This window comes from Erythrolamprus reginae, chromosome 2 (genome assembly GCF_031021105.1).
Source record: "Erythrolamprus reginae isolate rEryReg1 chromosome 2, rEryReg1.hap1, whole genome shotgun sequence".
In the NCBI taxonomy this organism is placed as follows: Eukaryota; Metazoa; Chordata; class Lepidosauria; order Squamata; family Dipsadidae; genus Erythrolamprus; species Erythrolamprus reginae.
The window spans coordinates 319,632,568-319,903,769 of NC_091951.1; the positions used below are offsets into that span (position 1 = coordinate 319,632,568).

The 271,202-nt window shown below is 39.6% G+C and overlaps 4 protein-coding genes across 5 annotated transcripts; 2 read left to right on the forward strand and 2 right to left on the reverse strand.

Annotated features, from left to right (window-relative positions):
• Positions 1-11,150: 11,150 nt before the first annotated feature.
• Positions 11,151-143,668, reverse strand: CWC27 (CWC27 spliceosome associated cyclophilin). Of its 2 annotated transcripts, none has more exons than XM_070743289.1 (14): positions 142,932-143,668; positions 140,509-140,605; positions 139,102-139,214; positions 138,078-138,221; positions 135,421-135,519; positions 131,853-131,956; positions 130,289-130,358; positions 129,154-129,233; positions 128,600-128,633; positions 124,058-124,212; positions 61,084-61,187; positions 50,830-50,936; positions 48,410-48,513; positions 11,151-13,219 (listed from the first exon to the last, which is right to left on the reverse strand). In XM_070743289.1, the coding sequence occupies exons 1-14, from the start codon at positions 142,971-142,973 to the stop codon at positions 13,057-13,059; spliced, it is 1,416 nt and encodes a 471-aa protein (XP_070599390.1). In that variant the 5' UTR covers positions 142,974-143,668; the 3' UTR covers positions 11,151-13,056. The 2 variants fall into 2 exon arrangements, with proteins under 2 accessions (XP_070599390.1, XP_070599389.1); XM_070743288.1 differs by having other exon boundaries at positions 50,830-50,939.
• A 1,860-nt stretch (positions 143,669-145,528) lies between these two features.
• Positions 145,529-152,486, forward strand: SREK1IP1 (SREK1 interacting protein 1). Its single transcript, XM_070743290.1, has 5 exons — positions 145,529-145,901; positions 148,289-148,336; positions 149,174-149,314; positions 149,936-150,014; positions 151,224-152,486. Exons 1-5 carry the CDS (start codon positions 145,889-145,891, stop codon positions 151,417-151,419), a joined length of 477 nt encoding a protein of 158 aa, XP_070599391.1. The 5' UTR covers positions 145,529-145,888; the 3' UTR covers positions 151,420-152,486.
• A 2,398-nt stretch (positions 152,487-154,884) lies between these two features.
• On the forward strand, positions 154,885-156,789 carry LOC139159013 (tigger transposable element-derived protein 1-like). Its single transcript, XM_070736361.1, has 2 exons — positions 154,885-155,182; positions 155,294-156,789. Exons 1-2 carry the CDS (start codon positions 155,005-155,007, stop codon positions 156,544-156,546), a joined length of 1,431 nt encoding a protein of 476 aa, XP_070592462.1. The 5' UTR covers positions 154,885-155,004; the 3' UTR covers positions 156,547-156,789.
• An 11,647-nt stretch (positions 156,790-168,436) lies between these two features.
• Positions 168,437-241,472, reverse strand: RGS7BP (regulator of G protein signaling 7 binding protein). Its single transcript, XM_070736362.1, has 6 exons — positions 240,609-241,472; positions 237,124-237,290; positions 184,269-184,399; positions 171,355-171,502; positions 170,649-170,719; positions 168,437-169,576 (listed from the first exon to the last, which is right to left on the reverse strand). Exons 1-6 carry the CDS (start codon positions 240,771-240,773, stop codon positions 169,485-169,487), a joined length of 774 nt encoding a protein of 257 aa, XP_070592463.1. The 5' UTR covers positions 240,774-241,472; the 3' UTR covers positions 168,437-169,484.
• Positions 241,473-271,202: the final 29,730 nt, after the last annotated feature.

Genomic DNA, 271,202 nt, shown 5'->3' on the forward strand with positions numbered 1-271,202 from the left:
AAAAAAAGATTTTTGAAGATAAAATAAACTTCATATAAATAACAGCAATTTTGAACTTATCTTTGCATTTATAGTTAGTCTCTTCTAAAATTTCTTCTTGGCTAGTATCTGGATATAATATATTCCCACAGAACTTCCATCTCTGGCAAGCTAATTTTTGTTTCCTACTCCAAGTCTGTCAATTAAAGTCTTAAATATTCCCATTCTGTCTGCTGCATTTATGAGGACTACTTCCAAATCAGACTCTACAATTTTTGAAACATGTGGAAGCTTTGTAATATAATGATTTCCTACATGACGGAAGTCAGAGTATAGTAGTTGAGAGAAATGGCAATATGCCCTGAAATGAAATATATTTTTTAAAACCAGCAATCTCTTTTACACCAGCTAGGGTAGCTGTCTAGAAATATATTACTGAGAACTCTATCTGAATTACCGTAAGTTGGTTTAGCAGAACTTGAGAAGTAGCAGATTAGTAATACAATGGGTTTAGTAGAATACGAAACACCAACATAGAAAATTGATCATTTAGAACTGTTAGATTGAGGCTGGAAGTTTCCAGAGGACCTTGAACACATAATTAGATGAATATAATTCTGACAACCAATATGACTGGGCAATGCATTTATCCATTGCTATAATTTCAGAATGATTCAAATCCGAGCAACAATTGGCTGGTTTAATTTCAATGTGCAGGTTTTCCTGTTGTGCCCTATAATGAACTTTCCATCTGTGATGCTGTGTTCTCCGCAGTAGCTTCTGGGAACGAAATCTATTCCGAAAATATGCACATATCAGCTATAGACCAGGGGTCCCTAACCTGTGGGTCATAGCTAGGGGTGGGCAGCAGACAGGATGGGATGGAATGCAGTTCCACCAGTAGAAATGTATTTATTTATTGGATTTTTATGCCGCCCCCCCTCCGAGGAGTCGGGGCGGCTCACAACATAAGTGAAGCTGTGTGTCCAGGCCATGGGGGACGGCATTTTTATCCTCTTCCAGCTCTAGGGAAGCCTTTGGAGCCTAGGGAGGGTCAAACACGAACGTACTGGGCCCACCAGAAGTTGGGAAACAGCCCCCCTCCAGGGAGTGGGGGAAGGTGTTTTTGCCATCCCCAGGCATTGAATTATGGGTGTGGGCACTCGCGCATGCACGATAGCATACGTGCATGCTCTTGAGGCATTTGAGGGGAAAAAGATTCACCATCACTGGTCTATATGAAAATTAATTGCCTTCTTTTGTTTCATTGCAAAATAATAATTTGATGAACTTGTCTTAGGTGTGTGTGCAAGATTATTTTACACAAGCTTTGGCTACCAAGTACTGTATCTGAGAAATCTATGTGAGGGCCTTTCAATGGACAAGTGTCTCTATATCTCTGCAGTCTTCTAGTTCTCCATGATTCATTTTATACCAAGAAAAGACTTTGCATGGGCCCTCGTCCTAGGAGTTGTTCAGATCAGGCAAGCAGGAGCTAGTAGGAGCGCCTCTGGGCAATTGGATATACATAACAGAAATGAATAGCACTTTCCATTTAATAAGAAAGTTAGCTCAGAAATCATCCATAAAGAAAATGTGAAGAAATTCTAGAAGATCCCAGAGTGGGGTAAAATAAATAGAAGTTTCCTTTATGAGAGAAGAACTTTTGAAAAAGTGAGCGACAGGGCTTGGGCATAATATTATTTCAAACTTTAGATACAGCACGTCTGTCAACTTTAATATTGTAAGCTGCTCAGAGGCACTTGCAGTGAGATGGCTGGCAAACAAATTTATTAAATAAAAATAATAAATTTATTGCAACAAGCAACCTAAACAGCTATGCAGTGGTACCTCTACTTACGAACTTAATTTGTTCCGTGACCAGGTTGTTAAGCAGAAAAGTTTGTAAGAAAAAGCAAATTTTCCCATAGGAATCAATGTAAAAGCAAATAATGCAAGCGATTTGAGAAAGGACAGGGAGGGTGGAGGGCCCTGTTTCCTCCCAGCAAATTCCAAGAGAGGCCCCATGGAGGCTTCTACCCACCTTTTCGGCCCTGTTTTCTCCCAGGAGATTCCTAGAGAGGCCACCGGTGGCTTCTCCCTGCCTTTTCTGGTTACAGTTTCGGAGGCTCGGGTTTGTAAGTGGGAAATGGTTCTTGAGAAGTGACAAAAAAATCTTGAACACCCGGTTCTTATCTAGAAAAGTTCGTAAGTAGAGGTGTTTGTAGGTAGAGGTACCACTGTAATTGCATCGTACGTCAAAAGAAAATAGTAATTGAACACTTACACATTTTATTTAAGAGAGCATTTCAGCACTGTGATGTCATTACAGGCATGTTGTACCTGTCATCCATGAGAATACGTGACACTTAAATAAAACTGCAAGAGTATGTGCATGCAGAAAGTTTGACATAAGGGGAGAAACACATCAATTTCACTGTCACAATTTTAACCAGTTTCCAATTTTGATACTTTCTGTACATTTCTAAAGGAGGAAGAAGGAGGAAATCAAAGAGCTACCACCAAATTCATAGGAATTCCATACTTCAAGGTACTTTCCATTCTTCTTATTTAGTGGTTAGTGGCAGATACGGCCTTTTCTGCAAAATATCATTCCCATGTCATGTCTTGTTTCAGAAAAAAAATATTTAGTCAGTGGCACCTCATTTAAGATACACACATGCCAATTACAAAGACCAAGCTGTCAGTGGTGTCTTGTACATTTATAATGAAGCCCTCTGCAGATGTTCCTGGTTAGTTTAACTTATTACCTAATGATAAAGAAGTCAAAGAAAGCATTAAGAAACCAAAAGATGAAGTGTATGGTCTGAGCAGATTCCCCCACCCACCCAAAGCTGTTGCTGCTTTTAGAATAGAATAGAATTATTTATTGGCCAAGAACATCACTACGTTAGAGCCTTTCTAATATAGATTTTATTTTTGTTGGAAAAAATGAAACTATCATTTTGGGATTAACGAATAGAATAGAATAGAATAATTTTTTAATTGGACAAGTGTGAAGTGTGAAGGAATTTTTCTTGGTGCATATGCTCTCAGTGTACATAAAAGAAAAGATAGTGGGAAGAGATGGGTGATTGTTGTGGTTAGCTCTGCCCCTGCTCCTGCCCCAAGGACTGTGGATGTGAGGGAGACATCCACATGCTGCAGGCCTGTTTTGCCCCCAGTGGAATCTGATGATGAAGGCTCCTCTGACCAAGAAGACATGAGTGACAGGGAGGAGGAGAGTGTGGCAGACAGCTCAGAAGGAGATCAATTATCTAGCTCCTCCTTGGATTCAGAACAAGAGTTAATGATACAGCCACGCATGAGGAGAGCGATGCATAGGCAACAACAACTGAGAGATTATTATCAAAGAAAATGAGGCCACCTATGATTGGGTGGGGCTGTGGTAATTAGTGAGGTTGCTATAAATAGCAGCCTGTGGGTTTGGCCATTGTGGAGGATTATCTGATCGTTGTGTTTCGTGACTGCTTTACTGACTTTGACTTGTTGTGTGCTGATTTTTCCTTGCTTTGAAACTAAACCAGAGCAAAGTGTGTTTCACTTTGTGAAAGAAGAAGGACTGTGAAATGCCTCACAGCTGCAAGCTAAGTATCACAGAACTGATAAGGGACTTGTGCAAATTACCAGTTTGTTTGGAGACGAGTCCTCTTTGCTATACCAAAAGAGGGCTTGGTTTAAGTGAATTTTCATTATAAAGAACATTGTTTTGAATTTTCAAATGTGTGTGTGTCTGAAATTTGTACCTGTGAATTTTTGGGAGGATTCTACCAGAGAGCCCAACAGAACAGGTGATAGAAACAATGAGAAGATTATTAGTAGTGCAGAATTAATAAATAGTTTGACAGTGGTGAGGAAATTATTTGTTTAGCAGTGATGGCATTTGGGAAATAACTGTTCTTGTGTCTAGTTATCTTGGTGTGTGGTGCTCTATAGCGTTGTTTTGTAGGTAGAAGTTGAAACAGTTTATGTCCAGAATGGGAGGGGTCTGTAAATATTTTTATAGTCCTCTTTTTGACTTGTGCAGTATATAGGTCTTTAATGAAAGGCAGGTCTCTACAGTTGATACTGTGTTGTATGAGGTGGTAGCATGGGAGTTTCTCCTAAAGTCTGCCACCATTTCTATGGTTTTGAGTATGTTCAGTTCCAGGTTGTTCTGGTTGCACCACAAAGCTAATTACTCAACCTCCCATCTGCATGTGGTTTCATCGTTGTCTCGAATGAGATGAATCACTGTTGTATCATCTGCAAACTTCAGTAATTTAACAGATGGATCGTTTGAGATGTAGCGTTTATATAGAGAGAAATGGAGAGAGCACACAGCTTTGGTGTGTGTGTGCTCTGTGCTAATTGTACAGGTATCTGATGTGATTCTGCTTAGTTTCTCCTCTGCTTTTAGCAGAAATGTGAGATGTGGCCACTGGATAAATTGCTATCATGAAAAATAATCTGTTTTCAAGGCAAATTGGATGCATTGAAATGAGGAATGTCTGAATGTCACAAGCCATGGCATGAGCAACGGCTCAAGCCCCAAATGCCCCATCAATTTTAACACCAAACGTGCCCGAATTATGTTTGTTGGTATGGATGTTTGTTAGATTGTTTTTGGGGAGGGCTTATACTTTGGGTTTGTTACGGTTCTGGGGTTTTAATTATTGTTGTTGTTCAAATTCTTTTTTATCATTGTATCATTGGGTTTTTTTTAAATTGTAAGCCACCCTGAGTCCTAGAGGACTGGGCGGCATAGAAGTCGAATAAATTAAATTAAATTCCCTGACTCAGACAATATCCTAACTCGGGGTTCTACAGTCCCTGGTGGCTTCCCAGCCTCCAATTCCCCTTCACTCTCACTCCCAGACTCAGATGGCAAGAACACTGATCTGCGATGCCAGTATTTGCTCCGTCTCCTGGTCCTCAAAATCCATGACCAGCTGAGTCAGATGTGGACCACTCACGAGACTCAAACCAGGATATAAAGCACTGTGAAGCAATATATAAGTGTAAGTGCTATTGCTACTGTTAGATGAACCCAAGTAGATAAATCAAACCAGGCAATTATAGTAAGCTATGATGCATATGTTTGAGTTGTTTACTTGGGCATTGCGTGTTATATGAGCATTGCGATTCCATTTTAATGGAATTCAATTTCACTCAATTCCATGGTTTTTGAGTGATTAAAACAATATGATTATGCTATGCTAAGTCATAAAATGGTTTGATTTTAGCTCACGTTTTTCTCTCAACATTTTCTTTCTTTCTTTTTCTTTCTTCCTTCCTTTCTGTCTCTTTCTTTGTATCTATCTATGTATCTATGTGTGTGTCTATGTATATATATATCTATATATGTATGTATGTTTGTGTGTGTGTGTGTGTGTGTGTGTCTGTCTGTCTACCTACCTACCTACCTACCATCTATCTCATATATTTATCTATCACCCTACTAAACAAATAATTCCCTCAACACTGTCAGACTTTTTACTAAATCTGCACTTCTATTCTATTAGTTCTTCTCCTCATTCCTATCATCCTTTCCCTCCCACTTAGGGCTGTATGACTGTAACTTGTTGTTTGTATCCTAAGATTTTTATTAATATTGATTGTTTCTTCATTGCTTATTTGACCCCTATGACAATCATTAAGTGTTGTACCACATGATTCTTGACAAATGTATCTTCTTCTTTTATGCACGCTGAGAGCATATGCACCAAGACAAATTCCTTGTGTGTACAATCACACTTGGCCAATAAAATTCTCTTCTCTTCTCTCATCTATCTCTACCTACCTACTTATCAATTAACAGATCTATCTATAGAACATTCTGTAATCAATTTAATTTACATAGTTACTAGGAGTTGAAAATGAATCACTCAGTGACAGCACATCAATGAATCACTCAATGACTACCCAAGTGAACAGGATTAATTCTATAAACTATGATTAATCATCACACTGCATTGTGCAATGTGTAAATCAGTTCTTTGTTTATTTATTTATTTATTATTTGGATTTGTATGCCGCCCCTCTCCGAAGACTCGGGGCGGCTCACAACAAGTGAAACAAATCATAATAATACAATTAATTAAAATATTTAAAGATTTAAAAAACCCCATATACTAACAGACACACACACAAGCATACCATGTATAAATTAAATGTGCCCAGGGGGAGATGTTTAATTTCCCCATGCCTGACGGCAAAGGTGGGTTTTAAGGAGTTTACGGAAGGCAGGAAGAGTAGGGGCAGTTCTAATCTAAATTATTAGCAATCTGAGAAAGCATAGCTATACATAATTCAGCCTGGGCTGTAAGAGGAGTGGACAGAAGTAGGGTAACAGTTAAAGGAATGTATATGTGCATCTTGGCTACACATCTGTAAATAATATTGAATGTACATCTAGATAAGAATAATTGAATAATTCAGATACACAGAATACTCCAATGTGACAGTAAGGATAGAACTACTGAGTAATTGCTAACATATTGACCTCTGAAGAAATGATCTGCAAAGTTACAGCAGAATAGAAAACAATTCTAAATATTTTTGTTAATGGTTTGTTCCTCAAATTGCTTATCATAAAGGTCTCTAGTAAAGTAAAGCAGGGCTTTTGCATTATTCTTTATTCTTATGGTGCCAAATTGTCTGGAGCGTATACTTTTTATTTCCTTCTCCCACCCCAACAAGAGACAAGAACTTTACTACGGGATTTTTAGACTAGTTTCAAAGTTCAAATAGTTTCAAATATTTCAGCCTATTGCCAAAAATTCAGGGGCACCGAATAAATAAAAAATAACGGGCAATCATTTTTATCACTTAGTCTTTGAGCATGTGACTCCTTTGGCAAACTGGAACATATTTTATATTTGTCTATTTCAGATAGTAAGAAATGGTACTAAGATACCTTATGGACATTTGAAAAAAACAAACAAACCAACAACACAACTCACATTCACACATCACTTCTTCCGGTCCATTCCATAACAGCTCAGAATTGCCAAGCTGACTGGAAAAAACTTCTTTCTCTAACAAAGTCAAGAATTCAGCCTACAAACTGTTCTATATTTTTTTCTTCATCTCAGATCCAACTAATCTGGCTGTAATTACAGACCACATTTTAGGCTTCTAGTGTGGTGCTAAAAGCGATGCAGTAAATGTTCGTTACACCCTGAGTCCCAATAAACCTTATTTGTCAGCCGCAAGAGAAGAACCTCTTGAAATGCACTTCTGTTAGACTGCTTTTCTGCAAGAGCTCATTCCACACTTAGTAGGAAATTGGTCAGGCTGCCAGATTTTGGAGTTATGCTTCCCCCAAAAAGATGGGGTTTGGGGGATGTTACTGTCTTCAGTCTCGTAAGCACACAGGGGTCGCCTCAGCAAGGGTACATCTTGTGGAACATTTAAAAAAAACACCCAGTCCTTGTTATGACTGCCATCAGAAAAAAATACTGAGTCAGGACAACAGAAATGAAACAAAAGCTTCTGTTCATTGCAAGGAGACTGGTAGCAGCCTTTCAGGCTTAAAAAAAAAAGACATAAGTTTTTGTGAATCAGGAAAGCTTATGACTTTTCCTAAAATGGGATAGTATGAAAAGGAGTTATCAGGCTTCTCCAGATTTTTAGATACTGCAAACTAACATGACACTTCCTTCAGCACAAAATTTCATATTCCCCAGAAGGTGTCCTTGGGGAAGATGTTGGAAGAACCAAGGCAATTAAAAGGGATGATAGAATAGAATAGAGCTGGAAGGACCTTGGAGGTCTTCTAGTCCAACCCCCTGCTCAAGCAGGAGTACACAGTGAAGGGCTGCAATTTTTTTTACTACCACACTGTGGGTGTGGCTTATTGTGTGGGTGTGGCTTGATTGTCATGTAACTGGGTAGGAGTGGCTTGTTGGCCATGTGATCAGGTCAAAATATACATTTGTCAGGAATGCTGTGAGCTGCCCCGAGTTTATGGAGAGGGGCGGCATACAAATCTAATAAATAAAATAAATAAAATCATGAAGTACAACATGTGGAGGTGATTTTCATAGGGGTCAAATAAGCAATGAAGAAACAATCAATATTAATAAAAATCTTAAGGATACAAGCAACAAGTTACAGTCATACAGTCATAAGTGGGAGGAAATGGGTGATAGGAATGAGGAAAAAAAAACAAGCAACAAAATCCAGACTTGATCCAGCAAATAATGCATCAGAATTGTTCGTTCTCAAGCAACAATGACATCAGTTACAGTAGTTATTAAATCTTGTGGATAAATCTTCTCCATAGGCTCTTGTTTTTTTCAACCACTAGTAATATCCAGAAAGAGATAGATCTGTGTGGCTATGACCTTTAAATTTACACCGAAATATTTGTTTATACAAATTATGTCACTCATCTCACTTTCAAGTGAGCTTAAAAATGACATCGTCTACCTAATTGCTAGCCAAGGAAATCATGGTAGCCTTATCTTCCACCTATAATTTAGAAGAGTATCAATGAAGTTAATCTGTAGGTAAATACATTTGGAACCAGGATATTAAGAAGCATCCCTCTTGTAGAACAGAACGATCTGATATTGGAGTTTTATATAAACAGTGGTGCTCTATTTTTATTTACAAGAATTGATCAATACATCAATCTTCTATTAATGTGGCGTGGTAGATAGAAAGCTGTTTTTAAGAAAGTCTGTTGTAACAGCAGCTTAATAGCAAATTAGAAGCATGAGAAGTTGTCTTATTGTGAATGACAATTTAAGAACATATTGCCTGTTAACTGCTTTGTACCCTCACGTATAAGCTGGGGACAATGACAACCTCTTACAAGGACTCTCTTCACACCTCCATTCTTTTGGTGTGTTATCTTAGCTGAGATTATATAGCATATTTTAACAATATTCAGCACTAAACTAACCCATGCCACTTGGGCCATATTAACATGATGAGACAGTTTTATGTTTGTGACACGTCAGACCCTATCGAGAAACTTAGTTATCATAGCCTGATAAAGTTACTATACCTTATTGAACTCATTCTAAAAACAACATCAGCAGTGTTTGCAATTGGGCTTTTAAAACGACCTTGGTTGCCTCCTCCATTAAAGGTATCCCCTTTACTCCCGGACTTCACTTGTTTTAAGTTATATTGAGAACAACAAACAGGAAGTCTCCATTTAAAATGGTCAGAAACAACTCAAGAACACCCATATTTTTCACTGAAAGTGTTCTGATGTGCTTAGAATCTTAATAATTCAACAAATAATTTTGGAATCCAGTATTATAATTATTAGGCAAGCTGAATCTCTTAGCATCTTTAAAACTGAATTTAATAAAAGACTCTTTATTAAATCTGTATGGAAATCAGAGCCAAGGTGGCACATTGGATACAGTGCAGCTCTGCAGGCTACTGCAGCTAACTGCTAGCTGTAGTTCAGCAGTTCAAACCTCACCACTGGTTCAAGGTTGACTCAGCCTTCCATCCTTCTGAGGTGGGTAAAATGAGGACCCAGATTGTTGGGGGCAATATGTTGATTCTGTAAACAGTTTAGAGGTGGCTGTAAAAGCACTGTAAAGTGGTATATAAGTCTAAATGCTAATGCTAACCTTTAGGTCTATAACATCCTGTTAATCCATAAAAGGTGAAATAATTCTGGTTCAAAGGTATCCGAAGGGTACCTTATTCTGAGTGTTGGAGATACAGAGGTTAAAAGACCTAGGGCAGTACCTCCCATCTGACATCCTATAATTACCAGTGCAATTAAGTAGCAAGCTAGAAACCCAGTTTTTCAATAGTAATTTAAGTGCCATGATAGTGTTAGAAATGCAATGGAAACTGCAGTTTAATGTTTCCAAATGTAAAATAATGCACTTGGGGAAAAGGAATCCTCAATCTGAGTATTGTATTGGCAGTTCTGTGTTAGCAAAAACTTCAGAAGAGAAGGATTTAGGAGTAGTGATTTCTGACAGTCTCAAAATGGGTGAAGAGTGCAGTCAGGTGGTAGGGAAAGCAAGTAGGGTGCTTGGCTGCATAGCTAGAGGTATAACAAGCAGGAAGAGGGAGATTGTGATCCTGCTATATAGAGTGCTGGTGAGACCACAATTGGAATACAGTACTGTGTTCAGTTCTGGAGATCTCACCTACAAAAAGATATTGACAAAATTGAACGGGTCCAAAGATGGGCTACAAGAATGGTGGAAGGTCTTAAGCATAAAATGTATCAGGAAAGACTTAATGAACTCAATCTGTATAGTCTGGAGGACAAAAGGAAAATGGGGGACATGATTGAAACATTTAAATATGTTAAAGGGTTAAATAAGGTCCAGGAGGGAAGTGTTTTTAATAGGAAAGTGAACACAAGAACACGGGAACACAATCTGAAGTTAGTTGGAGGAAAGATCAAAAGCAACATGAGAAAATATTATTTTACTGAAAGAGTAGTAGATCCTTGGAACAAACTTCCAGCAGACGTGGTTGGTAAATCCACAGTAACTGAATTTAAACATGCCTGGGATAAACATATATCCACCCTAAGATAAAATACAGAAAATAGTATAAGGGCAGACTAGATGGATCATGAGGCCTTTTTCTGCCATCAGTCTTCTATGTTTCTATGAAAGACAAGCTAAAAGATGGAAAACCTTTCATTCTGTGAATGCTTGAGGTGTGTTTGATCTGCATTTTAGGCCTATATAGGATCACAGACACTTGAACATGATTGTTTAGATGTAGGGCCACTCTTATAAATTGGGTAATTGTTTTCAGATCAGATATGTCAAAGTATGCATAAAACATTTAAATGTATTGAAAACATACATTTTATTTCACTAAAGAGATACATTTTGTACAGCTTAATAAATAAATGCAAGACTTATATGAAAAGATAATACATTGATTATTTTAATTATGGCAATGTTCACCAAATGTAGGGAATATATATGAAGCAGCAATACAGAATACTGCTGAGTCTTTGTATGACTCTGTTCTTGGTCCTTTGCTTCCAGATTATTAAATTTGTTACACTTTAATTTTGTTCTAATGCAAAGTGTGTTCATTTCAAGGCATACAAATAGTTCCGCAGTTAGAGTGGAATTGCTAACAATATCACAGATTGCAATTTAAATAATGAAGACATGAGGGGATTCTTTTCAAGAATACTTCTGCACACCTGCATATTAGAATATATTTCTTTTTTTTTATTGAGGAGGGAGCTTGCTTCCAAAGTGATTAAGATCAAATGGTAAACCACTGATTCTAAATATATGAGACCACAGATATAAATCAAGATTGTGATCCTTTTCACACATTGAACTACAGATTATGTTTGGCATCAGAAATAAGAGTGGTAAATGGAATTGCAATTAAAGAATGAGTTGCAAGAGCCTTGCAAGTTATGTCATTAGAACTAGTCATTCTGTAGGATCCTTGGTGTTCTTAGAGTTTGATTATTTTTTGGCAGATCTTTATTATCTAACTAGGTAACATCACCAGTGCATAATGAACATCCTGATAAATCTGTAAAACCAAGAGAGCAGCATCCTGGGTTGTTGTTATTTTTTAACTTTTGTTTTGTCTTTTCCCCCAAGTTTATTTATGTTTTCAAATATAATTTTAAAATAGAAATAACTCATTGTACATTGCAGATCATAGCCCATATATTACGATTCAATTTCTGTTTAGTTACATTGTTAAAAGAAGGGAAATGAGAAGAAAAGAGTAGAAATAATGTCCCTTTATCTTATTGAACATTATGGTTTATATCTTATGTCTGAAGTCGTCTGAATAGCTTTGTGTCTTTTGCCCTCTCCTAGTATCATTTTATTCTGGATCTAGCGATGCCATTTATCCCATGATTTATCTTCTTCATCTGTTTGTATACCTTTGATGTCTCTTGACATCTCATCCACCTCCGCGCAGCTAAAAAAAAATTCTATTATTTGTTTTTCTGATGGAGTGTCTTGTCTTTTCCAACTTTGAGCATATTTTATTCTCGCGGCAGTAATTACATGTGAAGGATTTGCTTGGAGTACTTCTCCCAAATTCCTAATAAAAAGTCTTTCGGGGTAAATTCTATTTCTACATGGGTAATTTCTAATAGCCACTTATGTATAGTGCTCCAATATGTTTTTGCTTTTTGGCAGGTCCACCACATGTGGTAAAATGTGCCTATTTCTTTATTGCATTTCCAGCAATTTGTGTTTGCATCAGAGTATATTTTCGCTATCCTGGAGAGTGAAAGATACCACCTATAGAATATTTTATAGTAATTTACTTTGTACGTTGTGGATAGAGTGATTTTAGTGGTTGTCAACCATGTTCTTTCCCACTACGCAAGGTGTATATTTTGTCCTATATTTTTTGCCCAAGCCAACATTGGACCCTGAACAATTTCCTTGGGGTTCTGATTTTCTAACATATAGTTATATAATTTTGTAATGTTTTTCTCATCTGGCCCTGTGAGGATTTTGTCTAAAGGGTTTGGTGTTAGTTCAATGCCCGTTTCTTTCATATCTGTTCTGTATCTGGTACTAATCTGTATATACGTCCACCATTCCATCTTGGAGTTTGGAAGATTTAGGGCTTCTCTTGGTTTTAGGAGACGGTCTTTTGTTTTGTCATCTATTACTTCCTGAAGGTTTTAGATTTTGTTATTATTTTCCAATCTTGGGGTTTTCCTGAGCATGCTGCTCCTCTCCACTGCTCCTCTCCAATTCTACAAGCATTAACATTATTTTTCAGCAATGCCAAATCTGGAAAAAGTTTTCAGTGTTCCGAGAAGATTGTAAATATAAAATTTTCTATTTAACAATTAAAATACATAAAAAAAGGAACAGAGCATGGAAAAATGAACTATTTATTAACAATAATGACTAAAAATAGATTCTAAGGACTTTACTGAGAAGACTTGCTTATTTTACATCAGAATTCACAAAACAGAAGCGATAGCACGACTTCCAAATTAGACCCCAGATTCCTTTTCACACCTTGTAAGTGATATATTTTGGGACATCAACTTCTGCAGAGACAGAAAGTGCACGATGTACTTTTCCAAGCTGGATCTGTTGAGTTTTACCATTCATTTCATCTCCTTGCCTTTTTTTCTCTCAGAATTTTTTTGCTTTCCTCCCGACGCCTCTTATTAACAGGGTTCCGAGGATCATAAATTTCAAATGTGTCTTCATCTTGCACGCTTGCATCTTTTACTTTTCTGGTTTTGTCCTCAAAGTGGAGCACATGTGACATCCTATAAGGTTTTGGGGGGGGGGGGGGGGAGAAAGAAGACATAATAGATGGGCAAACTTTAGATACTGTAAACAAATAAAACCTGAACAAAACATTTACTTCCACACAGAACATCATAAAACAGTCTTACCCCCCAAAAAAATGCTAACAATGAAAGTAAAAATTAGGAACATAGTTGCCTTATTAGACATTTGAATTCTTGTGTCTCCTGGAACGATTTCTACCAAAAACAACTCAGGAATTTAATTCCTTCTTCCTTTGGAAAGGCCCCTTCCACTGTTGCCGCTTACTATTCTGTCGGGCTCTCTGGTAGAATCCTCCCAAAAATTCACAGGTACAAATTTCAGACACACACACGTTTGAAAATTCAAAACAATGTTCTTGATAATGAAAATTCACTTAAACCAAGCCCTTTTTTGGTATAGCAAAGAGCACTCGTCTCCAAACAAACTGGTAATTTGTACAAGTCCCTTATCAGTTCTGTGATACTTAGCTTGCAGCTGTGAGGCAATTCACAGTCCTTCTTCTTTCACAAAGTGAAACACACTTTGCTCTGGTTTAGTTTCAAAGCGGGGGGAAATCAGCACACAAAAAGTCAAAGTCAGTAAAGCAGTCACGAAACACAACGATCAGATAATCCTCCACAATGGCCAAACCCACAGGCTGCTATTTATAGCAGCCTCACTAATTACCACAGCCCCACCCAACCACAGGTGGCCTCATTTTCTTTGATAATAATCTCTCAGCTGTTGTTGCCTATGCATCGCTCTCCGCATGCGTGGCTGTATCATTAACTCTTGTTCTGAATCCAAGGAGGCGCTAGATAATTGATCTCCTTCTGAGCTGTCTGCCACACTCTCCTCTTCCCTGTCACTCATGTCTTCTTGGTCAGAGGAGCCTTCATCATCAGATTCCACCGGGGGCAAAACAGGCCTGCAGCATGTGGATGTCTCCCCCACATCCACAGTCCTTGGGGCAGGAGCTGGGCCAGAGCTAACCACAACACTTACTCCTTCTCTTTGTGTCAATAAATAGAATAAAACATCAACAAAGAATAAACTCAATGAATGTAGCACCTGTCCAAAATCTCCTGAAATTGCATATCAGCTACGAAAGGTAGCCGGAGGATTGTACTAAGGAAAAGGCTCAACCTGCTAAGGTGCTGCAGACAAGAAGTTGCCCATGTGACGCTGGAGGTTACAAAATGCTTTCTTGAGGTGGCATTGAAGCATTGCAAGGTCTACTATACATACACATGTAAGGTAGCCAAATATATTAAAGTCCAGATCAAATGAATGGAGATTCTATTTTAAAACCTCCAAGCAATTAACTGGAATTGCTATGAAAACCCATCATATCCATTTCTGTTGGCTACAGAATATCCATCAAGTATTTCATTTTGCTTTGACATCTAGCCCTATTTGTGACTGCATACTCAATGGCCGAATCCCCTCTCATTACTTTCTCTCCCTAATCTCAACCAAGTTCCTCCACAGACCGCTGTGTTTTTATTCTTAGGGCAAAGTCTGCCTTAGCAAAGGCATAGGAGAAAAGAGTCACAATCAATTCTCAAGTGTATATAATCTGTACCACTTATGGGCAGTTAGATTGTGGCCATAACATTTTTATGGCTTTTGATAATTATGCTTGTCCCCCACATCAAGTTTATATTTTGGTGGTCCTTCAGGCTTTAAATCTCAATTACCAGAGAGGTTTGTATAATTTTGGTAACAGAAAAAATTTGCATAGAATTATGCCTTGTCTCTGCCATCCCATTTAAGAATTTTTCTTTTAAAGTGTTGGCTCCTCACAGTAGATCTTTAGCCTAAACAAAATAATGGAAGCTATAAGTTCTAGCTGCCTATATTAGGCAGAATTTGATATGACGATTTCACAGAGGTTATAGGGCTGCATAAATCATTCCACAGAGGTTACTTGCAAAGTAGTGTGACTGAAGTGTTTCCTTTTGAAGTATTCCTGTAGCTGCGTATGTGCCAGTTTGGTCTAGTGGTTAAAGCAGGGGTGTCAAACTCAATTTCATTGAGGGATGCATCAAGGTTGTGTTGGAGCTTGGGGACAGGGTGGGCGTGGCCCACTTGATGTCACTCATGTCAGGGTCGCCTGTTCTGCCAGCAAAAACAGAACTCGGGAGATTGCGACAGCCTCCTGCAGTGAAAATGGAGGTCAGTTTTCACTGGCAGAGGGTTGCTGGAAGCCATTGCAGCCTCCCAAACGCCATTTTCGCTGGCAGAGGAACTGCGGGCTGGTCTTTTGCTGTTTCGAGGGTAGCCCTGCGGGCCAGATCCACACATTTCCTGGCTGGATTTGGCTGGTGGGCTTTGAGTTTGACAGCCCTGGGTTCAGGCATCAAGATAGAAACCGGGAGACCATGAATTCTAATCGTCTCTTAGGCATGAAATCCAGCTGGGTGACTTTGATTTGATTTGATTTGGGCCAATCACTCTCTTAATCCATCCCACCTCATAGAGTTGTTGTTTGTATGGAAAACAGGACAAGGAAGGAACAGTAAGTATGTTATTTATATAACATATCTATTGTTCTTGAGTTATTTATATAAAACAAATTAATGAAGGCAAGATAATCACTTATTATCTAAAAAGCTGGGGTGGCACAGCAGGTATAGTGGTGTACTGCAGGCCACTGAAGCTGACTGTAGATCTGTAGGTCAGCGGTTCAAATCTCATCACCGTCTGAAGGTTGACTCAGCCTTCCATTCTTCCGAGGTGGGTAAAATGAGGACCCGGATTGTGGGGACAATATGCTGGCTCTGTTAAAAAGTGCTATTGCTAACTTATTGTAAACTGTCCTGAGTCTAAGGAGAAGGGCGGCATAAAAATTGAATAAATAAATAAATAAATAAATAAATATATTTGTTTATTATTTAAACCAAAAAAGGTTTGCCATTACTGTTCTAGCGCACACACCTTACAATCAATTTGAGTGTATAAATCCAGATTGAGCAGTCTAGAAATACAAAATTAAATATAGTGGTACCTCTACTTAAGAACTTAAATCATTCCGTGACCAGTTTCTTAAGTAGAATAGCTTATAAGAAGCAATTTTTCCCATAGGAATCAATGTAAAAGCAAATAATGCATGCAAACCCATTAGGAAAGAAATAAAAGTTCAGAATTTGGGTGGGAGAAGGAGGAAGAAGAAGAGGAGGAGGACAGCCGCTGCCCAGAGCAAAGGGAGGTTTATTCCCTCTCCAAGTGCCCAGAGAAAGGTAAATGCTTTGTTTGCTCTGGACTGCCAAAGCCTCCTTAAGTGCCACTGAAAGGCTCCTCTGGCAGCCCAGAAAAGCCCGATTAAAGGGAGAATGGCAGGAAACAGGCTGGACCTTCGTGCCCCTCTCAAATTTCCCAGGAAATTTTTCCAGGCTCGGGTTCTTAAGTAGAAAATGGTTCTAAAGAAGAGGCAAAAAAATATTGAACACCCAGTTCTTATCTAGAAAAGTTCTTAAGTAGAGGCGTTCTTAAGTAGAGGTACCACTGTATAACGTTGCTTCTTCATACAAGTACAGTGGTACCTCTATTTAAGAACTTAATTCGTTCCGTGACCAAGTTCTTAAGTAGAAAAGTATGTAAGTAGAAGCAATTTTTCCCATAGGAATCAATGTAAAAGCAAATAATGCGTGCTCGGAAAGCTCGGAATTTGGGTGGGGGGAGGAAGAGGAAGAAGAGGAGGAGGACAGTTGCTGCCGAAGGAAGAAGGTGAGACGAGGAGAATCAAAAAAGTCCAAAACTTTAAGGCTTAAAAAACAACAACAGAGGGACTCTATGGTGATGAGAAGGAGCACGTGCCTCCCATACACTGTGCCAGAAAGAGAAATCCAGGGGGAATAGCAGGAAACTGGCTGGGTCTTCGTGCTGCTCTCAAATTTCCTGGGAAATTTTTCCGGGCTCGGGTTCTTAAGTAGAAAATTCTTAAGAAGAGGGGGGAAAAAAATCTTGAACATCCGGTTCTTATCTAGAAAAGTTCTTAAATAGAGGCATTCTTAGGTAGAGGTACCACTGTATTTCTGTAACCATCTTTACCATTTTTGCATTAATTCTACTTCATGAATTTTCAAAGATATAAAGGTAAAAGCTTGCGGGGAGTATTCCCTATCTTGTTTGGCTCCAAGATGCATTAAAACCTGGAATAGATTAACATATAAACTCTGGTTTTATTAGTAGGTGAAACATATGCACACATAAAAATCTTTCCACTAGAGATGGGCTCAGGCAAACAAGGTTTTTAAACTGAAGTGATATAAGACCAAGATAAGCAAAACTGCACGCTCAAAGAAAAAAATTGCCAGCTGAGCAAGGATTCAGTCACCTCCATCATCTTGGTTGCAATCTGAGAGAAAAATCAGAAAGATGGAATTGCTCTCTACATCTGTTTTTAATTACCTTCTAAAATAGTCTCTCAAAACTCTAGGTAGCTACCACAGGCTTTTGAGTTCTTCTCTTGTTCCTTAGCCAACATGACCATTAAGGGAATTTGAGTACAGCGTATCTACAAGCCACATGGTTGGAGAAGGACAACCTAAGACAGGGTATTCAACCAGAGAAAGAAGACTCGGCAGGTAACATCGCATGCCAAAGGAAGTTTTATCTCCTAACAAACAGCTGTTTAAAGCAGAAGATCATTACTTTTTCAACAGAAGTACGAAGCCTATAGGGTCAAGCTTTCCTAAGGAACATCTTGGAGACCTCACCTACAAAAAGATATTGACAAAATTGAACGGGTCCAAAGACGGGCTACAAGAATGGTGGAAGGTCTTAAGGATAAAACGTATCAGGAAAGACTTCATGAACTCAATCTGTATAGTCTGGAGGACAGAAGGAAAAGGGGGGACATGATCGAAACATTTAAATATGTTAAAGGGTTAAATAAGATTCAGGAGGGAAGTGTTTTTAATAGGAAAGTGAACACAAGAACAAGGGGACACAATCTGAAGTTAGTTGGGGGGAAAATCAAAAGCAACGTGAGAAAATATTATTTCACTGAAAGAGTAGTAGATCCTTGGAACAAACTTCCAGCAGACGTGGTTGGTAAATCCACATTAACTGAATTTAAACATGCCTGGGATAAACATATATCTATAAGGGCAGACTAGATGGACCATGAGGTCTTTTTCTGCCGTCAGTCTTCTATGTTTCTATGTTTAGTTATTAAGCAGTAACCATTCTAGCAACATTCCTCTAAGCAAGTCCTGAGAAGACTCAGCTCAATATCTTAAAAAAAATAATAATCCAGATTTTCTATAGATGTTCAGAGTATTTAAGGCATTTTTACAGTATTTATCTGGTGTCAGTATGCTGACATTTCATATATTTATCTTTTGAACTTGTACAACTTCAAGAAATATTACTATGTAGCTGGGGATTATCTCTAGAAGTTTACATCAGATCGTGTTTCAATTTTGCAACACATAAAACTGAAAGTTAGAAAGTAAGTTAGTCGTTTTATTTTGCTAGAAGTTTAAAAAAAATCCATTTTTAAAAATCTTTTCAAGAGTACAGTAGTCCCTCGCTATACCGCGCTTCACCTACTGCGGCTTCACTTCATCGCGGGTTTCTGAGGAAGTTGATCTGCAGATTTAAACAGCCCGTCGAACTCCATCGGCAGGTTTTTCAAAAAAAAAAAAATATCTAAAATTGCAAATACTGTATTTAAATACTGTATATAAAATAAATACTGTGTGGGAAGGGTTTATAAACACTTAAAACAATGAAAACTTACCAAACAATTACAATATAAATACTTAAATAAGTACTATCAGTCGATAAATTCCCCATCGCGGATTTCACCTATCGCGGCCGGGTCTGGAACGTAACACCAGCGATAGGTGAGGGACTACTGTACAACGTATGACAATTTACAAAGAAAGTTACCTGCAGTATTTCCCCCCCAAATATGCCTTGCTAAATCACATAGAATAAGCATAGCTTTTTCACTTTTAACAGCAATAATTATAGTAACTCAGAGCTCCTCCTCCATATGTTACATAAATAGGAAATATAAAATTGGTAATTAGAAAAAAAACATATACAGGTTACAAATTATTTAAGACAAGGGTTGGTGATTCTAGGCTAACCAATTAAACAGCTCCTTAAATGAGTGAAAACCTGAACAGGTAGTTTACCTGATGGAACAATTAAACAGAGCCAGAATAATAATGCAGAGGCATAGAGAAGAAAGAAAAGAGGAAGAAACAATCCCAAAATACATTACACAGATACAAAAGGGCAGAGACCTTCAAACTTAGCAACTTTAAGACTTGTGGACTTCAACTCTCAGAATTCTCCAGCCAGCATAGCTAACTGGAGAATCCTGGGAGTTAAGTCCACAAGTTTTAAAGTTGCTAAGTTTGGGGACCCCTGTGATAGAGCCAACCAAATATGCCCAAGTCTTTTATACACTCATCACTGGCAAGATGAGTTAACATCTCTAAAAAAGCTACCATGTTTTTTCATTATTATACTCCTTAAAATTCAAGAAATATCACATCCTATTTGCCTCTGCTGAAAGTAAGGTTTCAAGATAGCATAAGGGAAAAATACTAAAACCAAATACAGTGGTACCTCTACTTAAGAACGCCTCTACTTAAGAACTTTTCTAGATATGAACCGGGTGTTCAAGATTTTTTTGCCTCTTCTTAAGATCCATTTTCTACTTAAGAACCCGAGCCTGCAAAAACTTTCCAGGAAATTTGTGAGCGGCATGAAGTCCCGGCCAGTTTCCTGCCATTTCCCCTTTAATCCCAGCCATCTCAGGCTTTTCTGGGCTGCCAGAGAAGCCTTTCGGTGGCGCTTAAGGAGGCTATGGCAGTCCAGAGTGAACAAAGCATTTTGTTGCCTCCCGGAGCATCTGGGCGTGGAAAGGCAAAAGGAGGCACTTCACCCCGGCCGAATCAACTCGGCTTCAGCCAAACCAAGGAGTCACCACAGTGAAGGAAAGGCGCCAGCTACAAAGCAAGCAAGTGAGAGAAGAGGGGAGCCCTTCAGCATGGGAAGGAAGAGGAAGCAAGTAGCAGCATCACAGCTGCTGCCTTTCGGCCAAAGGAGTGGGAAGTTCCCCCCTCTCGCCCACCTCTCTTTCTGTCTCTGGCACAGTGTATGGGAGGCAGTCTCACGCCAAGTATATGGGAGGCGCGTGTTCCTCCTCGCCGTTTTTTTTTAAAAAAACGTAATGTTTTGGATTTTTTTGATTCACCTCATCTCACCTTTCTTTGGCAGCGACTGTTCTCCTCCGCTTCTTCCTCCTCCTCCTCCCACCCAAATTCCGAGCTTTTATTTTTTTCCTAATGGGTTTGCACGCATTATTTGCTTTTTCATTGATTCCTATTGGAAAAATTGCTTCTACTTACAAACTTTTCTACTTAAGAACCTGGTCACGGAATGAATTAAGTTCTTAAGTAGAGGTACCACTCTACTATACTGTATTATTTTAAACATAACAATAGAGATAGGCAACTTAATTGACAACTGTTATAACTGCTGGAAGGTGTTGATCTGAGGACCCCACACTCCCAAAATCTCACTGCCTCAACTTGCTCCCTTATCACCAAAGCTCTTCTGAGGATCTTTGCATGAATTTTAAAAACAGGTAAGCGACAACATCAAAATTGTGTTATTGTGTATTTCAGGCAGAAGTGGGTTCCTACCAGTTCTAACCGGTTTTATAGAGCTACAGTAATATCTCGTCTTACAAACTTAATTGGTTCCGGAAGTAGGTTTGTAAGGCGAAAAGTTTGTAAGACGAAACATTGTTTCCCATAGGAAACAATGTAAAAGCGATTAATGCGTGCAAAGGGGGGGAAATCGCAAAATGGCGCTCCGCTGGGCACCCCCACTCGTCTGTCACCTTTTAAAACAGCCGGGGGACTTCTCGGCGTTCTCCCGAACCCGAACCCAAACTTTTCGGGTTCGGGAGGCCACCAAGAAGTGCCGCCGCCTGGCTGTCACCTTCTGAAACAGCCGGGGGGCTTCTCGTCTTCGTGATGTCAAAGCTCTGCCCATGGAATTCCCTATTCCAGCCTCCAGATTGGCCGAAAACGCCGCCGCCGATTGCAAAAACGGCGCTCAGCTGGGCGCCGCCATCCGGCTGTAACCTTCTGAAACCTCTGGGTTCGGCATTCGGGAGAACACCGAAGCCCCCCGGCTGTTTCAGAAGGTGACAGCTGGGCGGTGGTGCTTCTCGGCGGCCTCCTGAACCCAAACCCGAAAAGTTCGGGTTCGGGTTCACGCTGAGAAGCCCCCCCCGGCTGTTTTAAAAGGTGACAGCTGGGCGGCGGCACCCAGTGGAGCGCCATTTTGCAATCTGCGGTGGGTTCATAAGCCGAAAAAAGTTCGTAAGAAGAGGCAAAAAATTTCCGAACCCTGGGTTCGTATCACGAGGGGTCCGTATCATGAGGTACCACTGCATTAGTAAACTGGTGGTGGCATCATGGAGCCGGTTCTGTCAGTGCCGGTCTGTGGATGCTGCCATCTTTATTTTGGTTGTTCTGGCTTTTTGCTTCTGCGAATGCACAGAAGCCAGGTTTTTGGCATTGCACACGCGCACATGCTTGCACAACATGGCCACGCGGCACCCAATGTGCACCCTGCCATGCGGCCAGAAGGAAGCAAACCAGCGGTGAGGCAAGTTAGAACTCTCCCCTGATTTCAGGGCTAGTCTGCCTTTCTCAAAGAGAGTTGGTGAATACCCTTATTTGGCCAAATATTGAGATATTTAAGGAGGGGAGGTAGAAGGGAAGAACTTCATTTGTCACATAGCCTGGAAGCATATATAAGGCAACCACCCTCCCCACATTGTCTGCCTCTGGATGATATCATAATTGTACTGCCAGGAGGATGCATAACTTTAGTCAACAGGCTGCTCTACAGAAACTACAAAGACCGTACAATAAACAACAAAGGTTTTGTGCTGTTTTATTCTGTATGCCCGCAAAGTATATTAAAGTTGGAGACACAACCATAAGCATTGCCTAAACAAACACACGCACACATAAAACAAAGGCTGGTAGAACTGTGCCCCTTGTACAATGCCAGGATAAACAACACAAAGAAACAGATAACGGAGAAAACCTACAAATCACTTCCATATTTAAAATCAAATTAGTTCAGCAAGATTAATTATATTGAAAAGTACACCAAAGATGACTATTGTAAATAATCAGCTCTATATTTCATGAAGTATGTTAGGTTCACCCTCATGAAAAAACAGCTGGCTTTTAGAACTTTATGTCAGCCCTTGTCAGGGCTTCAAATATATAAATATTAAGAGGATCTCGTAAAGTTTAAAAAATGTTTAAAGTTTTGACTTTAAAGCTATATTTCTTACATGGAATCTAGGTCCTAAGAATGTTGTGGTGATGGGGGAGCAGACTTCTGCTGATTTCCCTGCAATATTCTTTTCCTAAAATATGGCATATAACAAGGGTGTCAAACTCAAGGCCTGTGGGCCAAATCTGGATTGCAGGGGTGCTTAGATCTAGTCTGCAGGGCCACCCTGGAAACAGCGAAGGACCAGCCCGCGATACCTCTTCCAGCGAAAATAGAACTCGGGAGGCTGCGACGGCCTCCTGCAATCCTGTTTTCACTGTTGTAATAGACCGTTGCAGCCTCCTGAGCTCCGTTTTCACTGGCAGAGTTCTCAGCACACCACAAACGCCCACAACATGAGTGATATCAAGCTGACCATACCCACTCTGGCCACACCCACCTATGCCCCAAGGTCAAACCCAACCTTGATGCAGCCCTCAATGAAATAGAGTTTGGCATCCTGGCATATAAGTGTGTGGATTTAAAGTCCCAAACATAACCTGATATATGTTGATCTCCCTACACCAGTGATGGCGAACCTTTTTTTCCTTGAGTGCTGAAAGAGTGTGTGGGTGTGCTACTGCACATGCAGGAGTGCCAACACCCACAATTCAATGCCTGGGAAGGGTGAAAACAGCTTTCCCTGCCCCCTGAAGACTGGAAACGGCTGTTTCCCAACTTCTGGTGGGCCCAGTAGGCTCATATTTTGAACTCTCCAGGCTCCAAAACGCTTCCCTGGAGCTGGGGGAGGGTAAAAATATTTATTTATTTATTTATTGGATTTGTATGCCGCCCCTCTCCGTAGACTCAAGGCGGCTAACAACAGTAATAAAAAACATCATGTAAATCCAATACTAAAAACAACTAAAAAAAACCTTATTATAAAACTAAACATCCATACAAACAAACAAACAAACAAACAAACAAACAAACATACTATGCATAAATTGTAAAGGCCTAGGGGGAAAGAATGTCTCAATTCCCCCATGCCTGACGGCACAGGTAGGTTTACGAAAGGCAAGGAGGGTGGGGGCAATTCTAATCTATGGGGGGAGTTGATTCCAGAGGGCCGGGGCCGCCACAGAGAAGGCTTTTCCCCTGGGCCCCGCCAAGCGACATTGTTTTGTTGACGGGACCCGGAGAAGGCCCACTCTGTGGGACCTAACCGGTCGCTGGGATTCATGCGGCAGAAGGCGGTCTTGTAGATACCCTGGTCCGGTGCCATGAAGGGCTTTATAGGTGATGACCAACACTTTGAATTGTGACCAGAAACTGATCGGCAACCAATGCAGACTGCCGAGTGTTGGTGTTACATGGGCATTTTTGGGAAAGCCCATGATAGCTCTCGCAGCTGCATTCTGCACGATCTGAAGTCTCCGAACACTTTTCAAAATACCCTCCCCCATCAACCTGGAAGCTATCTGGAAGCCAAAAATGCCCTCCCAGAGCCTCTGTGAGAGCCCAAAATCAGCTGGCCGGCACACACATGCATTATTTATTATTACTATTATTTATTGGATTTGTATACCGCCCCTCTCCGCAGACTTGGGGCGGCATGTTGGAGCTGAGCTAGGGCAACGGATATGGTTCAGCAGATATGGTTCTGTGTGCCACCTGTGGCATTCGTGCCATAGGTTTGCCATCACTGCTCTACACCAATGAAATGACAAGTCAGAGGGGAGAGATTCAGGAAGCTTTCAATGGGATAAGAAAATTGTTTTCTTTTATCCACGCCCACCCACCCACTCCATGGGTGCCAACACTGAGAATATTTGCATGACTGCCCCTTTCTGCATCACTGGAAGGAGTGACTGGCTGCATATCATTTGCCTGCTCACTAGCCTTCGGTTCTTGTTAGCTGTTGTGGTTAGCTCTGGCCCAGCTCCTGCCCCAAGGACTGTGGATGTGGGGGAGACATCCACATGCTGCAGGCCTGTTTTGCCCCCGGTGGAATCTGACGATGAAGGCTCCTCTGACCAAGAAGACATGAGTGACAGGGAGGAGGAGAGTGTGGCAGACAGCTCAGAAGGAGATCAATTATCTAGCTCCTCCTTGGATTCAGAACAAGAGTTAATGATACAGCCACGCATGCGGAGAGCAATGCATAGGCAACAACAACTGAGAGATTATTATCAACGAAAATGAGGCCACCTGTGGTTGGGTGGGACTGTGGTAATTAGTGCTGCTGCTATAAATAGCAGCCTGTGGGTTTGTCCATTGTGGAGGATTATCTGATCGTTGTGTTTCGTGACTGCTTTACTGACTTTGACTTTTTGTGTGCTGATTTTTCCCTGCTTTGAAACTAAACCAGAGCAAAGTGTGTTTCACTTTGTGAAAGAAGGACTTTGAATTGCCTCACAGCTGCAAGCTAAGTATCACAGGACTGATAAGGGACTTGTATAAATTACCAGTTTGTTTGGAGACGAGTGCTCTTTGCTATAAATAAAGAGGGCTTAGTTTAAGTGAATTTTCATTATAAAGAACATTGTTTTGAATTTTCAAACGTGTGTGTGTCTGAAATTTGTACCTGTGAATTTTTGGGAGGAGTGTACCAGAGAGCCCAACAGAACAGTTAGCACTTTTGTTGAGCCCAGACAGTCAATGTGTGTCCAATTGTGGCATGTGTGTGTCTATAAAGAAAGCAACAGAAACGAGGTTTTGGCTTTGCCATGGCTTCTTAAGCATACTAGTCAGTAGGAAGGTATGCTTTTAAATCTTGGTCATTTCCAAGAAATAGCACAAACAATATTATTTGTAACATAAGAACTGCAAATGACAAGAAGAAAAGATTGCAACACTTCTTTTTCTATTTACGCTAAAAGTTGCAGCATGCAAAAACAGGCAGGCAGACAAAACAGCTAAATGATTCCACAGATCAAAACTAAAATTTTCTTACTTAAAAAAGACGTGTTAGTTGTTCTGGAAGAATGAACTCCCTGGCATTCTTTTCATTACGAGCAATGCAGTGGGTGGGATAAGAAAAGGAAGGACAAACGAAAAACAGAAGGAACCCAGGAAAAATAAATAAATCAAGGAAGACATTTAAAGAATGGAAGAGGACGGAACAAGCAGGGACTGAGAAGGCAAGAGTGACAGAGAGACTACTGACAAAACGTTGACGAGCAAACTGCAAAGAAAAGATGAAGAAAAAGAAAATAATGAAACATTCCCTCCCCCAATAAATATTGACACAAAATTATCTAAAGTTTCCCATAGTTTCCTATGCAAAATTATGTGTTTCTAATTCCATTTGAATCAAGACATTTAAATATGTCTAAGTGTGTACCGGTTTGGACAAAAGTCTGCAGAAATTAAACCGAAGAACGTCACTATTAAATTGGTACCTCCTGCAGGATATTTTGATTAAGGCCTTGGTCCAGCTCTTTTTATGCAACTTATTTTATTAGGGCTAAAAGGCATTAGGACAGTGATGGCAAACCTCTGGCACGGGTGCCAGAGGTGGCACACGGAGCCGTATCTGTTGGCAAGCGAGCCGTTGCCCTAGCTCAGCTCCAACATGAATGTGTGTGCCGGCCATCTGAAAGTGCCTGGCTTGCACAGAGGCTCAGGGAGGATGCTTTTGGCTTTCAGAGAGCCTCCGGGATGATGGGGGAAGGCCTTTGGAGCCTGGGGAGGGCGAAACATGAGCCTACTCGGCCCACCAGAACTTGGGAAACTGGCCGTTTCTGGCCTCTAGAGGGCCTCCGGGGGGTGGGGAAAGCTGTTTTTCACCCTCCCCAGGCATTGAATTATGGGTGTGAGCACTCATGCATGCATAATAGCATGCACCCACACTCTTTCAGCACCCGAGGTGTTCTGCCGGGCTCTCTGATAGGAGCCTCCCGAAAATTCAATAAGGGAGGCCACCTGCGTTTGGGTGGGGCTCCAGTAATTAGGGCTGCTGCTATAAATAGCAGCATGTGGGTTTGGCCGTTGTGGAAGAATATCTGGTCAGAGCAATGTGTGTGTGTGTGTGTGTGTGTCTCACTTTGTTGGAAGAAGAAGGGGTGTGAAGTTTCTTCACAGCTGCTAGCTAAGTACTTAATGGCTGCTTAAGGGAAATTGAACAGACTACCCGGTTGTTTTGGGAAGAGTGCTCTTTGCAATACAAAAAGAGTGCTTTGTTTATTTTGAATTTTGTGATAAAGAACATTGTTTTGAATTTTCAAATTTCAGACACACACACGTTTGAAAATTCAAAACAATGTTATTTATCACAACATTCAAAATAAACAAAGCACTCTTTTTGTATTGCAAAGAGCACTCTTCCCAAAACAACCGGGTAGTCTGTACAATTTCCCTTAAGCAGCCATTAAGTACTTAGCTAGCAGCTGTGAAGAAACTTCACACCCCTTCTTCTTCCAACAAAGTGAGACACACACACACACATTGCTCTGACCAGATATTCTTCCACAACGGCCAAACCCACATGCTGCTATTTATAGCAGCAGCCCTAATTACTGGAGCCCCACCCAAACGCAGGTGGCCTCCCTTATTTCCTGTAATATGTTCTTATTTGGTCTCTTCTACGCATAATTCTGCGCTTGCGTGGGTCCAAAATGTCATCATCTGAATCAATGGAAGATAAGGGAGACTGATTGCCTGGGCTGTGTGCCAAGCCCCCCTCTGCCGAGTCACTCCCACCTTCTTCTTCGTCCAAGGAAACTAAACTCTGAACTGATTCTGTCAGCAATAACACAGGCCTGTGACATGTTGAATTTCCCCCTGCATCCACCTCTCCATTCCCTGGGGCAGGAGCTGGGCCAGAGCCAACCACAACACGAGGAAAAAAAGGTTCACCCTCACTGTATTAGGATATGAGTAGGGCCTGAGTAATACAGCACTTCTGCTATGAGTGCACTTTCTCCCTTTTCCCCCCTTCCACCTATGCTTTGCAGAGAGCAGCCTCTGTTTAAAATAAATCTCATTGAAATAAATGAAGATTCTGCACAGGCAGTACTTGGTGGATTGGAAACATAATCTTCAGAGACAGGACCTGCAAATCTTAAAATGTACTTTAAAGTGTAGTGGGAGTACTTAATCAATCACATGAGAGAGAGAGAGAGAGAGAGAGAGAAAGAGAGAAAGACTTTGGTCGAAAACCAAAACTGTGATAAAAAGGCTAATTAGCAGGAGCAATGGGAGAAAGATGGATGTACTGCCTCCAAACTCAAAACAGCAAAATTAATTACTAAAGAGAACTTGCACACAAATCTCTTGAGGTCTAAATGAGGTCTCTAGAAGGTTACATATTTCTTTAATTCTGAAGAAATGAATGTGGATAAATAAATTCCAGGCTTCCAAGAGTATCAGAACGATACTTCTCAACGGGTGGTGCACAGAGGCAGTCAAGTGGCATGCAACCACTCTTGCCAACTGCAACAAAATGAGACCCAGCAGGAAGAAATGGCGAAAGGGGAGCTATCAGGAAGCAATGGCAACATTTGGGAAACTGCTTCTTAAAATGTGTCCCCTTGTAAGAAAAAGGAGGCAAACGCACATACAAGAGCAGAAAAGTAAACGTGAGTGCATAAACATACACATGACAATTAGAACATAACTAATTCTCAGCTATAGAAATCAACATAACTAACTCAGCCGTAGAAATCAAACCTGCAATACCACAACAGCTGCAAGAATTACATATACTCAATGCTGGAAAGAGGAACTCACACCAACGATATATAACATGATAGCTAAGATATACCAGGTAGTGGAAATGACTAAATTGACCTACGAACTACAGGATAAGGATATGGAGGACTTTCACAAAAGCTGGGACAGATGGTATATCTGGGTTGCCAAAAATAAATTAAAATAAAATAAAATAAAATGAAAAGAAATTAGGAACCCCAAATCCAAATTTAGAGACAATAAATTTAATTAATATCAATAAATATTAATAAATTATAGCATCATTATACCATTGAAGAAAAAAAGCATATATGATTGATATTATAATTATAATAAGGAAATTATAAGATTGTATTTATGTATTAAATATATAACTATTGTTAAAAGGAAGATATTCCTTTGCAAATTAGACGTAAGCTGCACATAAATTACACTACTCTTTGAGTAGTGCACATTGTAAATAATGATACCAAATATGTTATGTATAAAGCAGGATGCTTTATTTCTTTTCTTTTTCTTTCTCTCTCATCTCCCTTTCCCTTCCCTTTTTTCCCATACTTGTTTTATGTGTACATATTGTCAATATGTTGCCCCTTGTTGTGTATTTTTAATGTAGATACTTAATAAAACTTTTTTCAAAAAGAAAAAAGAAAAAAAAAGAAATCAAACCTGCAAGAGAGATCTGGGAAGTCCTACTTTTGGACAGCAGTGGCCAACAGGGGCAAGCGTGCTATTCTGTATTAATCTGTTTGCTAAACGCCTACCAGTGGATTTGCCTGCCTTTCCCCAACCTATTGTCAGGTGAACAATTAAGACGTCTGAGAAAATAAATGAACTTCCACGTCTTATTTCTTTAGCGTAGAGACATATTTATTAACAGAGCCAAATTAGATTCAACATGCTTCATTCCAACTTAAGGTCCCTTACATCCAGGTCAAAAGCTCATCTCCCATCCCCACACCCACAAGGGCAAATCATGTGGACAAATCCAATGCAGGGATTTCTAATTCCTTCCCCCGTTGGGTCTATACTGGGAAAAATTAATAGGAATTAGAGGGAGAAGACTAGGCTCATGGGAGCAAGAAAGTGTTCTCCTGGTACAATGTGTGTGGAGGGATGCTCTCTTGCAGGCTAGTTATATTTGCTTTTTGTTTTGATGTGATCTTTGGAGTTGTCAATATTACCATTTTTTAAAATCATTTGCTGTGACCTGCATCATTTGACTTTCAGTAGTATCAAAAGCAACCATGGAGACCAGTGCTTCTCAACCTAGGGGTCAGGACCCCTTTGGGGTTGAACGACCATTTCACACGGGTCGCCTAAGACCCTGGGGAAAGACAAATTTCCTATGGTGTTAGGAACTAAAGCTTCTATTCTGGTGCCTTGGAACATTTTTTTTACAATCCGACTAATCAGGCGTTTACATTGGGGGTGTCCCTCTGACCTTCCTGCCAATCAGTTCAAAGCTCTGTTGGGAGAATTGGCGCTAGACTTATGGTTGGGGGTCACCACAACAAGATAAACTGTATTAAGGGGTCGCAGCATTAGAAAGGTTAAGAACCACTGATGTAGACCATGAGAACAACACATTAATGTTTATCACAACAATTGTGATTAAAGGGACTGAAATTTGCATTATGGTATATTATAATCTAAAATGATGTACTGTTGTTATATAACTCCAGAAAAAAATAGCCAATTATATGAGGGCACTTCAAATTTATGTTGGTGGGATAAAATGAAGGGTCATTTTATCATGTCTGGTGGACTTGTAAACAAGCCAGAAATTTTTCAGTTCAAATACATACAATGATCCAAAGAATTTTAAAGACTAAGAGACAACTGAAGCCAGAACATATCTTGTTGAATTAATGGACAGACAATAGAAAAGAACCACAGAAGACTATTTTTATATATGATCTGCTGCCAGACTATTATATGTACAAAAATGGAAAATCTCTGATATACCCACAATTGGAGTGGTCAGTGAAGATAATAGACTAACAGAGATGGCAAAATTAATTGAAAAAAGATCAACTATTATTATTATTATTATTATTATTATTATTATTATTATTATTAATTAGATTTGTATGCCCTTATGGATTTCTTACTTAAAAAGGAAAAAACCCCATGAACTTGTGATTTATGGGTTTGATGATTAGAAAGGGTGATTTATGGAAGAAGGAAATTAAGATGCTACTTTAGAGAAAGTAAAATATAAATGTATTTTTAACTGTCAAAAGAGGCAAAAGTTATGCCTTCTCTTTTATATTTATTTCTTTTTCTATTTTCTTACCTATTCAATTTTCTTCATTGTCTTTTTTCTTTTCTATGCTTGTATTGCTTTTATTTTGTTAAAAAACTCAATGAAATCATATTATAAAATAAAAAAAAACAATGATTATTATGAAGCAATGAGCTAGCGGATATGTAATTTCTTGAATCTCTCCTGAATGTATGTAAGGTGTATGTGTGCATAATGCATACTGCTTATATAATAAATATATTTATTTTTGCCATACATGGTGTATTCATAACCAAGTCCTTATTTCTAATCTTGACAAATTAGTAGACATGAGGAGGATTTTTATAAACTTCATCCTGAATGATAATTATAATCTAATGCCAATAAACATAAATGACCTTCTGAGGAAAAAAAAATAACATTTTTTGTTTCTATCAAATTCTTTTGATAGGATTGCTTAAAAACCTCTGTCTGTATTAAAACATTTCATCAAAGTTTTCAGATAGTGTAATAACATTTTTATGTAACAGTGCACTTCAAAATTCATCCCGGCTTAGATTCACTTTGAACCAAGACCTTCCAGTCAACGAAGCAGTGGAAGTGATGTGCCGGTGCCTGGAGGCTGTTGGGGCCTGGATGGGTGTCAACAAACTCAAACTCAACCCAGACAAGACGGAGTGGCTGTGGGTTTTGCCTCCCAAGGACAATTCTATCTGTTCGTCCATTACCCTGGGGGGGGGGAATTATTGACCCCCTCAGAGAGGGTCCGCAACTTGGGCATCCTCCTCGATCCACAGCTCACATTAGAGAAACACCTTTCAGCTGTGGCGAGGGGGGCGTTTGCCCAGGTTCGCCTGGTGCGCCAGTTGCGGCCCTATTTGGACCGGAAGTCATTGCTCACAGTCACTCATGCCCTCATCACCTCGAGGCTCGACTACTGTAATGCTCTCTACATGGGGCTACCTTTGAAAAGTGTTCGGAAACTTCAGATCGTGCAGAATGCAGCTGCGAGAGCAATTATTGGCTTCTCTAAGTATGCCCATATTACTCCAGCACTCTGCAGTCTGCATTGGTTGCCGATCAGTTTCCGGTCACAATTCAAAGTGTTGGTTATGACCTATAAAGCCCTTCATGGCACCGGACCAGAATATCTTCGGGACTGCCTTCTGCCGCACGAATCCCAGCGACCAGTTAGGTCCCACAGAGTTGGCCTTCTCCGGGTCCCGTCGACGAAACAATGTCGTCTGGCAGGACCCAGGGGAAGAGCCTTCTCTGTGGCAGCCCCGAACCTCTGGAACCAGCTCCCCCCCTGAGATTAGGATTGCCCCCACCCTCCTTGCCTTTCGTAAACTCCTTAAAACCCACCTCTGCTGTAAGGCATGGGGGAACTGAAACATCTTCCCCTTGCCCATGTTGTTTTGTTGTTTGATTGATTGTGTGCTTGTTTTTTATATATATTGGGATTGTTTTATGAATTTCTTAACTTAAAATTGTAATTGGATTGGTGGGCATTAGATTTGTGACTATATACTGTTGTTGTTGGTTTTTTTTGCTATTGTTGTGAGCCGCCCCGAGTCTGCGGAGAGGGGCGGCATATAAATCCAATAAATCTAATCTAATCTTCAGTATACACAATACAAGACTTCTACTGTATTTGCAGTTCAGTGTTTTAATAAAAAAATGGAATGTAATTACAATGGAGGCATGGATAATTCAAATTTCAAATTTTATTTGGGATGCTTTTATACCTGAAGCAAAATAAAAAACTAGATCAAAGGTAGAATATGTGCTCTCACTATAATCCATCTTTCCTTCCTCTGCCTATAAGTAAGAAGGGCTATTGCTTTATTTAATAGCAATAGCAATAGGACTTAGACTTGTATAACAGTCCATAGTGCTTTATAGCCTCCTCTAAGCGGTTTACAGAGTCAGCATATTGCCCCCAACAATTTGGATCCTCAGAAATAGAAATTGAGAGTAAGCTTCAGAATGCCATGTGCAGCAGTGTTAATTCAATTTGCATGTGCTTTTTATGTGCACAGATGCGCATTTACTGTGCTACAACCCCAGTGACGAATGGGAATAAACAATTGGCAACCCCATTCCTCGAGCATTCTGAAGGCAAAATGTTCATTCTTTGCAGAAATCTAGTTGCTAATATACATTGTACTTTGTAAAACTGCTGTCACAGGTTGATCTCCACCTCCCCCCCTCCAACTCCATTTTAAGGGCCCCAGTTTGATCATTTTGCTCTTAAAACATTCTGAACAATCTGTCTGGTGGGTTATTAATGTGTCTACAAAAAAGCAGGCTATCAGAACTCACAACCCTGCTCCATAAAAAAAGCCACTGGGTTTTGCAACAGCATCAGGACACAGACATATAAAACCATTATGATTTATGCTTCCAGTATTTCTACTGGGGAAGCAGAGACATGATGCCTTTGTTCTATCATTTACAGGAACAGTTCACACATACACTATATTTAAAACATTTCCCAAAACTGCTACAGAAACATACTTCAAATGTTTTGATAAAGAAGATTAATCAAGTGCTCTCAAAAGTACATACCAGTAGTGCAAATGGATATGAGACATGATAATGGGAAGGCCAGATGTCATCCCAGACATCAGAATGATGTACACAGAGTTAGAAAGCACGTCTTATAAGATACAGGGATGTTAGACTGGAGTAGGTCAATAATTCAATTAGTCTAATACCCTAGCTATGCTGTTTCACTGGCCCAAGAACTCTGAACAGTCTGAACAAGGGGGGGGGGGCTGCCTTATGGGTGTGGACACACATTTTATTTATTTATTTAATTGGACTTGTATGCCGCCCCTCTCCGTGGACTTGGGGAGGCTCATAGCATATACCAAAAACATAACAATACAGTTTATCCAATTAATATACTAAAAAGATTCTTAAAAATTCTAACTTAAAGCATTCATTTGCATTCATTCAATAATCACACTAACGACATTCGTTGGTCAGGGGGAAGGTCTAATGTCCCCGGGCCTGGCGGCAAAGATGTGTTTTTCGGAAGGCATGTGCTATCACATATGCACGTGCCATTTGTTTGTTTTTGAACTTCTGGTAGGCCCATTGGGTCTGTTTCTCACCATGCATAGGATTGGGAGGCTTTCCTGAAGCCTGGAGAGGTAAAAACAGCCTCTCCCCCACTCCAGAATGCCAAATATCAGCTGGCCATATCAGCTGACATAGGGCAACTGCCCTTAGATATGGCTCTGGCCTGCCACCTGTGGCATACGTGCCATAGGTTTGCCATCATTGGGTTCCGTCAACTAAGCAATGTCGTCTGGCGGGACCCAGGGGAAGAGCCTTCTCTGTGGCGGCCCCAACCCTCTGGAACCAACTCCCCATGGAGATCAAAACGACCCCCACCCTCCTTGCTTTTCATAAGTTGTTGAAAACTCACCTTTGCTGCCAGGAATGGGGAAATTGACACCTCCCCTAACTACTGCTTTATGTATGGTTTGATTGAGTTGTGTGATTATTTTATTAATAAGGATTTTTAAATTGTGTTTTTAGATATTGGATTTGTACTTTGTTATTATTGTTGTGAGCCACCCCGAGTTCTCGGAGAGGGGCAGCATACAAATCTAATATATTATTATTATTATTATTATTATTAATGTTGTTGTTATTATTATCATCATCACTATCCCAATTATAGATGATGTCTGTAATGTTTCACCTTTGCCACCTAATAAACAACTATAATATAAAAAAGATAGATTTCTTTAAAAATCTATTTTAAAATCCATTTAAAAAAAACAAACACAGATTGAGCAAAATGCAAGAAAAACAACTCTTTTTTCTGACTGATGAAATGTATTGTAACACTAAAAATTACAGCTCTGGCAGAAGAGCTCCATGTTATGCAACATTCTATGTCTGTTTCTCTCTCTGGGAGAACAATTTGCCTCTTAGAGCAGACATCGTTGTACTGGAATTGTGGTACTGAAAGCTACTTATTGCACATGTTAATATTCCAGCCAATAATATTAAAGGCATAATGCACAAGAGACGAGTGAAATTGCTCCTCTGGAAGATTGGCCTAAAGCAGGGGTCTCCAACTTTGGCAGCTTGAAGCCAGGAGGATTTCGACAAAGCTGGTTGGAGAATTCTGGGAGTTAAAATCCACCAGGCTTCAAGTTGCCAAGGTTGGAGACCTCTGGCCTAGAGTAGGGATGGTAAAGTGGAGCTATCTAGGCTGCTCTACACTTTCATTATTCCTGAGCAATAACTGTCCGTGATGAATTGATGAGATTTAATCACATTAAAAAATTATAAGCAGGTGATAGTAGTACCGGTAATTAACTTTTGCTATAATAATTATTTTAAAAACTCCAACAACAAGAAGCCCTCATTGTGATAGAATGCAATCATAAGATATTTTATTGATCTGCGAATTTTAAGTGGTTTTAATAGTTTAACTAAAGGAGCTTGGGGCTTTTCATACAAAATTATATTTGCTTTTTATAGTATACCATTTTGAAACCAGATATACTGAAAAACAGTATAATAATGTTTTAAGTAAATATTTTAAAAGAGAAAGCCTGACCAGATAGAGCAATATAAAATGTATGATTAAAACCGTTACTCTGTTCCAACCTATTAATAACTACACATACTTGAGGATTTTGAATATGTAAAGGAAAATTTATAAAATGTAGAAGATTGAACTGAGTGGACACAAGATTTAGAATCCTAGACTTATAAGGCAAAGATAAAAGATCTGGCTATGTTTAGTCTATAGGAAAGGGGGGAAAATAAACTTAATTATAGAAATAGTCAGATTTGTTCCTATGATTAAATTCAAATAAAGTGAATTAGTGAGTTTAATAAACTATTGTGTTCATGTAGAAATGTAGCTGATTAATTAACTTTGTATATTATTACAAGAGCAATATAACTTTAGTCTAAGTTTGGCTTCCATTTTAAGAAATCACAAGTGAATAATAAGGATTTTTCCATTGCAATTGATCTAAAATACAGGAAACACTAACAGGTTAAATCTACAGACAAGTGCGTTGCAAAAACTATATTCCTATGATCTTTGAGCTTCATTCTATTTTTTATGCATTTTTCAACAGTAACAAGACAAGTACAAGGAAAGCTTATAAACATATATATTGTATATTAAAACATGCACAATGTTACAATTTGGCATTTTGGAAAAGAATAACATAAGGATGTATTTGTCACCCCAATCATCAAAAACTGATTACAAAATATCTCTATAGGAGCTCTTAAGTATCACATTACTTCATATTAAAACTACAGTACTATCCTCAGACTTGGGCACATTATCAGCATATTTCTACAAAGTTGCATAAGGTCTGAGCTTTTGTTTCAGAACACAAATTATACACTTTCCCACTGTTTGGCCAGTCAGGCACGGTATTATCCAGGCTCAGCCAACAAGGCCCAAAAGTATTTTAAAAAACCCGAAATAAAATTCAGAGTCAGAGAGTTTATGATGAGTTGTTTTTGTTTTGTCGGTTATTTACAAGAGGAAAAGGCCATAAGAGTTTTAAAGAAGCTGGAAAACTCATTTTATGTTCTGCTTCAAGAAAAAAAAATATTGGTAATATCCCAAATCATGGTGTTAATGGTATGGTGAGTAGTGAGTAGCACGTTTTGAATTCCATTTTATGATTTTATTCCTATAGTAGATGTTTAATGTATATACTTAATTACTATAAACTGCAGAGTCTCATGATTGCAACATATATAAATTTGATACAGATGTGCTGTTATAATTATTTTGGAGCTATAGTTTTAATTATGGCTCATAGTATTCTACTTTTTTTAAAGCACTTGTCTCAGCCAAACTTTATCTCTGCTGGAGTGATATGAAAGCAAGCAATACAAATACAGGTAGTCTTCAACTTACAACCACAATTTAGCCCAAAAATTATATTTATTTATTTATTTATTCATTCATTCATTCAATTTTTATGCCGCCCGTCTCCTTAGACTCAGGGCGGCTTACAACATGTTAGCAATAGCACTTTTTAAACAGAGCTAGGCTATTGCCCCCACAATCCGGGTCCTCATTTTACCCACCTCGAAAGGATGGATGGCTGAGTTAACCCTGAGCCGGTGATGAGATTTGAACCGCTGACCTACAGATCTACAAGTCAGCTTCAGTGGCCTGCAGTACAGCACTCTACCTGCTGTGCCACCCCGGCTCATTACTAAATGATAAAGTTCTGCTCCATTTTATGACCTTTCTTGCCACAACTGTTAAGTGAATCACTGCAGTTGTTACGTTAGTAACATGGTTGTCAAGTCAATCTGACTTCCCCATTGTCTTTGCTTGTCAGAAGGTTGCAAAAGCTGACCACATGACTCCGTGACCATCATAAATATGAATGAGTTGTCAAGTGACTGAATTTCGATCATGGGGATGCTGCAACAGTCATAAGTGTGAAAATGGTCGTCAGTCATTTTTTTCAGGGCCGTGAAAACTTTGATCCCTAAATGAACCATTTATATCTGTGGTGTCAAACTCAAGGCCTGGGGCCCGAATCCAGTCCACAGAACACTTAGATCTGGCCTGCGGGCTGCCCTGGAAACAGCGACGGACTGGAATGTGGTGTTCTGCCAGCGAAATTGGGCTCCTGAACTCCATTTTCGGCAGCCATGGTCTCCTGCAACCCTCTGCCGGCAAAAATGGAGTGTTGCAGGAGGCTGTGTCAGCCGAAAACGGAGCACGGGAGTCTGTTTTCTCTGGCAAAGTACCTGGGTCACCACAGATGCCCACAACCTGAGTCACATTGATTTGGCCACATCCACCCCTGCCCCTGGAGGTCAAACTCAACCCTAATGTGGCCCTCAATGAAATTGAGTTTGACACCCCTGACTTATATAATATGAAGTTGCACTAATGTCCAGGTAGGTTAGGTAAGTCCGACTTGTACAGGTAGCAAGCTGACTTAACAACCTCTAGAAGTCAGACATACAAAATTCACATAGACATTAGTGCAATTAATGCATTGTATAAGTGAGGCCTGAGAACCAGCCAGAGAATCTGAAAAGAATAAACCATGGTGTCAAGAGTGTGCACAGTGTGATTATGTGAGACAACCCAGGAGTCATAATATCAAACAGAGCTTTGTGATTATTGTAAGCCACCCAGAGTCCTGCCGGAGTGGGGCGGCATATAAATATCACAAAATAAAATAAAATAATAATAAATAGCGGTTTATCTCTATAAAAGAATATACATACACATACTAGGCAAAGGTCAATCAATCAATCAGCATCTACAGCAGGGAAGAACAGAGACAGAGATATGCCCCCAAAGGGCCTTTCTTATAATACAGATTATTAAAGTGATAACAGTCAAATAACCCTGCCGAACCCTGTAATTTGCACCACTGCATCATCATTACAGCATTATAGTATTACAGAAGCTGGTCATCATTACCCTGACACATGGTATAATCCCCCGAGCCCATTAAAAATGCATTTCTTTGACAACAGTGGTGGCTAATCCGGCTTTTTCTACCCTTTAGGCCTGAAGGAGTCCTTTTGAAACAATGTTAGATGTTATAATTTGAAGTGACACGTTATTCAGCTTTTTATTGGACACACCATTGCATTTGATTTCTAAAGCTAAGAAATTCTTTCATTTTGAATAATTGACTTGTGATATATTGTTTAATTGCTATACTTACAATGGTATGCCACATAAGAAAGGACCTTTCCTACAGATCCTGGGTGACTGCTTGGGGTTGGCAAACATTTAAGAAATTAAGATCTTAGATCAGTGATGGCGAACCTTTTTTTCCTTGGGTGCCGAAACAGCATGTACCCACACCCATAGTTCAATGCCTGGGGAGGGCGAAAACAGCTCCCCCCTCGGAGGCCAGAAACAGCCTGTTTTCCAACTTCTGGTGGGCCCAGTAGGCTCACGTTTCACCCTCCCCAGCAGTGTTCCCTCTAATTTTTTTGGGGGGTGGGCGGAAAAGTATAGTGTCTGAGCGGCAGTCCCTTCGGGACTGGGCGGCACAGAAATAATAAATAAATAAACAAACAAACAAACAAACAAAAAACCCACCCTGTTTTGCCTCAGAGAATTTCAAAATAAAATACTGTACTGTGTGTCTATAACAGTGAGCTCATAATAGGGCAACTCTATCAATATCAAAATGCCACTTAAATAGTTGAGCTAGTTTCAAACTAGATTTTGATTTTCTTTCTCTCTTCCTTACTCCCATTCTTTTTCTTTCTCTTTTCCTTCCTCTCTTTTTTCTATCTGTTTCTCTCTCTTCCTCTCTCTCTCCTTCCCTCTCACTCTTTCCCTCTCGGCTTCTGGGCAGGTTTGGAAAACTCTGAGTTGATGATGATTGTTAAGTGAGCGATTGCTCACTGCTCAGCTTAGAGGGAACTATGCTCCCCAGGCTCCAAAGGCTTCCCTGGAGCTGGGGGAGGGTAAAAACGACCTCCCCCATTTCGTCGGAGGCTCTCTGGAAGCAAAAAATTCCCTCCCAGAGCCTCTGTGTGAGCCAAAAAACAGGTGGCTGGCATACACATGTACACTGGAGCTGAGCTAAGGCAATGGCTCGTATCCCAACAGATATGGCTCCATGTGCCACCTGTGGCACCCGTGCCATAAGTTGGCCATCACTGGCTTAGATGATGCACTGATGGATTAATTATGTATTGCATGTTTATTTGTGCATAAAAATAAAAAACCCCTTTTTATAAAATAATAAAAGAAATTAAAACCTTATTTTGTGAGTGCTGTATGCTAGGGAGATCAAAATAAAAAATGTCAATGTACTAATTGCTTGAGTAATGGAGCCACTTGTTTTATTGCAAGTCATGCCTTATGTTTTGAAGTTTCAAGTGAGAAACAATACTCTCCATTTGACACTCTCCGACAAAGTTACTATCAAAGTTGACAATACAATATGAAGGCAAGCTTTTAAAAATTTACTTCGTAATTATAAGAGCATTTGTGAACTCTTGGAAAATTGTATTCTAATCAGCAGCAGGTTGTTTAGCATGTAAATGATTTAGGATATGTTCAACAATCAAGCACATCTAAATTTGGAATGCAGATATTTGAACAACTTGATACTATGCACTATGAGAAAAGCCAGAAAATGCTTTTAAACATCAAGTTGTGCATGGTTTTATAACTCCTGGCTTAATCACTTCCAGAGTGGAATATGTTTATATAACAGTCTCTCAAACTAACTTAATCTTGATCCAAACAGAAATTTAAATCCTCATAATCAAAAATGTTCAATCATCTAGCAGACAAGAACTAAATCAATTGCGTGAAGCTGCCAAATTGAGGTGAAAATATGCTGGTTAAAAGGTGGGTTCTCGCCCTACAATGCAGAAAGAAGAAAAAACCAATATTCATTTCTTGTTGCATGATGTTCTTGTTTCATTTATTGTGAAAAATTTCCCAACATTCTTCATCTTATGAGCCTCAAACTAGCAAATGAGGATATTTTGGATTAACAAATATACCTTCGCTTGCAACTTAAAACAAATATATATACGGTGTTCCCTCGATTTTTGCGGGTTTGAACTTCGCGAATAGCCTATACCACGGTTTTTAAAAAAAATTAATTAAAAAATACTTTGCGTTTTTTTTCTATACCATGGTTTTTCCCGCCCTATGACATCATACGTCATCACCAAACTAATAATTTTTGCAAATAAATAACAAAAAAATTATTATTGTTAATAAATAATTATGTTTATAAATATCAGGATCACTAAGTGTCTTATTCAATGGTGAGTACCAGTAATAACGGTGAGTAAATGGTTGTTAAGGGAATGGGAAATGGTAATTTAGGGGTTTAAAGTGTTACGGGAAGGCTTGTGATACTGTTCATAGCCAAAAGTGGTGTATTTACTTCCGCATCTCTACTTCGCGGAAATTCAACTTTTGTGGGCGGTCTCGGAACGCATCCCCCATAAAAATCGAGGGAACACTGTACATTCTCATTCCATATACCAGACAATTGCCAATCTTATTTTGCCAATCTGGAGTATGTTAAATATGGACCTTTCTGCTGTGTAAAATTTCTAAATTCTTTATAGTTATATAGTTCTGCTAAATATAGACAAAAGCAGAAACAGGAATCTGAAGCTACCAAGGCATGTCTTTTTGCCCCAGCTCATATCCCAGAAGAAGTCTGATTTGATGTGAAAACTGACATGCAAACAGGGTCCCACATATCTTTCCCCTACCCCCTCTTTATCTCAGATACACATATACACAGTGACTGGGTTCATCCATTGAACTAAGCCAAATGCTGCTTCTTTTGAGCATATTGTGATGTATGACCTTGTCTATGCTGCCTTGGCCTTGCATACCAATCAGGTCTTCATGGTTTCTTTAACAAACGTGGCTCAAAGTCCTGACTTAGCATTGTGAATATGTGCAAAACCTATTTGATAATAGTGAGAGGCAGGGATGTACATGTATGTGGGTTCTATTTTCCTTCTGAGGTCACTGTTGATACAAGATGAATCCACAGGATTTTGGAAAAATAATGCAACAATTTGCAAAGCAAGATTTAAGCTTGAAAGGAGGAGAGTACACTAAAGTCATTCCATTTTAACTCCCTGGTATAAGAGAGAGGGAAGGAAAACCATGTCAGGCTTTCGTGATTCTGTTACTGTAGCCTGTATCCACAGGGTCCTGGTATTTTTTTATACACCCCATTTCCTGTTTTGACCTACCCTGAAGGGCAGACACTGAAATATACTATTGGCATGGTTAGTCAGCAGTGATATTATAAATGCTTATGGAGACTATTGGAGGCTAATTTTTCCCCACTTCTGTTTCTAGTAACACCAATATCTGGACTGGAAATCTTATCACCTCTTAATGGTATTCCTGGATTGTGATTTGATTCCACAGAATGTATTAAGGAAGTCTGATCAGAGGCAGAGCTTAGCTGTACAAATTCAGGTCTCTTGTGTTGGACATAATCAAGGGATAAGCCTTGCAACATGCGTAACAATTCAGAATTGCAATAGTTTTTTTCCTAAAAAGGAAAGACATGGCTCTCAGTCTTTCCACAATTAAGATAAAACAAATATGAAGCAGGAAGCCGTTTAGTCTTGTGCACTTTCTCCTGCATCTTGTATCACTGGCATCATACAACCAATCAGAATAGAGCCAGAAGGAGATTTTCTAGTTCAAACCCATGCTCAAGCAGGAGACTCTATACCAGTGATGGTGAACCTATGGCATGGGTACCACAGGTGGCACGCAGAGCTACATCTGCTGGCATGCGAGCTGTTGCCTAGCTCAGCTTCCGCATGCATTTGTGTGTGCCAGCCAGCTGATTTTTGGCTCACAAAGAGGCTCTGGGAGGGCGTATTTGGCTTTTAGGTGATTTGGGGAGGGTGTTTTTACCCTCCCCTGGTTCCAGAGAAGTCGTTGGAGCCTGGTGAAGGCGAAACACGAGCCTACTGGGCTCACTGGAAGTTGGGGAACAGGCCGTTTCCAGCCTCCAGAGTGCCTTTGGGAGGGTAAGGGAAGCTGTTTTTGCCCTCCCTAAGCACTGAACTATGGGTATGGGCACTCGCCCATGCGCGATAGTGCATGCCCACACTCTTTCAGCACCCAAGGAAATAAAGGTTCGCCATCACTGCTCTATACCCATGATGGCAAATGTATGGCACGCATGCCAGCAGTGGCACGCAAAGCCCTCTCTGTGGGCACATGCACTATTACCAGCTGCTGTTCTGGTTTCTGCCAAACCCATGTGTGGCAGTAAGCTGGTGTTTGGGTTTCTGGCACTTCTGCGCGCACATGCACACATGTGTTCCAGTTTGGGCACTCAGTGCCAAAAAGGTTCATCATCACTGCTTTATATCACTTCAGATAGGTAGCTGTCCAGTGTTTTCTTAAAAACTTCCAGCACCCAAAATGTCTGAAGGAAGCTGCTCCAGTTCTCCTCTGTTAGGAGGTTTCTCATTAATCCCAAGTTTATTTTATTTTGTTTATTTATTTGTCAAAACGTGTAGTTCTCTCCTTGATGAGTAGCTTCTTTCCTTGATCAGTTTCTATCCACTGTTTCTTGTCTTGCCTTCTGGTGCTTTGGAAAATAAATTGACCCCTTCTTTGTGGTTGTTGTGGTTAGTTCTGGCCCAGCTCCTGCCCCAAGGAATGTGCAGGTGGATGTGGGGGAGACATCCACATGCTGCAGGTCTGTTTTGCTCCCAGTGGAATCTGCCGACGAAGTCTCCTCTGACCAAGGAGGCCTGAGTGATAGGGAGGAGGAGAGTTTGGCAGACAGCCCAGGAGGAGATCAATCATCTGTATCATCTCTGGATTCTGAACAAGAATTAATGACACATCCACGCATGCATAGAGTGATGCATAGGAAGCAACAACTAAAGGATTATTACAAGAGAAAATGAGGCCACCTGTGGTTGGGTGGGGCTGCTGTAATTAGTGCTGCTGCTATAAATAGCAGCGTGTGAGTTTGGCCGTTGTGGAGAATTATCTGATTGTTGTGTTTCATGAATGTCTTGCTGACTCCGGCCTTTGTTTGTTGACTTTCCACCACTTTGAAACCAAAGCAGAGCAAAGTGTGTTTCACTTCGTGGAAGAAGAAGGGCTGTGACTTTCTTCACAGCTGCAAGCTAAGTACTTACGAACTGATAAGGGACTTGTACAAACTACCAGGTTGTTTTGGGATGAATGCTCTTTGCAATACAAAAAGAGTGCTTAGTTTATTTTGAATTTTGTGATAAAGAACATTGTTTTGAATTTTCAAATGTGTGTGTGTCTGAAATTTGTACCTTTGAATTTTTGGGAGGCTCCTACCAGACAGTCTGGCAGAACAGTGGTCAAATACTGGAATACTGCTACCATGTCATCCCTAGTCCTTCTTTTCTCTAGACTAGCCATATCCAATTCCTGCAACTGCTCTTTGTACGTTTTTGTCTCCGGGTCTTTAATCATCTTCTTTGCACTTTCCCTTCCAAAATCTCTACATCTTGTTTGTAATGTGGTGACCAAAACTGGAGTATACCAGGTGTTGTCTTACTAAGGATTTATAAAGTGGTGATAGTACTTCATATGATTTTGATTCTATGCCTCTGTTTACACAGCCACAGATCACATTATCTTTTTTGGATGTTGCTGCACATTGCTGGCTCATGTTTAAGTGATCATCCACTAGGATTCCAAGGTCCCGTATCTACATGTAATGCTCTTAAATCAATACCCCTTCAGGAAATGTGCTCAGCAGCAGTGAATGAGCAAATGCCTTCATTAAAAATTCTTTGAGAAATTAAGCAACTCTCTACCTTAAAGGAGGATAACTGAAGCTATACACATAAAAAAAAAAAACCAAAGAAACCCAAAGATGTCAGAAGCACCTTGTTAGTAATGGTCATGAAACTAGCTGCTGTTTATCAGCATTAGACACTTGAGTGTCAGCCAGTGCCAAGAAATGCTGAATAAGTGGTGCAAATGCCATTGCTGTGCCAAATCCAGATGTGTCATGTAGCCAAATCCAGATGTGTCATATAGGTTTTCATAGGGCTCCATCAACAATCCTGCAAATGTCACATTGGCATTTATAACCTGTGTTTTATATGCGTTTTACATTGTATAGCTGTTATAAGGAGACAAGGGCACCATGAAGCAGACAGAAGCAACTGTTGAGCTTTATGTCCCAATAAGTGATTTTAAGCTTTAGAATGAAACTCTACCCTATCAAAGTTGCTTTAGATCTTTTAACAATGCTTCCTCAAATGCCTTGTAAAATAGTCATGTCTGGTAGTAATTATCAAACACCATACACACTGTTTACAGTAGAGTTGTAATATTTTTAAAAAATGTTTTTGCACAGAGAAGTCAAATACGTCTGAAAAGTACCCAAATGTCTGCTGTATTCTATGCCAACAGGACAAATTCAGCCAAAAAATGCAGAAAGAGATTGCCAAATAAAAGAAAATATAACAAATTGGTAATGGCTTCTATCTTGACAGAGAATGAAAATTATACCTCAATGTGTGGCCACTCGTGTGGACACAAAAGAATGTCTTACAGCCAATCATTTTATTTCAGATAACATACCCTGACAGTTGTGCAAAGACTGCTGGCTTGATTTCACTTTCCATAAAAGCAGCAACCATACCCTACAAAATGGTTTACAATCATATAATTTATGCCTGCTTCCCCCTTCTCTCTCTCTCTCCCTCTCTCTCTCTCTCACACACATACTCTTTCAGTAAATCATCTCAAAGCACACTGCTGTAGTTTTTGAGGAGTGGGTTGGAAGTCTAAACTAAAAATTCCTTCGAAGTTGCCACAATTGGATCCAGCTACTCAACCTAGTGAAGGGCACTGAAGAGGGGGAAAAAACAATTTGAATCCAAAAATATTTTTTTTTCTTCCCAAACCAATCTCGCAACCAAAAAATTCTTCATGCTTGTTAGAGTTTTTAGGTTAGTGAAATTCCAAAAGACACAATCCTGAAGCGACTTAATCTAAACTATGCAAAACAAACTTTTATTTGTGTGTGTGTTCTCAACAGTAGGCTAACTCTGATTATTTATTTCGAAACATAGAATAATAGAAGTCTGACGGCAGAAAAAAACCTCATGGTCCATCTAGTCTGCCCTTATACTATTTTCTGTATTTTATCTTACAATGGATCTATGTTTATCCCAGGCATGTTTAAATTCAGTTACTGTGGATTTACCAACCACGTCTGCTGGAAGTTTGTTCCAAGGATCTACTACTCTTTCAGCAAAATAATATTTTCTCATGTTGCTTTTGATCTTTCCCCCAACTAACTTCGGATTGTGTCCCCTTGTTCTTGTGTTCACTTTCCTATTAAAAACACTTCCCTCCTGGACCTTATTTAACCCTTTAACATATTTAAATGTTTCAATCATGTCCCCCCCCCTTTTCCTTCTGTCCTCCAGACTATACAGATTGAGTTCATTAAGTCTTTCCTGATACGTTTTATGCTTAAGACCTTCCGCCTTCCTTCCTTCCTTCCTTCCTTCCTTCCTTCCTTCCTTCCTTATTTATTTATTTATTAAATTTGTATGCCGCCCCTCTCCGTAGACTCGGGGCGGCTCACAACAGTAATAGAAAAAACAATGTAGAATACAAATCTAATAGTTAAAACTAAAACCCCATAATTTTAAAAAACATGCACACAACATACCATACATAAACAATATAGGCTTGGGGAAGTTATATCAGTTCCCCCATGCCTGACGACAGAGGTGGGTTTTAAGGAGTTTACGAAAGGCAAGGAGGGTGGGGGCAGTTCTAATCTCCAGGGGGGAGCTGGTTCCAGAGAGTCGGGGCCGCCACAGAGAAGGCTCTTCCCCTGGGACCCACCAAACTACATTGTTTAGTCGACGGGATCCGGAGAAGGCCAACTCTGTGGGACCTAATCGGTCGCTGGGATTCGTGCGGCAGAAGGCGGTCCCGGAGATATTCTGGTCCGATGCCATGAAGGGCTTTATAGATTAAGCCTTAGGATCAATATGTTGCTAAATGAATGGACCCATGGTAAGAATCCTTGCTTTGTCTTTTTTCTTCTTCCTCTTGTGCACTGGCTCAGAAATCAGCAAAAAAAAAAAGCCGGAAAGAGAACTGACTAAAGGGGCATTGGTGCTACCTGACACGCCATTTCTCATCAGGTGAAGCCTGTGTTCAGGATGGGTTGTCCTTGTCCACTCAGAATAAGAACAGAGTTTGTTACTTTTTGCCAGATCCATCCTCCTAGGACCGAAGAAGCAGACATGATGTGTCTACTGACTGGAAACAGTCAACAATAGGTGGGCTCCTCTTTCTAAATCCAGTCAACAAAGTGAAGACCGCCATGTAAAAAGTCAGTCCAAGGAGAAAATCAACCACAGTAACAACACCAGTCCAACAAATGAGGAGTATGCAGGAACTGACCTCCAAGACTTTATTGAGGTCCTGTTGCACCAATGTGTTGGAAGCCGGAATCTGTTCCTGGATGAGTCGCAGCCAAACCAATGAAGAGCAAGCGAAGAAAGAAGTGGACGTAGATGCTTTCACCACCCAGGCAGCCGCCTGGTGAGCTTTAATAAGCGCCTGTTCAGTTCTTTTGTCTTCAGGCTGCAACAACTCTTCTGATTCGCCTAGCATGGTGGGTCAGTATATGCAGGGCCACCACCGGAGTGTCGACTGTGAGAAGGGAGGCCAACTCAGAGCCCATATTAAAATGCTTACGGTCAAGTGAAGATGGCTTAGGCCCAGAAGCCAGGGCCGACCATTGATGCTTGATGTTTTCCAGGAATAACTGTGGGGCTGGAAGGACGTCCACATCTGGCATGACCTCTGTGAATAACGGGTACAATTGTTAAGAACCCGAGGCTGTGGGAGAAGGTGCAGGATCTAGACCCGCTGCAGAGCAAGCCTTGTAAAGTAAGGACTTGAAGAGCTCTGGGGGAAAAAGAGCATTCAAAACCTGTCATGGGGCATCTCTTTGTCCTTTGACAGCTCGTAATCGCCTTGGTCCAAGTCCACCAAGGGCTCACCAGTGTCCTCCTCCAAGACATCTGAGTAATAGTCAGGACTTTGCTGCTTGGCACTAAGCCCAGGTCTGTGGTGAGCCTGCTCTGAGTCCACCAGTAACAGCCCATCTAAAGACTGCAGGCATGTTGATAGGCCCTGTTGCATGGTAAAACAGTCAACATGCCTTGTTGCCCTATGGCACTCAGCTGGGAGCCTCCTACGCCATCCAACCCCCGAAAGTCCTTACAGCCATCCAGTAGCTCTCGGAGCATGCAGCTTCAATGGCAAACCAGGGCAAGCCCTTGATGGTCAATGCCAAAACAGGAAGCATGAACGTGCGCCTTACAAAAGCCGAGGCTCTACTGCCGAGTGCTCAGATGGAAAGGCGCTTACACTGACAGTCTTTCAAATCCGAGATAAACCTATGGGGAAAAAATCACAAGTCCAATGACCAATCAGTCAGCTATGGCTTGAAAAGCCAGTATTCAGGAAGGGAGAAAAGACAGTCACGTCCCTCTAGTCTGAGGACCGAATCGAAGCTGAGTCCTAGGAGGGCAGATCTGGCAAAAAGTAACAGACTCGGTCCTTATTCTGAGTGGACGAGGACAATCCATACTGAATGCTGGCTCCTCCCACGATGGAGAATGGCTGGTTTGTGAAGGGAGATTTGTTTTTTAAAAAAGAAACTAACAGTATAAAAAGCAATGATCTCACCCACTGATAGGAAGCACTCCCGACTCCCATAGAATTTCCTATAATTCAAACAGAAAAATATTCCCTGTCTTCTTTTAGGCTTACTATATTCTTGAAAATAAACCATGGTCTGATACACACAATTATACCTGGAGGGGAGGGAGGTGCTATTGTTACTGTAGTGGGTTTTTTATGTGTGTGTGTGTATGTGTGCTACCTTTAACTCCTGTTTTCTTGGGAGCATTTTCAGAATTGGCTTGCCACTACCTTCTAGGCTGAAAATAAATGACCAGCAGAAGTCATCCAGATGGCTTTGTGCCTAAGCAAGGACTACAATTCAGTCTCCTGATTTCTGCTGGAGTCCACTGGGAGAGGATAGATTTTAAACCTATCATTCAACTTGTGTAATTAAATTTATAACATTTAGGGTGGGTAAAGGGTAAACCAGCTTATAAGCTTCACTAGTTCTGATGTAGGAAAGTTAGTTTTTTCTACGCTATTAAGTAATTGTAGAAAGGAAATGGCAATCTTATTTAGGTTTATTGAAAGTGGAGGTAGAGATGAAATAAACCCCTTACCTCTTTGTTAAGGAAAAAAAACATCCTTGCATAAAACAAATTTGTTTATAATTAGATTAGGGTTATTGAGAAGAGAAAATTAAAATCCTGAAGATAGAAATTAAAAATATTTTCTATTCTGTATTTTGTACTTGAAGTTGTTTTGAATTCATAAGTTTCTCACCATCCTTCATCGTCCTCCACTTCAGGCTCAGGTTCTTCATCATCAGCTGTTTCAGATATTGCTTGGTTCAGCTTTGATTTGAATTGATTCAGTAATGCCAGTGTCTGGAATTAAAAAATGATGCTTAACACATGCCCAATGCTCTGACTTACACAAAGGTGCTTTTACAAAAGGCAGATGGATTTTCTTAGTTCTTTCTTGAAAATATTTTTTCTCATCCAAGAAGCATCCTTAGTTCTGACTGAATAGTGGAGAATGGAAGAATGGTCATATAAATTATATAATTATATATATAATGTTGGCTTGTCTCGGTTAGCTAGGCTATGAAACCTTCGACAATACCGAGCAGAGAATTTTAACAGAGCGTGGATGTGTGATAAAGCCAAGACACAGACTTAGTTAAATAAGTATTATTTACATATAAACAAAATATAAACAATCCAGAATAAGCACGAAGCAAATACAGAATAATACACACTGAACAATTACAAGATTAGCACAAAGCAAAATACAATATAGATAATAAGCACGAAGCTAAAATACAATATAGATAAAAGCACAAAGCTTATACAAGCACGAAGCTTAAACACAACTCCCCCACCTCTCAGGCGAAAGTAAAAAGAAATGACTGAACAGAATAATGAGCTTTTATAGCTTCAATGAGGAAGTGATGAAACAGCCTTGAATATTAACTCTTCAAGTACAAGTTAACTCTTTAAGTGACAGTACAGTTTTACAGTATGCATTTTACAATGGCAATCTCTAACAACCATGTACCCTATACTAATATATAATTTATATGACCAGGTTTGAGAGAGGAATCAAAGAGGTCTTCTACATTAAGACTGCCCCCTCTCAACAGAGGGAGACGAATACAACACCACAAACTTCCTGTTTACAAGACAGTCCTTTCACCAGTTCAAGAATGTTCAATACCCATTTGCACTATTCAAGTGATCCTGAGGGTACATATAAACCTCCAAATGGCATCAGCGTACTAACAACCAGATGACTATGAGGAATATAAATGCTTCCATTCTCCACCATTCAGTCAGAGACTGTGTCTATGATCCTATTATGGAGGTTGGACATACAACAGAGAGTTCATCAATGACCTATTAGTCTGATGAAATATTCTCCTCTATAAATAGCAGCATGTGCTGAATCAGGTACAAGTAAAGTTGCAAAGTATAACTAACTAAGAAAAGACATTTTCATATACAGTGGTACCTCATCTTACGAACGCCTCTTCTAACGAACTTTTCAAGATACGAACCCAGTGTTTAAGATTTTTTTGCCTCTTCTTCCGAACTATTTTCACCTTACGAACCCAAGCAGCTGCTGCTAGGATGAAGAGGTTTCTTTTTTTCCCCTTTTTTGAAGAAAGAAAAGGGAGGGGCTGCTTGGATTAGGAAAGGTTTTGCAGAGAACAACATGCTTGCAAAGGCACTGAAAGGGTGTCTTTTTAAGAAAGAAAAGGGAGGGGCTGCTTGGATTAGGAAAGGTTTTGCAGAGAACAACATGCTTGCAAAGGCACTGAAAAGGTGTCTTTTCAAGAAAGAAAAGGGAGGGGCAGCTTGGAGGAGTAAAGATTTTGCATGCTTGCAAAGGCACTGAAACGGTGTCTTTTGAAGAAAAGGGAGGGGCGCCCCCCTTGCCTTTCTTCCTTCCCACTCACCCTTTAGCCTAGCCTTGCTTCTTCCACCCGCCCCCTTTAGCTGCTCCTCCCTGCCCTCTGTTCGCCTCCCTTCTAAAGTTTGGGATTTTCCTGAAGGATTTGCACGCATTATTTACTTTTACATGGATTCCTATGGGAAACATTGTTTCATCTTACGAACTTTTCACCTTACGAACCTCCTCCTGGAACCAATTAAGTTCGTATGATGAGGTACCACTGTATTTGTCTACTTACCGCTGCAGATGACAGTGACTCTGTCTGTCACTGAAAGATAATTTATCACTCGAAACAAAGCACAACCAAAAAGAAGGATCTGAACATGTGTTTATGAACCAGCAATCATTAGTGTGTGCTTTGAAAGAGGTAGACTTTCACTAGCTCTAAAATAAGTATTGAATATCGCTCCGTGAAGATGCAGTATACTGTTTAAAAAGGTATAACAAAAAATTCCAGCCTTCTGCTTTCACTATTTTGATATGGTGTCAAGACCCTAGATGTGTTAATTTACTTTAAAATGTATTGTAAGCATTCGGCACTCAATATAATTGTAAAGAAAAAGATGAAATAAAACTAAACCCCTCTCTCCCCCCTCCTTTAGAATGTAAAAGAACAGAGTTGCCTTAGATATTTGTGAAATGTAGATACAGAGTTAGATTATTTGGTTCCTTCTAATCTTGTTTTGTGAATGAAAGATGATCGTAAATCAAAGTCTTTTTTCTTTTTGGGTAAATACAACACTTACCTGTTCTTCACGAGAGCTTCCTTTCTTTGGCTGCTGCTTCCTCAATGCTTCATATTTCTTCTTTTCTTCAAGATATTCTGCAACAATGCTGTTTGGAGGAGCTTCCTCTTCTCCATTTAGAAACCAAAGAAAACACACGTTTTAGTCAAAGATAATTGTGATATGTAAGTTTACTTTATTTATTCATTTATTCATTCATTCATTTATTTATTTATTTGATTTGATTTGATTTGTGTGCCATCCCTCTTCGCAGACTCGGGGCAGCTAACAACAATGATAAAAAACAACATGTAACAATCCAATTTAATAAAACAACTAAAAACCCTTATTATAAAAACCAAACATACGCACAAACAAATGATACATAACTTGTAATGGCCTAGGGGAAGGAATATTCTAACTCCCCCATGCCTGGCGACAAAGGTGGGTCTTGAGTAATTTGCGAAAGACAAGGAGGGTGGGGGCGTTCTAATCTCTGGGGGGAGTTGATTCCAGAGGGCCGGGGCCGCCACAGAGAAGGCTCTTCTCCTGGGACCCGCCAAACGACATTGTTTGGTCGACGGGACCCGAAGAAGGCCAACTCTGTGGGACCTTATCGGCCGCTGGGATTTGTGCGGTAGTCATTTTACATATACATCTTAGTCCCAAAAATGCTTTTTTGGACTTTTTCCTTCAAAATGTTTAGCTTCTTATTCAAGAAGCTTCTTCAGGTCTGACCAAATGGTGGAGGATGGTAGTATTTATATTCCTTGTAATCGTCTGCTCATTTACATTCTTTCTGAAAGTCATTGAGGCAATTTGAAGGTTTATCTGTGCCTTTAGAGCCATCTGAATAATGCAAATGGGTGTCAAATCTTCTTGGAACTGCTGAAAGGATTCTATGGCAAGTAGGAGATAGGTGGTCACTCTCGCCTTCTGTTCAGAGAAAGTTGGTTGTTCAATCTTAATGTAGATGGCCTCTTTCAAAACCGCAGTTCTTCCTGTCCAGAATATGGTACTTGCTGCCTTCAAAAGAGTGACCTTTCTCTTTCAAATGCAAATAGACTGCTGAATCTTGTCCTGATCTCCTATATTGTGCCATGCGCTTATGAAGGTTGTTTTGTTTCTCCAATGCACATATCTGTACATATCTCATTGCAATGAATTGCATATATCACATTGCTCAGTTCGTTTCTGGGTATTTTATCCTTGGGGTGGATAAGCTTCTGCCTTAGTGTATTTTGGGGTTTGAAATGTGTCTGTATATTGTGTTGGTTGAAAATCCTCCTGAGTTTATTCATTCCATATGTTGCAGGAATATTGGAAAAGCTCAGGAGGATTTTTAAAAAAAATTCATTATTGCATTTTTCTCTTTTTACATGTCATGGTAATTTCTTAGGCAGATCTAAAACCTTTTACGTACATTACATTCATATTAATACATTTTGTGTATTGTCTTGCAATATTGTCTAGTTCTACATCTTTTTTATATACTTTCTTTTCATCCTTCTGTTAATTTTTTTTCTATTTATTTAATTTATAGGCCGCCCAACTCCTTCTGAACTCTGGGCAGCATACAACATCTAAAAACATTATAAAAACAATTTTAAAAAATCAATCTAATCATACCACTTTTCCTATATTACATAATAATCCGAATCTTTTTCCCCCTTTAAATTCTATTGTTAACTTATCCATCTCCGTGCATTCAAATATTGTTTTGATTATCAAACTCTCGGTTGGTGGGTTTGCACAAAGGGGATCCTGGCTGCGGTCATAATATGTAAAATCAGTTATTTAGAATTTTTATCGTATTTTCCTTTAAATATTCATAGAAGGAAAATTTCTGGGATATATTCTATTTGTGACCCTATTAATTCTTGTAGACAAATTGGAGCTGTGAGTTCCGCCACCTGTCTACTGGATCCGTGTCCCTCCTGGTTGGTCTCGGCCAGCAGCGAGGTGACACGGAGCTGGGCCCAGGAGATTACCAACACTTCCTTGGGGAGGGGAGTTTTTCCATCACTCTATAAAGAAGCGCTTGTGCGCCCCCTCCTCAAGAAGCCCTCCCTGGACCCAGCCGTACTTAACAACTATCGTCCAGTCTCCAACCTTCCCTTTATGGGGAAGGTTGTCGAGAAGGTGGTGGCGCTCCAGCTCCAGCGGTCCTTGGAAGAAGCTGATTATCTAGGTCCCCAGCAGTCGGGTTTCAGGCCCGGTTACAGCACGGAAACCGCTTTGGTCGCGTTGATGGATGATCTCTGGCGGGCCCGGGACAGGGGTTTATCCTCTGTCCTGGTGCTCCTCGATCTCTCAGCGGCTTTCGATACCATCGACCATGGTATCCTTCTGCACCGGTTGGAGAGGCTGGGGGTGGGAGGCACTGTTCTTCAGTGGTTCTCCTCCTACCTCTCTGGCCGGTCGCAGTCGGTGTTAGTGGGGGGTCAGAGGTCGGCTCCGAGGTCTCTCCCTTGTGGGGTGCTTCAGGGGTCGGTCCTCTCCCCCTTGCTATTTAACATCTACATGAAACCGCTGGGTGAGATCATCCAAGGACATGGGGTGAGGTATCATCAATATGCCGATGATACCCAGCTTTACATCTCCACCCCATGCCCAGTCAACGAAGCGGTGGAAGTGATGTGCCGGTGCCTGGAGGCTGTTGGGACCTGGATGGGTGTCAACAGACTCAAGCTCAACCCGGATAAGACGGAGTGGCTGTGGGTTTTGCCTCCCAAGGACAATTCCATCTGTCCGTCCATTACCCTGGGGGGGGAATTATTGACCCCCTCAGAGAGGGTCCGCAACTTGGGCGTCCTCCTCGATCCACAGCTCACATTAGAAAACCATCTCTCAGCTGTGGCGAGGGGGGCGTTTGCCCAGGTTCGCCTGGTGCACCAGTTGCGGCCCTATCTGGACCGGGATTCATTGCTCACAGTCACTCACGCCCTCATCACCTCGAGATTCGACTACTGTAACGCTCTCTACATGGGGCTACCTTTGAAAAGTGTTCGGAAACTTCAGATCGTGCAGAATGCAGCTGCGAGAGCAGTCATGGGCTTACCTAGGTATGGCCATGTTTCACCATCACTCCGCAGTCTGCATTGGCTGCCGATCAATTTCCGGTCACAATTCAAAGTGTTGGTTATGACCTTTAAAGCCCTTCATGGCATCGGACCAGAATATCTCCGAGACCGCCTTCTGCCGCACGAATCCCAGCGACCGATTAGGTCCCACAGAGTGGGCCTTCTCCGGGTCCCGTCAACTAAACAATGTCGGTTGGTGGGCCCCAGGGGAAGAGCCTTCTCTGTGGCGGCCCCGGCCCTCTGGAACCAACTCCCCCCGGAGATTAGAACTGCCCCTACTCTCCCTGCCTTCTGTAAAGCTCTTAAAACCCACCTTTGTCGTCAGGCATGGGGGAACTGAAACACCTCCCCCGGCCACGTACAATTTATGTATGGTATGTTTGTGTGTGTGCTTGTTAATATAGTGGGGTTCTTTTTAAAACTATTTTAAATACTTAAATTTATTGAATTTATTTGGATTTGTACGATTGTTTATATTTTTTGTTGTGAGCCGCCCCGAGTTCGCGGAGAGGGGCGGCATACAAATCTAAATAATAAATAATAAATAAATAAATATAGTGTAGTTTTTTCCAATATTTCTTCGCTTCTGGGCACAACCACCATGTGTGAAAGAAGGTACCATGCCCTTTTTTATATTTCCAGCAAAGTGGGTTTAATTTTGAATATATACTGCTCAAAAAAATAAAGGGAACAGGGTCACACATACTTTCAACACCCGAGAAAAAAAGATTCACCATCACCAGTGTTTCCTCTAATTTTTTGGGGGGGTGGGCGGAAAAGTATAGTGTCTGAGCGGCAGTCCCTTCGGGACTGGGCGGCACAGAAATAATAAATAAACAAACAAACAAATAAACAAACAAACAAATAAAAAACCCACCCTGTTTTGCCTCAGAGAATTTCAAAATAAAATACTGTACTGTGTGTCTATAACAGTGAGCTCATAATAGGGCAACTCTATCAATATCAAAATGCCACTTAAATAGTTGAGCTAGTTTCAAACTAGATTTTGATTTTCTTTCTCTCTTCCTTACTCCCATTCTTTTTCTTTCTCTTTTCCTTCCTCTCTTTTTTCTATCTGTTTCTCTCTCTTCCTCTCTCTCTCCTTCCCTCTCACTCTTTCCCTCTCGGCTTCTGGGCAGGTTTGGAAAACTCTGAGTTGGTGATGATTTTTAAGTGAGCGATTGCTCACTGCTCAGCTTAGAGGGAACTATGCCCATCACTGCTATAGGTCATTGTTCAGTAATACACATACAGGAACTAAATTTTAAAAAGTAAGAAAAATACAAATGTAATATAATGCAATTCATTTAAAAAGGGTGACAGGAAATCACATGGTTACATTAAAACCAGCACTAGATCATATAGATAAGAAACAAATGCTTCCTCTTTCCTTTATCTGCAAGATGAGATTTCCTGCTTTCAGTAATACTTAATCTAAATTACTCTTTCATTTAGTGCCAATTATTAGCCCTATGGATTGCTGAATGGTGCTGCCTTCAGAACTTACCTTTTTAGCGACAGACTATTGCAATCTTAATTGAGAGATTTCCTGTTTAAATTCTATTATTTTACCTGAGAAAACCACAAATGAACACAAAACGAGAAGTACTTTTCCTTCCTCCTAACACAAAATTAGTTGCCAAAAATATTTAAAAACTGTTTGCACTTGTGCTTCTGCTGCTCTGATCTCTAACTTAACTGCTATGGAAATTTGGAAATTAAAGTTGCTTTAAAAATATTTGCATCTCCTAAGCTATTTAAAATTGTTTTTTAAACAATATTGCTTCCTGATTTTATGGGTAAGAATGCAATAATGTTTTATATAACGTAGATATATTTCACAGGAAGGGCATTATTGATGGGCCAAAATATGGTAACCAAGGAGTAGTAGCAACATGCATTATATGCTTGCATCTAATAGGCAGATTGTGATCTGCCCCCAGGCACTTATTTTCCTCACCTATACATCTTATATGTAATAATCTAATGGGACAGTGTTGACAAGTACTGAAGCAAGGGCCAACTATTTTCTTCAAAGAAAATGCAAAATTATTTCTGGCCGAAGAATATGTTCTTTAAAAAAAGAACCCAAGGAAATAATACACGATTGTTATGAAAAAGACCATTATATTTAGTTTTAAAGTGTATCACAGCAGCTTTGAGGTCAAGGGACTCATAAAACTCAAAATTAATAGCAGAATGGCAGAAACTTAGACAATGTATCAGGATGTGCAGTAATAAAACTATATACACTGGTACCTCTACTTAAGAACTTAATTCATTCCGTGACCAGGTTCTTAAGTAGAAAAGCTCGTAAGTAGAAGCAATTTTTCCCATAGGAATCAATGTAAAAGCAAATAATGTGTTCAAACCAATTAGAAAAGAAATAAAAGCTCGGAATTTGGGTGGGAGGAGGAGGAAGAAGAGGAGGAGGAGAACAGTCGCTGTCGAAGGAAGAAGGTGAAGTGAGGTGAATCAAATAAATCCAAAACTTTAAGGGTTAAAAAAAGAAGAGGGACTCTGAGGCGACGAGGAGGAGCACGTCCTCCTATACACCCGGCGCGAGGCTGCCTCCCATACACTGTGCCAGAGAGAGAAACCCAGGTAGGCGAGAGGGGGGAACCTCCCGCTACTTTGAGTGAAAGCCGGCTGCTGCTGCTGCTACTACTACCTGCTTCCTCTTCCTTCCCACGCTGAAGTGACAGCATGGGAAGGAAGAGAAATGGGGGAGGGGGGGAGAAGTGTAATGCCCTCAGATGGAATCTCCGTCCCGCCCATCATGGATCTAGGAGATTATAAAAAGATTAAACTACTTGGCACTTACTTCATTTGTCTGAATTAATTTTTACATTGGAAAACTTTTTAGAGGGCTGTTAAGCATTTCAACAGGAAGACAACTGGAGGGCAGGACGGAGATTCCATCTGAGGGCATTACGCTTCTCCTCCCCCCCCCCCATTTCTCTTCCTCAGAATTGAGGGGTGGAGAGCAAGCGTGCCTAGCCTTCATGGGGCTGTTCAATCTGAAGTGGGAGAACGAAGCTTGGACACGCCGGGGAAAAGATACAACCCCGCCCCGCCCAAAAAACCCCCCCTTCCCACCGGGTTAAAGTACAGCTTTCCCGAGCTTCATTCTTTTTTTGTCGCGTCAACCTGGTATATTGAATATGGCCCCTAGTGGGACCGAGGGATAAAAAAGGAAGCTGTGATGCTCCTTTAATATACGAGGGTGACTCGACAAAAAAATTGAACATAACCCTTCCCTGGTAGAAGCTGATACAGAAGATGAGCCTGTAGCCTAGAGGCTAAGGCCACTGCCTTACAAGGCAGAGCCTCAGGTTCAAATCCTAGTAAGGGTATGGCCACCTGATGAAGGCAAATAAGCCCAAAATAGATGTATAGTACTCTCCCTTCCTTTTCAATATCAGCAAAAATATGTTACATACATATATTCCAAACTTGTAAAGAACTGATAAAGAAATAAAGGGAGACTTTATTTATATATATGTTTTTCTGTCGAGTCACCCAGCTATGCCGGGTGACAAGATAGAAAGACATATACATACACACACACACTTACATATATATGTAGGTCTTGGCATATTCAGATCTTTTCCCATGTAAGATTGATAGAATCTTGGTGACCTTTTGACGAGGTCCTACTCGTCATCTGCAGACTGGTACCTTTGGCTTCATGCTCGAGCAAACAAAGCTACATACATACCTATACCCATGAAAATCTATGAAAACATATGTATGTATGTATGCATGCATGTATGTATACATGTATGTATACGCAACAAACGTTCAACAAATGTTGAATTTTACTCTTTGTCTTTATTCCCAAAACTCAAATTGCTTTTACCCTACATTTTTGCACTTCACATCAGTTGTTTTGATAATGCACCAAAAAAGGGAATTGACTAAGGAATAGAACATTTGTTTAAATCTTTATTTGTATAGGATTCAGCTTTATTGGATGCTAATTTGAATCAAACACTTATATTCAAAGCCACAAGAGAATGGTTTAGAAATATAATTTAGAGGGCTTTCTAAGCAAACAAATAAATCTACCATATTTTGGATCAACCAGGTCAACAAAGTAATTCAGACTAATTTATGGCAAGCCATTACAAGAAGAAATAAACCCCCCAGAATAAAACAAGTATATCCTCACTACTGTACATAAATGGGAAAAGGCTGTGCTATTGAATTTGTGCCCAGTGTTAACAGATATTCCAGCTGAATTGCCAAAATAACTGAAGAAGAATCCCTCATGAACCCTGGAACCACCAGTACTTACTAAACCTTCTGTATTTCTCTTGCTTATAATCCAATACTGTGATTTGGGGCATTCTCTTCTACTGGTTGGCACAAATTTCCCTTTTTAGCTTATGAATCTAAATGATAGAATAGTTTCAATCTTTTTCATGTATCTATTTCCATTAGATTTGATAGACACTATAGTGATGGCGAACCTATGCCACGTGTGCCACAGGTGGCACACAGAGACATATTTCCTGGCACGTGAACCATTGCCCTAGCTCAGCTCCAGTGCACATGTGCAGGCTGGCCAGCTGATTTTTGGCCTGCACGGAGGCTCTGGGAGGGTATTTTCGGCCTCCAGAGGGCCTCTGGGGTGATGGGGGAAGGCATTTCTTTCCTCTTCAGGCTCCAGGGAAGCCTCTGGAGACTGGGGAGGGTGACAAAACGGGCCTAGTGGCACCACCAGAAGTTGGGAAACAGGCCATTTCTGCACTCCAGAGGACCTCTGGCGTGGCAGGGGAGGCCATTTTCACCCTCCCCAGGCACTGAATTATGAGTGTGGGAACTCGTGTATGCGCAATAGTGAGCATTCAGATCATGCAGAATGCAGCTGCGAGAGCAATCATGGGCTTTCCCAAATATGCCCATGTTACACCAACACTCCGCAGTCTGCATTGGTTGCCGATCAGTTTCCGGTCACAATTCAAAGTGTTGGTTATGACCTATAAAGCCCTTCATGGCATCGGACCAGAATATCTCCGGGACCGCCTTCTGCCACACGAATCCCAGCGACCGATTAGGTCCCACAGAGTTGGCCTTCTCCGGATCCCGTCGTTTGGCGAGTCCCAGGGGAAGAGCCTTCTTTGTGGCGGCCCCGACTCTCTGGAACCAGCTCCCCCCTGGAGATTAGAACTGTCCCGACGCTCCTTGCCTTTTGTAAACTCCTTAAAACCCATCTCTGCCATCAGGCATGGGGGAATTGAGACATCTCCCCTGGGCCTATACAGTTTATGTATGGTATGTTTGTGTGTATGTCTGCTTTAATAATGGGGTTTTAATGTTTTTAAATTATTAGATTTGTCATGAATTGTTTTATTGTTGTTGTGAGCCGCCCTGAGTCTACGGAGAGGGGTGGCATACAAATCTAATAAATAATAACAAAATAATAATAATTCACACACTTTCGGCACCCGAGGGGAAAAAAAGATTCGCCATCCCTGCTATAGTCTATCTGCATCTTTTGGAATACCTCTTCTTTTTTGCCTCCTATAGCACAAGATCGGCAGTCTTCATTGTTTACTTGTATAATTATGTATAGTTATGTTAGATATATAATAGCAACATTAATGGCTTCTTTAAGTTTATGCGTATTCTCATTTTTTTCTCTTTACTCAAATGAAAACAGGAAGTGATACATTATAATAATTATTACTATAATATCCAGGATCTGTTAATCTTGATGAAATAGATTAAATTTTGTAAATCTGTAAAAACTAATATAAAACTGCCTTGCTGTTTATACTTTCTGCATGAAGGAATAAGCAAAGTGGGAACAATTGGGCTTATATGTACCAGCATGCTACATAGAATAGAATAGAATAGAATAGGATAGAATAGAATAACAGAGTTGGGAAGGACTTTGAAGGTCTTTTAGTCCAACTCCCTGCTTACGTAGGAAACCCTACACTACTTCAGACAAATAGTTATTCAACATCTTCTTAAAAACTTCCAGTGTTGGAGCATTCACAACTGCTGGAGGCAAGCTGTTGCACAGATTAATTGTTCTGACTGTCAGGAAATTTCTCCTTAGTTCCAAGTTGCTTCTCTCCTTCATTAAGTTTCCCCCCATTGCTGATAAAAAAAAGAAGTCTGAACTAGAAATGTCTGCTTTCCCCACCTTAGGTTATGGTTATTGCTGATTTGACCTTCAAAAATGTATCATGAATATGTCTGTTAAGTTTCAATGTACCACAATATTCATAATTTCCAAGAAATGGTACAAATACCATCAACAACCCCACCATTTAAATTAGATTCATGAGGTTTTTAATGACATGCCTTCCTTTAAAAAAAAATCAGATGGTTTAGCTGCAGTATTATAAAACAACAAAAACAGAAAAGAGTAACAAACATAATATTTGATGTTTCCTGGTCTTGCAGTAGCAAAAAATATTCAAAGCAATTGAAATTGTCAAAGAAGATAACAGGAAAGGAATGAGCCAAACATTACATGAGAATGTTATGTTCTCCTAAGACTGATGGCGAACCTTTCTTCCGTCGGATGCCGAAAGAGCGTGCATGCACGCTATCACGCATGCGCAAGTGCCCACACCCATAATTCAATGCCTGGGGAAGGCAAAAACAGCTTCCCCCGCCCCCTGGAGACTATCTGGAGGCTGGAAACGGACTATTTCCCAACTTCTGGTTGGCCCAATAGGCTTGTGTTTCACCCTCCCCAGGTTCCAAAGGCTTCCCTGGAGCTGGAGGAGGGTCTTTCCTGGAGGCTCTCTCTGGAAGCCAAAAATGCTCTCCCAGAACCTCTTTGCGGGCCAAAAATCAGCTGGCTTGCACATACATGCATGTTGGAGCTGAGCTACGGCAACGGCTTGTGTGCCAGCAGATATAGCTCCGCGTGCCATCTGTTCTAAGGAGTTTGAAAGCATAGTGATAGCTATCATTACTTAATTAAATAACAATTTCTTCCCCCCCCCCTTTCCCTGCTAATACAAGTTTGCTGAAACCTACGATTCTAGGGAGGCAAAACTCAGTTTACCTAACTCATACCGAATAAATTGTTGGGAAAACCAGCATCAAAATTAGCTTTTCTTAGATGAAGCCGAACTTAACATCGTGCTTTATTTTAAAAATGTATTTTATTTGTTAGAATACGATTGCAAGAATCATATTCTTGCTTTGCTTCATATTTTACCTTCAAGCTGATCCTCTTTCACTTTGGAGGGATTTTCTTCTTTCTTTTGTTTTGCCTTTATTAGTTCACGCTTCAATTGGCGAACTTCCTTCCGTAGTTCCTCACTGCAGAGAACAATGTTTAGATAAATTCAATTTTCTTAAAAAAGAAAATCAGGGGGAAATAGACACAAAATTAATAGTTGACAAATCTGTATTCAGACATGATAATCATAAATTGATTCTGTCAGGTTTGACTGAAGTCAACTGTCTTCAGCCTGCACAATTTCAAAATTTGTATAGGCAGAAACTCTGCTAATATAACAGGAAATTGAACTATTAAAGAAAACATCTTAACTGGACATTATAAAGGGATCTTAATTTTACTAAGTTCCAACCAGTAAAATTTTTCAGGTGCTTTTTAAAACTGAAGCAACCAAACAACTGTTCTGGTAGATTACAATCACCATTATAATACCTCTTTCATTTTGATCCCTATGAAATGATTACACACACATTACTTAAATATAGGATTATTATAAAACATACTAATTGTTCTGCCGGGCTCTCTGGTAGGAGCCTTCCGAAAATTCAAGGGTACAAATTTCAGACACACAAACGTGTGAAAATTCAAAACAATGTTCTTTATCCCAAAATTCAAAATAAACTAAGCACTCTTTTTGTATTGCAAAGAGCACTCGTCCCAAAACAATCGGGTAGTCTGTACAATTAACCTTAAGCAGTCATTAAGTACTTAGCTAGCAGCTGTGAAGAAACTTCACACCCCTTCTTCCAACTAAGTGAGACACACACACACGTTGCTCTGCTTTGTTTTCAAAGGTGTGAAAAATCAACAAGCAAAGTCCAGAAACCAGCAACCCAGGATTCCTGATGAACTGCGATTGGATACTCTTCCACAACGGCCAAACCCACATGCTGCTATTTATAGCAGCAGCCCTAATTACTGGAGCCCCACGCAAACACAGGTGGGCGCTCTTATCTCCTATATTATGTCCTTACTTGGTCTCTTCTACACATAATTCTGTGCTTGCGTATATCCAAAACGTCTTCATCCGAATCAATGGAAGATAAGGGAGACTGACTGCCTGGGCTGTGTGCCAAGCCCCCCTCTGCCGAGTCACTCCCACCTTCTTCTTCGTCCGAGGAAACTAAACTCTAAACTGACTCTGTCAGCAATAACACAGGCCTGTGGCATGTTGAAGTTTCTCCTGCACCCACCTCCACATTCCCTGGGGCAGGAGCTGGGCCAGAGCCCACCACAACACTAATAACTATTTCCCAGTGGATACTTTGAAGTAGAATATGTGAACGCCTCTTACATCTGCTCCTAGAAAGATAACCTTGGCTTATAGCAGGGGTCCCCAAACTTGGCAACTTTAAGACTTGTGGACTTCAGCTCCCAGAATTCTCCAGCCAGCTATGCCAAGTTTGAAGGCCTCTGGATTATAGGCTGCAATAGCTTCAAAGATTTTTACAGAATGGTCTGGCACTCCAGTTCCAAAATTCATTTACAAAAATAAGCAAAGTAAAATTTCCTAGTAATTACCAAGAAAACCAAAGGAAAATGGCATGTCAGCCTGTTATACACAAATAAAGATGAGCCTTTAGCACCAAATTTTTTAAAAAAGCAACAGCAAGCTCAGGTGGCCTATAAATTTGATAAATTATCTTTATCTTCATCATCATCAAATGACCTAAGTGCTAAAGCCCACTGCAACAATATCGTCAAAAAAGCTTCTAGAGTTGTTAACCTGATCCTACGCAGCTTCTGCTCAGGCAATCTCACACTACTCACAAGAGCCTACAAAACTTTTGCCAGACCCATCCTAGACTACTGCTCATCTGTCTGGAATCCATACCACATCTCAGACATCAACACCCTTGAAAATGTCCAAAGATATTTCACCAGAAGAGCCCTTTACTCCTCCACTCGAAACAGAATATCCTACGAAAATAGACTAACAATCCTGGGCCTAGAAAGCCTAGAACTACGGCGCCTAAAACACGATTTGAGTACAGTAGAACCTCGACATACGAGCTGCTCTATATACGAGCATTTTCGAGATGCGAGCTAGGAGGGGAGAGATATTTCTGTTCTACTTACGAGCCCACATTCGGGATACGAGCGCTCACCGCCTGTCCCTGTCAGCGTCCCAGCCCCAGCCACCTTCACCCGCCCTGAGGGGGCCAGTGCGGCGGCGCCTTCGCCTCCTCCCGCGCCCCGCCCCCGCTCGGCAATCGGCTCGGCGGCATTGCTGGCGTTCCAGGCGGGCCGCCCGGCATGAGCACCAGTTTTGTGCCTCTCAGGCCGGGCAGATAAGAGGTGTGCCGCTCTGCCCGGGATGGGGCTCCTCTGGAGCCCCCGTGCGTCCCTCCTCTCAGGCCGGGCAGATAAGAGGTGCGGCGCTCCCATGGGGAAAGGAGAAGGCGGTGGCTCAAGCCCTTCCCCGTGCGCCCCTCCGGAGGAGCCCCTCTGGCGGTTGTCCGGGCGGGTGAAGGTGGCTGGGGCTGGGACGCTGACAGGGACAGGCGGTGAGCGCCGCGGTGCTTGGCGAACGGAGAGGCAGTCGCCTTGCCTGCCGCCCCGCTTCCCTCCCTCCCTCCGCAGCCTTTGTGTTTTTGGCTGGCGGGGGGAGCAGGATGACCTTCCTGACTGCATGGCATCCTGCATGCAGGATGACATGCATGGCAAAGGGGCGGGGAGGATCGGGAGGATCGGGAGGCTCAAGCCTCCTTCGGTGGTGGTGGACGGTTTCTTATTTTTGGGCTTGCACGCATTAATTGCTTTTCCATTGATTCCTATGGGAAATAATGTTTCATCATACGAGCTTTTTGACTTACGAGCCTCCTTCCCGCACCAATTAAATTCGTAAGTCGAGGTACTACTGTATTGCCCACAAGATTATATGCTGCAATGTCCTACCGGTCAATGACTACTTCAGCTTCAACCGCAACAACACAAGAGCACGCAACAGATTCAAACTTAATACGAACCGCTCCAAACTTGACTGTAAAAAAATATGATTTCAACAATCGAGTTATTAAAGCGTGGAACTCATAGCCGGACTCAATTGTGTCAACCCCTAACCCCCAACATTTCTCCCTTAGACTCTCCACGATTGACCTCTCCAGGTTCCTAAGAGGCCAGTAAGGGGCGTACATTAGTGCACTGGTGTGCCTTTCGTCCCCTGTCCAATTGTCTTTCCTTTCTCTCACTTATCATGTATATTTTCTTTCTTTCATATATCCTCTCCTCTAAGTTCACTTTACCCTTATATATATTACTACATGTCTATTTTTATTCCTATGTATTTGTGTATTGGACAAATGAATAAATAAATAAATAAAATAAATCATCTGCCATGTTTTTAGTTTCAATTTTATGTATGTTTAATCTATGCGATCCTTTTGTTCCCTCTTTCACTTTCCAATATTAAGAGTTGTTTTCTAGAGCAAAGCTCTTTAGGTGTTTACATTTTGAAATCTGCAAACTAGTCTATGAAATCTCACAAAAGCAGAATTTAAAGTCAATTTTAAAAAAATCAACAGAAGCTATAAAGTGAAGGGATACAGGTATGATGGAGAAGCTATCCTGTTAACCCCAGGGTATTTAGTTAAATACAATAGAGAGGCTTCTGTATTGTTATCTATTCTATGCTGGGATCTTCTATGGGTAAACTAATGACTTCACATCCAGGGATTATCAGTCTGGATAATTCATTCAGAATTTACCACTATAGAGTTAAAGAGCATTACTCAAGAGCAGGCAGCCAAATCTGAAATAATAGATGCATTAAAGGGCATTGTCAGTGCTGTGGGGTTAAGCTAACACAGCACATTCCAGGATTAGCTCTGACTGTAGCTATTTGCTCTCAGTTTTCATAATGATAATTCAACTTCATTTTAATAAATAAAAGCAACAATGACAAAATGAGACTTAAACAAAAGATTTGCCTTTCTTTTCTTATTTGAAACTGAAATACTTATAAGAAGTTACGTTATCCTTAGATGACATCAGTGGCATATTTTATTAATTACCAAAGAGCCAAAATAATAACTTGCAGGAATAAAAATAGAAGTCACTAAGCTGTCTAGGCAAAAAGAAAAAAGAAAGAAAGAAAAGAAAAGAAAATGCTGGGTGGAAATCTAATGCTGCAGGGCTATGTGTATTTACTAGGGGAATAAGCCAAACTGAACTCAAATAGGATTTTCTTCTGAGTAAGCATGCATATGACTGCATATACACGATAACATTGCTTTTTCTTTGTGGGTGTGAAACAGCACTGTGGATTTATTGACACAGACTTTAAACCACTCACTCCCCAGCCACAGGAAATCACTGAAATTGCATTTCTCTGAGGAGGTCCCAATATCTCAACAAAATGTCAGCACTCCCAACATTCTTTCTTAGAATGCTGACTGCAACATTTGCATATCTGTAGTGTACATTTACCCTTATTAAGTATTTACAGTACAACTCAAATAGAATATGGTGATTTTTTAAATGCATTCAGCTTGCACCAACCTCAATTAAGTCCTTGACTCCTGACTATGATACAGTCCAAATTTTCCATTGCTGAGTGAGACATTTGTTAAAGGAGTTTTGCCCTGTTTTATGACCTTTCTTGTCTCAGTTGTTACGTGAATCACTGTTAAATTAGTAATCCGGTTTTTAAGTCAATCTGGCTTTCCCATTGATTTTCCTTTGTAAGAAGGTCTCAAAAATGATCCCATGGCCTTGGGACACAACAATAGTTTATTTATGTGTCAGTGCTAAATATCTGAATTTTGATCACGTGATCATAGAGATGGTCATAAGTCATTTTTTCAGGGCCATTATAACTTTGAATTGTCATTAAATAAACTGTTGTAAGTCGAAGACTACCTGTATGTTAACGTGCCATTGATTTGGTTTGTAATGCTTACTTATCTGTTCAAATACTTCCTGAAAATTATCCACAATTGAAATTGTAGCTATTGACAAGGCAGGGGGAGAGGTTTGGAGCGGGAGACTTTCTTCATGATTTGTCATACAATTAATATTTTGTGCAGAACAATTAAATGCTACCTGATTTAATCTATGGGTTTAGTACACTCTTTTGAAGCTTGATGTTTTTGAGAAACAATAAGAAGATTGTGTCATTGCTACTTCAAGTATACCTTCAATAGGACACATAGTTTGACTAGGAAAGAAAGATCATATTGATTATCAGCTCTGCAAACATTTTCTTCTTTTAATTTAATTAAGTAAATATAGATCCTGGGAACATCAATCGGTTGTTAACTGCATAAACAAATAAGTCAAGTGAGTTCTTGATTTGGGGTGTTGTGAGAGAGATCACTTAACTATTAACTTATTTCCCCTATCAAAATCATACTTTGTGTATGGGAGACTGATTATTAACTCTACAAACATTTTCTTTTAAATTTTATTTAATTAAATGTAGATGTTGGGAAGATAAATAGATTGTTAACTGTACAAAACCCCCACTCAAGCATGTCCCTGGGCTGAGATGTTGGAAGCAAATAATTTCTTAACTATTACCCCTTTTCCATTTTCAAGAACTTACTTGATTTGTATATTTCTGCTCCAGTAGCAGAGATGATAGTCAGGGACTGTTGGTTATAAAAATTAACCTCTGTATTGAGAATGTATAAGTATATAAAGTACATAAAAATTTAACATATCACTGCCCTGAATCGCTTTGAGAAGAACAAACAAATAAATAACACTCTCAAACATAATGCAGAAAACCAATATATTGAATATATCATTCCAGTTCAACTATACTTCAATGAAATACACAAACATTTGAAAAACGTCAGGAACCTTCAGAGCATTATACATTTGATTACACTTTCCTTGGAATTGTTTCGTTATTGGAAATAATAAAGCAAGTTGAATCATGATTAAGAAGTAGGAATTTTTAGGATAAATGTCATGGAAGAAAAGTTTGCACTTTTTTCTTCATAGAATGCACATGCAAAAATTAAAAGCTCTGTGATGTAGGTTGGGCTAAAAGAGTCCAATTGGCTCAAAGTTAAACAATAAACATGACTGATGGCAAACTTAAAGCTGGGTCCCAACAGTACTGTCCAACATCTTAATTACCATACCACATTGACTATTTTAATATCTTATTTCTTATTTTAATAAAAACTAATCCATTGATAGAGCATTTTGCTTTTACCTGAGGGGAAAGTGTAAAAAAGCAGATTATACTGCCAGGTATTTGAGAATGTTTTGTTTAAGGGTAAAAAAAATATTTGAGCTGTATATGTTGATATACTGCTCAAAAAAAATAAAAGGGAACACCCAAATAGCACATCCTAGATCTGAATGAATGAAATATTCTCATTGAATACTTTGTTCTGTACAAAGTTGAATGTGTACAACAGCATGTGGAATTGATTGTCAATCAGTGTTGCTTCCTAACAGCTTGATTTCAAAGAAGTTAGATTTACTTGGAGTTATATTGTGTTGTTTAAGTGTTCTCTTTATTTTTTTGAGCAGTGTATATTTGTACCTTGATAGCTATTTGTTCACTACATTCTGGATTATTATAATGAATTAAAGATTAAATCCTTACCATTATCTACAAGAATAAAAGTTACTAAGTACTTTCCTAGTATGTATCTTCCTCTGAAGTTTCTAAGAACAAGTGTCATAGCAAATTTTTATTATTGTGTATTATTGCTTTTATTATTTTCACAAAACACACCTTATTATTTTCTTGCAGAATAACTGTTTTGGATTATTCGAAAAGGGCTATTATTGCATATTAATATAAAAGTGCTATTATTGCAACAAACGTAACAAAACAAGAACTCTCCAAGTTTTCCTGAGTTTCAAATAACCATACTAACCAAATGGATTGTAGAACAAAGTCTATGCCACTCCAAAAACCAAACTTGTCTCAAAAACAAAATCCCACACATAAATTCTACACTAAAATGAGCAAAAATATAAACCCAGAAACTGATTGCTAAGATTTCACATCAAAATCCCTCAAATGTTGCTGAACAGTTTACATTACCTGCCTATCAGAAACTTGCCACCAAGGTTGTGCATTTAGCTGACTTCAGCAGATTGGCGCATGAAACCTCTCCCTAACCCAATCCTCCTGACATTCATAGCTTCAGACATTCATAGCTTTATTATCTGTACTAGCTGCCCGCTGGCAGAATGTCTTACTCAACAGGCCTCATCTTTGACTAGTTCAGATTAATTGGCAGACTAAGAAGACTTACTCTAGAACTTGAAGAATGTCTTTGTCTTTGCTATTTGGTAAATAAATATTACTTCTTTTTTCATCATTGTTTTACAAATATTAACAAAAGTACAGAATGATCCTTGGAGGCAAATCTTCATTCTATTGAAATTAGGAAGCCAATGTAAAAACAAAGTACTATAAATTACTTTTGCAGGTGTTATCTACTAATGAAATCTGTAATCTGATTGCTAGTTTAAATGTAGCATTATCTTGTAATGGTATAGAATATACTGCTTTTCCAAAATTCATCTATATGTCTTTAAGACAAAAGCTTTTGGTTCCATAAGTGAAATTATTTAACAACTGTGACTGGGAAGGGAACAAAATTCCTATTTAAAAAAATGAAATAAAACTCTGAAACCAGTCTGTGTGAGAATTATAAATCAGTAAAAAGAATCCAACTGAATGATTGAGAAAATTGACATATTTTCTTTTCAAGCAACCTTTCATGTAACATTCTCCTTAAAATATAAGAATCAATAAACCATGCAAAATGGAGATTGAAAAATTGCCAAGTATTCTCTCCATCCAAAGTTGCTGCAGAAAGTCTGTTCCCATTTCTGCTCCCTGAGTCTCCCCATTTCACTATTAAACAAAGTTCCTGTTTGGATTATGTTAATATTAGATTCTCAGGATGTAAAAACACTCTTAATATTAATCGAGTAGGGTGGATTAGTCACCAGACATTAAAGTTTACATGCTGTACTTTGCAGACTGAAGTCACTTCCACTAAGGATAAAAACTTTCTTGTTAGGATCCAGAGCAGACAAGAACTTAATGATTCAAAAAAAGGAACAACGTGTTAATATGCCATGAGATGCTGGATGTGCATTTAGGGGAGACTGAATCAAATTAATGAAGTCTAAGTTTCGAAGCAAAACTGATATAACTTGCTTGAGACTTTCAGATAGCCTAACTGCTAACACTGTGGTTTTCACCACTCATAGGTTGTGGATATGCAATTCAAAAGATGTGCTAAATAAATAGCCACTGTCATTGTCTTTTCTTTTTTTCTTTTCTGTACACAAAAAACATTATATAACATACAAACATACAATGGTAGGAATCCCATTTTGGTTATAGCTCAAGATCATTTCACAACATTTTGTATGCCTATAATATAAATATTTTCAGATATATTTGTACTTTATATTTTAGACTTGTTTCTTCAATGCATATCTACTTTCTGGTCAATTTTTGTGAATGTCATATACAGTGGTACTTCTGCTTAAGAACTTAATTCGTTCCGTGACCAGGTTCTTAAGTAGAAACGTTCTTAAGTAGAAGCAATTTTTCCCATAGGAATCAATGTAAAAGCAAATAATGCATGCAAACCTGTTAGGAAAGAAATAAAAGCTTGGAATTTGGGTGGGAAAAGGAGGAAGAAGAGGAGGAGAGTCGCTGCCGAAGGAAGGTGAGGCGAGGGGAATCAAAAAAATCCAAAACTTTAAGGCTTTTTTTAAAAAAAGAGGGACTCTAAGACGGCAAGGAGGAGCATGCGCCTCCAATACACCCGGCGCGAGGCTGCCTCCCATACACTGCCTCCCATACACTGCCTGTTGCTGCTGCTACATGCTGCCTCTTCCTTCCCATGCTGAAGAGCTCCACTTTCCTCTCACTCACTGGCTTTGTAGCTTGTGCCTTTCCTTCACTATGGTGACTCCTCGGCTGCCCGGAGCGAAGGGAGTGTTTCTTTTCTCTGGGTGCTGGCAGAGATTTATTCTCTGTCCAAGCGCCCAGAGAAAGAAAAATGCTTCGTTCGCTCTGGACTGCCAAAGCCTCCCTAAGTGCCAGCAAAAGGCTCCTCTGGAAACCCAGATGGCCAGGATTAAAGAGGGAATGGCAGGAAACTGTCCAGGCTTTCGTGCCGCTCTCAAATTTCCTGGGAAATTTTTCCAGGCTCGGGTTCTTAAGTAGAAAATGGTTCTTAAGTAGAGGCAAAAAAATATTGAACACTCGGGTCTTATCTAGAAAAGTTCTTAAGTAGAGGTACCACTGTATCTCTTTTATGGATTTGTTTAATACACATTGCCTTTTCCATTTCTGTATCCATTCATTTACTTATATCTTTTCCATTTTGTATAGGTATATATCAGTGGTGGGTTCCTACCGGTGCGGTAGTGACTCTGCACCAGTAGTGGCCGCCAGATTGCGCAATTTGCATGCAACTGCTCTGGTCCATCAGGGGGCGCCATCTTTTTTCTTGATTTCGGGGAAAAATTTTTTTTTGCTTTTTGTGCATGCGCAGAAGCAAAATCTTGTTAGGGGATGCTCGTGCGTGCGTGATTTCAGCAATTTTTTACTTCTGTGAGCGTCCCCTCGCAAGATTTCAGCGCGATTTTGCTTTCTGCCCGCATGCACAAAAGCAAAATCACACACAGAACATGCATGCGACCGAATGAAGAGGATGCATGTGTAGCGCACCAGTTTCTAGATAAGTGCAACACGCCACTGGTATATATGTACACCTAACATTAATATTTACACATTTTGTAAATTATATTCTAATACAAGTTCAGAAAACAGTTTGGATGATATGTTTTCTTAGGTTTTTAAATGCCCAATCATTTTTTTAAGCATTGTGATTATTTACTCCAGCAATGATGGCTTTAAATAATAATTGTTGCCTAGTTTTCTGAAGTAATATTGCAACTATTTCTAGCACTCCAATCCTTCTGATTTTTTTCCTGTCTTTTCAGGCTGCAGGAGGGAAGAGAAGTCTTATACCTCCAGCACAATACTGCAGACTACTTTTTGAAACTGTTCAAATTTCAAAAAATGCCTTGCTGGGAGCTATTTCATGGATTGGAAGCTATTTGGCAAGACAATTCCTTAAACCTTGCAATATGTGAAATTAGTTGCGCAGTTTGTTCCATGGAGTAGATTGTCTTTTTATCCTTAAAAGATTATCCAAACATTTTAAAATAAATATATAATAAATTAGCAAGCATTCTTGAGAAAAAAAATTAAAATATCAACTTAATTTCCAGCAGTATATGAATCTATACAATAAAGAGCTTCTCCTTGGTACATGGTTAGAACACTTGCTATTAGCTTTTGCCTGCTGTTTCCCAACATCTGACAAGAATTTACAACAGATGGAAATGATTCTATGTTGAACAGCACACCCTTCATGTTCTCCAGTCTGCAGACTTAATAACAAACATACCAAATCTGCTTAAACAATAGCCTTGGAAAGGGTAGATGGGTATAGGCTCAACCTTTTTGTGGGCCTGCAATAATGGAAAAGACACTAGATCTTCACTGCTGCCATGAACATCATGGTTTTATGTCAACCCACATTAGAATCTAATTCCACATATTCTGCACTATGAGGCACACAAAAGGGGTTTAGGGACCCATCTTTTCCTCTACTTTACCCAATTTGAAAGCTTTTTTTCATAGCATGTTAGAAATAATAGCAGAGAGATAGTGGTAATCTGACATAGAAGACAAAACAAATGTTAATCAAAAGGTAGTTTCATGCATCAACACAGGAAATTATTCTATAGAACAGGTATCAAATTTGCCAAATCACGTTGTCGTCACATGACGTATTGCGATATTTCTCCCTCTGCGGAGCTGGGGTAGGCATGGATATATGTGATGCATCCAGCCCACAGACCACTCGTTTGACACCCCTGTCTATTGCAAACATGCACAATCTATCACTATCAAATACATACAAATACTTAAAGGAGCTTTTTTGATTCTCAAATCAACCAAGTCATTTAAAAAATGGTAGACCAACAACATTCGGCCTATTCGTAGAAAAGGCCATTTTCATACACACAGCAGCTGCATTACAAAAGTAACTGGATAGTCTGAGCTAATCACTACTTTTCAGCTCAATATCCATTAATCAGACTAAAAAAAAGAGAGTAAAACACTGACCTCAGGTCTGACACTTTTAAATGTCATCTACCAAATACGTGTTGGAGCTGTTCTGCATCTTTTAGTATCTGGTATTAAGCAAGAAAGGCCAAATTAATCCTTTGGGAGGTACACTAGACAGAGTGGTATGAACATTGTTATTTAAAAAGTTCATTTTTTCCCCTTGTTACCGGGGTGTGTGTGTGTATAAATAAGTTTTCTCATTCTTCCTTCTTAAATCAATTTTAGGATTTCAACCAAGTTTTATGTGTTTCTTGCCTCAATAACAGGGGGAAACTGTGGCCACTGAAATTTATAAGTCAGACTCTAAGGTCTGCAAGACCATAGTCTACAGATAGTCCATATCTGATTTATTGTAAGTGCTGAGTGCACTTAATATGCTAAGTTTGTAATTATTTGTTAGTTAGATCAGGGGTCTCCAACCATGGCAACTTCTAAGACTTGTGGACTTCAACAGTCCACAAGTCTTTAATTTGCCAAGGTTGGAGACCCTTGAGTTAGATTTATTCTTCTTTTTCTCCAAGAGTTCAGTGTGGAATTCACAGCAGAGCTCGGCAAAACACTTCAAATTCAAAATGTTTCATGGTCTTTCAGAGCAATTTCAAAATGGCCTTGCAGGAAGTCTTCTGCAAAATGAACTGGATTCATATATCACATCAAGCTATAATACAATGTTTGGGTTTAGCTAAGCTTGTTGGGTGAACCTAACTTTCCTCATTTATTTTTCAAACCATGGCTTTTTATGATCCATACATTATTACTGAAGACAAGTTCTTGTATTGCTCCCCAGTTCTAAAAGTTGAATATGGGAACTAGAGGAAGAACACTTTCTGCAATTATGCTGTGCTTTTTTACCGCTAAAGTTGCAAAGTTCACAGAGCTACCCAAGTAATCAACTTTCTTTCACAGTACAGTGGTACCTCTACTTAAGAACGCCTCTACTTAAGAACTTTTCTAGATAAGAACCGTGTGTTCAAGATTGTTTTGCCTCTTCTTAAGAACCATTTTCTACTAAAAAAACCCAAGCCTGGAAAAATTTCCCAGAATCCTCGCCATTTTGGGCTTTTCTGGGTTGCCAGAGGAGCCTTTCGGTGGCACTTAAGGAGGCTTTGGCAGTCCAGAGCGAACAAAATCATTTTCCTTTTTCTAGGCGCTTGGAGAGGGAATGAATCTTTGCGAGTGCCCAGAGAAAAGAAACGCTCCTTCACTCTAGGCAGCGACTGTCCTACTCCTCTTCTTCCTCCACCTCCCACCCAAATTCCGAGCTTTTATTTCTGCATCACGAATCCCAGCGGCCGATTAGGTCCCATAAAGTTGGCCTTCTCCGGGTCCCGTCAACTAAACAATGTCATCTAGCGAGACCAAGGGGAAGAGCCTTCTCTATGGCGGCCCCGGGCTTGTGGAATCAACTCCCCCCAGAGATTTGAACTGACCCCACCTCTTTTCCTTCTGCAAGATGTTGAAGACCCATTTTTATGTCACCAGGCATGGGGGGGGGGCCTAATCTCCGCCCTTCTGACTTGTAGCATTTGAGTGTGGTGTGATTGTGTAGTATGGATTGTTTTTAGTAATAATGGGTTTTAACTTGTTCTTTTTAATATTAGATTTGTATTATATTGTATTGTTATTGTTGTTGTGAGCCGCCCTGAGTCTTTGGAGAGGGGCGGCATACAAATCTAATAAATTCTTATTATCATTATTTATAATGGGTTTGCACACATTATTTGCTTTTACATTGATTCCTATGGGAAAAATTGCTTCTACTTTCTACTTAAGAACCTGGTCACGGAGCAAATTAAGTTCTTAAGTAGAGGTACCACTGTATTAAGAACAATGGTAGCAACCTGTATTTAATCACAACTATCATACTGGTATCCAACAGCTCACCACATTGTCGGCAATTATGCAAAGCAGACAGGCAGAGAAATTCAAAATGATCTAACCCACCATCACTGAATCAACCTTATCCTATATGTTAGAAGTCGTCTAACTTGGCAACTTTAAGACCTGTGGACCTCAACTGTTAGAATTCTCCAGCCACCTATGCTGGCTGGAGAATTCTAGGAGTTGAGGTCCATAAGTCTTAAAGTTTCAAAGTTTAGGGACCTCTGCTATATGTAGCCCTCCTTAGCAAATGGCTTGCTGCATCTTAGATCTTTTTCTCATAGACGTTTCAGACAGCACACATAATTTTCTATTCTACTGTTCCTCACTCACTCTATCCTATGAAAATAAGACAATAAAAGCAACCCTAAAATAATTTAAAGTAGGGTGCAGGTATAAATTAGTTGAATGAGCAAATGCAAAGTCATCCCCAAGAGCAAGATACTGCAATAATCTACACAATTTATTTGTTTTAAAGGCAATTCTTCACAAAATGTAGAAGTATATAGATTAAAGAGGGTAAAACTAAATTATAAAGTAAAGCTTAATCTATATAACATGTCTTCACCATATTATGAATCAGTTAATATTCTTTACTCCAGAAATGCTAAACCACAGTATTTTCCTGCATTTAATTAAAAAAGAAAGAAAGAATTCATTTTCAGGAGAAAAAAACCCTCCAGAATGTCAGGCACAGTGGCATGAAATAAGGAAAAATAAAATCTTTATCACTTTATTAATATAACATGTCTTAATTACAGTTTTTCAACTGCTAGATCATTTTTACACATTGGCAAACCTATTTCCATTGTTTTTCTGATTGCCTGGTCATATATTACACAGGTAAATGGCCAAGCCTGGGCCTGATGCCCAGAAGTTTTGAAGAATCGCACTGTGAAACAATCCAGCCTTTGTTAAAATGCAGCAGTCTGCTAGCAGAATTCTTCAAAATGAAATCATTCTGTTGGTTTACCAAACTTGTTAAGAGTTGTGCTGAACTTCAACAAAATAAATTCTTTTGGGGGCAGACTAAATAAGAGTTACGTAAAATGGTTTTCGTTTCATATCAAGATTGACTTGTAGTATTTTAGTCAGCCACAGAAAACCAGACAGGAGCATTTATTCTCAGAGGTATGCTAAATCACATGGCTAATCATTTCTTGTGGTTTTATTTTGTTCTCTCAAATGTTGCTTCTCTGGATTCAACACTATAGCTTAACACTGAAGAATGAATGTTAAAAAGTATCTTTGAACATCTTGCCCATAAATATGTTACAGATACTCAGCTACAATGATATAAGCATAACCTACCCACCCACCCCAAACTTTATAGAAGGTCAATGATAATAGCCTTTATATACCTCTTCACAGTGCTTTACAGTCCTCTCTAAGCAGTTTAGAGAGTCAGCATATTGCCCCCAACAATCTGAGTCCTCATTTTAGTGACCTCTGAAGAATGGAAGGCTGAGTCAACCTTGAGCCACAAAGAATTGAACTCCTGGAGTGAGCAATGAGTTAGCCCTGAAGTACTGCATTCTAACCATTCAGATACACCTGTTCTCTATAACTTCACCTTCTAAAGTTGTGCTGTTTACTGTATTATCTGTTTTGCAAAAACAATATTCATAATAAAATTAATGCCAAAGTTGTGTTAAGCAAAATCTCCAAGTATAAGCAGAATGCATTTGCTTCAACCATGAATAGCTCCAAACGTGCCTTGCTTACCTACAATTCAGAAGTAGAGTTTCCTTTTGGGAAATATGGTAAAGCTTCCATTAAGATCAAACACCCTCTTGGAAATGAAACAGTACCCACATTTCAACAGCATTAAAAATATAGAACCTGTGCTTTTTTCTTTCTATAATAAAATTAGGTTTGTCTGGAGAAAATAATTCATCTAGAGCAGGAGTCTCCAAACCTGGCAATTTTAAGAAGTCCCAGAATTCCTCAAACAGTATGTTGAATTTATGTTGAATTTCTTATCTATTTATGTTGTATTTATTATTTATTTGGGATCTACAACATTGGGATCTTTGTAATATTTTTATAAAATGGAAGATTTCTGTGGAAACTATTCATCCTGGAAATATGGGCCACACTTCAAGGGCTCCTCTGTACCATTTTCTATATTCTTTACCCATTAAAATAAAGATGACTGAAGAACTCAGGGAATAAAGTTTTAGATGATATTTTATCTTTTATTCCTGTCCAACCTATCATTTATGTGCACAGAGGCCACTACTAAGTCAGCCAATGGGAGCTCGTCACTTCTGAGTCTGTGCAGATAATCAAAACTGAGAAAGTTAAGGCTGGGTGTGGCTCCATTCCACCCTCTACTGTCTGAAACTAACTGTTCTCTGCTGTCTATAATTGCTCGAAGAACTCTGCTAACAGTCTTGTAAATCCATCTGTTATTATGTTTATTAAGAAGTTATTGAAACCAGCAGAATGTGCTTCTGGTTTTGATTTTTGTAAACAAACTTTAATAAAGGTTTAGTTTTCTGAGCTTTCAGACTCGTGCTGAAGCCCATACTCAAACATTTCTCTCCTGCGTACACACTCTCCATGTGTATACTCTGGTAGAAAGAAGTTCCCCCTCCAGCACAAGTCCAAGAGCTAAACCTGGTCCTGGTGATCGACCCAGATTGGATTCTGCAACATTATCCCGGAACTTGTATATATTTGCCTTCATTCATAACATTATTGTAACTGGAGGTAATATTTAATTGCTACCCAATTTCTTATTAAAAATATAACCCACAAAAGTATTTAAGCAACATTTCCTTATAAACAACAACAACAACAATGAGTTGGAAGGGACCTTGGTGGTTTTCTAATCCAATCCCCTGCTTAGGCAGGAAACCCTACTGGTTATCCAGTATATTCTTAAAAACTTCCAGTACTGTATTGGAGCATTCACAACTTCTGGAGGCAAGCTGTTCCACTCATTAATTGTTCTAACTGTCAGGAGATTTATCCTTAGTTCTAAGTTACTTCCCTCCTTGTTTAGTTTCCACCCCTTGCTTCTTGTTCTACTCTCAGGTGCTTTAGTTTAGAGAATAGGTTGACTCCTTCTTCTTTGTGGCAACCCCTGAGATATTGGAACGTTGCTATCATGTCTCCCCTGGTCCTTCTTTTCATTAAACTAGCCGTGCCCAGTTCTTGCAAATGTTCTTCATGTTTTAGCCTCTAGTTCCCTAATAATCTTTGTCACTCTTCTCTCTACTATGAATTCTTTAATAGTGATTTCTCAAACACTTCCAACACCAATACTGAGTTATAGTATGTTAACATTCAATACATTAGCAGTCAGTGATATTATCTTCTAACACTGTTTTCTAAATTTCACAATCCATTTCCTTATTTATTTGAGATTTTCAAAATGTTTTCCAGAATAAATGAAAAAAAGAAACAACAAGAAACCTTGATTAGATTCAAAACAGTTAAGTACCCATTCAGCGCAAAGGATAAGAAGAAATTTTCAGCACAATTTCTAGCACAATGTTTTGCCTAGTGTTTGAGATATCATTCAAAATTTAACACAGGACTTCTAAAGTTAATGCAAAAAAAATTATTATGGTATTTTAAATACAGAAATGGAAGAGTCAGAAATTCATAATATAGATTGTTACTGGGAACTTGTATATGCAAGTTACTGTTTTTTCTGGCAATTTATAATGACTAAATATAGCAGAAAAAGTTAAATGAAGCCAATATAATGAAACACAAATATCTCAAGGAGAACGTTCCAAAACTAAGCAGCTCAAATACCAGAAAATCAGGGTCTCTGGTCCAACATATATTTTCCTAGAAGAAATCTGCACATACTGGGACTTCTAAGTAACAATGCACAGAATTGCAATTAAACAAAACAGGTAAGAAAAAAGAATGCAAAATTACAATCCTATTCAGGTTCATTGCTGTTGTTGAATTTATAATTGCTGCTCCTTCTCCAAGAGATGCTAAGTAATACATATGAGTCTATTCCGGTGCTTCCCAAACTTTTTCTTTGGGGCATGCTCCACCTAAGCATCTCTAAAATCCTGTGACCCCCCCCCCCCCCCCCGTGACATATAATTCTTACTATTCAAAAAGTGAACTCTTACTCAACGGAGGAAACCTAAAAGGTCATTAACTTGGTTTAAACAAGGTTCCAAAGAATATGGCATCCATGAAAGAGAAACATAAAATAATGAAGCATTGAGGAACTTAAAAAGTAATAATATGAAGGAATATGAAAAAACAGCAAATAAAGTTTCAAAACATATAATTTATTTATTTATTTATTATTTAGATTTGTATGCCGCCCCTCTCCGCAGACTCGGGGCAGCTCACAACAAAATAAAACAATTCATGACAAATCTAAATTATAGTTTAAAATATTTTAAAAAACCCATTTACTCTAAATTTATGCATTTAGAGAACTTAAATGCATAAATATAAAATAATTTTAATGAAAGCTTTTTCTGTATTACTTTGATCATATTAATTACTATACATATTTAAATAAAGATACATAACAAATGCAATCCCATATATGTCTACTCAGAAGTAAGTACCATTGTTTTCAATGGGGCTTACTCCCAGGAAAATGTTGTAGGATTGCAACTTTAGTCTACCTAAGTTAGTGAGATCCTTGTGCTTGATGCCTGCTGCAGAGAGATTTTTATATTAGGCTCCAATTTGGTTAGCTTCATTCTCAAGTCTCTTCATTCAGCTAAATATGAAGATGGGAATGATAACAGCAGTTTTCTTACAAAGTAGGTTGAATTAGTTTCTGTCTCATCACAAAGCCATGTCATCGCTCCTTTTATATTGAATAAAGTTTTAAGTGACTAATCATTTTGCATTTCCGAAAGTTCTTCTTGGTACTACAGTACATTGAAACATCAGATAGATCCACCAGCACTGGCTGCACTACCCTTGTTGGAAAATCAATTTGTTTTAAATCACATTAGATAGTCACTGCTCTCTATAGGTTTGCCTTTTCATTCATTAGCAGATTTGAAAAAGGTCTCACAGTATGCATCAGTAATTTTATTCTGCAATGTATTCTCCATACAGCCTATGGAGAGGAGAGAAGGATGTAAAATATATGGTAATAGTATTTGATTAATTTAATCATGTAAGTCATCTCTCCAATTCTCAACTTTATAGTACTGAGGACTATTTTTACAAATAGTAAGTCTTCAGTCAACATTGTTTCTTCAATGGGAAAAAAACAGAAGCTCTAGTAGTAAACTGTCATTCAGTAATTTTTACTCTTGGAAAACATTTTAAAAATGAGGCAGGAATTATAAAATGCAATTTGTTAACAACTTAGACAACAATGTATACAGTATATCATTTATTTTAAAAATATTACAAAGACCATTTTATGTAGCATTTGATATACAAAACTGATGGTTCAAAAAAGGGGGAACCTCCCTTGAAAATCTCGAAAAGCTGTATAGAAATATGTAATGTTTGAATTAAATTTGCTCACATAAATCCCTGAGATTATACACAAAAAATGTATTCTCAGCTACAAAATAGATTTAACGCACTAAAAAAACCCCACCCAATATTAAACGGATCCTCCAATTACCAAGAGGTTACCCACTCCCATGTTACACTGGGAAAAATAAGTTTGAGCTTAGCATAAATCTTTTCATTGATTTGAAGACGAAAATGGCAGTCAGTTTATTAGGAAAAATATCTGTTACGGAGATAAACATGCATTCTCAAGACACTTATCACAAATACATAGATACAAAACAAAATGCTGTTATGTTCATGTCAAAATTGTTGTAATACTTGCTTGTTCATTGTTTGATTCTTAGTAATAATCCATCCTCAAGATGTAATATCACACAAAATATTCAGTTTTGTTTTATAAAAGTTAGGTTGCATAAAATGCAACAGTTATTAGCTGAATGTATCCTTGAATCAATGCAATCAATGTCTGTGGTAGGAGAAACTACAGATAGTCCTTGAGTTATGACTGTAATGGAGCCTGCCCATCATGATGGATGTAAATTGATTCACAGCTAAATGATGAAGTAACTTGACTGTCCTAATTTTATGACCTTTTTACAGCTGTCATCCGGAACCGCCTTCTACCGCACGAATCCCAGCGGCCAATAAGGCCCCACAGAGTTGGCCTTCTCCAGGTCTCGTCGACCAAACAATGTCGTTTGGCGGGCCCCAGGGGAAGAGCCTTCTCTGTGGTGGCCCCGGCCCTCTGGAACCAACTCCCCCCAGAGATTAGAACGGCCCCCACCCTCCTTGTCTTTCGCAAATTACTTAAGACCCACCTTTGTCGCCAGGCATGGGGGAGTTAAGTTATCCTTTCCCCCTAGGCTATTACAAGTTATGCATGGTATGTTTGTGTGTATGTTTGGTTTTTTATAATAAGGGTTTTTTAGTTGTTTTTATTAATTGGATTGTTCATGTTGTTTTACCACTGTTGTTAGCCGCCCCGAGTCTGTGGAGAGGGGCGGCAGACAAATCCAATAAATAATAATAATAAATAATAATAATAATAATAAAACTGTAATCATTAAGAGAACACCGCAGTCATTAAGCGAATCAGTAGTTCTAATAGGCACAGTTTTGCTGAAAACTGAAAATAAATGCCAGTTTTCAATAAAGTGTCATAAAAAGAACATCTGTACTAACAATTATTTGGAAATTGATATTGGAATATAAATTATTAGTTTACCAAAATATAAGGGAAAAAGAAAAGAATCACTGACTTCTATCTCATTTTAGTGAAGTGCACTGATAGTATAAAACATCAATGAAAACAATTTTCCTGCCAAAACAGAGTAATGAAAAGTTGAATCAGAATTTTGTCACCAGAGAATTATAATATAATAATAATAATAATAATATGATATGATATAGCATATCATATAGCACATAATAGCATATATCATATCATAATATAGTAAATATAAAAAAACCAAAAACCCAGGTTTTTCAAAATGCACTTCTACTTCGACACTAATCATCACCTCGTTGCTCCTGAAGATCACTATTAGTCTCAAATGAAATGACAACTTGGAGTTGAGTTACAATCACAATTGAGTCTGAAATTTTGAGTGTAAGTAAACTGGATTCAATTGTATGACTGTTTTTACAATGGTTGTTAAGTGAGTCTTCGCTGTCCTTAAGTGAATCATATGCATGGGGGAACGGAGATATTCTTTCCCCCTAGGCTTCTACAATTTATGCATGGTATGTTTGTATGTATGATTGGTTTTAGCTGTTTTAGTATTGGATTGTCACATGCTGTTTTTACCACTGTTGTTAGCCGCCTCGAGTCCACGGAGAGGGGGCGGCATACAAATCCAATAAATGAATGAATGAATGAATGAATGAATAAATAAATAAATAAATACAGTGCTTATTGTATAAGCATAAAAGGACACTGTACCTGGGCATAAAATGCAAACCAGTAGCTAGGGGTTTGAAATGTAATTGTGTGGTGTGGCAGAGGATGTTGCAGTAGCTGTAACTTCAAGGATCGGCTATAAGTAGCTTTTTAAAAATCTGATGTAACTTTAAATGTAAGTCAAGAGCTACCTTGTAATCTATGTCTTTATATAGTCAGTGGATTTACAAAAACAATCTCCTGACCATTGAGAATTGTTCCAATTTCTCCCAAAGTGTCCCTCTGGCCACTAAATCAAAAACGGTCTGTAAAGTATATATCCTTCTGCAGAAGAAGACATAGTTTTCAATCAGGTGAAATTAGTCCTCGGACTAATATTTTTTTAAAAAGAGAATATATTATCATCATTTCTAAAATATTTCAGATAGGCTCACATATTTTCACACTTCTACAAGCTCTGAGTCACCCGGGGCTTTTAATAGAGAGCAAGAGTAAACGTATATACAGTGATACCTCGTCTTACGAACTTAATTGGTTCCAGGACGAGGTTTGTAAGGTGAAAGGTTTGTAAGACGAAACAATGTTTCCCATAGGAATCAATGGAAAAGCTATTAATGCGTGCAAGCCCCAAACTCACCCCTTTTGCCAGCCGAAGCGCCCGTTTTTGCGCTGCTGGGATTCCCCTGAGGCTCCCCTCTATGGGAAACCCCACTTCCAGACTTCTGTGTTTTTGTGATGCTGCTGCAGGGGAATCCCAGCATCGCAAAAACGGGCGCTTCACTGGCAACAGAAGTCCAGAGGTGGGGTTTCCAGCGAGGGGAGCCTCAGCGAAATTGCAGCATCGCAAAAACATGGAAGTCCTCGAAACCCCACCTCCAGACTTCCGTGTTTCTGTGATGCTGCGATTTCGCTGAGGCTCCCCTCGCTGGAAACCCCACCTCCGGACTTCTGTGGGAAACCCCACCTCCGGACTTCCATGTTTTTGCGATGCTGCAGGGAAATCCCAGCAGCGCAAAAACAGGCGCTTCGCTGGCAACGGAAGTTGGGAGGCAGGGCATCCCAGTGGCAACGGCTTGGGTTTGTATTTCGAAATGTTTGTATGACAAGGGGTTTGTAAGACGAGGTATCACTGTACAAGGTAAACACACTCACCCACACCCACAAGCCCAGCAGTGACGGGTTTTAACTTACCTCGCTGCTAGCTCACTTCCTCCAGCGCTGCAAAGCCATGCGGAAGCCCACGCACATACGCAGTGCAACCCCCTTCCCATGTTTTAAAAAATAAAAATGCGGAAAACAAGATGGAGATCGCATGCAAGTGCTGGAAACTCGGCTTCTGTGCATGCGCAGAGGAAATTTTTTTGGGAAAAAATGTTTTTAAAAAATTAAGAAAAAAAAGATGACAGCACTCAACGAACCAGCACTGACCAATCCAGCTCATGATGTCATTGTGACATCACCAGCAGGTTGCTAACGGTTTGGGCAAACTGGACTGAACTGGGAGTAACCCACCCCGGCAACCACATATATTTCCATACAAGACAGCTATAGGTCATCACCATAGTTCCCTCTAAGCTGAGCAGTGAGCAATAATCGCTCACTTAAAAATCATCATCAACTCAGAGTTTTCCAAACCTGCCCAGAAGCCGAGAGGGAAAGAGTGAGAGGGAAGGAGAGAGGAAGAGAGGAAGAGAGAGAAACAGATAGAAAAAAGAGAGGAAGGAAAAGAGAAAGAAAAAGAATGGGAGTAAGGAAGAGAGAAAGAAAATCAAAATCTAGTTTGAAACTAGCTCAACTATTTAAGTGGCATTTTGATATTGATAGAGTTGCCCTATTATGAGCTCACTGTTATAGACACACAGTACAGTATTTTATTTTGAAATTCTCTGAGGCAAAACAGGGTGGGTTTTTTATTTGTTTGTTTGTTTGTTTATTTATTATTTCTGTGCTGCCCAGTCCCAAAGGGACTGCCGCTCAAACACTATACTTTTCCGCCCACCCACCCCCAAAAAATTAGAGGGAACACTGGTCATCACCACTACGAATTTCACATATTCCGGGAATTTCAGAGATTCACACATCCAACAGAGTCTGAATGAAAAAAAGTTCCTCACAGAATTTCTGGAAAGCAAACCATCTTTGCATGGGATAAATGAAAAGCTGTTTTTCCTCAGGGGAATTTCAGCAGCCTTTTAAGAGCTGATATAAAATGCCAGTTTAATTCAAAACTGGGAAGAAAGAAATGTATACAAATAAGCTGGCACTGTTTACCTTCCAAAAAGTTCCAGAGACAATTCTATTGACAGTTTATAGATAATCGATATAGGATTGATAAAGATTATAGACTGGACCAAGAAATGGAGTGACAATGTTTCAGATGCAAATTGGGTGAAAACTATACACACTGGGGGAGGGGGGGGCACGGAACTCTGTAGTAGTATTGTCCCAGGTGGCCAAAACCATGAAAAAGAACTGCCCCTCGAGAAAAAAAGATTTTGGCATCAAGTCACATCTCTAAACTGTGTGTCTGTAATTTCAGAATTCATCAACAGTCCAGAGCCATAATAGAATTTGGTTTTAAATAAATACATCTGGAATAAAACACAGAAGGAAGGCAGTTATTATTGTTGGCATTTAATCTAGAGGGAAAATCCTGGTCTAGATAAATATTACCTGAAGAAATTTTATTTTAATTCACTGTTGCAAATATTTCAGTACAGGTAATGAGTGACCACTGCAGATGTAAAGCACTGCCAGAGGCTACGCCCTTGCAATTTAATAAAGCACTTGAGAGTACTCACAGCAGGTCTGGTAAAATTCTTAAATGAAACTTAAAATACACAAATACAAAAGCAAGCACAAGAAACTCCCCAGTTTTTGCAGGTACAACATTTTACAAAAATATCTATAGCCAGATCTCATTATATTCTTATGAAAAGGTAAAGGTTCCCCTCGCACATATGCCACCCTGAGTTCTTTGGGATTGGGCGGCATAGAAGTCAAAATTAATAAATGTGCTAGTCGTTCCAGACTCTAGGAGGCAGTGCTCATATAATACAATGTTATAGACAATACATTTTTTAAATTTGTGCCCAAAGTTAATACACATGGTAAACAGGTGATCAAGAGTCCCAATAAAAAAATGAACCAGCAGAAAACAAAGTCTAAGGACTAAGTTGTAATTGTTTGGATATAAATATATCTATTTTTCTAACTGAAAAATAACTTTTTCTAGAGTATCTGAAAGTCATCTTATATTAGTTTTCAAAACATGTTCTCCATTCACCAGCCTGCACAGAGCCCTGAAAAGCATAAGGCATACAAATCCAATAAAATAAATAAAATAAATAAATATTCAAAATAATTGGCACATCATTAAATAAATATTTCTTCCTTTTTATTTCTATTGAAGAAGAGGCCTGAGAATACTGTTGACAGCCAAGGAAACAGAATGATCATCAAACATGCCCTCATTTAAGGCAAAAATTACTTATTTGATCATTCCTCAAAATAATTTTCAACCTATTTTATACCTATTTCCTTAAAATGATAATGTATTTTATAATTCTAATGCAGGGGTATCAAACTGGTGGCCTGCAGTCCAGATGCATCACGTGCAGGCCACACCCACCCCAGCTCCGTGAATGGGACAAAGTCGCAAAAAGTAATGTGATGGCAACGTTCTAAGGGCTCTATAACATAGACAGAGCTTTATTTTCTCTCCTCTTGTGTTTAGCAACAATCTTCATCAACAGGGATTTGCAATAAGATTTGTCCAGTGAACTTTCATCAAAATGGTGAAGCACGTAAAACTTTCAAAGCACAAAACAAATAACAATACAGTGAGTTGCTTGGGCAAAGTGTTTAAGTAACTACTTTCAGTGGAAGAAGTATAAAAAATAAGTTGAAATATAAAGCTCTGGGTCACCATACAGGAAAACCTCTTATTTTGGAATATTTTAGAGGAATGGCATAACTTAACATTTTGTTATGACTAGCTTTGTAAAACAAAAAAAAAGTGAACAATTTCAGATCCCCTTCTTCCCAGTAGCAGATATATATAGCAGAAAATAGCAGAATTAGTTACGAGCTCTGCTGAAATATAGCCACTGATCTCTCTGCCAGGCTCTACCACTGCCCTTTCTTTTTCTTGAAAACTAAGCAAACATTTTGTAAGCCTCTAGTTTTTTTAAAAAAGAATTTCTATAACCGGGTGGGAAAATAATAAGGAATAGCAATAACTTCTAAGGAGATTGGAAATATTCCAAAAACCTTTACAAGTGAAAAACTGCAAATTAGGTTAAAAAATAACCTTAGTACTCCAGAGGAAAAAAGTATCAAGATTCAAAAGCCACAGATTAATTTTATATAATAGCAACCAAAAATATTGTTTTTCCCAGATGTCCATATACTACTTAAAAGCATTCTCCTTCAAACAGATACCTACATTTAGGTGCGTTGATCATTGTTTTTTCTTTCCTAAATAATTTTAATAACCCTTTTGGTAATACTGCCAGCTTTAGGAATAATTTAATCTTCTCAGCATCAGTTAAGAAGGTACATAACAGGATAGCAAATGGGATTGAATGAACTTCTGGCAAGGAATAATAATCTTCCACAGTTGAATAGACAGATAATTTATTACAGTTAAAAAGACAAGCATAAAACTTTTACTTTAAAATAATTCCTCACAATGTAAAATCAGGTAATACTGCCACATAGCTGGCCAAAAATATCTGCCACATAGCTAGACAAAATTGGAATTAGATAATTAGCACAAAAAGAAACTCTGCAATTGGAAAGGCTCAAATTATTCCAGCAAATAAATCATCCCCAAGTGGTTGAACAATTGTAATGATGTGATTTAAAGGAACAATTACTAGAAGTGTTTTATAATACTGAATTTACTTACAAATGTACTCATTAAGGGTAGTTCCCTAAACCTGTACAAACAGACAGCTACACTTTGATAAACAGCAAATTCCACTGTCCACATCAAACCTCCAGAGAGAGGCAGACTCTGAAAGATGTTTTCCAGGACTAAGAACTAATCCTAGGCATTTTTCCAAGTAGCATTAAAAATTTCAATCTCTGGCCTGCTTTGTGTATTATGCTAAACGAAAATGTGATCTGCTTTGGCTTATCATGTGGTGCAAACTCAGCCATTGCAATTTATAAACCAGGGTTATTGTTTCGTGTAACATGCAAACTTAGACAGTTACAACTTATCATCAAACTATGTTCACAGACATAGATTGCATTTTATTACAGTTTACTAAGAAGAAAAAGAAAAATACCCTCTTAACCTATTTCCTTATTATGGTGGGCTATATAGTTTTAATTTGCTAACAAAATAATCTGCCAATATATTAGTTCCCTAATTTTTGCTGCCCCACCATCCTTGTGTGTGTGTGTGTTTATATGTATGTATGTATGTATGTATGTATGTATGTATGCATGCATGTATGCAAGTATGTACATGCAGATAATTATTTCTTCTTAACATAGTGCTATCAAATAAAATGAAATTCAATGGTGAAAAAAATAAGCTTCTACATTTATGCAAGAAAAACAAAATGCATAGGTACAGTATATGTGGTACCTTGCTCAACAGTAGTAACTGTGAGAGGGATCTTGGAATCATTTAAATATGAGCCAGCAGTGTGCAACAGCTGCCAAAAAAGCCAATACAGTTCTAGGCTGCATTAACAGAAGTGTTAATACCACTATACAGTATAATGCCTTGGTAAGGCCACCCTTGGAATACTGCTTTCAGTTTTGGTCACCACGATGTAAAAAGGATGTTGAGACTCTAGAAAGAGTGCAGAGAAGAGCAACAAAGATAATTAGGAGACTGGAGGCTGAAACATATGAAGAACGGTTGCAGGAATTGAGTATGTCTAGTTTAAGAGACATAATAGCAGTGTTCCAATATCTCAGAGGTTGCCACAAAGAAGAAGGAGTCAACCTATTCTCCAAAGCACCTGAGGGTAGAACAAGAAGGAATGGGTGGAAACTAAACAAGGAGAGAAGTAACTTAGAACTAAGGAGAAATTGCCTGACAGTTAAAACAATTGATCAGTGCAACAACTTGCCTCCAGAAGTTGTGAATGTTCCAACACTGGAAGTTTTAAAGAAGTTTGTCTGAAGTAGTGTAGTTGGATTAGAAGACCTCCAAGGTCCCTTCCAACTCTGTTGTTGTTGTTGTTGTTGTTATTTCATGTGCTCTTGGTGTACATAAAAGAAAAGATACCTTTGTCAAGAATCATGAGGTTAATGATTATCATATACATTTACCCTTCATGATAAGGAAGTATTTGTTTAAAATGCTACATGGTAACATGCTAATTGTTTAGGTGTCAAATTGGGCACCCATTCAGTATTTTATCTGTCTGACAGGTAATCTGTTGTCTACCACTACACCCTCCGTATTTTTTAATAATAGGATTCATATCCAATAAGCCTTTGATAAAAAGCATTTTGATTTTTAAAAAATGGTAATTGGTTTCATTATGAAATACGCTGTGTGGTGTGGTGGATACTTCTAATGAAGACAAAAGAAAATGGGAAAGCCTTTGTAGAATGCTTTCTAATACTTCTGCCCAGGAAGCATTCCTCAGCATTTAGCCAAAAAGTTGGCAGCTTAAGGGTTTTAAAGAGGTTAAGGATGTCAGATCTGCATGGCATTAATTAAAAATGATTTTATTTTTAAAAGGACTAAAATCTTGAGAGGTTTTGGCAAATTTATCTTAAAAGTACTTGACACATGAAAAGATTGCTGACACCTCATCTGGCCAGTCATTCCTTACTTTGAAGTTTCATGTTCTCAGTGCTACAAATCCACATGATTAGCGCATACACTTAAATAAATAAAGACAGGCATAAGACGATTTTCAAGTTGGTTTCTTAAAGAAGTTTAACTCGCTATTTGATACCACGCACAGAAAGCAGGTTTTGAAACTAAGCATCTTCAAATGGTTCTTAGCCAGAATCTAGCCAAGAGCCGCCTGGACCTATCTCAAAGGGGGGGGGGGGCGGAGATCATAGTCTGTCCAAATGTCATCTTGTCCAATACGCAAGCTTATTTGTATGTATGTTAAGGGAATGAAAGCTTGTATTGGATAATATACGTATGTCTGTTTTGATTGGAATCTGGTTTTAAGAAATGAATTTGAGAGCATGGAAACAGTGAACAGACTTACAGTGACTGCTGATATAATTACAACCAGGGGTCAGTACTATGAGAGATTTCACCTTGTCTACTGCAGAGAAGAAACTCATCAGAGTTTTTACTTAACATGTAGGAGTCAGTAAATGTGGTCCCTTCACCTAAAGAACTTACTTTTTATTGTGGGGTTAATACTTGGTACAATATCACCCTGCATTCAGTTCTGAGGATGAAAATGTAGAACTGCATACAACACAGAGACTTGAAGGTCATTACTCTTAGAGTAGCCAGCCCAGTTTGCAATGCAAGGAGTCAAAGAGATGATAGCCTCTAAGTACTCTCTCTTGTTGATCAGTGGTTCCAACCAACAATGCACCGTTTAGCTGAAGTTGTATTGCTGGGACAATGTAAAGATTATGGTGCCTCCTTTCTGTTTTGGCTATTAAATTTTATGGATGGCTTAGTATTATCTAAGATTATTCAATTTGGAAGATTCTAAAGACTGCAGTGAGGTTGCTGTAGTAGGACCGAAATCAGTATTTCATATACTCTAGGGCAGTGATGGTGAACCTTTTTTGGTTCGTGGCCCAAATGGATGTGTGTGGGTGTGTGAGCATGTGTGCACATGCTCACACCCCTTCTCTCTCCGCCATACATGTGCACCCACCCTGCGTTGCCCCCTGCATGTGCAAAGGCCTTACTGAAGCCTGGTACGTGAAAAAATGCCCAAATGGGCAAACCGGAAGTTTGGGGAAATGCATTTCGGGTTTGTCGTTGTGCAGTTGTTTGCACTCCGGGGCTTCAGGAAGCTTCCCTGAACCTTCCGGAGTGCAAAAAACAGCACAACGGCAAACCGGAAGTACGTTTTTCTGAACTTCCGGTTTGTCCATTGGGTGATTTTTTTTTGCCTTCGGAACTTCAGGGAAGCTTTCCCGAAGTATCCAGAGAGTGAAACGGCCTTTCTCAAGGCTGAAAATCAGCTGGCCAGCACCCACATACATGCTGGAGCTGATAAAGAGCAAAGTCTCGCCTGCCACCTGATATGGCTCTGCGTGCCACCTGTTGCACACATGCCATGGGTTCACCATCATGGCTCTAGGGAAACAGAAAATGTATACCAAGAATATTTCATTAAAATGTATCATCTAGGATGCTACAATACCAAAATAGTATTATGTCTCATTTAACAGAGTACTACTACTACTACTACTACTACTACTACTACTACTACTAATAATAATAATAATTTATATTAATATTAATAATAATAGTTAAGCCCGAAAAAGTGGTCAAAAATGAGCAAGCAAAACTACTGTGGGACTTCCGACTTCAGACTGACCGAATTCTGAAGCATAACACACCAGACATCCTGATTGTGGAGAAAAAGAAAGTATGGATCATCGACATCGCAATCCCAGGGGACAGCAGAATTGAGGAGAAGCAACTAGAGAAATTAGTGAAATACGAAGATCTAAAAATCAAGCTGCAATGACTCTGGCATAAGCCAGTGAAAGTGATCCCAGTGGTAGTTGGCATGCTGGGCGCAGTGCTACAGGATCTCAGCGGACATTTGAAAACCATCGGAATTGACAAAATCTCCATGTGTCAATTGCAAAAGGCCGCTTTACTGGGATCGGCAAACATAATTCGCCGCTACATCACGCAGTCCTAAGTGCTTGGGAAGTGCCCAACTGGTGATGAAATATGAAATCCAGCATAGTGATCTCGTCTGCTGGGTTGTATTGACATAATAATAATAATAGTCACTTATTGCTTTCTGTACATTAGTCAACTACACAGCTTATAAATGCATGTGTTGCTAACTTCTACCGTTGCCTGATGCTCTCTGCATTAATTTCTATATTTCTCCTAAAGGTCTCAAGCTAAATGATTTTCAGGAGACATAGAATTATGTCCACAAAAAAAAAGTTAGGCTTTAAATTAATGTCATGGGCACATATTTGCCATTTACAGAACTATAGAAGCCTCCTCTATCACATTAAAGTAAACTCTCATATAACACTTCTCCCTGGATTGTGGTCAAGGAACCAAAGCATCACTTAACTTTTGTTATGTCTTGTCTCCTTATCCAATGACAACTCCAGTGAAGCAACCATCTTAAAATTAGACATATAATCAGCATCATTTGTTGGCTACAGAATTCGGTGATAACAATGGCTTGTTTGCATCCTTTCCCAAATGCCACAGAAAATGCTTCCATCTTATCTATCCATCAGTAGAATTCGGATGTACACTGTAAATAATCAATTAAATAATCAGGCTCTGGGGATGTGTATATTAGAAAGTAATCCAATATTACATATGAAACTAAATGCATCCCGTAGCACAAGTATTATAGAAGCAGGACTCAGGCATAGTGAAAAACATTTGGTTTCTACCTGCTGCATCTTATTTCAGTATGTTCCCTTAAACAGTTTTACCACTGGCTAATTTATCAGACAATCATACAACTGTATTGTTTTACAAGTCCTGCAGCTAGAGCATAGTAATCCAAATCCTCCTTATAAATTAACCATGATTACTTGACCAATTCCATAGCAAATTATAAGAACAGATGTCCTAAAATGCAATGGTATTTTCCTATCAAACAAAAGGATAGTATTAGTAGATCATATTTCTCTTCTCTCCCTACAGCTTTCTGCTGACCTCCAGACCATGCTACGGCTAGAGAGGGGGGAAAATAAATAGCTGTGTGTGAGCAGTGTGCAACATTGGATTAGCTCATTATGTCTTTTCCCTCCTCTGCTTTTGCTCTACAGATAGCTATCATTATAAAATGAATATAATCTACCACAGCTTTCCAGCATGATACCCTCCAGATGAGTTGGAATTCTAACTCCCTGGTTCCCAGCCAGCTGGGAACTGTAGTCCAAACACATCTGGAAGGCACCAGGTTGTGGAATGCTGATCTGTTATCTTCCTCCAAACTATTAAAAATGTGTGTATGTTGAATCCTAGAATTGGAAGTTCTTTAAATTGTCAGGTCCAACCTCTTGTTTAAAAAAAGTGTAGATTCAAGACTCAAAATGGGCTTCATTCTTAGTGACTTTAGGAGCATGTATGGACCGGGAGTCATTGCTCACAGTCACTCATGCCCTCATCACCTCGAGGCTCGACTACTGTAACGCTCTCTACATGGGGCTACCTTTGAAAAGTGTTCGGAAACTTCAGATCGTGCAGAATGCAGCTGCGAGAGCAATTATGGGCTTCTCTAAATATGCCCATATCACTCCAACACTCCGCAGTCTGCATTGGTTGCCAATCAGTTTCCAGTCACAATTCAAAGTGTTGGTTATGACCTATAAAGCCCTTCATGGCACCGGACCAGAATATCTCCGGGACCACCTTCTGCCGCACGAATCCCAGCGACTGGTTCGGTCCCACAGAGTTGGCCTTCTCCGGGTCCCGTGGACTAAACAATGCCATCTGGCGGGACCCAGGGGAAGAGCCTTCTCCGTGGCGGCTCCGACCCTCTGGAACCAGCTCCCCCCTGAGATTAGAATTGCCCCCACCCTCCTTGCCTTTCGCAAACTTCTTAAAACTCACCTCTACCGTCAGGCATGGGGGAACTGAAAGATCTCCCCCTTGCCCATGTTGTTTTGGTGTTAGATTGATTGTGTGCTTGTTTTTTTTATATTCTGGGGTTGTTTTTAATGAATTTTTTAGCTTAAATTGTAATTGGATTGGTGGGTATTGGATTTGTTATTATGTATTGTTTTTACCTTGTTGTGAGCCGCACTGAGTTTGCGGAGAGGGGCGGCATATAAATCCAATAAATCTAATCTAATCTAATCTAATCTACACAAATGTCTTGGCAATAATATGTAAATGACTGCCATTGCCTTCTTTCTTTTTAAAATAGTTTTCTCCAAAGGACAAAAGCATATCTAAGAATATACAATATATTTTAGTATTTCCAATTTCCTGACCTGTTGCTCAGCCTCTTCCTTCATCCGAAAATAGCTATTCCAGGAAGTAGCCCAAACAACTTTCAGTGACTTAGACAATCTCCAGCAGCAGACCAACAATGACAGTTCTGAGCCCCATCACCAGATTTTAAAAAGTCACCTAATTTCCCACAGTGGTCAGCACAGAAGTGTGGTAAATGCCGTAGAACTGCAAACATTGTCATCCACTGTTTCAAGCTCTTTGGACAATAAAAGTCTAGATTGGGCTAAGGGGTCCAATCCCAAAATCCATAGTTCAGCCTTCTTAATGGTGAGTACCATGGAGCATCTCTCACACAACAAAATATTTTAAAAAATCAACAGCAAGTGGCTCCAAAGCTCCTGTTCTCTCTTCTATTTTTTGGAAGATAGATAGACATTTAACTACAATGGTACCTCTACTTACGAACTTAATCCATTCTGTGACCAGGTTCTTAAGTAGAAAAGTTTGTAAGAAGAAGCAATTTTCCCCATAGGAATCAATGTAAAACAAATAATGTGTGTGATTGGGGAAACCACAGGGAGAGGTGGAGGCCCTGTTTCCTCCCAGGAGATTGCTAGAGAGGCCCCATGGAGACTTCTCCCAGCCTTTTCTGGCCCGGCAAAAAAATCTTGAACACCTGGTTCTTATCTAGAAAAGTTCGCAAGTAGAGGCGTTCTTAGGTAGAGGTACTACTGTATTTGTCTTTGTTATTCAAATACAATTTTGCCTTCAAACTGATCTCTGTTATTGGTGTCCACTTCATGGACAGGTTCATGCAGTTTTCTGGAAGCAATTTAGGAATAGTTTAACACTGTTTTTTCCCCAGGATTTGTTTTTGATTTTCTAGTGTAGCTTACAGCACATATAAGTACTAATCAGGCATGATCATGTTTAGCTTCCAAAGCAAAGAAAGCTTGCCAATCACTATTTATTGAGACTAAACATTCATATCTTTTTCTAAATTAGTATGAATAGCTGCTAAATAGATATACATACATACATGCTGATCATACCAAATAATGTATACAAAGTGTAGAATTTACAAATAATCCCCAAGAAGTCAGAAATGTAGAAAGTTGCCATAATTGGGACATAGTTTTTTCAAATTCATTTTGTATGTATTAATAGGGACAACTGTACACCTATTATTAATCTTTTTTAAAAATCCTTGTTAAAAGAACAAAGTATTGTAGTATATTTGGAATATTTCTTTTTGAAAGGAAATAATATAGAACTAATAGGTGGCCAAAGGCAATAATTAATCATTTTATCAACTTTATGCTGACCCTTAAAAAAATCCTACTTAGGCAAATTGTTAAAATATTTCTGGTCTATAAATCGCAAATATATCTCAAAAAATCTATTCATTCATTCATTCATTTTGCATATCATCATAATCACCTTGACTCTCAGCAGTTCATAGAAAATGTAAGTCAGTATTCATATAAATATAATAAAGTTTAATTATAATTAAACTCAAAACATCAAGATGTGTGAAACAAAGATACCCCCCACCCCCCCAACCATTCAAATATTCTCTTGAGCAACTGAGAAGTAGTACTTCCCAGCTACCGCTCCCTTAGCTTCTCAAACACGGGGCATTAGGAGGTTTTCCATAGATGACCTGATAGGTCAGCCCAATTATATAAACAGTTGTGTAACTGTTTAGAAGTTGGCAAGGAAAATGTTTTTTATTTGGTTGAAGTTCTGAATATTGTCAGCTTCTCATTTTACATGGTTATAATTTTATTACAAAATAATGCCTATCACCATTTTTCAAGGGATATATAAGTTTCAGAAAAAACATGATAATAATGATATCTTTTGGAAAGCCTTAAATCTTGTTAAAATCATTGTAATGTTATAGTATCTGACTATATTTTCACTGCATGTAGCATGTATTTATTCATATCAACTTTAATATTTATAATTAAAACACTCTCGAAAAAGTGCAGAGAAGAGAGGCAAAGATGATTAGGGGATTAGAAGCTAAAATATATGAAGAACGGTTGCAAGAACTGGGCATGGCTAGTTTAATGTAAAGAAGGACCAGGGGAGACATGATAACATTGTTCCAATATCTCAGGGGTTGCCACAAAGAAGAGGGAGTCAACCTATTCTCAAAAGCACCTGAGGGTAGAAAAAGAAGAAATGGGTGGAAACTAAACAAGGAGAGAAGTAACTTAGAACTAAGGACACATTTCCTGACAGTTAGAACAATTAAGTGGAACAGCTTGCCCCCAGGAGTTGTGAATGTTCCTACGCTTTTAAAAAGATGTTGGGCAACTATTTGTCTGAAGTAGTGTAGGGTTTCCTGCCTAAGCAGGGGGTTGGACTAGAAGACCCCCCAAGGTCCCTTCCAATTCTGTTGTTATTATTATTATTATTATTATTATAAAACCAAGGGTAGAAGCTGTTACTTTGAAGTGTTTTTTTAAATAAAAGGTCAACCACTCTAATTCTCTTGAAAAACATGAAGCCACCAAACCAAGTTCTCTGTACATGCAAACTAAAGAGGGTTCTGTCATTAGAATTGGGGCGATTTATAGGCCTCCAGGGCAATCTGAGGATTATGACAACAAGATGGTGGATGAAACTACCCAAATGGCAGTAAAGGGAGATATTGTGGTTATGGGTGATTTCAACATGCCTGACATTAACTGGAATATCCCTAGTGACCTTACATGGAAAAGTAAAAATATAGTCGAGGCCCTTACAGGAGCAGCTCTGGCAAAGCTGGTTACGACACCAACTAGAGGGGAGAATATTCTAGATTTAATTTTTACGAATGGGAATTGGGTTTCAGAGGTTAAGGTGGGTGAGCAGTGCAGTCAGGCGGTAGGGAAAGCAAGTAGAATGCTTGGCTACATAGCTAGAGGTATAATAAGCAGGAAGAGGGATATTGTGATCCCGCTGTATATAGCACTGGTGAGACCACATTTGGAATACTGTATTCAGTTCTGGAGACCTCACCTACAAAAAGATATTGACAAAATTGAAAGGGTCCAAAGACGGGCTACAAAAATGGTGGAAGGCCTTAAGCATAAAACTTATTAGGAAAGACTTAATGAACTCAATCTGTGTAGTCTGGAGGACAGAAGGGAAAGGGGGGACATGATCGAAATATTTAAATATGTTAAAGGGTTAAATAAGGTTCAGGAGGAAAGTGTTTTAATAGGAAAGTGAACACAAGAACAAGGGGGCACAATCTGAGGTTAGTTGGGGGAAAAATCAGAAGTAACGTGAGAAAATACTATTTTACTGAAAGAGTAGTAGATGCTTGGAACAAACTTCCAGCAGACATGGTTGGTATATCCACAGTAACTGAATTTAAACATGCCTGGGATAAACATATATCCATCCTAAGATAAAATACAGGAAATAGTATAAGGGCAGATTAGATGGACCATGAGGTCTTTTTCTCCCGTCAATCTTCTATGTTTCTATGTTTCCATGCCAAGAAATTAAGCATGAAATACAAGGCAAGTTAATCAACTGATTAGAATAAATTAGATGCCATAAAGATGTTTAAGAATTGCATATTTATGTTATAAGATTTTCAACATAGAATAAGGAACAATATTAATTATATCCTGGAAAAATAAATACTTAGATCAAAAAACCTGGTCCTTGTTGTAAATTAAAAATATTTGCTGAACCAACACTGCCCTGACATGAAAACTAGACTTATTCATGGCACCTTATTTATCATTTAGGACATATTGAAATGCCACAATCAGTAATGGTTCTTCTATTTGTTTAATTACTTTGAAGGCCAATTAATAAATGAATGAATAGCAAATGCTACTTTAATCATAAATTAAGCAACAAAGTGAAAGATTTGTGTGATTCTCTCATTCTAGAAAGTAAAGTGGTTCCAGAAGGATTTTGTGAAGGAAAACATTGTGTTCTCAATCCCTGTGTGTGTTTCCCTCTTGAACCTTGAATGTTTCAGATGGAAAATGAGAATCTCCTATTTGAAGGGAAAAAATTCATAGCACAGCTGACATTGGATTAGTTTTATCTATTTGGTGGCTAAAATTAAATAATAGAGGATTAGCAAATTCTAATAGAACATCTAATATTTCATTACCATCTTTTTCATTATAAACACAATTCAATATTAGAATAGTTCAGTGTTTCCCAACCTTGGCCAATTGAAGATATTTGGACTTCAACTCCCAGAATTCCCCAGCCAGCGAATGCTGGCTGGGGAATTCTGGGAGTTGAAGTCCAAATATCTTCAAGTGGCCAAGGTTGGGAAACACTGGAATAGTTCAACAGAATTAATCTCAAATACATTCTCAAACTGCAAAATTTAAATAATCAAAAGAGGTATGTGCAAAATGAATAATTATAAAAAGTTTTCCCCAAATGGTGACTTGCTATTTTTTTGTTGTTGTTATACAGAATGCTTATTTTTCAATAATGTATTTAGTGCAATAAAAAGTCAAAATTGACAAAGTTAGGATTCTGTCTATTATAGACAGGCCATAACAGAGGCCAACAGACGGGATGAACCTTGACGAGACGGGGACGGTGAGAAAGACAGTTCATGTCTAGAGGAATTGCAAACACAGTGCACTCCTTCAAAAATATAGGCACATACGCTAGAGTACAGCTATTTAGGGGCTAGTGGAGTGCAAGCAGTGTTGAAACTGATATCATTGTGAGGCCTGCAGGTATTAGAGGCGCTCAGCAGCATGTATTCAGAGTAGTGGTGGCAACAGGTTGGCAGTAGATTTACTGATTTTTTTTAAAAGGGACTGTAGTTCACACAAGGTATTTGGTGGAGCTGCACATGACCTGCGGATTGCATATTGTACAGGTTTGAGAATGTGTGACATGGTGTGTTTTCTGTCTACAGTGTTCCCTCGACTTTCGCGGGGGATGCGTTCCAAGACCGCCCACGAAAGTCGAATTTCTGCGAAGTAGAGATGCGGAAGTAAATACACTATTTTTGGCTATGCACAGTATCACAAGCCTTCCATTAACACTTTAAACCCCTAAATTGCAATTCCCCATTTAGATTATTACTCACCATGTTTATTTATTAAAGCTTATTAAAAAAATATTTATTAAAGGCGGACGAAGGTTTGGCGATGACATATGACGTCATCGGGCGGGAAAAACCATGGTATAGGGAAAAAACAGCAAAGTATTTTTTAATTAATATTTTTGAAAAACCGTGGTATAGACTTTTTGCAAAGTTTGAACCCGTGAAAATCGAGGGAACACTGTACCTCAATAGGTACATGTCAAGCTTCAGGGAAATCAGAAGATCCAGGCAGTTCAAATGGGAATAAAGAATCTCTACAAGAAGAGTAAGCTCTCTACAAGAATTACTAACAGTCAAAACAATTTGGCAGTAGACAAGATTTATTTATTTATTTATTAGATTTGTATGCCACCCCTCTCCAAAGACTCGGGGCGGCTAACAACAATAAAAAGGACAATGTAAACAAAACTAATAGTAAAAATAATCTTAAAAACCCCAATTTAAAAAACCAATCATACATACAAGCATACCATGTATAAATTCTATAAGCCTAGGGGGAAGGGAAAAATTTCAATTCCCCCTTACCTGACGACAGAGGTGGGTTTTAAGGAGCTTGCGAAAGGCAAGGAGGGTGGGGGCAACTCTGATATCTGGGGGGAGCTGGTTCCAGAGGGTTGGGGCCGCCACAGAGAAGGCTCTTCTCCTGGGTCCCGCCAAACGACATTGTTTAGTCAACGGGACCCAGAGAAGGCCAACTCTGTGGAACCTAACCGGTTGCTGGGATTCGTGCCGCAGAAGGCGGTCCCGGAGATATTCTGGTCTGATGCCATGAAGGGCTTTATAGGTCATAACCAACACTTTGAATTGTGACCCGAAATTGATCGGCAACCAATGCAGACTGTGGAGTGTTGGTGTAACATGGGCATGCCTTGGGAAGCCCATGATTGCTCTCGCAGCTGCATTCTGCACGATCTGAAGACAAGATCAAAGTAATTCAAGGTGGGCTGGACTTAGATCTCTTATATAGCTGGTCATCTCCTATAGTACACCAAGTCCTGATATCCAGCTATTTCAGTTCACACAGCGTTAACTTTATCTTTTGATTACTGTGTCTATGCGGTTGCTCCTATGCTTGGCGTGGAACCTACAACTGATGAGTAGTGACAACCCGTTTTGTCAATGGGATCTTTTACCATATATGTGTGGGAACTCTTTTGAAACCATCTTTCCCTTTTACTATGCATAAGGTCTGAACAGACTGCCCTCCTTTGCCACTCCAAAATGCCCAGTTTGCATGAAAACTGCAGTCCCTTTTTTGGTGTTGCAGACGTTAAGGTTAGTAATTTAGCCATCTTAGTAGCAAGGAAATATATACTGAGGCCCAGTCTAACTTTTCTGCATTTAGCGGAAGATAAACACAAAATTTAAATGCAGATAATTATTATTAAGTAAATATAGGAATATATAAATGGGAAGAGTGGTATGTCAACTGTGAACTAAAGAAAAATCATTTATTTTATTTTATTTATTTATTTATTAGATTTGTATGCCGCTCCTCTCCGCAGACTCGGGGTGGCTCACAACAATAAAACAGTATATAATAAACAAATCTAACATTTAAAAAATATCTAAAAACCCATTTTATTTTAAAAACATACAACACAAGCTAACCTATTTAAGCATTATTATTTGCAATGCTTTTAAATGAGAACAACACATTATAATTTTAAAAGGACTTTATGCTTGAACTTAACAAGCATAAAGGGTCGCCAAGCTATAATATCTAATCATTTCCATTAGTAAACAGAGCTTTTTCCTCATCTGTTTGACCTCTTAACAAGTGGTTTAGTGATTACTGGATTATGATAGCTAAAAAAAATTACAGGTGCAACCAATTAACCAAGCAGTGACATAATTGTGATTTCCAATCTTCCACAAATTGGAAGAAGTTTTTCCCCCCTAAAGGAAATGGTGCTTTCTTATCAATGAGATCAATATGGCTGCTTATCAATCAATCCTAACAATTTCAAAAGCCCTATGCTGATGCATTTCTCATAAAAGCATATTTTTTCTATGCAATTAACCAATTGTGATAGTGGAATCCTATGCTATCCTTTAAACTAGAGAACACTAACTTAAACTATGGTTTACATCAGTGGTAGGCAAAGTTGGCTCTTCTATGACATGTGGACTTCAACTCCCAGAATTCCTGAGCTAGCATGATTAGCTCAGGAATTCTGGGAGTTGAAGTCCACATGTCATAGAAGAGCCAACGTTGCCTACCCCTGGCTTACATAATTTGGTTATGGTTGTCATATTTGGGTTGTAAAAAATCCAGACAATCACCAGGTGGCACAATAGAAACAATATTTGCTATTATACAGAACTCATTTAAATTCTGAAATCTAGGTTTGATATGTTCACAGGTTTGATATCAATTCAATGAAACCACCATTTTCTAGACTTCAGTGCTGCAAGCCAAATTCCTTTGCAATTCAAGTAATTTGTTTAATAATGCCTTTATATGAATTATGTCATTTGTATTGATTTAGATTTACTATTAGGGGATGCGGTGACTCAGTAGCTAAGATGCTGAGCTTGTTGATCGAAAGGTCGGCAGTTCAGCAGTTCGAAACCCTAGTGCTGCATAACAGGGTGAGCTCCCATTACTTGTCCCAACTTCTGCCAACCTAGCAGTTCAAAAGCATGTGGACCACCTTTGGTGGGAAGGTGTTCTGTCGGGCTCTCTAGTAGAATCCTCCCAAAAATTCACAGGTACAAAGTTCAGACACACACATGTTTGAAAATTCAAAACAATGTTCTTTATAATGAAAATGCACATAAACTAAGCCCTGTTTTGGTACAGCAAAGAGCACTGGTCTCCAAACAAAGTAATTTGTACAAGTCCCTTATCAGTTCTGAGATACTTAGCTTGCAGCTGTGAGGCAATTCACAGTCCTTCTTCTTTCACAAAGTGAAACACACTTTGCTCTGGTTTAGTTTCAAAGCGGGGGAAAATCAGCACACAAAAGGTCAAAGTCAGTAAAGCAGTCACGAAACACAATGATCAGATAATCCTCCACAATGGCCAAACCCACAGGCTGCTATTTATAGCAGCCTCGCTAATTACCACAGCCCCACCCAACCACAAGTGGCCTCATTTTCTTTGATAATAATCTCTCAGTTGTTGTTGCCTATGCATCGCTCTCCGCATGCGTGGCTGTATCATTAACTCTTGTTCTGAATCCAAGGAGGAGCTAGATAATTGATCTCCTTCTGAGCTGTCTGCCACACTCTCCTCCTCCCTGTCACTCATGTCTTCTTGGTCAGAGGAGCCTTCATCAGCAGACTCAACTGGGGGCAAAACAGGCCTGCAGCATGTGGATGTCTCCCCCACATTCACAGTCCTTGGGGCAGGAGCTGGGCCAGAGCTAACCACAACAGAAGGTAACAGTGTTCCATGTGCCTTTGGTGTTTAGTTATGCTGACCACATGACCATGGAGACGTCATCAGACATCGCCCTTCCATTGGCTTTGAAAGGGAGATGAGCACCGCTCCCTAGAGTCGGAAATGACTAGCACATATGTTCAAGAGGAATCTTTACCTTTACTAGATTTACTATTATTACTACTACTTCTAACAATAATTTGTAAATGAAAGTTGATCAATTGTGGTGGAAGAAATCACTGGTAGTACAGTAGAACCCCGAATTACGAATTTAATTGGTGCGGGAAGGAGGCTCGTAAGTCGGAAAGCTCGTATGATGAAACATTGTTTCCCATAGGAAACAATGGAAAAGTGATTAATGCGTGCAACAACAAAAAAAACCCCGCAAAAAACCGCTGCCGCCCGGCTGTCACCTTTTAAAACAGCCCGGGGGCTGTTTTAAAAGGTGACAGCCGGGCGGGGGGGGGGGCTTCCCAGCAGCCAGCTTCCAAGCAAAGGGGGGAAAGGAGCGGGCGGGGGAAAGGGGGCAAACCCCACCGGAGGAGCCCGGACTCGCTCGCCACAAGCTCGGCGGCTGGAAGAAGGGCTTAGAACCGCTCAGCAGCGGCAGCAAGCAGACTTTTTAGCCTCGGCAGCAATGGGTGGCGCTGGCGACAGCAGCAAACAAGCAGCAGCCGGCAAACCAGACGAGCAGGTGCCCCGCGCACAGCACTAGACAAAATGTGGGCGCGCGCGCGCTCGGTGGAAGGCAGGGGGTGTGAGGAGGAGGGGGGGGCGAAAGCCGACGCAAGGAGAAAGCGGAGGGGGTGGGGGTGGCAGGGAGGCATAAGAAGAGAGGAACCCCCCTCCCCGCACTCACATTCTCTGACTAGCTAGAGGCGCGTGTCGGTGTGATTGCGACTCCCCTCCCGTGGCTGCTGTTGAGGCGGTAGCAGCGTCTGCCTCCGACGCACGGCTCTCTCTCTCCATTCTTCTCTTTCCCCCTCTCGGGCTCCGAATGCGGCGGCGGGAAGAGGAAACGAGGCGCAAGGCAGCGCGTCTGCAGGAACGGGTGGTGGGGCGCCGTTGTTGTCTTCACGGCGCAAAGCCACGCAGTCCCGGATCTCTTGCTTCCCCGGCCAGCAAGTCGGCTGCCTGGGAAAGCAGCGCATTTGAAAAACGCTTTCCCAGGCAGCCGGCTTGCTGGCCGGGGAAGCAAGCGATCCGGGACTGTGTGGCTTTGCGCCGTGAGGACAACAACGGCGCCCCACCACCCGTTCCTGCAGACGCGCTGCCTTGCGCCTCGTTTCCTCTTCCCGCCGCCACATTCGGAGCCCGAGAGGGGGAAAGAGAAGAATGGAGAGCCGCGCGCCGGAGGCGGACGCCGCTGCCGCCTCAACAGCAGCCACGGGAGGGGAGTCGCTGGAGCTGTCACCGGACTTTCCACCAAGCCCAATGCCGCCAGCCCACATGCCCGCCTCTCCCCACGGCGGCGGCGGCGGTAGTGCTGCCCAGCGCTCCGGCGTTGTCCGGGCTTCTCCCGCCACGCACAGCCCAGCAGCTCGCTCCGGCTGGTGGCGGCGGAGGAAGGCGAAAGTGGCTTGGAAGCTGGGAGGGGGGCGGAACGTCTTTGGCCACTTAGCTCTTCCTCCGAAAGGAAAGCGTGGAGGCTGCCTCTCTCCTCCCATATTCCGCCCCCCTCCCAGCTTCCAAGCCGCATTTGCCTTCCTCCGCCGCCGCCAGCATCCAGCTCTTCCTCCGCTTCTTGCTTCTCTACAAAATGACAGCCGGGCGGAGCCTGGTGGCAGCGGAAGGAACACTCGTACCCCGAATTTGGGCTCGTAAGTAGAATCAAAATATCTCTCCCCTCCTAGCTCGCATCTCGAAATGCTCGTATATAGAGCAGCTCTTATGTCAAGGTTCTACTGTATCTATAATAATAGGCGGCTTTTCAACAATACCAAAAGGGCTGCCTAGATACATAGAAATTTTGAACTTATTAGACCTGAATATTCTGACTGTGCTAAAAATCAGAATATTCAGGTCTAATAAGTTCAAAATGTCCATGCATCTAGGCAGCCCTTTTGGTATTGTTGAAAAGCCGCCTATATACTCAAACATTACCTTAATAGCTCTTAGGTCCTTGGTTAGGACTTGAACGGGTAGGTTTTACTAGTCCCAGATTGTGAATCGAATTGAAGATTAAATCTATAACAATAACTGCAAGTTATAGAAATTATTATCCCTCCAGGATCTTGGAGCTTACTTCAAGTCAAAGAACAATGGCCTATATGAACCAATAGCCTGATTTACTACTGTAAGATTGTTCCTTATCTCACTTTTATTAAATTCCTTTTTTCACTCATTTACCTGAAAGCTAGTTTAATCAGGAATTGTCTTTGGACAAACTTTTGGCTAGAATGAGTTTTCAAGTGCCAAGTTTAGCTTGAACTCTTTGGAGTTCTTCCACTTAATGGTTATTTCTTTGTATCCAAAATAATAATTGAAGCAAAGTTTCCTGCTTAAATGTCTTTTCTTCAGGCTATTTGGCTGTGCTGTGCCCATTTAAAGGAGTTTTTAGCTGCCAGCAAATCAGTGTTTCCAGCTAGCACTGATTTGCTAGCAACAGTCACTTTTGGACTTCCCAGTTATATAATAAGGAATAATTACATTTATAATTATACAATTATAATTAATATAAGCCTACAAAAGATAGAAAAAGCATAAGATTTCTAGTCTTATTTACTTGCATATTTACTAAAAAAATTGAATAGCTCCTCTCCTTGGGTTGCTTTGGGGAGAAGAAAACAAAAACAGTGCTTATAACCCCATGGTTAAAGCTCCACTTCTTTTTTATGCATCTTGAATCTAAAAAGAGGTGGGACTTCAATCATGTGACTTTGGCTGCCATCTTTAATAAAGTCTGGAAATAAGGTTTCCTTTGTTGTAATTAAGTAACAACAACAAAAAAGATAAAATTAGGAGCAAGTATGAAAGTAGCATCAGGAGAGGCTTCAGGGAGGACTGGAGAAAGCACAAACCCTAGCTTCTATCCTGTTCTTTTGAAAGGTAGGATAGAGCCTAACTATGCGCATACAGTTTCAGCTTACTGAACATTACCGAAGCTTTACAAGCAGCATGGGTGTAATTGTACACAAGCAACAGTTTGCAAGCAACATGCCTTCAAAAAGTTCAAGTCAGCAAAAAGGAAGGGAGTTGGGTCACAGTTCAAGATTCTAGGTCAGGGCTGTCAAACTCCCAGGCCACGGGCCGGATAAGTCCATGCCCGGTTTAGCAAAAGTGAGAAAAGTCCTGCTGCGTCATGTGATATCGCCATGACGCCATGAATTTGAGACTCCTGTTCTAGATGGTCACAGATAGATCATCAGCTAGTTTGGCACCAGTGAGTTTGAAGATGCATTGGTTTCAGCTTCTGATGCAGAATCTAGGTAGGATTGACTGTTTCCAATAAAAGCTTGCTGGTTGATAGTATCATCATTATGTAGTCATTGCTACACAGAAAAAAATTAAGGCATTAGGATTACTCTTGCTTGGTAAGGAGGCACACTGAGTACTTTTGTTCTGCTGCCTAAAGTGAACAGTGTGTCTAGGGATTGGGAAGTTGGCTAATGTTGAGATCTTCATCATCTGAACATGGACATGGTGTTATGGGTAGCCTCAATGTCCACTTCAATTGTATGTTTGTTTACCAGTTCCCAAGGCTAACATTTGACTGGTGCATCTGGAACAATTTCCCCCAAGTCATATTCCTGAGTTGGACACGACACAGACTTTGTTATTATAACTTAACACGTTTTTCAATGCTGGTCTCTTAGAGGTTATCATATACAAGTACCCCTCAACTTAAAGACCACAACTGAGCCCAAAATTTCTGTTGCTAAGTGAAACATTTGTTAAGTGAGTTTTGCCCCATTTTATGACCTTTCTTGTCCCAATTGTTAAGTGAATCACTGCAGTTATTAAGTTTGTGACATGGTTGTTAAGTGAATCTGGTTTCCCCATTGACTTGGTTGGTCAGAAAGTTGCAAAAAGTGATCGCATGACCTTGGAACATTGCAACGATCATAAATCTGAATCAGTTGCCAAGTAACAGTGGTTAGTGTGAAAAACAGTCATAAGTTACTTTTTTTAAAGTGCCATTTAACCTATTATTTTTTAAAGAAAGTATTATCTGACTAGATTTCAACTTCCTGAAGCCAATAAACAATGGGAAAACCAATTGTGTTTACTTTTTGTTAAAACACCTGTGGCTATTGATTTATTATTTTGGTATATACTAGATACAAATATAAAGCTGGTAATCTTGCTTTGACCATCAATGTTAGTTGGCAATGCGGGTCTTATGTCCACCTAACAAACCTTCAGAATAAGAATCAGAATTGAGCTGGAAAGGTCTACTCCAGCCCCCTGCTCAAGCAGTGGATCATTTCAGAAAATCACTCTCATATCATACACAAAACCACTCTCTGCCCATTGTGGTCTACACATTCCTATTAGCTTCTCATTTGTATTTTCAAAGTTAGAGCCAACTATAATCTTTGCTTCATCTTACAGAAATATTTGCAGGACCAGTTTAAGATTGTGACCTTCTGCATTAACTGACAGCAACTTAAACCTTCCACTTATGCCTTAGATACTTATAGTGTCTAAAACTGAGTAAAATATAGCATTTAGATAATCTCTTAAAATCATTATTAAACCTCCTACAACAACAAAAAAAGCCAATAATAAAACTAATGGATGAGGTAAGTAATGAAAAGGTCTGAATGAGCATGAAATACTTTGCTTTCTAGTTAAATTAAACAAAAATCAAGAAGCTCAGTCCAGATAAACAAAACTGCATCCTTACAACATACATCTAATACTATAAACGATCTATACTGAAAGAGTAATTAAATAACACATTACAGTACCTTTGTTGAATCTTTCCAGCTATAGTATAAAATGAATGTAATGTATAACTAAACAATCACGAGTACTGTAGTGATTTCCCATATGGTACTGAATTAAAAATGGAATATATAATAAGGATCATACATTTTCTTCTAACTACAAGTACTCTAACTACATTTTTACAGGTCAACTAAATATTCTTTTTTCCAGGTGACTAGACAAGTGCACATACAAATTTCACTTGAAAGTACACCAGCTTTGCCAAGTAGCAGCAGGATGAAATACACTACTGTAACAATTGAATCTTTGTCTGAGACCAAGACTATACCTATTAACATGCTTTGAAGCCAAGCCAATAAAAATCTCAGTGCTGGGATAGAGTTTTTACGCCTAAACAATCTGTGCTTGTGTTTAATATACTATAGTCTATTTTCAAGGCTATGTCAATCATGCATTCTACGTGAAGAACTTGGCTGGCTTTTTTTTCTCAAGAATTTTAGCAAATCCAGAGAAATAATAATTAAAAAAGTACAGTACTATGAAAGGAGGAATCATGCCATTACACTTATATTCATATACATATACATATATTCAGGTTTGGCTAACAGTTGAACTGGGGAAAAAATTCTTCCAAACATATTGGCAGTAATATTTTTTTTAAAGGAATTGCTGAAACAATGTGCTGTTTTAAAGGGAACTGACTCAACAATGTAACGTGTCTTAAAGAAGCAACTTTACTGCCTCGCTGGAATCCATGTCTTTCCCCACCACCACACCACCACTTTCAGGCCACTCCTACACTGCCAGATGTTCAGGAACAAAGACCATTCAAGTTAATGTGTACCAGACGCTACAGGGGAAGTGGATGGATTTTGGAGGGTCAAGCAAACATTGCAAGTACTTCATTTTCATCATGAAGCATGCTTCACTGAACAGTAAAATGCAGGTGTTCTTTCCGTAGGCCTTCGTAAAATCAAAATCACCAACAAAATCTGTGCTTAATTGTAATATCATTAGGACCCATAAGAAAGATCTTGGAAGGACAAAAAGGACAAAAAGCAAGCTTTCGGGATATATATGAAGTACTTTAATTGTATTGGTTAATTGTACTAGCTCTCCATTCTTCTTCCAAAAAGCTCAGGGTTGTTTCTATGCAATTCCCTAGTTGTCTCTCTCATCTAAGCAAATTTGGGACCCACATCAACTTAAACTCATATTTTGACAAGTTACTCCAATTTCATACAACACCAACCTTCATGTCTCCAATGAATTGATAGTAAACTTTACAATCAAATGAAGTTGTTTACCAGCAAAAATCTAGGCATACATTAAATATATCACACAGTTACAAAGATAGAAAGAATAGGTTGGATCTAAATTTAGATACATTAACGGACTGGCAGAAATAGAAACTTATCTTTTTCTTTCATATTAGCCTGTCCAGCCTAATGAGAATGTTGCACACTATGGGATTTACTGAATATGCCCAGAACAGGTCAACCTATGCTAGAACTGAGACTTACCTGGTATCACAATCTAGAGACATAAACTCTAGGGAAAGCAAGGCAGAACAAAAGGATTAATCCCATAACTTTCTATGTGTTTAGTTTTGTTCAAAGAAATTGCTTCCCTTCTGATTTAAGAAATCTTTTTACTCATATAACAATCTATTCCACTGCACCGTCTGACACAGTGTATAGTATTTCAAATAGGTGCTACACTGTTAGAAGACATGGACAGCAGGTTTACTGGTATAAGTCTGGATCTAATCATATTTATCCCCCAAATCAGTCTACAATTTCAAGGTAACAATCACAACAATCACTAGACAGGGATTTACTCCTTTTTTCTATAGAATTATTTTTAAAAGGGGTTATAAACAAGGTTGATATATTGCACTGCCCATATACAAACCCATACGGGAATCCCATTTGGAATGCATACAGTTCTGGATACTCAATTTAAAACAGTGATGCTTTTTGAAATGTAAAAGACAGTTTAAAAGGAGTATATATAAGAAATGTATAAAAAATATACATGGGATGGAAATAAGTTTTTCTCCATTTCTCAGAACACTAGATCTTTGAGTCAGCAAACAAAATTGGTTGGGTAAAAACACATCTTTACAGAATGTATTAATTAGATGCAGTGATAGTCAGCATATAACTAAAATTCAATTTAACAATTTCCTTAGGTTAGATTTATCACTGGCTACTGGTCATGAAATCTGTGTTTTCTGTAAACTGCCTTACACCTCCAGGAAATCCTGGTAGTTACTAGCAAAATATTGGTCTTGATTCAGTAGAGCTCATCCATATGTTGTTATTCCACAAACAGAAAGGCTCCTTATTAAATCGGTTGGGAAAACTTCCTTTTTTAAAAAAGGCGGTTTATACAACATAATAAAGTGTCCTTTGAGTCTAATATTAGCCCTGGAGACTTCATGGAAATGTCTACATAGGTTTTTTTCCCCTTTCCAACAATGTGGAAAAAATTTGCTACTTCCTCCTCCTGAAACTATTTTTGTTTAACTTCCCACAGCATACAGAATTGTTTATTCAAGAAAAGCTCTATTCCAGGCCCTGGATCCCGTGATGGACCCTTTGTGTGATATTGGCTTTATGAATGGTTGGTTTACACACATACACCCCAGGTTTTTCCATGAATTATTTGTATTTAATCTTTAATTATTGTATTCTGCAAGCTGACCAAAGTAGTAACAGACTGGGTCAGCCTACAAATCCAGTGAATAAATAAATGCATGTCCTAAGCCCTATTAGATACACAGAACTATTTGCACACTTTAAACCCAGCTATAAAAGATCAATAGCAATCCTTTGTTAGTTAATAGAATTGGTGAAGTGAATGGTGACCCAAATATAGACCATGGTCACCAACCGTAAACAGTCAAAGAGCCACAAAGGTCTAACTGGAAACCTCCTGTTCAATTCTGGAGCTGACTAGAAGTTGGTTCCCCCCATCATAGAATCTCATCCTAGCGTGGCATCCTTTTTCCTCTACCTGTCCTCTATCAATTGCGGAGCCCACCAGCAACAGGAAGCTGCAGCAGAGAGATGAAAGAGCCACCTGCGGTTCTAGATCCCAGCGGTCGATTAGGTCCCACAGAGTTGGCCTTCTCCAGGTCCCGGCGACTAAACAATGTTGTCTGGCGGGACCTAGGGGAAGAGCCTTCTCTGTGGCGGCCCCGGCCCTTTGGAATCAACTCCCCCCTAAGATTTGAATTGCCCCCATGTTCCTTGCCTTCCGCAAGATGTTGAAGACCCATCTATACCACCAGCTATGGGGGGATTAACTTTCCCCCCCCCCTTCTGACTTAAGCATTTGAGATTGGTGTGACTGTGTAGAATTGCTAGCTTTTAGTAATAATGGGTTTTTAATTTAGTTTTTAATATTGGATTTGTATTCTATTGTATTACTATTGCTGTTGTGAGCCGCTCCGAGTCCTCGGGGAGTGGCGGCATACAAATCTAATAAAAAACAAACAAACAAAACAAGCAAACTATTCCGTTATAGCGCCCTGCATTTGAGTGTTCTCTTGTGCAGAATATAGAGCTTTTCAGCACTACTTTTTAATCTCCCAAGGATATTTAGAAATTGCATTGTTGAATTGCTGTTCAATTAACCTTGACTGAAAATAAAATTTTGACCTTGACTGAAAAAGACAATTTTGAAACATTGAGAAAAAAGAAAAAAAGGGATAGAATGTGTTTCAGGGAACCTGGAACTTAAATACTTAACCATCTTTTCTTTTTATTTACTTTAGTGGTATGCTAATCTTTCCTTCCTTTTCCTTTGTCCATTTTTATTTGTTAGTGCTTAACTGGGATTATCCCACAGGCCTGTATTTGTACAGTGGCTACAAAACAATATGGCCTTTAGCCCCTGGCTGCAGCTAATTGATTCTGAAGGGTACAGGGGAAACATGTCCCAGAACAGAGCCACTTCCAATAATAAAAGGGGGAAAAACACAATAGTTTAGTCCAGAGTAAGTCTTCAATGGCTTAGGTTCACACAATGTAAAGTTTAACATTTGATTACATGTTAGCATGAATTTAAAATAACAAGTAGCTTCCAAATTATCATGCAGCTAAAGCATATACAATATAACAATAATTTTTAAATCAAAATACATGCTTTTCTGTGGATGATACATACAGTATTCTAAATGATCAAGAATACTGTTTCTTTATAACATATTCCATAGAGCCTGGCTTAATTTATATAAGTAATGAGCAATAACAATTGCGTTGCATAATAATGTTATCATTGTGTTTTGCACTGTAATAGAATATAAATTTATTTTAAAAATCTTTTTAATTCTATTTGAAGCTACCTTGCCCACTTGCTAAGAAAAAATAGCGCCACAAAGAAGTGTGCTGTTACAAGCAATTATATAGGCTGACCAAGATTTCTGGGTTTTAAGACCCATAGAAATAGCATAATTATTATAATAATGACTTTGAATACAGCTGACGCTAAATACTTTGTTTTCAGAAGAGATACATGCTTCAGCAAACTGTCATTACGTATGATTCCATTATATACAAAATTTAGAAGTGGTTTGTTCTTGCTCAACTGAGCATAGCAGTCCTCGTACTTCTAGTAAACATGCATAAAATCGTATTTGACAATGCTTTTCAGATGTTTATTACTTTTCAGAAAGTTTGTTACTTTTCATGTATTCCCACACTGATAATTAAAGACAAGTGTCTACATGCAAACAAAATTAGTCCTAACTGCAAGCAACAATACATGTCTAAGAACTCTGTAATAGAAAAAATAGGTTTTCCATTATGATATTTTTTAATAAAGTTAAAAACACGGAAATTAAATATATTATGCAAGGGTGATTGGGGCATCTAGGAAAAAATGACATCACTGTCACACAAATTGTTTACCTGTATAAGTTGTACGTATATTTAAGAAACATCTCTATATGCAGTAACTTGCAACTAACTAATTTCATAGTGTTCCAGACACAGAACTCATAGCTAAGTGACATATGTTTGTATATGTTTATTCTGTGATTTACTTCAGGGATTTTCAACATCAAAATAACAGCTATGTCATAAATTGTTTTCTATGAATCCTCAAAGGATAAGATTCAGGTTACATGTTACACTGAGCCATAGTGCAGCTTGCTTCATTTTAATTTAGTATGCTGAATGAACCAAACAACATGTCTATTCAATAAATCATATTTAAACAAACAATGGCTTAAACCAATACTTAAATTATTATTATTATTATTATTATTATTATTATTATTATTATTATTATTATTTTGTTGGATTTGTATGCCGCCCCTCTCCCTAGACTCGGGGCGGCTAACAACAGTGGTAAAAACAACATGCGACAATCCAATACTAAAACAGCTAAAAACACTTATTTTAAAACCAATCATACATACAAACATACCATACATAAATTGTAGAAGCCTAGGGGGAAAGAATATCTCAGTTCCCCCATGCCTGACAACAGAGATGGGTTTTAAGAAGCTTACGAAAGGCAAGAAGGGTGGGGGCTATTCTAATCTCTGGGGGGAGTTGGTTCCAGAGGGCCGGGGCCGCCACAGAGAAGGCTCTTCCCCTGGGTCCCGCCAAATGACATTGTTTAGTTGATGGGACCCGGAGAAGGCCCACTCTGTGGGACCTAACTGGTCGCTGGATTCATGCGGCAGAAGGCGGTCCCGGAGATAATCCAGTTTAATATTCTCAAATCTGTAAAAACCTGCAGCATGCTTACAAACAGGTTTGTACAAACATTCTATGGCATTTAATTGAGGCAGCCATGGGCCTGAAATGTTTTCTTGAGAACTTTTGTGTCCATTTAATACAGTATCAGCCCTTGGCACTATGTCAACTGCTTCTCTTACCACTTACTGGACACTGGACAAGTAAATAGCCAAATATTTAAAACAGGGGTCTCCCAACTTGTCAACTTTTAAACTTGTGACTTCAACTCTCAGAATTGCACAAGTCTTAAAGTTGCTATGTTTGAAGACCTCTGACTTAAAACAAAATCCCAGGAGGTAACTGGAAAAGCCTCGAGACTAACCCTTTACAGCAGTAGGCCAACCAGTAAAGACTATCAGAGAATCCACTATTTGACATAGTGAAAGCTACCATACCAGACTTAAAATTATGACATAGTAATTAAGCCGCTAAACTAGAAAACAGGAGACTGTGAGTTCAAGTCCCACCTTAGCCATGAAAGTCAACTGGCTGAGGAAAATAGGAGAAGGGTGTGTTTCAAAAGGCGACAGCCGGGCGGCAGAGCTTCTCGGTGGCCTCCCGAACCTGGAAGTTTGGCAAAAGTTCAGGTTCGGCGTTTGGGAGAACGCCGAGAAGCCCCCCGGCTATTTCAAACCCGAACGCCGAACCCGAACTTTTGCCGAACTTCCGGGCTCGGCATTCGGGAGAACGCTGAGAAGCGCCCAGCTGTTTCAAAAGGTGACAGCTGGGCGGCGGCGCCCAGCAGAGCGCCATTTTTGTGATTTTTTTTTGCTTGCACGCATTAATTGATTTTACATTGTTTCCTATGGGAAACATTGTTTCGCCTTACGAACTTTTCGCCTTACGAACCTCCTCCAGGAACCAATTAAGTTCGTAAGACGAGGTATTACTGTATTTCTAACAGATATCTAAGCACCTCTTTCAAAGTCTCAAAAGAAAAGAGATTCTAAGTCAGTTTATTCCTCTGCTGAAGAATGTATACTATGAGAGATTACACCGCAAAACCTAGTCTGTGTAATTTACAAAGGCAACATTCTGTTTGTATAAAGAGTGACAAGCATCAATCTAGGATTATATTTGATTGAGCCAAGCACTCATCACAAACTATTAATTTAATTTATTGCTTTACAGTCCAAACCAGTGATGGCGAACCTGGTGGAGGCCAGAAATGGCCCATCAGAAGTTGGGAAATGGGCCATTTCTGGCCTCCAGAGGGCCTCCGGGAGATGGGGAAAGCTATTTTCACCCTCCTGAAGCATTGAATAATGGGTGTGTGCACTCGTGCATGCATGATAGTGCGGGCGCACTCTCTTTTGGCACCCGAGGGAAAAAAGGTTCGCCATCACTGGTCCAAATGAACATCCATTAAAGCATATGCAATTAAAATGCATGCCTAAAAATAATGTAAAACCAAGTCAATAATACCAGTGAGGGAGACACCAGTTGATTTCTATAGCCTAATGCTACAGATAGACATTTTTCTATTACCCTTCACACATCTAAAAATTAGTAATTTAAAAGAAACACAATGATTTCATCATCATGAGAGAAATTAAAATTTCCTAATAATTTGAATTATGAATTCTCATTGCCAATGTAAACATAGGGGGTATTTAAATAAAGCAAAATAAGATACAACCTCTGTTCTGCCGGGCTCTCTGGTATGAGTCTGCCGAATATTCAAGGGTACAAATTTCAGACACACACACACTTAAAAGTTCAAAAACAATGTTCTTTATCACAAAAATTCAAAATAAACAAAGCACCCTTTTTGTATTGCCAAGAGCACTCGTCCCAAAACAACCTGGTAGTCTGTACAATCCTCTTAATCAGTCCTTAAGTACTTAGCTAGCAGCTGTGAAGGAACATCACAGCCCTCCTTCTTCCACGAAGTGAAACGCACACACTTTGCTCTGCTTTGGTTTCAAAGTTGTGAAAAATCAACAAAGTCCGGAAACAGCAAGGCACGGTCCTGAAGAACAACGATCAAATAATCTTCCACAACGGCCAAGCCAGCACACTGCTATTTATATCAGCAGCTCTAATTACTGGAGCCCCACCCAAACACAGGTGGCCTTCCTTATCTCCTGTAATATTTCTTCAATTGGTCTCTTCGATGCATAATTCTGCGCATGCGTGGGTCTAACACTTCCTCATCTGAATCGACCGAAGATAATAGAGATTGGCTTCCTGGACTGTGTGCCAAGCCCCCTTCTTCCAAGTCACCCCCACCTTCTTCTTCGTCTGAGGAAACTGCACTACCTGACTCTGTCAGCAATAAAACAGGCCTATGACATGTTGATGTTTCCCCTGCATCCACCTCCACATTCCTTGGGGCAGGAGCTGGGCCAGAGCCAACCACAACAACCTCCATGCATGATCATATACAAGTATGATTTTCATGTGAAAGATAATAAAATCTACCACATGTCACATTGATGGATAAGGTGTTGCACTTGGGTCCTACAAAAAGTCTCTTAGGGGCAAAGCATGCATCATCTTGAAAAAAATAGTTAGAGAGAATCCTCCCAAAAACGGGGTGAGGGTGTTTAATTAATTCTATATTCTATAATAAAAATAGAAAATGTTACCAATATCCTCCTGAATGTTTAAGTCTGAGACTCTCAGCTTAAATTCTGCTAAAATATTCTTGGGGCTTTGGATGCGTCAGGCTGATCTTGACAAAGGTTTTGACAAAGATCTTTTAACAAAGATCTTCACTGAGCAGATGCAATCTTTTGTTTGGGATAGGATGAACCAAAAATCCCCTTCCCAAATTATTTGTCCTGCCCAAGACCTTAAACAGGATAATTTTGTGTGAGCCTCAAAAAATGCAATTCTAAGACTGTTAGAACACTAGACTCTGAATGCAGAATGCATAATATTGTTATTAAAAGTTTAGACTGTGTGGAATTCAAGGTTGACTTGTTCTTAGATGCAGATTCAGTTCTATAGTATAACATAGCCAAAAACTTTAACCTTGAATAATTTAATGGCAGTCGAGACAAAATAATTCTCCTGCCAAGTTGTAAATGTGGTAATAGCTGGAGATGCTTATTGGGTCCTGACAGATAAAATCCCTGACTTGATTTCTCTAGCAGGTAGAACTTGAAAATAAATGCTTCATTATTTGAAGGCTTTTATCTACTTGATCATTTTACCATTAATCATTCCCTAGTTGAGGGCTTGGGACGCTTTCTGGAAAATACCCAAACTTTTGTATGTTTTTAATAATTTATTTCACGTACTTTCTATTGCAATAGGATGATGGCCCACTAAGGCAATTACACAGTTCAGCATTAGAGGGTAATAGAGAATGGCTGCAGCATTTACGTATAAAAGAAAAGTTATGGGGCGATGAGCAAGAGATCATAGTTGAAAGTCTATGTAGCAAAATACTCAACAATATTGCTAATGTAATAGGGGTATTATGCACTGGGGCAACCTATGCACCAGTTCTTCACTCATTCGCACACGGGGGGAAAGGTCTGTTAAGTCCCCATTGCTATTTTCTTTGAACTATGCAATAGTGCTTTGAATTATATGATTAATTTGAGGAGGAGATGATCAATTGTTGAGCCTGCTAATTTTCCCTAAGAGTTTGTCTCGGGGTATAGAGTCAAAAGTCACAAGTTCCAAGGATCCATTTGGGAGAGTATATTTATCTGCTGCATGGTACAAAAATGCAGTGATTCATCTCAGTATTCAGGTCTGAAATGGGTCTGCTCAGACTGTGATATTCTCAAAGGGCAACAATCCAGCATTTTTCTTCCTATCTAACAATCCATCTATTTTTCTTCCTATGTATTTGTGTATTGGACAAATGAATAAGTAAAATAAAATAAATAAATAAAATTTTATAATATATGAATTTGACATATTTGCCAATTACTGAGCGAAGACTGGGAAATAATTAATGAGGATGCACTTATCTTTTTTTTATATATCGAAAGAATAATAGAATTAAATCATTATTATATGCATAGGATTTTGGCATACAGTGAACCCTCGAGTTTCGCGTCCTCGAGCATCGCGAAAGGGCTATTTCGCGAGTTTTCAACCCGGAAGTAAACTCCACCATCTGCGCATGCGTGCCTTTTTTCTATGGCCACGCATGCGTAGATGGTGGAGTTCCCCAGCTGGGAAGCTGGGCGGCTTCCCTGGGTCTTCCCCCTCTTGCCCCGGTAAGACCCCAGCGGCAGCGCGAGCAACGGCGTGGGCGGGCGGGCGGCACGCGCGGGGACACCCCAGCTCCGCTCCCCAGCTGGGAAGCGGCCCCAGCAACAGCGTGGGCGGGCGGGCGGTGCGCGCGCGCTTGGGGAAACCCCAGCTCCGCTCCCCAGCTGGGAAGCGGCCCCAGCAACAGCGTGGGCGGGCGGGCGGTGCGCGCGCGCTTGGGGACACCCCAGCTCCGCTCCCCAGCTGGGAAGCGGCTCCAGCAACAGCGTGGGCGGGCGGGCGGCACGCGCGCGGGGAAACTCCAGGCGCGAGCAACGGGGTGGGCGGGTGAAGGGCGGGCGGCGGTGGAAGTAAAAACACCATCTGCGCATGCGCAGATGGTGTTTTTACTTCCGCACCGCTACTTCGCGAAAAATCAATCATCGCTTGGGGTCCTGGAACGGAACCCTCGCGATGATCGAGGGACCACTGTATACGAATTTATGGCAGTGAATGTGAAAGCAATCTGCCTGTAGCATCTATCACCCCATTGATCATTATGGTTATTGGTTGGGTGTCCCCTTCTTGTTCTGATTCAGGCTAGTCAGATGATAGCTGAATAATTTGCTTCAGACACTTAATCTTCAAACAGTAACACTTCTATTTATTTCTTCTACTTCATTCGGTACAATACACTTCTGTGACGCAGCAGAATTACTTCCGGTTTTCCCCGTGATAAACTAGACCATATACAGTAGTATCTCTATAATTGCTTCACTGGCTGCTAGGAGGCATGCTTTAATTATCTGGCTGATTTCGGCTGATTAGAAAGGCAATAAAAATGCAATAACTCACACAATATAAACTTCACATTCCGCTGCTTTTCTGGTAGCATCCATGTTGGCTGGATGTCAGATTGATGAAAGCAGCTACTGTTTCCGTCCAACTCCGAACGTGATGTAATTAATTAATTAATTAATTAATTAACTACGCTCTAAACTGCATCTTAAAATCTCTTCTGAATTTTGGATCTAACCATCTCAAATCCTGACAGGTGGAACTGTCTGAAGACACTCGAAAGCTCTTCTCCCTTTTCAACTTCTTCCTCTGTAAAATTCTCTTCATCTCCTAAATCAGGTAAATTGACAGGTTCCATTTCACCTTCACCTTCTGAATCTGAGCACTCAAACAGCTGACAGGGACCACACATAACATACCGCGCATGTCCTTCCCAAAGCTGTGAGTGCTTGAAAGGACAACTATTCCAAAAAGAGTTTATGATCAAATGTCAATCAATTTTTTAAAAATTACCAATCAGCCTACTATCGATGTAACAAAAATATCACGTATTGTTGTAGCTATAAGTGCCTAGCTCAGATGTGGCAATAAATTGAAATAATAAACATCTCAAAAAACATAGCTAGTGCCTTTATATAGAGTAGGGGGGGAAACACCACTGTCCTCTTTTGTAGATGTAATCAGCCCGCAAACATGAATTTGATAAAATATTCCCAAACTTAAACCAAAACAAAGTTTGAGTTGAAAATCCTATAGATAGGGCTGTCCTATTTTTGTGTGTATTTATGCTTTATCAAATGTTTTAAAATGGAAATAAGCATTGAAAATTAATAGTGGAATTGGCAATATCAATACCAAATTACTATTGTACACTGTTTTATTGTCGCTGTTAGCCGCCCCGAGTCTCTGGAGAGGGGCGGCATACAAATCCAATAAGTAAGTAAGTAAGTAAGTAAGTAAGTAAGTAAGTAAGTAAGTAAGTAAGTAAGTAAGTAAGTAAGTAAGTAAGTAAGTAAATAAATAAATAAGATAAAACCTTTTATAAAGGAACCTAGTTTTTTTAATAAAAGTATTAACGGAAGTGAACATACCGGTACTTGATGTTCCTTCTTCCTTCCATTTTCTACACAACAACTGGGTAAGATGGCTTGACCCGAGAAAGAGTAACTGGCCCAAAATCACTCAGGTAGCTTTCCTATCTACAGCAGGATTAGAATTCACAGCCTCCTATTTTCTAGTTTGGTGTCTTAATCACTAGACCAAAACTGCCAACATTTATGACATTTATTCAGGAAATAATTATCCTCTTCCCATCACTCCTTCTATGCATGGGGCAACCAAAATTTTTCTGTGCATTTCAACATTTCTTCTCTAGATATTATAGTACATTGCACTGAGAAGACAATTTTCAAACTCAGAAATTGTGTAATCATTTGAAGACAAAAGGACCCTTAACTCCAGATACTTACAGTTCACTAACAAATCTCTTAACACCTTCTAATCTTTGCAGTTTACAAAGGCTTGTTGTATTTCAATACTTCTCTGTTTATTTTCCAAAAGTGCAACATATCTAAGTAATATTGAAGCACACAGTATATATCTCCATAGTTCATTTCATTCATTTGTGTGAATTGTTTCAACTGAATGGGCAAATTGCTCGTACATTTGTTTATATCAATTACAGCCTGAGTGAGTTTAGCTATCAACAAGACATATCTGCAGAATATTTTCTCTCTGAAATTCCTGTACAGGGATTTCACTCCAAACAATATAGAACATTAAGTTACAAAAAAGATTAATCATTAGAAGGAACAGCCATTTCATATCTGTTATTTGAAACATATTTCATAGCTTAGTAAAATGTATGAAAATGTATCAAAGATTCCTTTTCATGGGTCAGCAATTATGGTGAATGATGATTTGTTCCCCTTTGAATGTCCTGCAATAGTATAGGTCAGTGTAAATGGAACTTCTCTATTATGCTAGGATTTTGTTTGTTTTCCTTTATTTAAAGATCTAAAGACTGCAGTAAGAGGCCTGAAGTCTAGGCAAACAAACCCGGACAGGAAAACTGTAGGAGATAATAAAGCAGAAATTACTGAGGCCCTGTTATCAGTCACTAAAGAGTTGGAAATAAAAGGAATACTCAAGCCAAGAAATTGCCTAGGAATTAACTCACCTATAAATAACCAAGGCCCAGGGGAAGAATGGGCATCAAATAAAATAAGCCAGTTATATATTTCGTAAAAGCACCTCCATATCATGCTTCTACTGAACTCAAAGAAGCATATATAAAAAATATTAAGACATATACCTGGAATTGAATTCATTTTATTGAATTCAAACCATATTTTGAAACACATATGTTTAGGGATCTTTTGATTTTGGCAATAGCAAATCCTGGCAGACATATCCAGCAAATCAAGTACACAACAGCTGCTTTTGAAATTAATCAACTTATTCTTAACTCATCAACACATATGTCTAAATATATAAATCACTTCATTTCTTTAAGAAGTTTTCCTCAACAAACTGTTCTGTAAAAACACAAGTACAACTGATATGGCTGTGCAAAACTTTCTAAAAAGGTGCTTTGGGTACATAAATAGGACCACTTTTAAAACATTAAAATAGCTGTGCTCTTTTACAGATTTGTATTACACCTTCAGAAACCATTAAATCATGGAAAAAAGAAAGTACTGTTTTTAACAGTTCAAAAAGAGATGTTTTATATATACTGATAAATTAAAGCACCTCATTTGAAGCTTTATGGCATGTATAAATCAAAACCCTGAATCAGATTACTGACTACTGTAGTAAATATGACTTTATTATGTGATGGGGAAACTCAGACCAAGGCTGTTCTGCTTGATGTGAATTCAAATGCTGACTGAAATGAAGGTCTCACAAGTCATTGTAAAAAAGGGAGATGGGTAATAAAGTCAAGTAACTTTACAGGTCTCATTTCCCACTACACTTTGATAAAAAAAAAATACCATTTTCAGATGACAAGCTGAAATGAAGATATTGAGATGAAGAAGACAAAGAAGACTTTCTTAAACTACAAACCCTAATCAGGGACATTTTCAAGGAGATTGTCTCAGAATATCGATGCGACAACCACAGTGTTTGTTGTAAAGTCAATCAAGGAGAGGGGCGGCATACAAATCTAATGAATGAATGAATGAATGAATGAATGAATGAATGAATGAATGAATGAAGCATTGAGTGATTTGGACAGACATTAATGTGGGGGGGAAAACCGATATTTGAGTGTTAAATCTTACACGGCCTAGAATTATGAGAAAAGGCTTGAAGTATTGATATAATTAAGTGCTAATATAATGATTTTGCTTATTCCACCACTTAAAGAGGTTTAGAATTACTTAGATGAGAATCTCAGCATAGAAATTTAATTAATTGATTGATTAATTTTCTAATAATATGTACCAGCATCTTATGAGAATTGTTAAATGTTAAAGATTTATAACATGGGTATAGTTACCTTTGGTCTATATTTTCGCCCAAAATCTAATTAGATCAAATTTTAAAATGAACTTTGCTTCTAATCTCTAAAACACACAGAGAGATATTGAATATTCAAAACAAAGGAAGAATCCAACATTATTTGAACTAGGAAAATTTAAGCAAAATATTTCTCCCTTACAAAATTGTTTCAGCAAGGATATGCTGGTTTTATATTCTACCTTGGCATACTTAAATCGTTAACATTTTGAAATAACTTCTTATTTTATACTGTTTAAATTTTATTGTGAACTGCTGTGGAAGGATTTTAATTTGAAAATATGAAATATATGAAGTATAACAAATAAATTACCTATTACTTTTTGTGTTAATATGAAGTTAGAAAATTGGATTTACACTATATTGCAAAACGTTAAGAAGTACAAGCAAAAATAATGAATTTTGCTATAGAAAATTGTTTGCTTGACGCTCTACCCTTGTGTGTTTCCTAGGCAATGGGTATGAATACAACAATCTATAAAAAAGCTGCAGCATTTGCTGGCTCAATTTTCTGCAAAATATAGCATCAACAAATTAAATGTAATTTAATTAGTTATTAATTTAATTAATTAATCATAGCTTCATTTTTCCAACAAAAATAAAATCCGTTTTAGAAAGGATTTAATATAGTGATGTTCAAACAAAACAATACTTCGTCTTAGCTGTCCACTATAAAAATTATAACCACTCTTAAAATATGTAATATTTATTTATTTATTTATTAGATTTGTATGCCGCCCCTTCTCTGTAGACTTGGGGCGGCTCAAAGCAGCAATAGAACAATTCATAACAAATCTAATAATTTAAAAACATTTAAAAACCCCATTATTAAGCAGACATACATACAAATATACAATACATAAATTGTATAGGCCCGGGGGAGATATCTCAATTCCCCCATGCCTGACGGCAAAGGTGGGTTTTGAGGAGTTTACGGAAGGCAAGGAGGGTGGGGGCAGTTCTAATCTTCAGGGGAAGCTGGTTCCAGAGGGTCGGGGCCGCCACAGAGAAGGCTCTTCCCCTGGGACCTGCCAAACCACATTGTTTAGTCGATGGGACCTGGAGAAGGCCAACTCTGTGGGACCTAATCGGTTGCTGAGATTCGTGCGGCAGAAGGCAATCCCAGAGATATTCTGGTCCAGTGCCATGAAGGGCTTTATAGGTCATAACCAACACTTTGAACTGCGACCGGAAATTGATCGGCAACCAATGCAGACTGCGGAGTGTTGGTGTGACATGGGCATACTTGGGGAATATAGTGTATACAATATAGTGTATACATTTCAACAAGAATTACCACAAATGAAAAAGGCATATTGAAATACTGAATAAAGAAACAATAATTATTCAAATGCTTCTTTTACCGAGGCGTGCAAATGAAAATCGCTTCTAAATAATCTGCTGTCTCAGTTTAATTAAAAACTAATTCTAATCTACTATCAACTAAAACTCATTAATTATTTCAATCATTACAGTTTGATTATGCCATAATTAATGATCATATGTTTACTGCATTTTGTTTTCCTCTGTAGAATGACCGTATAGCTTTACAATTTTTATAAATTATAAAAAAGGTTTATTCTTTATTCTGCCATCTATGACTCATAATTAGCATGCCTCTATTGTTACATCTTTAAGGTTGAGACTGTTATATCAGCAATCAGTAAAAATAATTTAAATTAATTAAACCAAAATTTTAAAAAATGAAGCCAGTGCCTGTCCAGAAATACATGACACGTGAGCGCCATCTACAGGTCAACAATCCAACTAAAAGCTGTGATAGGTGATTACAGTACGTACTTAAAAAAGAAGATTCTAATTTCATGTTCTAATATTTTTCCATACTCAAATCATTTTAAATGTATATTTTATGAATACCTACAAAATTTGTTTTATGATGGCAAAAAACCTTAGGTCTCTACAACTAAAAGACACGTGGTTTGACAGGAAACAAAATTATCTTTGCCACATTTTTGGGGGGGTGAGAGCGTGTGATCTCTTAATTGAGGAGAAATGATTGGACAACCAAAGATTTGTTCAAGAGGGACTTCAGGAATTCTCGCCTGGGCAAGGAAGGGTTTGGACCAGAAGATCTTCAAGCTCACTTTCAATGCTATAATTCTATGACATCAGGTATAAGAGGGATGCAAGAGGTGGATTTGAAACAGGAACTTTTAAAAAAATATTTATTTTGTAAAGATTAATCAAAGTCCAGTCCAAAGTCATGAAAGTCCAGTCTCTTCAATCTAGAATGCAAGTAAAGCATCCTCCTGGAGAAAAAGCCACGATTCAATCTGTTTCTTTGCAGACCAGTATATACAGTGTTCCCTCGATTTTCCCGGGGGATGCGTTCCGAGACCGCCCGTGAAAGTCGAATTTCCTCGAAGTAGAGATGCGGAAGTAAATACACCATTTTTGGCTATGGACAGTATCACAAGCCATCCCTTAACACTTTAAACCCATAAATTACCATTTCCCATTCCCTTAACCACCATTTACTCATCATTATTACTGGTATTCACCGTTGAATAAGACACTTAGTGATCCTGATATTTATAAACATAATTATTTATTAACAATAATTATTTTTTTTGTTATTTATTTGCAAAAATTATTAGTTTGGCGGTGACGTATGATGTCATCGGGCAGAAAAAAACCGTGGTATAGAAAAAAACCCGCAAAGTATTTTTTAATTAATATTTTTTTGAAAAACTGTGGTATAGGCTATTCGCGAAGTTCGAACCCGCGAAAATCGAGGGAACACTGTAAAACTAAATGGTCACATATTTATCATTTATTTTTGTGTTCTCTTCTATTACCTAAAAAGTAAGTTTCGCTATCTCACTAGAATCCCAATTCTCAACAAACAAGACTCATGTGTAAAGCACTAAATGAGAATTTTTTGCAAATGAACATAAAAATTAGGTCAGAGTTGCTATAAAGGCAATACTACTTCACATATGAAGTTTTACTTCAATAATGTATTTAACTTTCCAAATTGTCTTTGATTATTTAACTTTAAAAGTTTTGATAGCTATCAGACATTTAACAAAAACCTGCCATCAAAATTCTATTCATATTATGACTTGCCACATACTTTGATTCACAAAAATCAACAGAAAATTGAATCAGCTTTTCCAATGCCATCACTTCAGAACATGCCATTCACATGTGTTTTGATTTTATCTTGAAATTGTTTTTTCCATTTCCCATGTCTGACAATTGCTGAGTAGACTCTAACACATTATTCAATGTTATAACATAAAACAAGACTATGCTTCATTTTGATGTTCAATATTTATTTAAACATTTTAAAATTTATAGTTGGTGACAAAATGGACCTCTTAAAATAATTATGAAAATTTATTATTTATTTATTATTTATTAATTGGATTTATATGCCGCTATTCTCCGAAGACTCATGGCGGCTCACAACATATAAATAATACAAAACAACAATTCTGAAGTCCAATTATAAAAGTTATAAAATTTAAAACCAATCTAAAACCGAGATCATAAACTTATGAAACTACATTAATTCACATCTCAATCATGCTATAATGTCCAGAGCAAATGTTGGAGTTCAACGGCCCCAAGCCTGCCGGCAAAGGTGAGTTTTTAAAACCTTCCGGAAGACCAGGAGAGTGGGGACAGTACAAATCTCGGGGGGGGGGGATTGATTCCAGAGGGTTGGAGCTGCCACCGAGAAGGTCCTTCCCCTAGAAACATTATCTATACATAAATCTTAGATACATTATCACATTTTATTTAAAATGACAACTATAATATGTTTGAAAGTTTCCTTTAGAAACTTACCCTCTCAGTTAATTCAAGGTATGCATTACTCACCTACGACTACTCTTCTGTTTCTGCTCCCCTTCTGTTGTTTTTTTAACAGGTACATCAATATTTTTCTTTAGTTTCTGCATAACTCTTTTTTTCATCTGATCCTTTTCTTCATTATCAAGACCATCATTTTCATCACAATATCCCTCCTCTTCTTCCTGGGCAAGTTGTTGAGACATTCATACATTTTAGTTTACACGTCTGAACTGCTCGGTTTCAATCCAAAAAAGATTCTTTTTTGTGACCAATGCATGAGAAAAGCATATTTCTAAAAGAGAAGTTATATAGAGAGATATGAAAGGTCCCAAAAAATAAAAAATGGGCTTTTTCCTCTCTCAAATAATTAGGTTTGAATCTAAATGGAATATGTTTTTTGCACAATGGATAAAAATGCTCAAGATGCTGTGTTGTCACTGTCAGAAGTGACATCTAAAAAGTATATTATAACACGGCTTTCCTGCACAGTTATTATGCTGTGGGCAAACAGTAACTGCAACACATGAGCAAATTCACTTGACTTTCTTGCCGTTTGAGAATCCACAAGCAAAGAAACATAATGTCTTTTAGAAATGATAGTTCTTTGGATATAGCAATGCATCTTTTGGAACTGAAAGATGCATTTCTGTATCGAAAGAGCTATCATTTCTTAAAGAAATTACATTTCTTTACTTGTGGATTCTCAAACGGCAAGAAAGTCAAGTGATTTTGCTCATGTGTTGCAGTTACTATATGAATTCACCTACCAAGAACATTTTAAATTTTAATACCAGACATTAATCAGTGCAAAAACAAGTGATGCAAATACAGTGATACCTCGTCTTACAAACGCCTCGTCATACAAACTTTTCGAGATACAAACCCGGGGTTTAAGATTTTTTTGCCTGTTCTTACAAACTATTTTCACCTTACAAATCCACTGCCGCCGCTGGGATGCCCCGCCTCCGGACTTCTGTTGCCAGAGAAGCACCCATTTTTGCACTGCTGGGATTTTTCTGAGGTTCCCCTCCATGGGAAACCCCACCTCCGGACTTCCATTGCCAGCGAAGCACTTGTTTTTGCGATGCTGGGATTCCCTTGCTGGGATTTCCCTGCAGCATCGCAAAAACACAGAAGTCCAGAGGTGGGGTTTCCTATGGAGGGGAACCTCAGGGGAATCCCAGCAGCGCAAAAACGAGCGCTTCGGCTGGCAAAAGTGGTGAATTTTGGGCTTGCACGCATTAATCGCTTTTCCATTGATTCCTATGGGAAACATTGTTCCATCTTACAAACTTTTCACCTTAAGAACCTTGTCCCAGAACCAATTAAGTTTGTAAGACAAGTTATCACTGTATATTTTATCTTCAAATATAGCATAAAAACATCATAGATGGCAACTTAAAATTCCTGATCCTGGAATGCCTCTAGTCTCAAACAGCAATGTCTAGGTGGAAGCACTTTAATGCTTTGTGGGAATGATCTCACATGAGAGGGGAGGGGGAAGCGGTGCTGTCTAGGGAATGATCAGATAAGAGGGCATAGCCCACAGCTGCACAACTACTGAGAAAGTAAGTCACACAGGAACTTCCCCAACTTATAAGACTGTAAAAGAGATGGTGGGAGATTAGTACTATCCGATTTGCGAGATTCTGTTAGTGTAAGTTTACAATAAAGTAGAATTAATTCATCTGGTCCTGTTTCCTGTCTAACTATCTTGGAAGGATGAGATCAATCTTGCATTCCATGACAGGAAATGAAATAGGTCAGCTTAGAGGACAACTCCTACCAGACGATACCGAAGCTTTTATACAAGGTAGTTTAGCGATACGATCTAAGGATGTTTAGTTAGAACCTAGGAACAATGATGGGTGGCAAGAATAAATATAGCTTTTGCATGCTGAAAATCAACAGTATATTCCTTCATTAAGTATTTATACTTTTGGAATCAAAGAAATCACATGGTTGGCATCACTTGCTTGGTTGAATTATTAAAGACAGCCCTCCCATCACAAAATTGGCATAGTTATAAAAATCTGGGCTGTTCTGCTGCACGAATCCCAGCGACCGGTTAGGTCCCAAAGAGTGGGCCTTCTCCTTGTCCCGTCAACAAAACAATGTCGTTTGGCGGGCCCCAGGGGAAGAGCCTTCTCTGTGGCGGCCCCGGCCCTCTGGAACCAACTCCCCCCAGAGATTAGAATTGCCCTCACCCTCTTCGCCTTTCGTAAGCTCCTTAAAACCCACTTCTGCCATCAGGCATGGGGGAACTGAGGTATTCTTTCCCCCTAGGCCTTTATAATTTATGCATGGCATGTTTGTTTGTTTGTTTGTATGTATGTATGTTTGGTTTTACAAATAAGGGTTTTTCAATTGTTTTAGTATTAGTTTTAGTATTGGATTTACATGCTGTTTTGTACTACTGTTGTTAGCCGCCCCGAGTCTGCGGAGAGGGGCGGCATACAAATCCAATAAATAAATAAAATAAAAATAAAAAAATGGCATCCCCATTTCGCAGCTCCTTCCCCTGCAATCTGCGTTAGTTAGTCCCCCAACTAAAATGTTGAATGGCTCCTTTACAAGAAAGTTATATTACTGGTTCTAAGTGGGCAATGTTGGCCCACCAAGAATTCATTCATCCTTTAACCCAGTTGTTTTGGAGAACCATTTCCCTTATCTAATCTTCTTTTGGGGGAAAGGTTGTTGAGAAAGTCAATTGCAAAATATCCTGGATAAAGATGAGTTCAGTGCAAATCAGTGAGGGACTAGATAAGATTAAACTGACGGAGGATGTAAGCCAGTGGTGGGAACCAGGTACTAGTGCACCTAGCCTATGAAGAACTGGATGAGAAGGAACAGACTTATGATGAATCTGAACAAGACAGAGGTACTGCTGTGCAAGAGCCTTCTGATTCCAAATCCAGAAAGCTTCTGGGAACAATTCAAGGTGACAATTATTACTCAAAAAGCTCTTTAAACTTAGATTTTCATTACCTCAGAGACAACTACCGTATTTTTCAGAGTATAAGATTTCCCTCCTAAAAGAAGGTGAAAATCTGGGTGCGTCTTATACACCGAGTGTAGCCCCATCCAGCCTCTCAAATGGAGCTTTGCAAAGCTGAAAAACAAGCCTCTGAAAACAAGCTTTGCAAGGCTGAAATCAATATCACAAATGGAGCTTTGCAAGGCTAATAACAGCCTTTCAAATGGAACTTTGCAAAGCTGAAAAAAACAATGTCTCAAATGAAACTTTGCAAAGCCGAGAAAGCAGCCTCTGAAATGGAGCTTTGCAAGGCTGAAAACAATCAAATGGAACTTTGAAGACTGAAAACAACCTCTCAAATGGAGCTTTGCAAGGTTAATATACCTGTTCTAAGCTGTTTGTTAAGGATGTTAGCCAGATAGATGCTGGAAGGCAGGGTTTTTTTTTCTTATTTTCTTCCCCAAAATCCAAGGTGCATCTTATACTCCGGCCTGTCGTATAGTCCAAAAATATGGTATATTTGTTCCATACCGAATCTAATTAGCCAGTACAGGTTAATGAGAAGGACATGGTGCAGAATCATTTCTGCATTCAATATATGAAGAACACGGGGGCCCATGAAACGCCTTCTCTGTTAAATGTCTTTGGAACAACTTACCCTCCAAAATCAGACCCCCTCTGCATGGTCATTTCAGAAGAGCATTTAGATGATGCTATTCCAAAAACCTTTCAACACAAGAGGTGATGGGAGTGACAACTGCTAGTTGGGATTGAAAAGATTGGCTATATTTGTGATGATATTGTGTGTTTTATTGTTTACTCACAAAAAGCTACATCATATCTTGCTGGCAACATACAAATACAGTGGTACCTCGACTTAAGAACGCCTCTACTTAAGAACTTTTCGAGATAAGAACTGGGTGTTCAAGATTTTTTTGCCTCTTCTTAAGAAGCATTTTCTACTTAAGAACCCGAGCTCGGAAAAATTTGAGAGCGGCACGAAGGCCCGGCCAGTTTCCTGCCTTTCCCCCGGTAATCCCGGCCATCTTGGGTTTTTCTGGGCTGCCAGAGGAGCCTTTCAGTGGTGCTTAAGGAGGCTTTGGCAGTCCAGAGCGAACGACGCATTTTCCTTTCTCTGGGAGCTTGGAGAGGGAATAAACCTCTGCCAGCACTCAGAGAAAAGAAATGCTCCCTTCGCCATAGGCAGCGACTGTCCTCCTCCTCCTCTTCTTCCTCCTCCTCCCACCCAAATTCCGAGCTTTTATTTCTTTCCTAATGGGTTAGCACGCATCATTTGCTTTTATATTGATTCCTATGGGAAAAATTGCTTCTACTTACAAACTTTTCTACTTAAGAACCTGGTCACGAAACAAATTAAGTTCTTAAGTAGAGGTACCACTGTATCTGAAATATATAACTGAACTAATAAGGCAGGAAAGATTTCCCTACCCTATTTAGTTTAGGGAAACCTTTTTGTTAACAGGACAATTAAATACTACCAAGGTTTCAGCTGCAACTGACACAGTAACCAGATGTGTAGTGATAATAAGACACTAACCCCATAGTTATTATAGCAGAGGTAAAGATCTTACCTTATCTGAACTATCACTTTCATTTGCTTTTTCACTGAAAGAAAATGCATCATGTAAGTAATTGTTTGATAACGCACATTCTAAAATAAAGTTAATCTAAATTAATATTTTGGTTTAAATTAGAGGATTATGCTCAGTGTACCCTTTAGCCCAACTCATTATTTTTTCCAGCAGAAACAATGGCAATATGATTACTATTTTATAAGTATCAGATATGTTTAAAGGAGCTGTCTTAGCACAAGAGTTGCAATCGGAGCTGCATGATAACCTCAAGAAATGTTTTGCATATATGAAATTGCCTAATAATGTAGGATAGTCCTTCCTAATTTTAACCCTAGCCCTCGCTAAGTGTAAAGAAATTCAAACAGGGCTAAGGTCCTTGCTATCTGGGAATTCTGAAAACTACAGTACTAAAATATGTGAGAGAAAGTTGATTTGTAAAGCAGTAACGAATAGGCCAAATTTCACATATTTAATATATTCTATTGTCCCAATAGAGATCCTACACTTCCAGACAAAGAGAATGATTTCTGAATTAGTCACAGATTATTTACCTGTCAATGGCAGGAACAGAACTCAGGTGTGGATCATCTTTCAGTAAATCATGGCTACTTTTGCTTTTTCCTTTCATGCTCTAATTTTTTTTTAAAAAAAGAATTAAATGATGGGTTTATGAAAAAAAATTCTTGACTTTTGTACATTTCTCCATGAAAACAGAGCATTGCTACTCATAAAAAGACATTAAACAATATCCTAATTATTAAAATTACACTGCTATATATGTGTCGATTGCACATGTTCATTCGAATAAAATTATGAAGATCTGCTATCTGTATCTGTTACAAAGGGGAAATAGGTTTATTCTGCAGGAAGATCTACCCCCATTATCAAAATGGTCATTTGACTTTAAACTCCCTGGATTTTAGAGAAATAAGAAAGAATCAAAAAGCCTTTATCCTATAATGCACATAGATATATTGAGAGTTTTATGTAAGAAAAATAACCTTCAGGATACCATATGTCAGATTATTTTGTGCTTATAATTGTAATCAGGACTTTCAATTTCTTTATTTACTTTCAATTGTTTATTGAAAATAAGCAGGAACCAGTTATTTTATCTCTATGAATAGCCTGGCAGTTATATCCTATACCAATTTGATTTGCTAGACAATTTTCAAAGAAAGCCTAACAAAAAGCAACTTAAAAACAACTAATCTGGAAACCACCATCCTAAAAAACACCATCCTTAAAAAACACTCCTGGCTGTTCTAGCACCTAAATTTCTCAGAACAATTGCTAGGTCCAAGAAGAAACCTAAGCTCTGGTAAGATATTAAGGGACAGCAAAGACATTTAATACAAATAACACAAATCTCGCTACAATCATCTCATCTTTTTACTTTTGGCTGAAGGTCTATACATCTGCAAACTTTCAGAGAAATAATTGCTATTACGCACAATGTACTATGTTTTAGTGCAAGAATTTAGTGCAAGATCTGTATAATTTCTACTAGTAAGACTAGTATACCCTCAAGATATATCATTTTATTTATTTATTATTATTTTATCTAAATCCACAGTCTGGTGCCTGAGTTTATATTCAGTTTACTAATAAAAATTCAATAAGCAAATCTGCTGAAAATTAAAGAGATTCACAGAAGCATGCTATGTGGTTAGTTTGAAATGATACCTGACTAACTCTGTTGACTTCTACTTCTTCCTCCTCAGCTTCTTCTCCAAATGAAAGCAGGTTAAAATTTCTTCAAACACAAAAAAGAAGTACCTTCATTTAACAGTTGAACACATAAAACCCCAGAATTTTTTTGAGCATTATTGCCACTTCAAAAGTCTACAGTATTTAATTTTCCTGTGGAAATCTCATATAATCATAGCCAACCTCTGCAATAGGATTTTCTTCTTGCTGCACTTTATCAAGTATTCTTAAAATCTTCCCTAGAATGCAGTTTGAGGTGCATTCAGGCTGCAATGTTCCATTCAAGAAAGAATACAACTGGATTCTCTTACACAATTATTACTTGTATATAATTCAGTGCCAAGGCGTCTCTCCCCCCTGCTATTCAATATCTACATGAAACCGTTGGGTGAAATCATCCAGAGGCATGGGGTGAGGTATCATCAGTACGCAGATGATACCCAGTTGTACATCTCCACCCCATGTCCAGTCAATGAAGCAGTGGAAGTGATGTGCCAGTGTCTGGAGGCTGTTGGGGTCTGGATGGGTGTCAACAGACTCAAACTCAACCCGGATAAGACGGAGTGGCTGTGGGTTCTGCCTCCCAAGGACAATTCCATCTGTCCATCCATAACCCTGGGGGGGAATTATTGACCCCCTCAGAGAGTGTGCACAACTTGGGCGTCCTCCTCGATCCACAGCTCACATTAGAGAACCATCTTTCAGCTGTGGCGAGGGGGACGTTTGCCCAAGTTCGCCTGGTGCACCAGTTGTGGCCCTATCTGGACCGGGAGTCACTGCTCACAGTCACTCATGCCCTCATCACCTCGAGGTTCGACTACTGTAATGCTCTCTACATGGGGCTACCTTTGAAAAGTGTTCGGAAACTTCAGATCGTGCAGAATGCAGCTGCGAGAGCAATCAAGGGCTTCCCAAGGTATGCCCATGTTACACCAACACTCCGCAGTCTGCATTGGTTGCCGATCAATTTCCAGTCACAATTCAAAGTGTTGGTCTTGACCTATAAAGCCCTTCATGGCATCGGACCAGAATATCTCCGGGACCGCCTTCTGCCGTAGGAATCCCAGCGACCGATTAGGTTCCACAGAGTTGGCCTTCTTCGGGTCCCGTCGACTAAACAATGTCGTTTGGCGGGTCCCAGGGGAAGAGCCTTCTCTGTGGCGGCCCTGACCCTCTGGAACCAGGCCCCCCCCCTGAGATTAGAACTGCCCCCACCCTCCTTGCCTTTTGCAAACCCTTAAAACCCACCTCTGCCGTCAGGCATGGGGGAACTGAAATATCTTCCCCAGGACTATACTGTTTATGTATGGTATGTTGTGTGCATTTTTTTTTAAATTATGGGTTTTTAGCTTTCTAATTATTGAATTTGTATTATATATTATTTTCTGTTGCTGTTGTGAGCTGCCCCGAGTCTGCGGAGAGGGGCGGCATACAAATTTAATAAATAAAATAAATAAATAAATAAATGAATCAAATCCTAATCTTTATGTAGAAAATTATAACTGAGTTTGCAGCAAATAAACAAATATGCTATTCTTACTTTGTACCCTTTGGTTTTGCCTTCTCAACTTCTTCTACTGGTTTCTCATTCTTCAGCTTTTTAGTCGTCCTTGGAATTATATCATCAAAAGGATTAAATAAAACCTAAAACAAACATGTTTTGTTAATCTTTTAAAATCTTCTATTCTGAAAAATAATATTTCATAAGCATCCAAACACTGCATGGTGATGAGGCGTGACTAGGCTTGCTGGACATAACTTATTAAATTTAGCTTAATTGAAGCTTGTATACATTAGCCTTATCTAACAAAGGCCAGAATAGTTATACGCCAGTTTTTATTGGAAATCAAACAAATGTTTGAACTATCCATCAGTTTAAAAACAAAATAGTTACATGACCTAAATGGTGATTTGTTCTTCACAAAGGTCCTAAAACTAGATAAAGAGAACCAATTAAATAAATGAACCAAAATCATTATACCTCATTATACATGCAAAAATCATGGTGAAAGATAATTGCCCGTCGCGAAGACTGTGGACTTTGGAACTCCGAATTGGGAAGCGGGAAAATAGTCGTTCATTATGATGGCGGCTTTGATGTCGTGATAGCTCAAACAGCAAGGAAGCAGGGAGTAGAAGCTCAGTCAGGTACAGGTGCTCATCAGGGGCCAGTAATCTTAAAGATGAGGGGATATCAACTTACTGTCTCTTGGTATGTCTCACATTCTGTGTGGCATTGACCCGTAGCCTGACACTTTACCGCGGAAGAACAGCAATCTGCCCAACCAGCATTACTACTACCAGCAGCAGTTTCCTCTGAGGCGGCAGGTTTTTTCACAGCCTCCCACCTGGCCAGCTCGACTCAATGCCCAAACAACCGATATGGTCTGCCCCCCCCCAATGAGGTTTTGATCACAGTTCCAACTGCTGCCAACCCTATTACTATTGCCGCTGCAGCGGCTAGCAGGAGGAAACAGGACAACAAGGCCAATATTTTTGGCTTTAGCAGCACTTTGCTGTGGGGCTCCGCTCAGGAAAGCAGCGGACTGTTTTGGGGGAGAGGGACCTTGGGGCATCGGCATCTTCATTGGGGGACTTACTATTGGCATCTATATTATTGACTCTCTCAAAGCTTCTCATCACACCACGGAGAGCTACAGATCAAATATCATTCATTCATTCATTTATTAGATTTGTATGCCGCCTCTCTCCGAAGACTCGGGGCGGCTAACAAAAGTATAAAAAGACAATGTAAACAAATCTAATATTAAAAATAATCTAAAAAAACCCAAATTAAAGAACCACTCATACATACAAGCATACCATGTATAAATTCTATAAGCCTAGGGGGAAGGGAAATTTCAATTCCCCCATGCCTGACGACAGAGGTGGGTTTTAAGGAGCTTGCGAAAGGCAAGGAGGGTGGGGGCAACTCTGATATCTGGGGGGAGCTGGTTCCAGAGGACCGGGGCCGCCACAGAGAAGGCTCTTCTCCTGGGTCCCGCCAGACGACATTGCTTCGTCGACGGGACCCGGAGAAGGCCAACTCTGTGGGACCTAACCGGTCGCTGGGATTACGAGGGAGAGCGACGAATGGCTACGGAGAGCCCTGGAAATGCAGAGGACATTACTTCTCCTAAGAGCTACCATCTGTTACGGCGAAGACACCAAAGAGAAAGGACAAACTCTGGCTGATTTGGTGGCTGCCATACACGCTTTCTTTGCATGTCCCTGCATTAACTCGCTGTGGTTTTTATATTGATATCTTACCTCAGGGTGTGTGCGTGCTTGGGTATATGTGTGAGGATGTGGATGATTTGGATAGAGTGAGTGGATGGAGTGACTGAATTTGGAAGACTGAGAAAGCCAGGAGCAAGAGATGGAGCCCTCCTCCCTGCTGAGTGTGCAAACAGAATCAGGTGGGCCCCTGGTTATGGCCCCCAGCTTGACATGAGTGAGATATGTAGCCCGCTGGAGAAGAAGAGGGCTGATGGGGTGGGGGAGGGGATCTCTGGGGGGATGGGAGAGCCTATGAAGAACTGAATGAGAAGGAACAGACCTCTCTTGATCTTCAACTTTTCACAGACATACAGTTTATCCTGAATTTGCTGACATAATTTAGAATGTATAGTTCCATCAATGATGGAAAGCATTCCTGGTCCTAATAGCAAAGCAAAGATCCCAACACCATGCTTCAATCTTATTTTATCAATCTGGGAAGATTATTATGCTGGAATGCAATGTTTGTGTTTCAACAAGCATAAGGCTTTTCATTCAAACTACAAGTCTACTTTGGTCTAATCTGTCCACAGAATATTGTTCCAACAGCCTTTGACTTATCTAGATGGTGTATTGCAAACGGAAGATGGGGCACAATGTTCTTTTTAGATAGAAGTGGCTTTCTCCTTCCAACCCTACCAGAATTGTTGTTCAGTGTTGTTTCAGAATTGGTGGTTTCTTGAACATAGACATTCACCAATGCCTTTAGACATTACACTGGGCTTCTTTGAGATTTCCTAGAGTATAACAAATCTTGTTCTTGGTGTGGTCTTGAATGATCTCCTGGAAAAGGTAACAATGCCATTGATTGCTTCTAACTGCACATGATCTGCCTGATCTTGGACTAGTGAAGTCCACACTCTTTGGAAATAGGTTTTTCAAGCCTGGTGAACATCAACAATTTGTTTTTCAGACATCCACAGAATTCTTGTTTGTTCAAGCCATAACATACTTCCACATACTTGTGAAGATTATATTTTGATAGTGAATACCCAGAAGTCTGTTTCTTTAATAAGGCAGAACCTACCAACTCAAACTTGATTATTATCCCATTGATGAAAACACTCTAATTGTCATATGACTCATACTCATGTGAATTGATAATTTGGATCATTTTCCTCAATAAATCAAGGAACAAATGTATTTTTAACTCATTTGCTTAATTGGGTTCTCATTATCTAGTTTTAGAGCTTATGTAAAGAACAGATCACACCTTTTAACATCATATTTATGCAGAAATATTGAAATATTGAAAATGTGAAGAGATTCACAAATCTTTTTTCAGGTACACAACTCTACATGAAACTTCATGAGATCTTCTAGAATTTGATATAATTGATATGTAATTAATCAGCTCTGAACCTATAATTTGAACACCTTGGGCAAGCAACTGTGATCAAATATACAAAATCCAGAGTTTTATTCATGGCTTTTTCTTGTTGTAAGAAAAATCATAATAGCTGTTGGCTTTTTATTAACTATAGGTAGTCCTTATTTACTGACTGCCTTGCTTTAGTGACTATTCGCAGTTATAACAGTAGTGAAAAAGTAACTTTACAACCTATCCCTGGATTGATTACCTTTATAGGTCTGTAAAGCAAAGCAAAGTTGAAGTAAGCACAATCGGTTTCACTTAGGCAACTATTTTAACATATTCATGGCATGCAATTTTTGTTTTCAATTATTTCTAATAATGAAGCAAGTGCAAGAAAATATTTCATTTCATTTTAATTGCATTGAGACAAGAGAAATACATACCCTGTTTTCCCCCAAATAAGAGATCCCCTGATAGGTATATTTATGTCTACTATAAATAAACTTACTCCTACCTCTGTACTTGTTATTTTATATGGATTGGCTGGTCTTTCATCCGGGCCAATTTCAACTTCTGAAAGTCGTAACATATTATATATAGTGTCTCCAGTGATCTGCCAAATTAGAAGGATCCTTTTAAAAGCTACTTTTTCACAACTTATTTTGAAAACACATTTTAATTTAAAAATCTCAGTGTATGAGTTTATTGCTATTATTTATACATTCCAAACAACTTCTGATTACAACAGTAAGAAACCCTTAGAACGTAAAAATTAAAAATATCAAATTAACAGCAATTCCTCCCCCAACTTCTCAGAAAGGAACATGGGCAACCACCCAGATCATTCATTAGAAAAGCTAGAAGAGAAATGGATTCAGTGCTTAAATTCATTTTTAAAAGCTACTTTTTCACAAATTATTTTCAAAATACATTTTACCATATTTTTGGACTATAAGACGCTCCGGACCATAAGATGCACCTAACTTTTGGGGAGGAAAGCAAGAAAAAAAATCTGCCTCTGCCTCCCAGCAATTTGCCTCCTTGTAGCAAACAGCAAGGCCAGTTTCAGCCTGATTTAGCACAAGCAGTCGATTGGCAGTTGGATCTGCCTCCCTGAATACCGCCTATCAGCTGTTCCAGGCTGCGGGGATCGCTGCCACCTATTGCCACCTCTGCCCGTCCCATTTTCAGCCTCCATATGTACCGTTTTGGACCTCTGCATGCCCCATTTGATGTTGGCAGCGACGATCCCTACCACCTGGAATGAGCTGGACGCATAGAGGCCAAAACTGGGGCACGCAGAGGCAAATAGGCGGTAGCGGCAATGGGCGGCGATGGCCACAATGGGCAGTGGCAATCCTCGCAGCCTGGAACAGCTGATAGGCAGTATTCCAGGGGGCAAACCCAACCACCAATCACTTGGTTGTGTTAAATCAGGCTGTGCAGAAGCTGACCAGGCTGTTTGCTGTTTGTTGCACGGAGGCAAATTGCTGTGAGGCAGAGGCCAAAGGATGGGGGCTGGCGAGTGGGTGGGGCTCAGGCAACATTCGTTATATAAGAGGCATAAACATTTCCATCCACTTTTCTTTGGGGGGGGGCATCTTATACACTGAAAAATAAAGCAATTTAAAAAAAATTAATGTATGTATTTATTATTCTTTTTACTTTGGCACATTCCAAACAACTTCTGATTACAATAGTAACAAACCCATAAAACATAGAATTAAAAATATCAAATCAATAGCAGTTCCTCCCTCCCACTTCTCAGAATGGAACATGGATAACCCCCCAGTTCATTCCTTACAAGACGTTAGAAAGGGCATGGATTTAGTCCCTAAATGGTGCAATTTACCTGAGGGGCATTTTGTCCATTTCCTGGCATCAATAAACTGCAGTGAATCCTAGCTAATAGTTTGTTTATTTATTTATTTATTCATTCATGCCAAATCAAAACTACTATGAATACGAGAGAATTTATGCATATGTTGCATAAAATATTTTCAAGGCCTCTAACCAGATTACCAAGGTCACTCTTCTCCAGTATGGAACAGATTATGTTAAATAAAAATATTGAATACCTATTGCGAAGTAAAGAAAGAAATCCAATGCTTTGCTGTACTGCCCCTGTATAAGTTTAAACATGGGCTCTCATCAATGTTTGGTCACATTCATATCTCTATTGGTATTCTATCTGCGAGAATTCATTTGTTAACCAGGGTAATCCTTAAAATTGAAGTAGCCATGTTGAATGATCTGGCCACCCACACAGCCAGGGATTAACCAGGTGATTGAAAGAATTTCTTGCCAAATTGCTGTAAAATCTGAAAGTGCCAATTGGAATCCATTAAGATACATAAGGTGGTTGATCCCATTAGTTTTAATCAATTTTCTCACCATGGAGGGGTAACAAGGTTGCTTCATCTGAACAGGAAGTAATCTACCAAGCAAAGAACTAACAGCAACCTATTCCCTTCTATTCTTACTACTTATCACTTTACCACACCTTATCACATCACTAGATCAGTGATTTTCAACCTTTTTTGAGCCGCGGCACATTTTTTACATTTACAAAACCATGGGGCACATTGAGGGGGGGGGGGCTAAAAAAAGTTTGGACAAAAAAATTATCTCTTCCTCCCTTTCGCTCTATTTCTCTCTCCCTCTCTCTTCCTCTTTTTTCTCTTTCTCTCTCCATCCCTCTTTCTTTCTCTCTTCTTTCCTCTTTATTGCTCTCTTTCTCTCTCCCACCTTCCCTCCCTCTCTTTCTCTCTCTCTCTCTTGCTTTCTTTCTCTCTTGTTCTCTCTCTCTCTCTCTTTCTTTCTCTCTCTTGCTTGCTTTCTCTCTTGTTTTCTTTCTCTCTCTCTTGCTCTTTCTTTCTCTCTTGCTCTTTCTCTTGTTTTCTTTCTCTGAGCTTCGCGGCACACCTGACCATGTCTCGCGGCACACTAGTGTGCCACGGCACACTGGTTGAAAAACACTGCACTAGATTATACACTTTTTTTACCCATTATGACATAATTATTTATATTGCAGTCTGTGTTTGTCAATAATTTTTTATCAAATATCCTATCCAAAGGATTTTCTTGTCACTTTGTTTAGTTCTCACAAATAAAATAATAATAATATCAATATGAACAAATAAGTATCACTTGAGCAGAAGTTTTCCAAACCTTTCCAAAGATGGTGTGTTTGTTGTTAAGTTCATCCGCACGCCCCAAAGTGAAAAAGAACTGGCTGCCATTGTCATGAGGCTCAGAATTTGCCATGGCAACGAGCCCTCGTCGAATGAAACGCAACCGTGAATGAAATTCATCCTGTAAATTGTGACAAAGAAGTATTAGTGCACAATTGCCTCCAATTCATTTAGATTGATGCACATAGGATGAAATCTAAAACGATAACAAAAGGCACGCCGTATTTCCCACCAACATCTGAACAAATCTACTGGCATACCTTAGTTAATGACTGTCCTGTTTAATGATGGTTCAAACTTATACAGCACTTAAAATGTAGTTATCTAATTAATCCTTGAACATACGATCATTATAGCATCCTGTCACATGATTATTCAGGCACTTTGTAACAGACACATATTTATAATAGTCACAGCATATCATGGCCAGGTAATCGTCATTTGCAAGCTCACAGCCAGATTCCAACAAATACAGTCAGTGGAGAAAGCTGGCAATGTAGCAAATCTCAGTCATATGATAGTCTACTTAACGACTGCAGTGAAACAGACATCTTAAGTCTGGCACAGTCAATTGATGTCTCAATTAACCATAATGCTTAATGGAGCTGAATTGTTGAGCAACTGAGCTTAACACAGTCAAGTTGCCAAATTAACTGCATTGCTTAGCAAAGGAGTTATCAGTCCCAACTGCTGTGAGGCCTACTTGCATTTTATTTATAACAATTGTTTGTTTAAAGTCTTTATGAATAAACTCATATTTCTTGGAAAACCTAAAAAAGAGTCATCCTTTAATACTCCCCAAAGCAGATCTCTATTTTCAAGAGTTAGTCATATAAGCTCTATCTATTCCAGTAGAATATATCCCACATCTCCTGTGTCCAAATTTCTACCACTGGAATCAAAGGTGGGGGAGAGAAAAGGGGGATGAATTGTAAAAGAGCCATGCTTGTATAGCAACAAAAGGAACATACAAAAAACAAGGAGATCAAGCAGAGGCTTACCTTGAAAGGGGCTCCATAGATGGATTCTCCTCCTGAGCCAGTACCAGTTGGATCACCACCTTGTATTATAAATTCAGGTACAACCCTATGGAATATGGTGTTGTCATAATAGCCTGGGGGGGGAAAACAAGTGTTAAGTCACTTTATAGGAAATTATAGCAACATTTTCACTGGTGCGAGGTTTACTTTGTATTTGTGTGTATTTATTTCAGAGGGAATGTCAACATGGAATTAATTTATGTATAGGAAGAGTTAAAGAACTTGTTGTAAAATATGCAGTTTTCTGAATTACTCATTTGTAAAAAAATTTTTTAAAAAAAACAAGAATGAATGTCAATCCTGAAGCTGGCCATCTTAGAGCTATAGTACTGCCATACTGGAGCTGAGGGATGGGGTGGGGGTGGGGATTAGGGATAGCTGGGGTTATGTAGTCAAAATAAAACAATTTATCTTGGGAACAAAGGGCGTTCTCCCACCTGGCCAGAAGAAGGAATGATGTCACCAGACCAGTAGATCCTGCCTTGATTGGACTAGAAATCATTGGGTTTTTTGCTCTATCCAGGCTTCAGAGCCTTTCTAAGAGCTGGGGAGAGCAAAAACACCCTTTCCCACCTCTAAGGTCCTCCAGAGGCCAGAAGTGGCCTTTTCCCCAACTTCCAGGAGTCAGCAAATGGACCATTTCCGGCATCCAGAGGACTTCAGGGGGGGGGAGGGTGATTTCCGCTGAGCCCAGGTTCCTAGAAAGGCACTGGAGCTTGGTGAGAGCAAAAAATAGGCCTTCCCCACCCCATCCAGAGGCTAGAAACAGCCAGTTTTCCAACTCCCAGTGAGCACAGAAGGCCCAAAAATCAGTTGGCTGGTGCATGCATGCCCACCAGATCTGAGCTTGCATGCTCATCTATGGCATGGTGGCATACATGCCATAGATTTGCCATCCCTGACCTAAGAAATAGATCTTCAATCACTTGTACGGAATTTTGTAGAGAAAAGAGGTGAATCAAAAACATCTCTCTATTGAATCGTCTGGTAAAGAGCAGAGCGTCTGATAGAAAGATGACATTATCTCACTTGCTACACACTTTTGAGGAAGGGAGCACACACAGAGCAAAACTACCGCTGCTTCTCTCAACTATAAAGTATGCAAGAAGCTGTTCCAAGTCTGATCATCGAAAGGGCTAAGAATACTTCCCTAAGTGGGAGTACTGCAGATGTTTGCTGTTTCTTTTAAACAAAGCTTGTATTTCTATTTAAAGTAGTTTGAGAATTAAGCAGACATATTGAAATTGAATACTTTTAATTGTATAGGAACTATATTTTATTTTATTACATTACTGGTATTTATTATTAAATTTATTATTGTTCTTGTTCTATCATATTAGGAGCTACTGTATTTTTCTTTATTATTACCTTCCATACAAAGCTGAACAAAATTCCGACAAGCTTTGGGAGCTTCTTTTGACCATAATTCAATATCAATATCTCCAGCTGTTGTTTTCAATAATACCTACAGAATAGATTTAATGTATGATTATTTGATCATTACATGTCTCAATAATTTTTTAATTAGTCTCAGTACATAATTACGTCTTCTGAAGCATTCATTAACTACATGTCCTCCAGAATGTGATATAACACAATCAACAGCAAAATAATTAATTAACAGAAAATAATATGGAAGCAATAAAGCAGACATTGCTAATAAAGCAGTAGCTAGTAATGCACTCTCTTGTATACAGTACACAAATATAGTAAGAATTGGACCTATATCTCTATAACTTTATTGTAAGAGTTTTTTTCTTTGCTGGTTTGAGTAGTTTGTTTGACAGCCAAAAAGTTGGAGAAGAAAGTTTTTATAAATAGTTTGATTTCTTTCTTTCTCTTTCTTTCCTTCTTTCCTTCCTTCCTTCGTTCGTTCGTTCGTTCGTTCCTTCCTTACTTAATTGGATCTGCATGCTGCCCCATACAATTACAAGAAATTATGTCATATCTCTGTTTAAAACAGTTGTTTAGGAAGTAGAACCTGAGCAATATTTCAGAAATTATATAGAAAGTCTGTCCATAAACTCTCTAGACTAGACCATTTTGCTACATTCTTAGCAAAGACATAGAACGTTTTTCAGTTGCATGAAAAAAGTTCTGCTTTTCAGAATAAAAACAAGCAATCACAAGAATAACCAATGACATCTCCTATTGATATTACATGGTCTTGAATTTGATCCAGAAGCAAATTAACAACTATTTTTTACACCCTGACAACATGAACAAGTTCTACAAGCAAAGCAAAAAAGTGTTTATTAACAGGAGAGGGGGTCAAGTCTTTATATAGAATACAGCAAGGGTGTCAAACTCGCATCATCACGGTGGCATCATGGGATGTATTGGGATTTCCCCCCCTTCGCTAAACCATGCAGGGGAGGGGCCAGCACATGATGCATCTGGTCCGCGGGCCCCAAGTTTGACATCCCTGGGATACAGGTTGTATATACTTTTGATATACAGTATAACAGATATATTAGAAAGTAACAAATCAAGCAAAAAAATCATTGATGTGCAATAAAACCTTTATTTTTGTTAGATGTGAGAGTTTTATCACATCAAATATTTTGCATTTGTGGGCTTGTTTCTTAAGACTGATCAAGAACTTCAGAATACAGCCTCATTGTTGGATTAGTCACATCCTTTCCCTGAAAAAGCTAGTTTTGCACGTCAATAAATCTCTTTGTCTCAAAAGAAAAGCATGCTTTCCTAAATTTCAAAAGGAGACATACATGCCATGCTAAAATGCCAGTGTTATCTGTATTTAAATGTTAGCAGTGAACCCTAAAATTCTAAACAAAGACCTGAGACACACCCAGGGTAGCATTTCTGTATTACTCAAAATGTGCCCATAGTACTTCTTACTATCTTTATCATGTGCAGAAAATATTGCAAGGGCCACAGGTAACCAACTCTAAGACTGTAATTTCAGAAGCAGTATGTGAAAGCCTAACTTAACCAAAGCACTGATGAGTAACAGAGGTCAATGAGCTCATCTGATGCTTACTATTTCTTATAGCTCCTTTTCTATCAAATTTATTTATTTATCAAATTTATTTATTTATTAAAGTTATAATCTGCCCAACTCCTTATGGATTCAGGGCGGCTTTTCTATTCTTTTCATTAGAGTATTTACTTTAAAAAGGAATAGTACGATGGCATTTGCAAATTTCTTTCAAGTGCTTTGAGGATTTCATTATTTGGTCACATAACTTAATTAAAACCTTTTTCAGGCTTTTGTTGGAAATAAAAAGGTTGCTTTATATGCATAAAGCCCTATCCCAGCTATTACCCGAACAGTGATTCCTTGGGGAATATTTTGATCTAAATTCTTTACATTCATATTCTATAATAAACCCCATTGAATTCAACCTGTCTTAAATACTGAATAGAATATAATAGAATTCTTTATTGGCCAAGTGTGATTGGACCCACAAGGAAATTTATGTTATGATTGTTATATTTTGCTGTGAGCCGCCCCGAGTCCGCGGAGAGGGGCGGCATACAAATCTAAATAATAAATAAATAAAATAAATAAATTTGTCATTGATGCAAATGCTCTGTGTACATAAAAGAAAATATAAAAGAAAACAGCCACCCTTTTCCAACCGAGGTGTACTCGGGCAACGAGCAGGTCATTTAATACAATTCATTTCACTTTAAGTCACATCGCATATTAAGTTCCTACATTCGCTACAAATTGAAGCACTTCAGTGCTTCCCACTCAACCTGCAGCAGTAATTAAGCGCGGGGTATATCCGACCTCTTCCTTAGATGAGCGGACGGCCTCTCACCTTGCCGTTGGTTGGCGGTTCTTGGATGTAAATATTGCTCATGGTGAAAACTTCCGCACAGCAGTCGCGCTGGGAGAATATGTCACCCTTAACATTCACCCGGCGGACGAGAAAGCTCGTCAATTACTATTTGGGACCCCAGCGGGAATCATTCCCCTGCCATGTTGGGTCATGGAATAACTCATTTCTAGCTGGGGGGGGGAGACAGAACATAGCGCCACCAAGGGAAGTCTGGCTTATGATGTTCTGTTCAAGAAGAGAAAGATAAATTTCCCCGGCTTTTCAGGGAACGTTGACGAGCTAACTGCGAATGAGTGGAGTTTGGTATGACCAAATTTCTCGCCGTATTAGGAGGGTCTCCCTCTTCAGATCATAGCGAGTAGTATGACCCGTCGTGCTCGGTCTATTATCTTCCGACTAGAAACGTTGCTCTAACTATTTTGTTCCCCCTTCCTCCGCGAAATGCGGACGTGAGCCGCCTTTCTGAATTAATGTGCGTGTCCCACGCCGTCTGAACTGAAGGGAAGGAAGAGCAAAGCCTTCGGAGGGACAAAAATCTTCAAGCACCGTCGGAGGATTCGGTTTCTAAGTCACTTAAAGTCTCTATGGAGATTCTCGGTCATCCGGACCATGGTTGTCCCACAGGTGGTTTTTTTTTCCAAAAGGCAGCAGGACAGTTTTCTTAGAGACTTTTCGCTTTTCATACAAGAAGTTCTGAACTGAATTTGAATGGACGCGGAATGGGAAGCGAAACGTCTTGCCTTTTGAAAAAGCACCTTTGGGGTTAAGGGTTTGCTCGTCTTAAGCAGTTATGTTCCCTATCTATGACTAACTTGTTGCTTGTACTGTATTCTTAATTTTTTTAATTAATATTGATTGTTTCCTGATTGCTTATTTGACCCCTATGACAATCATTAAGTGTCGAATCTCATGATTCTTGACAAATGTATATTTTCTTCTATGTACACTGAGAACATATGCACCAAACTTCCTTGTGCCCAATCACACTTCACCAATAAAGAATTCTATTGCATCTATTCTAGATCAATTTAAATTGTTTCTTACTTTTCTTGCATTGAGTGCTTAAGAGTTGTTCAGCACATAAGAAAATACCATCACCACCCACTAAAGACAAATGCCAAGAGAATCTACCATGTACTCACTAGGATGCACCCACAACTGCACATTTCCAGCGTTGGGAATCGAGTGGAGATTATTGGGTGCCTGATGCATTAGGTGCAATAAATTCCCAGTATTCCTCCATAGCTCCCTCCCCAAAGAAGGATGCTCTGTTGGTCTTGGTCGACCCTCCTTTGGCTACTATTTTGAATCTGGTGTTCTCCTGGCTCAAAAGCAGAATAAGCTGAGGGCAAAAACAGCTGCTTATAGTTCAGCTAGCTTTAGCAAGATCTGAGATGCCAATTAAGGAGAGTATTTGTAAATCAGGGTTGAAATGAAAGGTCCTTAGTGCTGAGTTTGTGTTGTTTTCTTGCAGATGTTTCATTACCTAAACTTGATAACCTCATCAGTGCTGGCGACTTAGCACTGGTGACATTACCTAGTTTGGGTAATGAAACGTCTGCCAAGAAAGCAATAGAATAGAATTCTGTATTGGTCAAGTGTGATTGGACACACAAGTGTACATAAAAGAAAATATATATTTATCAAGACTCATGAGGTGCAACATTTAATGTCATAGGAGTCAAATAAGCAATCAGAAAACAATATTAATAAAAATCTTAAGGATACAAGCAACAAGTTAGTCATACAGTCATAAGTGAGAGGAGATGGGTGGTAGGGAAAAACTAGTAATAATAGCAATGCAGACTTAGCAAATAAGTCTGCACTACTAGTAAATAAGTGCACTACTACTAATAGTAAACAAGAAAGCTCAGAGAGCACCAAAGTACCTTTCAAGATCTGAAACTTAAGTCTCATCACTATAAGTCCTGCAAACAACAAATGAAAAAGACAGATGTCCACACTTGTATCATAAACTTTCAGAGTAAGCAAGCGGAAAATAAACATTACAAAAGTGAGCTTCCAACCTAAATGCAGGTAGAAAGCACAGTAGACTCCAAACTTGACTGCAGAAAATACGACTTCAGCAATAGAGTGATCAATACCTGGAATGCACTACCTGACTCTGGGTTGTTCCCCAAATCCAAAAACTTTTAACCTTAGATTGTCTGCAGTCGACCTCTCCCCATTTCTAAGGTCTGTAAGTGGTGTGCATAAGCACACCGCTGTGCCTACCGTTCCTGTCCTATTGTCCCCTTTTATCATTACTTTTTACTTATGTTTATACAAACTATTTATTTATTTATTTTGTTTTGTCAAGTACGTATTGGTGGTATACACAGATATAATAATATTGACATACGTGATACTAGTAAAAAAGTAAGGGAGAAACATTTAGGAGAGGGGACGAAGGCACGTTGGTGCACTTATATACATGTTTGACAAATTAAGTAAGTAAATAAATAATAACATAGATGCCAGGTGTATTTAGCCCGCTTTCTTAGAAAACAAACTTTAGCTTATTCCCATTGGACCAAGGCGCAGTCAATCACGTCAATCAAGAGACCAGCCCATTGCCTTTTTAGAGGGAACGGCTCAAGAGAAGGAAACAGCGGTATTGCCGGGGGTGGGTGGGACAGTGGTATCTCCCGTAGGACTGACTTGGACACCCTTCAAGACAGGACTCGACAAAGAGAGAAAGATAACGAATGATAGCGCTATCCTTTCCTCCCCCGGCAAGTCAGGAAGGAAGGATTTTTGCCGCTGCCCACCTCTTATTATTTCCTTAAGAACTGTCTACCCCCGCCCACCAACAATAATGGTTCAGCCCTTCACGTTTCGGGTCAAAGTTCTCCGGCGAGCAACGTTTGCCTCCGCGAGCTCCTCTGGCTGGAGTTAGTTGAGGCTTTAAAGGCGGGGAGGGTTGCGCTGGGCGCATGGCGTTGCCAGGTGAGCGGTTGTGTGGGGAAAAATGGGATGCGGGGGAGATACGCAGGGTTCAGTTGCGAGTCAAAGCGACGGCTTTTTGTCGGAGGAGCCTGCAAGCAAGACATGCGCGGCTGAAAAACAGTCGCAATCGATGGATTCGTCTGCGTCTCGCTGGCCGTCTAAGCCCGGGGTCTCCAACCTTGGCAACTTTTTAAGCCTGGCGGACTTCAACTCCCAGAATTCCCCAGCCAGCAAAGCTTTAAGCCTGGCGGACTTCAACTCCCAGAATTCCCCTGCCAGCAAAGCTAGGTTTATTACAGCCCTTCCAGCTGTTCTTACACCTCAGATATCGTAAGGGGAGTGCATAAGTGCACCAGTGTGCCTTCCGTCCCCTGTCCAATTGTCTCTCCTTATCTCATTTATCTTTTCTTCCTTTCTTATATGATCTCCTATACTTTTATATCTTCTATTCTTTTCTTTACTTATATTATTACATATCTTTCTCTTCAATGTGTATTATGTATTGGACAAAATAAATAAATAAAATAAAATAAAAATAAGTGCTAATGGAGATGTTTTAGCAATAGAACAAATTGGAGTGACTAGAACCCCAGTCTAGGGGTTAAGGCACCAGGCTAGGCTGAACTGGAGACTCAGATCTCATCCTCCATTCAGAGAAGGGCGGCATATAAGTCCAATTAATAAATAATAATAAATTAATGAAAGCAATCCAACACACCTTGCCTCACCTGGGTGGTGGTTGTAGGGAAAATAGGTGGAAGAAGGAACATACCTATTGGTTTGAGTCATTTAATAAAAATAAAGAAAGGTGGAATATAAAAATGACATAGCTAGCTATATTTATTTTATTTATTTATTAATTAGATTTCTATGCCCCCCTTCTCGAAGCTACTCAGGGTGGCATACAACATTGTAAATAAATACAATATACAAGAGAAATCTATTTTAAAAGACATATACAAAGCTAGTAAAAATCTAAAAACCCTTTACGCAATCATCCACATTCATCCAATTTAATCATTCATATTGGCTGGGGGCAATCTCATAACTCATGGTCCTCATGCCTTCTGGCAGAGGTAGGTCTTCAAAGCTTTACAAAAGACCAGGAGGGAGGGGGCAGTATGTATCTCCAGAGGGAATTCATTCCAGAGGACTGGGGACGCCACAGAGAAGGCTCTTCCCCTAGGCCCTGCCAGGTGACATTATCTGGCTGATGGGACCTAGAGAAGGCCAACTCTACGGAGAGGGGCGGCATACAAGTCTAATAAATAATAATAATAATAATAATAATAATAATAATAATAAACTCTGGGACCTAACCGGCCACTGGGATGCATGAGGCAGAAGACGGTCCCATAGGTAATCTGGTCCTAGGCAGTGTAGGTCATAACCAGCACTTTGAATTGTCCCCAGAGACCAATTGGCAACCAGTGCATATTATTCCATAAGGCTATTGCATCAGGAAAAGTTATTTACAGTTTATATATAAAGCAAGTCTTACTTCAGTAACCATGTAACTTCAAAAAATTCTGCCTGCTCAAGATGGTCTTTGGATGTCATAAGTCAACTCCTTTTAAACATGGAAGCATCAACACAATTCTTTCATTTACATTTACAAAAACGCTAAGGCTTTTTAAAAAATGAATATGGTGCTCAGTTTATGCAATCATTGATCACTTGTTTTTGTGTTACCTTTGAGTGAGTGCCTAAATATACTTTTTGTGTACATTTGTACTTATTTTTAAAAATAATGAAGAGTATAATAACCTGACATATTCTAAATGTTTTCAATTTTACAAAAAACATAGTTTCTGGATGATAGGAGATCTTATTCTCCTATTTTAATTCACATGTTAATTGTTTGCCAAATTCTTTATAATTGTAGTTCCTGGTCTATGTCAGCCAGAGCTCATTACCTTCATATATTCTACACATTGCTAGGAAACAGTAATTTACACATTGCTTGGAGCTTTTATGGTTTTCATGTATTGTGCCTTATACCATATTGGCCTAGAAGTAGCACTAAGTCAATTTCATGTGAGCTGCAAATAGAGAAGGCAGCTTAATTCTGCCAAACAGTCTAATGTAGAAAAAGTGATCACCTGTTGTAGAACTTAATCTAGACAAAACTGCTGCAAGCTCAGTATCAACATTTTATTTAAGAAACATCTGGCTCCGAGATTCAATTGATGAGATCAGTGTAGCAAGTCACAATTTAGCACTAACCGTTGTCATTGCAGGTGGCTGCTATTTTTATTATACATTGCATAATAACAAGGTAAAATTGACAAAATTATTATTGGGACTGTTGCATCAGGAAGTTTCCTGTATATTGAATATTTTTAGAATGTTCACAGACTAATTTAAAAATCTGTTTGGTTTTTTAGGTGGAAATAAGGACAACATCAGGGCAGGATGCAAGAAATGTGGCTATCGTAAGTATCTACAAAGATGAAGATACAGTTCTGAAAATGAACAGGTTGGAGTGAGTCTTCTTGCAATCTATCATTTGTATTAGCAGCAGCAATTGTAGGGGAGTTGGTAAACATTTATTTTTTACCTGAATTTTTTGTAGTGTAGTGCTTGTCTGATAAGTAAATACTGAAATTCAACATACTGAACGAAAGAAGGGGAAAGTGAATTTCAGTTCCTTATTGGTCAAGTGCCATACTAAAAATCAGTCCAAAAATGAATGATCCTTTCCCCCAGCCTTTATATTACTAAGTGGTCCTACAGTTTCACTTATCAAGACATAGTAATTTTCTTTCTTTTTGTCAAATGATGACATGGTATATGCTTTGCATTGTTTATCTGAGGTTTATTTACCTACTTTTAAGAATTGCTAAGGACCAGGTGTTTTTTTATTAAACCCTGATATGTAAAACCATAGAATTCAAAGAGGGTGTACTTTCTTTTTCACATGACTGTGAACTCTGCAGTGGTCATGTGAGTCAGTTGTCAAGCATTTAATTGTAAATCACATGATCATGGGAATGTGGCCATGGTCATAAGTGTGAAAAATGTCAATGTCACTTCTTTCAGTGTCTTTGTAACTTTGAACAATCACTAAATGAACTGTTGTAAGTCGAGAACAATCAGTAAAAGAACGGGGAAAAGAAAAACGCAATACAGGTTTAATAATATGACATTCTTTTAAAGTGCCAAAAACTTTTTTACTTGCTTGCTGAACAGCACATAGTCAACTGTACCATTTTGGTTGTTTGTTTTGTTTTTATTAAAATCTCTCTTTGTTTCTCAAACTTTATACTTAGCGGGTCATCTGACATTCGAGTGCCGAAACTTTCTCCGTGTAGATCCCAAAAGAGACATTGTTTTAGATGTGAGTAGCACAAGCAGTGAAGAGAGTGAGGAAGAGGACCTGGGAAAACTTGACGCCGTTCCAGAAAAGCAGGGTGAGTTTAATCATCTTATATATGTCTTTGTTGTTTTTCTTTGGCAATTATGTTTTCTGAACCACTGGCTTCCTACATTGCTGTCAGGATATCTGCCAGAAGAAAGAATGACCTTTTTCAATTATCTTTATATATATACACACACACACACACACACACACATACATACATACATACATACATACACACACATACACATACTCTCTGTGTGTGTACTTTATATATATACTACTTTACTACTTTACCATTTAAGCTGGTATATGTGTTTTGCCATTAGTTTCATATATACATGAATATTTTATCATTCAGGTTTTAGTTTTTTCTGCGTCTTACTTTGATTCCTAGTTTCTAGACAATTGTAAAATCTATTCCAGATTCTATAATAGTCCAATTCCTCTTTTTCTTTTAATTCCATCGTTATCCTATCCATTTCAGCACATTCTAAAATCTTAGCGATCACTTTTTGATCCCGGGGAACCTTTTTTTTTTGCTTCCAGTATTGTGCAGGTAATTCTGGCCGCAGTTTGTATCTGAAGAGTTAAGTACTGTTTATCTTTCTCAATTTTTGAATCCAATATTCCCAATAAGAATCACTAAAATCTGAATCACTCTAATTTATAGGTATTCCTAATGAAGAAGAAAAGAAAAAGATCCAAAAGAAGAGCAAGGAAAAATCAAAATTAAAGAAATCAAGAAAAAGGTAGCAAAACTGAGACCGAAGTATAGCTAGTCATCACTTTAGCATAGTCTGTTTAGTGACCATTCATAGTTTGTTTAGTGATCATTCAAAGGCACTAAAAAAGATGACTTACGACCATTGTACCATACCCATGGTCACATGATTACAGTTTGGATGTTTTGGCAACCGACTCATATTTATGATGGCTGCAGTGTCCCAGGGTCATGTGATCATCTTCTGCGGCCTTCTGACAAGCAAAGTCAACGGGGAACCTGATTCACTTACCACTCATGTTACTGACTTAACAACTGCAGTGATTTACTGTGGCAAGAAAGGTCGAGGTCGTGAAATAGGGCACAACTCAGTTAACAATGCCTTGCTTAGCAACAGAAAATTGAGGCGCAATTGTGATCGTAGAGGACTACTTGTGGTCAGGACATCATCATATGCAAAAAGCCCTGGCAAATCAGACAATATATTATTCCATTAAAAGGGGGGACAGGTAGATAGTGAAAAGTTTCTCATAGTTTCCTGTTTAGCTGGAGAAGCAACCAAAAAACTACATTGTTTTGGGTAACCCAACAATACTTGCCTGAGCAAGATTCTATTAAGCCCCAGTGTGGGGGCAGGAAACTTTTCACTAGCTACTGTAGATTAAGCAGACCATGTTTAATCAAGCCCTAAATCATAGTTTATGTACAATGTGTGCATCTTAGTTAAGGAGCAGGTTCATGGTATCTACGGTATAGTCTTAAATTTACTACAAATAAAATAGTTTTAAACTAATTTAACTTGATTTCTGTTCAGGAAGAAGTAGCTAAATTGTTCTCTGCTCCATTTCTCCATGTACACAGTGGATCTGTACTTAATATCTGTTTCCTCTGTTTTTGCTCTATATTTGCTACATATATTTTTTTTTGTCTATAATCCTTTGTTATCTTATAATTTCTGAGCCTGTAGAATTTCTGTCTACTATATGGGTGATGTATTTTAGCTAATTAATTTAGTTAATTAATTCCCTATTAATATACTATTAATATACTATCCCCAACCAGAGGATAGTTTCTCAAATAGAAACTATTTATAATTTCTATAAAAGGCTATATAGAAATTAAGAAAAGTCTCTTTGGTGTATTTAGCTACAGTAATTAGGTTTATCAGAAATTTTATTTTTAGCATTTAATGTTTTATATACATCTAAACTACATTTTATAATCCTATGTTTTATAGATCTCATTCTTCAAGCATCACAGAAGATGACGAACCTAAATCAAAAAAGGAGAAATCCCATAAAAAAGAAAAGAAGAAAGTGAAAAAGAGTAAATCTAAAAAGAAAAAACATCATCACAAAAAAGGAGGAAAAAAACACAAAAGAGGAAAAGATTCTTCATCATCAGATAGTTCAGATTCTTCTAGCAATCATTGAAAAATAAGACTTAGGTTGATCTACATCAATCCTAGTTCAAATTATGCCACAAGATATGTACTCCTTAATAATTTATTTTAAAAAATCTTTGTATTAAACTTTTTTTTTACGGGGCGGGGCAATTAAGTTTTTCATTCTCTTTTGTGGGTTTCTATCTTTATTTGTACTTCCTGATTGAAAATTGTTTGAGATTCAAATCTTAGAAGTAATCGTTACTTCTAAGACTTTAATCTGAACAATTACAAAATATTCACATACAATTACAGTAATTTTAGTTGTACAATCCTATGGTGTTTTTTAAAAAAACATTTCTGAAAATCAATGGGCACCTGCAAGAGACTGCTATTCCGCAAATTCCAGATCCCATTTATTTCCATGATAGGTCCCAGAATGAGAAGAAAAAACCTGCCCAATCATTTATGTCCCTTATCTTGGAACAGCTGGAGAAGCACTTGCATCAACGTCCATTCCAGTAGAAAACTAGCAGAGTATGGAACCAGTAATTCTCCCTCTTTAAATTTTCTTTTTTCTTTTAGTAAAACTAGAAGGAAGTATGTATCTTAGAAAATTTTGAAACATAGTCTTTGCTGCTTATAGCTAATGATTCTAGAACTAATTCTAAGAGAAATCCGTTCTACAATCAGCTATAACTAGCAATGACTATATAGTGTACAGCATGGAATGGAAAGAATTGTGAATATGTTGAAAGGCTGTTGTAGTATATTATAAATGCATGTGGTAGAAGAATGTCTGGATCAGGATGTAAGTTTATGTGTGCGAGTAAATATTGGGAATTAAATGAGCAAAGTGGACATAGATTTTTAAGCACCAAGTGATTTTTTTCTGGTAAAAAATCTTGGGTTTTGACCATTTGAACTAAATATGAAAACTATTTTTATGCTGCTTTTTTATTTCCATGTTGTTTCTTGCCGTTTATTTGTCTAGATGAAAAAGTTGGATATACTTTTTGGTTGGACCAAAGAAGTAAACCTGATTGAATTTGTAAGATAAATGATTGCTTTATTGTGCTTAGTTTGCTGAAAAATTAAAAATAGGTCATTCTTTTACCAAGTGCTTTCTTTTCCACCGGAAAAATAATGGGGAATACTGTACTTTCTATATTTCTATATTTTCAATAGTTTCTGCCTCATTTGTTCTGAGGCTGTTTATATGATATTGCAGAATGTGCCACTTCAGAGTAAAAATTGCAGATACAACATTTAAAAAATGTTATCTTGGCAACATATACATAGGACCTAAGTAAATTAGATGCAGCACATTAGACTCAAAGGGAAAAAGTTGCTTTGAAGTACATAGCCACTTAGTTGGGCAACAGTTTGTAATATTGTGACAATTAAGTCTTCATGGTATGTATTAAATAATTCCCCTAGACCAGTAATTCTTCTGTTTGCAGACAGGGACATCTAAGACTCCAGCTTCCTGTATAGACAGTACACTTATCAGGTTCCAGAAAAGTGGAATGATAGCCCTGATAGAGCTGACGCACTACCTCTTAAACTATCGTGTTTCCCCGAAAGTAAGACAGTGTCTTACTTTCTTTTTACCCCCAAAAGCCCCACTACGTCTTACTTTCGGGGTATGTCTTATATTGGAGCTTCCCTAGCGGTGACGGCGTGAGCTTTTGGGGCCCCGGTGGGAGGGCACCGGCCACTGTTGCTTCTAAGCGGCGCCGTTGTTGTCCTCACGGCGCAAAGCCACGCAGTCCTGAATCGCTCCCTTCTCCGGCCAGCAAAGTCTGCTGCCTAGGAAAGCAGCGCATTCTGGCCGCTTTCCCAGGCTTTCTGCAGGAACGGGTGGTGGGGCGCCACGAAGGGCGGCGCTTGAAAGCCACCACGGCGCCGTTGTTGTCCTCACAGCGCAAAGCCACACAGTCCTGGATCGCTTGCTTCCCCGGCCAGCAAGCCGGCTGCCTAGGAAAGCAGCGCATTTGAAAAACGCGGGGACAACCTGAAAGACGCAGCTACGAGAGGGAGGCGGCAACCCCGTGTTTCCCCGAAAGTAAGACATATGTCTTACTTTCGGGGTACGGCTTATATTAGCCGCCCCCCCTGAAACCCCCGATACGTCTTACAATCGGGGGTGTCTTACTATCGGGGAAACACTGTATCAAATGTTTACAGGCACTACAAGAACTCATTAAATAAAAATTGGTCAGGAATTTAAAATAACATCTGTCTACTCTCAATAAAATCTTCAAATTAAGTGATAGAAATTAATGCTTACCTTCCTGGACATCCCTGCATCATCAGACATAAATACAGTGGTACCTCTACTTACGAACTTAATTCATTCTGTGACCAGGTTCTTAAGTAGAAAATTTTGTAAGAAGAAGCAATTTTCCCCATAGGAATCAATGTAAAAGCAAATAATGCGTGTGATTGGGGAAACCAAAAGGGGGATGGAGGCCTGTTTCCTCCCAGGAGATTCCTAGAGAGGCCCCACAGAGGCTTCTCCCCACCTTTTCTGGCCATGTTTCCTCCCAGGAGATTCCTAGAGAAGCCCCATGGAGGTTTCTCCCTGCCTTTTCTGTTTGCAGTTTCGGAGGTTTGGGTTTGTAAGTGGAAAATGGTTCTTGAGAAGAGGCAAAAAAATCTTGGAACACCCAGTTCTTATCTAGAAAAGTTCCTAAGTAGAGGGGTTCTTAGGTAGAGGTACCACTGTAGTATTGTTTGAAGTAGTGAAGTTTCCAGTGCCACCACTTATAACACAATTAAGAAAATTTAGCAAGGGGGGAAAAATGGCTATAAGAAAGAAAAAAGTGGGAGAGATTTTGTTCATGTTGCCTTGAGATACTGAATTAAACTTTCATTGTGGTTGGGCAAATATTCTGTCATTAATAGCAACCATGATATTGCTGTATATTGTTATCGGAATCTATTGCTGAAATTTATAAGCCAAGAGTGATTGGCAGGTAATCATTGGCCCAGAAAAGGTGAGCTCCTCACATAAAATAATGTTGGAGCAATACAGTGATCCCTCGATTTTCGCGGTCTCGATCTTCGCGAAACGGCTATACCACGGTTTTTCAAAAAATAATAATTTAAAAATAGTCCGTGGGTTTTTTTCTATACCACGGTTTTTCCCGCCCGATGACGTCATACGTCATCACCAAACTTACGTCTGCCATTGCTGATTGGCCGAAATCTCGGCCAATCAGCTTTGCCATCGCAAAAAGTTTGCCCGACAACGCTGATGCACCGAAATCTCAGCCAATCAGCGTTGTCATTGCAAAAATTTCGCCCGACAATGCTGATGGACAGAAATCTCGGCCAATCAGTGGTGTTAGCCCAGCGTGCTTTGGAACTTTTGCAACTTGTTAAAACTTGTTGGAAGATGGCTCCTAAACGTTGCACGTGGAGCGGAGGCGGCGACACTAAAAAGAGCAGGAAGATGCTGACAATTAAGGAGAAAATTGAACTTTTGGACATGCTAAAAGAGGGACGCTTTTATGCAGATGTTGGTCGGCATTATGGGATCAACGAATCGAGTGTGCGATACATTCGGAAAGATGAAAAGAAGATAAGGCAAACTTCTCTGATAACATTCAACAAGGCTGCAAAAAGAATGGTGACGCCTAGAAACAAACGCCTTATGAAGATGGAAGCTGCTTTGTCCGTGTGGGTACAAGATTGCCGTAAAAAGAGCATTGCTTTGGATATCAACACCATACGGACAAAGGCACAGCAACTCTACACCCGTCTTGCAAACATAGAAGGAGGCGATGCAGATGAGGGAAACACAGGTGAGGGCTGGGGTTTTTTATTCTGTCATTATTTTAGTGCTTTTACCATACAGTACTGTATGCTTTCATTCAAGAGTCACTTCTCTCTCCCTTTCCTGTCATTCTCTGCAGATGAAGGTGCTGGTGAAGGTGCTGATGACCCTGAAGACCCCCAACTATCAACATCATCTGCTTCTTCGGCCCCATCCACATTCACAGCAAGCAAAGGGTGGTTCGATAAATTTCAACGGCGCTATGGCCTGAAGAGTGTGTCATTGCATGGAGAAGCTGCCTCAGCAGATACAGGTGCAGCCGAGCAGTATGTCCATGGCACGTTTAAAGACCTAATTGAAGAATGGGGCTACCTTCCAGAACAGGTGTTCAACATGGACGAAACAGGCCTGTTCTGGAAGAGGATGCCTTCACGGACTTTCTTGATGCAAGATGAAGCCAAAGCCCCTGGTTTTAAGGCCCAGAAAGATTGGGTAACTTTGATCATGTGTGGGAATGCAGCAGGCTTTTTGATGAAGCCAGGGCTAATTTATAAGTCACGAAATCCAAGAGCCCTCAAGAACAGAAATAAGAATGCATTGCCAGTGTACTGGATGCATAATCCTAAAGCATGGATTACAAAAGCCCTCACGCGGGACTGGTTTCATCAGTGCTTCATCCCACAGGTGAAGGATTATTTGGCTGGCAAAGGACTCAATTTCAAAGTGCTTCTCCTAATGGACAATGCTGGAGGCCATGATGACCTGGCACATGAACATGCTGGGGTACAAGTCGAATTCTTGCCACCAAACACCACATCGCTTATCCAGCCGATGGATCAAGGTGTTATCCGCGCATTTAAAGCACTGTACACGCGCAATTCCCTTGGAAGCCTCGTGGAAGCAATGGACGCTGATGAAAACTTCACATTGAAGGGCTACTTGCGTCAGTACACGATCGCATCGTGTCTGAAGAACATTCAGAATGCCTTAATGGATATGAAGTCACAGACAATGAATGCCTGCTGGAAGAAATTGTGGCCAGAAGTGGTGCATGATTACAAGGGATTTGCTCCCGAAGAAATTCAACATGCTGCAGTCCAGAAATCTGTGAAGCTGGCACAGGCACTGGGGGGAGAAGGCTTCAGTGACATGACACCAGATGAAGTCAATGGTTTGCTTGATGAGCATGGCCTACCGCTGACAGACAAAGATCTGGAGGAGCTGACTAGGTCAGCGAGTGAAGAAGAGGAGGAAGAGGAAGCTGAACAAGCTGAGGAAGAAGAAGATGTTGGCCTAATGCTTGAGCGGCTTGCAGAACTGAACAGCTGCTGCACATCTCCAACACATGGTGGAACTTTGGGATCCCAACATGACTCGCTCTATACACTTTAAGGCCTCCCTTGACAACACCTTTGCACCATACAGAGCCATGTTAGCCCAGAAAAAGAAACTGCACCAACAACTGCCCATAACTATGTTTGTCACGAAAACCAAGAGGTCTGTCACACCATCACCTGCAGCGTCCATTGTAGAAGTGCCCGATGAAATGGTGATAGAAGAAGATCCCGAGTTATCCTAGTTATGCTAACCCCCCCCCAAAATGTAAATAAATATTGTTATCATTTATAACTATCAGGATGACTAAGTGTCTTATTCAATGTGTACAGTACTGTACAGGTACAGGTAGAGGTAATGGGAAGGGGAAATGGTAATTTATGGGTTTAAAAGTGTTGGGACTGAGTGACATAGAAGAATGAATGAATGAGTGAGTGAATGAATGAATATTGTAAATTCAAACACAGGTGAGGGCTGGGGTTTTTTATTCTGTCATTGTTTAAGTGCTTTTACCATACTGTATGCTTTCATTTTCTTTCCTGTCATTCTCTGCTTCAATCATTTTCTCATTTCTCTCTTTCTCCCTCTCTCCTTTCCATCTCGCTCTCTCTGTTGCTCTCTGTGAGAATGCCTGTCCCGCCTCCTGCAGCCCCCCTCGCTGACAGCTGGGACGAAAGCGCTCTCAGCCAAGGGACTACAAGAGGGGTGGGGCGGGCATTCTAAAAGCACTCAGAGCGGCCGTAGCCGCCAGCGCTGCTGCAGGAGGAGTCGTGCCCCAAGAAAGCCGGTGAGAGGGGCGAATCGGGCGGGCGGGGGGTAGCGGCGAGGAGGCTGGAGGCGCTGGGTGGGTGGCCGACATTAAAAGCAATCATTGTAAGCCTTTCGTCGTTCCCCGCCTCCCCACCTCCAACTTCAAGCCTTTGCGCGGCCATGGAAAAAGGGCGCGCATGCGCAGATGGTGTTTTACTTCCGCGCTGCTACTTCGCGGAAAATCGATTTTCGCGGGAGGTCTTGGAACGTAACCCCCGCGAAAATCGAGGGAACACTGTATTACAATCTTTCATGTTATATCTATTAGCATTATATTATTAGCAGAATGCTTCGATGTAGCAACAGTTACAAGTAAAGACAAGCAGCTTCATTTCCAGCACTAGACAAAGTACAGAGCGGGCTGCGAGAACAGAGTGAACTGAGCCATGCCCAGCCTTAAACTTAAGTTTTCACTTTTGGTTCTTTGCACAGACTCAGATGTGGTTAACTCCCATTGGCTGAATTAGTTGCTATGCCTGTTCATTGGCTAACCTTGTTAACAGGGCTTTCCTAGTTCATGAATATCTCAACAGGGATGTATGGATTTTTTGGGGGGAAACTATGATGGGGTAGAAGACTGCAAAATTTTAATGATGAAATCTGAACTATGCCTGCTCTACTAGATCTAATAAGATGGGTAGAAGTATTGGGAGATGGGCAGTCCTGCAAGTAACCAGGTCTTCAGACCTGATTGGTTTTATACATTTTCTGTTTGTACAAACAACTGATGTGTTCCAGGATGGATACTGATCTGTGGCTGCTTTGTAGCTAGAGAATCTGCTATGAAAGGGAAAAGCACTCTCAGAACCACTTTTTGGGGACCAAATCCAAAGCATCACATGTTCTTATCTGGTGGTTCTTTATAATAACTGTTATTTGTTACCTCTGCTTGCTGTAAAACATCTGTTAGGTTATCCCACCTCTTTAACATGGACAATCTGAAATTGTACAGAAAAATACCATCTGAAATAGAGTAGTTATTATTATTATTATTATTATTATTAATATTATTAATATTAATTAGATTTGTATGCCACCCCTCTCTGGAGACTTGGAGCGTTGCTCAATATCTGTATAACAACAACAACAATGACAACAATAATAATAACAGCAGTTGGAAGGGACCTTGGAGGTCTTCTAGTCCAACCCTGTGCTTAGGCAGGAAATTCTACAATACTTCAGACAGATGGTTATCCAACATCTGCTTAAAAACGTCCAGTGTTGGGGCATTCACAAGTTCTGGAAGCAAGCTGTATAACTGGATGTATAGCCAAGGTATTGCTATGTGGACAAATGTATCACACTCATCAGCAACGGGGGGAAAACAGTAAAAACTGATGATCATTACAACTTGGGCATCCTTCAAGTTGGCATCAAACATATTGAAGTCAAGAAAAAAGTTAGAAGTGGAAAAAATGCCATCAATGCAATTAACACTTAGGCCAGAGATAAGCAACCTTAGACACTCAGAACCACAAAGCTCTAACCAGAAGCCCCCCACTCAATTCTGGAGCTGACCGTAAGTCCAGTTCCCCCACCATACACTCTCCTCCTAGTGTGGGGTTCTTTTTCCTCTACTTGTCCTAACCAAAAGTTCTTATCAATTGTGTAGCCAATCGGTGACAGGCAGCTGAGGAATGAAAGAGCCACACGTGGCTCTAGAGTGGTTCTAGAGTGGCAGATTGCTGACCCCTGGCTTAGGCAGTTCTAAACATTAAATACATTACTGGAATAGTGGGATGGACTCAAGCAGAACTAAAAACCCTGAATAGGAAGACCAGAAAAATAATTACAATGAATCATGCCCTTAATCCATGCAACATAATTGAAAGATTGCTTAAATAAAATAGGTGGGTATGGAATGTTGAAGAAGAAAAAGGGCATTGGAAGAATATTTGAAGGGCATTGAAGAAGATGCATTGAAGCTAATATACCACATGGGCTAACTGAATTGGGGAGGCACCAAACTGGTCTGGCAATAGCTGCGAGAAGGAAAATTGAAAAAGACCGAGGAGCTAATTCTGGCTGCACAAAACCAAGCCGTAAGAACAAATGCATAGAAAGCCACCTCCGCCAATTAGCTGAAGAATCAGTGGACTACCCAGTTAGCTGCTGGGAGAAGAAAGACATGTAACAACAATGTTATACAGTATTGAAAAATCGGAAAGAAATACTGTCTGTCTGTAAGCAAGAACTGGCAGAACCATAAAAGAAACAAAATAATAGAAAATGAAGAAGCCAAAATTCTTTGGGACATTAGAATTCAAATAAACGGGCACCTGCCACATAATTCCCCAGACTGGTCAATGTAAAAGACTTAAAAAGTCTGGATAGTGGATGTTATGGTATCTGAAGACAGCAGAATCAAAGAGAAAAAAAATGGAGAAAAATCACAAAATACAAATATTTCAAATAGAAGGAGACCGACTGTGGCAAATAAAGCAAAGATAGTATCAATAGGCACACCTTGGGTACAATGTAAAAATAATTGGGCCACCACTTGAACATTATCGGCATTGTCAAAATCAACACCAGTCAATTGCAAAAGGCAGCTTTACCTGGAATACCTTACATCCTTTAACACCATAAAACATCTCCTCTCCCAGGTCCAGGGAAGGTTTCAATAGATGAATATAAATGCCAAATTCAGCCTACAACATCTGGATGACTCTGCAATGAACAATTACAATAACAATAGTGACAATTTCTAGAATTTTTACCAGGAAAGTCTTTTAAAACATCTCTTTAAAATGTCTAGCTCAAGAGATTTTGAGTTAAGTATGGAAAACAGCATTTTGCATGTTTACAAGCTAAAATAAAAATAGTCAGCATGTAATGTTCTGCCTTTGTTTAAGTTAATTGTCACACACACTTCTGCAAGATATATAATTAATTGCCATTCCAAATAAACACTTAAGAAATGTGACCGTTATAATTAAGGACTCTTAGTAATTCTTTGTGCTGTCAAGAGTATGCAGTGCCTACCTTCTCAGAGGGAAGAGATCACCAGATGTTGCCATTTTAGAAACAGCTTCTAATTTTTGTGGCTTTGTATAAAGAGATAAATAGCAAACCACCAGAGCATTCACAATGAAATCAACAAACATCAGCACTGCAATGCCCAGTTGAACCTGGAATATTTCAGTCCTGGGTCAAACCCATATTCAAATGTAATTTGCATTCAAATAAATAAGCCGAAACAGATTACCTTTAGTGGTATTGAATTATGCAGTTTTTTCCCTTACGTCTGCTATCCACACCAATATAACTAACTGCTATTGTACCATTGTACCTGTTGTGGTTGTCTCTGGCCCAGCTCCTGCCCCAGGGAATGGGGAGGTGGTTGCAGGGGAAACTTCAACATGTCACAGGCCTGTGTTATTGCTGACAGAATCAGTTCAGACTTTAGTTTCCTCGGACGAAGAAGAAGGTGGGAGTGACTCGGCAGAGGAGGGCTTGGCACACAGCCAAGGCAGTCAATCTTCCTTATCTTCTATTGCTTCAGATGATGACATTTTGGACCCACGCAAGCGCAGAATTATGCGTAGAAGAGACCAAGTAAGAACATATTACAGGAAATAAGGGAGGCCACCTGTCTTTGGGTGGGGCTCCAGTAATTAGGGCTGCTGCCATAAATAGCAGCATGTGGGTTTGGCCATTGTGGAAGAATATCTGTTCGCAGTTGTCAGGAATCTTGTGTGCTGGACTTTGTTGCTTTTTCATGCCTTTGAAACCAAAGCAGAGCTATGTGTGTGTGTGTGTCTCACTTCGTTGGAAGAAAAAGGAGTGTGAAGTTTCTCCACAGCTGCTGGCTAAGTACTTAATGACTGCTTAAGGGAAATTGTACAGACTACCCGGTTGTTTTGGGAAGAGTGCTCTTTGCAATACAAAAAGAGTGCTTAGTTTATTTTGACTTTTGTGATAAAGAACATTGTTTTGAATTTTCAAACGTTTGTGTGTCTGAAATTTGTACCCTTTAATTTTCGGGAGGCTCCTATCAGAGAGCCCGACAGAACAGTACCGAGTCTGCAGAGAGGGGCGGCATACAAATAAAATAAAATAATAATAATAATAATAATAATAATAATAGTTTTAATATGAATTACTAACTCTTACCAGTTCATGCCAACCTTCCTCATTTATCAGATAGAAGATTCAAATCCTGGAAATGCCCAATGACACTTGCATAACAACTGCCCATCAACTTTTTCGATTCCCTAAGAAAGCCAAATGGGTGCCTGAACATCCAAACACAGGAAGACACATAAGTGACCCCAAGAAAAAGATGCCAGGTTTTGAACTACCACATAATCGTGAATATCCTCTGTATCATTGTAAGATAAAATACAGGAAATAGTATAAGGGCAGACTAGATGGACCATGAGGTCTTTTTCTGCCGTCAGTCTTCTATGTTTCTATGTTTCTATCAATGGGGCATAGTATCCTCCTCTCAGTGTGACTGCGGGATCCCATGTCAAACTGTAGATCACATTGTGATGGGTTGCAAGCTAAAGGCATATACTGGTCCAGTATCCAATTCTTTTAATATAAATGATATTGCGCTTCAATGATTAGAAGATATAGACATTGGTGTTTGAACATAAATATTTTTAACATTTATATTTTATTGTCTTTTACTAATCTAGGTGAAATGTTTATGCTGCTAGTCCATGTTGCTAAATAATAATATTAATGGGAGTTACTGTATTAACTTGAACCCTATAAGTCTTTCTAAAATACCAGATACAAACAGTAAGATCCAAATATATTATGGTTCTCTTTATTTTCCATTCACCCTTTTGGACGTTGTAATTTGCTTTGATTGGATCTCATGTACTTCCTTTTTAAAAACTTTTTTTTTTTTTTTTTACAAATGTGACATACAAGACAAAAGAAAAAACATACATAAAAACATTTGGGAAATGAAAGTTTCCCCACTTTTTTTTTTTTTTTTTGGATTTTTGATCAGAGAATTACACTTATTTTACATAATATTAATTTTTGAATTCTTTTATTTGACGTGTTGCTTTGCATAAATTTTTATTTATTTCTTTATTGTTCTTTTCTTTAGCCAATCATAAAAGTTTGCCCATGTTTTATAGTAATCTGATTCTTCTTTTCCCTCTAATCTTTTGGATAGCCTGTCCATCTCCGCACAGTCTAGTATTTTTTTAATTATTATGTTTTTTTCCGGTATTTTATCTGTTTTCCACTGTTGGGCATATACTATTCTGGCAGCTGTTAGTATATGTATAACTAGGTATCTTACCTCTTTTTCTATTTTTTAATTAAAAATACCCAATAAATATAATTCTGGGTTTTTTTTTATTTCTTCATTTGCTATTTCTTTTAAACAATTTGTCATTTTATTCCAAAACTTTTTTGCCTGTGTGCATGTCCACCATTGGTGGTAGAAAGTGCCTCTTTCTTTTTTATACTTCCAACATATTGGAGAGGTTTTTGGGAACATTTTTGATAGTCTTTCCGGTGATAGGCGCCACCTGTAGAACATTTTTAATTGGTTTTCCTTGAATGCAATCGATGGACTGCATTCAAGGATCTCATGTACTTCCATCTGTCAACTCTGAAGCAGACCTGAAGGAAGCCATCTAGTGCCACAAAGCCTGAGAGGGGTAGGTAGATAGCCCGCCTGGCAGTCAAAACAAAAAGTTTTCCTATGGAAACCAAGTTCACAATAACAGGTGGCTGTTGGAGGAAGAGGCAAGCCTGCCATTCATACTAATTGGATAATGTGACTGGTGACACCTGGGAGGATTTTACTCTTTTAATTAGTGAAAACTGCGGGAAATGTTAGTGTTGGTTTTCACTAGCTCTGTCGACATGATGTATCCAATAAAGATGTTCTTCTAGTACTGAAGGCCACTAAAGCTGACTGTTAGATCTGCAGGTCAGTGGTTCAAATCTCATCATTGGCTCAAGGTTGACAGCCTCCCATCCTTCCGAGGTGGGTAAAATGAGGATATGCTGCTCTGTTTAAAAGTGCTATTGCTAACATGTTGTAAGCTGCCCTGAGTCTAAGGAGAAGGGCGGCATTAAAAAATCGAATAAATAAATAAAATGAATAAAATCTACCTGCCTTGGAGTTCTGCTTTTAATGGGTGCATTATTCAGAACCCTGACACCATAATTCATACATTCCACTCTCATAAATACTTCGTATAAAGCTATTCATTAATCCTATATTATTGCATTATTTATTTATTTATTTAATTGGATTTGTATGCTGCCCCTCTCCGAGGACTCAGGGCGGCTCACGGCATGTATTGAAAAACATGAAACAATAATAACTATCCAATTAATACATTAAAAAAACAATCTTAAAATTCTAATTAAAAAACTATCAATATCATTCATTCAACAAACTAAAGCATTCCTTGGTCAGGGGGGAAGATCTAAGGAACCACAGGCCTGGCGGCAAAAATGAGTTTTTAAACTCTTTTGGAAGACGAGGAGGGTGGGGACAGTACGAATCTCCGGAGGGAGTTGATTCCAGAGGGCTGGGACCCCCACAGAGAAGGCTCTTCCCCTAGGTCCTGCCAGCTGACATTGTTTGGCCGACGGGACCCTAAGGAGACCAGTTATAGGCATTAAAGACAACATAGTTGCATTAAAAGGCTGATAAATGATTGGTGGGATTATACTTGATGAGCATAGTCCAATCTGCCGAATAGTCATGGGTGCTGTAGTAGATCTGTACCATGATAATAAAAATGAGAAAAAGCAGTGTCAGAAGCTGTCTGTGGTGAGCTGGGATAAGGAGAGGACAGAGAAATGTGTTCCAGTCCATGAAAAAAGTATAGTGGGTTTCTGCACGCTGTAAGTTGAATGTGCAAATGCTATCTTGTTCTTTATTTCTAGGTGAAGGAGTGGGAGTAAACTGAAAGTGGAGGTACTGCTGGCCATTAGACCCCAAAAGATGTAATCTGAGGGTTGGGTTCAGTTGTGGGTTGCTTTTGGTTCGTCCCAGTTCAGACCAATCAGTAGTGGTGGCAGCAGGAAGCTCCGCCCATCCAGCCGGACATAATCATGGACAATATGCGCATGTGCAGAAAGTTATGCGCATGCATAGAAATGCCATGTGCGTGAGTTCACAGTCCTGAACTGGTAGCAAAGGTAAGTGAAACCCACTACTGGTTGGTACTTAGTTATTCTTACAATGATTTGCATGCTTCCTATTCACCATATTTTACTACTCAGTAACATACATTTGTAATTTCGTATAGCATGTACAGATTTAAGTGGTGGTAACTTGAATCTTTCTATAATTAAATCTTGCAGCTTTATAACAAATAGCGGTTTAGAAATGGCAGGTTTTAATTTCTTGGTGAGACATTGCAAATTATAGATACCTCTGCAAAACTGGAGTAGACAACCATGGCAAAGACTAAACCATCTGTGAATAGAACTGTCCTTGAAATTTATCAAATAAGGTGAGGATGGCAGATCGCCCACATGTGTTTTGGATGGCTATTCCTCATGAGGATAATGAAGGATAATACCTTTTTGCAAGTTTGAGTGCTGGGAGATGATGGGATCAGCTACCTTGCTCTCAATGGAACTGGCGCATTTTAAAGGAAATTTGCAAATACAGTGATGCCTTGTCTTACAAACTTAATTGGTTCCGGGACGAGGTTCTTAAGGTGAAAAGTTTGTAAGATGAAACAATGTTTCCCATAGAAATCAATGGAAAAGCAATTAATGCGTGCAAGCCCAAAATTCACCCCTTTTGCCAGCCGAAGCGCCCGTTTTTGCACTGCTGGGATTCCCATGAGGCTCCCCTCCATGGGAAACCCCACCTCCGGACTTCTGTGTTTTTGCGATGCTGCAGGGGAATACCAGCAGGGGAATACCAGCATCGCAAAAATGAGCGCTTTGCTGGCAACGGAAGTCCAGAGGTGGGGTTTCCCAGTGAAGGGAGCATCAGTGAAAACACAGCATCGCAAAAACACCAAAGTCCTTGAAACCCCACCTCCGGATCTCTGCGTTTTTGCAATGCTGCGATTTCACTGAGGCTCCCCTCGCTGGGAAACCCCACGTCCGGACTTCCGTTGCCAGCGAAGCTCCCGTTTTTGCGATGCTGGGATTCCCCTGCTGGGATTCCCCTGCAGCATCACAAAAACATGGAAGTCCTGAGGTGGGGTTTCCTATGGAGGGGAGCCCTCAGGGAAATCCCAGCAGTGCAAAAACGGGCACTTCGCTGGCAACGGAAGTCCGGAGGCCGGGCATCCCAGTGGGTTTGTAAGGTGAAAATAGTTTGTAAGAAGAGGCAAAAAAATCTTAAACCCCGGGTTTGTATCTCGAAAAGTTTGTATGACGAGGCATTTGTAAGACGAGGTATCACTGTATCACTGAATAATCATTTTTGGAAGTTACTTCTATTAACAATCTTAAAGCTATTAGAGAACTATGCAAAATTTTCATCAGGTGAGTTTATCTTCAATTCTGAACAAAAGAAAAATTAGTTATAAGCTTAAGAATTTAAAAATGAAATAAACAGCAAGAAGTTGAATAAGATTTTGATCTAGGAAACTTATAAATGGACTAAGGGTCAAGATAAATTTAGAATATTGACTTTTAATGTAAGAGTTTGAAATTACCTGTAAAAAGAAGTAGCTTTTGTGGGAAACAACTGGGTTTTTTATTTGGTTATTTTGGCTATTAGAATAACAAAAAAATGATTTTAAAAAAATGGCACTAAAAGGAACTAAAGATTTAAAGGAGAAGTTTGCTTGATGTCTGTTACTACTAAGACTTACAAAATGATACAAAATGTTGTAACATTGGAAATATTAAATAAGATCTTTGAAGAATAGACCAGAAATTAGCAACTATAATATTAATGATGTTTGCTACTGTGGATAGACAATCTCTAAAATATGTCAGTGAAAAAATAACAGATATGGAGAAATTGACTTGGTTAACTGGGGAATTCTGGGAGTTGAAGTTCCCAGGTCACAAAGTTGTCAAGATTGGACATCCCTGCTGTATTGCATTCTAGAATGAATCCACTAAGATTCTTGATTGCCCTCTACCAAAATTGAAGTGCATGTCCTTCTTATATTCTTTGTAGTTTACTTCCAAAGCTTCTTTTTCTAGCTTTCTTACAATTTTAACAGTTTTTTATTTTGTCTTGCACTTTCTGACCTTGAAGCTGAATTACTGGCTGATAACACATTGGTTCGGAATTGTGAATGCATGCACATTGCACTTCTGCGCATGCGCATAGCCTTCTGCAGATGCAGATTGTCCGCGATGACATCTGGCTGGCTGGGTGGAGTCTCCTGCTGCTGCCACTACCCGTTCATCTGAACCAGGGTGAACTGGTAGCAACCCACCACTGAACCAACCCCCAGATTGAAAACCTGGGTGCATCTTATACACAGAATGTAGCTCCACCCAGCCATTCCCACTCTTTGGTCTCTGCCTGCCAGCAATTTACCTCCTTGCAGCAAACAACAGAGCCTGATTAGCACAAGCCACTGATTATCTACCTACCTATCTATCTACCTACCTACCTACCTACCTATCTATTAGATTTGTATGCCACCCCTCTCCGCAGACTCAGTGCACTCCCAGCACTCAGCTGACTGACTGAAGTTGTCAGCATGCCCACGCACTAAAATGAAAATGAAACTAAAGCTGCACAGAGGCAAATTGCTGCAGGGTGGGGCAAAGGCTGAACCTGGCTGTTTGTCTTTTGCTGCAAAAAGGTAAGTCAATAACTATGAATGCCTATAGAATGTTCAAATTATTAGACTTATTTTTAAAGACTGCTTTATTATTGTTCTAGACAACTTAACAAAACAAAGAAGCTTTTAAAAATAAATGCTTGATCTGAAGAGGCCCAGTACTATTGTATCTTGTTTTAAATAGCAGAGAATACTTCCAGAAAGCCACATCAATTTTAAAGATCTGTAAAAGTATAATCTGGAATGTCCTTTTTAGTATTAAGATAAAGCAGCTGAGTTAAACCCTGACTTAGTCATGTTTGGAGCAGATCTATTTAAATAATTGGGAGGAGTTAGTATAATTACATTTAAGAAAACTTTATGGGATTAATATACTGCCCTAATGTACATTTCTCCAATTCTTTGCTATTTCTATGGGTCTGGCACACATGCACAGAAATACACAGCAAACAGTGTATACCATCTGTGCTGTTCGCTGTTTGGCAAATTTCTGGGAGGCAGAGGCTTTGTTTCCTTCTTTTCTTCCACCAAAACTAAGGTATGTCTTATACTCCAAAATATATGGTGTTTAACTGTTTGCTAACAACTGTTTGCAATCACTCATGCCTTGCTCTTTGCCTACTAAGGAGTCTCATTGGGGAGTGTTGCTCTGCTTGCTTCTATAGACATCTAGACCTGGGGCTTGGGGGATTGCTGTACTTCATTATCTAATTCAGTGGTGGTGAATCTTTTTTTCCTCAGGTGCCAAAAGAGTGTGCATGCATGCTATTGCGCATGCACGAGTGCCCACATGCCTGGGGAGGGCAAAAACAGCTTCCTCCATCCCCTGGAGGCCCTCTGGAGGACAGAAATGACCTGTTTCCCACCTTCTGGTGAGCCCAATAGGCTCGTGTTTTGCCCTCCCCAGGCTCCAAAGGCTTCCTTGGAGCCAAGGGAGATTTAAAAATGCCCTCTCTCATCCCCCCCAGAGGCTCTCTGGATGCAAAAAACACCTTCCTGGAGTCTCTGTGTGAGCCAAAAATCAGCTGGCTGGCACATACATGTACGTTGGAACTGGGCTAGGGCAACAGCTCAAGTGCCAAAGGATATGGCTTCGTGTGGCACCCATGCCATAGGTTCGCCATCACTGATCTAATTGCTCCAGCAGAACAGGAGATGCCTGTGGCTGATGAGCCTCCACTGAATTACTGGCTTCTGAGGCTGAGAGTCCTGAAGCACAGGTTCAGCTGGAGCAACATTGGCAGATTCAAGGTCAGAATCACATTCTGAGTCAGGGATCTCCAACCTTGGCAACTTTAAGGCTTGTGGACTTCAATTCCCAAGTCTTAAAGTTATCAAGGTTGGAGACTCTTGTTCTGAGTCATGGCTCATAACAGATGTAGTGCTGAGGAATAAAAAAATAATAACATACATATTACAAAGAAGACATATTTTAGTTTAACTAAAAATATTTATTAACAATGTAAAATGTTTAATATTTTACAGTTAGAGCTATTCTGGCATGCCCTATAAGCAATAACACTAAATTGATGTTCTGACACCATGCTTCAACCTTTACAGGAAACAAAATGGAATAATCTGTTTCGCATCAGTGGATTTTATTGTTTCCCACACCATTTTTTAAATTTTCTACTTAAGGTTGTAACATAAACATGTTCAGATTTTTCTTTAAAAAAAGTAAAATAGCTATTCCTATGCATTATACAATATGTAGATATTATCTCATATTTACAGGAACAACATATCAATGTTATGTTGCTTATGTACTAGAAATTAAAAATTTGTACTATGAAGATCTTGTATAAGTTGTGTTATAGAGTGGAAGACTAAATATGAATGAGAGCACAAAAAGCAATAGAGTGTGTATGTTCTTGTACAATATTGGCTCTGTTTATTTTAGCATTTTAGAATTTAAGCACAATTTTGCTCTTCTAAACAGTTTTCTATGGATTAAAATTGCTTAATAGAATATGTTCAAATGTTTATAACATACTAGCAAGAGCTACAGTCATACTGTTGCACTGTACATAATTGATTGTGGCTTATACATTAAATAAAAAACCTGCATGTGTTGGTTAATAATCGTATTTGCATCTAATCACAAAATGATTTAAAGTAGACATGCTGTATGCCATTAAAAAAAAGTTTAAAAAATTCTTGATGATGTTTAATTGGGTTTCTGAATTTGGTTCATTTCAGCAACAAACTATTTGAAAAGGAAGAGAAAACATAATAAGGGGCATGTAGAAAACACACATGCTCGTTTTAGAACAGCGCTTCTCATCATCAGGAACTTTAAGATAGGTGGATTTCAATTTCTAGAATTTCTCCAGCCAATTCTGGGAGCTGAAGTACATCCATCTCAAAATTCCTGACACTGAGTTGAGAAACACTGACGTAGACCCTTTTAACTGACACCAATAAAGGACATTTTGTATTGGCTGCAGTCATCTTTATTCTTCTGAAATGGATCATTTAGCTGGAGACAAGACAGCACAATCCAAAGAATCTTCTCTTCCGTCTTCGCACTAATGGATAAGGAGTCAAGTTTAGCAGGCTGCTATCATCTGTGGGTTTAAATAAAAAGATCAGAGTTAATCTCAGTAGCAATTGAGCATGGATTCTTAACAGCAACACGTCTGCTTTACCATAAAGCAAACTTTGAAATCTAGAAGGCTTATATAGGAAAACTTGATTCATAGGGTCTGGGGAAGTTTTCTTCCAGACTTTACTATAATAATAAATAGTAACTATTGTACCTTTCAGTATTAGAATATATTTTATTATAGTTTAGGAGAGAAGCACCTTCCTCAATCATATTTGATATGTTTAGTTTCAGCAATGCCAGCCTATTGCATACTATTACTGCTATTATCAACAATTATTCTGATCTACTTTTGTAAACGGGACATTTATAAGCATATTGAAAATGTAAACAGCAGAAGAGATTATAATATCTCTTTGGTGACCAAAACAGGCTTAATAGACATAGACATCAGTTAAAAATTCCAAATTGCAAACCTGTCAAAATAGAAAATTCTCAAAAAGATGTTGAATAATACTGATAGCAGAGAAGTGATTAACATAATTAACTTAAAATGGAGTTACACCTTCCAATTTATGGATATAGTAGTATATAGTATAGTACTATATTGGATGCATTATCCTCAGTACTTTAGCCCAGCTAGTGTAAAATAAGTGCAAGGCATAGAATAGACAAAAGTTTAAAGTGGATAAAAACCATCAAGAGCCTTGACTCCTGGCTGGCTGTAATTGCTAAAAACTGTTGGTTACTACAGTAGGAGGTTGTTTTGAAGCAGAAACAATTAAAACTATATTTTAAGCCTTAAAATAGATTTAAAAAAATTAAAATAACATTTCCAAATTCCCATAATATAATTTTTTTTAAAAAAATCCAAGAAAATTCTGGCTCCGCTTATTTTGCATCATCACCTTCATAATGCTCCAAGAATGTTAAGCATAACAAACTGCTCACCCTGGCATGGGAGATAACAACAGATATCACCTGCTTTGAAGCATTCAATGTAGTTTATAAGAAATTCATTGACCATTACTAAAAGAACTTATCCTACCCAATACGTATTTATTGTATGATAAGTTCAGAAAAGAAAAGCTCACCTTGATTTTTCAATGGTAAAGGCATAGTCTCCCTGAGTTTACTTAAAAGGTTTTTCATTTCTCTCATATCCCTGCAGAAATAAAGCACAGAACTTAAATAAAGACCCATTTCTACATTTTAGAATACAAGAATAACACTATGGATTTTTTTAAAAAAAAGGAATATATATCAAACATGGTATCAACATGGTTTCAATAAATATCAGCTTTTACTTTGAGTCTATGCAACAATTTAAAAAGAGGAAGAAGTAGTGGTAAGAATGGCATCAATATACCAAAAATAATTTATTTTGGATGTGTGATATATATACTTATTTAAATGTTTATAGCCCAGATTAATCATAATGGGATGTAATGAATAAATAAACATTCAAATTCAAATCAATTTTTATTACAGTCAAATCTTTATTACTGCACAAACATAATAAACCTATAACAATAAAAACCAGCAATAAAAAACTAGTATACCTTCAAGATATACTGTATGTTGTCAAAAATAAAAATAAAAGCAAATGTATATCAGTTTTGCTCACAAAACTGAGATCAGTTACCATTTATTTAGGTATCTGGTCCTGCACATGTTTTTTCAGCTGTGATACTGAAAGTATGGAATAGCTTTGACAAATTCTACTAAACAAATATAAAAGTAAAATAAATAAAGAAATTTGAGAACAAAATCGGATCAAAAAACAAAAAAAGCACACACCTCTCCGTATTTTCAATATCTGTGGAAACCTGCCATAAATGTTGTTGTATTTCTACTGGCGAAGATGATGTTTCTTCCAAAATAGGGGCTTCCGAACTCTCCTCTACCTTACTGTCAAGGCTCTTGGGTACTGCACAGGTCTCTGTCCCTTTGAAAAAAGCACCAAACAAAACATATTTAATCACAAAGATGTTATGTCCATATCTTCTCCCTAATACTTTCACCTGCCGATTTGGAAACCTCTGCTTAATTTCAGTGCTATAAATAAATTACATAAACAAACCAACATTTTTAAGGTCCAAACAATCAAGAACAACATGTGGAGCTACTTCTGAGTAGTTTATTGTTGTTTGCCTACAAATAGAATCTTACCAGACTAAAGCAATAACTATAGATATAGTCTCTTCCTGCCTACCAGTGATTCTTACCTCCCTGCCTTGTTGCCTTCTGGGAAACAGCTCATTCTCTCCTGTGGTTTCAGTCTACATTCCACTATATGTTTGACAATATGACAAATTGAATAATACTAGCTGCAGAAATAATGCATATGTGCAGCGTTTGCAGTTTTCATTATGTATTCTCCTGTTTTTTAAAAAAAAGAAGAGTTGAAGGATGTGTGCCAGCTGGATTGTCCATTTCTCCCCTTCCCTTTCTCTTTAAGGATCTGCCTTTTGGAATGGGATAAGCTGGCCCTTCAAAAAAGCCACAGCTATGGTGCCAGGCACACTGTCCACTGAAACAAAGGAGATATTTGAAACAGCAGGCTTTGGAGGTGACAGAAGAATCCTAATTAAGAAAACAAAAAAGCAGAGTCTAATACTAACTTTATCAAGAGAACTGATAAAATTTAAAAAACCCAGAAGAACATAGACATCTAAGTCTCTAGAACAGTGTTTCCCAACCAGTGTGCCGCGGGACATGGTCAGGTGTGCCGCGAGCCCGGCCTGGCTGGAGCTTCCCTGTCGGTGACGGCAAGTGAGCTTTTGAGGCCGGGTGGGAGGGCACCGGCCACTGTTGCTGCTAAGCTGCATGGGCGTGCGCCCGCACAGCCATTAGGAAACCCCCCCGCAGAAATTTTTGAAGTGGCGCAAAGCCAAGCAGTCCTGAATTGCTCCCTTCTCCGGCCAGCAAAGTCGTCTGCCTAAGAAAGTGCCGCGTTTGAAAAACGCGCGTTTTAAAAGCGCGCCGCTTTCCCAGGCAGCCGGCTTGCTGGCCGGAGAAGCAAGCGATCCGGGACTGTGTGGCTTTGCGCCGTGATGACAACAACAGCACCGTGGTGGCTTTCAAGTGCCGCCCTTCATGGTGCCCCACCACCCATTCCTGCAGGTAGAAGTCAGGCAGGGTACCGGGAGGTGGAGGCGGTGCATGGCCGGGCGCTGAGCGCCATGGACATCTGGGAGGGTGAAGGGGTGAGTGTGGCTGCTGCCTCTTAGGCGGAGTGTGGCTGCTGCCTCTTAGGCGGCAGAGTCTGTGCTGGGGCCATGTGGGGCTGCTGATCCAGGGGGCTGCGGACCGGCAAGCTGCCCTCCACTCTCTCTCCACTCTCTATCTCTGTTGCTGGCGTGGTGCATGAGAGAGAAAGAGAGAGAGAGAAAAAGGAGGAGAGAAAGCAAGAGAGAAAGAGAGAGAAGGAAAAGCAAGAGAGAAATCAAGAGAGAGAGAAAGCAAAGTAGAGAGAGAGAGAAAGAGTGTGTGAGAGAGAGAAAGCAAGAGAGAAAGCAAGAAAGAGAGGAAGAGAGAGAGAGAAAGAAAGCAAGAGAGAAAGAGAGAAGGAAAGCAAGAGAGAGAGAAAGAGAGAAAGCAAGAGAGAGAGAGAGAAAACAAGGAAGAAAGCAAGAAATAGAGAAAGCGAGGAAGAGAGAGAGAGAAAGAAAGCAACAGAGAAAGATAAAGATAGAAGGAAAGCAAGAGAGAAAGAGAGAGAAAGCAAGAGAGAGAGAGAAAGAAAGCAAGGGAGAGAGAAAGAGAAAGTGTGTGAGAGAGAGAAAGCAAGAGAGAGAAAGAAAGCAAGAAAGAGAGAGAGAGAAAGAAAGCAAGAGAGAGAGAAAGAAAGAGAGAAAGAGAGAGAAGGAAAGCAAGAGAGAGAGAGAAAGCAAGGGGGAGAAAAAGAGAGAGAATAAAAGAGAGAGCAAGAGAGACAGAGAAAGAGAGAGAGAGAGAATGCAAGAGAGAGAGAGAAAGCAAGAAAGAGAGAAAGAGGGAGGGAAGGAGGGAGAGAGAAAGAGCAAAAAAGAGAGGAAGGAAGAAAGAAAGAGGGATGGAGAGAGAGAGAGAGGGAAAGAAAGAGGGAGGGAGGGAGAGAGAAATAGGGCGAAAGGGAGGAAGAGAGGGTTTTTTGTCCAAACTTTTTTACCCCCCCCCCCCTTCCCCCGCTCAATGTTCCCCAGGATTTTGTAAATGTGAATAATGTGCCGCGGCTCAAAAAAGGTTGGGAAACACTGCTCTAGAACTCAGTCCTTCTTTTCATTAAACTAGCCATGCTCAGTTCTTGCAACCATACTTCATATGTTGCAAGAACTGGGCATGGCTAGTTTAATGAAAAGAAGGACTAGAGGAGACATGATAGCAGTGTTCCAATATCTCAAGGGTTGCCACAAAGAAAAAGGAGTCAACCTATTCTCCAAAGCACCTGAGGGTAGAACAAGAAGCAATGGGTGGAAACGAAACAAGGAGAGAAGTAACTTAGAACTTAGAATCAAGAATTTCCTGACAGTTAGAACAATTAATCAGTGGAACAACTTGCCTCCAGAAGTTGTGAATGCTCTGACACTTGAGGTTTTTAAGAAGAATGTTAGACAACCATTTGTCTGAAATAGTGTAGGGTTGGACTAGAAGACCTCCAAAGTCCCTTTCCAACTCTGTTGTTGTTTTTGTTGTTGTTATAGAATGGTAGATTAATCGTAACCAAGCAGCAAGAGGCAGAAAAGTAAATAATGACATAGAATGTACATTAAAGTTATCAAGAAAAAAGTGAGTGAAATAGCTTCTAAATATAAAAAACCCGAAATGAAACGCTTCTTTCCTGAGACCTTTTTTGAACAATTTTTGTACAATTTTCTAAAACAATTGCCATTTTAGCTTCAGTTCCCACAGCAGTTTCCAGAACAAATCAGATCCATATTGAAATAATCTTAAAACATGCTTTGTATTACCATGGTGTTTTGGAGCAATTATTTTAAACAAGTGATTTTAAGGTGCAAGTAAGTGTTTCATTTCGTGCAAGGTTTTCATGCTCATCTCTCAGATATTGCTGATATTTATGCTGTACTTGTGCTTATTTATTGTAAAAATAAATAAACTTTCAGAACATGCAGAAATCTATACCACATGAACTAGATGAAAAGACAAGTAATACCTACACTATGCTATATCCTTAACGTTTAAAATGCATCCGCATTTATAGAAGAGGCCAACAGTGTACATGTGTATCAAAACAGTAAAAATGATACTCACAATCAGAACCTCTTATGAGGCATGTAAAAATGTTCAACCTCATGGTCACAACCATTATCTTGACTGTTTTTGATCCCTGTGATAATGCCCACAGACCAGTCCAAAAGGCCTGTTCTTGACCAAAGCTTTTTCCAATTACAAACAGAAAACTGAGTTCTCTAAAGTTATATGCACCTCCTGGGTTAGGAAGAGTCCCAAATCATCCACATAATGGCAGTCTGCAAAGAGACTCTGGAATGGCATTCTGGAAGTGCTAGGCAACATCTACAAAAGATGGGAAGTGGGGCTGCAACCACTTCATGATTAAAAACCCAGCCTTTGGGAATATTTATCTTTTTTAAATGGATACTAAATCACACCTTTCACTTTTTAAAAACACTTCCTTTATTATATTTACTAATATAAAAGAGACTCTTTTCAATCATATCCTCTTATTCCTTTTTTAAGTTCTGCGGCAATTTTGGGACATTATTATCGTTGAATGAGGAGGAGGAGGCTTTCCAAAGTTGATCTACATTAAAGAAACATGAACTATGTTTTTTCTTTCTTCGATGGAGAAATATAGGGAATTAAATGAATTGAGGTTTTATTTTGTCATTTCCATGAATCTGCCACATTTATTTGATTTTGGGAGTTATAACTTACAATTTTATTGAGGAATCTAACTTTTTTTCCCCCTTGATAATTTTAACAAGTATAGTGATCTTTGTTAACATGGATGATAATTTAGAATCAGTAAGTGCAAATAGAAATGTATATCATTTCCCATAGCAGGAAAAAATGGATTTGGTAAATATGGCAAAGTAAACTGTTTTTAACAAAGAGATTTAATTTGATGTTATTTTTATAGGATATTTCTTCTGGTTTTTATGCTTGAAATAGAAAAAAAAAAGAAATTTAGAATTTAGTAAAGATTTAGTAAAAGATTTAGTAATCCTCTAGTTATAGAATCAGCTTGTAATATGTATAGTACTGTAAAGTAGAACCTCTGGTCACAAATGTTTCGGACCATGACCAAATCGGGTTCTGACCAAAAAATGCAGAGTTTTTTCCCCTGTGGCCGATTTCCTCTTCCACACTATTTTTTTTTGTAAGCACCAAATTTCCAAAATTAGGTTCAGGTCACAAACAAATTGGTTGGCAACCAAAAGTTATGGAATGGATTATGGTCGTGACCAGAGGTTCTACCATTTTACTGTGTTGGAAAGATTCAGAAGTCAGCACCATTAAATCTTTATTTTAATTGTACTTTATGCTATGATAACTTAATAAAACTTTCATTTAAAATGAAAAGGGAAAGAAAGGCTTATCATGTGGCTTATATAGCTATGGACCTGATGAAGTTTTGCTTGTTTCAGAGCAGACTGAGACCACTGAAGAGGTTTCTGGCATGCTGTGGACCACTGCCAGTCCACGGACCAGAGGTTGGGGACCCTTGGTCTAGAGCAGCCCAGGAAAGGACTGATGTTGCAGAGTAGCCCAAAGACTACAAACAGGATCAGGGAGGAAGCAAGGCATCTGTCTTCTTTCTGCAATCAGACTAGCTGAAGGCTAAAAAAAAATCAAAGACTGCAAACTCTAAGAATAATAATTAAGCTAAGAATAATTAATGCCCTGATTTAACTCTAAGGGAGAGGGGTTGTACAAATGGTAACAAACTTAACAAGATAGACTGTACCAGAAATGGAAGCTTCATGTTGCCATTGGCAAGATAATTAACTTTCAAATGCTTGAACTAAGTCACAGTTTTACTCCCTGCTGATTTATTGCAAAGCTGCAGGAAGGCAGGAGAGATGATAATTTAAACAACTTAGCTTAAAGGCTGCTTGACTCAAAAGACATTTGCATTGCTGAAGGAAATCCTTCTTATCTAGCATACATTATAAATAAAAGGGAGAAAAACCATAAAGTTTTTGGATGCTGGGCGTCTGATTATTTTTGGAGAACCCAAGATCTTAAGACACCCTGGAATCAAATCTGTCTCTGTGACAGCAGGTTGGACAATTTAAAGCAATTTCATTATATCTTAAATTCCTTCATGTACTTAAGATTCTGTTTATGAAGCACTTGCACATTTTATATTAATATAATATACTGTTCAACCAATCCATTCCTTGGATGCTTGGCAAGCCACTTCTGTATCATGCCAAGAGTAAGTTACTAGAAGTCATTACTTTATTACAGTTATGGAACACAGCAGCCTAGCAATAAAACTTTAAAAAATCAGCCCTTAAAATATGGTCTAGCTTCATAGGCAATATTTTTCTGTTGTACCCACAATATTGTGGAGCACTCTTGTCTTGAGAGTTATACCAGCACCCTAATTGTTGGCCTTCCAGAAACTGTGAAAGACAGAATTTTTCCTTTGAGGGATGAACGGCAATAATTCTACTCACCACTTTTATGGTTGCTTGTGTTTTTATGGGCTTTTAGGTTTTTACTGTTTTTATGTTTTAGACTGTCACATTTTTTTAACCCTGTAGTGTATAAAGTAAGTGTACTTTTCTGAGAGGAATATGAAATATGTAACACAGGGAACAAATGTCATAGTTTTTGATTTCTGAAACAGCTTTTATTTTATTAGCTTTTTTTCAAGTTACCTTGACTGTGCCTTGTTTAAGTCTTTTTAAATTTCCACAGAAGCACTATGGCAAAAATTCATTATGATGCACATAATGTTTGATATTTCCCAAGGTACATTGATCATTTTTTAAAAGAACCCATTTAAGCAACACGCCCTGCTTTGGAGAAAATTGGTCTAGTACAGGGGTCCCCAAACTATGCTTGCTGGAGAATTCTGGGAGTTGAAGTCCACAAGTCTTAAAGTTGCCAAGTTTGAAGGTCTCTGGTCTAACACATGAGTTAGCTCACTCCTGTTAATAGAAATAGCTTGACTCAAGAAAGTAAACAAGTAACAGGCTACTTCCTTCAGCTTCAAAAGGGAGACTGAAAGAAAAAAATGCCTTCTCTCAGTAATTTAGAAGGCTCTCTTGCCCAGGATTCCTTCTATTTCAATCAACTCTTCAAATCTGCTTGAATTTGAAGGACATTGCAAATAATGACTCCTTTCCGTCAGTATCAATGCCACAAAGAGTACAAAAAGCATTCAACTGTCTTGTCAGCAATTTCCCCCTTACAAATACTTGACTGATACCAGGCAATTGCTCCACCTCGTTCAGGACAAAATGGTTATGAAGTGGCTTTGAAGTGGCACCTGTGAACAGATAGACATTCCCAACATTCATCACAGCTAAAGCTTGTAAATAGATACCCACGTTCTCTCAGTGATTGTGTTTCTTTTTTTTATTGCTGGCCTCAGTCATCACATTTCCTCCCTAGTCTGTCTTTTTAAAAGTACAGTGGTACCTCTACCTACGAATACCTCTACTTACGAACTTTTCTAGATAAGAACTGGGTGTTCAAGATTTTTTTTGCCTCTTCTTAAGAACCATTAAGAACCATTTTCCACCTCCGAAACTATAACTGGAAAAGGCAGGGAGAAGCCTGGGGCCTCTCTAGGAATATTCTGGGAGGAAACAAGGCTGGAAAAGGCAGGGAGAAGTGCTTGTGAAAAAGACTTGGAGTAATAGTCATTATAATCAAAAGGTAAATCAGCTAGTTTAATTTCCAATGATGTGAAATTACTAGTATGCATATATATAATTTATCACAGCCTCAATTCTAGTGGATTCTAAATGGGTTACAGAGAACTAATAATACATAAAACAGAATAATGAACAATACATTTTAACCTCTGTGTTTTTGCGATACTGTGATTTCACTGAGGCTCCCCTCGCTGGGAAACCCCACCTCTGGACTTCCGTTGCCAGCGAAGCGCCCGTTTTTACGCTACTGGGATTCCCCTGCTGGGATTCCACTGCAGCATCACAAAAACACAGAAGTCTGGAGGTGGGGTTTCCCATGGAGGGGAGCCTCAGGGGAATCCCAGCAGTGCAAAAATGAGCGCTTTGCTGGCAACGGAAGTCCGGAGGCGGGGCATCCCAGTGGCGGCGGTGGGTTTGTAAGGTGAAAATAGTTTGTAAGAAGAGGCAAAAAAATCTTAAACCCTGGGTTTGTATCTCGAAAAGTTTGTATGACGAGGCGTTTGTAAGATGAGGTATCACTGTACTTTAATTTATGTTAAAGTAACATACGGTTATCTACAACTTAGCATTTATTTTATTTGGCAACACAAAGCTATGCAAGCAGCACAAAGATGGAACTCTCACAGTTCTACAACTATTTATTTGCACAATATTATACAGGAAAAGCTGCTCACATCAGCTTTGTGCCATAAGCAGAGGGTTTGTTAGCAAGTTAATAGTTGAAATAAGCAGGGAAGCCAGATGGTATATCCCAACTCATGCCGCATTGCAAGAGTTACTGAAATCAGATATAATAATAATAATAATAATAATAATAATAATAATAATAATAATAATAATAACAACAACAATAATAACAACAATAATAACAACAATAATAACAACAACAATAATAATAATAATACAAACAGAGTTGGAAGGGACCTTGGAGGTCTTCTAGACCAACCCCCTGCTTAGGCAGGAAACCTTACACTACTTTAGACAGATAGTTGTCTAATTCAGCTATTTCACTCACTTTTTTCTTGATTACTTTAATGTACATTCTATGTCATCATTTACTTCTCTGCCTCTTGCTGCTTGGTTATGATTAATCTACCATTTAACAACAACAACAACAACAAAACAACAACAACAACAACAGAGTTGGAAGGGATCTTGGAGGTCTTCTAATCCAACCCCCTGCTTGGGCAGGAAACCCTATGCTATTTCAGACAAATGGTTGTCTAACATCTTCTTAAAAACTTCCAGTGTTGGAGCATTCACAACTTCTGGAGACAAGCTGTTTCACTGATCAACTGTTCTGATTGTCAGGGAATTTCTCCTTAGTTCTAAGTTACTTCTCTCCTTGTTTAGTTTCCACCCATTGCTTCTTTTTCTACCCTCAGGTGCTTTGGAGAATAGGTTGACTCCTTCTTCTTCGTGGCAACCCCTGAGATATTGGAACATTGCTATCATGTCTCCCCTGGTCCTTCTTTTCATTAAACTAGCCTTGCACAGTTCCTGCAACCGTTCTTCATATGTTTTAGCCTCCAGTTCTATAGGACTTAAGAATTTAAAAAATTAAAAACATTTGTGCATTAAATGTGACATTCTTATAGAAAAGTGTTTTATAAGTAGTAACAGGAAGAATAAGTCCCGTGGATAAAAAAATTTTTACTTTTTAAATTCGGTCTACAAATAAGAATTTACCTAAAACAGATGAGGGACATGCTATTTTTGTGTGGCATAGGAGAGCTTTTAAAAGTACACCCCCCCCCCCCCCCACCGTAAGAATATCCCCAGAGCAAGCCATGCAGAGTTGAGTTCCTAAGGTTTGGCTTCTGCTCAATTAGTGTGTAGGAGGAAGGCATCGTGCTTGCAAGAGAAGGGCACATCTGGATTAAAAACAGCTCAATGTCTTTTTGTAAAAGAGCTATTTTAGTTTCAATATGTTTACTGCCCCCATACAAGGAGGTTGATTTTATTTCTGTAGATTAGCTCCCTGAAGGAAGAAAGTGGACCTAGGTAGCAAGCTGAACTTTACAAATGATATAAAAAGCAACAGGGAATGTTAAGCTTTGATTTTACAAAATTGTTTTGTATCCACAAGGCAAGAAAAACCAGCAAAGCATCCAACTGCGCAGCTTGCTTAAGTTGATAACATGTCTTTCTAAGTTTAGGGGGTCAGAGACCTACATATATTCATAATTACACGTTCTTGGAACATATAAAGAAAATGAATGCAGTCAGGTAAAAAAAAAATTGGTAGACATCTCCCAAAAAATTGTGTAGTAATGCAACTTGATAGCACAGATTCAGAACCTTAGTGCCAGGAAATAAAATATTTAGAGTTAAACATGGAAGATGCAGTTACAATAGCTGCTATATGTTAAGTCAACTGTGATGCCTTTTATGTGTAGGTTAATAATGCAATGATATCACTCTTACTTTCAGAGGATTATGAGCACTTGGTGGATACTACATTCCTTACTACTGAGAACAAAGCCATTGCTTGAAGTCTCTTAGAAATAGTGTTTCCCAGCATTATTTATTTTATTTATTTATTTGTTAAACAAGTATAGTATTATAGTACATATTAACATAACATAACATAAGTAGAACATAGTAATAGAAAGGATAATAAGACAATAGGACAGGGACATTAGGCACAAAAGTGCACTTATGCACACCCCTTACAGACCTCTTAGAAAAGGGGAGAGGTCAATTGTTGATGATGTAAGGTTGAAGATTTTGGGGTTGGAGGAGGCAACAACAGAGTCAGGTAATGAGTTCCAGGCGGTGACCACTCTATTGCTGAAATTGTATTTTCTGCAGTCAAGTTTGGAACGATTTACGTTCAGTTTGTATCTATTATGTGCTCTTGTGTTGTTGTTGTTGTTGTTAAAGGTGAAGTAGTCACTGACAGGGAGTACATTATGATGTATGATTTTATGAACAACAGTTAAATCAGTTTGGAGACGACGTAGTTGTAAATTTTCTAGATTTAGTATTTGAAGTCTGGAGGAGTAGGGTAATTTGTTACGTGAGGAGGAGTGAAGGACTCTTCTTGTGAAGTATTTCTGGACTCCTTCGATTGTATTAATATTTGATATGCAGTGTGGATTCCACACAGGTAAGCTATATTCTAGAATAGGCCTGACAAATGTTTTGTATGCTCTGGTTAATAAATCAGTGTTTCTAGAGAAGAAGCTACGTAAGATTAGGTTTACAATTCTTAATGCTTTTTTGGTAATGCTATTACAGTGGGCTCTAGCACTTAGGTCATTGGAAATGAATACTCCAAGGTCTTTGGCTGAGTGAGGGTCCTCTGTTAGTTAAGTTTTACCAAGTATCAATTTAGTATTCGGATTCTTTTTACCAATGTGTAGGACGGAGCATTTGTTGGTAGAGATTTGAAGTTGACAGTTGTTAGACCATTCAGCTACATGGTCAAGGTCCTTTTGAAGGGTAGAAGTATTTCTAGTGGTATTTAATAGTTTAACATCATCAGCAAAGAGAACACAATTGCTTGTGATATTGTCATAGAGATTGTTTATGTAGAGTATAAAGAGAGTAGGTCCTAAAACACTGCCTTGTGGGACACCACTGTTAACTGGAGCAGGATTAGATATGGCATTACCTATTTTGACCACTTGTTGTCTGTTGGACAGGAATGCTGAAATCCAATCATGCAGAGGTCCAGAGCTGCCATAGGATTTTAGTTTCAAAAGAAGTTTGTCATGATCTACTGAGTCAAAGGTTTTTCAAAAGTCTATATAGATTGTATCTATTGATCTACCCTGATCAAGTTGGGTAGTCCATATGTTTTTACAGTGTAAGAGTTGCAGATTGCAGGATATTTTTTTCCTGAAACCGAATTGTTTGTTGGAAAGTAGGTTATTAGTTTCAAGATGAAGTGTAATGGATTGGTTTATGATGGATTCCATGACTTTGCAAGTGACAAAAGTCAGGGAGAGTGGTCTGTAGTTTTCAACATTGCTTGGGTCACCTTTTTTGAAGATAGGGATGACTGTGGCTAGAGACCAGAGTTTAGGTAGGGAGCTAGATCATTATTCAGAAATTCTATTCTGTTACTACATCAAACCAATGATATTCCCTTCTACTGGCTTGTTTTGTTATGTATTTAGGAGCCACTTTGCTTCTTACATCGAGTCTAAAATGCCTGCTTTGATTGGCAATAATTTCAAGTAATTTCCTGGTCAGAAGTCCCCCATATTGCTTTCTATTTGCTAAGTGGAGATGCCAGAGACAAATGATATTGATGTCATTAACTACTGAGCTAAACCGCCTCCCTTATAAATTGCCATTTCCCCAACTACCAGAACTAAGAAGTAGAGTCACTTCAACAATTCTGTTTCTGACTTCTCCCACTTTGTTTCTGTCTTAATTTTTATGATAATTTTATGCTCTAAGAAATTATTTATTAAATTTATATGCCACCCATCTTGCGTAAAGGCAATTCTAGGTAAATTGAATTTTTTTTCTTTGCTCCCCCCCCTTTCTATTCCTAATTTTCCTTTCATGCCACATCTTTCAAATCAAATGTGAAAGGATTGACTTTTCTCTTTCTGTTAAACAGCATAATAAAATATTATAAATGAGTAAATAAAAAAAGAAGACAAATGGCTAACTGAGAGAGCCTTGCATGCTATTTTTAACTGTTATGTACTTATAGCTTCTACAGAAAAACTGCATATGAATCTCTCACGCACAATCTTAAAACTTAAGGGGAACAAGCTTCCTCGCCCAAGTAATTCTGATCCTTGATGCTACAGATTGAGAACTAAGTCTTAGGTTTGTTATTTAATGTCACAGAATGCTGTCAGTGCTCCTACTCCATTAAAAAAATACAAGGAGATGTATAAATGGTACAACCACGGCTTAAATTACTACTGCATTAGTGAGGAAGCAGGCAATTAATATTCCAGTCTCCCTTTTCTACATCACACTGCATATTTTATAGTCATGTCCCTTTTGAAAATCACTTTTATTTGGAGAGGAAAGAAAAAGCTCTACAAAATTTCATCTAACCATGATCTGGTTACAGAACTCTAGATGAGCAGTTGGTGGCAAGAAAGTGTTTTCAACATGGAGGCCCTATTTCTCATGAGTAAAAGCAAAATGCTATATGCATATACAGTAGAACCTCTGGTCATGACCATAATTTGTTCTATAACTTTGGTCACGACCCAATTTGGTTGTGACCCAAAACAACAGAAATTCTAGAGAATCCATGAGAGACGTATTTAGACTGGTGAACCAAAGAATGAGCTATGAAAGGAAGCTGCTGCAGTTTTTCTGTTTTTCTGATTTTGAGCTTGTGTGCTATTTTGAAATACAGTATAGTATCCATGTTTCTAAACAACAGTGGGTTTTTATTTTGGCTTATGTAACAAATAACAAGAGATAAAATGGTTGGGCTGTGTGTGTGTGGGTGAAGATGGGATGGGCCACATATATATTACTTTAAGTTTTAGGGGAATAATGAGAAAAATATTTATTATAGCTAAATGTACAGATACGGCTACAATACATTAAAACAATGGTATTAGACTATTTACTTAAAATGAGTTCATAGTGACCTGTGGCCAGAATAAATTGTTTGAAAGTGACAAATCAACATCCATATTCTTTTGCAAAACTGCATCAGACTATTTATGCTGCCTAAAGATGTAAGAAATCTCAACTGCAATCGAATGGCTAGAAAGGTCTGGACTGAGTAACAAAGGCTCTGTAACTATATATGGGCAGACTGACTGAAGATTAATAGATGACGGTCCTATTTCACAATTAGCCAATGTCAGCTGAACCGAATGAAACAATATCTGAAGGATTTATCATATGTTACCTTCCTACCTTTTCGATGAAGTTGAAGTGATCCAAGAAGGCATATGGATTTCAGCATCTCTGTTGTGTACATTTCTAAGCAACACTGCAACTGGATATATAGTCTACAGATTTCAGGATGAATTTCACCATCTTCTGGCCTGCAATAGATATATGTATGCGTAAAACAAATAGAAAATGTTATCATTGCCAACCAATGATTCTTCTCTCCATATCTCCATACAATTTATATTATACATACTCTGTGTGTGTGTGTGTGTGTATCAGTCGTGGGTTGCTATCAGTACGGTCCAATTCTACAAACTGGTAGCAACGGGAAGCTCCGCCCACCCACCCCAGAAGCTTCTGCGCGTGTGTGAGAACCAGTAGCGATTTAGAATCCATCACTGGTGTATATGCATATATGTGTGTATACACACACATACACACTATATAAAATATTTTCTTTTGGAACAATGCCTGAACAAAAAACCATTTACAGTAATTGTAGGGACATCTTGAAGGTATAGAATCATCAGCTACCAATTCCCCCCTGCCTTATTTCTATGAATAATACAAGTCAAGACTGGAGGAAACAATTTGTGATTGTTATCATGAAAGTCAATGACGTCAAAAGAATTGAGTATGTCATCTGCACCTCTATAACTGTCTGGTTTGGTGCTGCAACCCAACAGGACCGACACAGACTTCAGAGGATAATCAGAATTGCAGAAAAAACAATTGCTGCCAATCTGCCTTCCATTGAGGACCTGTATACTGCATGAGCCAAAAAGAGGGCGGGTAAAATATTTACTGACCCCTCGCATCCTGGACACAAATTGTTTCAACGCCTACCCTCAAAACGTCGCTACAGAGTACTGCACACCAAGACAACTAGACACAAGAACAGTTTTTTCTCGAACGCCATCACTCTACTAAACAAATAATTCCCTCAAAACTGTCAGACTTTCTACTAAATCTGCACTTCTATTCTACTAGTTTTTCTCATTATTCCTATCACCCATTTCCTCCCATGTTGACTGTATGACTGTAACTTGTTGCGTATATCCTAAGATTTTTATTAATATTGCTTCTTCATTGCTTATTTGACCCCTATGACAATCATTAAGTGTTGTATCACATGATTCTTGACAAATGTATATTTTATTTTATGTACGTTGAGAGCATATGCACCAAGACAAATTCCTTGTGTGTCCAATCACACTTGGCCAATAAAAATTCTATTCTATTCTATTCTATTCTAAGGCAATGAATATTTTAAAACTGAGGTAGCAAAATTAAGCAAACACTTCAGGAACAAACATTTAATGTAAGAGAAGTTATTTCTAATTCAATATGAAATGTATTTAAAATTACATTAAAAACTGATTTATGCCAACGTAACCTGTGAAACCTTTTATAAAATTTAGATTGCTGTTCTTTAAGATTTAGATTGCTGTTCTTTAAGCATACAAATGTATAGCTCTATTGATCAAGTCTACTACTATTCTGTCTCCATTCATTTATTTTTTTAAATTGTCTACAATATAGCATTATATTGGATCATACCTATATTGAATCCTAATTATGACTAAAAAATATTTTAGAAACGTGCTTTGAAATTAACTATGGGTTGTGAAAAATACAACAATTCTATATTTGTTATTCGGTTCAAATAAAATTAAACAGTGTGATTTACTGAAAACAAAAAAAAAGTTGTGCTGTGAGCCCTCTCCAGGTCTCGTCGACTAAACAATGCCATTTGGCGGGACCCAGGGGAAGAGCCTTCTCTGTGGCGGCCCTGGCCCTCTGGAATCAACTCCCCCCGGAGATTCAAACTGCCCCCACTCTTCCTGTCTTCCGCAAGATGTTGTAGACCCATCTATGTCGCCAGGCATGGGGGGAATAACTATCTTGTCCCCCCAGGACCACCTTTTTCTGACTGTAATATATGAGAATGGTATGATTGTGTAGTAATGATCATTTTTTAATATTTAGAGGTTTTAAATTGCTTTTAACTTATATTGGATTTGTACTTTGTATATTGTATTGCTGTTGTTGTGAGCCGCCCCGAGTCTTCGGAAAGGGGCGGCATACAAATCTAATAAAACTAAATTAAACTAAACTAAACTTATGACCTACTATGGAAGATACGGAGATGTTGTACTGCACCTCTACCTGTAAATTTAATTATAATTACAGTACTTGGTACACACCTGCTTTAATGATGGTAATTGGAACCATAATTTCCACTACTAAATAACAGTTGTAAAGTGCAAAACTATATGATGGCGCTGCTTAGTAATGGCAGTTCCAGCATTTCCAGTTGCTATCATTAAATTGTGCAATGGTGTTAAACATGTCACATGGTGGTCACCATCTATCACATCTTATTCAGACTTTGCAAACGGTGATACTGCAACTGTAGGACACTGCAACCTTGTATTTGCAAACCAGCCATGAAGACCAATTGGAAGTACCACTCCTTCCACTGAATGAGTGGTCATTAATCAAGGATTACCTGTACTTTATGCAACACTAAACCATTTTAAAATCCTAGCTGTTGAACAATAGTGCCCTGATTTGCATATACCACTAAGCATAAATCAAATCAAATAATGTCTTAATGTTATATGTGAATCAAACATTCAACAATGAAAGATATTTCACATTTTGAGAGATTGTGAAGGAAAATGTAACAATTTACCGACTTCTATTCAAAAAGCTTGCTAGTTATACAGAATACAGTTCTCTAAGCACAGGACATTTTTCTTCTTTATTCATGTGGGAAATACTCCATGTGAATGATGGGAAAATAGCCATGTGTACAGGGTTCTGGATTGCAGCCATATTTATTTTTAACCAAAACATTAAATAAACATTTCATTCGGCCAAGAGAAATTACAAGCATGACCCAGTATTTCTCAAAGCTCTGTTGCTATGCCTGCCCTATAGATCAACATTACCCCAGAGAGCCAGATGGCCCTGAATTCACTGGCCTTTCACAAGGCATTAAAGATCTGAATCTTCCCGCCCCGCCTTTGTTAAAATCAGTCCCATCTTCTAATTGTTTTGTCACAGTAATTTGAAGGGCAATGGGTTTTTTGACCCATGGCTTGTGTTATAGATATCATTTTGAATACAGATTTTATGAATCATGTTATTATTTTTATAGTACATTGATTGCTCAGGGTTTTCTTTGAAAAATGGGCGAGTCTACAGATTCACACAAATAAGAAATAAAATTAATTGTACAGAATATGACGTTTCAATGCAATAATTTTCTAAAAAGGAAAAATGAGGAATCAAAGAGGAATTGCAATACAGTGATCCCTCGAGTTTCGCGATCTCGATCTTTGGGAAACGCTATACTGTATCGCGATTTTTCCACCCGATGACGTCACTCCCTTCCTTTCTCATCTTTCTTTCTCTCTCTTTCTCTATCTTGCTTCTTCCTCTCTCACACTCTCTTCCTCCCTCTCTCATCTCTTTCTTTCCTTCTCTCTCTTTCTCTATCTCTCCCCCTCTTGCTCTCGAGCGGCGGGCGGCACCCAGGGAAGGTTCCTTCGGCCGCCCAGCAGCTGATCTGCTCGGCAGCGCAGTAGCAGCGAGGAGCCGAAGATGGGGTTTCCCCTTTGCGTGGGCAACGGGGAAACCCCATCTTCGGCTCCTCGCTGCTACTGCGCTGCCGAGCAGATCAGCTGCGGCGGGCGGACAAGTGGACAAGCGGCGGACAAGCGGACAAGCGGCGGAAAAGCGGCGGCCGGACAAGCGGAAAAGCGGCGGCTGGACAAGCGGACAAGTGGCGGACAAGCGGCGGCCGGACAAGCAGAAAAGCGGTGGACAAGCGGCAGCCAGACAAGCGGCGGAAAAGCGGCGGCCGGACAAGCGGAAAAGCGGCGGAAAAGCGGCGGCCGGACAAGCGGAAAAGTGGCGGCCAAGCGGCGGCCGGACAAGCGGCGGCCAAGCGGGCAGGCAGGCGGCTCCTCAGCTGCTGGGTCTTCCCAGGTGCGGAAGTAAAAACACCATCTGCGCATGCGCGGCCATGGAAAAAGGGGCGCGCATGCGCAGATGGTGTTTTTACTTCCGCACCACTACATCCCGAAAAATCGATTATCGCGAGGGGTCTTGGAACGGAACCCTCGCGACAATAGAGGGATCACTGTACTTGCAATTTCAAAATACTATTTCTGAGTTAGTATTATTGCCATTATTTGTAAGGTATTTTTCTATTTTAAATTGCCCCAATCTATCATAAGGGCAGAAGTTGATAAAGCAGTAAACAGTGATTCTCCAGCCAGCCATAATCGTTATGTAAAATGGAATAGGTGCGTACCACATGATTCTTGACAAATGTATCTTTTTCTTTTATGTACGCTGAGAGCAAATTCCTTGTGTGTCCAATCACACTTGGTCAATAAAAAATTCTATTCTATTCTATTCTATCCTATCCTATTCCATTCCAGTATTACTTCCCTACCTGCAATTTATCTAGTTGAGTTTTTGAAGCTTCTTTTGTTACATAATGCAGGATTGAGTTTCTACATATGATTTGCCTATGTCAAAAATATCAAACCGATTTCATTGAGACCTGCATTAGGGTTGTATTTGACTTCAGGGACCTGGTTGGTTTAGCCAGCACGTCGCTCGTGTCAGGAGCACCTGTGGTGGCTTGAGCACTCTGCCAGCGAAAAGGCTCTTGGGCTGTTTTTGCTAATAGAGATACCGCAGGCTGGTCCTTTGCTGTTTTCCGATCAGGCCTATGGGCCACGTCTAAGCACCCCGCAGGCAAGAACCAGCCCAGGGCCCTTGAGTTCCATACGCCTGGCCTACGTTTAGTGAATTCTAACATGTTTTAAAGAACAAAGAACCCCCCTTTTCCTGGAAAGTTAAAAGAAATTTAGCTTAGATAAAGTCCTGAGCTGAAGTGAAAAAAAAATAAGGATGTTATTAATTAGATTACAATTAATGAGGTGCTCAGACAAGGTTATAAATGTATTTATTATTAGGTCACAGACCACACATTTTTTCCTTAATGTCCTCAAAATTCAATGTGGGGGTCTGCAAAAGAGAGAATGGAGTGGAAAATCCCAGTGTAAGAATTTCAATGCTGTATTTCATCCCCTGAATTCTAAGAAAGAGTTATACAGATTCCAAGGAAAAGGCTTTTGAACCAGTGGTGGGTTCCTACCGCTGTGGTCCAGAACTTCACACTGGTAGGAACCCACTGATGATGCAATTTTCGGCAATTTTTCTTCCGGCATCTCTGTACAGTGGTACCTCGAGATACGAGTTTAATTCGTTCCGGACCTGGGCTCTTAAGTCGAGCAGCTCTTATCTCGAACGACTTTTCCCCATAGGAATTAATGTAAATAATTTTAATTGGTTCCAGCCCTCAAAAAACTCACAAAGTTAGTCTAAATTATGCAGAAAGACATGTTTTTAATGAAGAAATGTACATGTACATATAAATGAATAATGAAGTTTCTTTCACTTAACTTGTAAACTTTCTTAAACTTTTAAATTTACATATGTTCAACTTCTCTGCCACCCAATCCTGTAGGACAGAGGTCCCCAACCCTTTTTGCACCAGGGACCGGCTTTAAGCGATCAAGAGAGGAATGGGTGAATGAATGGACGGAGGGTGGGAAGGAAGGAAGGAAAGAGGGAAGGGACAGGAACAGAGGAAGGAAGCAAGGAAACTTATGAAAGGGAGGAATGAGTGAAGGGAGGGAGGGAGGGAAGAAGGTGGGAAGGAGAAAGAAAAGAAGAAATAGAGGAAGGGAAGGTAAAAGAAAGAAAGAAAGAAAGAAAGAAAGAAAGAAAAAGAAAGAAAGGGGGAAGGGACAGGAACAGAGGAAGGAAGCAAGGAAACTTATGAAAGGGGAGAGTAAGAGAGGAATGAGTGAAGGGAGGGAGGGAAGAAGGTGGGAAGGAGAAAGAAAAGAAGAAATAGAGGAAGGGAAGGTAAAAGAGAGAAAGAAAAAGAGCAAGAAAGAAAGAAAGAAAGAAAGAAAGAAAGAAAGAAAGAAAGAAAGGGGGAAGGGACAGGAACAGAGGAAGGAAGCAAGGAAACTTATGAAAGGGGAGAGTAAGAGAGGAATGAGTGAAGGGAGGGAGGGAGGGAAGAAGGTGGGAAGGAGAAAGAAAAGAAGAAATAGAGGAAGGGAAGGTAAAAGAGAGAAAGAAAAAGAGCAAGAAAGAAAGCTGCAAGCACCCCCCCCGAGCCCCCCAGGCCGGCTGCAACCTTTTAAAACACGCGTGCCGCTTCGCAGCTGTCTCCTGAAGCCGAACGCGGAAGTTAGCGTTTGGCTTCAGGAGACAGCTCCTTGGCGCTTGTATCTCGAATTTGGGCTTGTAAGTAGAACAAAAATATCTCTCCCCTCCCAGCTCTTATCTCGAATTGCTCTTAAGTAGAGCAGCTCTTATGTCGGGGTTCCACTGTATTAGAAAAAGCTCTCCCACCTGCCCATCGTTTTTTTAAAAAAAATAAATTTTATTTACATATGTAAATACATAGTGACAATACAAAAGTCGAGACAATCACATGAAATGAACAACACAATAAAAAGCGGGCAAGTGCACAACAGGTCTGTATAATGGTAAGAACTATGTATATTCTCTATAGCCAATTTATAAGTAACTTAATAATCTAAATTGCTTATAAAATAACAGAAAATAGAAAAGAATATAAGAGAAGAAAAACAGGGGGGGAAAGTAATAGTCTTAATTATTTACACATAACTTTATCTTCTATATACATTAGATTTTCACCGGGTAAGTTTCTTTTGCATGGTTAGAATTTTACAGTTTGTTTAGCGGGTTTGTTCTTTTTTAAAGCCAGTGGTAAAATAGGTTCCAACAAATATAAAATTGAGACTCTTCATTGCCTCTTAATTCTAATGTTAATTTAACCATTTCTGTACATTGTGGGATTTTCTCCAGTACAGTATTAGCTTTTCCTGTGGTATTTCTTCATTTTTCCATATTTGAGCAAAGGCTTAATGTAGACCTTTATTCTTCGTCCGAAGCACAGCTGAGAAGCTCCTTCCCAGGAGATGCTGGAAAAAAATTGCTGAAAATTGCACCATCAGTGGATTCCTACTGGTGAGGCCCTCTGTAACTTACCACTGCTTTGGACCATCTACTGCATGTCCAGTAGATGGTCCAAGAGGGAAGCAAGTAAAGGGGAAAAACTGCCCAAGACTTTGGAAGGACTCCATTAGTCACATTAGGCAATATTAGGCTACGTTCCATACACTGATTAAAGAGACAAAAATATGCTTTTGTATACCCAAGTGGACATTTTGGGAAGATAATTATCCTATGAATGGAAGCATTTTCTATAAAATTAAAATAAAACTGTAAGATTATTTTTTAATCAAGGAAACTGGAAGCCAAAATGTAACCATCACTGGCAAACTATACATAACAGCTGATGATAGCATTTGAATATATGAGCTCATTTTAAAATAGGAGTGGCTAGTGAGATACAACAATGTACATATTTCTCAACTATATGAATGCTAAATTTGTTTTTTTCCCCTCTGGTAGAAGAAATCCTTTCCTTGGCAGAACCTGTGAAATACAGTGGTACCTCTACCTAAGAACTTAATTCGTTCCACGACCAGGTTCTTAAGTAGAAACGTTCTTAAGTAGAAGCAACTTTTCCCATAGGAATCAATGTAAAAGCAAATAATTATGTGTGCAAACCCATTAGGAAAAAAATAAAAGCTCGGAATTTGGGTGGGAGGAGGAGGAAGAAGAGGAGGAGGAGAGTCACTGCCAAAGGAAGAAGTTGAGTTGAGGGAATTAAAAAAAATCCAAAACTTTAAGGTTTTTTTTTTTTTAAAAAAAGAGGGACTCTGAGGCAGCAGGGATGAGCACGCGCCTCCAATACACCTGGCGCGAGGCTGCCTCCCATACACTACCCCCCTACACTGGCTGCTGCTGTTGCTACCTGTTGCCTCTTCCTTCCCATGCTGAAGGGCTCCCCTCTCCTCTTGCTTGCTTTGTAGCCGGCGCCTTTCTTTCACTGTGGTGACTCCTCGGCTGCCCAGAACGAAGGGATCATTTCTTTTCTCCGGGTGCTGGTAGAGGTTTATTCCCTGTCCAAGCACCCAGAGAAAGGAAAATGCTTCGTTCACTCTGGACTGCCAAAGCCTGCTTAAGCGCAACCAAAAGGCCCCTCTGGCAGCCCAGATGGCTGGGATTAAAGGGGGAATGGCAGGAAACTGTCCGAGCCTTCATGCCACTCTCAAATTTCCTGGGAGATTTTTCCGGGCTCGGATTCTTAAGTAGAAAATGGTTCTTAAGTAGAAGCAAAAAAATCTTGAACACGTGGTTCTTATCTAGAAAAGTTCTTAAGTAGATGTACCACTGTACTCTTCTTCAGGCCCTGGAATTCCTTCTGAAACTCAGGAGAATGAATTCTTCACAAGCTTCGACCTGTCGGCCACCATCCTGCCCCTTTTCATCGCATCCACATGGTTTTCTTGTTTCCTTCTTGTATCTGGAAGGATTCTTGTAACGCTGGTCCTGCCTAAGTGCCTTTTGAGTCTGATGCACAAACTCCATACAAAGCTGGAGAGTGGACTGTTTTATGATTAGCCTTTCACTTATTTATTTATTTATTTTATTTATTTATTATATTTGTATGCCACCCCTCTCCGGGGAGCCCTCTCTTCAAGGAACACTTGTAACATATATCCTTATTTATTTGTTTATTTGTTTGTTTTGTCAAGTATGTATTGGTGGTATACAAAGATATAATAATATTTATATACACGATACTAGTAAAAGAGAAACATTAGGACAGGGGATGGAAGGCATTCTGGTGCACATATGCATGCCCCTTCTTGGCATCTTCTGAAGACCAACACAACCACAAGCTTTGTTTCCTCTTTCAACATTTATCTTGCTTCTAGTGGCTTCAGCCTTGCCACGTCTTCACCTATGAAAATCTGAATCAGGTACTCCTTGATTTATGATCATTCCTTTAGCAACTGTGTGAAGCTACGATGACACTAAAGATTTATTTATGTCAGGTCCTCAAAGTTACAGCCATTGTAGCAGCCCATAGTCACATGATCAGAATTCGAGCACTTGGCAACTAGGATGTATTTATAAAGTTTGAAGTATCCCATGGTCATGTGATCACCATCTGCAACCTTCCTAGCACGCTTCTGAGAAACAAAGTCAATGGGAGAAGCCATATTTGCTTAACAATACGATTCACTTAGTGACTACAGTGATTTGCTTAACATTAATGACAAAAAAAGTTTCAAAATCAGTGTGACTCACTTCCTAGGTTGTATTCTTTGGGTGGACTGCTGAAGTATTTTAAAGTGCACAGAATACACCTAGATTAGCAGCTAACTAGCTTTTAAGGTACTTAATTTCGTCCCCACAGAGGGAGCTCTAACACTAACCATTAGTTTTGCAAGGCTGTATTCAGCCAACAGTGTACTTAGCATTTAAATTAATACACGGGAAAGAAAATGAACAGGGACAGGATTGTCTCTGTGGAAAATAAAGTATCTGCATAGGGATATCACCAGCCTATTATAATATATAATATATTACACAGTTTATGACACAACACTGGAAAATATAATTATGAGAGAACAATGTAAAGTAGATTTTCTTTAGCAAAATATGTTTGTTTCTTTTAGGGCTATTGCCATGACATCAAATTCCCTATTCTGTTTTCTCAATAATCTTGGGTAGGAATCAGAACCAGAAAGGAACTGGGAAACATCCCCATCCCTCACAATTAATTTCCTCCAAGAGAAAAGAAAAATAGAATTCCATTGGGGAAACAAAGCGGTACCCAATTAACTGTGACATAGCATGGACATTTAAAGATACAATATTTTCAGAAGTTCTGGAGCTAGTCTGAAAGAAACCCTTTTAGTCTCTTTGGGAAGAAAATGAAACACATGAATGGCTTGGTTATATCACCAGTAATTGGAATTTATTAAGGCATCAATAAACATGAACACTTTTATGCACAGAGATGGCCAAGATAGGACACAACTTTGGAAAGACAAACCTAAACCTGATTTGCAACAGTGAACTGGTGATAATGGCTGTTTCTCAACCTCATCATCATTTTACTTCTTTTTGTATGGGCAAGCAAGAAACAGATGTAATCTGAATAAATTATTAGTTTTGATTTGGTTTACAATACAAATTTCCAGGAATGTTGTACCTTTCATTTTTAAAAAAAGGATAATTGTCTTTTCCTAAAAAGGAAAGAGGAATATGTTTGGCACATATGTTTAGTATATTAACTTGATATAATTAGAGTGTTAAGATTTAACTTGAATTATATTTTTAGATTCCTCTAGGGAGAATGATGCAAAAACATTTGACACGTTTTGGTTCCCTGACTGTATTCCCTTTAAACACTCTCAGTTCCCTTGACAACCTGGATGTTTCATTCACTATACACTATTTTAGAGATTATTTGTTTAGTTAATTTACTAGGCTACAAAGGTCCCTTTTGTGAATATATTCTGGCTAGCTATTTAATCAGCATATACTTCATAGAAGGATTCTGTCTCTTGAATCAGTAGCACTAAAAATCCAGAATTAAGTCTTACAATTGAGATTTTAAGAAAAAGAAGTATAATAGCGACCATTCTGGAAACAATATGGCATTATAAATGTTTAATATGTTTGCAACCATGAATTGTTATTCTGATTGGCTTTTTTCCTTCTGATATTTAAGCGACAGCACATAAGGACAGCTTTTTTATAATGTTTTAATTAACTTCTTATATTAATTGAATTTAGCTATGTTATTGTACACTGTTTTGGTCACTGATATGTTGTGAGCCGCCCCGAGTCCACAGAGAGGGGCAGCATACATGTCCAATTAATAAATAAAATAAATAATAAATAAATGGAGCATTTAAGAGACTACACTAGGAATTCTCAGGCTCTGAACTATTGTTAGCAGCATGCGGGATGGGAAACAAAAAATCAAAATGGCGGTTGGGTTCATGATGCAACCCCTCTCTTTTACAAGTGCAGGCATATAGAAAGGGGAAGGGCTTCAATTGCAACCACTATCTCTGAGGTATTAAACTGAAGGCCTGCAGCAGGCCGGATGCGTGATATGCAGGCCACACCCACCCCAGCTATGCGAATAGGAAAAATGTTGCAAAACATCCTAGAATACAACTCATCTGTTTGGAACCCATACTGCATTTCTTACATTAACACCCTCAAAAATGTCCAAAGATACTTCACAAGAAGAGCCCTTCACTCCTCTACCCGAAACAGAATACCCTATGAAACTGGACTTACAATCCTGGGTCTAGAAAGCTTAGAACTACGACGCATTAAACATGATCTAAGTATTGCCCACAAGATCATATGCTGCAACGTACTGCCTGTCAAAGACTACTTCAGCTTCAACCACAACAACACAAGAGCACACAACAGATTCAAGCTTAATATTAACCGCTCCAAATTTGACTGTAAAAAATACGACTTTAGTAATCGAGTTGTCGAAGCATGGAACTCATTACCGGACTCCGTAGTATCATCCCCTAACCCACAACACTTTACCCTTAGACTATCCACGGTTGACCTCTCCAGATTCCTAAGACGTCAGTAAGGGGCGTACATGTGTACTAGAGTGCCTTCCGTCCCCTGTCCTATAGTCTCTCCTATATCTCCTATATCTTCTCTTCTATCTCTATATCCTTACTGCTATTCTTTCATAGATACATTTTATTCCTATATTTTCTCTTCTATTCTTTCTCTAATACCGTGTTTCCCCGAAAGTAAGACAGTGTCTTACTTTCTTTTTATCCCCAAAAGCCCCACTATGTCTTACTTTCGGGGTATGTCTTATATTGGAAAAAAATTGTCGAATTTTTTGTTTTAACCATAAAATTAACATTTAGACGCGGTGACGTATGGAGGGGGGGGGCGGCGCGGAAGTGGGCAGGAGGCTGCGCTCATTAAGATCAGAGGGAGGTGGCAGACGCGGCGACGTATGGAGAGGGGGACGGCGCAGGCGTGGGCAGGAGGCGGCGCTCATTTGGATCAGACGGAGGCGGCAGACGCGATGACGTATGGAGGGGGGCGGCACGGAAGTGGGCAGGAGGCGGCGCTCATTAAGATCAGAGGGAGGTGGCAGACGCGGCGACGTATGGAGAGGGGGACGGTGCGGACGTGGGCAAGAGGCGGCACACAGCTAGATGAGAGGGAGGCGGCAATACCCCCGTGTTTCCCCGAAAGTAAGACATGTCTTACTTTTGGGGTACGGCTTATATTAGCCGACCCCCCTGAAACCCCCGATACGTCTTACAATCGGGGGTGTCTTACTATCGGGGAAACAGGGTACATTCCACTCGAGTATATCCTCTATAACCTTCAGTGTATATTATTGTGTATTGGACAAAATAAAATAAATAAATAAATAAAAACATCATGGCAACATGATATGGCGAGTTTGACACCCATGTGAGCTCAACCCAGAATACCGTGAGCTCAACCCAGAATACTGGTGACGAGTGTAAGTCTGGCCCTGGGCTCAGGTTGCTGCTACTCAATGCCAGGTCGGTGGTAAATAAAGCTCTCCTCATCCGGGATCTGATCCTGGATGAGGAGGCCGACCTGGCATGTGTAACTGAAACCTGGCTGGGCCCAGAGGGAGGAGTTCCTCTCTCTGAAATTTGCCCAGCCGGGTTTCAGATATGGCATCAACCTCGACCCCGGGGAAGGGGGGGATGAGTGGCTATTATAGCCAGGGAGAGCCTTTGCCTGCGTAGACTCATTGCTCCAGAGATTGCGGGTTGCGAGTCCCTCCTGGTGAAGTTGGACTTAGGGGTTCAGGTGGGCTTGTTTCTCACGTACCTGCCTCCCAGCTGCGTGGCACAAGCCCTGCCTGTGCTGCTCGAGGAGGTAGCCGGGCTGGCGGTGGGGTTCCCTAGACTTATTGTCTTGGGGGACCTCAACCTGCCGTCGCTCGGCGAATCCTCTGGACTGGCACAGGAGTTCATGGCCACCATGGCAGCCATGGACCTGACCCAAGTAGTTCAGGGTCCGACTCATGAGGGGGGGCACTCACCCGACATGGTATTCCTCTCTGAGCAACTGAGTAATGGTCTGAGACTAAGGGGCTTAGAAGTGTTGCCTTTGTCATGGTCAGACCATTTTCTACTGCGGCTCGACTTCCTGGCTCCAATCCTCCCCCGCAGGGAGGCGGAACCAATTAAGATGTTCCGCCCCAGACGCCTGATGGATCCAGATGGTTTTCAGAAGGCGCTTGGGTTCTTCCAGATACACTCGTCTGCAGCTCGGCAGAGTCTCTGGCTGAAGCCTGGAACAAGGCTGCAGCGGAGGCCCTTGACCGAATTGCGCCACTGCGACCTCTCCGTGGCGCTAGACCCCGTAGAGCTCCATGGTTCAACGAGGAGCTCCGGGAGTTGAAGCGCCAGAAGAGACGTCTAGAGAAGCGATGGAGGAAGAGTAAGTCCGAATCCGATCGAACACTTGTAAGAGCACATGTTAAGACTTACAAAGTGGCGCTCAAGGTGGCAAGATGCGTGTATCATGCCGCCTTGATTGCATCAGCGGAATCCCACCCGGCCGCTCTGTTTAGGGTAACCCGCTCCCTTCTTAATCAGGGGGGAGTTGGGGAGCCCTTACAGAGTAGTGCCGAGGACTTTAACACGTTTTTCGCTGATAAAATCGCCCGGATCCGGACGGACCTCGACTCCAATTGTAATACAGAGTCGACTGACAACGAGTCAGTCGAGGTGACTGGGGCTAAACGTCTTTGTCCATCTGTCTGGGAGGAGTTTGACTTGGTGACACCTGATGAAGTGGACAAGACTATTGGAGCTGTGAGTTCCGCCACCTGTTTACTGGATCCGTGTCCCTCCTGGTTGGTTTCGGCCAGCAGGGAGGTGACACGGAGCTGGGCCCAGGAGATTACCAACGCTTCCTTGGGGAGGGGAGTTTTTCCATCACTCTATAAAGAAGCGCTCGTGTGCCCCCTCCTCAAGAAGCCCTCCCTGGACCCAGCCGTGCTTAACAACTACCGTCCAGTCTCCAACCTTCCCTTTATGGGGAAGGTTGTCGAGAAGGTGGTGGCACTCCAGCTCCAGCGGTCCTTGGAAGAAGCCGATTATCTAGGTCCTCAGCAGTCGGGATTCAGGCCCGGCTACAGCACAGAAACTGCTTTGGTCGCGTTGATGGATGATCTCTGGCGGGCCCGGGACAGGGGCCTGTCCTCTGTCCTGGTGCTTCTTGACCTCTCAGCGGCTTTCGATACCATCGACCATGGTATCCTTCTGCGCCGGCTGGAGGGGTTGGGAGTGAGGGGCACTGTCCTTCAGTGGTTCTCCTCCTACCTCTCCGGTCGGTCGCAGTCGGTGTTAGTGGGGGGGTCAGAGGTCGACCTCCAGGTTTCTCCCTTGTGGGGTGCCTCAGGGGTCGGTCCTCTCCCCCCTGCTATTTAACATCTACATGAAACCCCTGGGTGAGATCATCCAAGGGCATGGGGTGAGGTATCATCAATACGCCGATGATACCCAGTTATACATCTCCACCCCATGTCCAGTCAGCGAAGCAGTGGAAGTGATGTGCCGGTGCCTGGAGGCTGTTGGGGCCTGGATGGGTGTCAACAAACTCAAACTCAATCCAGACAAGACGGAGTGGCTGTGGGTCTTGCCTCCCAAGGACAATTCCATCTGTCCGTCCATTACCCTGGGGGGAGAAACATTGATCCCCTCAGAGAGGGTTCGCAACTTGGGCGTCCTCCTCGATCCACAGCTCACATTAGAGAAACATCTTTCAGCTGTGGCGAGGGGGGTGTTCGCCCAGGTTCGCCTGGTGCATCAGTTGCGACCCTATTTGGACCGGGAGTCACTGCTCACAGTCACTCATGCCCTCATCACCTCGAGGTTCGACTACTGTAACGCTCTCTACATGGGGCTACCTTTGAAAAGTGTTCGGAAACTTCAGATCGTGCAGAATGCAGCTGCGAGAGCAATCATGGGCTTTCCCAAATATGCCCATGTCACACCAACACTCCGCAGTCTGCATTGGTTGCCGATCAGTTTCCGGTCACAATTCAAAGTGTTGGTTATGACCTATAAAGCCCTTCATGGCACCGGACCAGAATATCTCCGGGACCGCCTTCTGCCGCACGAATCCCAGCGGCCAGTTAGGTCCCACAGAGTGGGTCTTCTCCGGGTCCTGTCAACGAAACAATGCCACTTGGCGGGGCCCAGGAGAAGAGCCTTCTCTGTGGCGGCCCCGGCCCTCTGGAACCAACTCCCCCCCAGAGATTAGAACTGCCCCTACCCTCCTTGCCTTTCGTAAGCTACTCAAAACCCACCTCTGCCGCCAGGCATGGGGGAATTAAGACTTCTTCCCCCCCCTAGGCTGATACAACTGTATGTATGGTATGTTTGTACGTATGTTGGTTTTATACATTTAGGGGTTTTAAGTTAGTTTTTAGTATTGGATTTTTTACTGTATATTGTTCATGTATATTGTTCATGACTGTTGTTCGCCGCCCCGAGTTTTCGGAGAGGGGCGGCATATAAATCCAATAAATTGAATTGAATAAATTGAATGTGTTATCTTGACTTCCTTGAGCCTCTTCCTGTAGGCATCATTGTGCACTGTGAAACTCCTAAAATGATAAATGAATTCATGTGAATTCTTCATGAACAAGGATGGAATGTAATCTGGATTCCCAGGAGGGAAGGGGCTGCATTCCAGAGGTTAAAGAGGAAGAAAAGTCTGAAATGTTTGGTCAGGTGGAAGACTGTAAAAATGGCTCCTCCATAACGACTCTCAGAAAATGTCTACATGAAAATAGCTGTTTTAGTTCGGAAAGACTTTGGTCTATAGGTAACAACAAAGGAAACTACTTGGAAGTAACTCTATATGTCTTTCTTTGTTCTTGGGATGGGGCAGGCTGACATAAACAAAGCAAATGAGTAGAACCTGGAAAAAAGGTAAATCTGCAGGTGTCACTTGGGCTGCTTTTAAGGTATAGGATCCACTAAAAACACCCTAGCCAGTGTAAAAAAAAATGCATGCAAGAGCTCTAGAAGCATTTTCCCTTGCTCTAGCTGCATAACTTCCTAAGAGAAAATTTTTTGACATTTAGAATTGCTATGCAGAAAACGCACAATAAGCTGCCTACACAATTCTTCCTTTTGCTGGAATTTAGGATATAGCTATTAACTGTCATGAAAATAAGCCTATGGGATGCAGTTTTTAGAAATGCCAAGGTGTTAAAAAATAAATATATTCAATACTTTTGATAACACTTCCAATTTATTAACTTCATTTAATTCCTGAAGAACATTATATTACAATCTTTACTCTACTCTACTACAATCTTTACTCACTCCTTGTAAACTCTATTTTCATATTGTCCATTAATACAGCATAAGAGAAATATTAATTTCTGCATTCATATTTAAGGAGAGGATATAGATATCCTAGTCTAGCAGAGGCAACAAGAACCTACATGCATAGCTAGTAATGTGGACCAGTTGGGACCACATCTACCATCTCATTGTTATTTTCAATCTTTTAATGAGATGCAGCCTAATTTTTTTTAAAAATAAATCAACTGTGATTCTGTTGATAAATTCACTTATTTATATTTAGAGTCCAAGGTGATTCAACTCAGCAGCAATTCTGGGTACCCTTAGAAATCTAAACTTACTGCTGCCTTATGAACAAAGAAAATGCACTAAAAGTGTGGGAGAAGTGGATTATACTGGGGAAAAGAATTTCAGCAAATTCTGAATTGTATCAGAAATTATAGTATATTCTCTGTTCATGGCATATTGCCATCAATCAATCTGAATCAATCCTGCTGATCCACCAGTACTGTTCAGCACATGTTCAGCTATGGTTTGAAAACCAGGGGAATCTGCAAGGGGGCAAGGCAGTGTCAGAGAAGGCAAGCTGCATAGTTGAAGCTCTACCCCTTTTATGTACTTTTGTGATGCAGATTTTAAAAAGGTGTCAGGCTTTGATGCCTTTTGCCAACATGCCTCCAATAAGACACCCTAGGTTCAACAGGAAAATCCTTCCTTCCTTCCTTCTTCCCTCCCACCCCCTCCCTTCCTCTTCTTCCTTCTCACAAACAATTTTCAATATCAATATCGTAACATCACTTTTAGTCACTTCCTGGTGACTTTGTAGATGTGTCTATACAATTTGTTTTGGTAATTTCCAGCACTGCAATCAAATTACAGATTGAATTGCACATGAAGTATTTTATAGTTTACTTACCTTTTATAGTTCATTATTCCTCATTTCAAGAAAATATTCTTATATGAGGATTGTAGCAACCATAATTTCCATCGAGGCAAACATGAAATCAGGAATAACAAATATTTTGGGGGCCACAAAAACCAAAAACCAAAACCAACCATTTCTTCTGCTAACCCAAGTTTTTTTCCTTTTAACTAATCCATACAAATCACTTAACAGAAATTGACTATCTGAACTTTAACTCATGCATTTGCTTGCTGAGAAATTTTGCTCAAGCAGCAAAGTTGTTTAAAATAAAAACAATAGAAAGAGGGGGGGGTGCTGTATAGTAAAGGAAGAGAAAGTTAAACAGAATTTAAGTTAAAAGAGTTCATCCTGCATGTTCTGCCAGTACTATACAAGTATGATCCCTCCGGTCTTGCTAAGTCAATAAATCTCTGCAGTCCTTTATGTCCCCAAAACAAACAGCTTAAAAAATGCTGAGTACAGTGCAGCTGGATAAGAAAAATGAAATTCTAGGGTGTGTGTGTGTTTCATATCACAATGACACTCTTAAGATTACATAAACTCATCTTGATGTCAGCATATAGTAGAGAGGAAAAGCAGACAGGGTTAGGATGGCCAGCTCATCTTAATTAACACAAATGGAATAAACAGGCTCCTAAGAGATTTCTCTGATTTTTTTCATTTTGTTAAAATCAGAGTTTTGTTTACAATAAGACAGCGCATAGCACATGATTTGTGCTCTACTGAGAGAAAGAATGCACAAATAAAAACTATGATTTTGTGTGCCCTATTTCATGAGTTCCCTTTATAAATTGAAACAATAGTGAATCCTCTGAAATATTATCCAAAGAGGCACATATAAAAATGCATTTTTACAAACCACCAAAATTTTCTCCTGGATCAACAGTGGTCCATGGACCACCAGTTGGTGACCACTGCTATAGATGTACTTTCATGTACCACTGAAAGGAGGAAATGGCTCACATGCTTTGCCCAAGAGTCTGACTGCAACTTTGTCACAGGCTTTTAAGGGGCTGCAACGAAGAAGAGGGGGAGTGTTCTTTCTCTTTTCCTCTTTCCTTTTTTTCATTAAGATATTGTGTGTATTACTTTCCAAGGGCAAGAGCCGCTAACTGGAATTGGTTCTTAACCCCAAACCAGGGTGGGCAGTGGAGGAAAATCCCAAAAGCACCCTTAAGAGTCTCATACAATGAAGTGTGATCTCTTTAAGCATCCCACGTGCCTGTAATTCACACTGTTCATAAGCTAATTCTTTCACCTGGGAGAGTTTCCCCCCTTCCCTTCCGTTTCCAAAGGGGCTTCTTTTTCCTCCCCTTCCCTCCCACCCCCCAAATGACAGGTCTAGTCTCCTTTCCCTGCAAAAGATCTCTCTTGGATGAGGCACAGCAATGGGGCAGAAGAGGCCAGTTTGGTGGCTCGCCATTCCGTGAAGAATGCCAATTCTGATTTAAAATCTTCCAGAGACTCCGTTAGAAAGTTTTGGAGCGGGTCTTTCCAAAAACTCTCTGGCTCTCTAATCAGGTGGGATGGGGAGGGTACAGAGGTATTTTGGCCAGATCTGGAGCAGGAAAGTTTTTGTGTGGAGCGAGGGACAAAGTTGCAGTCTTGGGGGGGGGGGACGACCACATTCTCTCTCTCTCTATCCCCCTTCCTCTTTTTCTCACTTTGTCTTTCTTTCTTTCTTTCTCTCTCTCTCAGCAGGCAAGGCAGGTCCCTGCAACATGGCCAGAGGGCTCACTCGGAGGGGAGCCTGTGGGGGTTTCATAACAATGACCAAGGGTGATGAGTACCTCCAAGAAAGGGAGAGAATCCTGTGAGGGACCAGCAGATGCAGCCAAAGCCTCCTTGGCAGCAGGGGCAACTTTCTCTGCCCGCGATCTCCACTCAGGCTGAGTCCCCTTAGCTTCATCGCCATCAGGCGGCATGAGTGAATGGCCATGTCCCTGCAGGCGGAAGGCAAAGCCAAGCACCATATTCGGATGCCCGGCTTACCAGGCTGTCTCCATCTCTGTTGTGGCTCTAATGGTGGAGGCTTCGGCTGAGCCCACGGCTTGTCCCTGCTGCCCCCCTGCTGCCCCCAGGTCCAAGGGAATGGGGCAGGCAAGAGGCGGGCATGGAAGATGTATGTTTGAGCAGGGCAAGGGAGGGACTGGCTCATCTGGAGCAGTTCCTGCCTGTGCCTCCGCACCATTTTTGGAAGCCCAGCTTACCAGGCTGCCCCATCCCTGTTCCAACAGTGGCAACTGGCAGGTTTGGGAAATGCGGGCTCATCTGGAGCTGCCCCCCTGCAGCTGAGCCCGTGGCTTGTCCCTTCTGCCCTTGGGTGCAAGGGAACCAGGCATGTGACAGGTGAACGCAGCGGTTCTATATTCCGTCAGGGTTAAGTGAGGAGAGTTTGTGTGGAGGGGCCTGGACCCACCCACAAAAACTCTTTGCATGCAAACTACAACAAAAGAGATCTGACTGGGGAGGGGTGCAGAGAGGATGGGGGGGTGGTCAACTCATCCTCTCAGTCTCCAACCCGAGTAAGCTAGGATCTGCCAGCTGCCTCTAATCTGCAGTTTACTTGTGAGCACGTTTACTCTTGAGATGGTACTCATGAATAAACTGCAGATTAGAGGCAGCTGATACAGGGCAGGCAACCTTTGCCAGAGGTGGTGCCAACTCTCCTCTTCGGCGCTGGTGACTCTGCTGGCTTTTTGGGCTACTGCTCGCCATATCCTGGTCATAGCTGCGTGGGAAAACTCGCTGGAGGTTCTAGGATGCCCTGCTGACACTGCTGGTATGGGGGCACTGCCTGCCGCAGCTGCCACACCTGCCGCCACCAATGTCTTCTCCTGCTGCTGCCACCTTCTTCTTCCACCACTGCCCTGTCCCCGTCCCTGCCACAATGTTTGCCTGTGTGAGGGCAGCAGGAGGCAGTGGATGCACATGGTGAAGGTGGAGCAGCGGAACTGACTCAGAGGTGTGGCCAGACTGCCCTTACATCTGGTTTGGACAACCAGTTTCTATTTTTACCACCAATTCTATAGAACTGATCCAAACCAGGAAGAACCTATCTCTGGTGCAAGTTTATGAACGTACCCAAAGTTTATGAACGTACCCAAAGATCTCTAGTGAGCTGTAGTGGATAAGCAAACTTTCGAATTCTAACAAATGCAAAACTAAGAAGTCTTATTTTCCCCCTAAATAAGGCTGCTGGAATCTAAAAGGGTGGAAGTCTGGGACAGGAAGAGATTGGTGCGTGAAATATTTCTGGGAAAGATACACATACAGTTCTAAAAACAGGTGCTGGTCCTGAGCTAAGCATGCTTTAGTGATGTGTATAAAAAAGACATCTTTTTGCATTCGCCTTTTTAATTACACCTGTCACAAAGTAGCTTTTCCCTGCCATTTCATGTCAACCTTTCTAAATGAGCCTATTAAAATCTCTCACAAGAATAGGCGTTGATTGCTTACCTGAATGCCTCTTCTCGTACGGTGAGTGGGTACAGCAGTCACGTCGGTTGCTCCTGTCCAATCCGATGGGACTGAGCCTAGTATTAAAAAAAAGCCTGCTGGATCCGCCCCTTCCCCAGAATTCGCGAATCTGTAGACTAGGCTCAGTAGTGAAGCTCCATAATGTTCAACTCTCATGTGTTAGAAGAAAGGTAGGAATAGAAGTCATAGAAGACCACACAAATGGGAGGGAAGTGACTGCTGTACCCACTCACCGTACGAGAAGAGGCGTTCAGGTAAGCAATCAACGCCTATTCTCCGTACTGAAGGAGTGGGTCCAGCAGTCACGTGGGACATACCCAATAGATAGGTCCCTAGGGTGGGATTAGATTGCTATCGTGAGAGATAACGGATATTGGAGTACCCTTCTGCCGAAGGCACCGTTCGCTGAGGCGTAAGAATCGATTTTGTAGTGCCTTATGAAGGAATTTGGCGAGGCCCAAGTGGCTGCTTTGCAGACTTCCTCCAACGGGGCTTGAGTCGCCCAAGCGGCAGATGTGGCAGCACTTCTGGTGGAGCGCGCTGTAATATTCTTTGGAATGGAGAGGGAAGCTGTCTCATAGGCCTTAGAGATGGTCCCTCTGATCCAACGGCCTATTACTGTTGAAGACACTTTGGATCCCATAGATCTGGGATGATAGGCCACGAAGAGTGCTTCAGACCTCCGAATGGGTCCTGTGCGTTGAATATAAATTTTTAGCGCTCTAGTAAGATCCAGAGTGTGCCATCTAATTGCCAGGGGGTGCTCCCGTTGGAGACAGAAGGAAGGTAAGACAATATCCTGGGATCTGTGGAACATGGAACTGACCTTGGGTAGAAAGGTGGGGTCCAGTCGCAGAACCACCTTGTCCTGATGGAACTGACAGAGGTCCTGTCTGATAGAGAGGGCTACCAACTCAGATATGCGTCGGGCGGATGTAATCGCCACCAGGAATGCTACCTTAAAGGATAGGTACCTGAGGGATGCAGATTTCAGGGGTTCGTAGGGTGCCTGAGTAAGGGAATAGAGAACCCGTGGCAAGTCCCAGGAAGGATATCTGTGGATCTTAGCAGGCCTGAGGTTGGCCACTCCTCTGAGAAATTCTTGGATTTCCGGAAAGGAGCGGAGAGGCTGCCTGCGAGGCCCCGCCAAGACAGAAGAGATGGTGGCCAGGTGGCGACGGATGGTGCTGGTAGAGAGGCCTTGGTGGAAACCTTTCATGAGGAAGGAGATTATCCTGTGAATGGGAAGACACAGGGGAGATAAGCCCTCCTGCGAGCACCACTGATGGAATTTGGACCAAGTATGGTTGTATATCCGGTTGGTAGACCCTCTTCTAGACTTCAGGATGATTTCCACTGTGTCCGGGTCGTACCCTCGCAGGTCTAGGTCTCTCCGGATAATAGCCAGGCGGTGAGGTGGAACCACTCCGTGTCCGGATGGAAGGAGGCCCCCTGCCGCAACATATCCTCCGAAACGGGGAGTCGCCAGGGGTCCTGGACGGACAGCTGTTGGAGGTCCGCGAACCAGGGCCTGCAAGGCCAGTGAGGGGCGATCAGAATTACTCGAGCCCTCTCCAGGATGATCTTGTGGACCACGTCTGGCAGAATTGGAATTGGAGGGAAGGCATACAGTAGACCTGGAGGCCAAGGATTCCTGAGAGCATTGATTGCCTCTGCTCCCGGGGATGGAAACCTGGAGATGAAACGAGGGAGCTGGGCGTTGGCTTCGGTCGCAAACAGATCCAGCACTGGATGGCCGAACCTGAGGCAGATTTGGTGGAACAGTGCTTGATGGAGATTCCACTCTCCTGGATCTATGGTTGCTCGCGAGAGCCAGTCCGCTTGGACATTGAGGCTCCCCGAGATGTGATCGGCTAGGAGCGACTGGAGATGTTTCTCCGCCCAAAGGCCTAACTTTAGGGCCTCCCTCATGAGGGCCTTGGATCTTGTGCCTCCCTGTCTGCAAATGTGGCTTTTGGTGGCTATGTTGTCGGTAAGAATCAGAACATTCTGGTTGGAGATGTGAGGTTTGAATTGCTTTAGAGCTAGAGACACGGCTCTTAATTCTAGCCAATTGATGGGCCTGGAAGCCTCCTCCGGTGACCACGTGCCCTGGGCTAGTAGACCCTGGGCATGGGCTCCCCAGCCCGAGAGGCTGGCATCTGTGGTGACAACAAACTGGTCTGGGCACCGGAAGGGAGATCCCTTGTCTAGGGCTGGAGAAGTCCACCACTTGAGGGATCTGCGAACTGTCGGTGGAATGGCGATGCGACGAGTCGAGTTGCTGTGGCCCGATCTCTAGAATGGTAACAGAAGCCACTGTAGTTCCCTGGCGTGAAGGCGGGCCCAGGGGACAATGCCAATACATGACACCATCTTTCCCAGTAGGGAGGATAGGGTGACGATGGAGGCAGATTGCTGGGATAGGATGCGAGCGATGAGATCCAACATGCTGCGTTTTCTCTCAAGAGAGAGGAAAACCTGGGATATCTCAGAATTAATGACAGTTCCCAGATGTAGAATGGAAGTAGATGGCTTAAGGTGGCTCTTTTTGAAATTTATAGAGAAACCATGGTTCTGTAGAACCGACATGGTGGAGGAGAGATCTGCAGCCACTCCATTTTTTGAATTCCCATGAATTAAAATGTCATCTAAATAACATAAAATATGAATGGGCGTGGCCCGGATATGAGCCGCCAGGGATCCCAAGAGCTTAGTGAAGATTCTGGGAGCTGAGGAGAGCCCAAATGGCATAGCCCTATACTGAAAATGCCTGCCTTGAAAAGCAAAACGCAGAAATTTTCTATGGCCTTTGGCAATGGGGATATGGAGGTAGGCTTCCGTAAGGTCCAGGGAGACCATAAAATCCCCCGGATGCAGGGCGGCTAAGATGGAGGATAAGGAATGCATTTTGAATTTCCTATATTTTATGAACTGGTTCAATTTTTTTAGATCTAAAACGGCTCTCCAACCTCCAGAGGTCTTAGGGACCATGAAGAGGATGGAGTAGAAGCCCAAGCCTCTCTGGAGAGAGGGGACCGGCTGGATAGCTTTAATAGCTAACAAATGAGAGATAGCCTCCTCCATTCGGATACGAGATGTCGAGGAGCTGGGAGAAGGACAAGAAATAAAACAGTTAGGGGGAGGAGAAATGAACTCTAAACGGAGACCCCTTTCCACAGTATCAATGACCCAGGGGTCCTTACAAGAACGGTGCCAGGCGGAGGAGAAACAGGCCAGGCGACCGCCTATGGGAAAAGAGGGAGACTCACCATTTGGATTTTTTGGAGGCTCTGGTAGAGGAGGATCCCCTCTGGTAGCGGGAACCTCTGCCCCTGGAGTTTCTAGATTGGGATCGAAATCGAGGGGAATACTGACCTGGATTCCTTTGAAAGGCGAAACCTTGATCCTGTTGACGACCTGTGCGCCGAAAGGACTGCGGTTTAGAGGCCTTCTTGGTCCTAAGGTCCTAAGACCTTTTTCTTGTCCGTGGTCTCTGTGAGGAGAGGGTCCAGAAGGTCTCCGAAGAGGAGATTGCGTTTCACATGTCACCCATGGCTAACTGCCACTTCTGCCTTACTCCCACCTGCCAAGGGCGGAGCCATAGAAGTCTTTTGGCCGTTGTGGAGGCCGCTACTGACCTGGCTGCAAATCTGGAAGATTGGAGAGTAGCATCCACTACATATTGGGCAGCTGCGAAGATTTTGTTGAAATCTTGTTGGCCTCGCAGATCATCTGGAGGTAGATGTTGTTGGAGCTGACGAAGCCACAAGAGCATAGCTCTGGAAAAAAAGGATGCTGCTGCAGCACTTTTAATGGCCCATGAGTCAGCGAAGAAACCTCTTTTGAGCATTTGCTCAAGACGCTTGTCTTCTGGACGGAGGACCTCCTCTGCTTCGCCAGGCATGGCAGCAGCCGAGTTAAGAGTCTTCACCGGATCATCTGGCCTGGGACAGACTAGGAGTTCCTCATAGGAGGGAGAGAGCTTGTAAAGCTTCTTGTCCTTGGAAGTGGGAGTGAAGCCAGAGGTTGGGTGGTCCCACTGTTTGAGCAAGGCGTCCTTAAACAATTTGGGCATAGGAATTACCTCATTGTCTTCCTGTTCTTCCATGAAATAAGGAAGATTTTCCTCCGGAGGGTCTGTGGAAGGAGTAGCCTGCTCTTCTTGCGGCTAGCCCCGTGGATATTCTTGCCTTAAGAAGGAGAGATTTGAAGAGTTGAGGTGGAAAGATGGCAGCTGGGGCTGGAATCTTAATTTGAGAGTCCTCATCTTCCGACAGACGCTGAAAGGGGTCATCATCCTCTTCTGCATCCACGTCCTCATTCTCTTCCTGAGAGGAATCAGAGTCCTCCATGACTGGGGCTCTGTAGGAAGGAGAAGAACTCACGGGACGGGAGGAACGTGGAGGGGGATGAGACAAGGAAGGAACATTGATGGCCGAGAGTTTAGCATCAATGGTTTTAGTCAAAACAGACAAGATAGACTGAAACTCCGGAGGCAAGGAAGAAATATCAGCCGGAAAAATAGGAGGATCCCTGAAGGCCTGAGAGGGTTCTGGCTGGGAGGAATCCTCAGTAATATCTGGCTCCTCTGGACCTAAGCCCCATAGGTTAGGTTGGGGTGGATTTAGGTTTGGCTCATCCAGGGATAGCACAGGAACCCCAGAGAGGCAGGTTAGAGGCCTCTGGGGGGGTTGGATTCATATGCACTTTGGCCTGCACCTTTAAACGTTTGGCTGATTTATCATGTATTTTTTGCAGGGCTAGGTCCCTTCTCTTCTCAGCCCTGGTGGACTTAGCCAAGGAATGGGCCCCTGAAGAAGAGGAGGAAGAGGCCTTGGGGATATTAGTAGATTCATCACCAGTAGGCCTAACCTCTCTGGGACCTTTAGTAGTGCCTCTCTTGGGAAAAGAAGCCATAGTCTGAACAAATTACAGAAGACGAGGCTTGAGCCAAGAAAATTAGGGGGGAGAAGAATTTAATGAGCTTCCCAAGAGGAGAGGTGACCCTGCTCCTAGGCCCAGGAGCAGCTGCGACTTAGGGGCAATCCGGACAGTACCAAGAGTTCGTGTCCCTAAATGCAGCGTGGCAGGCCTCACTAAACTTAACTTAAGTAAACCAAGGCACACTGGTTGGAGGCCACTTCCGTGGAGAATAGACCTGAGGGACTCACAGCTACTCCAGGGTCAAGCGGCGGACTGGAAGCACTGATGGCTGACCAAGAAGGGCAAAACCGAAAGTGCGAAGTTACTGGGCGCGAGGGCCTTCGCGCCAAAAAACCCGCTCCGTTTAATTTGCAATCGGAGGGAACTAAGTCCCACACCGCAGCAGGTAAATAGCCCTTAAATCCTTATATAAACAGTGGCTTGCCCCGGCAGGACCTCCAGGCCGAGAGGAATAAAGTTAAATTCTAGGCCGGCCGCAGCAACAGCACGGAGGGAAAAACAAACCGCGAATGGCTGTGCCGCTCACTTCTCCCCCAAACTCGAAGCCCGGTAGGGCTGAGTAGAATCCACTGCCGGCAAGCTTTAATAATAGAATAATCTTACTGTTTTTAGAAGAGAAAGATCGAAGGGAAGGTGTTTTGAGAGGAACGAGCGTTCACACGACCGCAGGATAGCGGGACTGAGCGAATTCTGGGGAAGGGGCGGATCCAGCAGGCTTTTTTTTAATACTAGGCTCAGTCCCATCGGATTGGACAGGAGCAACCCACGTGACTGCTGGACCCACTCCTTCAGTATGGAGAAAAGGGAAAAACCAAGCAAGTCCTGTAAGTCAAAAGTCTATTTAAGCCACTCAAAAAAGGCTATTTTAATCTTAGCTAACCAGGCCCTTTACATGTCACCACTTATTTGAAGATGTGACCTAAAATAGTCTCATTATGCTCCAACTACAGAGCAGCAATGTAGAAACAAACATATTATTTTTCACTGATAAATATTAGTGTTTATATTATTGTCCTGCCATATATTATATACTGGTCTGGATCTAATTCCAGTATTTAGGAAAAATCTGGCCATTTTTAAAGATATTAACTTGAGTCCAGAATAGGATAAAATCAGGGATACATGAATTTCATGAATACACGTGTATCACATTCATACCTATGGTGAGCATCTTGATAGGTACTTTTCTTACTTTCTGGATCCAAAACTTATAAAATTTGTCATAATAATCTTGTTCATGGTACCTAAGGTAGAATATGAAAACATTACCATTGCTTACTGACTTAAGATGAAAAATGGATTGTTCCTGTAGGGAAAAAAAAGCCTTAAATGATCTGGGCTATCAACCAAAAACCACTTACTCTGAAACACTCCTATTAACTTCAATGGACTTACACATGAATAAATGGAAAATGGACTTCAGCCAGAACCCAATGCTTTCAATTTAAAATCTTTTTACAATCTTTTTGTGTTAGAGTAATAAATGTGTCATTTTCAGGGAATAATATTAATATTAATATTAATAATAATAATAATGCAGTGGTGCCTCTAATTACGAACTTAATTTGTTCCGTGGCCAGGTTCTTAAGTAGAAAGTTTGTAAGAAGAAGCAATTTTTCCCATAGGAATCAATGTAAAAGCAAATAATGCTTGCGATTGAGGAAACACAGGGAGGGTGGTTCCTAGAGGAGATTCCTAGAGAGCCCCCACGGAGGCTTTTCCCCACCTTTTCCGGCCCTGTTTCCTCCCAGGAGATTTCTAGAGAGGTCCCACGGAGGTTCTTCCTGCCTTTTCTTGTCCTGTTTCCTCCCAGCAGATTCCTAGAGAGGCCCCATGGAGGCTTCTCCTTGCCTTTTCCAGTTTCGGAGGCTCAGGTTTGTAAGTGGAAAATGGTTCTTGAGAAGAGGCAAAAAAATCTTGAGCACCTGGTTCTTATTCTTATTATTTCTTATTATTTTTATTTATTCGATTTGTATGCCGCCCCTCTCCGAAGACTCAGAGTGGCTTCTTATCTAGAAAAGTTCATAAGTAGAGGCATTCTTAGGTAGAGGTACCATTGTAATAATAATAATAATAATAATAATAATAATAATAATAATAATAATAATAATAACGACGATGATGATGTTTCAAGCAAGAGAAGAATAAGAACTTTCTCTTGCCATTTGTCAGGCACATATAGTTTGAGACTCAAAAAGGGAATAGCACTGCTGCTGGTTCAGAGCTGTGAAAGTATGTGCACGCTTGCTACCCTTTTGTGCATGTGCAGATTGTTCGTAATGATGTCCAGGTGGATGGGTGGAGCCTCCCACCGCCATTGCTACTGGTTTGCCCGATCAGGGACGAACTGGTAGCAACTCACCACTGCAGCAAGATAAATTCATTTTAGGGGTCTTTTTTTTTTAATGTTGGAAGACTCTTCTTTAATTCTTCCACTACATCAACCTGAATTAAAGAAACTGGGTTTAGCTCAGTGTAAACAAGAGCCACTCTTCTTTTCTGGAGAGGAGGAAAACAGCACCTCATTCTCATCTCATCCCTTGTAAAATAAATTCCTTATTCCAACCTTGCCCTTGTTTTTAGATCTTGCTTTTTTTATCCCATCCAACACCATGTACAGTGGTACCTCTACTTAAGAACCTATTCTGTTCTGTGACCAGGTTCTTAAGTAGAAAAGTTTGTAAGTAGAAGCAATTTTTCCCATAGGAATCAATGTAAAAGCAAATAATGCGTGCAAACCCATTAGGAAAGAAATAAAAGCTCGGAATTTGGGTGGGAGGAGGAGGAAGAAGACAGTCGCTGCTGAAGGAAGAAGGTGAGGTGAGAGGAATCCAAAAAATCCAAAACATTAAGGCTTTAAAAAAAAAAGAGGGACTCTAAGGCAGCGGGGAGGAGCATGTGCCTCCCATAGACCTGGTGCAAGGCTGCCTCCTATACACTGCACCAGAGACCAGGGGGAATGGCAGGAAACTGGCTGGGCCTTCGTGCAGCTCTCAAATTTCCTGAGAAATTTTTCCGGGCTCGGGTTCTTAAGTAGAAAATGGTTCTTAAGAGGCAAAAATATCTTGAATACCCGATTCTTATCTAGAAAAGTTCTTAAGTAGAGGCGTTCTTAGGTAGAGGTACCACTGTACTACTTTTTCATTATTTTGTTTTAAATTCCTCAGCTTCAACCGGCTTCTGTGGCTCTCTAATAGGAAGTGCTCTTATCCTCCTCATCATCATTGCACATCAGCCTTTTTTTTTAACAAGTTTATTGATGGAATGTAAAGAACTTTCCCCACATTCATTGATGGACAGTGTACTGAGGGATCTGTCTTGGCTTTTATTTTCCAATCCAGGTAGAGTCAAGAAGCAGAGCATCCACCATTCAGGGCCCAGAGTGAACAAACTCCAACAGAACTTCAAGCCATCCCTGTAACCAAAATGAAGGTTGGAATCTGCAAAGGGATTTCTTAAACTATGTTAATCTCCAGCTGTCAGCAAATTTAACTTTGGCCTTGAGAAGAGAGTGGGAGAGTAAAAGCAGTTATTTGGTCCTGGGAAAATAGGCAAGATAAACTCAACTCTTCAAGGACTTTGTTGTCCTTCAAAAGAGGCAGTGAAGATTCTGGATAGGCTTCCAAGGTTCTTTAAATAGACACTGGTACAATAAGTAGTATTCTTGGAATCTCTGAGGGTTTTTTTGACATGGCCTACCCAAAGGGGCCAACACTAGCAAACTTACACACAGGAGAAAGCTATAGTGCAGAAATATCATTAGTGACTCTCTTGTATGTTACTTTACCCTAAATGGTTATAACTACTTATATAATTATTAAATTTCAACATGTTAGCAGAAATAAAAACACAACAGATTTAACCTAAATCATGGCACAGGACCAAGCAGATTCAAGTGCTTTGATTTTTAGAACAATACAATTAACAAAAGGGGACTGTATGGGATGGAGAAGATCCTTCTCCTTAATTTTAGCAATTAAAAAAAAAAGGAAATTGCAAACAAGGAAAAAAACCCTACTGTGATAAAGAGACTTCTAAGCAATACTGGATAAAATTTACTTATTTACATTTTTAAAAAGTGTTTGTTGGAAAGACTGCCAAGTAAGAAGAACAATATTCTATATAATTTTAGCTATAAAGGTGTTTCACGTAATTTCTACCATTAGGTCTACATCATAATTGGAACATTTAAAAAAAGGGGAAGGGGGTATTTTATCAATTCTTAGAAAAGAATGCAAAACAGTGCAGCTTGAAGACCAAATATGGCTTCTAGTTCTGTTTATGGCAACCTTTGCATTTAAAGTCTCAATCCACCTCTAAAAAGTGGGTTACAGTCCTACCTACTTTTTTCTACCCAAAGTTTTGTGATGCCCTTCAAGTAACAGGAAAGGTTGACTTAATTATGGCATTATAAGTGACCAGATTTTAACTACTAAATTCTGAGCCAACAGCAGGTTCCAAGACATCCATAAACAGAGTGCATTATAGCAGTCCAACTTAGACATAACTGGATCTAAGTGTTCTTCAAATCTAAAGTAGCATACGTTCAAAAATTCAAAATTAACAAAAATAATAATAAATGGACAGGAGTCAAGTGCTCCATTACTCAAAATTAGGCAGGTGCTTCTGAAATGTTCAGGCAGTGAATAAAACCAATCCACTTAATTTCCATCACTGAGTAATGCTGCATCTACTATAGTTATTCTACTGTTACAATATATTGAAAGAAACAATATCTTAAAAATAAAGACAACTGCTGTTGTAGCCCAGGTTACAATTGGAAAAAAATCTTATTTCTTTATGTTCTGAACTTTTATTCCTAATTCTGGGGATTGAAATTCAAGGTATCTGGAGATTTACCAGGTTAGGGAAGTCTATATTAGTTTATTAACAATTGAAAACAACTAACACTAATGATGAGTTAATAACCACTCTGGCAGTTGACACATTCTCCAACCCACAGCGGTAAACAGAGCTGGCCTTTGAGAATAATTTCTTGTCTTTGCTTGAGGATAGCACAAAATACAATACCAAAACTGAATTATGACTGTAACAGATATGCATTAACATATCTCCATCTCAATCATCTGCCTAACTGGAAATACAATCAAAATACAATTGAAACCTCTTTTTCTCACTAATGCAAAAAATAATAATCCAAGAAAGTATAAATTATATATTGCTAAAAGGGATAGTCATGCTTGCTATTTTCTGCTGGTGTTTGCAATTGATCATAATTGTGAAATGCAAAGCACATTCATATTTCTACCCGAAGTCAATTTGTATCTATTTTATATGGAAGTATCCCTATTAGGCAACAATAAGAGATTAAATATAGGAAACAATGATGTAGCTGAAATTGTATATGTTTTTATGTATTCATTTACTTATATTTCACACTTCTGAACCACCCATCTCCCTTAGAGAGGAGCTCTGGGCAGTGTACAATTTAATAAATAAAATTAAGCATGAAAGTAGAACAATTCAAAATTTAAAAATATAAAATATTATAAAATTACAAAATATGGAGAGTTTCAAGATGAAGAAATTAGCAGTTGTTAATCCAGATTAATCCATTAGCACAAGGTGAGTCACCTTATAGATGTGAATGCCAACTTCTACTGATCTTAAACAACATAGGACAAGAATAAGGAATTTATTTAGGATCACAAAAATCAGTTTTGTGTTTTGTTTTGTTTTTTAGCGTATGGCATGTGTTAACCAGGGATCACTGAAGTGTCTGGCTGCTCTATGAAAGGAATTTGGGGGGGGGCGTGTTTTCTTACCTGTGGCACACCTGAATGCTAGTAGGCAATCCTGTCCTGTTCCTACACGGTTTATTCGCTCACGGGAATTGAGCCACCAAGCTTTCAACCTCAATGTAGCACAAGCTCAGCGTCTTACCATGTGAGCCACTATTGCCCTGCACAAGGAATAGTGTCAGCAGGACATAACAGTATATTTGCTGGCTTCTGCATTAGGAGAAGGCTATTCTTTGCAAAACATATCTCTTCTCAGAATTCCATTTACAATTACCAGCAATTATTTCTAGGTTTATGTTTTAAACTTGATAACCCATTAGTTATCAAACAGAATATTTGTAAATCGTTCTATTCTTAGAAGGGAATTAATATTGGATATAATCAAGTCTGAGTTTCAAACTCTTTTTGCATATAGAAAGTCTACTCTTCAATCACTGACATGAAGAATAATTAAAAGCAATGGCTTTATGGAATTTTACAATTTAATCATGCCTTCTTTATATTCTTGATTTTATCACATTGTGAACAATTGATTCCCCAGATAAATAAATCTTCAGAAACCTGAAGAAATCTTTCTTCTCATAATGTCAACCTATTTCGCAATTCCAGACTTTTTCATCAGAAGCCAAAGATCCTGCTTGTTCAGATAAAATTTATGCTTAATCTAACATTTCAATTTCAACAAAAGCCAGATCTACAGGTGCACCAAACCACAAGCAAAATATGAACACAGCAACACCTTTTCACTCAGATTGCTCAGCCAACTTTCTATCTGATCCTGGAAACAACATGTAGCTATTGTAATTACCACTGACACCCTGATTTTCCACAAATCTATTTACCCCCCACCCCCTCTGCAAAGTATCCAATTAGGCAGCCAACCCATTAAAAAGGTAGAGAATTTCAAAGCTTGCTTTATATGAAGTACTTTGATCAACACAAATTCTACTCATCAGTGAAGCTTTACAATTATATATTCAAAAATAATACTACTGCTAACCATTTGGGAAAAACATATAAGGGCTGATGTCACATATGCAGTAAGACAGTGATGGCAAACCTTTTTTTCCTTGGGTGACGAAAGAGCATGCATGAATGCTAGCGCACATGTGCAAGTGCCCACACACCCCAGAGGCTGGAAATTGCTGTTTCCCAACTTCTGGCGGGCCCAGTAGGCTTGTGTTTCACCCTCCCCAGGCTCCAAAAACACCTTCCCCCATCCCACCCAGAGGATCTTTGGAAGCCAAAAACGCCCTCCAAGAGCCTCTGTGTAAGCCAAAAATCAGCTGGCCAGCACACATATGCACATTGGAACTGACTTGAGGCAACGGCTCATGTGCCAGCAGATATGGCTCCAGGTGCCACCTGTGGTACCCGTGCCATAAGTTCATCATCACTGCAATAAGCCATCAAAAATAACTAGTGGATCTATTTAGCATATTGGATCAAATTTGTGTGTCTCTGTACACAGAAAGTAAGCATCAATAAATGCATGCAATTCTCTGTTGTACTTTTAACTTCCAGTCCTTCCCTTAGGCAGCCAGAGATTGGGCAATGATTAAATGCAAGTTCATATAAGCGTTTCAAATGTGCTCTAATTAATGAGCGCCTACTACAGTAATACCTCTACCTGTTCCGTGACCAGGTTCTTAAGTAGAAAATTTTGTAAGTAAAAGCAATATTCCCCATAGGAATCAATGAAAAAGCAAATAATGCATGCAAACCCATTAGGAAAGAAATAAAAGTTCGGAATTTGGGTGGGAGGAGGAGGAGGAGGAAGAAGAAGAGGAGGAGGACAGTCGCTGCCAGGGGAAGAAGGTGAGGTGAGGAGAACAAAAAAAAAGTACAGGTACCACTGTACTTTTATTATTTTTGATGGGAGGAGATGATCTTGTTCATGCTTAAAATGGTTCTTGGAGGATGGCTCATTTTAAGACAACTTTACCCAACTTTATTATCCTCAGCTACTGGTTATCTTATTGTGACTGATGGAAGTTGTAGTTTGACACAGATGGAAAATTCCAGGTTGGGCAAGGCTAAATTGCAAGATGGTCGATGTTAAATTTCTCAAAAAATATTTCATTCCAAAGTGCACATTGAAATGTGTTATTTCTTTAGTAACCAGGTACAATATATGCATTGGTTCATATTTTATTAATTTTGAAACTTCTTCACAATATCTTCATTAGCACTTAGGCAACTATTTGCAAAATAATAAATATCTCCTAAGTTGGGACTATAGCTCATTCTTATACATTCACATCCTATTTAATAGGCTATTACTGAATTAATCCAGCCCACTTACCTCTTCAGGGATATCATACATTTGACAACTGAGATTATCTAGTATAGAAACAGTGATTATAAAAATTTACCACTTGGGTGTTAATTGTATCTTTCCAGGTTTAAATATGTTTTTGTAGTATTACTAATACCATTGGGTGGAATATAATTATCAATGTATTTTAATAGAATAGAAACAGAGAAAGACTGCATTTATCAAATTTTCAAATGACTGATGTTGTTGAAATATTAGACACTCATGTGAAATAATAGTGATTTAAATTAATACATGATAAAATGCAAAATTATCATAAGTCCTTTCCAGATATAATGGAAAATGAGAAACCAAGTTTCCTCTTATGTGACAGAATGCTTCAAGTCCCCATATTTAATTTCTGAATGTTTTCTAAGTTCAAAAGAATCAAAAGCTTATGTTTTGTTCACACAGATTGCTTTGTTCCCTCCAAGTCTAGAAAGTGTGGTTGCTTCAATTATATTTTCAGAGGAGGTCAAGATCCCAAATTATAGATCAATCTTATTCTTATAAAAGAAATTGGACTCCAGCAGTTCAAACATAAAAATTGTTTATTTAAAACAGACAGCCTTTGTTTCAGCTCCCTTCTTATGAGGACAATAGGGATGGTATTGAAGAAGTAAAGAATGCTCAAAGCATAATCTAACTCATCCATAACATGGATACCCTGATTTCTCCTCCCTCTTATGACAGTATGACTGTGACTTGTTGCTTCTATCTAATTTATATTAATATTGATTGCTTCCTGATTGTATATTTGTATCCTATGACAATCATTAAGTGTTGTACCTCATGATTCTTGACAAATGTATCTTTTCTTTTATGTACACTGAGAGCATATGCACCAAAGACAAATTACTTGTGTGTCCAATCACACTTGGCCAATAAAGAATTCTATTGAATTCTATGAGCCTTGGTGATGCAATGGTTAGAGTGCAGTATTACAAGCTACTTCTGCTGATCACCAGCTGCCAGCAGTTTGGCAGATCGAATCTCAGTAGGCTCAAGGTTGACTCAGCCATCCATCCTTCCAAGGTCAGTAAAATGAGAACCCAGATTGTTGTGAACAATATGCTTACTCTCTGTAAATCACTTAGAGACAACTATAAAGCACTATGAAGCAATATATAAGTCTAAATGCTATTCTAGTCTAGTTTATTCCATTCTGTTCTATTCTATTTCCCATCAGATATAAAACAGTCCATGATTTAACTACACGATTGTGTTAAGATAACACAATTAAACAGTATTATTATGCTAATAACTGCCCACTAATTAGAATAGAAAACTCAATTTGCCTTTTGCAGAATAAACTTCTTGACAATACAATACTAACTGATACAGCTGAAGAGTTATGATATATATTAGAATTCTACCATGAATAGAGTTTACCTGTGTTTATAGTTCACATTTAGGCTATAAATAAAACTTGTTTTATCATGCTAATAGTGAATAGAACAATCACAAAACTGGTATAAGGTATATATTCTTTTGTGACATGGTTACACTGTTACTTATTTATTTGTTTTTATTTGTTACACCCCACCTTTATTATTTTTACAAATAATTCAAGGTGGCAAACATATCCAACACACCTTCCCCCCTTTTCCCTACCACAACCCCCGTGCGGTAACTTTGGTCTGAGAGGGAGAAAGACTAGCCAAAAGTTACACAGTTGGTTTTCATGGCTACGGTAGTATTCACAGTCTCTTGCTTTTTAGCCTGGTGCCTTAACCACTAATCCAAACTGACTTTATTATTTTAAAAGTAACTCCAAGTGGCAGACACACATAATCCTCCTTCCGTCTCCTCTTTTCCCCCACAACAACCCTGTGAAATAGTTGTGCTGAAAGAGTTTGACTGGCACAAGGTCACCTTTAATGCCGAAAATGGGACTAGAACTCCCCTGGTTTCTAGGCCAGTATCTTAATTATTAAAATTATTCACACTTTTCTCTTCTGTTTCTGGGCCTGGAATACATGGGCTGAAATATATGCACACCTACAGGATACATAAGTCAGGGGTGTTAAACTTACATTGTCACAACAGTGTCAGTGACTTTCCCCCCCTTCGTTAAACTGGACATGGGCATCTGCTATAACCCGTAAGATCTATTTATTTAGCTGGTAAAAGTATTTCTGTGCTATTACTTCTCAGAAACTGCATGCTTCTATGAATAAACTACAGGAATGCTTTTCAACTCATTTGCTTTTAAATGGCTTATACAATTTTGCAGTTGTTGTTGTTGTTTTAAGCCAATCACCTTCATGATTAGCAAGGGCTCGTGGTAACTTGTAGCAAAGTTAGATGTTAATGGAGACCTGGATGCTTAGATACTGTGTACAAATTCCTCTCTTTTAAAATTCAGTAAAGCGAGGCATTGCACCAATTTTCTTTAAAGCAGTCCTAGCCTTTTGATAGGCAAGCTTTGTGGAGTTCTTGGTGCTCTCTAAGCTTGGTTATTTTCTTGTAGAGATTTCATTACCCAACTAGGTAACACCTTCAGTGCTAAAGGGGAGTGGGGCTTACTCTCTGTTTATGTACAGTAGCTTGCACTGTCAATCTTGGTAAAGGGTGATATTTTCTTCTTGGTACCATAGTTCCATGATTAGGCTGTTTTGTTTATTGCTTATTTGTCTGTGTTGATAGTTCTTTTATTAGCGTATTGTTGACTGCTCATTTGTCTGCTATTGCTCCTGGTGTTGATCTCTGTTTATCTGAATGTTGATTGCTAGCAAGGATATGTTCTATCTTTTTGTTTCCCTTTTAGCTTTTTTATGGCCTCTTTTGAATGGCAAGAAAACCTGGTTCACCTATATAGGTTCTGTGTATAGCAAGAAACAGAAGTAGCAGAATTCTAGAAATGCCTTTATTGTTGGATAATAGAATAACAAAATCGTGAAAGCCTCTCTGTTTTACAAGTGGCATATTTCACGAACCCATGGGAAACCTTCCCACCCGATTTTGAACATTCTGTGGCTCCTTCTTTGTTTCTGTCTAGACTCTAGACACTTAAAAGTATTTTCAAAAGGTTGCTTTGTACTCAAACCTCAGGCTTTTCCAAGCTTGCCAGCAGAATCACAAAGTTTCTCAACCTTGACAAGCTTAAGATGTATGGACTTCCCTCTCCGAAAACTGAAGTTGGTTGGGGAGTCTGGCAGTGGAAGTTCACACATATTAAAGTTAAAAAAACACTGATCTAGACCATCCAAACCTCTGCTCAGTGCAGAAATCCAGGTTAAAAACACACTGGAAAAATAAATAAAAAACAGATAACAGATTAACAGAGTTGGAAGGGGCCTTGTAGGTCATCTAGATTCTACTCCAAACCCCACCCAAGCAGGAGACCCTACATGATTGTCTCGTCTCTGCTTGCACCTTTTCTATGACTTTTCATGGAAAATAGTTTCATTTTTGAAGTAAGGTTATACCTGTCATTAGGGTTAGGGTTTCAGCAAAATCTACCCTGCTGTAAACTTACATTAACGATTGTGTTCTATACTTTTGACCAACAGAGAACAAATTTACTGTATAGCTCCCATTAGAAAGCCGCTCCAAGTCCACGGAGAGGGGCGGCATACAAATCTAATAAATTCAATTCAATAAATTCAAGTGGAAAATTGTATTACGTGTGTGGTTTAAAGTGGTTGAAAACTGAAAGTGTGTGTGTGTGTATTTACAATGTGAATTTAATATTAAAATAAAAAGGAAATCCAGTATAAATCAGAGACATGATGTAATAAAAAGAAGGCATGTATATTTGAATTGGAGGTTGTGTTTTCTTTAAGGCAAGGTTTTTGCTTTTTTAATGACTTAATACCTAGGTTTATTTAATCACTATAACAAAATGGCACAAAAAATAGATTAAATGTTCAAGTCCAATACTGGCACGTGAAGTCTGAAATGTAATGTTTTCCTAACTTACAATTTCAGTGGCTGTTCAGCTTTTCTTGCCTGTATCTCAGGGGTGCATTTTTGCACTTTTAAATCCAGTAGAAGCTTGTGAGATGTGGCCATGACAAAAGAACAGGCTGTAACTTGTTTAAAAAACACAAAGCTATTTTAAAAAAAAGAAACAACAGCCCTCTGCACCTTCAAGTTCAATTTTTGAGCAACTCCCCCAGGAAATGCAAGAGGAAGTGTAAGGTGGAAGTAAATCCATAGTAGATATTCTATGAGTGCCACTTATAGGTGAATGATTTTGTTTTAAACTTCATAATTAATGAAGTGCAAGATTGGACTTCAACCACAGATGAATATTTCTTTAAAATGCTTTTATTTTTCTTTTATTATATAATTTATGAAGGGCCAATCAAAGAATTGTTTATATTTTAGGTATAAAACATTTTGTAGTTAACCTTCAAGTTAGGGTCCTAGTCTTGTTTTGAAATGCACTTGTGCAGATATGGCCAGATGTATTGCTATGTGCATGCTCTAAGGCAGTGTTTCCCAACCGTGGCAACTTGAAGATATTTGGACTTCAACTCCCAGAATTCCCCGTTGGCTGGGGAATTCTGGGAGTTGAAGTCCAAATATCTTCAAGTTGCCAAGGTTGGGAAACACTGCTCCAAGGAATATGGAGGACATTAAGAATACAAGAGTTAGGGAAATGAGATGGGAAATATTACATAAGTAATCACACACCTGTTCAACTTGCATACTTTCAGCAGAATGTTAAGAATACCTGTTGGCATGGGTGCAAAGATAAGGGAGTATTTATGCATATGTTTTTGGAATACCCGGTAGTGCAGAACTTTTGGAAAAAAGTGCAAGAGGATATTAATAGGGTGTTAAATATATGATGGACAATTACAAAGGAAATGGGAATATGTATTAGTTAAAAAGAACGAGATGGGAGAATTTAGAAAAATAAAAGAAGCAGTGATAGAAAGCGCTCAGACTGTAATAGTCTTAGGTTGGAAGGATGCGACAAAATGGACGATACAAAACTGGTATCGGTATATGGTGGATCATATTCAATTTGAGATTATGGATAAGAGCATGAATTTGGCCAACGAAATTGATCTGAGGGAACTGATGGGACAAGGTAAGAGGATATATGCTCAGTAGAATTCGAGACCAAGCTATAAGGAAGAAATTGGAATCACTTTGTAATATGTAAATATATTGCTTTTGAGTTAAAATGGGTATATACAAAATATGCGTGTTTTATATTATAATATCAATAAAAATATTTTTTTTTAAAAAAAAGAATACGGAGGACATTATGTACTGTGGTTGTGTTAGTTTCAACTTATTTTATGGCAAATGGGGTTGTTTTTTGGATAACATTGAGAGGTAACCAGACTTTTGGCCAAAACTACAGTATATCTAAAAAATAATTTAATCTAGTGCAATCAAAATATACACTTATTGTTATACACATTTGAATTTTCAGTTGGATCCAATTTTCTATATGGTTGACTCTACACTTCCAATTTATGGCAAATTAAAAACTGTCATGTTCAGGAAAGCGTTGAAGAAATTACCTATTACAGACTTCAAGACTCTCATAGATCAAATGAATTACTATCACCAACACAATGACATATAAATACTCACAAAGCAATAAATGCTGCTCAAGATGACGTGAACATTCAATATGGAGCATATTAGGAAAGGAAACGTTTCAAGTCAGAGAATTGGAACATTAGAATTAATTAGCTCTCAATTTTTTTTCAAGTAGAACTGAACAATATTCATTAGGTAGGCAAACTGGCAATCTGTTTAGACTATGGCAATACCTTTGCAGCATTTCCAGAAAATGCTTAATATTTCACAGGAATATGAGAAGCTGTCTTGGATTACTTTAGACAATTTACTTAATCATTTTCTTCAGCACTCAGCACTCTCTGACCTTGGCTGATCTTGAAAAGCTAACAGTGGAACATGGTTACTATCTGACTGGGAAGCTACCAGGAAGATAGGACCCTAACTTAGGCAAAAAAGGAGAGGGGGAGGGGGATTCAGCAAGAAGGCAACAGCAAATCATTTCTGAATTATTGCCAAGCAAACCACATAGATGTGAAATTAAATTATCCAGGCATTATTTATTGATTTATTTAGTTAGTTAGTTACTGTAGTTAGTTATTGCGCTTACACGTCGCCCAACTCCTTGTGGACTCTGGTTGGCATACAACATTATGAGTCAATCTCAAATACAGGAGGCTCTAACTAAGTAGGAAGTTGTCATATCCAATCAGACTATTTAACCACCTTACCTAGTATTCTCTCTTTCTAGATTCTTCAAATATTTCAAACAAACTGCTACACATTCTTTTTGAAACTAAGGAAGCCAGGGATCAGACTTGAGACTTTTTTTAACTAGTAGTCACTATTCTGAATGATTTTAATAGCATAAAATAGTTATTGCAACAAAACACAGCAAAAAAAGCAATAGGGCATCATTATGAGATACACTAAAAAGAGAGTGCAGGGTTCACCAAATCATTTTACTGTTCATTCTAGAAATGAACACAGCTTGTCAATAAGTCCATTATGTCAGCTTTCTTCTGCATGTCCTTGCCAATACTAAATTGTGCTTTAAAATTGTCAGTAAATTTTTTACTAGAGTGAGGCAGAAAAGCTTCATTCAATAAAAAGGCACTTGCATACCCATGTATTCTTAACTTTCAATTTCTTTAAAGTGAATATTGCAGTCATCTCGCATCCCCTGAACTTGTGTTTACGAACAAAATCCCCAAAGGAAATATATACCTGCAACAAAATCAATTCTACTGAAAGGATTTTCCATATATTTCAGACCCTCCTAATGGAATCCTGATCTAAACTTTCTTTGTGTAAAGTCTTGCACTAATGTATGTGGAAGGAAATATACACAAAGGACATTTTGATATCAGCAGAGATTATTTGCCAATTCTGAGTTAGTGGTCAGTGAGGGCATAGAAAATACTGTAAAAGTCAATAATTATTCTATATCCATTCAGAATCCACCCTTTGATTACTTCATTCTTTGTATCTCAATATTTTTTGAGAAGACCATTTTGTTTCCTTGGAGCTGTTGTGCAGCATCCCAATATGCTACCACTTCAAAATAATTCTAAGTGTTTAGAATTAGTTGCAATTTGTTATCAAATTATGAAGGTGGTAATTTGGTTTGTCCTTCTGTTATCTCTTTGATTTAAATATGAAATAACAGGCAAGTAACATTTCCAAGTACAGTACAGTACTCTAACCGCAGCATCTGCCTGGTGCTGCTGCTGCTGTTTTTTTTTAATGTACCCTGAGAGCTTATGCACCGAAGACAAATTCCTTGTGTGTCCAATCACACTTGGCTAATAAAGAATTCTATTCTCTATTCTATTCTATTCTTGTAAGAAAAGTTATTCAGGAAGCCAAGTAAAAGATACGTCCCACTTCATTGCAAACAACTGTCATAGTAAGCAATGAATTATCAAGAAAAATCTTGGAAAATTTGATATGCTGACTTGGTTTGTATCAGGCGCTGCTGGGAGGTAAATTATACCTATGAGAAATTGAGCTGACTAGCAGTAGTTACTTAATGTGGGATTTAGGTAGAAGAGGCCAGACAGAAGGATTCTCAATATTTCCGGAATCTAAATAGAATTACAAAAGGCAGGTGTCCAATCATACAGACCTTTGCCCAAAATCTTAAATTCAAATAGAAACATTTCATAATGGGTAAAGGGAAAGAGAAATATTCAGCATGTAATATAAAAGAAGGTACATTATTGAAACTAACTAAAGTAGAAAAATGTGGAATAATTGTGCATTTCTACACAACCTTCCACATCTTTTCTCCAATTCCCAAAATCAGGTAACAAAACAAGATGGTTATTAACTGCTTATATTCTCAAAACACTGCTACCTTTGCATAATCCAGCCAACAAGTGTCTATACTTGACCATTTTAAGGAGTTTAAAAATTAGTCAATTCCTCCCTCCACTCAAATTCTAGTCCTTAGTTTGAGTTCTATTTTTTTTCTTGGCATCTTCTATTACAAAATACAGCCAGTCATTTAGAAAGGAGCAGGGAAATAGTTCAACTTCTACCATAGTCATAAAGACTAAACTCAGGTTAGTATAATTCATCTACAGTTTGCATTCTGTTGTACAATCAAAAGGACAGAAACATGTCGCCCAATTTAAAAGAGGGGGCAAAGAGATCACTTATATTATATGAGTTGGGAGAAAAAAAACCCAAATTCATTCATAGCTTCTTACATTTTTCAAGAAATAATAATTATCAGAAGTTCTTTGGATTTCTTGTGAGATTGTGTAAATTATTTATTCCTGCCTAGGAACATGAACTCTGATACCATCACTTGTTGCAGTATTTTCACTGCCAATGTATGTTCAACAACTACTGTTTTTGCACTACATCTGACCTGGAAATTAATCAGCCAGCTGCCAAACACACATGATGGCAGAGGAACACAAGGTCAATCCACAATGCTAATCCAGGACTTAAACAATTATAATACTATATGGAATTGCCTTCCATATGACTTATAAAAAGGATTGTAAGTTTCATAGATGACATGTATTTAATCTCTAGATTAAATAGATGATATGTTTTAATCATTAGCACCATTTTTTCAATTCTGCAAAGAAAGAAACTGAGTGTTTAATGCTCCAATTATGTATTGTGAAATTGCTTTGGGCAGTGATTCTCAGATATTTTGATTTCAGGACCCTTTTATATTCCTAAAAATGATTATCTCAAAGGGCTTTATGCGGGTTATATGTGTTGGTATTTATTATATGAGAAATTAAAACTGAGAAATTTTAACTATTGATTTATTTGACTTCATAGATACCTTGAAAGGTTGTTGGTGACTCACAATAGTCCTCAGACCACACTTTTTAAAAGACTTCATATATATGACAATGAAACAAATGATACATGACATTAAAAACTCTTCTACCGTTAATTTTTAAAAAACTGGTGACAAATCAATCTTTTCATCATTACAAAACAAATGCATCCTCCCACTCTCTTGAGTGTCCTCCTGCTGAGAAGGCTTCAACCAAGCTTCAAGAGAATAGAACTTATGGTACTTTATAAAGGCAATTATCACCCAGGAAACAGTGTTGAGGATGGTAGTGGTGATTGCAATAGTGGGCCACAATTTCCTATGGAGCAAGCTTATTTTAGGACTTACAGCCAGCTCAATGGAACCCTTGATTTACCTGGATATCATAGTCGCTGAAGCTTTGGGATCTGGTTGTGGCAGCCACAAGGAAACTAGAAGACTGTCTATTCTATTTATCTTCATTCCACTCAATTTTTGATGAGTCATGAGATGTCAGTTTGCACAGATCCTAATTCAACTAAGTTTGACAAATATAGCAGGAGGGGAGGATGACTTCCTGGTCTCAGTGAAAAAACATTACTGTTAGAAATGTCATTGTCTATTAAAAATGCTCTGACTCATGGCACGGTTCAAATGGCATTCAATCTAGGCTTAAAGTCCTGAAAGTCTGATTGTGGGTATCAGTGATAGTAGCAGAAGACTAGTTTAGTAATCAATGGCGCTACCATAGGCAGAGAGAAGCTTCATGCTCTTTAAAGAAAGGACTGAGGAAAGGACTGTTGTATGTTTGTGAAACCTACAAGGCAGTTCCATGCTGAAAGGCCACAACTTACAGAAGGAGATTGATAGTAAGTAATCCTTGATTTAAAAGCACTATAGCAGTGATGATGAATCTATGGCACAGGTGCCACCCTTGGCACACAGAGCCATATCTGCTGGTATGCGAACCGTTACCCTAACTCAGCTCCAACGTGCATGTGTGTGTCGGCCAGCTGATTTTTGGCTCTGGGAGGGCATTTTTGGCTTCCAGGGGGCCTCCAGGGGAATGGTGTTTCTACTCTACCCTGGCTCCAAGGAAGCCTTTGGGGCCTGGGAAGGGCGAAACATGATCCTACTGGCCTCACCAGAAGTTGGGAAACAGGTCCTTTCCAGCGTCCAGAGGGCCTCCGGAGAGTGGGGGAATTTTTTTTGCCCTTCCCAGGCATTGAATTATGTGTGTGGGCACTCATGCATGCACAATAGTGTGCACACATACTCTTTCAGCATTCCAGGGAAAAAAGGTTCGCCATCACGGCACTATAGAGTTCTGAATTTTGCTTGTAAGACATTTTAATAAAAAACCAAGGTACCATGTGACCAGACTCAATTTTGCAACTGTGTTACGACATCTATAAAGCAAGTCACCCTGGTCATCATATGAATTCACTAGGTCCAATGGGTGTTTTTTGCCCATTGAACATGATGAAAAAGGCAAAAAAATGTTGCAAATGTCATGTAACCATTGGGAACACAACACTATAAATGCAAGTTGGTTGCTCAGCACCTGAAATGCAATCACCTGATTGTGGGGTGAAAGGCAGCTGTCATAACGATGAGGATGTGTTGCAAGTAGTTTTTCTTAAAAGAATGTTGTGATTTTGATCAGTTATATAACATTGTTCGGGCCAGGTACGTCTGGAAACCTGTTACATCTGAATAAAACCAGTCTGCTAACCTCCTAAAGATGAAGACTGTTTGAAAATATTGGGGTGTAAGATCCATAGCTCTGCACCTTACCCAGTCCATTGCTGTGTTGTGGATTCCTTTAAGGGTTATGCCGTGGGAGACAATACATTTTTCTCAGCTCAACGTAGGAGCCTTCTACCTCCCACTCCTGTGGCTTTCTCTGATGTTTGTTAAGGGGAGGATATTCTGTCCTTTTAGGAGAGTGTGACCTGTCCTCAGAGCTAGCTGTATTGTATATCGTTCCAGGAGATTTATGCTGCCTTCAGCTTCTTCTAGTATACAAAGTCTCTTATTTCACATGAGCTGTATAATTTCTAGCTTTATCTGAGGTGAACTTGACCTAGTGAGTTTGGATAGGGCTTCTGAGAACTGCCGCTTGAGGGAGCTCTTCACCTTTGCGTTGCTTGGGTCAGTGTATCACTTAAGATAATCATTTAACCTAATGCTTATTTGACTTAGATGTTTTAGACAAATAGATAATGATAAAATTTTATTAAGACTACAAGGTTTGGCACTCCAAGTTGAGACTCCTGAATTAATATGGGACATTTTCTTAATTCTACCACGTATACACTTAATTAGAAACATAGAAGACTGACGGCAGAAAAAGACCTCATGGTCCATCTAATCTGCCCTTATACTATTTCCTGTATTTTATCTTACAATGGATATATAGTATGTTTATCCCATGCATGTTTAAATTAAGTTACTGTGGATTTACCCACCACGTCTGCTGGAAGTTTATTCCAAGGGTCTACTACTCTTTCAGTGAAATAATATTTTCTCACGTTGCTTTTGATCTTTCCCCCAACTAACTTCAGATTGTGTCCCCTTGTTCTTGTGTTCACTTTCCCATTAAAAACACTTCCCTCCTGAACCTTATTTAACCCTTTAACATATTTCAATGTTTCGATCATGTCCCCCCTTTTCCTTCTGTCCTCCAGACTATACAGATTGAGTTCATTAAGTCTTTCCTGATACGTTTTATGCTTAAGACCTTCCACCATTCTTGTAGCCCATCTTTGGACCCATTCAATTTTGTCAATATCTTTTTGTAGGTGAGGTCTCCAGAACTGAACACAGTATTCCAAATGTGGTCTCATCAGTGCTCTATATAAGGGGATCACAATCTCCATCTTCCTGCTTGTTATACCTCTAGCTATGCAGCCAAGCATTCTACTTGCCTTTCCTACTGCCCGACCACACTGCTCACCCATTTTGAGACTGTCAGAAATCCTTCTCTTCTGAATTAACCTGTTTTTTTAAATGAACACAAGACTCAATATGTACTACTATGGATAGGATTGTAGGATTATCATTTGCAACTTTAGAAATTGCAGCAAACATTTTATTCTAGCTTTAATCAGAACTTTATTGTAGGTAGTCAAATGTAGATGGATGCCTCTGGGAAAGAAAATAAGTTTAAATTCCATGAGAAATTGACACTTTGAAATAATTGTTATTTAAAACTGGAAAGTATTTTTTTTTCTGAAAAAGCTTGGGCCAAAGATGGGGTCACTGCTCTAGACCAATGCATGCTAATAATACCTTTAAAACTCTTAAAGGATTACAAAAGCACTGGAATTTATCTAAAACAGCTGAGTAGCAATATATCCAACTGAAATGACTGAGGGAGCTGCCTAAACTGTGGGCAGCAAGCACTGTGACTAGCTGCTACCCCCTTTCTTTGTATATCCTGTGCAGCTGTTGTCCTTTGGCAGCCTGGGCTTCAACTTCTACAGTGAAGGTCCAGAAAAGTCTATGAGGAGAAGCATGAAGAGGAAGAGGAGGAGGATGGGTATTATTTTTCCCATCCTCATCTACGTTCCTTCCAAGTGGTTCAAACTGATTGAGAGGACTCTGAGTGCTAGGAAGGAGGCAATGGCAAGCCACTTCCAAGAAATCTTGCCAAGAAAACTGCAGGAACCAATCCTGGCAGTCACAAGAAATCCACACTGACTTGAAAGCAAAAATAAAAATAAAATAAAATAAAACCATCCGATCTACTTCTTTTGATGACACAGTATTCAAATGCAGTGAAGCAGTTCAAATTTGGTTTCTCCTATATAAATCAATTGCAGAAGCAGACAGCATTTTTCCAACTGTCTCTGACTAATCAGAAATTGAGCATGTGTATGTATATTTATATTTATGTATTTACCTGTTTACCTATTTATCTGAATAAAATGAGTCCTTGCAAATGTATTTCTGCTTCTTTGCTTTGAAATAAAATAAGCATAAGCCTCTTAGGTTTCAATTCTGCATTTCCTTTTCATGATAACCCTTTTTGCTCTGTATCTAGAAAATGTAGACTCCCTTAGGTTATTTTAGGACTCTGGGAAACACTATACCTGCCCATGTATTAGGGGATTAGTTATGCCAAGCGGATATGAGCATACAGGTATTATCTATCTATCTATCTATCTATCTATCTATCTATCTATCTATCTATCTATCTATCTATCTATCTATCTATCTACCTACCTACCTACCTACCTACCTACCTGCTCATTCATTCATTCATTGGATTTACATGCTGTTCTGCTTCGAGAACTCGGGGTGACTTACAGCATACAAAAAAAACAATGAAATACAAAACATATATATATATATATGTGTGTGTGTGTGTGTGTGTGTGTTCGCCTTAGAACAAGGACAGAAACACCAGCCTGAAGATGATGAGTGAGACCTCATTGAAACGTCGCCAGAAATTTCCAAATCCTACACGGGAAGAAACCCGAATATACCAAGACCATCATACCTGTACCCGTGAAAAAAGTTGATGTAAAATCCCCAATTTTGTTAAAAAATCAATCATACCCATTCAAACAACAATCACACATAACATAACTCCGAGTCTCCGGAGAGGGGCGGCATACAAATCTAATAAATAAATTTGTCGGTCTAGCAGCATAGATGTGTCTTAAGACTCTTGAGGAAGAAGAGGAGGGTGGGGGCAATGTGAATCTTTGGGGGGAGCTGATTCCAGAGCCCCCCCCTCCCCCAGAGAAGGCTCTTTCTCTAGGCCCCGCCAAGCGACATTGTCTAATTGATGGGAGCTGGAGAAGACCAACTCTGTGGGACCTCACCGGCCGCTGGGACTCATACGGCCGAAGGAGGTCCCGCAAGCAATCTGGCCCGATGCCATGTAGGGCTTTATAGGTCATTACCAACACTTTGAATTGTGTCCAGAAATCAATCAGTAACCAATGCAGATTAAAAATGAAATCATTAGCCTAGCTGTTTGGACTAATTAGTTCTCACGTTAGCAATGGCTGTGCTTCACTTTGCTAAAGCATCAGATTTAGATTTGAAGTACAGTATGTACCCCACAGTTCTGGAAAAAATTCACAATTTGTGTCTTTGTATACACATAAGAATAGAAGTTAATCCAGCATGTCCTCTTTCCTAACCATCACATACACATCAATTGCAGAAAATATGACTTTAGTAATCGAATAGTTGATGCATGGAACTCACTACCCGACTCTGTAGTATCATTACCTAACTCCCAAAACATTTCTCCTAGATTATTCATTGTTGACCTCTCCTGATTCCTAAGAGGCCAGTAAGGGGCGTGCATAAGTGCCCCAGCGTGCCTTCCATTCCCTGTCCTAATGTTTCTCTCTTACTAGTATCATGTACTGTATATAAACATTGTTATATCTTGGTATACCACCAATGTGTACTTGACAAATAAAGTAAATAAATATATAAATACCCCTGTGAAAAAAAAAAGGATACTCCCTTGTCCTGGATTTCCAAATGTTATTCCTTCCTGACTACAACTCCAATTGAGTTTTCTTCCTCCAGCTATCACCAATGATTTCTGAGGCCACCAGAGAAAAACCAGCAACAGCTAATCCCTTATCTTCTAACCCAGCTCCATTCCCAGTTGAATTTACTGTCTGTTTTAACTTTACTCCTAAGACTCTAATGACGTCTTAAGTTGCTTGTTTATTCCCAGCCTTCCTTTCCTTTTGAATGGTGTCTTTTAGACTAAAAGCATGTCGGCAAAGGCAGTTTTGTTTCACATAATTACGAGCTATTCTGGGAGTATTTTAGGCAGAAGAGAATGGGGAAATCTGGACTGTACTACCACAAAACCTACATGCTCTATAGCTATCAAACTCCTCTGAAACGATGGAGGCCAATGACCACCACTGCATCCTAAGCCAACAAGGAGCATAAAATTAAATATTGATTGTGTAAACAATTGGTTTATTTTATCTGTTCTAATCTACTCCCAGTGTCACAGGTTGAGCCACAGCTAAGCTTATTTTCATTTAACATTTCACTATTCTTCAGCACTGAGTAACATTTTATACACTACCATTTATTCCAAAGAAAAGTCATCTTGTTAATTTATTTCCGGTGTACAACTAAGCTGCTCTTTAAAAGCAAGGGGGAGACATGAAATCTTCTCTCACAGCCAGGAAGCTGAATACCATAGACATGCGGCATCTTCTGCTTCTTAAAAAGATTATTGTAGGAAGATGCAGACTCACCCATCTTTCCCTAGTCCTATGGATGGAAAGTTTCAGCCACATTTTAACTGCTAAATCTAATTTAGCACCTGGAGGCATTCACATCTCAAACTGACCTGTTTGCTATTTTCCTAATGATTTAAATTATGTTTTCAGATATGGTTTTCTATTCAAACACCCCACTAGCTTAAATTCTCTAAGGTTCACACATTATTTTCTTAAAAGAAAATTTCTAAGCAAAATAGTTTGAAAATAGTTATAAATCTGTTTTTTTCAATCACACAAATGTTTGGAATCAGTTCCCTATTTTTGCTTTTTTTTGGAAACTGGGACTAATTAGTTTTAAATGGTTTTACTAGCAGTGTAGAAATTCCAATTTAAAGCACATCCACCAGAGAATTTGCCCTCACTTTTTAGCACATTATACATCAGTCAAGTAATATTCCATAAGATTTGCAGCAAACCTATAAAAGAAACTGTGAAACTGAAATTACCTGTATAAAACTTTTTTTTTTAAAGCCTCTTAAATGGAACACAGCATTATTTCCTGCATTTTTTTTTTTAGGAAGCAAAATGTAAACCTGCTCATCTATTCAGGGCTAGTTCTACCATTAGGCAGGATGAAATTGATTCTTCAGATAATAGACTGAAGAAATCGGGTTAAATGAGGTTCAGGAGGGAAGTGTTTTTAAATAGGAAAGTGAACACAAGAACAAGGGGGCACAATCTGAGGTTAGTTGAGGAAAAGATCATGAGCAACGTGAGAAAATACTATTTTACTGAAAGAATAGTAGATGCTTGGAACAAACTTCCAGCAGATGTAGTTGGTAAATCCACAGTAACTGAATTTAAACATGCCTGGGATAAACATATATCCAGGATAAAATAAAGGAAATAGTATAAGGGCAGACTAGATGGACCATGAGGTCTTTTTATGCCGTTAATCTTCTATGTTTCTATGTTTCTAAATGCTTTGTATATTCTTTGTTGTTGTTGTTGTTGTTGTTGATCCAGTCTGTTTGCTGGATTAATTGCCCATCCAAATATCTCACCTTAAGGACTTTCACAAAGTTCATTTGAAAGCCATCAACCAGGTATGATACCCCGGCTGGTTGGGAATAGGAATGATAGGTCAGGTGTCTGACAATACAGTATTAGGAAAAATTGAAGCAGGCTCTACTCTACCTCTGACCTTTATCAGTATCTTTAATTTAATAAACATTTCAGGGGCTATGTACAGAACACTGTGTAAGTAAAAGGGCATTTTTAATCCCTACCGCAGTCTGAAAGCCAGTAGTGAAGGTTGGAAACAAGATTACATCAGTTACACTGCCATGCATTTAAAAGAAAATGTCAAAATAGCAAATTTGGAACCACCGACTTCATATCTGTGTAATGATCACAGATGCCTATTTAAGGATCACAACCCAATATAGCATTCTGGCACAAGCAAAACTGAAATTAAATCCAAATTCTCTTCTACTTGACCCATCTACTTGGTTAAATATGATACTTCATTTTGCACTACATGGCATGATAAAAGCAAGTGAGGTTAAGAACTAAAGTGTGGGTTCCTAGCTTAGTAGAAGGGCATGATAAAATGGTGGCATTTAGCTTAGTGCATTCACTGAAAGAATCAGTGATACCTAATGAAACATTCTTCTACTTGACATATGGATAGATATTGTAAATCAGAGCAGACCCTAAAATAGGCTGCAGTAGAAAATAAGGCAGGTTCTAAGTTTTAAGAATTATCTGTAACATAGGCAAATACTGATGTTCATTGTATATTACAACTAATGTTTACTTTCACTTTTACAAACTTGCTTTTAAATGTTTTGGAGACTTCTGGTTTTGCCTCTTTTCTATTTTTAAATGCTACATTTTTGGTGGCTACTTGAATCCTTTTTTTCCTGCTTGCTGAACTGATTTCAAGGCCTCTGCTGAGCACTGATTCAAACTAATGGCACTGTTGTCAATCAATTATTACAATGTTTGATGACAGAAAGGTGTACTTCTGTATCTCTAATATTAAATCCTTTGCATCCCCAGTGCTACGTGTTTCTGCATCAAACAACATTATGTCTCCAAAAGTGTATAACATGAAAAGTGTGTTTAAAATTACTCAATCACTACTAAAAGTAGAGCTTTGAATTTTGCTTTAATTGAAACAAGATAGGACTATTTAGTTATGCTTGTCATGTGCTGTCAATTATGATTTATTATTGATTTAAAAGATAGAATGAAAATAAATTGAGACATAATTCAGATAAGACAGAGAAGATGGGGTCAAACTTTCCTATGCAGAGCAGATATGCAAATCGTGAGTGCATCAGGACCCTTTATTTTCTTAGATGGAATTTGTGCCCAGTAGTCTTTATAATACCAATAATAATAATAACAGAGTGAAGGGACCTTGAAGATCTTCTAGTCCAACCCCTTGCTTAGGCAGGAAACTCTACACTGCCTTCAGACAAATGATTATCCAATATTTTCTTTAAAATTTCCAGTGTTGGAGCATTCACAACTTCTGGAACCAAGCTGTTCCACTGATTAATTGTTCTGTCAGGAAATTTCTCCTTAGTTCTAAGTTGCTTCTCTCCTTGTTTAATTTCCACCCATTGTTTCTTGTTTAGTTGCTTTGGAGAATACTTTGACTTCTTCTTTGTGATAACCCTGAGATATTGGAATCCTGCTATCATGTCTCCCCTAATCCTTCTCCTCATCAAACTTGCCTTGCCCAGTTCTTGCAACCATTCTTCATATATATTTAACCTCCAGTCCCCTAATTATCTTTGTTGCTCTTTTCTGCACTCTTTCTAGAGTCTCAACATCCTTTTTACATCATGGTGACCAAAACTGAATGCAGTATTCCAAATGTGGCCTTACCAAGACATTATAAAGTGTTATTAACACTTCATGTGATCTTGATCTTTCTTTCCTAAATAATGACAAAGTGCTGTGTCCATTTTGGTCTTCCATCTATTTTCTAGAGACAAATTTAACAATAATTTTGAAAACTCTGCACTGGTTACTAATTTACTTCTGGGTACAATATAAGGATTCACTTGTTTTTATAGATCTGAATGGTTTCGGTTCAAGATACCTTAGACAATGCCTTCTTCTGCAAGATTCCTATCATTTAAATAATCTAATGAAGTACATCTTCAACAGTACATGGGCTACCTTGGGGCCTGACTTTTTGTCAAGGATGAATTTGCTCTCCAATGAAATATAATGGTGCCTCCCATTCAGTTTACTTTTAACTATACCTAAGTATAAAATTTAAGTTTGAATTTGTAGTTTTAATGACTTAAAAATCACAATTTTATCTCTTTGTAGAGTCTGTTCCTTTTACTATGCTTGCTTTTGTATACCAACCTGCTACCTTTGGCAGCAGCATATTTTTGCTGCTACGAAATACATAAATAAATAGTATTATATTTTTAGAGATTTGCTCGCAGGTGCAATTAGTACTGCAAGACTGCGTAAAATGTACATCCAGTGTAAATTAAATGTACTCCAGTTTTCTTTCCACTTTAGATGTAAGTGATGGGCATAATCATGGATGCAAACTGCAAGAATGAAACAATGTTTAGAAGTGATTTGTTTTTTTTGAGCTGTAATTTTTGAAGCAAAACAAAAATGTAGAATATATTGTAACATTACTTAGAATGGTATTTTCCAGTTAATAGATGATAATATTAATAGTCTGGTCTAATAATGTCGCTCTTTAACTTTGTATTTTAGAATGATTTTTTAAAAAGGTTCCTCTATCTCTATCAAAGACTCCTATCAGCTTAACTATGAACTTGGTTTTGATACAGCAGGTCACAAAATGCCTTCTGTTTCAAAGGATTTTAAATGGCACAGCTTTTCTCCAAATGTTCTGAGAGCTGTAACTAAAGACCAAAGAGGTGCTTTCCTATCCCAAAAGCCAGAATGAATTAAACCTTTTAACTAAAATACAGGCTATGAAAATACAGTAGTGGTTATCTCTTACTACTAAACCTTGTACAGAACTGGTACAACTCAGGCGAGTAGACCGAAGCTGGAAAGAGTCTCCTACCCAGAGATTGCAGAGAGCTTTTGGTGTGCCTGATAGGCGATCTCACAACCTTTGGTACGTGTTCTCTGCATTTCAGCATGTAACGATGGGCAACTGACTGAGACATCCCCAATGGAAATGACCAATTCCCGATACAGAGCCAGCTGGGTGTTGAAGTCCTGGACAAGCTGAGAAAGAGAAAGAGAAAAATCTATTTACATAAAACCAATGTTTTGCTGCAGTGAAAGATAAGGCAGGATTTTTTTTTTTTAAAAAAAAATGTTGCTCCAGCTATGCTGATGCAGGCATTTGAAACAGAATGAAGATCTGTCCCTACCATGCCATAAATAATGAAGCATGTTATAAAAGCTGCCCTTTGCTTACCCAGAGCATGCATTTTCACTGGGAAATGGAGATATTCCACATATTTTAAAGCCTTTGAAAGTGTTTTCACATGCTTAAGCTGGCTGACTAACAGCTTGTCTTTTCCCGGAAGCGAAATATTGTATCATGAAAGAAGATAATGTTTCCAGAAATAGTTTCTCCTTTATTCACCCCCCTGCCCTAGCCTCCCCCCACCCACCCCACTTTTCTGACTTGCTGTCTATCTGGAGTGGAATGTGTCACTTATCCCTCTGCTTTTTTTTTTTTAAGAAAATCCTGCTTTTCCTGGCTCCAAGGCTGTTTTTACTATTCTTAAGAATCTGGATATTTATCTAGGAGGAAAAATCCCTTGCCATTCAGTATTTGTGCTAGTACTTCAGTCTGTATATAAAAATGCTTCCAACTCAAGGCTTCAGGGTTAAATGAGCCATTATTCTTTTGCTTAACACAATTACTACTGTTGATTTTTTCTTCTGAGACAAATTACGTTTGTCTATGTATGGTATGCAAAAAGGAAAAAGATTAACAATATATTGTGACATTAATTTGTAATACAGTTCAGGTTTGCCCATCATTTAATCCTCAAACTATTATAAAATGGAATCCTTTCTTTTGAATGTATGGAACCAACCACAATATATCTTATTGTTGCATTGATAAATATTTTGCCATTATCCTTAGCCCAGATTATATTCTCAACATTTCTGCTGTACAAAGGGAAACATTTCTCTACCCCCATAGATGGATTCTCTGACCAATCAGTTCAACTTCAGGTACTGTTGTGCACTGTGTGATAAAATTAAGCTTCCACACTTTCCCTTCCAGATTAGCATGTTATGGCTCTCACAAAGAAAATCTCATTTGACAGACTGCCCAAATCAAGTCTTGAAAACACTATCCTCAAAAGCCTTTTTGGGACACTTGCTGAGCCTTAATAGAACCTTATGAATATCAGGATTTATTTTTAAAAGTTAACATTTTGTAAACTCACAACTGTAACTTTGTACAGTATAAAAGAAATTTAAATGGGAAGATTTTTTTAAATGCCCTAAAATGAAAAGAATACTAAAAAGTGTAAGCAAATTGTTTCCTAAAGAAAATGACTGCATTCAATATTGTAACTTTCATAGTCCAGTTCACATACTTCCATAATCGAAGATTTTCAGCACAAATAATCTGTAGTTTCATTTTACAAAATGGACTTTATTAACATTCATAGATTGCAGTAAGAATCTATGAATACAGCAGTCATATCCGGAATTGATTACACAAATCTCAATGTATACTTGTCCGTTTTAGGTCACGTAGAACTTGCTGAAGGAAGATGCATACAGTATTCCAATCTAATGTCTGAAATAGAAGTCTGGTCTGCAGCCAATCTCTGCCCACTGTGTACTTAGATCACAACGAAATAAAAGTAGTAATTCTAAAATTATCTTGCTTCATTTATGAAGGCTCAGACCTTCCTGAGCTGCATTTCAACTTCAGCTAACTCTGACAAATTCAACATTTGTATAAAAATGAGAAGCCCAAGGCAATTTACGATCATATATAAGTTTATGCAAAGGAAATTCCTTCTGAATTCAATATTTGTTCTGAAATAAATCTATATATGATTGCAACCAAAATGTTTTGTGTAACTATTGTGAGTTGTCATTAAATGTTTTTTTTTAAATCATGCATTGTTTACATTTATGGTCACTATAAATAATAGCCTAAGAAGTATCTGCAACTGATAGATTACAAAAGGGTAAGTATTTAAATACAGAAAAGAGAAAACTAAGAATAGATTTTTCCTAACAAGTACTATGATTTTAGCTTTTTCAACTGCACAAGTTAGCATAAAAACATAATTGGTGCCAATGTTAGATCTCTATCTTTATGAATTTATAAGTTAACCACACCACAGAGCTCAATTGCACCAAAGTTCAAGGTAATTTGGATTTGGGAAAGAATATACTTCTGGTAGATTAACTTCCTATCTATCCTGGGGGTTGAAGTGGCAAGTTAGTTCATGCATCAACAGGCACAGCTGCTATTTGCACCAGTAACTTAGCACAACTCTGGCGTGAAAAGACGGGTGCACATCTTTTAACATCACCTCCGTGTGTGCATTCACAGCCTTGTTTTCCATCAAGCCAGTGGAACTGTGTGGGATTTATTTATTTTCTCATTTCCCACTTTTGAAATTAAGGGTAGCAATAACAATAGAGTTGGAAGGGACCTTGGGGGTCTTCCAGTCCAACCCCCTGTTTAGGCAGGAAACCCTACACTACTTCAGACAAATGGCTATCCAACACCTTCTTAAAAACTTCCAGTGTTGGAGCATCCACAACTTCTGGAGGCAAGCTGTTCCACTGGTTAATTGTTCTGTCAGGAAATTTCTCCTTAGTTCTAAGTTGCTACTCTCCTTGTTCAGCTTCCACCCATTGCTTCTTGCCACAGGTACTTTGGAGAACAGGTTGACCCCTTCTTCTTTGTGGCAACCCCTGAGATATTGGAACACTGCTATCAATCAATCAATCAATCAACCAATCAATCAATAAGGGGGAAGAAGAGAAAAGTGCTCGCTCTGGATTTCTGAGGTCTTACTACCCAGGACGTAGAGTACCGTTCCAGACTACACGGTGGGCAAATACTACAGACCAGCAGCAGATGTTTTCGTACTCCTGTGGCCATCCACTGCCTCCCCTCACGTAAGCCAACGTTCCCAAATAGCGTGTTTCTTTACCTTTCCTACAAAACGACTGTATAAACGCGGACGCTTTCTCCAGCCCGTTAAGGCACGGAGGCCGTTATGTGTCTGTGTGTTTGTTTTAAAATCATCATTATAACGCCCTACCCTCCCCCTCCCCACCGCCGCCTCACAAGCCCCGGTCTCGAAGCCGCTACTTGGGGGGGGGGGGGGGAAGAAAGGGTGTCAACTCCAAATTGCGGACTGCAGTTTTAAAAATAGTGCAGCTGCACGTGATCGGAATAGACAAGGCGCGGGGGGACGGCGGGGGGAGAGGAGTGGTCCCCCCCTCACCGAGCCCCCCCCCAAAAAACGTCTATCAAAAAAAATTTCCCAAAACAAAACAAAGGGGAGCACGGGGGGGGGGGGCAGCCGCCGCCGTACCCACCATCTTGCAGTCATCCAGGGCCAGCCTCTGGGTCTTAGGGGCGCCCTCGGCGCTGCCGCCGTCTCGGCCTTCGCAGTCCCTGCCGTGCAGCGACGTTTTGCCGATTTGGAAGATGGAGCCGGTGGACCTGGGGCGCTTTTTGCGCCCATTCGGTGCCGAAGTCATTCATACGCAGCAGCCACCCAGCGAAAGCTGCTGCTTAACACGGGTGGCACAGCCGCGGGCGGGAGGAGGCGGGGAGCGGGATTGGGGAGGGGGGGAGGCAGGCAAAGATTTTCCACCACGCCAGATTCGAGTGCCGCCGCCTCAGGCGGCAGCGACAGCAGCAGCAGCGCGTCGATGAAGCCGGCGAGGGAGCTCCGGAATCGGTTGGCGCTCGCCCGACGCCTTGTTTTTTTTATTTCCCCCTTTGGTTTCTCTTCACAGGCGGGAGTTCGGGGAGCTTTCGGTCGGCAAGGGAGCGCTCGAGGAGACGGCGGCTTGCGGCATCGCCTCCCGTCGGGTTTACGACGAAGGGACGCTCAGCAACTTCTTTTTCCTTTCGGCGCCGGCGCCACCCGCAGTCCCCGGAGCCGAAAGTGAGCGCGGGTCCGCTCCGCCCGCCCGGTTTGCAAGCGGCGGAGATCCCGGGCTGCTTGGCCGAGCGGGGCTTCCATTCAGGACGGGGGGCGGGCGGGAGGGAAGGGAAACGCAGCCCTTTGCCTCAGCCCGCCGTCTCCACCAACACCCCGTTTCTGGCTCGCTCGTTCGTTCCTCCCCCTCTTCCCTTCCCTTGCCGCCGCAGCACAGAAGGGGAGCGAAGGCATGTGCGCCTGTGTATATCAGGCAGACTTGGGAGGCGCGCGCAGGCGCAACGCCTCGATCGGGCGATTATCTTTCCCTGGGCTTTTAAACGCTACTTGTTTCCACCACCACCCTTCGAGCCGGTCTCGTTTGGCGGGAAGGCTGCCTTGGCTAAAGGCCACCCCTCCCCCACCCCCTCACGAAGGGAAGAAACAGAAAGACGCCGAGGTTGCTCCTCCAACGAAGGCAGGGTCTGCTAATGTTGCGCCAAGGTTAGCGTAATTTAAATAGTGGGGTGCCCCCCCCTGCGGGGATGCGGAGTGATTGGGGGAGGGGGCAAGTGAGCCTGGGGAATATGTGGGGGGTTTTTTGGCCTCAGGTAGTAGGGCAGTGATGGCAAACCTATGGCATGAGTGCAGGGGTGGACTACTGCCCTGAGGGAGGGGGGGGGAGTGCAGTGGGGTAGCGAAAATGGAGCTCCACCCCAGAGCATCTAATCTGCACTTAAAAACGTTGAAAGAAAATACATAAGCCACGCCCACGGTGTGGTAGTAAATTTTTTTGTAGCCCTTCACTGCAGGAGTGCCACAGGTGGCACATAGAGCCATATCTGCTGGCACGCCAGCTGTTGCCCTAGTTCAGCTCCAGTGTGCATGTGTGTGCAGAGGCTCTGGGAGGGCGTTTTTGGCTTCCAGAGAGCCTCTGTGGGGATGCGGAAGGGCATTTTTACCCTCCTCTGGCTCCAGGGGAGCCTGGGGAGGGTGAAACACGAGCTCATTGGGCCCACCAGAAGTTGAGAAACAGGCTGTGCCTCCAGAGAGGGTAATGGAAATACAAATCTAATAAATTGAATTGAATTGAAATATGACGGAGCATACTATGTGGCACTTGGATTCACTGTGACTACGGTGGGAGACGAGGAAAGAATGGTATGCTTACTGTGTCTAAAAATGTTGGCAGTGGACAGCATGAAGACAAATAAATTAAGGCATCACTTAAACACATTACATTTAGTGAAAATGTGCTGAATATTGCAAACAATCATCCTGGCAGAGAGTTGGGGGGGCGAAAATGTTTACTTCTTCCTAGGGGGAGTGCAACAGAAAATAATTGAGAAAAACTGACGTAACCCAAGCCCTCCAAAACAGCCCCTCATACGAGAGACAGGGTTTTTAAAAAAATAGGATCCTACTTGCCAAAGTGGAGTTATTGGGGCCTTCTGGAGAACCACCTTATGAAATTGCATCACCAGGCTTTAATCTGTTTTTCCCTACTATTCTCCCTCCCTTCTTTTTCTACTATCTGGTATCCCAAAAAAGCAGAGGTATAGTCTCCTCATTTCATGTTGAACCAGGTCACATGCAAAACTAACAAGTGCGTTCAAATGGAATACTCAACTAGGTTAGGGTTTCAGTAGATAGAATAGAGCAGAACAGAATTCTTTATTGGCCAGGTGTGATTGGACACACTAGGAATTTGTCTTGATTGATTGATTGATTGATTGATTGATTGATTGGATTTGTATGCTGCCCCTCTTTGAGGACTGGGGCAGTTCACAACACATAAAAAAACCAGTATACAATATAAATTAATATAACTAACTATTGTAAAACCCATTCTAAAAAACCTGGAACATTAAAAATCATACATTCACATTCGAACAACAAGCATACATCATACTCATTGGCCAGAAGCTAGGGTCTAGCGACCCCAAGCCTGACAACATAGATAGGTTTTCAGGTTCTTACGGAAGGCAAGGAGGGTGGAGGAAGTATGAATCTCTGGGGGGAGTTGATTCAAGAGGACTGGAGTCCCCACAGAGAAGGCTTTTCCCCTAGGCCCACCAAGAGACATTGTCTAGGTGACGGAACCTGGAGAAGGCTGACTGTGGGACCTAACCGGTAACTGGGACTCGTGCGGCAGGAGGCTGTCCAGCAAGTAATCTGGTCCAATGCCATGTAGGACTTTATAGGTCAATTTGGTGCAATTGCTCTCAGTGTGCATAGAAGAAAAGATACATTTGTCAAGAATCATGAGAAACAACACAATGAGTAATAGTGTGGGTTAATTGTGCGTTACCTATTGTGTGGACTCAACATTGATGGTTCAATATATTGTGCAATACAAGGGGGGGGGGGACTTAATTTAGTAACCAGGCTAGGTTTTGCAAACAAAACCACCGAACTGGATCAACCCATGTCATCTGCACCAGGTGTTTCTCAAAAAAACAATGTTTGGATAACAAAGGTCAAAGTTACTCATGCAGGAGAGCTAGTTGGCTCACTCGAATAAAATAACTAGGTTTATTTCCACAGACCAGCAAACCCCAAATTTGGATCTACTTTTGATTAGAGCTTATTGGATAAGTTACATTTTGGGCATTTGAGGTGAATGAGCACTAATATTCATCAGGAGTATTTTCCTGCAATTAATGATAGAACAAAAAAATTCCAAGGACAATTCTCTTTGCAGAAAGTGGGAAAGTGTGAGTTGTAGTTCTGCCTTAGTCATGGATGCCTGCTGGATGACTCGGACCACTTTTTCAGCTCAACTCACTTTATAGGGTTGCTTTGTGGAAAATATTTATTTATTTATTCATTCATTCATTTATTCATTCATTCATTCATTCATTGGACTTCTATGCCGCCCCTCTCCATGGACTGGAAGATGTGTTGGATATGTTCGCCACCATAAGTTATTTGTAAAAACAATAAAGGTGACATGCAAGTAAATTTATCTCATAAAATCTTAGATGGGTACATGCATGTCCAGCCTCTCCTTAATGGCTTTTTAAAATGGCTTTGTTTTATGCAAAATTATGCAAATTATTTTTATTGGGAGTTACTCATAAAACTAGGCAGTACTTTCAGTTATAAAAAACAATAAATTTTTCATCTCATTGTAATTAATGTAATATGATTCAGCTTTGACATACAGTAGCTTCATTATTTAATAAAGTACCGTAATCTTTTAAATTCACAGATCAATTTATGCAACCAGTGTCAATTAAAACACCATAATTACTTACAACATATATGTAACTATAAATAACTATAATATGATTATAACATACATTATAGAATTATCCAATTATAAAATCTAAAAACATACAGAAAAAGATGCCAGAACATATTTCCTGGAAGAAAGTTCTAAACTGAAGTCAGTTTAAAAAAGGCCCATTTACAAACATCTGCTAATTTAATAGAGTTTGTTGGGGGGAAAAGGCCTCAAAAACCAGCTACAAGGCTCAAATGGGTTAAGAAAAACAACCTGATGTTTAGGGCGCCCAATTGTTTAAGGCTATTAAAGCCAACAGGTAAAAAGGACAGATAATGTCACCAAATATATTAAGCATGACCACCTGCCTTAATGCACTGATAGAACAGTAGTTCTAAATTTGAGTAAGTAAGTACAGTGATACCTCGTCTTACAAACGCCTCGTCATACAAACTTTTCGAGATACAAACCCGGGGTTTAAGATTTTTTTGCTTCTTCTTACAAACTATTTTCACCTTACAAACCCACCGCCGCCGCTGGGATGCCCCGCCTCTGGACTTCTGTTGCCAGCGAAGCGCCCGTTTTTGCACTGCTGGGATTTCCCTGAGGCTCCTCTCCATGGGAAACCCCACCTCTGGAATCCCAGCCGGGGAATCCCAGCAGCGCAAAAATGGGCACTTCGCTGGCAACGGAAGTCCAGAGGTGGGGTTTCCCAGCGAGGGGAGCCTCAGTGAAATCGCAGCATCACAAAAACACAGAGGTCCGGAGGTGGGGTTTCGAGGACTTCAGTGTTTTTTGCGATGCTGCAATTTCACTGAGGTTCTTAAGGTGAAAAGTTTGTAAGATGAAACAGTGTTTCCCATAGGAATCAATGGAAAAGCAATTAATGTGTGAAAGCCCAAAATTCACCCCTTTTGCCAGCCGAAGCGCCCATTTTTGCGATGCTGGGATTCCCCTGCTGGGATTCCCCTGCTGGGATTCCCCTGCAGCATTGTAAAAACACAGAAATCCGGAGGTGTGGTTTCCCATGGAGGGGAGCCTCAAGGGAATTCCAGCAGCGCAAACACAGGCGTTTTGGCTGGCAAAAAGGGGTGAGTTTTGGGCTTGCACGCATTAATCTCTTTTCCATTGATTCCTATGGGAAACATTGTTTCATCTTACAAACTTTTCACCTTAAGAACCTTGTCGCGCAACCAATTAAGTTTGTAAGACAAGGTATCACTGTATATAAATTATGGCTTACAAATAATATTGCTCTTGCATAATAGTAAAACAGACTGGCAGCCTATTTGCAGCGATCCCAGCTGTTTTAAGAAAACTGAGAGCTTGGGTTTCAGATTCCAAGATTTTGAACATGAAATGTCCAGCTGAAGACTGAAATGGCTGTTTTGAGTTCTGGAGACCTTGTTGCATCTTGTCTTATGAAAACATTAAAACTGGTTTTAGTCAGTTTGAAAGTATTTCAAGACTGAGTTTAAAATAAGTGTTCTGCATTTCAGATTTCAAGCTTCAAATGTTTTTGGAAGCTAAAAATCACAACCAGCATTTCAAATTCAAAATTCATTTCAAATTTGGAAGACTTTGTTAGAAATTATAGAAGATGTAAGTATAGAGCAGTGTTTCTAAACCTTGTTCACTTTAAAATGTCTGGACTTAACTCCCAGAATCGCTCAGCCATAGACTGAGTTTGGATTCTATTATAAAATTCCTAAGTTTCTTGTTGCTATGGTTGTTACTCTTATGCTAGCAATAATTACACTCATTTTGATTATAGAAAGATATAACACCAAACATGTTCTTGCATATTTATGTTATATGATTACATAGGTGGAGAAAAATATAATTCTTGCCAAGATCACTAAGATGAGATAAGCATGCTTGTATCATTTTCAGAAAATACTGTAGTGTCCAGCAATAAATATTACATATAGAAAACATTCTGGGAAGAACACCTAATGAATATATTATTTGTGTAGCATATCACTCCAATGATCTTGTAAACAATTAGAGTGAAAAATACGGACAAACCTATACAACTCAGATAACATTTTAATGTACCCATATGTAGGATTACTGATTGTACACTTTTCTCTGATATGTTTTTTATGCCCTTAACTACAAAAGATGAATAAACATAGCAATATGGATGTGATGGAGAAGATTCACCTAATAAATTCTGTCTTGCAGCTTTTAAAATAATGAAACTGCATTCACAAACAAATGCAAATACAGTATTGGCAACAAACCCAGGTCCAGAACCTGATAGTAAGCCATGTTTATACCTAAGTAATATATTATGTCTTGATATAAATTTCTATTATTTCATTTATAACCTGTCTCAATGGATACTTTCTAGGAATATATATGTGTAGTAAGAGCAATATGCTCCATTACAGAACATGAAAGTTGCTTAGGTGCTATTTTCTTTTTGAAAAAAAAAATATTTAAATGTATTTCCACAGATGGAGAAGCTGAAACCATCTGGAATTGCAAAAATATTTCATGAATAGAGAGCACCCTGGAATTTTTTATTTTTTTTTGCTTTATAATATAGTACTGTTCCTATTAATGATAATAATACAAAAAAGGCTCCCCATCAAAAATGCAAAACAGATTTGTCAACAGTACAGATATATAAACAATATAAATAAATAATCTTGTAAATACAGAACTGAAAATAATATTTATAAGTCATGTTGTATTTGTCATTTAGAACTGGACTTAATAGATCACAGATTTTCCGTACTCCCTGGATCTTTTTGCTTAAATACTGCATTTGCTTAAAGACTCTGCTGCTTTGGACAGTGTCCAACATATGAGTCTTAACAAACCAGGGCCTGTTAGTTTTTGTAACAAGTCTGATTAACTACCTTTCTGTTAAGTTTTTAATTATTTTTAAAATTGTAATTTACTACAGAGTTTTTAAAAAATAGTAAAGGTAAAGTTGCAAATTTAAAATGAAGAAATAATGAAATTTTAAGCCATTGAATTTTCAGTAATTTTCAATGACAAAAAATGTTGGTGATGATTTCAACTGATTACATTAGACATTTGTTAATAATAAATATATATATGAGAAGAGCCCAATATGAAATGTAAATACTTTCCTAAGTGATGTAATGAATTGAATGAAGAATCTAGCTTTTAATTATATTAACAGTCAGAATTGCTGCTGCTTGATTTCCTAGCCATGGTATGTCAGCAATAAGTATTCCAATCCACCCTTTAAATTTGAAAAGCAAAGTACTTGGTTGTTACTATTCCAGTTACCTTGATATGGAATGACACAAGAACATACAGTCACTCATGCCCTCATCACCTCGAGGTTTGACTACTGTAATACTCTCTACATGGGGCTACCTTTGAAAAGTGTTCGGAAACTTCAGATCGTGCAGAATGCAGCTGCGAGAGCAGTCATGGGCTTCCCCAGGTATGCTCATGTTATACCAACACTCCGCAGTCTGCATTGGTTGCCGATCAATTTCCGGTCACAATTCAAAGTGTTGGTTATGACCTTTAAAGCCCTTCATGGCATCGGACCAGAATATCTCCGAGACCGCCTTCTGCCGCACGAATCCCAGTGACCAATTAGGTTCCACAGAGTGGGCCTTCTCCGGGTCTCATCAACTAAACAATGTCGGTTGGCGGGCCCCAGGGGAAGAGCCTTCTCTGTGGCGGCCCTGACTCTCTGGAACCAGCTCCCCCCAGAGATTAGAACAGCCCCTACCCTCCTTGCCTTTCGCAAACTCCTTAAAACCCACCTTTGTCGTCAGGCATGGGGGGACTGAGATATCTTCCCCGGGCCTATACAATTTATGTATGGTATGCTTGTATGTATGTCTGTTTAATAATGGGTTTTTTTAATATTTTAAATTGTAAATTATTAGATTTGTTACGAACTGTTTTTATTGTGTTGTGAGCCGCCCCGAATCTACGGAAAGGGGTGGCATATATACCAGGGTGATTCGACACAAAATGTAACCCTTCCCTGGTACAGAGCTGAAGGGATTGGATACTGTAGCCTCTGCCTTACAAGGCAAAGGTTGCAGGTTCAAGTCCCAGTGGGTATGGCTAGCTGATGAGGCCAAAATAAGGCCGAAATAGATCTATCCTAGTCTCCCTTAATTTTCAAATTCAGCTTAAACATGTGACATATATATATATATATATATATATATATATATATATATATATATATATACACACACACACACACACACACACACACATACATACAGGATGGAGCATGAAAGAGAAGGGGGATGTAGAATGAGGAAGCTCGAAGTCTCTTAATAATTGCTATTTTGAGATTTGACCTAAACCTTCCTTTTAGCTTCACTAGAACTAACTAGACAGACAGACAGAATGAATGAATGAATGAATGAAAGAAAGAAAGAAAGAAAGAATTTTTTTATTAATGTGATAGTCTTCTTTGTATGACCGTATTTGAGCCCCAAATTTGTTAAGTCAGGCCTCATTTTACAACCTTTTTGCTACAGTTGTTAAGCGAATCACTTTAGTTTTTAAGTTAATCATGTTAAATCGAATCTGTGACTTTACTTGTTGGATGGCAGCTGGAAAAGTTACCAATGGTGAAAATGTGAGCTCAGGATGGTGGAATTGTCATAAATATATGCCAGTCCTGAACCATCCAAATTTTGACCACATGATCCTGGAGATACCACAACAGTTGTAAGTCATAAATCACTTCTTTTACTGCTATTGTAATTTTGAATGGTCACTATATGAATGATTGTAAGTCAAGGAACTATCTTTACATTCCTTTTATATCCTCACATCTTTGCCATTTTGTGACTAGTTTGTAGATTTTACTCTCCTTGTTTTCATTTACCAATCATGGTTACACTAAGCAGCTTTCAGTTCTGGAAGAACAGATTCAAAGAATAGACATAAGATAAGAATTCATTTATTTAAAATGCTTTAGCACAGGGGTGTCAGAGTGCTGAAGGCCAGCAGAGTGCTGCAGGAGGTATCCGTCCCATCCTCCCCCCCCCTGTCCCACTCCCCCGAACAGCCCGAGGAGGACAACTACAGTGCTAATCTGGCCCTCAAAAGAAATCAAGTTTGATACCCATTGCTTTAGCAAAAATCATTATGAGTACAGTGATACCTTGTCTTACAAACGCCTCGTCATACAAACTTTTCGAGATACAAACCCGGGGTTTAAGATTTTTTTGCCTCTTGTTACAGATTATTTTCACCTTACAAACCCACCGCCGCTGCTGGGATGTCCCACCTCCAGACTTCTGTTGCCAGCGAAGCACCCGTTTTTCCGCTGCTGGGATTCCCCTGAGGCTCCCCTTCATGGGAAACCCCACCTCTGGACTTCCGTGTTTTTGTGATGCTGCAGGGGAATACCAGCAGGGGAATACCAGCAGCACAAAAACGAGTGCTTTGCTGGCAATGGAAGTCCGGAGGTGGGGTTTTCCAGCGAAGGGAGCCTCAGAGAAATTACAGCATCGCAAAAACACAGAGGTCCAGAGGTGGGGTTTCGAGGATTTCAATGCTGCGATTTCACTGATGCTCCCTTCGCTGGGAAACTCCACCTTCGGACTTCCGTTGCCAGCGAAGTGCTCATTTTTGCGATGCTGGGATTCCCCTGCAGCATCGCAAAAACACCGAAGTCCAGAGGTGGGGTTTCCTATGAAGGGGAACCTCAGGGGAATCCCAGCAGCGCAAAAACGGGCGCTTCGGCTGGCAAAAGGGGTGAATTTTGGGCTTGCACACATTAATCGCTTTTCCATTGATTCCTATGGGAAACATTGTTTCATCTTACAAACTTTTCACCTTAAGAACTTCATCCCAGAACCAATTAAGTTTGTAAGACAAGGTATCACTGTACTTAATTCCTTCTATTCTTCCTGCTCACTTCACCAGACGTAACAGAGAAGGCATGTTATGTTTTAGGCACTTATATCAAACAGTGTTGTGCCTTCTTGCAGCAGCACATGATCTCTGGAGTAAAATCAACTTCCCTGGCCCTGAAATTCAAAAACACCGGACCTTGTTAGCCTCTCAGAAGGCACTGAAAACCTGGCTGTTTCCCCAGGCATTTGGGGCTTTGTGAACTCTGCTGTTGATGTGCTTTCTATGGAGATAAAAGAGTGTCATAGTTTTATCCTATTGTAGCTTTCGTGCTTCTAATCTATGTATGCTGTCTTCATACATGTATGAGGTGGGTGGGAATTTAAACCAAATAAAGTATAAATAAAATAACTCACCCCTTCCTCTAACCGAAAATAAGTCACCCCCGAAAGTAAGACATAGGAGTCGTTTTGTTTCTCAGCATTCCCAAACAGAACATATAGAATAGAATAGAATAGAATTTTATTGGCCAAGTGTGATTGGACACACAAGGAATTTGTCTTGGTGCATATGCTCTCAGCGTACATATAAGAAAAAGATACATTTGTCAAGAATAACACTGCTGTCCATAAATTGCATCCCAAAACGCTGCATCAGATTTAAAACACATCCAACACGCATCCAACATGCGGCTACATGTTTGGATGCATTTTTTCTGTAGCAGGATACAGGATACAGGATACAATTCATTGGAAAAAAATAAGACATCCCCTGAAAATAAGACATAGCACATCTTTGGGAGCAAAAATTAATATAAGACGCTGTCTTATTTTTGGGGAAACACGGTATAATGCTTGTAAAGGACAAGATCTGATAAAATGCTGAGTTAGATTTAAGAAGAAGCTAAAAGGAAAAAAATTCCAGGAGAAATTGCTGCCATTCTTTCTAATGGCATTTGGTCAAACAATTTGTGAAAAAGAATCTTGGGCTGGATGTGAATTATTTTTTCAGCCACATTTTGCACCATAATAGGAGAGGCAATTTGGTCTAGTGGCTAAGGCTCCAGGCTAGAAACCAAAAGACTTGAGTTCTAGTTCTCCCCTAGGCATAAAAGTCGGCTGGGTGACTTTGGACCTTTCACTCTCTCAGCCCATGACATCATGCATGGGCAACAAGCCAGTTGGTATATTCCTGTCACAATCAAATGGATCAAAGCAAAACAGATCCTGCAATAGGATGAAAACACTAGGACTTTTTAAAAAAAATGCACTAATGTATGCCGGGTTATCTGTTTCAACAAAACGTTTTATAAATTATTTATGGAGATTATACAATCTAAAATGGGAAAGAGATGGGCAGGAAAAAAAAGAAGTTCTAAAGAACAGAGCCAGTACTTTGAGAATTTAAGGGACAGAGCGTTCCAGAGATGTGGGCACCATCAAAGAGAAGAGGTTTTTGCAGTAACTGTCAGGTGATGGTCAGTTCACCCATCAAGATCTCATCTGATTTAAGTATTCTAACAGTGGTCTAGTGCAGTTTTTTTTTTTAAAGCATGACAACTTTTTAAGATAAGTGGCAGTCATCACTCAGGCTCTGCCTTGAACGCCGGCTGGGGAATTCTGGGAGTTGAATTCCACACGTCTTAAAGGTTGCCAAATTTGAAAAAACATTAGTTAACATTATCAGAAGGAAGACCTATCAAACCTGATTAATTTTAATTGGTTATAATAATAGGGCATAATGTATGCATATAATTATGTATAATAGTGTTACTCTGGAATAATGCTGCATAAGCTTGATAATTAACTGATACCAACTAAATAGGATCTTTTGAAATGCAAAACGATTGTGCCAGATCAGAGCCAGTTGTTGGGCACTTTGGGGACATGATATTAGGGCTCTTCCAGAACAACATTAAAATAATGTTCAAAAGTGGTCTAATATATACAGCATTTATAGCAGCTCTTCCTGCTATACTTGATATTCAGATTGCAGATCTGGTTGTTAGATTTGGATTAACAAAACAGTCCTAGAAGACAGTATCCATGAACCAAAGGGGGGAAGCTATGCCAGGGGTGTTAAACTCAAAGCCCATGGGCTAGATCTGGACTGCTGGGTGCTTAGATTTGGCTCGCCATGATGCCCTGGAAACAGCGAAGGACTGGCTTGTGGTGCCTCTGCCAGTGAAAATGGAGCTTAGAAGCGCCAAGTGCGGTCCCCCTGAGCTCCAGTTTCACTGACAGAGGGTTGCAAGAGGCTATGGCAACCAAAAATTGAGTTTGAGAGCCTCTTTTCGCTGGCAGAGTACTTGCGCCATCATGCTGGTCATGAGCTGGCCATGCCCCCCGCCCCCTGATGCCGCCCTCAGTGAAATCAAGTTTGATACCCTTAAGCTATTCACACTAGTCTAAAGTAGTCAATGAATCCAGGGATGATCCTAGGGTTTATCCGATTGCAATGCTGGCTGGTTGATAAACAATATCAGTTTGAACTCATGGTAAATCATTTTTCTTTCTTTCTTTCTTTCATTTTTATTTATTTATTTATTTATTTATTGATTGATTGATTGATTGATTGGATTTGTATGCCGCCCCTCTCCGCATTTAATAATGGGAAAGCTGAGGATGACCTTGCTAATGAGTGGAGATAGGATAAAGCCAACAGTATGAGACAATTGCTAGGAAAAATAGTTATGCAGGCAAGTTTGTACTGTGGTTAGTTGGAAATGAAGAAGGGCTTCTGAGAAAATGTTGGAGGAAGAAAGTCCATAAAACAAATGCAACTTTTGCCCAAATGTGAAGAACAAAAATAAATATAATTTTTGACAGAAGCAACACAGCCGGATGCAAAAACAAATTTCAAGAACTTACAAGATCATTAAAACCAATTGTGGAAATTCTTTAAATAGTTCTAAGAAGAAAAACTATTTTGAGGCTACTGAACTGCTAGATGACATGGACACAGTGTGGAAGAACAATAAAGCTGAACATCTATCTAGATGCCTATTAGTGGACTGATTTTCATGAATGTGAATCTGAAGATACATTTCATTTGGTTTATCAATGACCTGGACGAGGGAGTAGAAGGGGAACTAATCAAATTCGCAGACAACACCAAGCTGGCAGGGGTAGCCAACACCCTAGAGGACAGGCTCAAAATACAGAAAGATATAGACAGATTAACACTATGGGCCCACAATAACAACATGATGTTCAATGTCAACAAGAGCAAAGTCCTTCACCTTGGTAAAAAATAACTAGATACATACACAGCCTGGGAGAAACCCCGCTTAGGAGTAGTGACTGCGAAAGAGATCTTGGAGTCTTGGTGGATAACCAACTAAACATGAGCCAGCAATGTGCAGCAGCGGCCAAAAAAGCCAACACTATCCTAAGCTGCATCAACAGGGGGATACACTCCAAGACCACTCTACTACGCCCAGGTCAGCCCACATCTGGAGTACTGCATCCAGTTCTGGTCACCACCACTGTTCCCTGTAGGCTGCGCGTGTGAGCGCGCACGCACCCCAAAATACCGCCCCGCACGCCCTTTTCCATGGGCGCGCAGTCCCCATCCCCCTGCCAGCCCGTGGGGGGGCGGGGGCAGGGAGGCGCCGGCAGTAGAAGGCGCTGCCCCCGCCCGCCCGATCCGCTCCCTCTCCTCCTCTTCCGCCGAAAGAAACGCGCAGAAGCTGCCTGCTTGAGCCTCGTGTTGCTCCACCCCGCTTCGTCCTGCCTGTCATCCTCCGTTGTGTTTTCGGGGGGGAGCGGCGGGAAGGCCTGGTTTTCTTTCCGTGAAAGCAGCACGCCTTTTAAACACGCTGCTTTCTTGCACCTCTTTCCTGGGAGGGGGAGTGGCCTCCCCCCCCAGGAAAGAGTTGCAAGAAAGCAGCGTGTTTAAAAGGTGCGCTGCTTTCACGGAAAGCAAACCCGGCTTTCCTGGCCGGCACAGGGCTTTCCTGCTGCTCTCCCCCGAAAACACAACGGAGGTCCAGGATGACAGGAGAAGCGAGGTGGAGCAACGCGAGGCTCAAGCTGGTGGCGGAAGACCTCCGTTGTGTTTTCGGCTGGGGGGGGGGGGCAGGAGGACCTTCCTGGCTTTCCCGGGCAGCTGACTTGAGCCTTGTGCCGGTCAGCAAAGCCGGAGACATGGAGAGAAAGGAAAGAGAGGGAGGGAGGGAAAGAGGAGAGGAAAGAAGGAGGGAGGGAGGGAAGGGAGAGAAAAGTGAATGAGAGGGAGAGAGAAAGGGAGGAAGAGAGGAAGGAAGGAAGAGATAAATATAAAGAGAGAGGGAGAAAAGGGGAGGGGAAGGAAGGAAAAGAGAGAGAAAGAAAAAAGTGGAAGGAAGAGAGAAGGAAAGAAAGGGAGAGAGAAAGAGAGAGAGAAGATAGGAAGGAAGAGAGAGTGAGAGAGGGAAAGAAAGAAAGAGAGGAGAGAGGAAGGAAGAGAGAGAGAGTGAGAGAGGAAGAAAGCAAGAGAGAGAGGAGTGGAAGGAAGAGAGAGGGAGAGAGAAGTGATAGAAAAAAGGGGGGAAGAGAAATGAGAAAATGATTGAGACAGAGAATGACAGGAAAGAGAGAGAAATAGAGAGAGAAGTGACTTGATTTAAAGCATATGGTAAAAGCACTTAAATAATAACAGAGAAAAAACCCCCCAGCCCTCACCAGTTTTTATTAATAGTTATGTTTTTTGATTTGCTGGTTTTAGTTTTAGTTTTAATAGTAATAGAGTTTTGTTTTGTTTTATTATTAATTTCTTTTAATAAAAAGTAGGGATTTTATTTGTTTGTTTGTTTGTTTGTTTGTTTGTACTTCTATGCCGCCCAGTCCCAAGGGAACTGCCACTCAGAGACTATACTTTTCCGCCCACCCCGAAAAACAATTAGAGGGACAATTGGTCACCACACTTCAAAAGAGACATTGAAACTCTGGAGAAGGTGCAGAAAAGAGCAACCAAAATGATTAGGGGACTTGAAACCAAGACTTACGAAGAGAGATTGCGGGAACTGGGCATGGATAGCCTAGAGCAGAGGTCCCCAACCGCCGGTCCGCGGACCCGGACCGGGCCGTTGGGGTTTGCCAGCCGGTCCGCGGCGCCGCTGCCCTCCCGGCAGAGGACATTATGCAGGACAGGGTGGGGCGTCGGGCAGGGCGGGGAGAATTAGGAGGCTCCTTTGGCGGCTGGGGGCTGCCTGGCTTTGTGATTTTGGCTGGGGGGGAGTTAGGAAGGTCCTACTTCTCCCCCCCCCAGCCAAAAACTCAAAGCCTATCTGCTGGATACAGGCGATGAGCGGAACGAGCGGCGCCGAAGCCGGTGGCTGTGGCAGCTGCTGCAAGAGGCTTCTGCGCCGCTCTGTCCCACTCATCGCCCGTATCCAGCAGATAGGCTTTGAGTTTTTGGCTGGGGGGGGAGAAGTAAGACCTTCCTAAGTCCCCCCCCAGCCAAAAACTCAAAGCCTATCTGCTGGATACGGGCGATGAGCGGAACGAGCGGCGCCGAAGCCGGTGGCTGTGGCAGCTGCTGGAAGAGGCTTCCGCGCCGCTCTGTCCCACTCATCGCCCGTATCCAGCAGATAGGCTTTGAGTTTTTGGCTGGGGGGGGGGAGAAGTAAGACCTTCCTAAGTCCCCCCCCCAGCCAAAACCTCAAAGCCTATCTGCTGGATACGGGCGATGAGTGGGACAGAGCGGCGCGGAAGCCTCTTGGAGGGAGGGAGAGAAAGAGAGGGAGAGGGAGAAAGAGAGATGGAGAGAGGGGGGAGAGAGAGAGAAAGAGAGGGAGAGAGGGGGGAGAAAGAGAGAGAGAGATAGCAAGAGAGGGAGAGAGAGAAAGAGAGAGGGAGAGAGGGGGGGAGAGAAAGAGATAGCAAGAGAGGGAGAGAGAGAGAGGGAGAGAGGGGGGGGAGAGAGAGAGAAAGAGAGGGAGAGGGAGAAAGAGAGATGGAGAGAGGGGGGAGAGAGAGGGAGAGGGAGAGGGAGAAAGAGAGAGGGAGAGAGGGGGGGAGAAAGAGATAGCAAGAGAGGGAGAGAGAAAGAGAGAGGGAGAGAGGGGGGGAGAGAAAGAGATAGCAAGAGAGGGAGAGAGAGAAAGAGAGAGGGAGAGGGGGGGAGAGAGAGAGAAAGAGAGGGAGAGGGAGAAAGAGAGATGGAGAGAGGGGGGAGAGAGAGAGAAGAGAGAGGAGAGAGGGAGAAAGAGAGAGGGAGAGAGGGGGGAGAAAGAGAGAGAGGGAGAGAGAGAAAGAGAGAGGGAGAGGGGGAGAGATAGCAAGAGAGGGAGAGGGGGAGAGAGGAGGAGAGAGAGAGAGAGGGAGAGAGAGAGAGAGGAGATAAAGGAAGAGGAGAGATAGAAAGGAAGAGAAAGAAAGAAAGAGGGATAGAAAGAGAGTGAGAGATGCTCAGTGAGCCTTTCTTTGAAGTTGCCTTTCTTTCTTTCTCTCTTTCTTTTGCTCTCTTGCTCTCTTGCTCTTTCATTCTTTTCTCTCTCTCTTTCTTTCTTTCTCTTGCTTTCTCTCCTTCCTTCCCTCCTTCCATTTCTTTCATTCCCCCTCTCTATTTTTATTTCTCTTTCATTCTCTTTCTTTCTTTCTTTCTTTCTTTCTTGCTCTTTTTCTTTCTCTTTTACCTTCCCTTCCTCTATTTCTTCTTTTCTTTCTCCTTCCTACCTTCTTCCCTCCCTCCCTTCAGTCTTTCCTCTCTTACTCTCCCCTTTCATAAGTTTCCTTGCTTCCTTCCTCTGTTCCTGTCCCTTCCCCCTTTCTTTCTTTCTTTCCTTCCTTTCCTCCCTCTATTTCTTGCTTTCCTTTTCCTTCCTCCCTCATTCCCTTCTTTCACTCCTTCCTCTCTTACTCTCCCCTTTCACCCCTCCCCAAAGAAGGTAAATTTCATACATAATTGGTATGTCGCAAAATAAAGTAGTTTTAAAATGGCGGGGAGGGGCCCCCCCCAGACACTTAGGCTGTATGGGGCCCCAAAATTCCTGATGGCGGCCCTGGCTCCACCCCTCCATAACCCCACCCCCATATAACCAAAGCCCCCCCCCCACCGGGCCATGGAAAACTGGTCTAGCTTAAAGCCGGTCCCTGGTGCAAAAAAGGTTGGGGACCTCTGGCCTAGAGAAAAGGAGGGCCAGAGGGGACATGATAGCTGTATATAGGTATATGAGGGGTTGCCACAGAGAGGAGGGGACCACTCTATTCTCCAGAGCACCAGAGGGCCGGACGACGAACAACGGCTGGAAGCTGACCAAGGAGAGATTCAACCTAGAAGTAAGGAAGAACTTCCTGACAGTCAGAGCGCTCGACCAGTGGAACAACCTGCCTGTGGAGGTTGTGAACTCCCCAACTCTGGACACTTTCAAGAGGAGATTGGACTGCCATTTGGCGGGGTGCTTTAGGATTCCTGCTCAGGCAGGGGGTTGGACTTGATGACCTGCATGATCCCTTTCAACTCTAACAATAAATAAAAATAAAATAAATAAATTAGGGAATATAATATATACAAGTTCAAATGGTATAATTAAAACAGAATTCTGGACTTCATATATTTTCAAATTTCCATGCATTTTGCGCCTCCTGAGCAAAGATGTTTAGAACTCCCCTGACATGGTTTGGAGTGGCAGAAGACAGCATGTTCCTTGGAATGGCTCTATTTCTGTGGAACAGTTGATTCTGAGTTGTGTTTAGGAAAGTGGGGAAGACACGATCATCTTCATTCCTTTCTCTCTTTCTTCCAAAAAAAGATTATGGATGAATAAAAGATGCTGCAATTGTTTTTTGTGTATGTATTAATATGTTTGACTATATTGTAAACTATTGGGGAAAAAATTGGTAGTGTGGTTTTTGTGATTGTTAGTTGTGAAGTCATGCCCGACCCATCGCAACTCATGTCCAACTTACACAGCTAATAATTGCAACTGGGAAAACCATAGCCTTGACTAAACACACTATACACAGGGTGAGGTCTCTGCTTTTTAGTATGCTGTCTAGATTTGCCAAAACTTTCCTCCCCAGGGGCAAATGTCTTTTAATTACTTGCCTGCAGTCCCTATCTACGGTGATCTTGGAGCCCAGGAAAATAAAATCTGTCACTACCTCCATTTCTTCCCCATCTATTTGCCAGGAATTGAGAAGGCCAGATGCCATGATCTTAGTTTTCTTAATGTTGAGTTTTAAGTCAACTTCTGCACTTTCCTTCTTCACCTGCATCAAGAGGATCTTAGTTCCTCTTTACTTTCTGCCATATATATTAATATTTTTCCCAGCAATCTTGATTGCAAATGCTTCATCTAACCTCACCTTTCTCATGATGTGATCTGCATATATGTTAAATCAGCAGGGCAGCAGCCGGACTCCTTTCTCAATTTTGAACTGATCCATGGTTCTGTATCCAGTTCTCACTGTTGCTTCTGGACTGGCATATAAATTTCTCAAGAGACAAATAAGATGGTCTGGTACTCCCATCTCTTTAAGAACTTGTCTCAATTTGTTGTGATCCACACAATCAAAAGTTTTAGCATAGTCAATGAAGCAGTAGTAGATGTTTTTCTTGAACTTCCTAGCTTTCTCCATGATCCAATGTATGTTGGCAATTTGACCTCTAGTTCCTCTGCCTCTTTAAAATCCTGCCTGTACTTCTGGTAGTTCTTGATCCACATACTGCTAAAGTCTAGCTTGTAGGATTTTAATCATAACTTTAATAGCATGTGAAATCAGAGCAATGGTGCGATAGTTTGAACATTCTTTGGCATTGCCTTTCTTTGGAATTGGAATGTAAACTGACCTTTTCTAATCCTGTGGCCTAGTGTGGTTTAGATATATAAAACCTAAACAAGCTACAAATAATTGAATCTGAGTTGGCGATGTCAGACTGAAAAAGGCATCTAGGATCTGTGATAGCTCAATGAAAATTTCAGCTTAGTTTGGAGACAAGGAGGATATGCATTCCAATAGGAAATATGTTAGAAGGGCACTCTTTACTTCTCCCTACTCTACTTTGCCACTCTTACAAATTTTTCACTGAACTGAATGCGACTTAGTGTTGGGCGAACCGAACCCGCACAATTTGGGTCCATACCGAATTTTGTGGTGTTCGGCATGCTGAACCCGAACCTGAATTTTTAAAAAAATCCATGCTTCGGTTCGGCGTTCGTGCCAAACACCGCGAAAGCCACCGCCCAGCTGTCATCTGCTGAGAAGAGGAGGAGGAGCCAGGCGCCGGTGGTAGCAGAGGAAGGCAAACACCGTGGAGCTGTCGGCCAGTCGGGAGGCACAAAAGGAGCTGGGGAATCCCACGAAGAGATTCCGGGGGCGGAACTTTGATGTCACGTATACCGGCAGGTTGCTAAGGACGCCAAGGTGATCACTTCCTGGATTCCATGGAATCCAGGAAGTGATCACCTTGGTGTCCTTAGCAACCTGCCGGTATACATGATGTCAAAGCTCCGCCCCTGGAATCTCTTCGTGGGAGGGATTCCCCAGCTCCTTCAAAGGGAGGTCTTTTCATGTAAAATTTTTATTTTTACGAAAAAGGACGCCGCAGGGGCGCTGCAAGCAAAGGGAGGTCTTTTCACGTAAAAATAAATTACATGCTTGCGGCGCCGCTGCGGCGTCCTTTTTCGTAAAAATTAAAATAAATAAAAATTAAAAAACCGTTAAAATAAAAAACGATGGGATTCCGGGGCCAGAGCTTTGGCACCACGCACCATTTGGGTTCGGGTTCGGATTTGGCTGAACTTTGCGTGAAGTTCATCCGAACGTGCCGAACCCAAACACCGTTGGGTTCGCCCATCACTAAATGCAACTCATCAGAAATGCTGTTTAGCCTACCTTTTTTTTGTTAATATATACAGAAGCAAATAATAAGTCATCTTCATTGCTGTTATGAGACGCTCCGAATCCTCGGAAGGAGTGGCATACAAATCTAATAAATAATAATAACAACAACAACAACAACAACAATGGCTTCCTCGGGCCATCCTACTAGAAACACTGCAGCTAAGCAGACTTGCTTGAGATTTTTAAAAAATGCTTTCAAAGATGACAAAGCAGGGAAAAAAAGCACCTGTGGATTCTTCTGATAATCTGAAATGCATAATAGAAGAAACACACCGTTAACCTTTTGTTATTCCTGTCTCATGATTTCTTTTGAGGTAAATTATTGTAAAACTTCCCAAAAAATTCTAGAGGAAGTACTGATATTAAAATAGCAACAGTAGATAAGTATACTTTCATATTTACTATTGTAGAGGAATGCAACTCTACAGAAGGAGCAAAACGGGAAAGTAAAAACAAGATTCAAAATAGCCCCACACTAACTTTATTGTCTTCACAAAAGGAGCAATGGATACTTGGACAGGCTTCCAAGATTGTAGTAGCACATCTCTTTTTCAATAAAGTAGCATTCCTGGAATGTAGTGTTAGTTTTTTGAACTGACTTACTTTAAAGAGCTGACAACAATAATGCTTCTAGTATAATGGCTGTAATATCTTCATGGTGGGTCTTATAGTTTTATCCTTCTCTGATGTCATGAATACATAATATTTTATAAAATATTTATTGAGTGGAAATCTGTTACGGTATGTATGAAGTGGTCTACTGGAAAGCATTATGCTATGAATCAATTGTTTTCTGAATGCCTTTTTTGTTTCAAGAGATAGCTGAGAATATACTTGAGAAGGAAGTTCCAGGTTATATTTTTGAGTCAATGAAAATGAGCCATTTTAATTAATATTACTCCTAGTTTACAATAATTTTTTCCATTTTCTTCTATTCAAATTAGATGATTAGTGTCAAGAAAATTGGCAATGATAATATGTTCATCATTTAAGCCTGGTCCGATTTTCATGGAAGCTGATCGCAGTTATGTTTGAGACAAAGTAAACTGCTTCAAATTAATCTTATCCAATTAAATGAGTAGATAAGACCCATATTTCTAATTCAGCATTGAAATACAAGTATACCACCTTATCAATTTTTATTTGTTCCCATTTTGTTTTCCAATCCCCTAAAATGTGGGAAGTTAAATTGAAACATATCATTATTTGGTTGGAAACAATTTAAAGTTTAAGCAACAGCAGCCTATGGCTCAAAACCCTAATAAAACTACTACTTGTATTGTACTTCAAGAAAAAAATCCCACCCTGTATTAATTATTCACATAGGGAGACAATCACTGAAAATATATCTTCAGAGCAACCTACTTTGCCTTTCTTGTTAATCATAATTTATTATTGGAAATGGTGGCGAATCCTATGGTGAAAATATATGCTTGATAGCTCAGTTTTTTGACATGTGGATTTAAAGGGCTTTTTTCCCTTTCAAAATGAGATGCATCACTTCCCATTGTAAACAGACACACTGTAATGTTGTGGCATGTAGCTGTAGTTTGCTGTTTCCTTGTGGTTTTAACCATTATGAAATTGTGAAGCTCTGTGGTTTCTTGTTGCCATGGTTTTTGAGTAATGCTACATAGAGCTGTTTTATTCAGGGACCTGCGTGCCGCATGTCTTGGAGAAGTATCAAAAACATGGTTTGTTTGAAGGAACACATCCAATATACTTTCTAAATGACATGTGATTTTTGGTGAACTTAAATCAGATGTTGGATTTTTAATCTCTACAAAGAATCCCTAGAATTTGAGATAATTCAGGCTATGTCAGCAGAAGTGGATTCTGACCAGTTCGCCCAAACTGGTAGCGACTTGCTGGGGACATTGTGAGGATGTGATAGAAGTGGTTTGGTTGCTGCCAGTCCGTGGGCACCACCATCTTGTTTTGAATTTTTTTTGAATCTTTTAAACTTTGTTTTCTTCTGAGCATGTGCAGAAACTGAATTTATGGCATTGCATGCGGCCACCATTTTGTTTTCATCTTTTTAAAAAAATTGGATTTTTTGCTATTATTCATGCGTGTGCGCACGCAAAGTGCTTGCACCATGAAGCGTAGCCACATGGTGAGGGAGGAAGCAGTGAGATAAGTTAGAACCCACCCCTGTATCAGAGTCACAAATTGGGAATATAGAATTATCTTTGAACAAAATATGGAAGCTGTAACACTATGAAGAACTTAATGAGGTTACACAATTGCAGATGCTACACTGGTTGTTTACAGCAGTGTTCCCCAACCTTGGCAACTTGAAAATATCTGGACTTCAACTCCCAGAATTCCCCAGCCAGCATTTGCTGGCTGGGGAATTCTGGGAATTGAAGTCCAAATATCTTCAAGCTGCCAAGGTTGGGAAACACTGGTTTACAGTATGAGCTCCTGGACCCAGTAAGAATAGATATTGCTTATACAACATAGGCTGCAAGTTCCTAAAGAGGCACATTCAAACCCCCAGCCGATGCTTTGATATCAGTTCAAGATGCTAGGTTTATAATTTCACTATAATCCAGAAGCCAGAAGTAGGAATTCTGTCTCAAAGCAGGTTGGATAGTATATTTTTATAGAAAACTGGGAAGGCATGCCTCTTCTGCAAAGCATTTGTGAGATACAAAAACATCCCGAATGTTTTTAAATTATCAGTTATTTTGCTTTGGTTAGAATTTTTTTTGAATGAACATTTAATGTATTGTTTTTAAACATTGTTAACTTTATTATGGTGGTACACTGTATTTATTGCTTTATTGCTTTCTTGTAAACAGTTGTGAGGGGTTTTTTTCTGAGAAGAAATATGTTTCATAAAATTGATAAATAAAAAGTATATGTATTTGTATATGGGACTGAGCATATGTTTTTCAGTTTTGTCATCTAAAAATATGTCTTTCTTAGTTTAAGTGTCTTCATTTGTACACTTAGAAAAAAAAGTAGCCCAAAATATACTGGGTTAAGTGTTTGTGGAAGTCATGCAAAATAGACAAATATAAAAATTTCTTTCCAAACAAAGTCCATATTTGGAATAGAAAATTGTATGTATGATTCAGTCTAGGTCATGTTCACAGTTGACCACACAGCTTATTCCTTAGCTGGTCCTTAGGGGAAAGTTAATGCACTAGAAAAAGGTCTGGCAATGAAGAATATTTGGATCTGGGCCCTACACTGCAGCAAAAGCTTACCCACTTATGCAACGTTGTGCCTTAAATGCTGCTGGACATATTGGCCATCTTGGGACATCTGTGACAGTTGGTAGGCTGTTAGTTATAAATTGTTTTCTAAATTTAAATATTATCATGCTGTCTAAAAACAATACGATTGGGACTATGTGACACTTCCTCATAAATTACTTAACTGAGCTCTCATGCCTACGTGTGCAATAGAAATTATTTAATGTTTCCAGAACTTAATTTTATTTGGAGCTCACTGTGGTAACACATTCAATACATGGTTTCAGTGATGTAACACTGGAAAGAATAAGTCAACTCCCTCAAAGTTTTTTAATAAGTGTAAAACATCCCTTATTGCTAATAATTGCATGCCCATTATAAGTCTCTGTTTATAAATTTGAGGCTGAAGAAGAAGGTTGAAGTTTGGTGAGAAGCTGACAAAAACTATATATATTCCATGGCAATTCTATGTTAAAATGCAAGCTTTCTTTCTTTCTACACTTCATCCTAGATGCAGGTCTTTTCTATTCCCAGTGTTGGACTCCAACAGAGGAAGAGAGAAAACTAATCTTTCAAGTCAGTAAAAGAACACTTGATGTGAATTGAATAATAGTAATAGCTCATTACATCACTTCCTTCCAAAGGGCTCAGAATTATTATAACTCAGGATATAGTAGCTGTAAATACGTGATTTGTGCATTTGCACAGGACAATTTTTTCATAATATCTTACAGTAGCATATAGTTCTGAAATCAGGTCCGATACATTAAATTGTGTGTAGTAATGAAGCCCTCTTAGTAGTGGATGACAGCTTCCAGATAAAACCATGCATACTAAAATGAAATGTTTGGTTATAAGATCTTGTAAGATAGTAAAAATTATATTTCATATTCTAATGTTTATAATACAGGCAGTACTATTTTCTCTTGTGGCAATGGAAGAAGAAAAACTCAATCTTGTTTTTCTTTGTTTCCAGTTTAAGAATATAGTGACAAACATAGTGGAGCGAACAAGTGGAACTTTATATAAGAAAGGAATAGAATAGCAATGATTATATATACAATGTAATTGGATATGTGGGATAATCATATTTGGCAATTAATTTTTTCAGTAAACAGAACTTCATATATTCATATATGTTCATACTACTATTCTATATTTAGAGCACTATCTTAGAGAATTATTAAGCTCAACATATCTGATTTTAGGAATATAATTGTTGAATATTTTTGTGGCTGTTTAGAAACTATAGTTGCAGCTATTCACTGTTACTTTGACCAATACTGTCCAGTCTACTTAATAAATTACAGACCTTTAAATGTTTGTGCATTGTTTGATGCAATAAACATGACCCTAAGTAGCAATATTCAACTCACTTTTTTCATTAAACTTAAACCAACTATTTTTAATTCATGCAGAATCATCTTTCAATGCATTGTATGGCATTTTATAAAGTACAGGCACTTTATGCAATTGAACTGCAAAAGACTGCAGAATGTGAGATTGGAGAGACACAGTGGCGTACCGTATCTTTCTGCAGTTCTAAAAAAAGATGCATTTGGAAACATTCAAGGAACTGAATTATACATTGAGAATAACTGGAAATGGCTTTGGAATCTGACATATGCATTATGAAATGAAACTGACTTACCAACTGTTAGCAATACTCTGCAGGCTGTTTATAAGTATTCTATGGACAGTAGTAGGTTCCTCCTGAACCCATAGCCACCCACTGGTGAGATCACGAAGACATCACTGAACCGGTCAGTGGTGGTCCACGGGTGCCATTTTTTTTCTTTTTTTTCAAAAATTATTTTGCACATGCACAGAAGCCGAGTTTCTGGCACTGTGCATGCATTGCCATTTTGTTTTAGGTGGTTTAAAAATTTTAAGGGTTTTTGCACTGCGCATGTGTGCATGCGCAAATCATGCATGTGCCTATGAGTCACAGCATGGGAGGAAGTGAGACTGCAGCAAGGTAAATTGGAACCCACACGTGTATGGAGGCGTGGCAGCCTACATTTTGCCAGCATATGGTATCAGCCTGGTACTATAAGATTTCGAGAAAAACACCCCTATGTTTTAGTGATCTGGATTGCTGTTTAAGTGATCTACGTAGTAAATAGATTTAGTTCTATTCTCTGCAACAAATTAGAAAATATTTTTCAAAAGATATCACCAAGGCTTTTAAATGATCAAGAATATGAGATAAATGATGCAAATAATATTTTATTATTATTTATAAATTATAAATATTGCAAATAATGAATTATTGAGTAGTACTTTCTTGACTATGATGTGTGCAGTGCAGTTGGAAGTTGCCAAGACAATTGTCTGAAATTGGCGTGAACTCTGTTGGAATTTAAAATAGTGGAAGAATTCTCTGAGTCCCCACTATTCTTTTAGTCATGGTCAAAATAATATCAGTTAGATGCATTATCTGGATTTATAATAATTATTGAAATATAAATAAATTTCACTAACTTCCTGAAATGTGCTGAACAACTATCTAGTGAGCAAGCTAAGCATTGTAATTTAATATTCAGCCCTCATCATATTTAAAAACACTTTTGATTTTAGTACTATTTATTTATTTAGATGAACAAATGGAAAAATATGTCTGCTGTCTTTACTTCTGCTGGCTAATCCCTTCAATCCAGAAGCACCCAAGTCATAGTGAGGTGCTCATTTCTATATATTACACTTATGTACATCCCAAAAAGAACCTTTTCAGGTCCACAGATGACTCCTGATGTTTATATGGCTTAAGAAAAAAAAGGTAAAGCCCTGAATATCTTCGGATAACTGGACATTTGCAAGAAGCCCAGATTTCAACTGTGCATAAAGGACGTATAGGTGCACGGGTGTGCATATATGTAGAATGAGAGCATGATTGTAAGTCAGGCTATAATCTACAAATAAATACTTATGAGGACAGCAGAATGAAAGTAAATTATCTCCTACTGAGATGAATAAATTCTACAAGAATGTAGCAGCTTGCTAGTAAATATTATTGGACTCAATTAAGTAATACACCAACTGTGATTAAAGTACATCTCCATCTGTGTTGCCCAGTTATCACCCACATGAGTAGTGGGACTGAATTGCAATTGGGCAATAGAAACGACTAGATAAATGAAAAAGCCATTAAAAATCCTACCTAATACACTTTTTACACTAATTAAACAAAAATGTAGTAGAATCCTGATGTGAAGTGAGAAGAGGTAACTTCTATCATCTCAGCTGAATTATATGACAATACACAGTTAATATAATTGCTTAAATTATATATTCTATATCAGATACTATTCATTTGTTTGGAAATAGTAATATTCAATATGCACATAAATGGATAAATGTCAAAGAAGTTGAACATGAACAAAGAAGTTGAACAAAGAACAAAAATTGAAGTAAAAAAACATTGAAAGGAAAAAAAATCCAACTTAAGAAAAACCTTTTTATAGTTTGGGATAAAATAGTATCCATCCATCCCGTTTCAAAGATATTAAAGATGCCATTTCCGCTAAATTAAGTACTGTATTTATTTGTGAGAAATAAAAAATGGATAATACAACTTCTGTTTTGATATGAGAGGGGAAAGGAATATGAAATATTAAGCTAATGAATTTTGTATCTATTTCCTGTGAACTGTTTAAACATAATACAGCAGATTATAACAAGCATTTATTTTTCATTACATGTCCATTTTTTAATCATTTGTTCAGATCTTTCCATAACAATGACGAGTCTGGAAGATTTCAAAGGCACAAAATTATTATCAAAACTTGATTTATGGCAAATTTAAGTTAACTGAGTATTGATAGCCTAAATATTGGATAATTTATTTATTTAATAATTATTTATTTGTAGTGGAAATAAACAACTAAAGGAAGATTCCACATCAAATCCTCTAAAATATTTTATAAAATTCAAAACGTCTGAATATTTTCCAGGTGCTTAATAGTAATATAAAATGCTTTTATGCAATTCTGGAAATCAAGACATCAAGATGAACTATGGTCTTTTAAAAAAATTCTAAATCATCCTAGCATATTTAGAAACAAAGAGATTCTAGCACAATTTCAGTTGTAGGGCTGAATTGCATTCATCAAATAATCTTTCCCAAAGGCAAAGTAATTTAACAAAGAATATTTAGATTATAAAAATAATTCATTTACATTTCAAATTAGCTGATGATTTAAAAAACAAGAAGTTTACTGTTTTATCTGGTATATTGTTTTAAAAAATCTTTTATTGGACCCACTGACTGCATAATCTTCAATATAACTTGCTTAAATAAACCATATCTAACTGCAACAATAGCTCCAGTTTTAAAATGCATTCATAATATTGTTTTTCATTTAATTTCTAATAGCTCTGTTGTCTTTGGTCTCATTCAGATAGCATACTTTAACTGGATCTTCTCAATATCCATCTGCTCTGCAATAGCACACCTTATAAACTGTTGATACTTCTTCAAAAGTATAATATACAATTAGATAGAATTTAGTCTGCCTCCCAACCCAGTTAATTTATCATGTAAAATAAGGTTAGAAACACATGGCTGGTCTGAAGAAGATCTCAAATTAATATTTTTGAGCACAAGATTGTCTTAATTCTTAAAGTCTATTATCTGTGTTATTAAATAATTTTCTCATTAGAATGTCCATTAATTCTAATTTCATTTTTGGGAAAATTATGTCATGGGGTTTTTTTGATACTTTTTTTACGCTGAATACATTTAGCACATCACCTTTTAATTATTTTCATCATGGCTTCTTTCCTTCTGAGTGAGAAGCAAATTGTCAGAAGCTTGGAAAATTGAGTTTAGAGATAACTACCCCGCGTTTCCCTGAAAATAAGATCCTGTCTTTTATAATTTAAAATCCTGAAATAAGCGCTTGGCCTTATTGCCATGCACTCAAAAGCCTGATTGGGCTTATTATCAGGGGATGTCTTATTTTGGGGAAAACAGGGTAGTTTTTGGTAGAAAGAATGAAATCTGTTTTTAATGAGTTAATAAATTCACAGCTTTTAAAATCCTCCAAAGATGGAGGACTCTTGATGATACTAGTATGGCATGCAACTTCCCTACAATATTCTCATGATATAACCATGACTCCTTCAACAGTGTTATCTTTTATAATTATAAATGGAAATAATTATAGTTGCATTTATTTGCAGGATAGAAACAAACCTTGACTAAAAGCAAACAAAATCTAATATATCACAGAAGAAAAAATATTTAATTGAAACTAAGGTAACAGAACAGAATAAATAAAACAGAATATGGACCATTATCAATGTATTAATTAAAATATGTATTCACTTCCAAGGATAAGCTATGCAATCATTGGAATACAGCCAATCTAAGCAGATGGGTTTAATTTGTGGCCAAAATTGAAGCTAAAAATGTATTTCTAATATTCAATTCACCACACATAAACACAAGTATTTTAACCATTTTAATCCATACTGTTAAAACTAATAAAACCACAATAAACTTTATATAATAGGAAATATTTCACCAATGAAATTTTTAGATTAATGTACCTAACAATGTGCCACAAATATACTTCAGAATATGCAAATTGTCCTGTAATATTTTAGGAATCTGATTCCAGAACTGAATTTGCATATATCTTTACTTACACTTGGCAATCAAATTCAATGTTGTAACACTCTCTAAAATTCTAATGAGAGCTTATTCCATCCAAAGCACCAGGTTGAGTCCCCTGTAGACAATTTTGGGTCCTTTTAATAATTAGTGTTGAGCCAATGCAAGAATAAAAACACAGGTATCAGCAGGATCTGAAGCTTTTGTCAAAATGCAAAATGGATTTTCACTAGAATTCTTTTTACCTAAGTACCATTAGTATATCCGCTTCCAGCTGTTTTCTTCTAGCTGAAAAACTGATTGCTTGAATTGCTCGACTCATGAAAAGTGTCTGGATCTTTCTTAAGATTCTTCAGCCACCACAAGGGTTCTGGGAATGTTCTTTATTGTAGTAAATTAGAATGTCAGAATCTTGAAAATTGTCCACACAAATACACAAAGACTTGACACCAACCGGCTTCTAATGTTATTCCCCAGAGTCCTTTTATATTAAATCTGCCTGCAAATAGCCACACTCCTAGAGTTCCAAGAAAACAAAATCGTGTATGAAGTTAACCAATCAAAATACCAAATCCAAAATCTAGGCATGACTCTAAAGGCATGATATCCAAATCCAAGATCCACAATCCATTCACAAGTCCAGAGTTTGAACACAGTCAAGAAACAAGATAGGAATCCAAGAAGCCAGAACATAGACACAGTAGGAAATTGAAAACCATTGCTTCCAACATTGTGCTGTTCCACCCTCAGGCTAAGTAGGTGTAAGACACTGTAAATTATTAGGAGGAGCAAGGCGCCCTCTTTCCAAGTAGCCTTGCTGACCTCTGTTGTGCCTGCCTCCCTTTGGCTCTGTGCATCTTGGGATATGATGGAGGAAGCAACTGTACCTCACTGACCAGCTGCAGCTGTGTTACTTCTCCTGTGTCTCTCCCCTTTTTTTCAACCAGGTGCTCATCCAGTTGTTCCCGACAGCTCCTTTGAGATTCCTGGCCTCTCCTCTTCCTCTGGTCCATTCACTCCCTGCTCAGACTCAAAGACCTCGGTATCTTCCTGATTTTTCCCCATGCCCTTCTCTGAAATCCTTGGAGTTGGCTGTCCTGAGCAGGCATCAGGAGAAGCCATCACAAAGATCTTCCAAATTTCTCTTTGTTTCATCTTATATCAAACAAATCAAGACAGGATTACCTATTTCGAAATTATTTCTCATGCTTCACCTCATTCTCAGGACTGTGTAAACGTTTCTGAAACTCCTACTTTGTGGGTCTTTTATCCCTTTCTTTTAACAGCCTTTTTGTAATTTCCATATACTCAGGGTCTCAGTTATAAATTCCTTTACTGTATATAGATTTGAGTTATTGCATAGAATTCTCAAAGATATTGATAAAAGTCTACTGTACATATTTTAGAGAGGTAGCAAGGTGACTTTTGTTCAAGGGACTTGAAAGACTAGACTCCCTGAATATTATCTTATTACGATTTACTTGTTTTGCCCTACTTTATTGCCTTTAAAATTTACACACTACTGTAAATGGTACAGGTTATGATACAACTGCTCTTTCTTGTTGAATTGACTGAGTCAGCTAACATTGGGCTGAGCAAATGTTTGATAGATGTTCTTCATGGTTGTTATTGCAGCTGTAATAAATTATGGACTACTAGTTCTCTGATTACTATGTTCTCTGATACTGTAGTTTATAAATGTATATTTATATTCTGATTATTACAAATGCTCTTTTTATGTTTATTCCTTTTTAAAGGTAAATCTCCTTTGAAAAAAAATAACATGTTCAAAAATATCAATTGGATATTATATGTGTGGCTACAAGTTCTAGTCTCCAAAAACCTAGATCAGTAGTTCTCCACCTTTCTAATGCTATGGCCCTTTAAATACAGTTCCTCATGCTGTGGTGACCCCCAACCATAAACCCAATTCTCCCAATAGAGCTTTAAGCTGATTGGTGGAAGGTCAGAGGGACACCCCCACTGTAGAAGCCTGACTGGTCGGATTGTAAAAATATGTTCCAAGGCACCAGTATAGAAGCTTTAGTTCCTAACACCATGGGAAATTTGTCTTTTCCCATGGTCTTAGACGACCCCTGTGAAAATGGTTGTTTTACCCCCAAAGGGGTCCCAAACCCTAGGTTGAGAACCACTGATCTAGATAAAGGAGCAGAGAGATACAAAAACTGTAGATTTTTTCCCGTCATCTGGGACAGAAATCATGTGAGATAGCAACACCTATCTAATCTGTCTATATTAAACTAGGTTTATCTAAAGACAATATTACTAAAAATCAGTTCATACCAATCTTGCTGGGCTTAGCTGAGTGTCAATT

What these genes read in the sequence shown, in the direction of transcription:
- CWC27 (XM_070743288.1), bottom strand. Translation starts at nt 142,973, where the DNA reads ATGAGCAATATTTACATCCAAGAACCGCCAACCAACGGCAAG. An exon ending in AACACACCATCTTTGGAAAG is followed by an intron (nt 135,520 to 138,077) that starts GTTTGGAAAACT and finishes CTAATTTGGCAG; the next exon opens with ATCACTGGAGACACTATATA. An exon ending in ATAAAATAACAAGTACAGAG is followed by an intron (nt 131,957 to 135,420) that starts GTAGGAGTAAGT and finishes TGTTTGTTTTAG; the next exon opens with GTTTTATTTAATCCTTTTGA.
- SREK1IP1 (XM_070743290.1), top strand. An exon ending in CGCCGTTCCAGAAAAGCAGG is followed by an intron (nt 149,315 to 149,935) that starts GTGAGTTTAATC and finishes TCTAATTTATAG; the next exon opens with GTATTCCTAATGAAGAAGAA. An exon ending in TTAAAGAAATCAAGAAAAAG is followed by an intron (nt 150,015 to 151,223) that starts GTAGCAAAACTG and finishes TATGTTTTATAG; the next exon opens with ATCTCATTCTTCAAGCATCA.
- LOC139159013 (XM_070736361.1), top strand. Translation starts at nt 155,005, where the DNA reads ATGGTGACGCCTAGAAACAAACGCCTTATGAAGATGGAAGCTGCTTTG. An exon ending in TGCAGATGAGGGAAACACAG is followed by an intron (nt 155,183 to 155,293) that starts GTGAGGGCTGGG and finishes CATTCTCTGCAG; the next exon opens with ATGAAGGTGCTGGTGAAGGT.
- RGS7BP (XM_070736362.1), bottom strand. Translation starts at nt 240,773, where the DNA reads ATGACTTCGGCACCGAATGGGCGCAAAAAGCGCCCCAGGTCCACCGGC. An exon ending in AAGCTCTCTGCAATCTCTGG is followed by an intron (nt 184,400 to 237,123) that starts GTAGGAGACTCT and finishes TATCTATTGCAG; the next exon opens with GCCAGAAGATGGTGAAATTC. An exon ending in GATATTGAAAATACGGAGAG is followed by an intron (nt 170,720 to 171,354) that starts GTGTGTGCTTTT and finishes TTATTTCTGCAG; the next exon opens with GGATATGAGAGAAATGAAAA.